The 288358-nt window shown below is 42.0% G+C and overlaps 2 protein-coding genes and 2 long non-coding RNA genes across 10 annotated transcripts; 2 read left to right on the top strand and 2 right to left on the bottom strand.

The window, feature by feature from the left end:
* Positions 1-18131: 18131 nt before the first annotated feature.
* On the bottom strand, positions 18132-187723 carry DHRSX (dehydrogenase/reductase X-linked). 2 transcript variants are annotated; one of them, XM_075094855.1, is made up of 7 exons: positions 187295-187716; positions 149817-149924; positions 136772-136840; positions 81992-82093; positions 67041-67248; positions 50047-50254; positions 18132-18593 (listed from the first exon to the last, which is right to left on the bottom strand). In XM_075094855.1, the coding sequence occupies exons 1-7, from the start codon at positions 187635-187637 to the stop codon at positions 18396-18398; spliced, it is 1236 nt and encodes a 411-aa protein (XP_074950956.1). In that variant the 5' UTR covers positions 187638-187716; the 3' UTR covers positions 18132-18395. The 2 variants fall into 2 exon arrangements, with proteins under 2 accessions (XP_074950956.1, XP_074950965.1); XM_075094864.1 differs by lacking the exon at positions 81992-82093 and having other exon boundaries at positions 187295-187723.
* Positions 174981-233525, bottom strand: ZBED1 (zinc finger BED-type containing 1). Of its 5 annotated transcripts, XR_012660803.1 has the most exons (4): positions 232515-233525; positions 229650-229777; positions 229169-229242; positions 226035-229067 (listed from the first exon to the last, which is right to left on the bottom strand). XR_012660803.1 is itself a non-coding variant. In XM_075094826.1 (3 exons), exon 3 carries the CDS (start codon positions 179901-179903, stop codon positions 177816-177818), a length of 2088 nt encoding a protein of 695 aa, XP_074950927.1. In that variant the 5' UTR covers positions 179904-179954; positions 186584-186638; positions 187295-187428; the 3' UTR covers positions 174981-177815. The 5 variants fall into 5 exon arrangements, 3 of the variants coding, with proteins under 3 accessions (XP_074950927.1, XP_074950935.1, XP_074950918.1); XM_075094826.1 differs by lacking the exons at positions 226035-229067; positions 229169-229242; positions 229650-229777; positions 232515-233525 and adding exons at positions 174981-179954; positions 186584-186638; positions 187295-187428; XR_012660801.1 differs by having other exon boundaries at positions 229169-229777.
* Positions 187501-212001, top strand: LOC142057919 (uncharacterized). 2 transcript variants are annotated; one of them, XR_012660807.1, is made up of 6 exons: positions 187501-188346; positions 189647-189796; positions 197219-197362; positions 198113-198384; positions 199930-200030; positions 202713-206443. It is a non-coding gene; the product is annotated as an uncharacterized LOC142057919 (long non-coding RNA). The 2 variants fall into 2 exon arrangements; XR_012660806.1 differs by lacking the exons at positions 199930-200030; positions 202713-206443 and adding an exon at positions 211711-212001.
* On the top strand, positions 233346-239974 carry LOC142057928 (uncharacterized). Its single transcript, XR_012660811.1, has 3 exons — positions 233346-234627; positions 237278-237385; positions 238957-239974. It is a non-coding gene; the product is annotated as an uncharacterized LOC142057928 (long non-coding RNA).
* Positions 239975-288358: the final 48384 nt, after the last annotated feature.

A 288358-nucleotide genomic window follows, 5' to 3' on the forward strand; every position in this document is an offset into this window, starting at 1 on the left:
ATCTCTCTACTGGCTTGAATTGATTTAGAGTTCTAATCATTATTCAGTTAATGAGGGAGGTGGGTGGTTGTTTGGATCTTTTTCCCCTTCTAAGACTTCTGTAGAAATTAAATCTGCTGTTGTGCAGACAGCCAGCATAAGGTATATTCCTTACTTTGTATTCTTGACTTCCATCTTGCTACTGATCTGCTCCAAGGATTAGCATGCAATTTTGTTGCTGCATTAGTTTTCTGCTGATCTTTTCCTTAGGGACAACCTTCCTGGGAAAAACTTTTGAAAATACAAGCAGGAATGGTCTCATTTAAAGGATCAATGATAATTCTAGAAAGACCAGTAACAAATTCTTCTGGCTGCTTGACTGCAGATACCAGAGAGTATCTGAACCACTGACTCACTTCAGGGTACTACTTTTTGCTGAATAATTTTACATGCAAGTTATTTTGAATGTGACCTACAGCCTCCCAAAGCACCACAGGCTCATCTGCTTTTATATTATAAACATCTTGTTTCTCAAAGACAACACAGTTATGCAATTTTTTAACTAGGATGAAAAAAAAAGGTTGACAGAAAAAAACCTGCAAATGCACCTACTGTATCACTGGAGGGAATCTTGCAAAATAGGTGGACCTTTTCATGTCAAGTGCAAGGCAGTTGTTTACACATGGGGCTTAAGGACCAAAATTTGGTGGGGGTAGAAACTGGAAGTGCTGTCTTCTCTTTCCAAATACGCCTTTAAAGGGCAGCCTGTGTTTCTCTATATAGACGACATTAGCATGTTTCTAGCCTCAAGAAAATGATATAGGGGAACTTGGACATTCACTGCAAATTATTTCCTGACCCTACAAAGGTCTGGGATTTTTTTGGCACCAAAGTACTGCAATGCTACCCTGTGATTTGCCTTTTCCCCTCAGTAATTCACAGTGACAGATTTTTAAACAGAATTACATCCCCCTAAGCAGTTTCCTGTGCTCTGGAGATGGGCAGGATGGCACAGGCAATAAGGAAACATGAGTGGAATACAGACGTGGTGTCCTTGTTGTTTGGCATCCACACAGAGATAGGTGTTCAGCCTTTGTTCCAACAATGAAAGAACACTCTGTGCTTTCTGTGCATTTTATTTCTGAGGCAAAAACAGTAAGTTTGTGAACATGCATAAAAGGTTCAGAAAAGTCTTGGAAAAGAAAACAGGTTTAGAAAAGAAGCCCTGAATAGACTACTGTTTCTAAAAGGCTGAAGGTTGCTATTCTCATGAGATCAGACCTTTAAGGCATTTCAGCTCTTTCACAAGCCTATTGTTGCTATGCAAGAATGCTTCCATTGTGGGCACATATTTCACCCAGTCTCATCCCTTACGCCTGTGTTATGAATTTATAAATGAGAAGCAATATAGCAATATGCCTTTTTAAAGAGCTTTAGAATAGAAAGTCCTGCTGTGACACATGGCTCTAATAGAACAAAAAACTGCTTTTGAGAATCAAACCTGCTGGAGAGTGAGAAGGACCTGTTGTCTTTTAGGCACAGAATGGTTAACATATAAGCTGGAACATGCCATAGATGATACCTTCCTGCAAAATCAGTATGTCTATAGGGAAGATAACTGTGTATTATTGTGAAAGTTATTTATACAAACACTTTCCATGGCTGTGAAAATTAAGGAAAGTGTAAGCTGCAGAAGTCCAGAAGCCCATGTATGGCACTCGTAGACATTCATTATTAAAGAATTATTACATATCATTTGGGATGTATGTTCCATGGCTTGTACATACTATAGAAGCAAAAAATAATATTGCAGTAACAGATTATGCACTGGCATAGTTCCATCCACTTCCATGGCAGGATTTACCATTTATAAATTGATAAGGCTCTACCCTTCAGTCTTTTCCTTCCTTGCTTCCTGGTCTAGGATGCTACAGTCTTTCCATGATGCTGGCCAACTATCTGAAAGAGCAGCAAGAAGTGCAACAGAGAATTCATAATTAGCCCCTGTGGCTTTATTGCCAACAATCCTTTAATCATCAAAAATTCTTTCTGAAGAAATTTGGATTTTGTCCTTGTTGCAAAAGAGGAAGGATCTGATTCTGCTCATAAAATTTACAAGACCCTTTGTTACTATTTTCCTTTTTCTTACAATTTTTCCATGCTGCAGCATAAGATTTAAATGTGAACTTGCTTATGGCCAGACACACTATGGATTTTATTGCAATAGCATGGAAAGGTCACACATGGAAAAAAGGAGCAGGACTGGTGCTATCAGCACTGAAGCACCTTCCAGGAGGAGAGGATTAACAGAAACCTCTGAGGTAGATCTCTCGTTTTGTATGGAGGATACGAAGTCAGGCTTGCAGGTCCGGGTCTGATCAAAGACCCTGGTGCCTCATTGTAAATTTTGAGGATATCGGTCCTCCAGAGATGAATCCAGGACTCTGAGTAAGCCTCTGTCATGGAGAAAATTTGGTACCTTACAAAGGGAACCTAAAAGGCCAGTTTGTTTGAGCCAGGAGCTATCTATAAGTTTGCATGAAGGAAATGTTGACCCTCATCTCCCAGGTACCTTATTCAGCTCTGCATTGAGATACTTCTATTCCAGATATGCAGCCCAGAAGACTGTCCTGAAGGCTAAATACTGTTACCCTTTACTTCAAAAGGCCAAGAAAAGCATACTGCTAGATTTCTTTAATGTGGTAGATGCAGTACAAGGCTAATCTTTTTATAATGTTGGAGTCCTTAGAGCCTTGACACTGGAGTGTCTCACCTAGACTAAAGGTTAGGCAGGACAGATGTCCTATTGTATAATTAACAAAAAGTTCAAGAACCATGTGCTAGTTTTTGACTATTCTTAGCATACTTTTCCCCTCCCTGCTCCATAATTAATAACCAACTGAAGATAAGGTACAAAAAGGATTGTAGCAAGCTAGAATCTAGGATTTCTCGTCTTGAATCAGTGGACCCAAAGCCACGCTTTCCCTGACCCATAGAAGTTTGATTTCAATTCCATGTCTTCAGCTGCACGCTCCTCTCCTCTCCTCCTCTCCCCTCTCCTCCCCTCTCCTCTCCAAAGGACAAACTTTCCCATCAGTGTACCCTGCAGGGACAAGTGGACTTCAGAGTTTCAGTGGACAGTCCCTTCAGACTGGAAAGGACCTCTGCAGGTCATCTGGTCCAACCCTCTGCTCAAAGCAGGGTGAAATTTTGATCAAGATACGGTTGCTCAGGCTTTGCCCAGTCCAGTAGCTCCAATCCTCCCTGGGCAGCCTGGTCCCTCTCAGTCACATGCTTCTTGGTCCTGTCAAGATACACTAGGTCTGCTCCGAGACTGCCTGCCTGCCTTTCTGGCAGGAACACCTAGAGTAAGATTCATCCTGCCTAAAAGCTGGATGTCTGCTCTTGACCTCAGAGGCCTTCAGTCTGTGCAAAGAAATAAGTGCTCTTAAAAGTGAATTGTGAGCCACTTTCTGTTCCCTGATTGTAGAGTTAGTAGCCAGCAGAGTTGTTATTTAACTCTTGGAGGAAAGCTCCTTTCTCAGGTTCAGGGGTTTCAACCTAGGCCAAATGAGAGGAAGACACCAAGCGCTTTGTCTTGCTTGAAAGAAGGATGTAGGCAAAGACATAATTCAAGGTAGCTGAGGAACTTCTAAGTTATTTCAGTGCAGTAATGTGGCAGCAAATTGGAGGAGAGGATCACAGGATAATATTTTTGAACTAAAACTGAAATTTGAAATTTGAAAAGACCCAACTGACCCAGCATTGAGCTGTAGTTTGCTTCACCGTGTTTAATTAAATAACTCTTAGTCACTGAAGCTTCATTTTTTCTCTCAGCCTCAGAGCACAGGTCCAGAGAGAATATGTTTGCTTCAGTTCTCTCTTTCAAAGATGATGCTAAGAAGATCAGGACAGTCATCTAGAAATGCATCAAGCAAACAGAACATGTGAGGAATTTACTTCCAAGACAAACAGGAGGTCAGGAATAATGAGAACCTTGCATTAAAATAGTGATAAGCAAAAAGTGTTGCTCTCCAGGCAGCAATGTCTGAAGAAGTTTTTCAAAACAAACAGAATGTTTTCACTTGTTTACCTTATTTTCATCAAGATGCTTAGCTGGCATTATATTCTGTTTTCTTCTGCAGCTGCCTTCTCCACGGTCGGTCTTCTCCCTCAAGATTTCCTTTCTCCTTCATATCTTGCATCATTCATATTTCATTATCCCACTTTCTGTTAGAAATTGCTTTGTCCTATCTCTTGTTATGTTCCTTAGCTGGCTTATTTCTTTTCTAATTTTGTTTTCTGCTCTGCCTTTTCCCACTTTCCTATTGCAGTCTTGCCCTTGGTGAGCTCCTGTCTACCTAACTACTGTACCTAAACATGGTCAGACAAGATCTCCCTCTGGGAAACTGCAGACTTCTCCTGCTTTCCTCTGACTCTATGGTAAGCAATGGAGTTATCAAAGGTCAGAGCAAAGTTCCACTACCACTAGAAGCCTAAAATTTAGAAGCCAGCTGGCTGAGTGGGACTAATTTTTTTTCTCTTACAGATTTTTTTGAAGTTTAATCCCTTCTTCCTACTCTTTTTCAGTTGTATCCTCTGGCTTTCTCCAGATCTTTTTCTCTAACAGTTCCTCCATCCTTTTTATGTCTGTGGCTGCACAGAAAGCAAAGCCCCTCTCAAGCTTGGATTGAACACCTCACATCTGAACATAACATCTTCTTTCTTTGAAGCATTTCTGTTTCAGAGCTTCATCACTGGCCCTGCAGCACCAGTGGGACACTGCAGGAGAGCAGAGTCTCTGCACTCTGTGCTACACTTCCTGCACTGGAAAGGTAACCTGGATGCAGTAAAAGCATCTCCTAGTCTTCCTCGGTTCATGTAAAAGTCAGGTACAGAAGTGAAGCCTTTATGTAAAAAAAAGCTGCTCCATCATTTTTTCCCTCTCCCAAATGCCATCTATTTTGCCCAGGGTTATGAATGACCCAAACTCCCATGTCCACTACCAAGGCAACTTTTGAGCTGCTAGTCTCTACCTTTATGGCAACAGACATGATTTTTTTCCTACATCAACTCACAGCAAAAGTTAAAAAGGCAAAGGCTGTCTCCAGAAAATATCCTCTCATCTGAACTCATATGGCCTGTGCTGACAAACAGCAGCTCATCACTCACTGTCCTCATCCTTGAGCACAAACCTGATGAAGGCAAGCAGGGTCACCAGGAGCTCCCTGCCAGCCCAAGCTTCCCAGAGTCCCTGATGGCAGCACAACTTGCTCACTGCTATCTGCGCCTCATCAGTAATTTCTGAGAACAAAATATCAAGAAAATAATCTACCACATATCAGGAAGTGTGGGAGGGGAAGAAGTGTTTTTATATAAAATTAGCAAAAAAAAAAGAATCCTCAGAACTGCTTGACTGAATTCTGTAGGAAAGCTGAAGTAGTTTAACAGTGAGAGGTTTTCCCAGCTCTTGGAAGAGAGAGCCCCAGGCCTGCACACCGTCACAGCAGTACGGCTCTGGGGAGCCGCTAGCCCCAAAAGAATTACCTGCAATAGGATCAGGACAAGTGTGTCAAAACCTGTGTTGTGTGGACATGGATTTAAAGCACTCAAAACCAGGATGTGAACTCAAGAGCTGCTAAACTCCATTCCTCTTACCAGACTCCATTCCTCCCCCCTGCCCTTGTTTTGTTGTTTTTTTTTTTTTTGCGGGGGTGGGTGGGGGTTGCACTAAGAAGATCTGTAGATGCTGCTAGCAACACTGCAAGGGTGGTTACTCCAGACACTACCATTTAACTGTTTACAGGCTGTGTACAGGTACAAGGAATGAGAAATCACTGCAGACAGAGAAGGGCTCAATGGTCTGTTCAAGAGCACACTTTTTACATGCCAGAGACCAAGTTCCCTTGGAAAGAGAGGGATCCCCAAAGCAGCAGTAGGGGATTCCTCTGTTCCTTTGTTATACTTGGACTCTGAGCTACAGCACAAGCCTCTACTGTGGTTTAAAGCTCAAGTGTCTTAATTGCTTCCTGAATTACACTTATTATAGGAGCCTTGATTAATTTTTCCTTTCTGTTGCAGTTCTACTCAGTGCAAGTTTTTGTTATTGGTGGGCTTGCCTAGGGCTGTCATTCCTAAAAACCCTTCAACAGCTTTCATAAGTAACCGGCATTCACCAGAAAGCAGCTGCACTCTCTAGAAATGCATGATGTTAAATGTGCCAGGAATTTAGGTTTGCAAGAAGCCAGGTAGGTCATCAAGCTCAGGTCTGCTGTTGTGTACATACCTGTCCCTGCTCTAATGGGACTCCAGGTTTAAAAATACTTCAACTTTTGTAATCCCCCTAATCCTGTTAAAATATTGCTGAGCCACAACCCCAGAAGGTAAGAAAATTTCTATTGCTGTTCAGCCTAATTCATTCATCACTGAATTATTCCTCTTTGTGCTGCCATCACTGTCTTTTGGCTTAAACAGTCCTTTTCCCCACAGCGTTTGTAGATAAGAGCCAGAGTCTCTCTAGAGAGAAACAGACACTGTTTTAAAGAGAGACTTCTCTACCCACTGCGTCTGGGATGTATTTGCACGCCTAGCATCTGGATCTCACCTGACACAGGTGCTGTTTGTAATTATATCTGTCTCACGCTCTGTAGGAGCAAAGATGGGAGAGCACAATGGCCATGCCCTGCAACAGTTTGGCTTTCATACTAGTTGCATCTTTCTGCCAGGGATGTTTCTGTCTCTTTTGAGGAGCTCAGTTTGGTCCTTATGATCCTTTCCATGCTCTGAGAAAGGAGAATTTCAGATGCCCAGGGCAGGCAGGTGCCCTTCAGCCCTCCACCAGCCCCTGCCCTGCACTGTTTTCCCAACAGGTAAGCAAAGTATCTCAGACCCGTCTACTCCAGCACTGTGCTCCAGTAGGGCATTCCTCATTTTTCTCCCCAATGAATGTGAATTAGCAAGGTTCAGCTTTGAAAACAAACCAAACAAACAAAATCTCTAAAATAGGACAAGGATGAGCACTGTAATGTCTTAATACCCGCAAAAAACTCCTGCTCTGGACTTTCCTAACCTTACAAGTACTGGTAGCCTCCCTGTGTCATCTGGAATACCCTCAGATGCACAGAAATCTGCTGCTGCAGACAATTGGGACCTGCTGCATCTTAATGCTTTGCTACTATGTCATTTCTCTTACCCACCAACTAGGCAGAGCCACACTTAAATCTTCTCACGATCTGAACTATATTCTGTACTCTGAGTTCTTGTAAGACCTTGTAGGCCTGGGACCCCCATGACAGGCACTGGGACTGTTTTATTCATAAATTACCAAGCTCACTGCCTCTTCAGTGTTCGGGGAGTGAGTCAGGTTCCCCCCCCTCTATCCTCCCTCCGCCAATTAATGTCCCCCTTCCCAGGACTGTGGCAAAAGCAGTGAGGGATTAGCTGCTCTGGGTGCACAGTCTCCTTATCTGCAGCCAGTGCTGAAGCGCTGCCAGGCTGCAGAGAGACACAAACCCAGGAGAAAAGCAAAGCAGTAAGCAAGAGCCTCCACAGCCTCCTGAACACGTGCTCACCTACAGCAGGGATGTTCCAGCCCTGCTGCCTCCCCCAGTCTGGTGCATCATCTCAGCCCATGTTTAATTTAAGCCTGTGCTTACTTTCATTGTTACTAAGAGCACTTGCACGCTACATTACCTACATCTTGCCCCATCAGCCTCACTGTGTTTTTAGAACACCTACAAAGCAGCTTTTTAAAATTTTTGCTTCATCTCGAGCAACATCCAGGCCACCTAAATCCTATGAAAACACTCCAACCCTCAGTTCTACCTCCATCCACTGGGATTTAAAGCTCTTGCCTTTTTTGGCCAAGAAGACTCCCTCTGGCCCACAGCTGTCAGTCGACCTTTCTCTCAAGCTACCTAATTGGTTAGCATAAGGAACTGAGAGCAATTGCTCTCAAGATCAGGGCTTGTATGTTTTTAGACCTGCAGAAAGGCTTATGAGCAGCAAGCCTGGCTGTTTCTTCCCATAGCCATAGCAGCTGGTCTGGAGAATGATGTGGACTTCTTCTCACTCCTGTTTGTGAGCTCCTGACAGCTACTGTACAGGTTCATCTCCAACACACAAGTAATTGTCAACTGTGTTTCATAACTTAGGATGCATTTTGGGGAAGGTAGATGGAAGAGATGGCGGGGGAAGCTATCGTTTTGCCTAGCAGAGGGGAGGTGAAAGGCAGGCCAGCTGTAGGTAATCAGGGTGGAAAGCTGCTGCTGTGCCATTTTAGAATTGGCAATTTGCAATCGGGAGAGACTTTCTATCCTGCCAGCTGGAGGCTCTTGGCAAAGTGGTTATGTTTTTAGAAGCTAAACAAATTCATCTTTCTTATTTTTCCGCACAGTTTTGGATTTTACCTCAAGAGGTTTGATCTAAAGCTTTTTATCACATCTGACTAACAAAAGACTTATTAAAAATGAAAGAAGACACAAGAAAAACAGGAAGAAGTACAAGTGTTTATCTGTATTCAGCAAATCAACTGCTTTTTGAACATATGAAATCTAAGTGGTTCTGAAGTTATTTATTTTCCATTCATGAAAATAAACAATTTTACACTGACATACAGTTACCACTCCAGTTTATGTTCCTGTAAAGAAGTGCAGAGCTTTGAGTTGTCTTGTAATACTGTACGTAATCAAGTACTTCCAAATAATAGTTATCATATTTATAATACTTTGACAAGGGGATCGTTCTCCTATGTCTTCTCCCCAAACTCTACACTTTTTATCCTTAGTGAGCTTTGATATACGGTTTGAACTTGTGTTATATGACTATTTTTTCAGCAATATAGGGTTAGTTTTGGTTTTCTATTTTAAAAATATATTTTAATGTCTCTATTATTTTCCTCTGGAGATTATGCAGACACAATGACTTTCTGATGTGTCGAACTGAAAGGCTTAATGTTTAAAAATATCTTTGGCTTAGTGTTGGTGCTCACCACAAATTTTCAAACATGGAGGCCATTTAACTTAGTCTTTATTACAGGAAGAAATTAGCCCTTCAGCTAGTGCTGTGTGTTATACCTACCTGGGTGTGATTTCAAAACTTTGTCACCTGTCCCACATCTGCAGGACAATGCACTGTAGCCCCGAGCAAAGCACATGCTGAAATTTGAGCACGTGCTTAAAGGCAATTTACCTATTAGAATATGCTCAAGCACACGCTTTTATACTAATGTGTTTTCCTGAACTGATGTGATGAATAGCCTAACTGAAATGTCCCAAAACATCTGCTCTGAGGAGAATTAGGTCATGTTGATTGACAGAACTTCAGGGAAAGGAAAAAACTTAGAAATTCGGTCCAACCTATTACCCAGACCTTTCTATTTGCTTTATAAGAACATGGGATAGGAAGGTATTTGCAGGATCAAAACATTAATAAAACTATTTTGCAGATATTCAGTTTTGAAGGTTGTTGTCCAAATGACCACGGTTCTTCCTCCTGACATTGGAGCCTTTAAAATAAAATCAAAATTATTTTGCATGAATTTTCAATTAATTGAGAGGATGAAATTTTAAGAAGTGCAACACCCAGAATTTGACCTTTTCAGCTGTACTGAAAACAGCAGCCACTTTTTGTTACCAGCTATTGTGAAATTAAGGTTGAACAAGCACAGAAAGAGTCTTTCATTTTACAAGGAGGTAAGTCACAGCACCTAAGAGCTGGGACCAAATTTCCCAAGTCCCGTGACCTGAGAACTACTCTTCAACGGCCTATTCAAAACTGAGATATGAGCACATCAGGGATATGAAATGCTTGGTCTGATTAAGATTTGGATAACTGCTTTTTCATTTTTGCACTTTTCCAATGGAAGCGCTTTGCTGCTCGTTTCCATCTGTTTTCTTGCCATGCAGCCTTTGTAGCTGAAACAAGTGGAGGGACAGGAGATAAAAAATCAGTCATACATGCTGTATCTTCCCTTACAGGTCTTCATGCGCCCCAGCAGTGTGATGTGGAAGGAAGGTTTCTGTGCCACGAATCCTCTTCTACATTTCAAGTCGTCAAGTCATCTTCATCAAAAGAAAAATCTCTTCAAAGCACAATTGCTAAAGACATAGAATTTTATTTTCAGAACAGAATGAAAAACATGTCTTTCGCTAAAGACTTCTTCCTCGAGCTTGTTTCAAAAAAACTACTGCACTGCAAAATGCTGCACTGTCTAAAGTGAAACAGTATGAGGGACACAGCCATATGGATCCAGATAACTTCAAACTTGAATATAATTTTTCGGTTCACAAGGTATTTAAAAAAATTAGCCTGCTGCTATATTTTATGTTCTGGAAAATTATTGTAAATTTTGAGTGTCAATAGTTCCATTGTCTTTTTAACATTATCTAAATTAAACCTTTTGATTAGGCCTGTTTGATTTTCCAAAAGAAATACTTCAGAACCGGTGTTCTGCAGTAAATACCCACATCTGGGGATTTTGTTCAGATGCAGGATGACAGCTGTACTTTTCAGTATTTCCTGGAGAATAAGCTGGTGGTAAAATGCTTTCTGCTCTACAAGAAGACCGGTGATAAATGCTGTAACAGTTATTGTGTATTAAGTAAACGTGGTATGAAATGTGGTTTAGAGTCCCATAAAACAGATGGTAATGATTCTCCCCCTAACAAGCAGAGAAGCTGTGAATTTGCAGCTTGAATTCAGTGTCCAGGAATAAGACCCAGCAGGGCAAGAGGGAGTTACGATATTGCAATCACAACTGTCACACCAAGCGGGTGCGCAGAACAAAACTCATTTCCATCAGCTTTGGGAGAAGTTTCCCACCTGCACAGAGGGTTGTATAGAGAAGCTGCTGTACGAGAGGGAAAGAGAGGTAGAAAATGAAGAGGAAGAATTAGTATAAGATTTAAAAAAACCAAAGATGCCTGAGAGTCTAATCTGCATTTCTAAATCACTGCTAGATCCAAGGTTTGGAGCCAAGATGATGAAGCTTCAGAACAGTGCTGAAGTGCTGTGTAATTGCCAGAGATCTCTTCACCTCACAGGTGCAGAAAAATACGCATTTATACAGCTAATCCTGGCTGGGATGGGAAAGAAATATCTTCTGGGAGATTCTGTCAGAGTGATAAATAACAGAAATAATTTTTGAAATGAATTAAATTACTGATTTGGTGTAATTAGTTATGTTCCAGAGAAGGCAGGTCACTGCTTACTATTTTATCTATGGCTTTAATTGCTGAACTATGGCACATTTTCATGATGTCAGTGCTTCAACTTTTGGTCCCTGTTGCACCTCCTGACTCAACAGCTCCAAAATCATCTCAAGCACGCTTTAGTGCAGATTTAGGGCTTTAATGGTAGAAATAAATCATAATAAAAGAAACGTTCAGTGTTCTATTAGATCATACATCTTGTAAAAATGAAGTGGGCTGTATTTATGGGATAAGACTTCGTGGGTCTGAAAAAAGTTTAGAGAGTCTCTGAATCTGAGCTCCTCTATGATGCTTCACGGAAGAAGGTCCATATGTCCTTAGGGTGCAGGAACTGAGGAAAAATAAACAGATTAGTGGGGTTATATTACCTATGTATATCAAAATCAGCTGTTGAGATCCTGAAAGCAAGAAGGACATTGAAAAATTGGATGAGATTCATAAAGAGACAAGAAAACAATTACCAGATGTAAATCACAACTTCTAATGAAAGACTTAAAGGGCTTAATCAAGCCAGGTTATCAAAAATATGCCAGGGGATGACTTCTTCACTGCCTGGCCATTGCCACAGATCAGAACATGGGTTCTTCAGCCCAGCAGATGGAAGTGTCCTAGATCAAATAGCTGAGAGCTGAAAAGCTACCCTGATTCTGATATGAAATAGAATTCAGGTTTTTAAGCTGAAGGCAATTTATGGCTGGAAAGAACATATCCAAGTTGCTCTGTGTTTCACTGGAAAATTTTAAACAAGGATTAATGACTATCTGGAAGAGACAATCCAGTTAAAATCAGAATTAGTTGATTCTTGTTGGGCAAAAGATCAAACTGTAAGATTGCTATGGTGCCTTTTGAGCTAAGAAACTATGAAAAAAATCCCAGAAAAGAAAAGCTTTGTTCTTAGGCAGTTTGGTTGCATGCAGAGCTGTCTGAGCTGACTACAGCTTGATAATCTACAGGTGCTGGACATTTACTTTAGACTACTTATCTATTTTACCTCTCTGGCCAGTCAGAGAGATGGCATCATGACTCATTTCACACTCAAATGGGTCAGAGGAATTGTCCCATAGAAGTATTGCACTCACTGACCACAGAAGGAGCCTAACTGACTGGCTTAAACTACCTGTCCTGCTTTTAGATGATTTATTTTGAGATGAATGCTACTCTCTTCTCTCAATATACCACATCAGTGGAAATTTTAGATTGCACATTTTTTTTAGATTTACCTCTTTGAGACAAAGAGAGGGCTTTAATATACCAATAGAAGCATGAAGGTGCTTTCACTCCAGAGATAATGTTCTGAGACATTATCAAATTTAAATGATACAAGGTTTTTATAGCTGCTTCTGCTATTAAGTTACGTGTCTTTCTACAGTGATTCTGGGATGTCTCATTAACTCCAACAGAGCTGTACAATGCAGTTACGGGAAAAGTTCTATGCATATATTTTACATTAACTTTCTTGAGCAGTCTTGCTTTTCTTGTAGAGAACCTAGATTTTCTTCAATGGACATTTTTGCTGAGAAAAGAATGCAGGATTTAGCCCTTAGCTATGCTGTAGTTCTTGAAAGGAATTTGGGATATTTTTCCTTCCGTATTTTTAAAAAAGCTTTAGATACATCACAGATCTTGAACATATGCAGATCAGTGTGGACTGAATAATGAATTCAATAAATGTGGGCAAGCTGGAACAAAACCTGTTACTAGTTTCAGAACAGGGAAGATAAATAATAGATGAAATGTGTTTGCTTTGTTGAGAACTTTAACAGTGATGTTACTTGAGCTCATGTTGAGAGTTCAAGCAGTGCAAAGATAGACGGGAAAGATATGCTAGTTGGTCTATGTCTTCTGGAAAGGACATAAGCCTGCTTACCATTTCAATGTGTCTTGCATTCTGTCTGTGAAGAGGTGATCAGGTCTAATAGGATTCAAAAAGTGTCACAGGTTTTGCCCGCCCCCCTCCCCCTTTTTCTTTTTTTCTCGGATTAGGAAGTCTTTCACTTTAAGGGTGTTGGTTTCAATCTAGACACTGTTTGTCTAAATAAATGATGGTCATTACTACTTTTTGACTCTTCTTGATTGCCTGTGTGAAAGAATTCTTGGCTTGAGTCTATCTCCAAAGGGAGAGATGTTAACAGGGTTGATGGGTACAGTATGGAAGCCAATAACTACATGCATCTGGAAACAGCACTCTTGGCCGCTGGTCTGTTTTCTTCCCAACAATTCTCATAGAGCTGAGCTATGACATAGCATTGTCAATGTTACCACAGTGGATTGTTGAAACACAGTAGGTTTGTTTTAAAAAGGAATAAAATTACCCTAAAAAATTGTTCATGATAACAGCTTATCTGTCTCACCTGGTCTGATGTTGTACAATACACTTCACATTTTGCACTACTTCTTCAACTATTGCAGATTGGTCAGTGTCCTCAGCCTTTGCTCTCTTAAAATCATGTGTTTTTATCTTATCTGTGACAGATTTCATGTTAACTTCACTGGAATCTGATTCTGTCTGTCCATGGAGACAGCTGGAGCATAAACAATGTCATATAATAAGCAAGGACAGTCTAAGGCCAGAACTGTACAAAAACCAAAGCTTGCATAGCTTATTTAGGATCAGGATTTAAATATCTGACACAAATTCTTATATTTAGGACTAATACTAACGTGCATTTGGAAGAGGCAGTAGCAAGCCTGATGTCAAATAATGAAGCCCTTTGTTTCTACGTTATAGCACTTCTCACTGTGTACTAAAATAATTGATAGTTGTGCAAAAATTAAACTATGAAATTTAAATATCTATAAAATTTCACTGTAGAAGTGTGGCTAGAGGTTCCTCATTTAGGGTTTAAAATAAATTTTGAACTGGAAGTAAGGATACAACTACGTTACTATGTGCGAGTAACAGTGTATTCACACAGGAATTATGGCACTTATTCTTTCAGTACATGACTGATTTCCCCACAGTTTATAAATAAACTAGTTAACAAATAAAAAAGTTAATATTTTTCCTAAGAAACTTAGGGCTCTTTGTCAGCACAGTATTTATTTCCTGTGCAAGTTCATTGTTTAAAATACATCATCTTATCAAATTCCTAGATAACTACATTCATTGCAGTGAGAGCTATAATAATTATTTGAACTATCATTCAAACCAGTATTCAACTTTTTAGTCCTTTTTTAAGATTACTTTTTTATTTTTCATGGGAGCTGAAAAAGAAAAGTAATCCTTTTTAAGAAAATAATAAAATATTACTTTGAAATGGCTCCACTGCCTCACTGAGGGCAATAGAACCATGCCATGGTGGCCCTTAGTAGATGCTTCTGTTGATCATGGTGGGCCTCAGCAGATGCTCCTGTTGATTTCAGACTTGAACTGGACCATAGATGATGTGTGCCCTTTTAAGACTAGGTAAAGGCACCTAGGGTTTTGAATTAAACATCAGCCTGGGTGGAGTACTGGCATGGAAATACCCATTTTAGAAGTTGTGAGCAATGGGTCACACTTACACTAATCAAAATAAGTGCTGTCACTTTGGACGTGAGGGAAAATCTGAGTATGGCTTCACTGTGACTGACCTTCTTTGCTTAGAAGCCTACCTGGCCTCATTGCCAGGTATCTTTTCAGAAGCATCTTTTCATGACCTTCAGATATCAGAGCTGCGTGTTCCAATATATAATTACTCTCACAGAGGGAGGATCTGTTTTCATGTTGGAAGGTTAATTTGAATAACTTCAGTTTACAATTCTTGGAGCTTATTTGCCTTTCTTTGCAAGGTTAAAAAGCTCTCAGTATTTTTTCTACATGTATGCACCTACTGCGAAGACTCAAGCCATCTCTCAGCTGTGTCTTCAGTGAAGTAAAAGAACGGGCTTCTCAGATCTCCAGAAATTCCATGTCCCTGAAATGTGAGAAGTAAATCAGCTCTTACCATTTCTGTGTTCAGAAGGAAAATCATTGTCCTCTTTCTACATGCTTCATATTTTTTTTCTTTTATAGATATGCTAAGGATTATTTTGGATTTTTGCAACAGTATCACAAGTGAGTGCTCCCAGTCACACATGGCACTTTATGACAACACTGGACTTTGCTCAAGACAAGCTCACATGCTTATGTGACATTGCAGAGCTGACAGTCTTCTGCTTTTAGTTCCTGAGATAACTCTTTTGCAGCCAGCTCAACTATATCTTCATGGCATTGCACTGTTTTAGCAATCCCTGGCTTCAGGACACACAGGGGTTTTTTTCCCTCATGCAGGCACAATCTGTGTTCTTGGTTCTCACAAACCATGTTTTAAGTGTTGTAAAAACAGATTTCATTGGACTGAGGTCCTTAACAAAGGGGTTCACAATACACTGAAAGAGTAACTAGCTCTCTCTACTGTTTGCTCTTTTACCAATCCCTATGCCATTTGATACTGGTTGTGCAAATATTGTGGAGCTTTGAGAGAGTAAAATTTGGTAGGGTAATTTGGTCCCATCTCATTTGAGTAATCCTGGACATACTTCTACCAGTAATGATCTTCCATGGGAATGCTATGGCAACATCAAAATGTTGGCTGTCTAGCAGGCTTACTGCATCCTGTGCATGATCCGTGAATAAACAGAGGAATTTTGTTCCCAGAATGTCAGTCTGGCACATTTCACAAGCACTACATTAATTTACCAAAAAAAAAAAAAATCAGCCAGTCATACAGAGAAAGTGCTATGGTGACTGAGTGATAAATTTCCTGCTGCTAACCCTTGTATATACTAACTCTAAGAAGGTAGGAATAAATCATGCATGGCTAAATTCAGAGGGCAAATATGCTCTCCTTCAGTTTTTTATTATTTTTGTATTTGTCTGCTTTTCTTTGTTCATACTTTTTTTTTTTTTTGTCTTTACATCTCCTTGCTAGTCTTTGGATATATTAGTAAGCTTCTTTCAGTTAGATGTGCTCTCTCCCAGAACCAGAGGCTGGAGATATGGGCAGTGAAGCACCAGGTTTGAGCTAAAAAGCCCAAAAGGGGTATTAGTCCGGAGTTCAGTGCATAGGAACATGTTCATATTGTTTCTAGTCTGCTGCAAATGCGAGCACATCACTGTGTTTGCACTCCGTTCTGTCATGCAGTGATTTCCAGTGCCCCAATGTGTATATAAGATTGATGTTTGCCTATTGGTTTCTTTTGCTATGTGTGTCTTAAAAAAGGAAATGCAAGGACATTTATAGGATTATGCTGCTTTTTCAGATTACACCTAAAATGAATGAGATGGGAGTAGGGTACAGCTTGCTCCATTAACAGCAAGAGGTCAGGCTCCCTAGTCACAGGGTCCACACCTGGAAAGTTTCTCTCACTAAGGACAGATCATAGAATCACAGAAGGGTTTGGATTGGAAGGGACCTTTAAAGATTATCTAGTTCCAAGCCCCCTGCCATCTGCAGGGACACCTTCCACTAGACCAGGTTGCTCAAAGCCCCGTCCAACCTGTCCCTGAACACTTTCAGTGATGGGGCAGCCACAACTTCTCTGGGCAACCTGTTCCAGTGCCTCACCACCCGCACAGTAAAGAATTTCTTCCTAATATCTAAATCTACCCTCTTTCAGTTTAAAACCATTACCCCTTGTCCTATCACTACACTCCCTGATAAAGGGTCCCTCCCCATCTTTCCTGTAGGCCCCCTTTAAGTACTGGAAGGCTTCTATAAGGTCTCCCTGGAGCTTTCTAGATGTTTTGGGGAGACATCTAATCTTGACTGAAACTTCCAGGGGAAGTTTCTCTGTAAACTACTCTGATTGTTTATCTCCTTCCCCATTAAAATGTTGTGTCTATCTTCAATACAGTTTTTTCTTTTAGTTATTTGAGCTTGTAGAAACTCAGACTATCTTTATATTGCCACACACCTGTTTTGTTCTTTACTCCATGGATTTGAGCATCATTCCTGAAGCCTCACTTTGGCAGACATGAGTTCCCTGAACTGTACACGCTGGAGTGTGTTCAAAACTGATGGCATCTGAACTGATGACTGCCCCATTCAGAAGAGAAATCTTAGGGTTTACCAAAAATATTTTAATAAAAAATATCAGCTCCACACTCAGAGACAGTCAAATAAAATTAAAAATAAAACAGCTGTTAGGAATTTTTAGGAGAGAAATACATAACAAAAGGGAAAATATCCTGTTGTTGCTGTGTAAGTCGGGTGAGTAGGCAGGGAGTACTCTACAGCATGGCAAAGAGACAGTTTAAGGAGGACATGCTGGAGGTCTCCGAAACCCTTAGCAACATCAAAAAAGTGGACTGGCATTAATTGGCTGCTGTCTTTTCCAAACCATGAACGCTAGTTTTGAAACTCATATGAACTAGGCTCAAAACCAGCCAAAGGAGGTGATTCTTCATGCAACGGGCACTAGATGAGTGAATCTCCATGCCAAAGAAAATGCAAGAAGTTGCAGACGCAAGTTTACACAGATTCAGGAGAAAAAGGGACACGCAATCTTAGCCCACTCCCGAGTCAACAGGCCAACTGCACCCTCTGCCAAATCCAGTATCTCCATCATGTTTGATCCATTCTTCATTCTTATGGCTCACCTTTAAAGGAGATCTGAACTCGAACAGAAAACAACTGAATTCAATATCCTGTCTGAAGACCTTATTTATTTACATTTTTTTTTGGTTCTGACCTTCACTTAAAACCTCGGATAAAAGTTGACATATAAAACTAATGTTATGATAGAAACAACATAATGATCATGAATGCCAAATGTCTGCATAAAAACAAGCTGACATCCATTGTAAAGCGACTTAAAGACCAGTGAAGCTTACGGAAAAAATCTGCAACTTTTAAAACTGATTGAAAAATACTAAGTTATATGTACAAAGGTGGCTTAAGTTCAACATGCCGCAGACAGAACGTGCTCACCAGGAAGTCTTTTTTTTTATTGAAGAAAAAATGAAAACTCAACTCTGCACAAGGTTAAAGATTGTATTTTAATCACAGACTGAAACATCATGATTTACAAAACTGATGGTTAGATTTAAAACCAACCACTACATCTCTCTGTGGGAATACTCCCCCCACACCCTAGCAGACTAGGGGTTCAAGCGAAGAACAGAGCTGTTCATGTTTGCCTTTGGGACTGAACAGTGATTTCCAGGACGATGACTGATGCTGCAAGAATTCACCTAAGATGCTTGTCAATACATTTCATTTACCCAGCTGGAAGTGGCTTCTTCTAGGGAACTCTGCTGGATTCATCAGAAATCCCAACCATCTTGCAGCTTTCTGTCCAGAGCCTTCTCTGCAGCTCCTCATCGTATGCTACATCAGCTGATTTTGTCCTTTCCTCATTGTAAAGGTAGCAGCCGCCAGCTCCTTCCATCTCGGGTGATACTGCTGCATAGATGCTTGTAGAGGCTCCTTCCTCTGGAGTCTACAGAAACAAAAAAAACACCCCAAATTCAGGCAAGGTGGGCACAATGGAAGAATTACATTAAATCGTAGGACCTTACCAGTGACAATCAGCTTCCCTAGTTTTGCATCACATTTGTGGTCTTTATGCAAACCTCAAGCTGGCAATGATAAAAATGCCACCTATCCAACCGGCAGCGTACAGTCCGTTTCTACAATGGTGCTATTTTGACATAAATTAAAGCCACTGCACGGATATATGGAAAACTCGGGTCCATTTGTTCAAGATCCAGTCAGACAGAACATACAAAATAATTGATTTAGTTTTCAAAGTTAGAGCTAATAAACCCAAAAGCAAACACAAATATTAAAATCCTAGTTTAATCATCCATTTTGCAAGGATGAAAGGGTCCGTACTCTGCCTTAAGAAGATGAAGGCTATGCTATATGCGCAATGTGCTCATTGTAACAACAATATGGCACAGGCAAAGGATCACGGAAACCACAACAGCAAATTAAGATTCCACAGTTCAATCCAAGCAGGCAGGTGAGCCAGGGACTTACATTTTACACAGGGCATAGTTATCAGAGTTCTGCAGTATCATAAAGCAAAATGGTGAAAGATCTATAATGTCTGATATACCATGAGTATTAAATGAAAATTAATAAATGAATAGCTTAGAGTGATAACTCCTTTCATCCCAAGGATATGCAACACGTTTCCATTTTCCGTTCAGCTGGATCACACAGTTGTCACTGAAATTATTTCAGTGGCATTTTTTTTCTTTTATTGAAGGGCGTATTTAAAACACAACATTGGATATGTTTTGTCTTTATCAGTGATATAATTATGATCGATGGCTGCTAGAAAATAATGTGTCATTTTACAATCTCTGCAGCCATTCTCTGAGTCATTAACAGTACCAATGCTGCTCACAGCTTTGTCTGCTGCACCTGACAGGGTGTCTTTTTCTGAAGAACTCACTTGATGAATGAGACGGTATTGAATAGGTTACTCAGTGCCTAATTAAAAAAATAAATGCATCTAAGTAATTTGAAGCTTTTTGTGACACGGTGCAGGTATTTTAAAGAGAAACAACTCCTCTGTTTTCTCACTGTACAATAAATACAACACAACTTATTAGAAATAATTCATCCGATGCCTCTGGCATTTGGTCTCATTTATAAGTAAGTTAGAGCCATGTCACACAATAAGACAAGGTTACCCAAACTGCAATGTCTCCGGCTGCTGCCCGGGTAGAGCACACTCAGCATCTGCAAGGGAAACATTCCCTGCGTGACCACAGGCACGTTCCCCAAAAAGTGAATGGCTGAAGAAGAAATGCGCCCTGCTGAGGTACTTCCATGCACAGAGCTCCACTGGTTCTATGCCCAGCCCTTGGTCAAAGGTTTTTAAGCTGAAGGAAAACTACTAATGCCAACAGGCTGGAAAGAGAAGTAATACCACCATACTTTCCTTCAATGGTCACAAAATAGCTAGCTTTTACTATCAGTTACCACACAAAGAAAGCATGTCCTGTTCCAAATGCCACCTAATGAAATAAGATGATAACTCTGCTCTCCAACAGGATATGCTCTCAGCAAAATATCAGTCAGTATGTCAAAAAAAAAGTCAGGTCCAGGTAACTGCTGGCATATTTTTTACTTTTTAAGATGACTGTACTGTGAGACACTATCTAGAAACACTTAAAAAGTGCTATTTACCTTAATTTAATACTCTGCTGCTACTTCTTCATTCTTCTTCATCTTATGGAAAATAGTGCTATTCACATCCAGTGATTATTTAAACATAAAGCTATGTGAATATGTAATTCTTTGCAGGATCAGGATGACCCCCCAGAATTAGAGCCCACATGCTCACATAGTGGCTGCTATCTTGATCAGCTATGATGCAATATAAAATATCTTAATATTGTAAAGCAGCAGAACAATGCTGAATACAAGCATTCGTATTTTATGCAATTTATTCTGGATGACAGAGACATACCAGAAGTTTTTAAGGTACTCCTGTGCCTGTGCTGTACTTAAAAATCTAGTGGCACAGATAAACCATTTCTTCATGTAATGGTTCACTGGATGTTATGTTCTTGTGTTCAACAGCTCTCCAGTACAAGCAAATAAAAATGTCAATGTCGATGACTCCCAAATCTTAATGACAACAGCTCAAAACTAAAATGCTTTAAAAAAATTGTCTGTGGGTGGAATTTGTGTGATTATGTTCTTATAAGAAGGGGTCTCTACAGCCTCAGAGGCTGATCTGTATGGGTCTTCCTGCAGCATCAGAAATACCATGTGCCTTTGCTCATTCAATGGGAAGGTTCTCCCAGGATATGTAGGATTTATCAAGATTTTTATTTTTTCATTACATGGCAAGTAAGTTGCCCGCCAGAGGGGATCTATTCAAAATAATATCAACTACAATAAATAAAGGCTATGACAAGTTGAAAGACAGTTATTGGTTTTACTCATGCAGCCTAGTAGGCCTTTACCAAACCATTTTATACAGTAAAATGATTCCTATTCTTCAATATAAAGAAAATATCAAGCAGGCTCAGACAATAACAAATGTGCTTACATGGCCATTCTGTGACCAGTCCAGAAGCACAGTGACATCGTCACCGTCCATTAAGTTCAGCTTGTGTAACTTTTCACAAGATTTAATTTGGTCCACCATATCTAACATGCTGAGTAGAAGGTTCTATGCAAAATTCCTATTTAGTTTCCATCACCTATTGCTAAAAACATTTATCTAAACACATAAGGAAAAAAATACTATAATACATTAAGCAATTAGTGTATAATAATTTAAGTTAAAGGAAAACAATTTTTCCAGTGCAACGGGGAGAAAAGTTGCATATGTATGATTAATTAACTGTCTTATCCCATCTTCTGAGTGCTTAATTAATGCTGAAAGCACTAATGCTCCCTCACTTGAGGATCTATTTATTGTTTTGGCATGTTTTTTGTTTTAATGAAAGTAAAAAGGAAACCCTACACCAGAAGTCCCCTGGCCTTCCAGCTGGTTGAACGTCCTACCTGTTTTGAGAGGCTGGAAGAAAAGCATATGCTGTGATTCTATCTCTGGATCATGCCCGTACCTACCGTGAAAGCACTGTACATCCACCTGCCCACACACAGTCAAAACTCTTTCCCAAAATGTTGGATCTACTACATGCTCATAGATAACTGCAACACACACAGGTGCGCACACACACGTCCTGCCTGTGTACCAGCACACGAGGAGCTCTTGGGAAGGAAGAAGCTGGCAGCAGGTTGCAATGACTGGAGCAATTCATGACTATCTGGACAAGGAGCAGGATTAATTATTCCAGCCGTGGCAGACCCACTCCTCATTGCCAACTTTGCTGGGAGACCCATAATTCGTCTTTTACCACATGACAGCCCATCAAAAGGTGAGAAGGAACCATAAAGCCCTTGGAAAAGAGAATGACCACAAGCAGGAGGCTACTGTCAAAGCAACGTATCCGACTCATCCTTTGATGCTGACAGCCTTCTAGGAAGGAGAGCACCTGATCACAGGCCAGAGAAATCACCAGCCAGTGGTTGAATACCTTGATCTATAAAACCCAAGATGTTTGTCATGATGCTCTACACAAAGAAGAACAAGTTCCTGTCTTTGGGACTCTGAAGTGTTATACCAAAAGTTGCAGGTAGACAGGCAGTAATAATAAGTATCATTCAAATCACAGGGAGGATACTGTATACTTTGTCAGAATTAAAAAAAACCCAAACAAACCAAGCAGTAACAGTATAATATACATATATATAGGATCAGTAACATTTTGTTCATGAATTGGCTGGACTTGTGCTAAGATAAGAGGGATTCCTATAAATTGCACGATGCTTCTTCACTCTTCAGTTACTGACTTATTTGTGCTGAACTTTTTCTTAAACTGGATTTTTGTTTACAAATTATTATTAGATATGCAAGCAACTGTAATTTATGCCTTTTTCACATCCAAATAAAACTGATTTCTGCTTAACTTCTTCCTAATGAAGTTCTGCATCTGCAATTCCTTTTACTTGTTAAAGTATTGATCACATCTTTTACATTATTTTGCAATTAACTATTTGTTTGCAGTATCCCATCAACAGTAAATAAAGGTCTGACTAAAATTAAATATCTTTGTATTGCTCATTACATGGGTAGGCTGTGGAAGAAGGAGGGAAAAGATAGCATGTGATCAGCTTATTTAAGGAAAATGCAGTCTATATACACAAAATAACATTATTTTGGCACTATCTATTCCCAAAGAAAAAGACATTTTTTTACACAACTGTTGATATTTCTTTTTAAAAATATTCATCAGGAGTAAGTCATCAACATAGAATAATTTTCCCTCAGCATCAAATGGAATATTCAGTTCTATGGAAACTGGGACATATACTAAGAGGGTTTGTGCTTTAGTTTTATTTTTTTAAGACTTGCTGATTAATGCATTTTGATTAATGAATTTTTAAGTGCCATATAATCTTGTCAATACTAGGTGCTAATGCTAACAAAATGTGTTAGCTGATGACAGTCAGTCCCTACAGGCATGTCACCATGAAATGTCCAATCCTTTTCATTTGTCTACAACAGGCGCAACAGCTTAACTCTTTGTAAATCATGTGCCTGCATCAGTTATACATGATGGCTTGGTGGTGCTTCCCTTGTTAACCCACGTACTCATCCAGTTCCACCTCCACCTGAATTCATAGCTCAGAGTCCTGGGCAGACAGTATGGTATGGCCATCAGAAACCACAGAAAATTGGACAGGAAATAAAACTAATAAGCTCCTATAATTCCTTTTCTGCAGTCCATTCATTTTTCCAGTACCATTTTCAGTAACTACCAGCAAACAGTGAGAACCTTGCTACGTGTCTTAAACACTATGATGAACAGTTTGAATGGATGGCATGCATATACTTCAAAATGTGTTGGCTGACAGAGTTGGCCATATGATTGAAAAAGCAGTAGTGATACAACCCATGGTATCAGAGAAGTACTTACTGTGGCATAGCTTCTCTTTGCCCCAGTCAATCATCTGATTGTACTTGGTTTGTATTTTATGACTTCAGGATGCTGCCATCTTGAGAGATGGTAGAAGCGAAGGTTGGCCAATGAGGGCAGAGAGCAGGAAGCAGCTGGCAAACCCAATGACCAACATCACAGTTGTATTTTGAGGGACACAATGAGGGGCCAAACAGGCAGATGTGCACCCAGGACTGCCTGGTATGCTGGCAAATGGCCTAATGTTGAGGAAGAAAATGTCAAAACACCTTTATCCATACAATTTGTGATGCAGAATACATTAAGTATCGGTGGAATGCCCCTCATCATCAATATTAAGTAGACTGCTGTTGAAACATTCATCGACACTGGTTTCATAACAGTGTTATTACCTCACGTACTCACATTCATTGTGTCATGCACTTTTCAGTTCATATGGGAAATCTACTCATGGGCTGATGAGTTAAAGGAGGCCTCACTTTTTTAAACAGGTGAGTTTCCATCAGGCCATCCTTGGCTTGGACAACAAGAAGACATGTCTGTAGCTAGTGACACGTTTCCCAGGTCCCAGCTAGGAAGACACAGCAAGCACTGAACAGCCCATCATCTCCTGGGCCTGGGAACTCAGGCACTTTTGCCAGAGTTCCTTTACTTTTCTCAACATTAATTATTCTGGTAATATTTTGCAAATGTTAGTATTTTACTAACTCGCTTCTGGACTGAAAAACTCTGTATAGACAGACTTTTATGCCTTTTCTGTCTGTCTTCAGGAAAGACAACAATCACCTGGGATACCTGAACAGTACTATGCATATGCACAATGGGGCTTAACAACAGGAATGAGAACATGAAATTACTGTTACTTGGTACAGCAAAGTCTTTCATCTACTTGCTGGCAGCTAATGGAGGGGTGACACCCAGTCACCTTCAATGCGCTGCTTGACTCTCAAGAACAAACACAAACACAAAGCCACCACAACACAGAACAGTTTGAAAACTGTCAGAAATGGAGTAGCTGGAGTTGCATTCCCATGAATATCAAAGCAAACTTATGAGAAACAAATTCCCTGTGTTCCAGGGAGCACTGATTGCTATGATCTGTGAACTACCGAATCATTTCAAAACCAGGTTACTTATGGGTGCAAGACCCCAAGGTGAAATAACAACAGCTGCTCCAGTGTCACAGCCTCCTGGTGAAGACACAGGCTACGTGCGCTCAATGCTTGCTGTGTAACTTCTGCAGTGTCTAGACCTCCTAACGTGCTTTGAAAATTTCAGCCAAAAAGTAATCAGTTGAAACACTGAGTACGGAAACAAAGGCTAGAACGGAAACCACGGCGCAGATGTAAGGACGTGTTCAGCAACCTTTGATCAATAAGGCTGTAACAGATGACTGTAAGTCCTGGTGAGACCAGTGGCCAGAACCAACTGTCAGATCCCCAGGAAGCCAAAGGTGCCAGAGATGTCTGGCAGCACAGCTTTTCAGACATCTCTGCCTTCACTCAGAAGCCATGGTTTCCATCTGCATTCTCTTTCTCCTCCTATTCTTTCCTATGTAGCTCACTATTATTCTCTTTCTATCCAATTTCTGCCTTGATTACAGACCAGAAAGAGATAGAGATGTTTTATTGAATATACAGTTCTCCCTAGAGACCTAGTCAGCACCATCAAATTAATTTCTCTTCAATCCCCATCTCACAGCAAAGAGAATTCTTTAATAAATTCACTCCATAATAAAATTCTTTAGATTTCATCTTTTAAAAAGACAGCAGCTACAAACAGAAATGGCTGAGTTAAAATGTGAAGCCTTTCTCCTGACAATGTTGTGGCTACAGAGAAATAATTTCTGAATCAAAGATATGAATATATAATAAAAGATGAAACATTGATGAATAAGAACACAAGGCAATTTTCAAACTAAAAAAAAAACCAACCAAAATGTTGAAGGAAAGGAGCTTTTATAATATGAATAATTCATGCCTGTTCTGGGAAAAAGAGAAGCTTTTCCCTGAGCATCCTAGCACAAGACACTGTAAAGAACAGAAGCCGAGATAGCTGGCAAACAGACACAAAGGGTATCAAATCCTGAATCTCTCCCTCCCTTTCTAGTAAAACAAAATTTTCTGGAGAGATCTTTCAAAAAAACGCAGGTACACAGAGAACCTCAAAAGCCCCACCTCGCCTTCGCATCCACCCCCACGTAGGTGGCTGGGAAGCCTGTAGACAAAGTAGACCACACAAGAAAGGAAGTGTCCCCAAAAGACTGCAATGGTCAGCCTGTTGCTCAAGGAGCCCAAGGTGCAGGCAGGCACACAGGCTTGAATGCCTGATTTCCCATTAATCTTTTGATGGAGTCAATGATGGAAAGTTTCACTTTGTTTTGTGTCAGAGCAATGCCTTCTGAGAAATCAGTTTTGCTGGAAAATCACCAAGCAGCTCTACTCTGAAGCCCTGGGATGGCTCTTCTGTCAGACTCAAGAAACAAGGAAATGTTTAGTGAGGAAGACAATGTCCATGGCTCTGAATCCTCCTCTTCCAAAGCAGCTGCTTCAGACTAAGCAGGAAATCACAGGTCATCTCAAATGGCATCAGATGTCTATGTTATCAGGCAGAGGAATGAAACCCCTGTTGGCTAGTCAGCTTTCTGGGCCACACTGAAGAGATCTCCATTGACTTCAAAGAGCAGTTTCAACAGTGAACTCACTTGTAGATGCCTAAATGCACAAAAATAATTATGCGTCTTAATTTCAGACTGAATCTCTCCCACTTAGAAGTACAACATAACCTCAGTGATTTGGGTGAAGTGTTTCTGGATGTATACTTTGCATTTTCTAGGGCACTGAAATGAAGGATGAGAAGAATGATGTTTTGTTTTAAGCAATTTTCAAAATGGAAACAAGAAGCCAACTTTACATGACTGAATTTGAGCAGAGACTTGAAACTTTGGGTCAAAGTCATTAATCATAACTAAGCCCTTTGTTCCTTTTGTCAAGTGCATTGAGGAAGATTACTTTGCCTGAAGGTTGATCCCTATGCTCACTTTGCAGCAGACAGCGATGTCTTCAAAGCCAGAACCAAGATATCGCTGCAGCCACTCAAATTACATTACACTTTTTACCTTGCTCAGCTCAGTAACAGTATGCAAAATTTGACAGATAGAAGCCTGCTGCCCCAGACATTGCATAAGCATCCAGCCAGAGACAGTCACTTGCTGGAAGAACATCCAGTGTCTAGGAAATAAGGCAGGCAATAACAGGAGAAGAGAGCCGAAAGAGTACACATACTTCACAAAATGCTGGAGCCTCTTCTGGGAGCATGGCGCACTGGTTAATCCGCCCTCTGGAAAACAGGTGATGTCCCGCAGCTACCTATTGCTGAGGATGCCTGACTTAAATCACTCAGAATTGTCCTGGGTAACTTCACATTTCACAAAATGTAAATTCACAACAACGGTTCTGCAACACCTCTATTCACAGACAGGCAAAGTGATTTACTGTAGCAAGTGTGCAAATCAGGAGAAGATATGAGGAAAGAATGAGCTTCCTAAATCCTAATCCTGATGCCTTGTGCACTAGACTGTTACTTCTTTTCTGTATTTGTAAAGGAAAATACAGAATTTATTTGTTTACTACCAATTCTATGGCCATAATTACAGTATCATGTATGCAATTCAATATAATCTTCATTCCGAGATGTAGGCTGATCTATCATTTAGTAAAACTACTTAATTACAGCTTAGCATTCATGCTAGATAAATGCTAAGGAATCATCCTGTTATTTTTAATAACTACGCAAGGCCTTAATTCTACTAAGTTTTGAACTATTACTATCTGAGAAATATGAATAAGAGCATAAGGCCGCTCCTCCCACCAACAAAGCTCTTAGAGAAGCAATGTCTTTGATAGGTAGTGGCTGGAACATCTGCATTATTTAATAATATATACCCAATTTTTCAGTTGAAAACAAAATTTAAATATGATTCAAAATATGAATGGATCAAAATTAAAGAGGACTTAAAACAACAAACAACCATGAAAGCTTTAGAAGTTTCATTCTCTAATGCATTATCTTAACCAGTATGTCGGTAATCTTTAGTTTGCCGAATTCTTTCAAATGATGCCAGATTTTGGCAACCAAAATGAACCAACTCAGAAAAGCACATAGGAATGTTTACGTTTGAAATGGTAGCTGCATTTTTACCAGGCCCAGAGAGTAGGAGACACAGCAAGTCTCCAAGTGCCGAAGAGGATGCTCCTGAGTGCATATATCCCTGAACAACTTATTTTATTACCTTCCCGCTCACATGAAGGAAAAATGTCTTTGCCAGCTTTTGCTGAAAACACAAGACTTCAGGCAGAAGATATATGGCCACTTCTGACTTGTCGCACCCTACCATCATCTCTACTCTTTTACTTACTGTTTAACACTTAGCAAGTCACTTTGCCCATATATCTTGTTTTCCTTTCTCAGAAAATTGAAATTGACACTTATATCTCCATCTTCACAACTTCCTTATGAAGACTGTTAATTTTTTTAATGCTTATAAGCACTCAGGACAGGCATAGACCTCCTAAATATTTAAAAGTTAACCACAATATAGAAAACCTTTATGAACTATGATGAGATCAAAAAGCATAATACTGCACAGAACATAGACAAAATGAAATAACCCAAAATTATATAGGCCAGCAGCTATTTCGCAACCTCTTCTGTTTTAAATTGCTACAACCCCCGTTTTGCACCCCAAATAGTAGTGGGGCTATTTGCACCCATGGGCTCAGCCGGCTGGGAGAGACTGGCTGCCAGCCCAGGTTTCTCACCTGCCCGCTGGAGGCACTTGCTGAAAGCAGATGGCTCAGGTGAGAAGGTGCAAATCTTTTCCTGGATCACCATGTAAGGTTAGGGAAGGACACTTCTCTCCAGGACTCAGGCAGGCCACATGCCTGTGCTAGCAAAGATTGGGACCAGAAATAGTAAAACACGCAAACTGGCCCAAAATGACTACAGGGTGCTACTTCTCTGCATTAATAACATGCAAGATGGAAATACGCCTGGGAAGATGGGAGAGATGAAAGCAAAAACACACTTTCCCCCAAATTTCTCACGTCTACATTGCAGTGGCGTGCTAGCTGGGGTGCAACACGTCCTGCTGATGGGTCTGCTCCACACAAAGCTGCTGCATGGAAAAGAGACATCACCTTGCAGCACTTATCCTCACCCTGGGTCTCAGCCTTCATCTCCTTTTTCCCTTTTGCTGACTCCGAGCCCTTCTGCAGGACTGGAATGTGATAGTCCTACAAAGGCTGTGCTGGCTGGGAAGAAGAAATTTCAAGCAGATCGCCAAATACCACTTAGCACTGTCCAGTCCCCAACTGGTCTGGGTTTCTGTTTTGTATATAGTTATTGTGTCTAAATTATAGTTTTGCAATATTCGCCAAGCTGAGAGGAGAAAGCCCAAACTGGAAGACAGAAAAACGTGGTGGGGAGTGAAGGAATCTTATTCTGCAAATTTATGTTTCCTATAATGCCAGTTGCTGGCAATTTCAGCATTTAATCTTGAAAAATAAACCAAAAAGATATAAACAAGGGGGTTAATTTAGGTCTGTCCTTAGTGACATGCTCCAAAGATAGAAAACAAGAAAAGTGGACTAATTTTCTATAGTTATTTTAGTGAAAGAATAGACATAGGTGAGAGTGGCTCGGATTTTCTAATCTTTTCTTTCTGACAGATACAATAAGCAGAATTAGTTCGTTCAAGTCAGTAATTACAGATTATACATTCTTGGGTTTGATGTGAAAAATGCGTCAAATAACTTCAAGGTATTTCTGTTTAAGTAATAAAACCCTTTAAAAATGACAGTTCTCTTTATTTTAATTAAAGCTATATTTCATTTGAAAGCAGCTTGTAAAAAAAGTAAAGAAAAAAATTAGTTGTCTTGTAAACAAAACTACTGTTTCCCATTTTCTATCACAACAGAATGCTAAAGTCATAAAATCACAGATAGATTCTGAAACCATACAATTATGGAGCTGTCTGCATAGTTTATCCTTTCAGTTACCCAAGAGAAGTACTAAATTTAAAGGCAAAGGCTACATTCAGTTGCAAACTGACACATCTGAATGCTTACTAACCCACCAGTATAAACCTGTTTTTAACAAAATAACTAAAAATGCAAATGCAAAGGAGGACTGAATCTTATTATTCAAATCAAGCTTTTTATTGGGTAAACAGCAAATGAGTTTACTGTTTACTGTAACTTAAATCCCTTTGTTTAAATCGATCAACCCCAGGACTCTTTACTGTCCACCAAGGAACATATAAATGGCTTCCATTCAGAAGAGCCCCAAAGAACATGTGTAACTTTAGACAGGCAAGTAGTGCCATTGATTTCAATGAGATTAGTCATGTTTCTAAAATCATGTCAGACAAGATCTGAGGCATCATATCTTTTACCACGGAGCTCGTTATAGAGAGAGCAAACATGTGACATCTCAGCCACACAAATGCATCCCAAGGTCTGAAACAGAAGCAAAAAACTTCCATCTTGAAAACAATTACTTATGAGTTTAAACTCATCACATTTAATCAGCTAACCGGTCTGAAAGAAGGGCAGGTTGTTATCGTGGGGAAGGGTGATAGCGTCGTTAATTTGCAAGGGGGCAGAGAGAGAAAAACAAAGGTGGCAGCTCTTGCCAGTGGAACAGATAAAGGAAAGCAGGGACGTGTGATGCACTGAAAATCTGTAAGTACCAGAAAGTAGCAAGACCTAGATTTACCATCCACTGAGGTTGTTCATTTTAATATCCAGGCTTATTTCTAAGGTGTTTTGTAAACCTTCATTAAGGTAGCTAATGGAGTCATTAACTTGTGAAAAATGTCTCCCCTGCAAAGGCCAGGACAGGATTTGGTGACAGATGTGGTCCTTCCCATGTTCCCGTTTCCTTTGCTGGATGACAGAAGTCACAGCAGAACTGTCATGTTGCTGTACAGGTGATATGGTATACCCCAGACGTGTGTGAACGACTAAACCAACTGTCCTGGCCTGTGTTACAGGAAGAATTGGTTCCAGTTCCAAAAATGAGATCCATAGTGAGTGGGCAAATCTCATTACCTGAAGGAGGGCAATGAAACACTAGAAGGGAGAAAAACATTTAATTCCTTCCACAGTCTAAGTCTTTCCCCAATCTGCTATTTAAAAAAAAAAAAAAAAAAAAAAAGAAGAAAAAAAAAGAAGTGTGGGGAAAGAATGTTAAAAATCCTAGCAATATTCCTGAAAATCTTCATGTTCCTTTTATTTCATTCTCATATAGCTCCTGTCTCTGCACAGAGCTTCTGACTGGGATTTTGATACTGGACTGGTTAAGGACATAGGTAGCTATGACCCAGAGACTTATACTTGCAGAACTATCAATAGCCAGAATAACGCAGTGAGAATTAACCTTTTCTTTTTATTAAGTGCCGCAGGAGACTCTCTGTTGCACTTGCATTCACAGGGCTTTCTGACTAAAAGGTTAGAGCAGTTGTTTAGAATGGGAAACAAATACTGTGAGGTTTTGTGGTTCGATAAATACATGTTATGGACTCATCTGGTGCTGAAATAATTCGCTTTGTTTAGGGAACCCATATTGAACTGCAGTCTTTGGTAATGCCATTTGCTACACACGTCCGTTTGCCTTGAAAGTCCAATCAATGAGCCCTCCCCACGCACTAGCTCACGGTGATACACTGCAAACAGCGATGCTCCAGATGATTAAACTTCTGCTTCCTGGGAAAAATTCCAGTTGAATTAATGCAGAGCTGTGCTGCGGTTTAGTAACTGCTTTTAACTCATAAAAATACAGGCTGAGGTCTGAGCAGAAGCTTGAACGCCAGCGCAGACTGTCTGTCCCAGCCCTCCCCACTGCTTCTCCTGCACGCCCGGCAGCTTGCTTAAAATTCTGCTCTTCACCTGCAAGTCTGCACAGCTCTGCAGCCGCCTATTGTTATTTAATATGTACTTCACAGGGGAATTGAATTGTTCCAATCAAGATTAGGACTCCACTTCTCTAGGTGGTATGCAAAGCACATCTGCAGTCTAAACTTTCACCCATTTCTCCACCTGCCCTTTCATTGTGCCCCACGACAGTCTCGCAGATAGTCCCAGCTGTTATTCATTCCCTTTTCCTGCTCCTTAATTCCTAAATGCCTCTTGCCAGTCCCTCACCGCAACCTCACTGGGCGTGGCTCCTACGTCAGCATGCCAGGCACTTGTCCCTGTTGGGTCACATCCCTTTTTGCAGCCCATGTGCCATGTAGAGGAGGGCCTCCTCAGGGGCTCCCAGCGTAGCACTGACATTCGCCCTCCTTGGGTCACCCATCCATGTCACCAACCCCCTTCAGAAACCCAGAAGAGGTGGAGAGCAGCCTTCAAAGCATGAGCTCTTGGGGCAGATGGCTCTTATCATCTCTGGAGCAAAGGGCTAACCAAGCCTTTTGACAGTAGAGAAAGAAGAAGGAAATACTAGGTGAAACCTCATCAATACACTGACCCAGCCAAATCTGAGAAGACAGGAGAAGTGGTGGGTACACAAGCAGTGCCAAGCTCTTAGAGGAGGGCAGAAAACTAGGCTCCTCTTGCAGCAAAATCGCAAGGGGCACTGAAATGCTGATGGGACAGCATGTTGCATTGCTGGATGCATGGGGCTGCAGGGAAGGAGCATGCGAGTGGGTCTGGTCTCAGGGCACAGAGGTCACCGGCATCAGCCACAATCCCTGCTGCTGCTCAGCCCTTCCTGGGCATGAGCTGCTCCTGCCGCTGGAGGGACGAGCTGCAAGGCCACATTGCTCTGCAAACATCTGCTGAGCTCATGTGGCTAGTTTTTAATCCCTGAGCTCTACAAGGGAGCTACAGTCAAGAAGCAAGAGTTTCCCAAGCAGCACACTTTTTATATAAAAATAATCTAAATGTTTGGTTTTTACCAACTATATAAACTCCTCAGTGACCAAAACATAACTGACCTTTATTTTTAAATCTGTGCTCAATAAAAGAGGATTACAATTGTTTGTGAACTTTGTAAAGTCTGTAACATGGCTGGGGGGAAAAAAACCCCTTGATTTATATTTGTCTAATCCCTAATAGCAGCTGACAGTCAGTGAAACAAATAGTTTTAATTATTTTCTCCTTGCTGAATCTCAGGTCTCATCATTTAATCAAAAAATAGCATGTTACCGACACTTGGGATTAAAAGGAGAGTCATATAGTAGGAAAAACAGTAAATTACATTAGCACCAAACAGTGACAAATACACCCTTCTTATTGCAGCCCTGCCCTGAGACAGCAGAATATTGAAAACGCCCCCATCAAAAAGAAAAACAAAAAACTAAACAAACAAAAAAAAAGCCCTTAAGACTTTTTCCATTTATCCTGAGACATATGGCTATTGAAAATGTCAATCCGGTCTCTGCAATTAAAAAAATATTCTAAAGACTCCTTTCAGTTATTAATGAACAATGTATGGATCTTACACATTTATGTAAAATAAGTACTATGTATTTTTTATTGGAACTACTGATGCATGAAAATGACTATAGAGCTAATCAATAGGTAATGACTATATTTCAGGAGTAACGCTCTGTTCAGAGGAAAAAAATGGCTGCAATTCACAAGCAGTTATTGACACCATGGAGCACAGTGTCAATGCCCACAAGACATCTGCACATTATTTAAAATTTCTTCAGCAGTATTTGTCATTGTTCCTTCGTCCCAGTCTAATTTTTCCTGCAATACTGTGAATATATTAAAGGTTAGTGTGACTGTATTAAAGACACTAGAATGAAATGCAAAAGCTAGACTTCTGACAGATGAGTCTAACAGCCAGCAGTGGCATGACTATTACTGGAGTGCTGCAGCCACGGGACTGTGCAGAGCTCTTTCTTGCATAAGACACTGTCAGTCACAAAATGATCAAAACCTCACCTCTCATGGGCCCAGTATAACCCTGCAGGACTTCAGATTTTTAAAGTCTTCCCAGTTTCTTTTTCGGTGTGTAATTGTTTACTGCTCAGAATAACTGAGAGTACGTCAGGTGGCCGGAGCTGGAGGTGATGTGCCTCAATGCTAGCTGAAGTCTCCCAGGGAGACAGATCTATTGCTGGCTCCTAAAATGAACTGTTGAGTTCCTATTGGCCTAATTCTCTAAATATAGCCCCTTGCCTTGTTTTTATCTCCATCTCTGTGTAGAGCAAGGGAAAATCATGAACTGGTCCAAGGTACAAAACTGAATTCTCCTCTGGTACCGCAGGAGAGAGAATAACTCATCCATTCTTCACCTGCATAAGCGAATACCCCAGATTTACATGGCAGTGAAGAAACCGATTATCTCCGGCTCTCACATTTTTCTTTTTGAGTCATGGGAGGTTTGAGATGTGGCTAGTTTACAGCCCGAAATGATGTATCTTTACTTTAGGTTTTAACTGCAAATCAGTCTGCCTACCCCAGAACAAACGTCTGGTCTTTGCTTAGAAAATTAATAGACAACTTCACACGTGCTATCAGAGCACAGCTACTCGAACAACTGACAACAGTTACCAGCAGCATCTGATAGGAGGGACATATTTATAAAAGAATAAATTCCCAGCTGTGACTAGAAATAACCAGATTGGGGTGTCTTACTACAGGTCTACAGAAGAGAACATCAGTATTTTTTAATCACTAATATAATAAAATGGAGAAAAGCAGTTTGGTTCTTGAAAAATCAGCAGATTCCTCTTCTAGTCTAAATTAATCCTATGAAGAATTTACAAATACCTGTAGATGACCACAGCAGAAAAAGCCCCATAACCACAAAGAAATTTGAAGAGAAAATAGCACCGAGGTACACGTTCTTACAGAAAATGTTTCCCTAAGCAAAAATAGATGCCGGAGCCAAGTATGCTCTTTAACTCCTTCTCTGAAAATGTAAACTCATTTCAAAAAAGCTCACGCAGGGTTTTTTCCTTTTATTTAGGCAATTACGAGAAATTACTCAGCAAACGCCTCATCTGCAAGTAGTAGAGTTGCTCACACTCGTAGAGTTTGCTTTTGTGTAGAAAAGGAAGTAAAATCTAGACCGTCATCTGTCCTGCGGTAACAGCTGCTACATTAAATAAGCACAAATATAACTTTTTCAAAACTATAAAGGGTGAAGGATGCTCAACAAAATGGAGATGAGAATATGGCCTAGAATATAGTGACTGGTTTTCCAGTTTAATTTAGAGAAAAGGTTACTATCATCTATCATGTTCCATGGGGTGTCAGGAAAGCCAGCCCTAAGTATTTTATCATTAAGAAGCCCCACTGAAGAGGTGTTTTAAAAGCTCACAATGGAGGTTAGCTGAATGCTTGCCAGCTGCACCGTAGCTCTGCCCTTTCTTCCAATTCAGAAGTATATTAACCGAAGGATAACTGCAGGTGTTCGCATCCATAATCTACAGTGACAATAACAAACAGCAGATCAAATGAAAAGGATCTTGCAGTCTTCAGAAATATTCAGGGGTTTGTGTTCTGTTACAGCAACTTTTAATCCTTCCTAAAAATTTTTAGGTATTGCAGGTAACTGAAATTAAGAGTGAAAGAATATTATTGAAAACTACATAATAATATATGTTTAACTTGCAAAGCTACAGGAGGTTACATTTTTTAGTGTATGATTAAAAGGGAAATTATGTTTTATTAATGTCATTTTGTATATGAAAAAGTTCTATATTTGAAGGTAAGTTATATTTTCACATGAAAATTATCTAGCCTCTGCAGATTTTAGCAAAGGAACTCCAAAACATGAAAGGTAAAACAGGCTCCTCCATTTTAGATACATCTACTTTTCTATGATAAAGGCACTATATAATTGTAACAAGATAATACTTGCAAAAGCCTGTTAATAAATACCTACTGTCAAGAAAAGTTTTTCAGAAATCCATGCCGACAGTGAAAATATGGAAAAACAAGAAATAAAGTTACATGCCCTTACTTAACAAAAGTACCTTCCACATACTATACATGAAAATAAGGAAATTTTTATGCAAGAAAGCTGTTTGCATGAAGAAATACCTATTCGTACAATTGGTACAAAGAGAAACTATGCACTGTTTACTAATTCCATGAAGTGGCAAAAACACATACATCTCAGTGACATGACTCATAGACACACTTCCATCATAAATATAAAAGAAACCCTACAGGCTGCTGACAGCAGTGAAAGGTGAATGAGAAATTACTGAAATGCAGCTAAATTGAAGACAGCTTGAGAGACCTGTGTTTCAGTTCACCACACCATTTATTTCTTGACAGTTCAAATTTTCAGTATAATCTACAGGATTTATTTGTAAAACTAGGCATCCATTCATATCAGACAGCAACGCTTCAACTCAGTAATTTGGAGCATCAACACATCTTAGCTATCATAATGGGTCCATGATCAGTAGTTTGCAGCAGGTGTATTGCTCTGGTTTCATAGAATCATAGAATGTCCTGAGTTGGAACGGACCCACAGGGATCACTGAATCCAGCTCCTGTCCCTCCACAGCACAACCCCATATTCACACCATGTGTCTGAGGATGTTGTTCAGGTGCTTCTTGAATATTGTCAGGCTTGGTGCCATGACTGCCTCCCCGGGGAGCCAGTTCCAGTGCTCCACCACCCTCTGGGTGAAGAACCTTTTCCTGATAGCCAACCTAAACCTCCCCTGGCACATCTTCCTGCCATTCCCTCGGGTCCTGTCATTGGTCGCCAGAGAGAAGAGATCAGCGCCTGCCCCTCCTCCTCCCCTTGTGAGGAAGCTGCAGACCACAATGAGGTCTGCCCTCAGTCTCCTCTTCTCCAGGCTGAACAAACCAAGTTACTTTAGCTGCTCCTCATACGGTTTCTCCTCTAAACCCTTCACCAACTTTGTGGCCCTCCTTGGGACACTCTCTAGTAGCTTTATATCCTTAATGTACTGTGGAGCCCAGAACTGTACACAGCACTCAAGGTGAGGCCACACCAGCACAGAGTAGAGCGGGACAATCACCTCCCTCAACTAGCTGCAATGCAGGGCTTGACGCGCCCCAGGGCACGGCTGGCTCCCTTGGCTGCCAGGGCACACTGTTGGCTCATGGTCAACTTCCCGTCGACTTGAACCCCCAGGTCCCTCTCTGCAGAGCTGCTCTCCAGCCTCTCGTTCCCCAGGCTGTATGTACATCCACAGTTGCCGTGTCCCAGGTGTAAAATCTGGCACTTGGCCTTGTTAAACTTCATACTGTTGGTGATCGCCCAGCTCTCCTGTCTGTCCAGATCTCTCTGCAGGGCATCTCTGCCCTCGAGAGTGTCAACAACAGCTCCTCCCAAATTTGTGTCATCAGCAAAATTAATTAGTATTCCTACCAGTCCTGCATCCAAGACATTTATGAAGACATTAAAGAGCACTGGCCCTAAGATGGATCCGTGCAGAACCCCACTAGTGACTGGCTGCCAGCCCAATGTAACCCCATTTACTATGACCCTTTGAGCCCGACCCATCAGCCAATTGCTCACCCACTGCATTACGTGTTTATCCAGCTGTGTGCTGGGCATTTTGTCCAGGAGGACACTGTGAGAGAGAGTATCAAAAGCTTTATTGAAATCCAAAAAGATCACATGGACTGGTTTCCCTTGGTCAACTACATGGGTAACCTTGTCATGGAAGGAAATCAAATTTGTTAGGCAGGACTTTCCCCTCATGAACCCGTGCTGGCTGGGACCAATGACTGTGTTGTCTTTCAGGTGTTTGTCAATAACTCCCAGAATAATCTTCTCCATAATTTTACCAGGCACAGAAGTGAGACTGAGGGTTACTGGGGTCATCCCTGTTGCTCTTCTTGAAGACATTGAAAAATCATTGAGAGAGGTCTCGCTATGACATCGGCCAGCTCTTTAAGTACCCTTGGATGAATCCCATCAGGCCCCATTGACTTACAGGTATCCAGCTGGAGCAGCAAGTCCTGCACAAGTTCAGGGTTTATTAGGGGTTTATCATTCCCACAGTCATGGTGCTCTAGCCCAGGGCTCTTGGGGTCCCTGAGCCCACCATCGGTGTTGAAGATCAAGGCAAATAAAGCATTAAACAACTGTGCCTTGTCTTGTCCCTGTTTGTGAGGTGACCATTCTCATCAAGCAATGGGCAAATGTCATTTCTGGCCTGCCTTTTGCCATTAATGTATTTGAAAAAGCCCTTCTTGTTGTCCCTCACAGTACTGGCCAGCTTCAACTGTAATTGAGCTTTGGCCACATGTATTTCCTCCCTGTAGTGGTGAACAGCATCTCTGTAGTCTTCCCATGTCACCTGACCTTGCTTCCACTGGCCATATACTTTCTTTTTTCTCCTTATTTCTAGAAGAATATCCCTGGTCAGCCAAGCCAGCCTTTTGCCTCACCTGCTTGACTTCCTACACTTTGGGACTGCCCGCTCCTGTGCTCTTAGGGGGTGGTACTTCAAAAGCAACCAGTTCTGATGGACCCCAGCACCTTCAAAAGCTTTTCCCCAGGGGACCTTACTTAGTGGCTCCCTGAGCAACCTGAAGTCTGCTCTCCTCATGTCCACAGTTGAGGTCTTGCTGGCAGCTTTCCTCCTGTCACCATAGATTTTAAACTTGACTGTTTCATGGTTCACTGTGGCTAAGGTGGCGCCCGATCTCCACTTCACCCATGAGGCCCTCTCTATTAATAAGCAACAAGTCAAGGAAGGGCCCACCCAAGAAAGCCCAAGAACCCAGCTTTGCCCCCGTTAAAATATCACATCATGGTTTGAATGAAAAAGTAAAAAATACCCACCAACCAAACCACACACACACACAAAAAAAGGAAGATCTCTTTTTTTCCCAAATATTAAAATGTGCAGTATAACTTCTTCATAAGAAAAAAATATGAAAATATGTTAAGTAGAATTGCAAACACCAATTCAGGTGAGCTGACTTACCAACACAAAAAAGGAACAGAATACCTCTTTCTCTCAGGCAAAATCCTGAACCAACTCTCTGTTAAGGATGTTCTAGGAACATGCAAACCCCCACTAGTCTACTGTGGACACTGTCAGCTGGAGCATCTCAGCTGAGTTTCAGCAGGGTTACAAGCCACCCCAAAGTCAGTCATCTCAAAGGTACTTTAGTTGCAAACCAGTCAGGAAGACACAAGGTGATGGCCATGAACTGCTTGTGGACACAAAGGGCAAGACATGGCCTCTTGTACAAGTGTCATACCCTACCTGCTGCTGTCCATGCTGCCTGGCCTTTTTGCTGGAAGGGGTCTCTTGAGCACTGACAAACTTCTAGAAGAACACTGCTGTAACCCAGACTGGAAATTAACAGGGTAGCTACACCAACTGTCTCTCCAGATCCATTTTCAATCTACCTTGGCTAATTTATTTTTTTAAATCATGCAGAGATTTCTTGACCAGTACAATAAAAGATCTCATTTTCACTGAAGGCTCTTCAGTCTGACCTATAGACCCACCTTCACTTTTCTTCTGTAAACAAGAGTCAGCACTGTTGGAAGCACAGTTCAACAGAGCTCATCAGCAAACAACTGGAAGAACTATTGTCTGGAAAGGCAAGGATGGAGGTGAGTGCAAGAAATGACACATCTTCACCAAAGGTTTTCCTAAAGCAGGATTTGCTGGGTACTCAACACATTCAAAATCAAAATGAATGTTTATTGGGAAATCTTCAGTTTTGGACCCTTATACTGGATTCATTTTTTCTTGTCAGCATGGGAGGAAAACAGATAAACCTGAGAGTACTGGCTTCTAAATGCAAAATGAATTCAGAAGGAACAGGGGACCGCAGGGACCTCTTGGGACATCTCTGATCTCCTGTTGCAGATATCCTGTCAGCTGATCTTCTCCATAAACCTATTTAAACTCCATCTTAAAAGCAACAGTTTTCTTATAACTATCACTCTGTGGAATAGTTTTCCAGAGTCTGATTCCAATTATTAGAAACAAGTTTCTTACTCCTTTCTTCTTTTTTCTTTCTCAGTTCCTCAAAGTAAATAAATTTCCAGTCAGCTTTCTTCAATTCATTCTTGTCTTGACAAAATTGTTTCCTTAAAAGCAACCTCACTCTGGTATATTTTGATTAAAGGCTATTACTAGATGTCATGATATAACTTGACAATAAAGAGAAAAAAAAGGTTGCTGTCTAGAGCTTCTACAGAGTCAAACTGAAATTAACACACAGAAGATGTGTTGTCTTTATGGTAACAGTGACAGCACCAGTGCCATCCTTGAGCAGGATGGTACCTGCTCACATCTAAAAGCCTGCAGACGCTAATGCTGCAGATACTTTCTTTTCAACCAGGAGAGCATAGGACAGGTTGTACATCACATCTACAAGTGCTGCTTCTGAGCACTGAAGGTGCTTTATAATACCCTTGACTTCTCGGAGTACACTGTTTTGTAGTGACCTGCAGATGACAAATCCAGGTACCTCAGCATAAACATATTTAATATTTTCACACTTTTTCAAAAAGCTGGAAATAGATGACTCATCAGCAATCTGCCTTTGACCCAGGGCTGTGATGAGTGGGTTGGAACTCTCATAGCAGAAGTTATACAGCCAAGGTGATGGATATATTTTGCAGTGAAAACAGTGCTTCACATGAAAGAGGCTTGCCCCAATATAAGGGGAAAAAACACCACCATACCATCAAAACCAAAAGTGAGCACTGAATGTATATAAAATAGCATTAACAGAGCAATTATATTTAGAGAAGAAAAAAAGACTATGTAAAACTCCCTGCCTTCTGCCTTCCAAATCTGCTTCCTGAATGGATTTCAAGCAATTTCAGCTGAATCTAGCATTACAAATATTTGAAGTTCTTACTACCTCTAGAGACCTGCAGGCCCTCTAAAGCGATTAGGGTTCAGTGTGTCTGTGCCAGCCTTAATCCACTTCCCCAGACAACAGGCATATGAAATAGGACACAGGTGCCACAAACCTAAACCAGGCAAGAAATATAAAAGGCCAGCCCCAGATCAAGAAGAACCTTTAAGGAGCAGGATCAGACATGTAAAATCCTTTATATAAGTCAGTACTCTACACAGAGGATGAGAAGTCAGATCAGATAATCCTTGCTACAGGAATATCACAGCAAGATTGGGACCTGGAAGCTTTTAGGTTTGGGTCTTATTTACTTGTTTAGCAGGTTCTGATCAGCTACACTTCTGCAAAGCCACTGAAGTACCAACATTTCATGATGATGGAAGTCATCATTTTATATGCAAAAGAAGATGGGGCCCTAAGTTGTCATCACTGGTCATGATGTATGAGAGTGGTCGTAACTGAACTCCTCTCTGAGAAATGACCAAGCTGCATTCACAGCTTGGGCATTCATAAAAATAACCTTTGTAACTGGACAATGTACAACCCTGACAGAAAAAAAAAAAAGCATGCTGCCCCATAGTGCCTTTTCTACATTCACTTTTAGAACAGAAGCACCTGTCAAAATATACCCATAGTGTGTAATTTTATTTTCAATGCTCTGAGCTCAGGAAAAGCACTTCAGTGTGCAAGAACAATGGGACAGCTTTTCTCTTTCTACATTTTTAATCGTCTTAGGATAGTATACGACAAGGGGCAGACGCTGTGGAAGACTGCATTTTGCATCTCAAGAGCTTGGCAGGCAAAAATATTGAATAAGTCAATCAATACCACTCTTCCTGAGACGCGTTCAGCCTCAGCATACTGTTGCCTGCTGCAGGGACGCAAGGCAGCTGGAAAGCCATTGCACAATGCCGCTCACAGCAAAGCCGTGGAAACACAGGGCTGCCAGGCAGAGGGCACCAACTCTGGCCCTTGCTGTTCATTCAAAAAGTAACATATATACTAAACTGGATTAACTGTTAATGAGGTGGTAAATTAATCTTGTAAGCTTGCGGTGGCTAGCCCCAAGACTTCGATGAGCAATTGAAGACATTGGGAGCAACTCATTTTTTCAGACCGTGCCTGAGCCTAGGACCAGCAGCAGCACCGCCTTCTGGTGACAGAAAAGTAGGTCAGCATGATGAGGCCAAATAAATACCACCACAAACCCCATTCCTGATAAGCTGCCCAAGTTCCTTCTTGTTTTATTGCACATTGCTCAGGTTTCATCCAAATCCTTTTCTGCATATGTTCTGTGTTCCCCACGGAGCGCATGGTGCATGGTAACAGAACTCTTGTGGTTACTTCCTCTTTCCAGCACTGACATGGCAACAACCAAATGTAGTCATTTGCCCTGAAGAGACTCACAGACGCAATTTAAAGAGAATGTTTAAATATGTAATACCGTATAGAAACCACTAACTCTGGACAGATTGTATTAATGACTTCTGTTTGTGTCACATCTAGGATCGAGTTCCTTCTAGAAAAATGGAGGCTAGAGCCACTGCACCAAGATCCCTTCTCATGTTTACCTATCAAAATCCACCAAATCCCATGTGTTTAGCTGAGAACATAATGAGAACAAAACAAACCATGTGAACTACGTCTTGCAGTATCTCAGTACCCTTTCTAAAATGCAAACACGAATCTTTGGGGATGGAAATTATAATTGTTACAGTCATTACAAAAGTCAGAGTTATTCAGGTGACTTCTGAGTTGAAACTTCAAAACTCACAAATTGGCTGCTGGATGATCCTGTTATTTTAAAAAATGTATTTGCTGTTTCCAGTTCTTCCTCAAATAGTTGATGTTGCTTGCTTTCTGTGGTTATCTCTTGTTTCATACATTACACTATTATAAATAGATACAGGGAGTACACGGTTACCCATTTAAATACATGGCAATATCTACGTGATAAATAGTGGAGGCACACGATGGATTGTAAACATATATAAGAAATACGTTTCATAAGTAACTGGGATTTCCTCACCTTTGGCCGCCCACGAGCACACTTCCCACTTATACGGGAAATGGTCTGATATTCCAAACACCTCAGAGCTTCCATTTGACAAACCAGCCTGATTACAGATTACTTGTGCCCCAGGTATGTGAACACACCCTTACAGTTCCTGCTCTTTCCTGTGCATATCTAAACCCATACTATCTTCAGTGCTTTACTAGCATCGCTTGTTTTTAAAATAACACAGATTTAATGCCCTGTACCTTGGGATGGGATCCATCTCTAACTAACTTTATATCTTTACAGAGCACAGACACCTACAGCTGAGCTAGTCACCAGAGGACCCCTTCATTATTCACAGGATAAACTGGCACTTCATTCATCTGGCCAACTGTAGATATTTCTCTTAGGATAAGAGAGATCCAGTACTAGCAGTGACCATGAGGAGATCACTGGATGAACAGCTCTGATGCAGGCATCCATACTGCAGACATTTATGAACTATGAGACCTGTCAGAGGTGGCTTCCGGGCATAGATGCCTTAGACCATTGAAAAAGGGGATGTTTTCATCTTCTTGGCAGAACTTGGCATTTTCTGTCAACCTTTGCAAGCTGAGGATAACCATTAAAAATTGTGTCTGTGTTGTTCATGGAGGAGTTTCACTACTTCACAATAAAAGATTTTTCAGTCTCCTTGGACTACTGGTACATTAAGGACTACCACATTCAGAGAGGGGGAAAGAAATGCCTGTAAACCTCCAAAACCTCCTAAAATTATTTTTTTCTGTAGTGAGTAGGGGCTTTAGGTGATGGGACTCTACAATATAAATTTTATCAGCGTTGTTTTCTTACAAATGTATTACTCACAGGTCGCAAAACAACAAGGAATTGAGGTAGGTCATCACCAAAGAAATATTAATTGTTCTATAAAACACCACAGCTGGTGGAAAACTGTCCATGTGTGTACATATATACACACATATATATATGAATATGCACTCCCACAACCTCCTTCTCTGCATCTCCTTATTGTAGTGATCTAATTCCAAACTGCTGCTCACCAGCAAGCTTGGTAGCAGGATTTTCCAAGGCAAGCTGGTCGTCTTTCTCCTTAACTCAGTGTTATGGCTCTTTCACATGGAAGATAGAAACTGCCTATAACTCCTGTTCCTACCCTTGCTGAATGGGTCATTTCAATGGGACTGGGATGGTCCCTTGTTTCTCTTGCTCTTTGGCTTTCTCAAAGAGGTATCAGAGAGGTATGCTGATGAGAAAGATTAATGGCTGCCCTGTATTCTGCTGCAAGTGGGTTTAGGTTTCCAACAGCGTTGTATTAACTGACTGAAAGAAAATGGAATTTTAATTACATAGTGATGGAGGTAGAACTTCCCAGGCACGTGAGGGAGAATTACAGTAGTGTGATGCTATAACCCCTAACTATAAAGACTATGGATTGAAAGTGAAAGGCTAATGGTGTAGTTGAAATGTCAAGATTTTCTGTAATTCCCCAACCTTTCAACCTCTTTTTTTGAGACCTTTCTATCAGAGGCTATTTTCTTTTAAACTGACAGGAATCAGTACCAAGTCCCTGGCATGTATTTGGTCCACAGCCAATTACCTTCCTCTTTTGTGTTTGTTCCATTTTCAAAAAGTCTTGGAATAGATTACCATGGTATCTTGGAATAGATTACCTTGGAATAGATTACCAAAGGTATTACCCAAATACAGGGGAAAGTACTGCCGAGAAATATTAGCAAGGAATAAATTTGTGGAAAATGTCTTTCCTAACTAACTCTGTGGGTTCTTAATGTGAAAATAGTTACAGATTACAAGATGATATGTCCTGATGTGCTAACACCAGGTAGGCGCATATATTTTCACAATTTCTTAACCGTTTACTTACTCTTTCCCCATCACAGCAATAGAGATACTATTATTTTACTCTTTTGGAGTTAAATTTAATTCCTTTCAGATAGAATGAATGAATCTGCCTGAGCTGTCAAGTCAAATCAATAATCCTCTACAACACAGGAACTAGGGATAAACCCTTTCTTGCACAGTACCAATGCCCACTTTCAGTACGCTTCTGCCCTGCTGGTAAAGTGATATCACAACATTTCAGTCACTTGCCTCTCCAGAAGTTTCACTCCAAAACAATTTCACACAGGGCAAGCATAGGTTTTTACATAATGCATAGTGTAGGTTTAACCTGTGTTTCTTTAGACCATTTTCTAGGCTAAAAAGGGTTAATCCTGCAGGCAGAGTTAGACATGGAGACAGTTTTCTTGCCCTGTGAACACTTTTCAAAGATGGAAGATAGTCTTCCATTTCCCACAGTCAGGAAAAAAAAGGGATGCTTTTCTCTTTTTAACCAAACACCTAAAATTGTGGGACAGAGCACAAAATGGGTCTCTCTGACCGTGCACAGTGCTTCATTTTTCACTTGCTCCATGGCTGTGTTTTGGCCTGTTCCAACTAGCACCCTCCAAGAGGAAGCCTGGGTGTGGTTTGGGGATAGATCACACCAGCAGCTGCTAAGAATGAGAGTTATAAACAAGAACTTCAACAGCCTTGACTCCTTCTGATGCACTCTAACACCCATTTTGTGTTGTCCTGTACAGCATCCTTAACCCTTTGCATGCCATACACTAAGGCACGCAACACAAATCCTTCACTTTCGCACCATCAAAACACTCTCCTGGAACCCTCAACACATCTATTATAATAAACATTTTGGCTATATAGACCTGAGAAAACACACACAAAAATAATGATATCTTGGGACCTCGGGGGAATGCCAAGTTCCGTGGAGACCAAGGTCCAATGCTATGTAGCTGTGCACTTTGAGTCAGACTCCTTTAGAGGGGTCTAATCCTAATTAGGACAGACACAAAACACACCCTGCTGCAAAGCCTTCTTATTTAGGAGTTAGAATAAATAAAGCATCCAAGCTGCATCCACATACCCCATAACAGGCAGGACCTGGGTGCCTACCCAAGTCCAGGGATTCACATCCCAGAAAAATACCCAGATCACCAGGATTTCCTAGCTCAGAGGTGGATTGCTCATTATCCTTCTCAGGCAGGTCCTTCCACCTTTCCCCCTAGAATCATCCTACGGCTGTATGAATAAGCAAATATTTATTAGATGGAAAAAAAGAAGCCCTATGGCTCTGAAGCTTAAATCCCTGTACCAATGTGTAAAAAAATGGGACCTGTTTAATGATAAGAGTTACTAGGACAAAGTAGACTGTTTCATTCTCCTCTGATTTTGACCAGAATCCCATTTTTGATCTGAAAAGCCTTTTGTAAAAGTTAACTGCAAATGACATGTTTCTGCAAGGAGTTTTCATTTTGTGAGAAAATTCCAGAATAGCTTTACATGAGGACCACACGTTCACATGGACTGAAGATGTTGATGAATTGCTGCTTTCAGCTGTAGAATTTAATTATTCTCGTTCTGTACAGCTGGCGTTATTGTGTGGTGATGTGTTTGTCTTCTGACACCTCGAGGGGGAGGGATGAAATGAATTTTCTACATTCACAGTGCCAAAGGGACAGTTTGAATAAGAAATGCTGCAGGAAGACCTGCATGACTATGTCCTCTGGCATGAATGATGAATCCATGTTCTATAGACCTTGTTTTCTAGCAGCACATACAGACTGAAAGCATTTCTTTAAAAATGTTAGAGGAGAATTATGCTAAAGTTAAGCCTATGGTGACAGACAAAAGAACTGGTTTATATTGGCTGATTTCTAGCCTGTATTCCTGAAGCCTTTCCCTTCACTTTTAGAGGCCGGCAGGGTCACTAATCCTACTCATTTTCAGTTTGTCAGTCAATAATCACTTACATGGCACTACGTCTTTGGAAATGACAGCTGAGACAAGATCTGATGCACAGTCTTCCTTCCACAATGCCTTCCTAAATACCAATCTAAGGCAGCTGAAAGGACTGAATACTCTATATCTGATAATGACACATTCACCCAGCTTGTCATAAAGAAGGTTTGGGGGAAGTTTACAGTGCTGCTATGCGGGAAATGTCTCTACTTGATGGCATAATGCAGTCGCACAAAGCGGAATGGTCCCTGCCATTGGACATTAATGAGAGTCAACATTTTTTTTTGCTCTAAGGCATTTTAATTGTATCACAAGCAGAGGCCATCTGGCTTAAGAATGAATATTCAGTATCTGTAGCAGAAGCAGAAATACTTGATAGGGAAATGGTACCTTCCCAGCTTCCAGCTTGGACAGCACCCATCACTAAAATTAGTGTGTTGCACAGTTGTCTAAATTTCAATTTGATGCCCAACCAATGTCTTTTTGGACTATTACTATCTTATTAATTAGTTATTGTTTACTAATTTGGACTTGTTGTCTTCAAAAAGAGGATCACTTTATGTTAAAAACTCCTAAGGGATAACATATTTCACTGCACTCTGCAGAGAACTGTGACAGCTCATCAGCTTTTATTTGCTGAGAAGTCATAGGGGTAGAAATCAATTTTTTTTTTTAGGAATAAACAATTTCTCTCTTGCGTGTGACGGGTACGAACCCTGTTTATTAAAAATGTAGATAAAACATTTGTAAAACGGAAATTTAGAGAACAAGTATCACAGCAGACAATAACTTTTCTGAGAAAGAATCAAGCTGAGAAAAAATGAAACCATCACTTCTAAAAGGCAGGAATTAATTTCACAATTTTTATGACTGTCACTGGTTCCTTTAGTTTGGCCTGTCTCGTTTCTACAGGGGTGCCTCTCACCGCAGCTTGTTGGGGGAAAAAAGAACCCAAACTGATTTGGCAGAGATTTTTACTGAGCCACATATGAAGACCAGAAGACAATGTTCTACAGTTCTGAGAAAATCAAGCTGTTAAGGCTTTGAGTAAATTATATGTACATATCATGGCCTATTTATGAGACTGTAGGTTTATTTGCTTAAGTACCTAAACATCTTGAGGCAGCTCAGGCGGATGTTGAGCCGACAGCCTTGTCTGCCACACTGAGCCACCTCAAATATGAGCAGCCCAGCAAGAGTGGGGCCAGGCTGCAGTCCCTAGGAAATATTTGACTTGAATGCAACTGGGACCAGTGCTGGCGGGAACACATTTAAAGGTAGTGGAGGCTCCGCCACAATATATTGGAATTAAATCAAACAATCTGTCGACTCTTTCCCAAGTGAATGTGATGTGATAAATCTGTGATGCGTTTCCTCACCGGAGCTATCTGGGCTGTGTTGGCTCCACGAGCACCAGGTTGCAGTGGGTGAGGCAATTCCCTGCATGCATTTAGAAACCTCTCTGGAATACTTCAGGGTGATAAAAGTTAGTTGAGCTAATATGATTAGAGAGCTGTCACCTCATTTTCACTGCATTACTGCCATAATCCTAGAAGGAAGCTTCATATATGTGCACTAGGGAATGAAATTCCAGGGGAGAAGAAATCCATAATACCATCTATCAGTTAACAGTATCAAACAACTGAATTTTCTTGTACTTGCTTTCTTATTTTTCTCAGGGGAAATTTACCCTAGCGCACAAGACCAACACAAGAGACACCCAGCCTTGAATGCTGGATGCTACAGCACTCAGTGCAGTGCTACTGAAATTGCCGGGCAGGCTTCCAACATGAGTTTGCCATGGATCTAAACATCGCCTTGTGATGCAGTTCTGCCGCAGCTGAACAGGGTGTACCTATGTGAAGTGCTCCTGAATGTGAGAAAGGAAGGCAAAGTCAATCCCAAATACATAAACATACCTTAAGCAATAAGCAATATGCAAAGAGCAGAAGTCAGAGCTGCCACTCAGAAGTCTAAGCGAGGACGGGAAGCGTGATAGTAAGCTTCCCTCTCCTTTGGCTTATAGGAAAAACACATCGAGTAAAAATGTGAAAATCTCAACCTTGGTAACTGAAGCATTCAGTTATCCAAACCTGAACTTATTCTGACTCAAAAAGTAATTGATGCATTTGCTTTTCAGGCAGTACACACACCACACTTCCATGCAAGCCAGTATGTCTATCCATTATGTGTCACAAGCCAAAATTCGTTTGGAGCAGTATCTCAACCAAAGACTAGGAAGTGATCAGGAACTATCGGGAGCAGTACTATTAGAGCTGAAAGTATGAGACTCCCTTTTGTGATAAATCCAAACTCATTTTATGTGTCTTCAGTGACATCCCATTCAGTGTCTAAACACGGTCAGCAGAAGTGTCTCCTTGGACACACTAATAAAACTCTATGGGACTGAGTGCTGTAAACAGCAAATGACTCAATTCTCACTCTCAGACACGGAAATTCTGTCAGAATTTTGTGGCTCTAGAGAAAATGCTGAGCACAACCTAAACATCTACATGAAAATGTTATGTTAGCAAGATGAATTAAGTCCAATGGAAAAACACCACCATCTGAGACTGATATTTAGAATAGCAATCACAAGAGGCAAAACAAGTTTAATATACACAGTCTGGCAAAGCTGCATTCTGCTTCTTTAAGAATGTACTACATATTATGAGCATTCCTATTACAATTTTATTGCAATATTCAAGGTGTACTCAGAAGATACTATTAAATTTTTTAAATACGGGTTTATTTGTTTGCATCTTATTTTACAGCCACTCTTCCAGCCTGCAGTTTTGTTTCTAAAATTAAAGCTAGTGATATTTCCATATCAAAGTTTAAAATTAATTTGCTTTGTGGGACATGCCCCTTCATCTAAAAGACTTCATTTTAATTAGGACATTTCATTTTCCCTAATGGAATCAGGTTCCTTCCACTTAATCCAAAACTACTTTCTGAAAGAGTTATAAGCAGTACATTTACTCAGCAAAAGTTCTCCTAAGGCTTGTCCGCATGAGGAGATTGGACCTGTGCAGCTAAACTGATTTCAGATTGATCTACTTACACCGCTACAAAATGTTACTGAAGTTAATCATAACTGGGTCTGCCCCACTTCTGCACTGGTTTTATCAAACAGCTTTAAGTTTGCTAATGCAGACCAGGAACAGATAATGGAAAATCAGGCACCATTACAAGTATGTGTTAGACGAAAAAGCTAAATGAAAATTGTCCCACCTCCCAGCATGAGAGTCTGGACCAGCACAGCCTGGAGTATGGCCACTTCCCACCACCATTTTCATACTGTTTCCCTCTTCCCTTTTGTCTCTTCTCTATAATGTGTTGCGTACATGTAGACCATGCCAGATCATGTCTGCTTCTCATCAAGAGGACATACAAGACATTTCCAAGGAACACTTTGCATATTCTGGCTCCGTGTTAGGATGACGTTCTGCCCCCATGCACACACAAAGGCTCACAGATAGATCAGGGCAGAGGTAATCAGTGCATGGGCACAGACAGTGAAAGACATTCCCTTCCTTTACCGTGAGAGCTCGCTCCCTCCATTTAAAATAAGTGTTTTTTCCGGGGAAGGCCTGTCTTTGTACACCAATTTTGTACATCTCATCAGCACAGAGAAATGCAATAAATGCCATACATTATGATAAACTCTGAAACATCTGCAACTCCATGCTGACTACAACTCTCACAATGTAGGGGCACGGCAACAAAATGCTTTACAAAACTGCATACCTTGAAAAGTAGCCAGGCTGTCATCCATTTGACCACTTTTACAACCCAAAAGACATGCTTGTAGAGCTCAGTATTCACTACTCCAGGGTCTACTACGTTAGCAGTCACATGGCTTCCATTTGCAGTCAGAAGATGCTGTAGTTGATAGGTAAATAACACAAGGGCAAGTTTGCTTTGGGCATAGGCTCCATGGGGTGAATACGAACATCTGTACACAGGAGAGAAAGAGAGAGGAAGACGCACATAAAATAATCAGAAGGAAAACAGAATTGCACAGGCATCAATGTACTGCATTTTGTAATATCCAGCACACAAAGCTATACTTTGAGAAGTCAGAAGAAACAGCTTATCACTGGCAGGTATGTTGTTTGCTGGAATTCTGGTGATTGTTCCATCAGACACCAAGTCTGATTTATGGCAGGGTACCTGCTGGAACCTCTATGTCAAACTATTTAAACTAGAAATGCTGAGGCACCAATCTCCAGGATATCATCACCTAGAGGCCCTCAAACTACTCCCTCCTTCCTCATTGCCCTCTCACCACACATACATACCCTGTTCCCACCCAGTAGATCTGTGCCTGCTCATACTACTCCTGGTTATTATTATTTGTATTGCAGCAGGACCTACTAGTTTCTGACGAAGGCTCCTGTGCTGGGCACAGTACAGATGAGTAAGGCAATCGTTGCACCTGCCCCAGTGACACATCAGATTACGCACAGCTAAAGACATGGATAAAAAGATGGGGCAAGGAGAACAGCTCCAAGCATAACCACAGTTATGCCATATACAGCGTTTAGAGCAAAGACGCCTGGCTGGGTCTGTGCCGAAGAGGAGGTGTGATGAAGGCACACAAATACTGGGAGTTACAGCAAAACATTACCTGTTGAGACTCCTGTGCACCTCTCTCATCTGGATGCTGAATCTGCCTTTCTTTCAGGTCAAACATTCCAGGAACTGCTGATTAGTGGGGTTTCACTCCATGCAGGCAGCAGTTTTTTTTTTAAATAAGCAGGCTAAGCAGGTATGTCGCTTAAAATGCGCCTCCCGATTAGAACTTCAGCATCACTTCCACAAATTCCTATGCCATGACAATTCACTCTTGTAATTACTACAGCGTCTCATCTAACCTTTTTGTGCTTAGCAGAACCAAAGGGAATCCCTGGCATTTCAGACAGCTCACAGGCAAAGCAGGCAGGAGCCTGAAGCAACGTGCTCCTGGGGGCAGCAACGCAGCTTTGGTCCCAATCCCCTTTGCCTCTGCCAGAGCGTGGGGAAGCAGCGCTGCTTGCTGCTGCCGCCAACGTGGAGCCAGGGGTCAGGGTCTGCGGGACAGCAGCTAGTGCTGGTGGAGGGAGATAGAGGGGCACCCCCCCAGGAGCAGATCTCTCTTTCCCAGCTCTCTCCTTCCCCCTAGTTGTTGTCCTGCCTCTGTGACAGCTGCAGTTACAGCTCTATCCTCTACACCTTCACCCTTAGTGAAGAAAACACCCAGGCTGCGGATGTTCCTACTCTGCTGAAAAGCCTGCCTTCAGTTTTCTGTGGTTGCTACTATGGGCAAGGTTTTTATTTTGAATGAATAGGGAATGTGACTCAGAGTTCTTTTTGTTATCTCATTCTCATTAAATACCTTCTTTATATATCCTATACAGTTCACCACAGAAAGCCCTGGATGATAGCAAACAGGCTCTCTGCAGAGGTATAAGGCTATTGAAGCAGTTTAACTGTTCATGTTATCTGAAGGGACCCAGAAACTTGGAGACACAATGGTAAATTGTGCAGCTCAGCTACAGGAAGTAAAATACAACAGATTGACTCTCCACTTCAACTTTTTTTTCTCCCTTGCTTTTTTCCCCTGCTCCATTCGTGTTCAAGCAAATCACAAACAAACAAGCTACAAAAACATTATATAAATTGAGAGATAATAAAAAAGGACAGCTGATCATAAACAGCCCTTGCACCAAGCAACGGCCTGAGCTGTAATGTGCTGGATAACGTAGCTCCATCATCATAAAGATATCACCTGCGCCTCAGGGTAAATGGGCTATTTTAAGAATAAAGAACAATCACTGCATGAATATAAAAGTGACTTGGCATTAGTCAGGAAATTGCAGTTATGTTTTAAATTCAGTAACGTCCATGCTCTGATCTGAGACACTCAAAATGTCACCTTATGCTTCATGCATATTTCAACCCTTTTAACTTGAAGGACCAGATCCTCAGCCGCTACGAGCTTCAATTGAGCAGCCGTGCAGGGCAGAGCTCACACCACCCATGGGAAGAAGCATTCATCCAAAGCTGCCTCCGGCAGCCAGCTGGCAGCCAACCCTGGCACTCCTCCACTGGTGCCACCATTCCTCCACCGGTGGAGAATGCAAGCTGGGGCACGGGACGAGCTTCCAGAGTTGAGTTAGAGTGATCTTGTCTGGCAAGCAGCTCACAGGGAAGCAGGGCTGGGGACTACTCTGACTTGTTTTGCCTGGGTCTAGTCTGGCCTTCCGTAACCTTCAGATGCCAGGCAGGAGGATGGTGAATGCTCCCCATGACTTCCCTTTCCCACATTTTGTGCGAGTGCTGTTTTGACTTACCTTGTGGCAATGAAGCATGACTACAAGGGCCGGATCCTCAAAAGCCTTGTACTTTGCATAGATATCTATGTCAGAGAAACACGAGTGCTGAGAAGATATAAAAAGCTATCCAATCAGCAAGGATGCCTTTTATATCACAGTGCAGAGATGCAAATGATTTGCAAGGCAGCAGGGAATCAGATTTCAATAACATGCTATAGATATGAAGGATATAAAACTGGATACGCAGAGCAGACACTTTTGGCAGAACCCCTGCAATGATCACCTGCTCTCTTCCCATTTTCTGTGTGTGTGCTTTTTGCTTTCTAGGAATCTGACATCAATGGACTACGTAAGACAGAGGAATAACCTGTGACACAGAACTGACAAGGATTTTCACTGAACAACTGTTTTTTTTGTGAGACCCTGTCTTATTAGGTTCATGTTGTTTAAATGCAATGTTGGGAAAAAAATCAGCATTGGTTACTTCATTTCATTGCATCCAGTCTTGATGTTATGCAGCAGAAAAATAAGAGCACATAGGTTCCTGTACCACAATTGCATCTCCCATGAACATACATGTAGAATCACAAATGGTTTGGATTGGAAGGGACCTTTAAAGATCTTCTAGTCCTACTCCACTGCCATGAGCAGGGACATCTTTCACTAGACCAGGTTGCTCAAAGCCCCATCCGGCCTGGCCTTGAACACTTTCAGTGATGGATATCCACAGCTTCTCTGGGCAACCTGTTCCGGTCTCTTACCACCGTCATCATAAAAGACCTCTTTCTTATGTCCAATCTAAGTCTATCCTCTTTCAGTTTAAAACCACAAAATGTATTCCTCTTACACATGGAATTATCTGGCTTTAAATACCATGCACCTAAATCTAGCCTTTCTTGGTGCTTTATGCTCTTTATGTACATTTCCTACACTGAATGAAACTCTAATTGTATACTAAATACAATAATAATATTGACATTATGCAGTTCCACGTTGCTTTCATTTTCTGGAGGCTCTACAAGCATTCTAAGATGGAAGTACATACAAAAGGCCAACTGAAGCACAGCCCAAAGCATAGCACAGCTTACCAAGAAACTGTGCTGGAGCACGAGAGCACATGGGGTGTCTGTGTCGTTTGGACCCCAGAGGGCATATGGTATTGATGCTCCGCAGCAATGGAGACAGACCCACAAGCAGAGAAACTCTGGCTCCTAACTGGGAGGCCAGCAGGCAAAAGACTGGTAGCTCCCAGCTCCCAGTGGTACATACGCACGCTGGGCAGTCAGCCAGAGAGCTAGGAGGTATGAGTGTTCGACTGCCCAGGGATCTGTCCTAATAAATGCTGCCCACCAGGCTTCAGCTACGTCAGACAGCACATGCTGTGGGTATGGCAAGCATGTGCATGGTCAGCAGCTGGGAAAAGCAGAGTGAGGAAAGGCACCGAGCATGGACTTGGTGGGAAGAAGTCTAGTGGGAAGGAGCAGCATGCCTGGCATTGGTAGCTTGGAGAAGTTCATGCCCACCCACTTTTTTGAGTTGGGCTCTCTGTGGACCACTCTTCCTGCCACAGAAAACAGTCTCCCTTGGTGGATGCCCCCCCTGGAGCATTTTGCCAAGTTGGTGCTGATAAAATAGGGCAATGCACAATTCACTAACTGGGAACTACAGGAGGAGTTAAGGCAGACGACATTTAATTAGTTGCTTTGAAATCTGGCCAAGAGAACAGCAATATACAAGACCTTCTTCCTTTTAAAATAATGCTTTACTGATTCTATACTGATGAATAAAAGATCAGCATAAAGCAGGCTATGCATTTTCTGTTCAGTTAATTTTTAGCAGAAATTCTTATTTTTTTGGCTTAAGAGTTTTTGCAACATAGACTGACAAGTTTGAATTGTCATTACAAAAATTAAGGAGGAGAAGAGAAAGGGATTGTTTTCTATTCTTCCCAAAACAAAATAAGCAAGTATTCAATTCTGGAATGAGTGAGCACCTTGTGGATTGCTGATATTTTTTAAATTATTTATTTATTTATTCATTTTTATTTTTCACCAGAACCTGATTTGACCACTCAGCTCCATGGTGCTGTCTCCGGCAGTAGTCTCCCTAGCACGCTGGGGCAATGTGTTTGTAAAAAGTAATGAGAAGTCCAATTTCAAACCGGACCCTGCAGTGGCTAATTAGGTTTTTAAATATGGACTCATCTGCTACTCAAGTTTGAAAACAGGATCCATATTTGGCACTTCCCTTGGCAACCAGTCTTACTCGGGTTTCTTTTCTGTCTGGCTTTAGTCTGTGTTCAGTACAGGTCTCCCATTTACGTCCAGTGATACCACATTTAGTGAAATACATTAGGTCAGCTCAAGGTATCCACTGAGTAATAGGGGAAACAAAATTTCTGCTCAGCATAGACCACTTCCTCCCCACCCCCTGTGCACGGGCTCTCACACTGCTCTCGACTTTTTCTCTTTCATTAACGGTTGCTCTTGCATTATGCACACATGGGGAGGAAGCTGACACAGACCGACTGGAAGAAGGGTGCAGTGACAGCACCCTTTCCCTTCCCCACCACACCTTCCTTCAGCAAAAGGCTCGGAGGACCTGTGACCATACTGGATGACACACAGCTACATTTAACCTGGCCGGTGCTAGCAGGGAAGTTTTCCTGATGTGGACCTCTTTCACGGGCGCTTGTCTTGCACATGTCATCCTCCCCTCACCCACCACCACGCTCCCCAATTTCCAGCGCGTTAAGTTGCCTGGAGGGCAGAGCGCACCAAGATCAAACTGCAGAACAACCTAATTGCTGTGCGCTCCATTTAAAAACAAGGGATGTAAAACGTGGGTGACATGCGGGGTTTTTAATGAAAGGCCACACAAAATTTCAATATATGCCTTAGGATGAATCAGTGAATTAAGCAAAACACAGACTTGCTGTATTAAAATTACTGAAGTTTCCTAATGATTTATGTATTAATCTTGCAATACACCAACACCATTGCTTAGTCAAGAACATAAAAGACTATTATTAAACGCTCATGAAGCTTTCACAGTCTTAAATTTTCTTTCTCCAGGGAATGCAGCACAAGATTTTTCAAGATCTTTGATAGATTTTGCAGTTTATTTTGAAGCAGCTACAGAAATATATTGCAGAATATAGATATGTCTTTTCTGGTTATCATAAGCAGTTTCTTTCTCTCTTTCTATGATAAACCAAAGCCTGAGTCCAAAATATTGCTTATTAGATTTAAGCAGACTTCCTGACAGTACTACATATATTTATCCCATGAACACATCTGCTGAGTCTCAAGTGTGATTCTCCCTCAATACAAAAAAAAAAACCAAAACAAAAACCAAACCCAAACCCAGAAAATACAGAGATGGAGAAAAGACAGAGTTGCAGAAACAAGAATATGTGTTTTACCACTGAAAGATGCCAATTAAAAGAAATAAGCATATGCATTACTAAAACTGAACTAAAATTTAAAGTGTTAAAGTATCTAGTTACTTAGATTTTGTTACCGTTTTGTACAGCAGCTGTCCTGTTACCAACTACTAGAGGCTACCATATAGTCACCTATTTCATACACATGCCTCTGGGTGTTCACTGAGTAACTACACTTCTTCAAGTACATTTCTTTCATATACTTAATATGTAGTCTTAAAAAAAATGCCGAAGCATACAACAGTCAAGGTGGCCTTGGCACACCCCCATGTATTTGAACCTGAATGCACTGGAAGCTGTAATCTGAGTGAATAAGGACTCAAGCACTAGGGACTCCTGAAGTGACCTCATGACCCCGTGATGGACATGTTGGAAAGGGAGGCTACAAGGCTGATAAATAAAATTAGTGGTTCTACACAAGCTGAAAAGCAAATGTTGACGTGCTAGCTGGTCGCACCAGGGTGACTTAAGCAGCCAGAGGCAGGTGGCACTTTCAGAGCAGCTCACCTTGCCTTTTAGTTCTGACCCACAGACAACGAGCGACCATGTCTAAAGCGTCCCCCTGCAGTGAGCCCCTTGGTGCCACATGCTGCTCACACACAGCTCTGGCCAAAACTGGGCTTTCTCTGAAATCTTTCAACAGTGGTAAAGTAGCATTTTTCTTCTTAAAATTAGAGGATTAGCATAAAGGCAGAGGCTCAGAGCTGGGATATTCTCTCTTTCTAAACTTCTGGTGGTGGTTTCACTAGCAGTAGCTGACTTCTCTACAAGTCAGTGACTGCAGCTTTGTGCTTAACCCACAGCTCAGTAGGAGCCATAAGCTGGAAGCTGGGTTGTGGGGGTTTTTTAAAGCCATGCTTCTCAACTTTCAGCACGTCACTGTATAAATACATAGCATTCAGTGACTAGCCCCTTGTTGGAGCTTGTAGGAAGTGCAGACTTAACAAAAATTAACTTACTGTCTTTGGAGGACTACATTTAGTGAAGGAACCTGGAAGGTCTTTAGTATAAAAATAATTATGCAAGGCAAAATAAGCAGGGGCTTGTCAGCCTGGGAATTACTGTCATTGGAATGGAATCAATGCACCATTTTTCATTTGGCTGATCCCTCCTCCTAATGGCAAAAGGTGAGATGTCAAGAGCCCTCCTGCTCTACTGATCGCCTTGCTGTGCGCAGCTGCGTTGCTCTGTGCTCAGCACAGTTCTCAAATGTAGGAAGCATCAACTCAAAGGCTGGTCTTCTCAAAGTCTCACCAGAATCAGCATCTTCAAAAAAGTCTAATTTTTCTGTTTGTGTACAATTGGCGTTAATTTCAAATGGTTTTGATGACTTTAAACATTGATGGCAAGTTCAAGTTGTAATTACTGTAATTCCATTCTCCCAGAAAATATATCTCTTTATAAAGAATGATATAAATTGCCTCTTCTGAAGCATCATTTTTCTACAGTCGGTTCATATGATGCAATGTTAAGTACTTGCTAATATTTGAAGTGCTATTTGAGCATAATGGTATCCCTTCGTTCAATTAAAAATCTCCATCAAACAAATGAATGAGTAAATAAATAGAAGCAAGCGAGGTTTTGCATTGCTGCAGCCAAGAAACAGACCAAGGCTCCACAACCTCCATTCTGTAATCTCGTGACCCTTTTGAGGGATGGGAAACATCACTGCCATATATCTTTTAATACTATCTCTTCGATAACCTGGATCTCAGGTTACTGAAGATTGTCACACATCTTTTAAGATTATCTCTGGATTATATCAAGCATAGCTCTGAGGCACTCTCCACCCACTTGTGGAAAGCTTCCTAGCTCTCCTGCAATAGACCTTTTAAGTTGAAGGAAGCAATGGGTCTTCTTATGGTTTCTTCCACAAGAATGCATGTAGGGCCATAGAATGGCCCAGTGACAACTTGAACAGTCCCAAATCTTACTTCTGTTTCGATAAAATAGTTTTAAAACTAGTGTAGACTTTTCCAGACCATCTGCAGATTCAGGCCTTTTCATTCTGGTACTGAGAGGGAACTGTAGGGTCTGGTAATGCATAATAAAGTGCTGCCTTTTCAAATCCAGCACAGTTCACCTAACATGGTTAGCAGATTTTCAGTAGATTATGTGAATGTATTGGTGTATATGTGAAGATAATGTAAGGTTTCATTTTGTGATGGGCCGAACCCACTGCACTGCCTTGGAGTTGAGGAGGTGCTGAATGTGTTCTGCAAGTGCAGATGTTCAACACTGAACTGAAGGATTGGTTGGTCTTACCAGGAGAAACATGGTTTGAATGTACACACAGACTGCAAAATCCTTTTTCCTCCAAGGTGTCTATAAATACTGTGCAGAAAGTCCTATGCCATCACCCTCTGTCCACAGAAGCAACGCAAGACCATCATGTCTGGCACAACAAAATTACTTTGAAAATCAGTTTTTGTCTGCTGAAACAATCTAACAACTTCTGCTTTTTCAAAGGTTTCTTACATAGTGAGGATAAGAGTATCTCAACTTCAAACTGAGAGGTAAAACTAACACCCAGAACAGGAATTAAGACAAGGAACAAAATCATAAAGAAAGTCAACTATTTGTTAAAAACAGTCATAGGAAGTCTCCCTCTCTGTTGCAGTCACGAGAAGTCTTCCCCCCTGTTGGAAGTTAAAGAAGAAATATGGCTGAAATGGCAACAGGTATGGGAGAGATTAAAATGTGAAGGTTTTCTGCACCCATGCAATGACTGATAGCCCAGACATGGCAGGAAAGGCTTTTGTTCCTGTGAGACCGTGTGTTACCAGTGGCCACTGGCCACTCTCAGAAAAGATGAGGGATTTAAATAAGTGTATGAATGGGCCCTGTGAAGAGGTGGGTCTTACTTAAGGAACATAAACAAGTCAACTTCAGCAAACAAAAAAAACCTGCTAGAAATGAATAACATACAGTGGCTCAAAGTGGTCCATAGCCAGCATTGCAAAGTGGTTATTTCAAAGTACTGCAAGGGATGGTGACAGCAATCACTTTCTCTACTGTTTAGCCTTGGAGTTGTTTTTTGGTTTTGTTTTATAAATTTCCCAATACTGTGTCACTCTGGAACACTGTAAATGGACATCCGTAATGGAAAACCAAGTATTTCCTAAGAAGGGGCATGGCATGGCCTGAGGCCAGAGTGCATGAGATCTCTTCCACTTGCAAACATACCAGAAGCAAGTGAAGTCAGGCAGGTTTGGCTTTCCAGCAAATGAAGAGAAGTTTCATGTCCAAACCCTGAAAAACCAACAGTCACAGAGCTGCCCCACCCCAGCCCTCACTGAAAAAAAGAATTAAAAGATACTGCTGCTTTGGTAGACTGATTGATATCTGGTGGTAATTCAGATACTGGATACCCACCCACCCCCCACCCCCCTTTGAGCTGAGAACCAAAAGATTTCATGCAAAACTCATAAAATTTTAACTTGCACATTTCTGCAGTGCTGTATTGTAGCTAGCATCACTGTTAGAAGCTCTTGAGTTCTCAGAAAGCTACTGTGAACCACAGTGCTCCTCGGTTATTGTGCTTCTTGGGATGCTGAGATGGTGCTGTGTACAGCCAGCCTCCACTTCCCATGACAAGAAATGCAGGAGAACCACAGCACCGGACACATAACAAGAACAGAAGAAATGGATCAACGAAGCTGCAACTATGTAAGACATTCTGGCAGTATTAAAACTCCTAGAGCTAAAATATTTCACTTTTACAGTGACTTATTTTAGTTAGAAAGTATATTTTTCATAAACCCCGCATTCTTCATAATTTGGTTTAATTAAAAGACCAATTTTTCTTCACAGGTTTATGTACTTAAATGCCTGGTCTGCTTTTGAACAGACAAAGTTCTCCTTCACTGAAAGAAGAGGTTTAGGACAGGGATCAAAGGAAAGGTTAAGACTTATCATTTGTAGTTGCAGGGGCAGAAGTCTGCCTTTGCCTCCCTCCACTAGAGCCTGTAATCCTTAATGCACGTGGCAAGACCAGGGATATATGGTTGTGAAGAACCAGGAGCAACACCAGGGCTGAACCCAGAGGGGATCTGTGGAAGGCAAGCTGATAATTTTGAACATGTATTCCAGGGATTTACAGGCACGTGTGCATCCTTCCCCAGCTACGCTAGGCAGCTGGAAGGACGACAACACTGCAAAGGTACTGTGTGGATGGTGGTAGTTAGAGCTATTGAAAGGAATGCTAAAACTGTTTGAATATTCACCCAGAACCTGAATTCCAAAGCTTTTAAGGTTCACTCAGCCTTAATGAGTCTTTTTGCTCACAGAGAGGTGTTAAACTAACCCTCCCCTCTCGAGGGTGACAAACTATCTCCGCTCCCTATTCTCTGGAAGTCCCTTTTGCCTTCTCTGTCACATGAGTGCAGTACATTAACTTTCAAATTACCAATGAACCAGCTTGCTGTTTTGGAAAGCAGAGTATCTGCAATATCCACTGTCCTGTGTGTCACAGAGAGTTGACTTCACCCACCCAACCTGCTGTGCAGGGAGAGGCTTAGCAGCAGAAACACCCATATATCACATACCTCTCAATGCATTGCAATTTTTAACTTTTCCAGAAACACCGTGTCCTATTAAATCATTAGCCTTTATTAATAATCCTTTGTTAAGACCATTAATCTCTTTTAGACAAGAAGGAATTTAACATTGTGACACACAAATTAGCTACATTTAACTTCCCTGAAAACATCGAAGTCTGGCATTACCTTGGTGAGAGTAGTGTTACACTGCACTATTGTTCTTCAGAAACCAGTGAACCCTGAAAGTATTTTGATTAGACAGAAAGAAAATAAATTGATAAATGTAAAATCAGAGCTTTCCAAAGTTGGCATCCTGACTTAAATATTTCCTCATTATTGGTTGCAGGAGTGGCTAGGGATCACCTGTGGCCTGCAACAGGGATAAAACACCTGCTGCCTTTGAACTGAAACTCTGTCTTTTGGATTGATGAATTGGTCTGCTGAAATAATAGCCCATTTTTTTTTAATTAATTTACAGAATTTGAGATCTGTGCCTTCACCAATATGCTCATTTTCCAGGCCAGCAAATCAATTTTTGCAATTAATGATGATTGCTGCAAAAGCAAGAGATCATTTTGCAAAGCAGCCAATCCTTTTGCATTTACACAGAAAAAAATTTGCAGAGAAGGACTGAAATACCCTTACGTAGGTGCATTAAGCATTTGAATACTTATCATCTAACCATAGACAGGAAAACTTGGTAACATGCTGCAGGAAGACATTTAACTGAATACATCAGCGTGCTGCAGTTGGTATTTGGTCCTGTCAAGGGAATATGATTTATCTTGTAAATAGGACCAGAATAATGCAATAAAAGTCACTGTGGGGAAGCTGTTTAAACAACACAACTCAAACAAAAACATGTATATTCCTTGAGTAAAATAAAATCTATAATAACATGTATCTAACTTGTCTAGAAAGATCTGTTATGATTACAATTTCTGCAGTTTTCACAGCATTTTGTTAAGCAGCAGTCCAGTGACACAGGTCTTTATATGCAACTGTGAGAGACTTCTGTACTGAATGAAACAGTAATAAATAAAATAAATAAAACAAATAAAAGGGTAATATTTAAAATCTCTCCTACTTCCTCCTACAAATTTTTCTTTATCATTTACAAACTTGGAAATAAATCAGTAGTACTATGCTACTCCTATGCTACATCAGCTTCATGTTTGCTTTTGCTTGAATGGAAGATTTTGTTCATCACATAAGTTCTTCCAGCCAGAGAGAATTAAGAAACTACAAGTGATAGATCAGTTGTGAAAAGGCACTGGAGAAACCAACTGGGAATTAAAAAAAAATAAAAAAAACTTTGAGAAGAAAGTTGAGTCATCAAACCATTCTTAAGGAAAAAACTGTTTTAAACAAATGTTCACCTTAAAAAAAATTCTGAAACTTATGGAGATACCTTACTTCAACAGGATGACTTGGAAATTGGAGGTTTGGAGTTTCAGTTTGATCAACATTATACTTCAATTTACAAACCAATTCAAAATAAAATATTCTGAAATCACTGAAATTAATAGTTTTGATCTGAAAAATGGATTCATACTTCCCAAAAGTAATCTGACATTTTAACTTTTAATTGCACTTTGTGGACAATATTTTCAAAATCTCAGCAATGCTGATGTGACAAATTCCTCAACTTTCTGCCCAAACTTAAGACAACTTCATTTACTAACAAACATCACACGCACAGAGGAAGTGAAGAAGAAGGACACCACCCATCCAAAAACAGGTGGTCTCCAGGGACTTTGCTGGACAGAATTTCCCAGCAGTATGTGACACCTCCTGATACAGCCCTTATGAACTATCTGGCAGAGGAGAAGAATTGGAGCTGCCACCTCTCCCCAGCACCCTCCCAGGTCCTGGGTAGAGCTGTTTACCCTGTTTTACACCAGCTAGGAAGCACATATGGCAGCTGGGATTTTTTAAATTCCTTTCATCCAATTTCTATTTTCTCTGACATGATTCATGCACTAGGGCTCCAGGGAAAAAAATACATAAATTATCTGGGGAATGTACCAGCATACATGAGTTACAAAAAACATCAGCTCCTTCTTCAGTGAGAGAGCAGAGGAAAGAAAGCAGAAAAAGTGTGACTAACTGTCCCTGAATATATACAGGAGATGTGAACCAGAAAAGGAACTGTGTTACTGTGGCTGGGGAGTTCATAGGTCTGTGATTCACAGCGTTACAGGGCCCATTTGGTATGCAAAAAGAGAGGATGATGAAAGGCATAGTTAGTCATGGAGACAAAGCTAGACAGAACACACAAAGATGTTACCCCTGGGAAAGGGAATATATTCAGGTGTGACCCACAGCCTGGAAAAGGGAATAAGGTCATCTTTATTTTCCTAAAATTCCTTCCTACTTTGGTAGGTAGAGTACTTGAAGGAGTGCCATCCATCCCAGCCTTACAAGAGCCCATGAACTCCAGTGCACTGTTCAATCCTATCTCAGCCCAGAGGACAGCACAATGTTCTTCAAGCTTTTGCTAAAACCAGACAGTCATATTCTCTCACGACCGTATTTTTGAATCTCTCACTTTAGAAAATAATATTTAAGGCAGGCAAAAGAGTTAAAAAGGACAACCCGGTTATGCTGTTAGAGCGCACGGTGAACTACCCTCAGCATGTAACTGTTGAAACGCTTGCAGATAGCGTTTCTGTTAAACTTTCACCTCCTTGAAAACAGTCGTTTTCGAAGTAGGGATGAAGGAGAATGATTTGCCTTAGGGATCCCCTTGTCGACTCATGTGATTGCTGTTGAAAATGGTCTGGATCTAAAAGACCACAAAGGTGTTTGATGTTCTTCATATATCCTTCAGCAAAAGAACTGGGAGAACAGTCATTGCCCTTGTGCGTTTGCATTTTCAATAACTCACATGAAACAAGCTATGCCCTGCCAGTTTGGAACAAGCTCTGTCCTGCCTTGATGTACCCATGTTGTGTCTCTTTTACTGATCTGTGTGAAGAGGATGGGCAGGAAGCAGGAGAAATGACATTCTTAGGGGAGAAATAGGACTGGGGCTAGGGGGACAAGATAGGAGGAAGACAAATGGAGAGGAAGAAATGAACTGGTGTGCGGAAATAAGACAATTCCCCCCCCCAAAAAAAAAAAAAAAAAGGGGGAAAAAGGGAAAAAAAGAGAGAAACCATGATGAGATAGGGAGGGAAAAGGCAATGGAGACAAAAAAGCTCAGAAGACACAGGTGAAGATGAAACTATGAATGTAGAAATCAAGTAGGCAGACATGAAGAAAGAGATAACAAAGGAAGAAAAAGAATGTAAAATGCAAGGAAAGTGAGAAAAAACTAAATTAAGCCTCCTGCCAAAAAGGACCTGAAAAGAGAAACATGGGGTAAATCAGATTGGTAAAATGGCAGACAACAAACCAAAGAGGAAATGTGGAAGACGGTAGCACAAGCTACCTTTAATACTGTTTATGGGACAGACCTTACAACAATTATTTGTTATGCCCTGTGGTCACTGTGATATGGTTGACTTCTGGCTTCAGAGCAGAACTCTGAGCAGCAAGTACAAGCAATGGGAGCAACAGCCACAACTGTGACTGCCAGCCCAGAGCAATGGGAGAGAATGATCCCACAGGAAAATCTGTGGGAAAGCAGAGAACTGAGCCTCGATTTACTGTCTCCTGTATGGCAAGACAGTCTTCTGCCTTTCCTTCTCTGGCATGTTTGATGGACGGATCCCTCCTCTGCCACCACAACTCACCTCCAGTTTGGACACTAGCCCAAGCAAAATCCAGGAAATAACGGGACAAGAGCATGGTAAACAATTCAGTCTTCTGCCACTGGTAATTTTTCCAGCAGGGAGTACAGCCCCTTTCCCCCTCGTGAATAAATTACTTCAGATTGTTTTTCTGCCTCCCTGCAAGGCTAGGACTACTAGCCAATCTGGCAACATGCACCCAAGTTGTGAAATGAATTCTGCCAGCTAGTCCAACTCAAAATAAGGAAAAAGCCAGCACAAAATTTTTAGAAAGGTTTCCCATTCATACAAACAGCAAAAATGAGGGATGGCATCACTGGGAAATGGGCAACTCATGGAACGGTATCATATCACAGTGTTCACCGTGGGTGTCTTTACCACGTCCATTAAAGCTGTTAAATGCTGCTCTGAATCACAAGGCATCTCCAAGGCCCCATGGTGTAGGCAATGCCTGTGTATGGTACCCTGCAACAGTCATCCAGGGTTGCTAAACCACCCACTCATGCTGTAGGCACACACTCAAACACACAAGCAATCTCACTCTTTTTAGCAGCACCATTTCTGCGATAACTATTTGTCCAAGTCGGAGCTTATCGGTAGTCAGGCTAAAAAAAAAAGCCATGAGTATCTTCTCCCACCTGAATCAAGAAAAGGTTTGGAACTGAATCCACAGCCCCCTCTGGGTCCCACTGGTGTGCCTGTGTGCTCAGAAAGTAGGCACCGCTGCTGCCCCCAAGCAATTCAGAGCATCCGTGTAGGAAAGAGCAGGCAGTCAGCCTGCAGTCTGTCATCCTTTATGGCTCCTTTTATACCAATAACATTGAAATGTAAAAAGCACGCTGTGGTGCAAAAGCTGAAGGTAAATATCACTGGTATATATTATTTTTTACATCAGATCGGTCATGTTCATGCTCAGCTGTAAGTTTTCTAATAAAAACATTTCTGGTTCCTTTAAAATATGAGTTAATAATGATGAATCACCGGTAACGATGATCCTAAATTAAAGAGGCACAGTACAAGGCTTTGCTATAATCAAGGAAACTACTCTTATCTAGAGACAAAGAACAGCCACATTTAATTTTGCATTCTGCACTTTAGCCCAAAGAAATACTAATTACACTCCTCTTAGCCCCCTTGCATGGTGCCATCCAGCACATGCCCATCAGAAACAATGAATACGTACATCAAGTGAAGAGTAAGGGTAATTTCCTGTGGTTGTTTTACAAGCAAGGGATTAAACTGTGACTACCCTGCAGAGTTTAAACAATGTGCTTGTAATAAAACTGATGCCATAGTATGTAATCAGAAGTCAAACAGAAAGTTTGACATGCTTAATGCAGCATTCATATGTAAAATGTCTGCAGTGGAAACAGCCCAGCCTTCTAATTTCAGTCTTTGTTCCAAAATGAAACCTTGGGCCAGGTGCCTCTGAACATGTGTTGGAGTCCCCGTCAAAGGACGGAGACAGAATTTCTCCATGGAAATGACGCAGAACTCAGACTGGCTCTGTGCAGGCAGAAATGCTCTGGAGCCCATCAGAAGACAGGCTCTGTTTGAGCCTGTTAGTAAGCACATAATTGCCACACATGACTGCACAGGGAAATTTTGAAATGTATCTCAGTTACCCTGCCCATTCCTCAATTAACGAAACAACCCTACACGGTTCCTATGTGACACCAGAGACCTTTCCCACATCATTTGATGTCTTCCTAATGTTAGAAATATCCCATAGACATTCACCCACAGTTTTCCTAAATGAAAGTAGTGGACAGAACACAGCCATGCATTTTAACCCATCTTACGAGGTTAAAAACCCAGGACAGCCACGCACCTGGCTCTCAGTAAGCTCTCAGGGAAGTGCAGGGGGTGACCCAGACAAGAGCCAAGGCTTCAGCAGTTGCAGTGAATCACTGGGCTGATGTGTGAGAGCACAAGCACCATGGGGACTGGAGGGATGACACAGCCCGGGCATGGAAGGCAGGTGGGGAAGCTGGAGAAGGGCTGTGAGGGAGGCAGAGGTGGGGGACCAGAACATCAGGAGAGGTGCAGGACAAGGCAGTGGCCAGAGGCGGAGGGAGGGGAGGATGGGGTGCCAGGAGCTACAGGCCAGTGGGCAGAGCTGCCAGGGAGGAATGAGCAGCAGACAGCTTGTGGTCTGGGCAAACCTGTGCGGCAGCTGGGCAGGTGAGACTAGCTGCCCTCCCCGAGCCAAGTCAGCAGCCCTGCGCTCACAGGCAGGGAGCTAGCAGCCATAGGCATGTGCACGCATCTGAGGGCAGGATCAGGGCCTCTACATATGCATTCACTTGAGGACAAAGACTATTAGCATTCACCCAAGCCATTTTAAAACATCCCAGTTATTGACAGTCTCCCTGATTAGGCAGTGAGGAGTCTGGATTCTGCACTGCAACGTCACCGCAGTGTAAGCATCAGAAAGGAAGCAAGGCTTTCAAGGGTCAGAATAAAAGACTCAGTTTGCAAGTTTATAAACTATTTGTATCTTTGACTGAAGGCCACAATCTTTGCTCAAGTCTGACAGATATTTAGCAAATTCTTGAGAATCCCTGTTCATTAAAACAAAACAAAACAAAACAATAAAGGCAACAAAACCCCCCACATTCAGTATTCAGTAACAATTTTCTTGGAGTTTAAGGTGCACACCCTTACTGCAGATCAGTGAATACCAAAAATGGATTGGTACCTGCTTTGTAAGTCGTTCAGGTGCAATTTGCCTACATAATGGGTGGCTGATGAGACAGTGATGATCCTAGCGTTGTGACTGTGCGTTCCTGATTGCTTCAGCGTATCCAAGAGGAGGTTAGTCAACAGGAAGTGTCCCAAGTAGTTCAAGCCGAAGTGCTCCTCAAACCCATCCTCCGTCTTTCTTTCAGGGACCAGCATCACCCCAGCTAGAGGAGAAAGTAGAGGCAAAACCTGTTGATTTATTTCAGAGAAGGAGCAAGCCTGAAGGAGCGTGGATCTCCTGCTGCAGAGCGTAAACACAGCACTTAGAGCAATGAGTGATTTGTGATGGCATGTGAAGTGTAAAGACGATACCGATTGATTCCTGCCAAGAAAAATGTCAAAACCCCCACTTCAGTTCCTTTATCCTGAAAACAGGTAGACTGGCTCTCCCCCTTCCTCCCTTCCTCCCTCCCTGCAGAATTGTGAGGATAAATGAGTTTGTGAGATGTGTTTTGAAGACATTAAAAGTTGGGTCAACCCAATGCTTCATGCCAGAATTCTATGCTGCAGACCCACAAGAATAATTAATCCGTGTACATTAGGTGGGAGCTGAATGATCCCAACAGCATTCCCTCCATCAAAGAGTTCAGAAGGGTAGAGACAAGACCAGGCTAAGCAGCAGATCTGCTCTCCCAGATGGCTTTCTGCTGAGTCCTGTCTGGGGTTTAAAGGTCTGTTGAGTCCTCATCTGAAATCTGCAACTTCTACCTCACTGGTGCGTGTGAGAAAAGATGTAGTAAATTTACCCAATATGTCTTAATTACTGTGCGTACAAGCAGCTGCATATTGAAATGAGTTTTTGAATCCTTATTTTGGCAATATTTTTGCATATATTTCTACAAACCACAATTTTCAAAGTCGGTGCCTAAAATAAGTATCCACATCCCTAACACACAACATTGATTTCATCATCTTGCAGAGAATCCTGAGCTCATGCATAAACTATATCGTGTATTGAGGCTGTGGAGGGGATATCTATCCCACTAAATTATAATGTGGACTTGAATGTTATAAATTATTCTTATTTTATTAAAATTTAATTAATTATCATGCAAGTGGACCTGACCCTTGTAATGTACATGTAGATGGACGGTGGCTTGTGGAGAATAATGTTGCAGGCCATTTGTTTTCTCTCCAATACACATGGATATGATACAGCAGAAAGGCCACCTCTGCTCACAGACATGAGAGGGTGTCAGCTTCATCCTTGTGCTATTTCATGTGTCCTTTAAAAAGCCTTTAACATCCCATTTCTTGAGCTCAGCCCAATGATGGCATATTAAATTACTATTTTAAATTGCACATGGTTTGCATCTGCATCATTCCTTCTTTGGGGGGGTCCCGCCACCTGACAGTCCTGATTCATTACTGCTGCTCAGACTGAGGAGGAGATATTTTCAGGATCTTTCAGCACAGCCAGTACCCGTAGCAATTCACCTATGGCTGCCTACTGCTTAATGGAGCAACTGGAGAAGCAGCGTGAGTGGAAGAGGAGATGACAGAGCAAATAAAAGGTTTGGGTGTAAGACAGCATACCTGCATACAGAGACCTTGAGACTGAACATAAGCAATGCTGGCTAATGGTATGATGGAAGAAGCACAACACAAATTACATGACCGGGCTCTACAAAAGCTCTGACTGGCATCTCTCTCTGTCATTACAGCCACTCTCCCAGATTCCTCAGAACGACGGGAAAACCCAGCTGCTGGGTGTGGTTTCTCTGCGTGTCAGATCTCAACTTTAACAACGGAAAGACACAAATTAGAGGGTGTCTGGTTGGGTGTCCCGTTGTATTCTCCTTCAGCACCAGCACTTACTCTGATGCACGGTACAACTGCTCACAGAGTTGGAAACAGATTTCGCTTTCCTCCATAACCTGCATATGTGGCATACAATGATATCCAGAACAGTGGCTGGGACTGAACACTGGCATGACGGTTACAGACAGATAGAAAAGTGAAACAAGTCCTGCTGTGACTTATTCTTTTTTCCTGGGAAGATGGAAAGGGTGGGAAGGGCAACAATCCCCGAGCTCCCAGACCAAGCCTCAGCCTGCTACAGTGCAAGTTTTAGCAGAGACAGGGTTTAGCACAAGCTGTTGGAGGGCAGATGGGAACAGCACCACATCTCTGAGCACCTAGCCTGGTACAAGGAAACAATTTGCATCTCTCTGAGGCCCATCCTGCCTTCCAAAGCTCTGATACTTGGAAAAAGCAGGAGGAAGCAGTTTGCCAGCAGTCTATTTGCAGCATACTGGTAAAATGCAAGCCCAAGAAAAGGCAGCCAACATAAAACAACCCTGGCACAACAAAGCTGATGTGAACCCCAAATGCTGCTTCTGCATCTCCCAGGGCTGCTACAAGGCTTGCTGTAGGCACCTCCATGCGCACACGCATTTCTGCCAGCTGAGTCAGATGGAGAGATGGAGGTATTTGTCTGGAGAGCAGTGCAGTAGATGACTGCTACATCACAATCAGCAGACAAACCCGGTGAGGCTGTCACCACTCACGTCAGCCCCGAGGGTGCCTGTGCTAGAACAACTGCCCCCTTGACCTCTGGAGGCACATGGGCTTTCAAGAGCACATAGAGGCTCTGCCCTCCACCCCAATTAGTCTCCACCATCTGTGCTGCACATCCTGCATGCAGAAAACAGATCTGAGCTCAGGTCAGGAGATGGAAAAAATTTACACTCATGCAATGCACAACGGTTAAGATACACATTCCCCAAAATTATTTTGCTCATCCTTCAGGAGCTTCCTCTGAACAGAAATTGTGGTCAAGTCCTTGAGCAGGGACAATCACCTCTGCCTGCATTTGTTGCTACTAAAATTCCCTTTTTGTCTTCAAGAGCTTGTCAATATTACACCAAAACAGCTTTGAAAGATTTTTTTTTAAAAAAAAAGGCTCTCATCTTTGAGGTTGTTCATGTCAAGGATATAAAAAAATCTTGCCCTGCAATTTGAGGGCAGTTTCTCATATTTGAGGAGAAGCCATTTTAATTCACTGAGAGCAAGCGTACAAAGGAATACCCAACAGGCAACTGAACCTGGCTGCTTCTCTGACAAAAGGGAAAACCTTATAAGTATAGCAGCAAGCTCTGTTTTTTAAATTATTAACTACCTAACATTCAGTAGATACTAAAAGTGGCATGCTATTGATTTTCATTTGTCCAGAAACACCATCAGCTTTAATAAAGAGTCCCAAATGGTAACTCAAAGAATGAAAGCTGCTTCTATTTTTAATTCTTTCACTTAATCCAATAATATTTGAAACATTAAAAATGCCTTTTTTTTTTTTTTTTTAACCTTACCTCTTCATTGTAAAATAAGAATGATTTTCCTTATTCTTTTGGTATGGAATCCATACAACCCTGTATCTTTCTGATTTTAATTATCAAGAGTCTCCTCAGTTTTTTCGAGCACATGTGAAATTTGAAGTGGCAGCACAGAGACCGTTAATGCCAAACACCTCAGTTCTGATACAACTTTCTTATACCTTTTTCCCTCTGATTTTGCCTCATTGCTTCCAGAAGATTTATTTTTAAAAATGTCACTGATATCAGCATGGCATTAGACAATGAATTAATAAGTAAACTGAATGTGAGCTTTTACTTTGTAATTCATTAGCTGATTTTGAAATATTCAGGCAAAAGACTAACAGTATGTATGCAGAAAACTGGTTAAATGACACATCGATGTGTGATTTTGCAAGAGTAGAAATAAATTAGAATAAGGAAAATATTTTGCTGCATAACTATGCTGAACAACTATTCTTCTTACAGATGTAGTAAAGAATTCCACTGTGTTGCAGTTATGAATTTATTGTGATATATTCAAATTATACACATTTTAATTAGCTATAACGATTAAAAAGTTCTATCCTTTTTTACTTTTATAAGTAGGCAATAGTAATTTTTTCCTCTCAAAGAAGGAATACACCTCAAGAGAACTGTCTTTGTAAACAGTCATTTATCATGATTTTCTACATAAGTTTCTAATGAAACTTGTGGTTTAGGATCCATCAATGAATTAGTCCTATGTGATTTTAAGAGCATAATGGATCTGATAGTGCACACAGCATAACCAAAAAGTTTATGAGAGTTGTAAATATTAGAGGCCAGGCATACCGTGTTTTTATTGGATTATACAGGAGAATTTGTACCATGCCTGCCTGTACAGCAGATGATGGTAAACATTGCTGTAATTCCTGTACATTCCACTGCAAAGTCATCCTTCAGCTCCATTATAAAATATGTTTTAAGAGCTTTAAAAACACAAGATTTTCATTCATCTAGATTTATTTACAGTGAGCTACTTGGAGGGTTTAAAGTTAGTTCTCTCAAACTTACTGCAAAAAAAAAAGATTTAGAATCTTTTTTTCACATGCAGAACAAGATGTCTTCCTTCCCAGACAGTCTCATGGAGGAGGGTTTGGAGGCAGTGCCCCCACATGCAACTCCTTTTAACGCCAGCAACCCAAAGGCTGGGAAGCCAACACAGGAGATCAGCTTACATGTAACAGCTTCACAGCAGGAGGTGAACCTATATAATCACATTCACCCAATTCTTGCTATTTACAAGGAAGAGTTACATACTGTACCAAGAAGGTTCCCATGGGGAAAACTTCATAGAGACAGTAACCCCAGGTAAAAATACAAAGCCTTTCTCCATACAGGCTTTGTACTAGTGTAGCTGATCCATTTAGCAGCATTTTCCGTCCCACAAGTGCAGCCACATGAGGCAACCCAGCTCACCTAATGGAGTGTCAAAATCATTCTGCACCGCACACCCATCCAGCAAAAGACCTATGCGTGGACCTATCTAGCTACAGAATAGTACAGCCCACTTCTCTCCTGAATAGAGACAGCTATAGTGGAGTAAACATCTCAATAATCATATAACAGCATCCCCTGGTTAGGCTGCCTACACTAGATTGCTCATTCCACCTCGTTCAGTTGGGCTATGCTATCCCAGAATATGCCTGTCCTGTGGATCTCATTGAGCTCTAGTGAGCAACGAGAAGGTGCAATGCCTTATTAGAATTGCCCCCAGAAGCACCCACTGGAGGCACAACAGTACTCACATAACTGCTTTTTACAGGTGTGACTCGTCTGGACTGCGGAAAAGTGAATTTACAGCACTGCTGCAGCACACTGCTTGCTAAGCTAGGTCCACAACCCAGATCCCAGTGCTGGTGTGCTGCACACCTATTGGTATTCCAGAAAAGTGTTATGAGTCTGTACAGAACCACACACCAGCTTAACAGTATATGAAAGCTGAAGAGGCAAAAATCCAAACAGTTAAGAAGAAAAACACAAAAATACAAATTAAGCTTGGTACAGCTCTCCAGTGCATGGTCTTATTTCCTTTCTGCCCAGAGGGACTGGTGGATGTAGTTCAGACTCTTGCACTTCCTAATACCTTCTGGACCCCTGTATATATGAATATGCAGTTTTCTAAAGCAAACTGGGAGGAAACTGAAGCAAGCAAGGAATTTTATCCCATGGTGTAACAATGACAGCTAGATGACATCTGGTGTGGACTCTAGGTTCTCTTACATCTCCCCTCAGGGCAATAAAGGACATCTGCAGCCAGCCTGTCTGGCATCAGTGGCGGGACAGTGTCCCATGCATGGACCTTCCCTGGAGGGGACTGGACACTGTTGAAAACTGGTTTGATGAACAACTGCCAAAAGCAGGGCAGCACAGGGACAAAGCCTTGGGCTGCAGAGGAGAGCTGTCTCCAGTGGTTTCAGTCTCTCCTGCCTCTTTCCAGAACAAGGTCCACCACCAGAATCTGCTTGAGCCTCTGCTCCAGCACTGAGCAAGTTCCCACTAGCTCTCATCCGCTCCCTTGCAAGGGGCTCTGCACTACTCATTGCCATTTTGGCATGCTGGCTTCCTACCAACTCCCCCAGCCCCCCGTGCCAGCCAAAATGCACATCCCTGCTGAAGCCAAGAACAGTGTGCAACTTCCCAGCCAAAGCTCTGGGCTGTGCTACCCTCCCTCCCCTACCTAAAAAAATCTGGTGACCCAACACTGATCTTATCAAGCAACAGCACGTGTGCAGGTAGGAGGGGAGAGGCTCAGCCCCAGACATGCATATCAACTTCATCTGCCTCTCTGCTCCCTAATTTTCTTACCCTGCCACTCTAGCTGCTTTGAGTCTGAATCTCATGAGATCTCACTCTGCATCTTGCAGGCATCTGCCAGTCACATGCCTGGCTCACCCTTCCCTTACTCCTGAGGCCAGTTTCCTTATGGGGCCACGATCCATGGCTCTAAGGCTCCCACCAGCTTCCCCATTCTCTCTTCAATATCAATCAGATGTGACACAGGGGTAGATGAGAATTAATTTGTACAAGTTACGTCAAAGTGGGTGGCCAGACAGAAGGCAGAGGTTCCAATCACATCCCCACCGGCTGGGGGGAATAACTCTTATCTCTGTTAACAGTAAACTCGCAAAAAAGACATTAGTGAAGAATTCCCTCACTGCAAGAAAAGGTTCAATCAGTTTGTGCACAACAGAGACTCTAGTCCTCAAGATAAGGACTCAATCCTCATGAATTGTGTGGTGTCTAGGCACTTGCAAACTCTGACTGACATATCTCCTTATAGTTCAAACACACCTAATGCCTCTCTTGGCCCTCACTACCCACCCTAGCTCCCTCCCCTCATATTTGTTCTTCTATGAATTTCCCAATATTGATCAAGAATATATGCTACACTCAAATTATGTTAAAAGTTCTTTCAATCAGCAAACACAAATGTATTGCCATCAGGTTTTCCCCCCATCCTAATGGTTCCCATCTGACAGTCCTGTTTCCCCACATCAGCTCTTCACTCCATCTTCTGCTGTCTCTCCCTCAAAACCTGCCAGCCTCAACCACCTGTCTTTTATTTCAGTTCTCCACACCAAAGCTTCTCATATAAATCTGCCCCTCTTGGAAGTTACAGTCTTGTTCCATCTGCATACAAACTGGACTCCTTCCTCTTCCATGCTACAGGTTTTGTAACTATGCCTAAAAATGGAAGAACCAGCTCTTCAAGAGAGATGTGGTCACCAGCTAGTTGAGGTCAACAGCTACATCAGCTCACCAGCCATGGCTGGTGAGACCTTTAGGTCCTGAGAGTGCTGAAATCACGTCCCAGCTCCACAGCCACATTCCAACTGAATATCAGGGTAAAACCCAGACACCCATCACCTCCCATCCACTTCTCCCCACCCCACAGTCTGCTTTTTATGGGACATAAACTTGTCACGGAGATCATGGAGGACCCAGGCCCCCAGTCTGGACAGTGGAGAGAGCAGGAGGAGCCTGAAGTGCCCATCTACAGTGCCGATCTCCACCCCAGCTCAGAGGCAGACACAGGGAGCAGAGGGGATGCAGGTGCCCAGCCTCCCTGCCGATGCCCTTGCCTGCACGCAGTACTTCCCACCACGGCTCAGGGTTGTGACTCCAGCAGAAAGACCTCCTCAGTCTCAACACAGGATATGCTTGGTACAGGCAAAATCTTTAGCACTTAAAATCTAAAAGATGGTTTTCAAACTGCAGTGCTTAGCAGGCTACTGATTCAACCCAGCATGGGAATATTCCATGGTTGGCAAAAGGTGCATCTCCCTTTGACACAAAGGCAGCATCTTGCCTGCATTCGAGTCCCCGTTCCAAACTGTGATAACACCAGAGACCTTCTAAAGAAACTTGACATAATTTTTGACATTTAAAAAAATAAAGCCACCCCAAGATGTTTTTATTATCATTCCTGGAAACAGATGAACTCTTTTATCTGGCGTTACAAAAAATTAAATAAAATAAATTAGCCTTAGGCAAATGCTTGGCATGGAAATTCTTAGCCCAAACATTAAAAGTTTGGCTAACTAGTAAAGAACTGAAAATTGAGTAACGTCTACTGCTAGTGCTCCCAGACCCACCTATAATGCTCACAAGGGAGAACTGGACTGTATTAGCTGTGCCAAAGAAGATAAAGCAATGCATCTTTCCACTGAAGGCAAGCTCTTAGTTTATGAGTAGGTTAAGGAAAAAACAAAGATAAGAATGTAGATGATCCACATTCAAAGACTATGAGAACAACAACAAAATCTTGGTAGGTTCAGCACAAAACTGAACAGGCTGCAATACCTCCTTAAGAACAGAGACACTTTCTGATTCAATGTCACGCTGCTACACAGGGAACACACATAGCGCAGGCTAGCTCCCTGGAAAATGTGTCAGTTAAAAAAAGAAAATATGATCCACAACTGAGGTTTTGTTTTCACACTAAGATAAATCAGAGCATTCATAATTGGGTCTGGCTGGAAAAAAAAAAAAAAAAACCACCCACAAAAAAACCCAAAACAAACAAAAAAAACCCACCACCAAAACCACAAAAACTTTGTTTCCTAAAAATATGCTCAGTAAGTATTTGGTTGGCACAATGGTGAGTTATCCCACTCACAATCAGAAAGTAGGAAAGTCAGTGACAGCTTTCTAATTCAATAGGAAGTTCTCTTAAAAGTAATATATCTTGTTTTGCAACGTGTAAAAAAAAACATTTCTACCTAAAAGCTATGAAAGGATTAGGTAAGAATAAAACATGGCTCACTCACACTTCTCAGAAAAGCCAGTGGCAAATGTTCCACACACTTAAGAAGAATCAGTTGGGTTTCCTAATCCATCAATAGCTGAATTTTGTATCTGTCTTCCACTGATAAAACATTCACATTCAGGACATAAAAGCAAATGGGTCAAGAACCTGCAGCATGTGGAGCCTGAGATATCTTCCTTTTCACAGAGTGTCTGATATCACAGATGCAGGAAAAGCTTTGGAAATAATTAAGAAGACAAAGATAATATCAAACAGAAGTCAGGATTTTCATGAATGAAATCCTTACTGTTTGAAAGTCAGAAGTAGCCTAAAGTTATTCTTCTAACTTATTAGTTCTCCTAATAAAAAATAAAAAGAAATCTGATATCTTTATATAGGATACATATCATCCTGGCAGACAACAATGCTACTTAAGTATAATAAAAGCTCCAGCTGATGGCTGATGCTAAAAATCTGGGTGCTAGGTAAATGCTGGCATTGCACAATCCTTGGTTGCTCTGAACAAGCTGGGCTGGATACCATCAGCAAAATCACAGTGCTCTGACACAGGTGCCCAGACCAGTTACTCTCAGTACCCAAGGCACCTACTACCTGTAAAGAGCAGTGTGTGATCAGCCAGCCTCCCCATACTTTCCAGTCATGTCTCTTCTAAAGATTATCTCTTCTGAAAAATCTGAGTAAATGCCATGCAATGAACTTCAAAAAATATGGCTCTGAGAATATCTTCTCATTTTAGAACACATTAAAGCTGCATGTTAGTGTCCTTACGCATCATCTAGTTTTGCCCATCATCCATGCAATATCAGTTTTAAGCCAATCCCCCCATCCCCGCAAACTACCTTTTCCAGCTCTAAACATCTCCCAAAGGCCCAGCTCTTCCGTGATGTCTAGTATCTATCATCCATTACATACAGGTAAAGGGCCACTTGCCCTTCTGCTTGTCGTCCTCTCTTGTTCTTCTTGTCCCTCTACTCCTTTTCCATCTCAGCTTTGCTTACATATTGCCCTAACTTCTCTTTGAGGAATGATAAAGATGAAGGTTGATGCTGTAATGAAGACACTGGAATGAGATTCATGAGATATCAGATCCTGAGTTCACCACAGCCTTCCTGTGTGGCTGGAGGAGAAGCGTTATTTTTGATGAAATCCAAGTTCCACTGGAGTCAACAGCAACCCTCCTCACTAACTTTCCCCCAAGGCCTTCTCTAGTGAATTTCCACTTCTCTGGGGTGTCTCTCCTTTAGTCTGTAGCTGCTATAGAGAGGGGAGCTGGCCCTTATCTAATCCAGTGGGACAGGATCTTTTCATAGATCCCACTGTGATAATGCAGTGTAACTATAGTGAAACCTAATTAATCAATAATACCTGTAAATAGGTAGGTACCTATAAAATTGCTTTTATTTGATATATCCTTTTCTTCCCACCCCTCAAATCTCACACTTCTTCTGAAGATCTGATCCTGCAAATACTCAAACACAAGAATAATTTAATATGTGATCAACCATGACAGCATCCATGGGACTACTCAAATGGCTCCCTACAAAGGATTATGGCTGAACTGCACATGGCTGAACTGTGTGTAGGTAACACACAAAAATATATATATATTTCACATACTTACCTACTGATACAGCTTTTACTGTGCCCTAGGAACTAAAGAGGGAAGCTTACAGAGACTTATTTCTCAGATGATCCACAAAGTATGAAATATGAACATCTGAATTAGCCAGCAGTTCAGAAATATTGATTTTAAATTGGCTTAGACAGGCTTCAACCTGAAATATATTAACTGTAATCTGTCTACAACAGGCTAATAACGTCCTGAAATCTCTAAGTTCTCTTTTTGTGTTTGTGTGCATGCCAAGGAATATACTAAATGTCCTCACCATTTTCCCCCTCTCCTTTCCTAACCTGTAGCCAAAATCACAAACCATTCAATGAACTGCAGCAGAGACGGTAGCTGGTATTTCGTTGTTAATGAGTTAGACCGTGCATGTTTGGTATCCATAAGTATCCTGTTATCACTGAAGATGTGATTTTGACGTTAGCCCTCTTGGTTTAAAGATAATTAAGTACTGTAAACAATGTATAAGTAAAAATATTAACCACAAGGTGCTGAGAACCGTTTCTAGCATGCAGAGAAAATGACTGACTTCAGGTTAGAAAAATCCTTTCTGGCATGAAACAGTGACTACTTCTCATGGAATTTTATGAAGTGTTTTACTATCTGTCCCTTTTGCAACCACAGGAAGATAGCAGACTTTCTAATGCATCTCAACAGCAATACCATTTTAATGAAAGTATTAAGTAATTACACTAGTCTACATGCTGTAATTTGCTAAATGCTTTTCAACTGTACACAGTTCTTTTCAAAAACAAAAAAAATGGCACCAATTGCTAATTGGCAGACTAGAAGACATATTCTTCTGACCTTCTGTCAGATTAAGTTTTCTAAACTGCTTGTACTCCATCCATCTTTCTGTGGCTCATAGTTCAGCCATTTAGCTAACTTTCTTTTTTCACAGAAAATGAATCTGTTTTCTGTTTCATAGCATTTTTTTTCTTTTTAGCACTAGCACTAGCACATCCTTTTTTAAAAAAATGTTTATGTAATACTCTATTTGCATATTTAATATGTTTTGCTTATTTTAAAAACCAAGAGCTGAGCATGCACATTACCAATGCAGAAAGCATAGGAATGGAACAACAGGCCTTTATTTGTCAGCTGAAATAATGCGTGCATTCAACCAAATTTTTCCTTTTAAATTAGAAATTAGAAAGTTAAATGTATATGCTAAAATCAGCTATAACAAAAAGAAAGGTGACTCTAGTGCACTAATCACCATTTTGAACACCCTGAATGTTCACATAAGACTTCTTGAAGTGCCTGAATCAGTTGGATACGTAAACCTTATTGAAATTTTTGTGGGACCTGGGCCTCTAGCTCTAGGAGAATGCCTTGAACCTCAGGATTTTAGTATTAATTTAATTTCCAACCAGATCCTTGAGCTAGGCAAGTGATTTTTCTTAAAAATCACCAGTGACCTGGAAAACTGCTGAATTTCATAATGATCTTCAGTCAGACATGTAGTACTGATTATTTACCTAGCACAGTAATTCACGCTAAATCACCTGTGTTTAAAAATATTTTGATGTTAATTTCATAGTTTGCATTATTGTATAATGTTAGAACTTTTTTCAATTAATCTCAAAATGTTTGGGTTTTTGACAAGTTCACACAAGCCTGAAACAAATATCATATACCTTCACATACATACAGGATACATATTCATGGAGGTAAGATGTGGAAAGATCATTAATGTATAGAAATGTTTATATTAATTTAAAAGATTTCAATTTAAAGCAATTGCATAATACTAATATGGTGTGCAAAAAAAAAAAAAAAGGCAATTTAGCAGTTCTTGGCATTTTTACATTAAATGTAACAAAATTGTACAGTCCTTGATAGTAAAACGCTAGATCCTATGAAGATAGAGAGAAAAAATCTTATTAGGTTGCCAATGGTCTGATTCAGAAGTCATGAGACCCACACAAAATATGATTTTCAAAACCTAATGGAGATTTTCCATTAGCCCCAACAGTCTTTGGGTCAGACTCTTAAAAGTATGTGATTGCCTACAAAACGCATTGTGCAGATACCTGTCCCACAGGCTCTTCCCTATACGCTAAAAAATAAAAACACCTCTTCATACTAAGAATGCTAGAGCTTAAAGATCTACAAGAAATAAGAAAGTAATAGGTAATATTAAGAAACCTACTATTCTAGATGCATACGCTCAGACATAAGAAAATCAGCCATGTCATTATGAGATGTCCTGCAAGACATCTTATGGTCATGCAAAATGTCCTCCTGTTGACAACAGAGTTTTCTGACAGAAAGCGTACACGCTCACTGACAGCATGCCCGACAACTCATTCCCATCAGACATTTAAACATTGCAAGCATTGTCCTCTTCCAGGCACCCAAGCTTGTGTCCCAGAGATCAAGCAGTGAAGGCAGTGGAGCTGGCAACTGTGATGAGGCTTTTGAGTGAGTAGTGCCTCCAGCTCTGCAGTCCGTGATGGACTGAAAGTCTCTCCTTTGTGCATGGCATTACAGTGAAAAAAAAATTATAAAAAAAGTAAAGACGAAGGCAAAGGGAACAAGAAAAGCCTACCAGTTAGCCCAAACGTCAGCATTTGTCTTGGAGGTACTCAACACTGATTGAAAGCCAAGAGAAGCTGTTCAAAGGTTTTTGCATCAGGCCATTTCTCCTCCATTAGGTATGTTCACTTTCCTCTTGTGTACCAAGAAATCACTTGGGCTTTCACTATGAAACTAGTAACAAAACTAAATGCTACAGATTATTTACAAGAGCAAACAAAAAGGACTAAAAAAAAAAACATGGGAAAGACCTTTCAGAAATGGAGGCTGGTGACTTGCCAGGTAATGGTGGGAGACTAACCTAATCATATGGGAGTCTTTGCAGCAGCTTTGGACGTGATCACTTCAGTGATTCTGTTAAAGATTCAGCAAAAAGCAGAGTTGGACCCTTCATTTCATTGTAGTTTCTAACAGAATTTTCTCAAAAACAGATTTCTCTTGCCAACTGTATTTGGTAACCAAGCGTAAGTGAAATCAAATGCCCTTCTTGCAGGACACAGAAATATAGACTGATTCAAGCAAATATTAGCCTGAAGCTTCTTTCTTAAAAGAAGCTTTGGGCCTACGCTCTTTGGTCTCATAACATATTAGGCACATTAGAAGATCTATTTTCATATAACTTCGTTTCTTGATTAAGAAAACATATTTAACTGCAGTTTTCATTCATCCTGCTTCAGCAGCAGCTAGGGCAGAACAAAATCCTTTATTCAAGAGGGATTTCCAGCTGGACTGTTGTTTCAGACCCATCACTTCTCCCACAAGGTGCCCCCAAGCGCCTGCTGCACAGTCCTGGCTTTGCTCATGCGGACAACAGGGGATGCCTGACATGTGCATAGATCTCAAAACCTTTTTTTCCACAAGATGCTGTTTCTTCATATAGTGTTGTTCCTATCTGTGTAACAGTTTGTACTCTCCATCTTTAAAAGCAGGCTGTAAAACTGGAAAGGTTTTGTAACCAGGATTAAATATACACTACCTTTAATTATTGCACAATTAAAATACTAATCGTAGGCTTTTTTGACTAATCAAATAAAAATGAACATTTAATTGAACATTTAATGAATGTTTCATATCAATCAGGAAATAAAATACTCTTGAATTTTTATTGCAATATTTGCTTGCGTTGCTAAGAGCTCTTTCAAGCATCAATGAATGTAACAAACCCATTTATTTACAGCACGTTTGCCCTCATAGGACGGAAGGGTGCACAGAAAATAGAAAATGTTTCTTGGGATGTCTTAATAAAAATACATGCAAATAATTGGGAAAACAAGAACAGCGGCATATAACAGGAGAAAACTTCTAAAAGAAGCCTAAATTGTTGCTGGTGGGTTTTTCCCCTAGTTAAATAGGCAGGTGAAAATTCCCCTTTAGGAAAGTGTATGCGGAGTATGCAGCGTTTTTGGAGGAAAATTATTGTATGGGCTGGTTTCCAAAAATACTGTGGCTATAAAAAGTAATTAGATGGCAAGTCTGTGAATAACAAAAGTTAAAATCCCTAAGAGTAATGAGATTCATTTGATAATTGTATGAATGCAAGATAAATGCTGTCCTTTTAATTTGTTCTCTGACCACTGAGGACACAGCAATATGGACAACTTCCCAGCAGCACCTTGACCTAAACAGTGACTGCTCTGAGGTCACTGGATAATTTGCTAGATTATATTTCAGATAGATTAATCCCTCAACCCAGCTCACCAGGCAGCCACAGTAAATGCATGTGTTCACACAGAGAAAAGTATAAGGGGAGAGAAAGTAAATGAAGGTGAAAGGACAGGCTTTCTACAGACTTAAAGTACAACTTTACTTTCCTTTTTTTTTTTTTTTTTTATTAGGGATGCTCAGATTCTTGTGCAGTTGCATGATTTTTAGTGCTGGAGAGCTACAAAACACAGCAAAGGAACAAGACTTGCAACAACATCACAAGCAGGGGTGGCACTGAAGTGTTCAGTCTGCTCAGCTGAAAATCTCTCCAAAAATGCAATTTAACTCCTAGAAAGACATCCCTGCTACTGCAGCCATATTGTGACCTGCTGTATGGTTCAGATAATCAGTTTGAAATGTGGAGTGATAGACAAGAGCCCCATTTGTCACATCTTCCCCTGCAGATATGTGAAGAAAAAAACAGAACTCACCATTATTCACCAGGACATGGAGTGGACAATTCTTTGCTCTAAACCGCTGCACAAATTGCCGTATAGACTTCATGGAAGCCAAATCACAGTATAAAAACTCCACTGGGAGAGAAGAAGAGATGAACAAAACCAGAGTTAAGTCAGTTACAATGATATAAAACCACACTCATAGACATCAACAAGGACTCCTGTGGTAATGTCACCAGGAAAGTAAAGACTCTAAAAGTAAACCCAGCTTTTGAGGATTATGGGTGAAGCTGGTCCCAGAAGGTTCCTTCTTTCTCCTTCCTTCATTTCTATTTTGAAATGATTGATTCTTCATGGAGCAAATATGAGGAATGCTGCTGCCAGGAGGTGAAGAAGGGTAATAAACAGAGCAAATATGTCCCAGTCCTACTGTTTTTACTACTGTTACCATTTAGGAAGAGGGGCTACAGCTCTTCAGCGCTGAGATGAACAAGACGTGGGAGCTGGAAATCAAATGGGGAGAGGAGAAGCCACATTGGGCACCACAATGTTTCCCTGTGTTTCTGATGCCAAATACGCTGCCCTATGTTTTTTTCCAGATCATCTGCTGAGTGTCTGTGGCCCAAAGAGTGATGGAGCCTGACAACACGTTATCAACCAAAGCTTTTTTGAGGCAGTAGGAAAGATGAGCAACAGAATGCCCATATGACAACTCATCTGATCATTGATAGCAAACGTGACATCATAAGTGATGCTGTGGCTTTACTGGACATCCAAGGACACTTGGCGTCTGGGTCACCTGGCAGCAACAACCAGTCACGTAAATGCCTTTTGAATGCGGGTAAGAGTCACGCCGCCCCTTGGCTCCAGCGGTGGCAGTGTGATCTGAGAGGATCGTACTTCACATGGATACTCCAGGCAGCATCCTGACTACGCTGCTGATGCTGGTCAAGGGGCAGGGTGGCAGGGGACAGTGGGTGGGCAGTCTGCCTACACCAGTGATGTTGGTCAAGGGGCAGGGTGTCACTGTCTCAAAATATATTTAATGCTGGTATGTTTTTGTTTCCAAGAAAACGTGCTTCTAACAACAGCATCCTTTGTTCAAAGCATTAGTCAGCCATCGACCTTCACTACATCACTACAAAATTAATTAATTAAAATAAAAAAGATTACTTAAAACCCCAAATATAAACCCACCAGGTCTGAAAATTATCCTTCTATCACAGTTGTTCAGCTTTCACCCCCTGACTCTTACAGCACTGCTTCATTGGTTGCCTTGCCTTGCATGACGGCCATGACCAGGGTTATGAAATGAAAACAAGCGGTGTCCCCCACAACATCAGTAGCTATCCCCACACAAAAAAATCCAAATTCTTTTGCAATTCTGCAAAGGGGAAAAAGAAAGAAAATTGTGACCTCCTCCACCTGTTCTAGCCTTTTAGAAAGTATACATATTGCATGCCAGGCTTTTGGTTTGTTTCTGCATTAGCTATGTTTTAAGCAAGAAAATGTGAGTCCTTACTGTCCAGTTTAATTACAACAAAATGCCAGATTTCCTGAGCTGTGGCAGCCTCTGCACAGGAGCCCAGTCCCCAGGCTGATTTCAGCCATGACAACTGAGGACTGGGGGTCGGGGCCCTCACTGAATTTTCCTTGCTCCACTCCGCCCTCCCACCTCGCGGGCTGAGGGCTGTTCCCCTGTGCTCTGTGGGAAGGAACAGCCACCCACTTCCTTTCACATGGCTTCCCCAACCTCCTCCTATGAAAGAAACAACCTTTAAAAGAAAGGAAAATTTAAAATATACAGTTCTTCGCACACGCTAAGGAAAGCCTTTCTGACAAGAACTTTAAACTATTGGGTAAACAGGCTCCTGCACAGGTTGCAGTAAAAGATCTTTCCCATTACTCTTTGCCCTGGTCCATCAGTGATGTTCACCAAACCATTTCAGCCTGTCACAACTGAGGCTGTAAGCTATAATGCTTCTTTACAGTGTACAGTAAGAGTTTAGGAAGACCTGCAGGCACAACAACAAGCTAAATAACAAAAGATAATCACGGCTTTTATTAAAATCCTTTCCAGAAGAACAGTTCCTTAAGTTCCCTTCAGTTTTACACAATACAGGGCTTTAATAATCCTTATATATTTTGAACTTAGACAGTATTAATCCTCTGAAATTGTCTTAGTGAATTTATATGAACTACACAGTGGTCTTTTCCATTAAAAAAAAAAAAAAAAGCAAGGTTAGGTTCCAGTTTTAAGATAATGTAAATACATTTTTTTTGCAAAGGCTGAAAAGTCATACCATTTAAACGACACTGGCCCATGAATAACACTGGACAATTTCTTGAGCTCCCTATATATCTTTAGGGCGTCTGCAATTTTGTTTAATTTCACTTATGTCATGCATCTGGAGGTAGTAAGGAAATGCAAAAGTTATTAAGTACTGTAAAAGAAGAGAGCTGTTCAGGTCATACCTCTTGTGGCTTAGCAGCTATATAAAGCCGCATGAACGGCACTGTAATTGCTCAGATGAACAAAACCTCGTTGAACTATCTTACTAGTAACTAGAGCAACAACAAATGGAGTAAAGACCTAGGCGAAGCTTTATGCTGACTCTGCTGTTGCTCTACTTCTCCAGGCAGCTTATCAAGAAAAGAGATTAGGAAAAGCATAATCAGCTTCTTAGGAGGCAGCTACTCATGATGCCAGTGGAAAAGTCCCTTTCCATACAACATATTCATCTTGGTAGAGAAGGCATTGGACTTTCCTTAGCTGCAGCATTTTGTGGCGCAGTGCAAAGTCCAACCACCTCTTTACCACCCGTAAGGAAGGTGGCAACATTATTGACTATCCTGGATTTTGCTAATGACACTAAACGTGCAAGGAAAGCAGGCCCCTGAGGACATTCACTGAGCTAAATTTTAATCTCTCCCCTCATCTGACCTCGGAATTGTCCTTTTCTGCATTGCCAGCTACAATGGCAGCTAGATAACCAGTGTGCCAAGGTGAGTGGTTTTCAGGCTGACCGGTACAATCCCATCCTTTGTGGGAATTAACTTTTTCCTACCTCTGTCTGATCTCCCCTCCCTTAATTTTGTAGTTTTGCAGAGCAACTGCTGTCCTTCATTATGACTTGCACAGTGCCCAGAGTAATGGCATACTAGGCCAAGGCTATCATTACTAAGCTTATTTATTTGCTTACTCGGGAAGCGTGTCATCATATTCAGTATTTGTAAAGCACTTGCCATCAAAAGATCAGAACATGCTTTGGAAAGGAAAACAAACAAACAAATCAAACCCCAAACTTTTTTTTGCTCACGGGGCAGAAACATTAATGGCCAAAGTCCTTGTTCATGCTTATTCGTGCGTGGCAGCTCTTTGCCAGGGAGGCGGTCTCATTGGCGCAAGCATTGTGCCAAATGAGGTGCCGTTCCACTTGAGAAAGAGTGCCAAAACATGGCTCCAAGTCATGTGCTGAGTCAGTGGCAGGGCTGTGAACAGAAACCCAGTTTGTTCTTTGTCCCATGGTCCAAGTATTTGATTTTTTTACAGCAGTGTACTGAAGAATTACACATCTAGAAGTTAAGGACAATGGTTAGCTTTTAGAATATTTCAAAGCATGCAAAAATATACTAATCAAGCCATTTTTTAAAAATGTCTTAATGAAGACCAGTGTTTAATAATGTGAGCAAATGACCAAACCTGAACTTGAACTAGCAATGTGACTTGAATCTCTTTTCAGAAACAACGACGGCAAAAGGTTTTCTCTATGGGATAGGTATAAACAAAAAGAATAAATACGTGCAATAACAACAAACAAACTGAGACGTATGCCAAAATTAATATTTAGATAAGTTGCTTCTTACCTTTTTGGTTTGTCTGCCACTAGATTTCAAATTATTCAAGTACCTAATAACTGACAATAGTGATTATTATGCTTTTGAGTTTACTAGTGTGTTTTCAAAACTAACTGGTTCCTTTGATTTGCTGTATGCCGTTAAGAACAAAAAATGGTGAATAGAATCTACATATAGAATATCTGCAGCTAATGCTACTGAAGTACTCTGTTTTCTAACTCTATCCCATTTTATTTCTCCTTCTCCTATACTTCCCCTTGGTTTCATGTACTTCTAGAATGACAGGCATGGCTGTATTTCTTTCTTCTAGTGGATATGTTCTTTGTTCTTAGCTAAGTAATCTTTCTAATGAAAGCAAGTGAGTACATAATTGTCAGACACTGGCTAAAATATTCACTGTTAAAAATATTTTACTATTATTTTATTGTAATTTGATGACTCAGTTGTCAGAAAGTTATTAGCTAATAAAATACAAAAGGAGCATAATTTTCCAAAAGACAGCTAGAGTCACTTATGCTATTATTCACATATGAATAGATTTGTATATGATGGTGCTACAATTGCTGCTTTGCCTAATTGCTTTCTTTCAAACATGTTTCTGCCTGGTGCAGCATCTTTTCAGTAACAGAGAAGTCGGTGTGATGTTTCTCAGGCTGCTCCTCAATAAGGCCGTATGAATCCCAGAAAGCTACACCGGCTGACCGCACACGTCACCACTGAGCACCTGTACAGTTCAGTGCCTGTTCCTGCACTGTGAACCCTCTGCAGTTGTGGCAACTGCAGTCAGAGGACCTGAAGGACAGGCACCCAGTGTCTCTTGGAGAGCTTTCTGACACTGTGAGCCTCACAGGAGCCCAGAGGAGCCCCAGCATTAGGAGGGCCTGATACAGCCCCTGAGTGTTCACACTTCCCCAGGTTTTCCCCTTTGAGGTCAAATTCCCCATTTATGTCCATTTGTTTCTTCACACCTTTCTTTTTAACATCTAGAGTTCCCCTCCTTTGCTTTCCACGCCAGCCCACTTGACTGTGGTTGCACATTTCTTCTGCGTCTGTATCACAGAGGCATAAAAAGCATGAAAAAGGAATTTTTGTCTACTATGGAAGGAAAATTCAGAAGCAAAAAGAAGAGAAAGGTATTGCAGAGAATGATCAGGGGCTGTAACTTCTGAGATATTCCTTGATCAGCTGAACACAGGAAAATTCACCATTTGGGCTCCTGCAAAGACTATGTCACTTAGGTTTGATTTAGATCAGATTAAGATGAAATGGAGGCCACCTATCAACTACCACTTTTTCTGCATTCAACACTAACTTGTCACCCTGAAATTATTATGAACAGCTACAGCTCTATTTCAGCAGAAATCATAAGTCAGAGTCAACCTTTTTTTATTACTTATGCCAAAGCAGTTTTCCATCATGTTTTCACTTTCTTTTTTTTTGTCTTAGAAACACAAGCAGGGGATCCATTCCAGGAAAAGCTGCAACTCTGCCCAGTGTAGCAGGGAGCTGAGAAGTCATAGTTCATGGTGGAAAGAGGACTACAGAAAGGATTGCTTTGCCTGCTCCCATTTCCCATCTATCCAATCTCTGAAGATACCAGCAGGAAGAGTTACTTTTCCAGCAAGGCACAAAGAATGGTTCCTAGAGAAGATAATAAAAAATGGTGCTCAGTAGTCACATATTCATGCTCAAAAACGTGTTGCAAAAGCTCCACACAGGTGCACTGCTCTCTGGCTGCCGCATCTCCACACAGGGCAGTGAGGAATTTGGCCTATCATCTGCTGTTCTGCCTCACAGACTTATACTCTGGCATCTGCACAGCAGCAAGAAGAAATGTTGTCCTGCTCAGGCAAGAATGGAACATGCTTCTGACCACCTGGACAATGCTCAGAGATGTTTTTTTATCAGAAAGTGCTCTTCATGAGGCAATTATCTACCGATAGATGCTGCATTGCAGAGCTGGAGAAGCTCTGTCAGGAAGGAGGCAGGTGGAAATGAAGTGGAGCAAACCCCAGGAGAGAAAAAGCATGAACTGTGAGGAGGAGAAGACATAAAGCAGTACTGACTGGAGCTTCCTTCCCTTTTGTCACTGTGCTGTCCTTGCTGACACTAATAAACAGTGGCTTTCGCTGGTGCAGTCCTCAGAGACAAGCTTGGTATCTCCCTTCTCCTGTGGTCCTCTCCCCAAAGAAAGGTGTCCCAGAATCAACTAATCTTTCTCAGCAGTCTCTGCTTATCTGCTTACACATCTTCCAGCCAAAACAAAAGTTGTTCTCAATCAAAACAGGACTACCAAGGGAGGGGAATGAACTTTGGGAAATTCTGACCAGATGAGCTCAAAACTGTGGGCATCACATGACAACACTGTGAGTGGAAAATGCAAAAGTGCTTCTAGGCTGTTAACACAAACCCAGGGTTTATCAGTCTACAAACTGGGTATGTGTGGAAGCACACAAGCCCCCGTTGACAGAACGTGACTCCTGTTAAGAGAATTTTCCTACATTGCCTGGGACTAAAGCAAGGGTTGGGATGCAAGTTTTGCTCAGACACGCATGATGACAGAACATTGCATGGTATTCAGGACTGTAACATGCTTACTTTGAAAGGACTTCTAGGAAAACAAAAACAAACAAAAACCCACAGGTAAATAAGGCGTGTACCAGCCAACTGCATATTGAGCTCTACAATGAGACAGTCATCATAAATGCAGCAAGCACAGCGTCTCCTATTTATGCCGTGCACTTGATGACCTCTCTGGCTTCTATGCCACAGGCACTCCAGAATCTCCCCCATTCTGCATTAACAGCCAAGATTCACAGGAATTAAATATTAAATTGATTAATGCACAGAAAATCCTAATATGTGCAATCGTACCTGCGGCACTGGTTGACCCTTAATTTCAGCTGTGAATATGGTGACAGTTTGCAGAACTTTGGCTCCTAATCCTTCAAGCTATTTTACGTATGTGATTGTGAACCAAATTTTGGCCTCTTACAAGTCCCCCCCGAGTCTTCTCCTCTGTCCTTCATTAGTCTGAATAATTTTGTGGCACTTTTTCAGATCACTGATCTTTCATAGACTATTAATAGAAATAATAAACCATGGCTAAATCTAGCACAGATTTACTGTTCAAGCTGATGCTTGTGATATGCCATTGAAGAAAAAGACAGATGGAACACATCCATCTGGCAAAGTATGTGAGTGCACTGCCATGGATCAAAATAGTGAGCATATTTAAAGACATATGGTTTAGGTACGGTCATTAAAAGATACACTCACAACTTTAGTTAGACTAGTTTGTCTACAGCCTTCCAGCAGGCTAGTGAGAGCACCTAAATTCAGCTGCTCCTTTTCCAAGTCATCCATTCTAGTGCCATTAGCTTTAAAGCCAGTCTAAAGAGATTAGCTTCCTGTGCCTAATGTTAGCCTTTGTGAACAGCCTCTGTGTGTCATCGTCCAGGCTATTCAGTGAGAAAAGAGCTCTCCATTGGTGTTCATGACATAAACAGAAGTTCACACTGGGTAATTTTTTTCTCTTCCCCAGGATGGTTTGAGCATTGTCTGCTCAAAGATCTGTTATAAAAAAAGGCATTTCATGGTGCCATTTCTTAACCATGTAGCCTTAACCTATTGTACTAAGAGAAATGGGGAAAAAAGACTTCAGCTTTCTGAGAGATGCTTTCTCTCTCAGAGGTGGAAGAGTAAAATAAAAAATTAATTTGCTCTCAGAAACTGAGCAGTCTGGCTTAGCTGCTTTCAACTTCTACAACACAAGCGTGTAGCATAGTCCAGTGATACTTTAACTTGTTAAATTCAACAAACACTCCAGTAGCTCTTGTGTACTGGTTAATCAAAATAAACAAATTCCAGGGTAAGAACAGTTCCATCACTACCAGCACTTCCCATTACTGCCAAAATATCAGCTAATCGCAGGACAGCCCCCTGAATGGCTTCACAGATCAACCTGCCAGAGCACTTGGACATAACAGCAATACAAAAAGGATTAGACATGTAAAAAATATATGTAAAGTAACAGAAATGCCCATGCATGACTCTGCTAATTGCACCACCAGGTAGGATATTATTTAAATATGCTATCATTTTAGTATAGTTCATACAGACTTATAGCATGCTCTGGATTTTCCAGATATGAAAGTAGTGCTTTGCTGTATAATATTTGATGCTTTCTGTTCATTAGGCACAGGGCTTGAAAAGAACTAAGCTGCTGTCAACTTGTCAGAGTAACCTTAGGGGGGTGGCAGCAGCACAAGAGCAGTGAGATCCATATCTAGCTCCCAGGGTGAGAAAGGTTATCTCAGTTTCCCATGGGTAAAATTTCCTCCAGATTATTGGCGGGGGGAGGCTTTATTTTTTTAGAATAGCAAATACAATAATAGATACACACAGAACTTCCTCATATGTTTGCTGGGAATTAGATGCCACCTCCCTCTTCCTCCTCATGAGTTTAGGTGCTCATCACCCAGGTTTCTGACTGCAGAGAGACAAAGTCCTATGGGAAGATGTTGGTTTAGCCCACTAAACAACTGCTTAGGGAAACCCTTCTGTCATAATTTCTAGCCTCTGGTGTGCCTTCACACAGGTTGAAAGGAACTATGATTTTGGCAGCTTCATAGGCCCATTTAAAGCCCTGTGGAGAAATGGTGGGAAAATGATATGCCTGCACCAGTTTCACTCTGGGGCTGATATTTGGCAAAAAACATATGTTGCAATGGAAAAGCTTCTCATATCTCTTTTTGAGGATTGAGCAAGGCAGCCTTGATCCCGTTCACAGCTAAGTATGTTTTTGTCCCTCCACAGGGACCAGAAACAAGAGGACAGGCCCAGGTAAAATTCCTCTGCCTCACAGGGACAGAAGATCTCATAGTGAGCATCTGAAGATTCATCATTTATGGACGTAAGAGGAGATGGTTTAGAATACCCGCATTCCTATTATACACACTGTCAGATGTATTTTCCTCTTGTTCCCTGGTGAACAGATTTTTATATTAAATTTCATCTCTATATTTTGTGAATTGCAGATATGTTTCTTTTTCTTCTTGGGTGACATTTACTCCTTACAGTGGCTTATCTCTACACTATGACTTATATTTCATTTAAAACCCCAAAATATACAGCACATATGTGACACACACATAACAGTGTCCTCATATTGACACTTTCCATCAGGAATGGAACTCAAGTAAAGAGCTTTTTGGAAGTAATACAGGGTAAAGCTAGTAAGAAGATAAAAGCAAGGCTTTACAAGATGACAAAATGAAAATGTACTTCAGAGCAAGCTAGGAGCATGAGTCTTCCTAGAAAAGATGCTGAGTCTTCAACTGATTTAAACTGGTATAGTTCTGCAAAGTATATGGAGCTATCATTTGTTTCCAGTTCCTCAGCTCTGGGCTTGCACATTCCCAATGCATCTAGGGTTGCACATCTTAGAAGTTAAGATATCGAATCACTTGCATAATTTGATGATCAAGGACACATACAGGCATATGAAAGAGTACCAGTGAGGACAAAAGAATGCCCAGTTATCTTTCGCTGGCAGCCTTCTCCTTCAGAATATTTTATTAGACCTGTACCCTGACTAAAGCTTGCAACAGCACTCCTCTTGAGCTGTTCCCCTCTTGACTTGCAGAATTTATTTTCTATATAAACAGCTTACTGTTCACAAGCAAGTTTAATTTATTTATTCAAAACATTTTTCTCCAAGCTAGCCAAACCCTGTCAAACTTAGTTTAGTTTCAAATTAGCTACCTTGCTCACATCTTTACACCCCTAAATCTTGCTTCCCTCAGCCTCACTAATTTATTTATTTTTTAATGTGAAAGTCCACTTTCTTCACCTTATAAAACAAAAAAAGGAAGCCCTCACATTCCCAGTAAATTCATTTTGGAGAGAGAATCAACACGAGCTTCAGTGAAGAAGAGGCTGTTCAGAAAGTCAGGGTTTTCTAAAACAAGGCTACCTTAATTACAGGCACTCTTAGAGCCAGAATATCAGTAGAACACACTTTTTGGTTTAGTTGCTACAGTGATGAACCTCCAAATCCAATTAGCCTGCTTTTGGACTGAAATAGCTCACAGCTGATGATACCCTAGTTCCCACAGTAGCCCAGAACTGAGCTGGGCCACTTGGTCGACATCGGTGCGGGTCTGGCTTCTCCTGTCCTCTCATGGGTGTAATTATCAAGAGATGCGAAGTGGCTTGTGACCTTCAGTCTTTTAAATTTTGCCTGCTATTAACAATTTTTAAAAATAGATTAGGCCTTCTGTGCTATTTTATGGCGAGTATCAAAAGCTTCAGTCAAAACTCAGAATGCAACCAGCATGTCCTAGTCTGCTGTGCAGGAGCTTCTTTCCATAAACCAATATCAAATACATGGAGATCTGAAAAAAAATCCCTTCCAGTAGGAATGTTTGTCAGTACAGTGTCTAGGTATCTCACATGTGACATCAACTTTCGATTCCTGGCCAGACTTTAAAACCAGAGAATCATTATGTGATGGCAAAACAACTCTCCCATTGGCTACATTTCCTGAAAAGGACATGTATTTTCTGAGTACTGCTGCTTACCATTTCAAAAGCACCAAAATAAAAACCTCCAGAGTGAAGAAGTATGTTTGTAGTAAGCTTTGGTATTACCACAAAAACACCTCAGCAAATATTCTGCTCCACGCCCTCTGAAGTAACACAGAAAGGCTGATAGTGTCTCTGCTTTGTAGTACTCCAGGGACAAAAACCTTGCAGACTCAAAGGAAATAAATATAAGAAGCAGTGAATAATATTCCCAAGCTCCAGGCAAGAATCACCCTGAGTTGCCCAGAATACATCTTTTGCTCTAGACATGAGACTTACCCATAACACTGGGTAGTTCTGCAAACACTACCTTCCTTTTCCCCAGAAATTTTATGCTTTTGTCCCCATGTCAGTCCTAGCACCCATGCAGCAAGCTTGAGCATCTCTCAGATCCAGCTTCAGACACCTTTTTTTTTTTTTTTTTTCTCATTTTTCTCTTTCTTTGGGGATAGTCTTCACATGGATCAGCAGGTCACTCGCCCGTTCTGGCAGCAGAGCTGGCAGAGGGGAGGCAGCAGGAGCAGGGAGCTGGGGTGGAGGAAACGTGAGAGGGACGTGCTGCCCCTTCCATCAGTCGTGCAGCTTTAGGGCCAGGTTAGTCACATCTAAGCTGGCTTCTGACCACCTGGTGGGAAGGCTGCTCTCCCCCCATACCCCTGCCCCTCTTCGCTCCTTCCACAAAGGTCTCCTGGTGTAATTGCTTGCCCTGGCTCATGGCAACCTATACCAGCGATGTTATCTGGGTTATGGTAAAGTAACATAAATAACCTTGGGTAGCAATGCTGTCATTCTTTCCCACTCCTCTAAGAATCAGGATGTATAGGCTTACTTTTTCCTTTTCTTCAGATCTGACGCTAGGCTGTTTCTCTTTCATGCTTAAGCAAGCTTAGGTCTGTAGAGGGCTCCTAAGATATGATTCATCTGACCTGTTTCACAAATCTAGTTTAAGATGAGATGAATCATGTCCTACAATTGTTTATTCCTCTCCACAGACTGCAAAGGGAGCTTAGGGACACTGACTCAGATTTAAACCTCTGCATTATAAACCTCAAAAATTAGGTGATTTGAATCCCAGCATTCAGTTTCAACTATTAACGAACAAACAGAGAACGAGAGAAAAATCAGAGAACTGGGCATGCGCGCAGATGACTCAGTGTTATTCATCATACTCAAGATTAGGAGAAAAAAAAGAATGAGAACTTCCAGGAGGATCTTGCCAAAGGCTCACAGATAGCTGGGTAACACAAAGAAAATTCATGCTGGAAAAAGATAAGGAGTCTTGCAGGGAGTGTTTAAATTCTTTTCATATCGTGAATGCCTCTGAAATAGCTGTGACTTCTCAACACAAAAATTGCGCACTGTAATTGACAAACGCATCCTGAGAGTCAAAGAAGGAAAAGATAATTGTGGCGGTTGGGTTTGGTGTCACTGTGTATGTACATGCAGAAAACTGACACCAAGCTTCAGCAAACTGCAAGACATTATAATTTCTAAAATAATGACTGTATAGCTATGCATCCCAGGTGAGAACTGGCAGTTTTGCTGCTGCTCTATAAATCACACAGCTCTCGCAGCTACTAATCTGCTGCAGATATCTTACTAGCTTGCAAAGTGATAGGAGAAAGAAGTGCAGAAGAATAAAATGCCAAGAATAGAACCAGAGTCTCTTGATTGCTGCTTCAGAGGCTGCCCTGTGTGCTGGACTCCACCTCCTTTCTCTTTTTACTTCTATACAGATAGGTATTTCTTATTATTTTCAGGGTTGTATTCCTATAAGAAAGGCTTTTTTTTTTTTTCTTTTGAGATCAATTCATCTTTAGATCTCCCCTCCACCCCCAATCCTCTTTTGTTACTTTCCTATTCTTCTTCTCATCTCACCTGTCTTGCTGGTCCTCCAGAACTTTCAACATGATCACTCTAATGCAGTGCCCTTATTTAGCAAGGGGCTTTAAAGCAATTATCTTTCATAACAGTTCCCTGCTAATGTTGACCTGGAATTTCAGGCAATGTAAACCAGAGCCACTGAGCAGGATGCCACAGGGTTCTTCTCCTCCATCTCAGTATTTAGTGCTTCTGGTATTTTTGTTCTTGAAGGCAGACTGACTTTTGGACATCTGAGTAATTCTTACTCCTAGGAATGTGCATCCTGTGTATTGTCCAGTCTCAGCTCATGCTGATAACTGTTTTCATTAGACAGTTTGTGGAAGTTCTTCCTTTCATCAGAAAAATTATCCCTGGGAAGGCTAGGTCCAACTAGAAAGGGTACACTCCCATTTGGGGACTATTTAGGACAGAAACAGATACTTTCAACTTCATAAAACCCCCTTTTCAGGAAAAGCAAAACAAAAAAAAATTTCTAAACATACAGCTCAGGGAAGGTACCAGGTGAACAAAAAATGGATACTTAAGCCTTTCTCCTGTTCAAAAGTCCGCTTGTGCATGACAGTCTTTGCCACTGCGCTTTACGCCAGCTCTAGAGAAAGGACTACTTGTACAGATCAGTGGTTGCATCCCCATTCAGTCTTTGGACTTTCTAGAGATACTTTCATCAGGTAAACTCATTTTAAAAAAGTGTTGGTGAGATACTCCTCCAGGTCTGAATTTCTCAGGGGCAGAAGAGGTGCAAGGTACAGAGCAATGAGTTAGTCGTGCTATAGTGATGCAGATGAGCATGTTGGATTGGTCAACAGAGAGGTATAGCTAAGGTAAAAGCATAACAAGTGTATGAATCTATTTCTGTATGCATCTGCTCTCTAGGTTGCAGGGAGGAAAACAGCTGTGGGTAGACAGGTCTGCCTTTTTTGAGGCAATAGCCACAGTACTGTTTTTTCCTTTGGTGCATACCCTTCAGGGACAAGCCTTTAAGAGGGGGGAGGGAAAAAATAGATTCTCGTTAGTCTTCTTATACACAAGTATGACTCAAATATAGGTAAAAGGGATTTTTTTCCATTCTTTCACCAAAGGAAAATAAACTCAGAAAGACAAACCTCTTCTTAATTTTGCATCCTCTGCAAGGAATTAATAATGTATGGAATTATTCTTCCTACATTTCCTGACGTATTATCGGCATTTGGTTAATGAAGAAGCTAGGAATTCTTGTCACTGTAGATCACTATTTCTAATATGGTGATAGCTGTGATCCTGACACTCTGAAGAAGGGGAGCAGAGAACTGCAACTGGCAGGATACTGGACCTGAGGACTTATGAAGGTTTTTGATTTCTGCTTAATGCCAAACTAGCATTTTTGGGGAAGATAACCCCCCCCCCCATATTGGCAAAGAAATCAGATAATAATTTTTATGCAATTGAGCATGCTTTTCTAGCAGACTAACTTTAACAGCAGGTCCGGATCTGAATGCTACCTTTTGAATTCATTTTGAATCGCTGCAGAGTCCCAGATTAGCAGCGCTGCAAGATCAAAAGGCTCTGATGCAAAATTTTGGTGCAGCATGCCGCAACATATAAAAACCACACTGCCTGTTTTTAGCAGATTCTCACCCACCATAGTGCCTCCTTAAGACTATGTTTAGGGCTCAGCTCAACTTGCACCTGTAGAGGGCTGAATCCGGCCTCCGACACCACTACATTGGTTAGGGTGGTGGGTCCCCTTCCCACCTCCCCTCCCTTGTCCAGGAAAGGGCAGCGCAGCTGGTCCAGTTCCTATCTGGGAAAGTGTGTCAGCTCTGCCTGGGGGAAAGCAGGGAGCAGGACCGCAGCAAGAGTTGGAGCAACCGCCTAGCCCCAGCTTCCCACATGGGCGTAGGGGCCACGCTATTCCTCCAGTTACTTCATAAGTGACACAGATCTCCTCGACCACTCTTTTTGGGGCCAAAGTAAATTTGGTTAGCTGTGTATAAAGCTCTGGAACAACACATTTTTAATGGGCAGGTAGAGCGCTAATTTAAGGGTAAATTATATATTTGGGTTAGCAGCTTGGCTGCTTTGTTATTTGGTTCTTTCAGACTACTTGGATGGCAGCCATCAATGCTCTGTGATTTATCTCTATTTAATTTTTCCACTTTTTCAGACCCTTGGCTGTTGATAATTCAATTTCTGGCAACTGCAGACCTTCACTCTCTATTATAAGTTATACCCCCAAGGCAGACATACTGCCATCTGCACTGTAATGGTGGTGGTAGCTAGTGCATGTGAAGAGGCAAATGCCCAGATGCCACCTGAGCTCTGAAACAGTTTTAATATACAAATGATGCTTGGATTAGAAATACACACTGAATCCAAATATTAGCCTCAGAAACATTAGGGTACTCTCCCAAGGGACCCCTCCAACCTGTATTCGACTTCGGCATATTGCTTGTCCCGACAGCTTTAATGGATGCAGAAAACTAAGGACTTTGCCCAGTCTCCAAAATCATCAAAGGAGGAACTAATCCCCATCCAATCATCCTTCATACACACTCACTTCACTTCTCTCATCTTCCCTTACCTTCTCCCCCCAATCTCCACTCTCTCCAGAAGAAATCTTATTTCAGGAGGTTTGTGCTTACAAAAACCCACCATCTTCTGCTTTCCTGAGAAATATATCCCATTCCCAGCTGCTGGCAGCAGCTCTCCACTGGCTGCAGGCACAGTGCAGCAGCACAAAGCGCTGCTGCATGTAAGAGCTGGGAGGCATCATCCCCTCTCCAGCAAGCCTGGAAATGATGCAAGTCTTGACCTGAATTATAGAGGGACAATTATATTTTAGGCAGAAATTACCTCAAAATCTTTCTAAAAAGCTCAGCAAGGATGTAGCCTACAGAGAGCAAGGTGAAAAAAACCCACGAGAATGGCTGAAGTATGCCCACACTTATCGCCTAGGGCTCCTGGCAAGAAGAGGGAGCCTTGCCCCATGCTGTGTTACACAGATCAGCACTAGTATAGCCCATCTTTCTGACCTCCTATGTGACACCGGGCCTGACCCTACAGTTCCTCATTCACGACTCAAACCTATAATTTCTTGATGAGCTACCTCACAGCTTGATGAGCTACCTCACAGCTTGATGAGCTATTAGCTGAGGGAAGCTAGCAAGAAACAAAGGGATACTACTTCTTCTCCATGTGGTTATTTATCTTAAGATGTGGAAAACCCGTGTGGCCACAGCTGTATCTTCCTGTCCTCTGATGAGAATGGAGGAGGGACAACAGTTGCTATCTTGCGTGATAAACAAGGGGGTGGAGAGTTGTTCATTACATCACTGGAGAATTTCTCTGCTCCCTGTCTCCTTGGATAAATATTTAGATTTATAAACTGCAAGTTTATTGGTATTTCCTAAGCAGAGATGCATCTGACATTATCCAGGCAAAGTTTCGTCTGTCCCTTCTCAAACTGTTCAGTATCTGCCTAATAACATATCTTCAAAGTTACTGAACTTCACAGTGAGCAAGTTGTAATTTGCTCCTTTTTAATAGGCTCAGCTATCTACAATACACATCCAAACAGTCTGCACAGATGACTTCCCAAAGTATTCAGACTGCATTTCTGTTTTAACATTACCTTCTCAAAAAAAGAGTGAGGTGACGCAGAAAGACTTCAGGCTCATTAACACCCATCCTCTACTAAACTGTTCTGAAAGTCATGAAGAAAAAGCTAAATTGATCACTAATATTTCCTATTTTGGAAACCACTGCATTTGTGTTCTCTGAAGACATCTCTTTGGTGTTGCCTTGGCTAAGTCAATGAGGAAGAAAGGGAAGCCCGAGCCAGAGAGAACAGAGAACAGTTTAAGACATTTGGGCAACTTGGAATGTAATTTTGCTGGAGGGCAATATTCACTTTCCACATCATTTTGTTTTTGTGGAATAAAGGACTTGTTACAGCTTGGTAATGCTTTTTAGGAGATTTAAAATTCTAACAGAAAACAAACGCTTTAAGGTGCTTGACTTGCATTGTTCCAAATTACTACATTCTTTAGCTCTAATCGACCTGGTTTTGATCATTACCCTTTTGAGTTATATTTTCTTAACATAAGCAGAAGTTATATTGTCTCTGCACAAGCTGTGACTCACAGCTATGATTTTATATTACTTTAACGTAGGACCATTTTCAAAACCCTCACAAAAAACCTGTGTATGCAACTAGTACCTCAGCAAAGATTTTTAAAAAATTAATTTTTTTTGTTTTCAGAATTACTAATGCTGACACCTATTTTATCACTAGCAACTGTGGCTACAATATTCAGCGAGTAATTTCTTTACCTCAGTTGGAGTGAGCAGCAACCATTAAAAGGCAAAAAGGGTGCGATCAAGGTATGTGAGTGACTGCTGATGACATTTCAAAAGTTACAGGTTATGTTTCACCCATGAAGTTGAGCAAAAGGCATTTGTACTCCGTGCTTGGAGCATCCTTCCACGTTCCTCGAGATTGACGGGGTTAGTTTGCCCACAACAAGAGAAGTTTCTTATTCCCCTGCGCCCTTGGCTTCCTGACTACTGTGCTCTGCAGCGAAAGTGAATCCACTCTTAGGAAGGGCCAGTGTGTGCTGTTCCTTCTTATTGTGGGAGTAGGGTCGTGATGCATTTTGTGCAATACCTGGTAGGACAGCTTGGCTTGAAGCAGAAATCCAGCACAACATCCCCTGTGCCACTTCTCTATTGCAGTTTCATACTTGTATTCTTTCAGTTCTTCTTTAAAATTTGGTTTTGCTTATGGGAAGGGAGGGCGTAAATTGCACATCCCTCCTTCCAACTGAATCCTGTCTTCTGGAGCTTTTCAGTGAAAAGAGAAGGAAGGAGATACATCTGGTACTTACGAAACAGTGGGAGGAATCCTTCTAGTGTCTGAAATACCATCTCAAGAAGAATGTGTGTCGTGCATCAATTCCTGGCAGAACCATCTAAGCTGTCACTTTAAATTACAAGATTTTGTTTTAACTACAAGAGGAGAAATAAGACCACATTATTAGTGGGAACTGACAAAACTGATGACCAACACAAGAGAGAAACTTACAGCTGGTACTTATACAATTTAAAGAACATATCCGTGCTCTCTCAGAGGTTATCTGGGTACTTCTGTTATACTGTGGTCAGCTTGCGATAAAGTCACCTATTAATAACAGTCAGACTTGGAATCCAAGAATGTTTATAGAAATACTCTTTGGGGGAAAAAAAAATACAAGTGGTATTAATTCTGCAACGCACCTTGGGTAAAAAATCTTGAAAGCTGAAGTGCTCGGCAAAGCACAAGCAAGATGGAAGAAGGAAACTTTATTTTGGAATGAAAATCCAATGGCTTAATACAGATTTCTACCAATGTAGCTCCAAAATCAAATGCCTGTCAAACACTGTGCCTGGTTTAGTGGAACCTTAAAAGTACACTGGATCATACATAGATATTCCCACTTCATTTTCTTAGCATACAAATCAATAGGAAAAGAGTTTTTAAAATATGCTTTTCTCAACATCACTCAACAACTTCTAGAACAGCAGGAAAAGCTCTAATATTGTCCATGTGACCAAAACTTATCACTTTCACATTTTGAGCAGATCTCACTCCTTTCAAACACTTGGAAAGAAAAACGCAGACTGCAGAGCCTTATAAGAGACAATTCTAGAAAAGCCACCAGTCATGAGAAACCCTGACCAAAGTATGCAGGTGAGTCAGGAAAGATTATCATGAAACATGGATTATATATTTAAAACATCACACAACTAGAAGAGCCATAGAAAAGGCATGCTTTTTCCTACCAAGAGAGAGATTCAGAGATTCCCACTGCAGGTACAGTTTAGTGGAATCCCTTTGAAGCAAAGGAAGAGCTATCATGTGTGAGAACATCAAAGAAGGCAAGTAACAACACATTAGTGTGGCAAATGCTAGGACTTTCAGTTATCTGTTCACAGCTCTGCATTTCTGCAAGGCAATGTGGGAAGCATACCAATGTGTACAAGGATGGCTGGCATACTTGTTCCCTGATGATAACGAATGCTAAGACTATCAGATTCACAACAAAGCGAGGAACTGAAAAATTTCTAATTCAAAGTTCATATTACATTACCCAATCTACCTGAAAAGAATGTAGTGGGAAAAACTGTTATGAATTTTGAAAAAGCATTAAGAAATCCTCAGACCATGCAGAATACATATCTGTAACCTATGAGCTATTGCCTGGACACTTATCACATTTATTCCAGCAGTGTCTGTCCTTGATCCATTAAAATGCGGCATTAGCTGGAGAAAGGATTCAGTACTATTCGAGGGTTTGAGAGCTGCTTGAACCCAAGGTTTCAGACAGTTTTGCAAGCAAAATTGCCAGAGTTTATCAAGAAGGGTAAAATACAGCAAAATAATTATCTACATTTATAATTAATTCTTTCTCTATTGAAATGCTAAAATTGATCTGAGACAAATAATTATCAGGAACTTTTATGACTGAAAATACAATAGCAATTTTCTAAATTAATTTAATGGCTGACTTAGTGGTAAATTATTTATTGCAAGTAGTTCTTTAATCACCTTCTATTTACACAAGGGAGCCCCAATCTTGGTTGAGCTATAGAAATCACTGCAATAATAAACAATAAAAGATGTTATCTGATGCTTATGGTATTATCTGGGTTTGTGGAGAGAAAGTAAAAGAGCCGGAAGACTCTGATTTTTATTTTACCGTATAAGATTATGTACGAACAACCCATCTGCAGTTACAGTTAGGAAGCATGGAGTGAGCACACCTTCACAAATAATGGGTATATCCACATGCACTATGGCATATCCCTTCATAAACTCATCAGATTCTGCTTTAGAAATAGGTCTTTCCTCCAGTAGTTACAGGAATCCTGATCCATAATCTCACTTCTCCAGCTGATGGGAAACTAACTTTTGGCATAAACCTACTCAGGGATAGTTTATACCTCATTGTTCTTGTAAATTGTCTTTTATTGTAAATTTATTTGTACTGTTTTTATTATTTGCCCAATTGACATATCCATGGGCGGCATGAGTATCCTCTCTCACATTTAATTATTTTTGGACAATACCAGCCAAGTTCATTTAGTCTGTTTTTGTTAGAGCGGACTCCCTGTTTACCTCAGAAAGCCTTCTCTATTTTAGTTTGTGTTCACTTCATTGAACATGCAGAGCAGGACTACCGAAATACAGTACTCTATATTTCAGATAGAATTCAACCTAGGTTGGTACTGATATTTCCTAATTTCCTTTGGGTATACACCACCAAATAGGTCTTAAGATCATTTATCTTTTTCACAGATATATGAAAGCCTAAGCCACTACAGCAGTGGCTTATCTTTGTCACCTTTAGTCATCCTAATAACACTGAATCCACTGATGTCCTCCTTTTCCTCAGTTATTTTTAACAGATGAGCTTTGAGTTTGTAGCTGAAAACTTATTTCATGTTATGGCTCATGGAAGCCTTTTTGATACCAGACAGACAAAAAGCACCTCGGTATTAGCACTTCGCTGCTTATTAGCACAACATACTTCTGCTGAATTTCATCGCACCACACAGAGCTTCGAGATGATTAAAATTTAATATCAAGACATTCAACTAAGCCATGCTGGAAAATCTGCCATTAAAATTCTTTTAAGTCTCATCATACCAATCCATGATAAAAATCCACTATGACAGGCTTGGAAAAGTTCACATTTAAATAATGCTCTTTGTACTCTGTACAGGACATATAGAAAAATATCACAGCAATTTTTTAACACACAACCCCTTCTTCTTTGTTAGGTCTTTGGGGAAAGATAGGAAGCAAAATGGGAGGACAGAAGAATGGGCAGTATTTTGAGGCAAAGGTTGCCGATCTCACCAAATGGAAAAAACCAGATAAAATATGTCAAGAATGGAAAAGAAAATTAAGACAGGTTTCACAATATATGATAAGCTATAGTAATGCAAAGAATATAACAGTAACAGTTAATTGGACTTGAATTAGTTGGAAGAAGGTAAATTAGGCAGCAAAGTTTTGAACAACTATTTCTCAAAAATGCTTCAGTGACCATGAGGAACTATTAGAAAAAATGAGCATGAAGAGGGTTGGGTTTGGGGGGGCAGGGGGGAGTGGTCTGGTTTTGTGGGCAATAGAGGTTTCTTTGGTTTCTTTGCCTTTTTAAAATGGTAATTAATCATTTTTAAACTTCTAACAAGTTTCATCGTACTACAACATGTAAACAGTACCTAGCTCTTGGAGGGCTGCACCTCTGTTTTTGCCTTGCATTCTAATCAGAGGAATCAAAGTGCTCCTGATGCACCGTCCCAGACACAAGCAGCACATCATGGATCTGTAGCTGCTCTGTTCTGGCTGATTTCCTGGCAGCAAACTCCAGACCTGGAACTACGTATCCATGAGAATAAACCTTACTGTCCTGACTGCAAATGTCTTTAACGTTTAATATTTTTCCTGACTTCCTGTTTGATAAACCATATTAATACAAGCCTACGTTAAATTTCTACATGTTTTTGTACTTCCTTCGTTGTCATTATCAAACATTGTCCTACCAATGTGTATGTCCTACCATAATTTCCAGTGATCCATTGCATCTCTTTTGACTTGTGATTTCTCTTTCTAGTCTCCTATCACAGCCTCCTCTACCACACTCTCTGTTACAATGGGAGCATGAATCAGGAGTTCAATGCTTCTTTGCTTAACCCTTCATATCTTGCACCTACCACTGAAAGAAAAACTTTTTTTCCAGTGTTCAGGTAGTTCCTACAGTGGTGCTCTGTGCAAGCTTGCGGGACTTTACCCACAGTGGGTAACCGAAATCCCTCTGCTCATTACTGATAGCTACACCTGCACCAACCACTTGCTAGCTTGTGTCCTACTTCCTCCAGCTACCTGTGAAGTCAGATAGCCCTCTTTTGGCCCTAACCTCTGTCCTATTGTTTGAACATACATCTTGCTATACATGTCTGTTCCATGATCTGCCAGGCCTGGGGGGATCTCAGAGCAATCAGTGGAACATTAAGCAGGTCATCACCATCCCATTGGACCTGTGACCAGTGGTCTGGATAGAAAAGCTTGCTCTGACCACCCCCCCCCCCCTCAAAGTTCATGTGTCCACTCCTGACATCTTACATGATTCACCAGACATCAGTGCTGTCACTCGTGAACATGTTCTTACTCTGGCATAATGCTTATGGATTTGAAAATGCAGGGCTCGGTTAAATGGATGAACAGCAAGTAGGTTGTGCGTGCTTTTTGTTTTCTGTTTTTCCCTTAATGAAATCCTGTTATGTTGGAAAGCACTTTAACGAAATGCATACAGGAAGCAAGCAAAGTTGCTTGAAAATTAGGGTTAATTATACATTAACTGCAAGTTTTGTATGCAATGGTCTGAACACAGTACTTAACACATTTATCATCAGAATTGTAATGATAAAAACAAAACAAAATGGTTTTGGTCCTTACAGTTGTATAAAAGCGTTAACTAATTGGTTTATTAATAGGTAGAAAGTCAGTGGGGTACTAGCATTTGGGTATTTTTTCTGCCTCCCACTTTAACTCATTTGGAGCACTTTCCCAATACACACAGTGCCAGCAGAACTCTGTTCCTACTGGAATGAGTAGATATTTTACAGGATAGAAAGAACAGATATGGCCAGGACAAGAAAAATAACCAGGAAATCTAAAAAAAAAGAAACAAACAAACAAAAACACCAAACCAAACAAACCCCAAACCACTTTGCTCCCTAAAGAGAAGTCCTGCCCAAACCCTACACATCCAAATCCAGTGCTTCAGAGAGGCACTTTGGTTTCCTGGTGGTCAGAAGAAGATGGTGGGCTTTTTCCAAGGAAGCTCTGGAAGGTGACTTTCCTTCATTGACTGTATCAGAAATATAGGAATCTGAATATTTGCCTAGATTATTAGAACAAAGAAGTATGACAAGAACAATAAAAACAATTCTATTTACCACTTTTTTCAATCATTTCTAGCAGTTATGTGGAATTTATTAGTACTAAGAAAGTAAATGAGTTACCCAGTTTTACATGTCAGAGGTATTTTGAAGAGTAGTAGCTAGCAATGTTACTCTCCTCTGTAAAAGCAGGTGTCCAGATACAATGAAAACTACCCACAAGAGACTGCATTCTTTGTGCCTGTCATTCTACTTCTACTGTGGTGCTGAAAGATAAAACTGATTTACCTGCTTACCTATCCCATCTTTTGTTCTTTTCCTAAGAACCCATTGACCCATCTCGGTCTATATCTTTTCTTATTTGTATCATTACAGTTTTCTCAAAGACTCCGTGAACTCATTAATTTATATTTCAGAACTAAAAACATCTCTTTCAGAAAGGTAGTCTGTTATGATTTAAGCCTAGACAAGATGAAAAATCCATCTCTTCTGGAAATTTTTATTTATTTTATCTTATGTTTTATCACCCTTGTTATTAATGCTGATTTCTCATTTGACCTCATCTGCCTTTAACTGAGGGACACAGGTCAAATAATACCTGCCACCTGAGTTTTCAGATCTAGTTCCAGTCTTCACAGGAGACCACACATCATACAATCACCTTTATAACCATTAGAAACGCTCTATTACAACTAGCTAGTTTTCATCTCTCCTAGCATGTTCTTAATTGCTTTTGTTATGCTTTTTTTTCTCTCCACTGCTCCTAAGAGCCCTTTAGCTTTAGTACCTTTTGCATTTTTTTCTCTTAAAATTTATGACAATGGACTGTGCTATTCCAGGAAAAATCTACAGGGTCAGACTGAAACTGAACACAGATTTTTTGCCTGAGGACTAAACTGGCAGGATGCAAGCTGGCTCTGGCCTGGAATTTGATGTAGAGCTGTGCATAAGCAAATACACTTGGCAAATACTTGGGTAACACCTAAGTTTCCCTCTAAGGCACTTTCTCCAGTTGTTCAGTCATTTCCTTGATCCACCCTTACACTTTTAACAGTTTTTCCAATACCTTATATGTGTGTATACATACATGTATTTACACATGTATATTTTGTTGCATCAGTTCTGACTTTCAGAGGATCATTAAAAAGGTATGTATATTCACAGTTAAGGGTTTTAATGTGCTGCTCATTTTTTTTTATTTTGCACAGCACTTCACAAAGTATGCATTCTTGATTACCTTAATCTTAGGGTCATTTTTTCTTGATCCAGTTTTGGTTTAGAGTTGGCGTTTTTGAAGAAAAAAGTGATTAATGCATACGATTAACAGGAGAACATAGAAAAAGAGTAAAGGCAAGTCCTTGACTTGCCTACTTACTTTTGTGCAGCCTATGGGCTATCCCAATTTATTAAGGTTAACAGTGAAATTATTCTAATGTGAAGCAAGCAATTTAACAGGTATGTAATTTGGAGAAGCGAGATTTTTTTTTCTTTCTTTTCCAGGCCAAACCGTAACTCTGCCAACTGGAGCCACCTCCCTCCACCCCTCCAGAAGTCAACCAATTCCAGTGAAACATCAGGAGAGACCATTTTCTAGCCAGCAATTTCCATCAACACTGTTCACGCAGCTCAGAAGCAGTTGATCAGATTTTTATTGAGCCTTCTCAAATAATGTACCTTGGCATGGCATCAAGCATGAAGAAGATATCAAGCAACCGAAAAGGAGAGGAGGTGACAGGGATTAAAATGGCAAACAAACCATTATCAGCTGCCTCTCAGAGAGCTGCAGCAAATTTCAGTTTGGAGTGCCTGGATTATACCTCCTTCCACACCTGGCCTAGTGAGGTTACAGATACTACTTATTGAATGTTTTCTTCCCGAGGCAGTTTCTGCGCCCATGCTGAAGATGCCCGCTGCCTGCTCGAGCACGTGCGCCTGCTGTGCTTCCCTGCACGGCTGCACCCCACGCTGCCTGCCAGGCGCTGTGCGGGCCAAGCACCCTGCTTCTGCTGCGAAGGACCCTTTGCTCCTTGTGTCAGCAGGTATCAAACATATCAACAGCCTCCTTTGCCCTTAAGACACCCAAACTGTGCAAGACCAAGGGAGGCTGTAGTGCAATTCAAACCAGTGCTTTTCAGAAACACTGTGCTGTTACGAAACAGAGCAAGAAACTCATTTTCTAGGAAATGAATCCTCGTTAGATGAACACTACAAGGAAATAGATATGAAAAATATGTCAGAGCTGTACTGAAGGGTTTTAGTGGCATTTTCCTCATACTCATTACTGAAATTAATTCACAAGACTTGCCACAGTATGCTGATAGGATATAGCTGTAATACGTTAAGCTGTTGATAAGAATTCAAAACATGACAATCAAAACGGTTCTCTTTATACACGATTAGAACATTTATTTGCTTGTTCGATGCAAAATTAAGTAGTAAAAGCAACCAGGAGCTAGGAAGGCAGCCAAGCAATAAAATTGATTGATTGCCCAAATACATAAAAATCATATCCACAGCTTTCAAACATTCTCTCAAAAGCAGAAAATCATCTCTTCAAGGTTACCAAACAACCTGGTTAGACAGGATGGTGAGCCTGCTGTTAAACAGAAGACAAAGTTGGTCTGTGAGGTGTAGCTAATACAATTACTGGTTGCTCAAAATAGCATGCATCTCCATAAATCTGTCTCTGTTTAAGCTAATTACCAGAAATTATTAGGCAATGTAATTTTTCTTGATTCTTCGATTACATCAGATATACAGTTGTGTGTTGAGGAAAAACATACCAGTCATATAACCCATGCTTTTTTCAGAAAAGATGCATTCTCAGACTTCATTTTGCTTTTCAGCTGCTTCTTTCATAAGACTACAGATCACTTCACCACAGCACATCAATATTCTTTTGTTCACACATTACAATCAACCACAAAAAGATCCAGCTTTCAAATTATATCCAGTTTTCCTGCACTGACATCATTCTCTCAAAATCAACGTTGTCCAAACCAGGTATTAAACAAGTATTTAGAGAAAGAGCAGAGTATAAATTGCAGAAATGGAATCGAGTTTGGTACACTCACAGGCAGACTTTCCAGTACAAGGCTGGTATTTTCAACCTCTAATTGTCACCAGAGGAATAAGACCTATTTAGAATGTGGGCAAATAACATCTTACAAATAAAAATATTGGAATTAAGCAAAATAACTGCTTTTCCATTGAAAGAAATCCCAACTAAGAAATCTGAATTCAGCCTCAGAGAAGGTGCTGAATATAACGCACTGCATTCCAGTCAGAACTGGATCAAAAACTGTTTCTTATCCCCACTGACTGGATCAAGGCCACAGTTGTGTATGCCAAATTCACATTGCTCTTTGTTATTATTGTGTGTGACAGCTTTAGTCGATGTGAAGGATCAGAATTCAGGGCACATGGCATTCAGGGGGATTCGGTGCCTCGCTCTGGCAGGAGCTGCTGAAAATCGAAGCTATAAATCTGCCTTTGCAGGCTCTGATCAAGAAAAAAATACTGCTGACAGGTCCAAAAAGTTGTTGAAATACTTTTCACAAGAGAAGTTGCTTATGAGACAAAAGGATGTTGTTCCTCAAGCCGTATGAATAAAATCTAACAAATATATGGCAATAAATACCTTCAAAGGCTTTTTTAAAGTATTAACTAGCCAAAATTAATTTCACTAAAACTTCTACTTGACTCTTAAGTGGTTGGTTAAACAAAACAGCCAAATAAACCTCCTACCTGCATGCTTAAACTAGAGAATGGCTTCTGAAATAGATTTGATCCACATTAATTATTTAAAATAATAAAGCATCATTAATCTTACCTACATATATTGAATGGACATTACTCAGCAATCTCTGAACTGTAAGAGTTGCAATAGTCCTTTTGGTTTTCACATTGTGGTTCAGTTTTCCATATCATTGTAATTACTGCAGCTGCAATGCTGCCAACAAAATCCTAGGCTCAAAGCTCTTGGCTATGACAGCACAACTAAGTAATCACCATGGGATACTGGGCTAAACTCAAACAGGTTTCTTTTTTATGAGCTATATACATGAGCAAAAGCTAGAGCATGTTTAAACAAAGCAAATCAATTCAAGTCAAGCCTCCCTACTTAATAGATTCACACAGCTTATTAAGATGAGCAAACATGCCTTAATGAAGAACACCCATCTTCTAGAGAAATAAGGCCTTGGTTGTACTATTTAGGCAGGGCAGGGCATAGCCCCAGTTTCAAGCTGTCTCAGTGCACAGAGAAGCAAATCCACTACAAAATGAGTTCACTGTGGACTCTTCACGCCTCCGCCCATTACATTTAGTCCTAGTTTGCTACCTAGTAGAGCTGTTGTGGTTATCTGACGACTCCCCAGTGGGCACGTCACCCTTTGCAGGACAGCAGGAGTCATAGCTACAGTGACTTCATGTTCAGCTGGGCTTTTCAAATGACAGGACGGCTTCTTTCACTTCCCCTACTGCAGCGTCTAGAAAATCACCAAGTGCTTCAGAAGCTCCTAAGATGTAAACAAACACTGGCTCTAAAGGAAGATTTAAAGTAATATTGTTAGTCAGTGGAAACTACCACGATCATTTCCTATAATGAAAACTCTTCCCTTCGTGTATTTTCTTCCCACCCCAGTACAACCTGAAGAAGTTGTCAATGTAAGTTGACCAACAAATGTGTCATCCTCAGACTGTGCCATCATCTCAGACGCTACAAGCTTTTTCCACTGACTTGTCAGTTGTAGGAGACAACCACTGCCACACTATGGCCTGTGAGTGGTGAATGCCTGTAAACATTTTTTTAAAAAAGTGAACTCAGATGCATAGATCTGGAGGCAACAGATCCCAGTTAAGAAATTACATTATACCAGACTTGAGTATGAATGTAGCTGGGGTATTCTTCTGCACTATGTCTCTGACAAGACATGGTTGGTCTGGTTTACCTTGTGTTTTTGATCCGGCAGTAGTGACTATGGACAGCACATGTAACAGAAATGTAAAAATGCTACCATTTTAATTTGTAGCACTTAGCAACCTCTTAACCATGGTAAATTTGTTGAGATGATTGACTAGATCTATCTGGAAGGCTCAAAGGCTCCAGATCAGGAACTGATTAGCTGAGAATTTCTTACCATGGGCACTGGACATGGGTCTGTCACTAATATACACAGACATGCATCACATTCATAAATGAACTACTTAATTCATTATGTAAATTTTTACAGCTAATTACAAAATACATGCTAAGGAGTGCTTCATATTCCAAGGGATTTTGATCTCTGTGAAAATGTTTAAATAAGGAATTGGCAACTAGATTCATCATTTACTGAAAAATTAAAAAGGGAAATACAGGAAAAGGAAACCAATTACTATACAATACTGCGGCTTCATGCAGAATCAACTCAGAATTTCAAATAGAAGATTCAGTTTGCCTAGAGGTTTTCCTGTTTATCATCTTTAAAAAAAATGGCTATCTGACATCATCATTCACTGTGCACAGTACATCTTGCAGTAATTCATGTTCCCCCTCTGGTTGTGTCACCTCTCTGACCAAACAACCTGAAAATATATAATTATGTATGAAAAGAATTCAAATGGAGAAAATGCTAATATAAAGTGGTATTGAATGACATTAGAAAGCTCACCAACATTACTGAACAGATTAAATTAGCATTTTTTCCACAACATTAAGACTCTGTCACGGAATGCAGCTCACAGAACATGCCTTTCTCTATCTTTTATTCAAATTAACTCCGGGCTTTTCCTTGCTTTGTGGCTTTATCCTAATGGAGAATTATGATGGAGCAGTCAGTTGCCCAGGTAATATCACTCGCAGGAGTCCTGAACCCCACCAGGCAATCAAAATATGCATTGAATAAATAATGTGGTATCTGCCACATGAATGACTGGTTCTGTCATGCACAGAAATATTCTAATACTGTCTTTATTTTCTTCTCTCCTCATCATTCAAGAGATACTCTCTTGAGCTGCAAATACTTGTGGTTTTGTGGTTAGAGCAGTATTTCATCATGATCTACTACATATAATACCTCCATAGGCCATGAAAAGAGAACTTTTCAGGTACACACGGGTTGAGTTCTGCAACAAGCTGCAGATGTGCTATGTATTATCTAAGACAAAAACCCAGGTTCAGTCTATTTTATTGAAACAGACATGTGTCGCACCATGGCACTGCAGTATCTTCCAATTCAAGCATTTTAATGCAGTGTTTAAACACAGTTGTTATCACCTGAATAGAATTACCATGTTTTTACTTGACATATATTTTCCCTTAGCCTGTATCACTAAGCTCGATGCCATCTCTTACTGACATGTTTCTTCTTGGCTGGCTTTCTGTTTTGCCTATTGTGACTTACATTTCATCTTCAGACAGGAAATCCTATGCAATTTCCTTTATGATTTTGTGCAATATTAGCACTATTAAAGAAATGCAGGTTCACTGGCAGAAGAACCCACTTATCTGTTTCCAGACATTTCATGCAAAACACCTTCTTCCTTCCCATGAAAACACGAATGCTGGAGTATCACAGTTTGTCTTAACATGTTCCCCAGGACGGATCTCCTCCACATTTCTTCTCCATCTGTACTGGTAGGGGTTTCCTTCAGAAGGATTATTTTAATACAGTACAGTTAATGTATCATATCTGAACCACAAATCTTACATCTCTGGCATACTGGAATTTCTTTCATAACACAGTTCAAGCTCTCATTAACATTTCATGACACTATGATGATGCTTTATGGTGAAAAAAAGACTAAACAAAAGCTCTATATTAGAAATTTTATAAATTTTCATTGCCATCAGGTGATCTACCCTCTTGGTACTGAGTTTCTGTCAGTAAGCTCAGGTGAGAAGTAGCCTGCGTGATGAGAAGCATTTACAAAGTAAAGCACAAACTAGTTCTGTATGATGTATGTAACAGTCCTGCAGTGACACATGTAGAGCCTGATGCTCTTTGTGCTGAAGTCAATAATTAGAAGTATGTTTACTTCAGTGGGAGGCTTTAGAGAAACACAATTTAAAAAAAAGGAAGGATAACGATCAAGACTGTTGAAATCAGAGGGGAAGTTGTGCAGTAACATAACATGACGTTAGAAACTAGGGTTTAAGGAGAGTGAGTTGGATAGGAGAAGATCAAGCAGGCAGATGGAAAAAAGGCTCTTTGAAGTGAATTAACAGAAGAATTTATATTATAATAGATTAAAGTAGAGGCAAATATGATCAGAAGCTTGGGAAAAAAGATGACAATAATGATCAGCAATTTAGACAAGCTGAAAGGAAGACAAAGCAAAAGATTTGGACATGAAATGATTGATATCTGAAGCAGGTGGAAAAAATCAGAGGAAAAAACCCCAAGATACATTTCCTGTGTTACCCAATTTCTAAGTGGAATACTTCTGACTCTCTTGGGTGTCACAAAGCGTGAATGAAGCTTCTGGATTATCTGTAGTCTTTTTTGGATAGAACTGCACCTCCTGAATATAGCCAAATCAGAAAGAAACTGGTGAAAAAAATCCAAAAATAAGATAGAAAAAAAGATAATTTGGAGAACTTTTGGAACAAAGCCTCCTGCTGGAAGACATGAAACAGAGCATGGAGAAACATTTAGGAAATATAATGTTTCTGCAGGTTTCCAATAGTTTGTTTCAAAGCAGTCAAGATGCTTTGCCACTCTATCTCGTCAGTCAGTTGTGTGAGACTGAGCATGAGGAATTCGACCAACTGGAAGCACAACAAAGGACCAGCAGGAACTTTAGTGACAACAACAAAAAAAGCAAGATTAAAGGAGCTGAACAATTGCATTGAGTGCCTCCTTCAGAACTGTAACAGGGGAAGAAGAGCTGCTGGGGAGACAAGAGAAAAACATAAGGTTTCTGTTCTGGACTAGCAAGGACAGAGAAATCAAGCATGCACTCAGACTAGTCTCCTATTAGGAAGTGCCACAACAGGTCTACTGTGCATGGTTTCATCAAGAAGAAGCATCAACATTGATCAATACATAGCATTTCCTTTAGGAAGGGAGAAAAAAAGTATATTTGCGCTAGGGAGAGAAGCATTTGTAACTTCAGTGAGAATGGCATATATTGACATCTGCCTTCCAATGTCCTTTGGAGACTTGAAAGGATGAAGCATCTCTAAGAAGCTGAAAGCTGGGATTAAGAAGTAGGAAGATGAACTAAGGGTTACACAGAGCAGCTAGAGGAAGCCACACAAGGGAAGGCTATATGACTGCTGCACTCAGAGTTAATGTGCAGGACATAATTCAGGGACCATAAAGCTGAACCGCTTACACTGCTTTACATTTAAAATAAATGACAGCAGAGTTGCCTTCATTGGTGCTGAAAATGCTATGGGCTTATAGTTACTCTTGCCTAGCATTTCTGCATCTTCCTGGAGCTCTGAGCTGGATTCTGCACTGTCTGCAAGCACAATCAATAATTCCTGAAAGGTGAATAGGAATGGGACTCAAATACCTACAACAATCAGCTCCATTTTAGCTGCAGGTAATATTTTGAGAAAACAAAAGTGAGATAAAGTAGATTGCAGGAGCGATTAGATCATTTAGAGAAAGTGTATTTGCCTCACTAGGTGAAACGTATTTTCTTGATGGTGCCTAAAAGGGAAATAAGGGGCCTGAGTCAACGAGCAATTCCATTTCTAGAAAAAACTATTTCAAATTGGTTAATATCCTTGACAGTACTGGAGAGCTACTATTATTAGTAAATGACTGAAATATTACCTTGAAGCTTTAAGCATATGTTCCTATAATCTGAGATTAAGTCATTCAGCTATCAAGGTGTTATTGATCCTGAGCAAGGATACTAAAGTTTAATCAGAATACCTAAATTATGCTTTACTTTCATACATACTCCTTTTACAAAACATATATTGTAGTTAAAAGCAAAACAATACCTTTGTTATGATTTCATCAGTGGTAATTTTGGCACACACCACGTTACCAAAAGGATTTGGTTAAATTTAATGTACAGTGCAACTAGTAAGACAATTCATCAGCACAAGTGCTCCTAAAAATATATCCAATGAGGCAAATAAGAAATTTTAAAGTGCTGTTAATGCTCCTTTGTAGATAATACAGTATATTGTGCATGCATTCATCTACCGAAACTTACTCTTATTTCAGCTTGGCTCTTTTGTTGGAATGTGAGGCTCTGTTCTGTCATTCACATTCAATCAGCCTACTCACACTGACTTTATGAAGAGAAAAGTACCATTCAAGCAATTTGGACACTGGGTAAATAATTTTAAAGACAGAGATCAGATTCCTGCATTAATGTTTCTCCTTTCATCTTCATACAAGACTGCTATTGTCATTGATACAGGGTATTCAAGGACAGAGTCATCCCTAATCTAATACTGTACTGGGAATATTTGGTATCATTTATTAATTGAATCATTTAGTTATGTAAAAAGAATAACGCACACATAGGCCATCCTTTTGATCCACAGACCTTGTACCTAATATATGAAAGATTCTCCAAGGCTGAACTTTCAGGCTCCATCTATTACCAGAATAAGAGAAGGAAAGAAAGAAGCTAGAGGCATTTGAAGAGCATGACAGCTCAGAGAATTAATCTGCAGACCATCTATATGACACAGCTAGAATAGGTCCAGGAGTGCTCACCCAGCTGCAGCCTAGGGGATCTGCCATGCAGCCAGCTGCTGCTGCTGCTGTTTGACATCTGGGATCTGTAACTGGCATTGAAAAGGAAGAAAAAAAAAAAAAAGGGAAAAAAAAAAAAAAGAAGGGGAAAGAACTGAAGAGTTATGTGAGGTTAAAACAACAACAAAAATAATCTCTCCCCCAACACTAGAGGTATTTCTAAAGAAAGACATTTTGTTGCAGGCAAAAATGAAGATGGAGCCTCGGACACAGTGCACAAATGAAAGGTGAAATAAGCCCTGGCAAATGAGTGTAACACAATGAAACTATTCGAGAAACACACTAATATTGCTAAAAGCAGCACCATATGCCTGTATCTGACCAGCAGCTTTGTTACTTACTGCTCCACTTGCAAAGATTACCATGGCTAATTCATGCCGTGGGGATGAGAGCGCCTGGTTTATAAGGCTGAGTCAGTGGTCTCAAGCATTAAGCTAAGGGAATGCAATTCTCCACTCGCAGAAAACCTCAGCCTGATTTCCCCTGCCCGCTCACCAGTGTTTACTGGGCATGGAGAGAAGTGCAAGCAGGGAAGTGACTTGCCTGTGAATACACAGTGTGCTACCTGCAGAGGTAGGGAAGATCAAACCAGCCAACCAAGGAAATGCCCTTTGCACAAAAGCCTGGATCCTCCTACCACACCAGGGAGCAGGTGTTTGGCATCTATGTAGTAATGCAAACTCATGTTTTCTGGGTATCAGTATTTTGCAAATCTCTACGAAATACAATAAAACTGGCAGTCAGTACTTCCAGATTCCTGCGCAGAGCTGCTGACAGGTTCCCTTTCTATGGCTTGTGCACTTCATCAAAGGTTACTCTATATGTCTAGATAGATTCTCATCCTCATATGACCCCTCTTCCTCGCATGACTGAGAGCTTTTGAGACACGAGTGATTCAGATATGCCTGACACAAACTCCCAAAAGCTTTACTAAGTGTAATTTTATAGAAGCAAATTGCCTGCTTCCCTGAGCTGGATCAGCAATGTTTCCCCTTGTCAACCCACAATGCTAGTGAAGCTTTGAACTGCCGTAGTCACTCTCTGAGAAAGAGACCTTGATGGGAAAGATCATGGGTGGAAAAACGACTTCTGTGCCCCTGCACATGTTTCTGTGGCAGTTTCTATATTTACGTTTTTGGGGAACTAACTCTGGGCCAGATTTTGTCGCTCCTATTCACATTGAAGAGTATCTAACTGCACAAATAGTCTCCAAGGGGCCAAACTGAGGCAATCTGGATCATGCTGAAGAGCTCTTTCCACGGTGAGCTATTTATTTTTCTGTGTGACTTAAAGATGGCTTCAGCTGAACTATTCATAGATGAAGGCAGTGTTCGTGGTGGTGGCAGACTGCAACCTCTACATGGGAATTAACATTTCTGCAAAGGGTCCTCTGCTCATGGAAGGGGCAGACGGCGCTGCTGTAAGCTTGGAGCACCTGCATGAAAGAGGGAGTGGGAAAGGTGAGGCACATCTGCATTACGCTGAGGCTGCTCATAGGTACCTCTCCAGCAAGTACAGGCACACACAGCACTGTGCAAACCTCTGTAGAACAGGCAAAACTTACATGTCGGGCAATGAAGACTTGGCCTTTGCTCTTGGCATCAGACAACTTACGGTGTTGCGCTAGCCTAGAAATTACATTTCTGGAAGTTACAGAGCTGACAGCTGTATCTATCATACATAGATGTTGATACTGAGTGCACGTACTAGAAATGTGTTTCTGAATGCGGCTTTGATGCTGGAGCCGTGGTCATTACACCAGCAGTCTTTCGCGTAGGTCAGACCTTCTTCCTGCATAGTAAGGAAAACCCAACTGCATGAAGCAAACACAAAATATATTGATACATACGGTATGACTAGGCATATTCATAGATAACAGGTAGACAAACAGATCAACCACAAAAGTAACTCCTGAAATTTTTGCCTTTCCTCTTCAGTTTACCTACAAGCATTTCTCCAAAGTCCTATATAGAAAAGTACCTCACTGATAAATAGCTACTATTTGGCACAACTAGAAGGCAGTTTGGGAGCCCAAAGATTTTACTGTGTATGTAGCTTGAACAACAAATAAGCACTCAGAGGAACTGAAAAGCGGAAAATTATCAGTTGTTCATGCTTGGCCTTTTGACGCATGGCATGTAACACACAGGAACTGTAGAATAGGAAAACTCTTTGGGTTTGGGGGGCGGGAAAAAGTTTACCTGACTTGTTTGGGGTTGGGGAAGGGTGGCTGGTAAACATAACCTTGAACCAGGTTATGGCCTTTGCCTTGTGGGTCCTCAAATATTCCAGCCCAATGGGCTAAATGGATCAACAGAGAGGATCAGTGCCTTAAAAAGTATAAGGAGAGGGAGCTAAGCAGTTTTCTTCTTGTTAGAGTTACCCATGGCTAATGGCTTTGCTGGACTGAGGCCAGCTACTGTAACTTCTCTTGAGTTTTTCTAGAAGTGGTAGGTGTATTATTTGTTACATTATTCTCTCCCTTATCTCATGTGAAAAAAAAAATGTTCTTTTTCTACAAACAGACACAAATTGTTTTGCAGCAGGTTGAAATGCTTCAATATATATCTTCCTGGGAGCCTTTAAACTGTTGTTGCACTAATTCCAACAAACACTTGTCTTCATTGTAAAGGAATGAATTATGCATGGCAGCAAAGGAACAAAAAAAAGGGAGGTGATCTCAGTTAACTGCAGCTGCCTTGATGTTAGCTGCCTCGCTCCAGCTAGTCATTTATGCTGCCCTCCTGCAAACAGGTGTCTGAGGTGGAAAACATTGTCTTTTAGATGTGCTAGTCTTTCTCCTGTCATCACTAGTGAAGGTGTTTGGGTGAAGAGCGTGGAGGACTCAACCAACTCTCAAATGTGGCTGAGGTTGGCTAGGTGCGTCACGCAGTGCCAGGGTGCATCGGACAGGAGCAGAAGAGCCTGAGTTCAAGCCCCTAACCTCATCCTTGCCGGCAGCACCAATTGCCGGTTTCCTTAGTTCTTTGTGGCCTGCCAAAGGGCACTCCAGTTCTCCAGGACCAGGTCTGGTGAGTCTTGCCTAACAGTCAGCTGCATTAAATGGATGTGAGACCCAGTAACATGGACGAGCTGCTTTCAGCACAGTGGGTCGCTGACCACACCAAGCAAGAGGAGGGGTCATCTGGCCCATCAACTGTTACTGCTTCCCAGAGCATTTCCCATCAGCTCCCAGACACCAATGGTTTAGAGATGCTAACTATCCAAGCTATGCCTCAGAGACATTTCAGCAAGCGAGAAGACCACAAGTTACTCAACAGAGTCCACAAAGGCTTTCTCAGTCACTGAGTTTAAGCAATAGTTATATGAGGTTAGATGGACTGAACCACAGCGTGCCCAGCATTAGCTATCCCAAAGGGCTGTTTCTCATAAAGGAGATATCATGCTGAGTAATGAAAGGCCTCACTTCTTTCAGAGAATAAAAATTGCATGAAGTATGCTTGAGTTCCTTTCTCGCAAAAGGATCTGTAGCTAAGTGAATGGCGTAGAGTCTGGGGAGGAGATCCATGCTCTCTCCTGATATCTTGGGAACAAAAATACCTAAAAGCTGTATCTGGAAGATCTTGTTTATAATCTTTATACCAGATGAGACTGAGGTTTTTATGCGGACGGGTGGATGAGATGCCTTGTACAAACCTTTAGAATATGTATCTCCCTCTAGAACCACCTTGCTAGCTCTAGAAATCTCCAACTCTCATTAACACTGAAATATGATTTTCCCCCTTAAGCACCAACTTAAAATTTCAGAAAATCAAGGATCTCAATAATATTTCATGCAACATATATGAACCCTATTTTATCCCACCCTTTTTGTGTGGAATAATTAAAAAAACACCAATGTTCCTAATGGGTTGGACTTGATGACCCCTTCCAGTTCAAGTAATTTGGTGAGCATGCTGTAGATTTCCCTAATTGCCCAGAACTTAGTAGAACTTAGCCTTCCAGAGTACCCATATTTCTCACCTGCAAAAACAAAGGTGATGGTGACCATTGATGTGTGCCTCTGTCTCACCTCGGTACAGGGTGAGGATGCCACCAGTCAAAAGCACCTCTGAGGTCAATTAGTTTACATATAGCTCTCAAAAAAAAACAATTGGGACAGATCATATTTCTCAGGCTCAAAAAGACTATGTAGATATATCACCCAAAGTCATGACATGGGCTGGTACTGTAACAGGCAATTTAACTGAGTCTAATATAGTCTAAATATTTCTAAATAGGTCCAAGGCTTTTTGATCTGAGAGGTAACAGAACAACATTATTCAAAAATGGAAGTTCGACGCTTCAAAAAGCTGAGAGTTAGGCCTGGCAACAGTGGGCAAATTTTTAATAGTGGTAATAAATAACCACTTAATAATGCACATGATAAATCCCCCCTAAGCTGAATCAGACATAGTTTTGGGGCTTCTTTTTCTCTTCCCATAAAAATCTGCTGAAAGGTCTGCTGACCACCTTATCTTACATCTCATTGGGTTCAACTTTTTCAGTACGTTGGATTTCTTTTTTTCTTAAATAACCTTAAAATTTATTAGTTTGCTTATCATGTACACCAAAGTTGAAGGAAACAGCTCACTTAATGCATTTATTATGAAACTATTCCACTGACTCAACGGCTTTTTTCCCCCCACTCTTCGCTGGTGCCCATTGTTTCCCTCCTACACAGCTGTACCATTGATCTCTTATGCCACTTGTCTCTACATTGCTCAATATGCTGTCACAATTTGTCCTTACTCATTATGTACTGATGAGTGGGAAAGCAGCAAAAACATAGCTAATTCACCACTTCTGTCATTATATATTTTAACGTCTCACAGCTTATGGCTGAGCTATTACTACTGCACAGTCTGAAAGGCTCTACTTAGAAACTAAATTTGAGTTAAAAATCAAACCATTACTTAGGTAAGCATCCGTACTTTTCCCTCTGTGTATGGCACTGGAGGGAGCATACATAAGGACATAGAAGCACTAAAGCATGTTAAAGCCTCTTATTTCCCATTTTCTCCAGAACCCTGCCCTTCAAAGTCTTTCTGCAAATCTGAAGGAAACAAGGCAGGGAAGAATATGTTTTCTGGGGCACGGAGTCTGTGCAGAAACATTGCGCCTTTGTTCTGGCAATACATTATGAAGAAGTGGGCATTGTTCAAGCACGGCAAAGACTATTAATATGCTGCAACATCTTAGGCAGGAGAGCTTATCCTACAGGTGGATCAAGGAGTCCAGGTGTTTGGAAAGATGTCACCTGCCTCCTCCAAGGATTCCAAAACCAAATAATATTTTTGGAGCTTTTTCAAACCACTGTGTTAAAACACCTGGGCACTCTCAGCTCCTTCTGCTAGATATTGCCATGGGGGAGTATTACATATTCCTTACATGTGCCTTGATATAATTCACAAAAATAAGTGATCAATGACAATGTGAGAGCCAGGCATTCTCAATTAAGATCATATCAGCTCAGAAACCAGCAATTTTTTTTCTTTTATTCCTGCCAATTCTTAATTAAAACAGGTAAGTAAATACATACAACTGCTGGAATTGAATTTGGAATGGATTGAATTCCCGAAGACAAGTTGCTATTGACACGTTACAGAAGAAACAAAATATTATTCACTTCATGAATCTTCACTTTTGGCTTACAAAAGAAAAGATTAATTTCTAGCCAAAATAAATCTTGATTTATAGTTCTCCCTGAGTCACTTAGTGAAATGACGCTTTTAGATCTTCACTGTAACAATAAATAGTACATAAAAAAAAAAAAATTCAAAGCACAAACCATATTCAGGAATTCAGAGGCTGAACTGACTGTAATTAAAAAGTCCAACCTTTGCTCATTTTTAGAAACTGTTCCTGTATCTCATCCACCCTTCTTCTCTGCTTTCTGAGAGTTTCACAAAATGCACCAGGACCAGTGACCTTTTAGTCAACAATTTAAATCACTCTTGAGACTGAATATGGAGATTCAGTTCAAACTATTGTTTATTTATCATACTAAAAAAGGTGAAGTATCTGTGTTCATACAGGTAATGTGTCCAATACAGCCAGCAGCACTCCAGCTGCAGTTGGCATCCCAATCATCCTTCAGCTATTGCTAGCTCTTTCACCATTACTGCTTCTCAAAGCCTGGATCTGTTTCTCAAAATTCTCCCTTGTGAGATAAAAGTCACATGTCCCATGAAAAAGCAACTCAGAAATCTTGCATTTATCTAGCATCGTATGTTCATGCTAGTATCCGCATCCCTGTCTGTTCAGTATATCCAGGTTCAAGACACATGTCTCAGTATTCACAAATGCCTTTACAAAGCCTTTCAGATGTTCTTGCTGGCAACTCCTGTCTCCCTGTGTCATGGTTTTAGCTGGGATAGAGTTAATTCTCTTCACTGCAGCTGGCATAGTGCTGTGCTTTGGGCTTAGTATGAAAATGCTGTTGAGATAACACACCAGTGTTTTGGTTGTTGCTGGGCAGTGCTTGTACCAGTCAAGGACTTTTCCAGCTTCTCATGCTCTGCCGGGTGCACAAGAAGCCGGGAGGGGAGGGGGCACAGCCATGAGAGTGGCCAAAGGGATATTCCATATCATGTAACGTCATGCCCAGTATGTTAACTGGGAGGAGCTGGCCAGGGGAGGGAGGCAGCAAGCGCGGCTCAGGGACAATGTTGGTTGGCAGGTGGTGAGCGGTAGTACCGTTTGTGTATTCTGGGTTTTTTCCTTTTTTTTCCTTTTCCACCCTGACTCCTTTTCTTACTCCAACAAAAAGGAAAAAGAAATTTATCCATCTTTTCCCTACATATCTCCTTACTGCATTCACTTAGAATTAGTTTCACTTTTCCAGACAGGGTTTCTGATCAGTCAACACAGCATTCCCATTGCTCTGTGTCTAACCACTTATTCTACCATCTTCTCAGTGGACTTGACACCCACACACTGCAGTAGGTAATACACAGGAGGGCTCCTGAATAAAATACCCTCTGTCCAAAGATGCTACACAGCAGGAGCTTGCATCCTGGTGCCTTCAGTGCCTTGCTTTTGCAACCCACAAACTCCATTGCACAGTTCCACAAAGTTCAGTACAACTGTTATTACAAAGTGGGTTTTATTTGAGGCAAAGGCACTAGCTATTTCCAAGTCATGCTTGTTTGTTTTATTTGAGCATTTGCTGTTCTGCAAACACACCACTGGGGGCAAAAAAAAGAAAACAAACCAAAAACAAAAACCCAAACCCAAAACAGCCCAGGTTTTCTGTGTAAGGTTTGTTTGGGCCCCAAGGAGAACCCTTCCTTATGCACCTGAGTCTAAGGGCTGACTAATGGCCCTGTTCATCAGGAGCAGAGCCATTGCCTCTGTCTGCTGCCAGTTCTGAGCACTCTCAAGAGAAATGTAGTGGTTCATTTGCTTCAAACCCAAACAAGTGGTAGGTGCCAGGTGTTACAAATTTTCTGTAAAGCAGGCTGAATAGACAGGTGGTGAAAGATGCTGACAACACAGAAACATTTAGTTTAACCAAGGCTTGGGAGGATCATTAGGAATTTCCTGAAAGACCAAGGCAAAATACGCAATTAGGCAACACTTAACAGAGGAATGATTGCAGGTAAGTGCAAGGTCTCGCACGAAAGCAGAGGAAAATAAACAATGTTCTGGATGAGTGTGACCTCTTCAAAGTAAGAAGCTCATTAAAGGAGGGACTGCAAAATTCCCGTAACTGGGTGTGAAGAGGTATAGCATAAAGCAGCTAAGATCTTTGATTTGTTGTGTGTAAATATCGTGCATAAAGATAGCCGCAGTTAGACTATTTTTGGCTTGAATTCACCCTTAATACACAAAGCCCAGTTCAGACACATTGCACTGGGAATGCAAGATACAGAGATTCCAGCTCTCTGTCAGGCAACGAACAGACGAAAGGGAACTGCATTCAACTAATGACCAACCTTTACATGCTTCTCTTGCTGCAAATTGGAGCCCATTGCTACGCAGTGTTTTCTAAGCAGACTGATTAGCATATATGAACTCTAGCATATACAGAAATCACACCACTATTCAATGCTATACAGCCTAAATAAGGGTTTAGAAGCCTTCCAAAAATCCTTGCAATTAACTGTAAATTCACTGAAAACAAAAATATTACAAGGTCCGCATTTTAAAATGGGTAGCTTAATTACAGTTCTTATTGACTGAAGAAATAGAGAAATTTAGTTTGTGGGGTTTTTTTTAGTAGTAAGTGCATACATATATGGATGGGAACAGCACGTGCATGCACACCTATTATGATTCAGATTTGAAGGCCCATGAGACTCGATGCCTCCCAGCACAAATTGATGGCCAATTGGGATCAAAATTCTGACCTTCGTGGGCTACCTCTAAGTAATTGTCCAGGTCAATTGTTGGAATTGTCACTTCACTGCTAAATCTGGGGCAAGCCTCTAATTAAGGCAGTACACTGAAAGAATCAGAAATATATTGTACTGTTCAAAATTATGAGGTAGAATCCCTGATTGCGTTCAAGTCAATCGTAAGTTTACCATTGCTTTCAAGAGGAGATGGAATTACAGCCCCAAATCCCATTATTTAGAAGGCTATAATACTCCCCAAAAAAAGGGTTAGCAATATTTAGATGCAATAATCAAGTAGCTTTGTGATTCATGTTTACTGAATGTAATCACGCAAACTGTTAGGCGCAGAGTCCTTGATATTTCTTCTCAGTCCTGCTTAAATACCAAGTTCTGTTCTGGCCATAATATTATATTTATCTTCATTTAATGCTCACTTTCTAAGGAGGTGCTTTTGAGTTGCTTGGCCTCTAGCACAGAGGGATACAGGCTGACTAAAATAAATATGTCAAGAAACTATAACATTAAGGAATTTTTTTTGTTCTGCCTTCCTAACGCTCCAGTGTGGTTTCACAGGTTTCTACCTGCTTGTTGTTCATGTTCAGCATGAACACAAAACCACCAAAAGAACTTCCCAGATTTTAATAATGCTTGAGAACTGGGTCAATATTTGCTGATAGAATAACTTCAAATGCATATACCACACCTGCCACAGAAGAGGAGGGGGAAAAATGAACAGGGCTTCAAAACTCCAGTAGGTGATCTGTAATGCCCTTTCCACTTCTCGTTTTACAAGACACATTGAGTGGTGTGAGCCTCCAGTCCCTGGCTAGCAGGGGGTACCTCTGTCTGTGCAATGGCACAGAGCCACAAAGGCCTTTGGAGGTCCTCCACTCTTGAGCAATGCTTGTGCCCTCTCTTGACAGCTCTTTTAAGATGCTTCAGCCTTTCTAAGAGCTGCAAGGCCCACTACCTAAACTGACGGCCTTTATAATCAGCTGTAAATGTAGCTACCTGGCTGCACTTGGAGTAGGCACTGATGCCCATCAGCGTTTCCTCAGCAGCTGCAGACTGCAGGTGCACACTCTCACACAGCAATTCATGCAGAGGGCTGCTCCTCCAAGCACAGCCAGCACACGCAGGGCTCAGGGGCTGCAAAACACGAGGCCCTCCAGCCAAGCCAGCCTTCCCGCTGCTGCTTTCTTGCAGCATTACTCAAGGGCTCTCCTTGCTAACCTAGAGAAGGAGGCAATGCCTGGAGATAACAGGAGACAACCAGTGCTGGTCCAGACATACAGCAACGGATGAGCACAGAACTCCTGTATCAAAGGCAGAGAGCCACGTTGCCAAGGAACTAGTTGGGGTCAGTGATGAAAAGATGTAGATGGATAACTTCAGGTTAAGTTCATACCTTTCAATTGCTATGTCTACCCACTGATACCTATTTCTGCTTTGCCTTCAGCAGTGAAACTCCGAAACTGCAGTTCTGAGATATGAAAAAAGAAGCCAGAAACAGAAACACATACAACTGGGACTTGAGAAGAAAGATTAGGAGAAAGGAAGGAGGAACGGTTCAGTGGGAATGGAGAAGCCAGGGAGACACCAGGACAAAGAGGGCAGGAGGAGGAGCACAGGAAGAGAGAAAAACCCATCAGGAGTTATTTCAGCCCATTCAGAGAAAACAAGTTTAATGATTCAGTCATTCTTTTTCTGGTTTTCAGCTGAATAATAATCGAAGTTTTCTTTTAGGCTTTTCCCAAGGCTAGCATCATACCTCTTCCTAGGACACAAACACCCACTGGACACAGCATGTCACTCTTATTTTGCGTTTTCTAATTTGACAGCTTTGAAAGTAATTTAACAGAATAGTTGCCAGAGAAAAGATATCATGCAACACAGATTATCCAAGTGTACTCTTCCAATCCTATATAAAATTAATGAAGGAGCTTTTTTTTCCGGTTGGGCAGAAGGCTTATGTCTCCATCTTAGAAGCCAGCAAAAGAGAAACTAAATAAAACTTAGCATACTGGATGAAATGTGCAGAATAGCAAATTACACTGTTCCTTTAAAAAATGTCCGATTTTTCTGACCGTGCAAGTGCCATTAACCTAGGGTCATTTTTAAAATGGAAAATGAAAAGGCACAATAAAAGAACAGGCTGTTCCCACTGATACTTACTGCTTGCTTGCAGTATGCAAACCAGAGAACATAAAGCAACTCTTACGGGACATGAATACCATCTCAAACAGCATATGAAACAGCAAGGTGTGTATTACAAAGCTATATTTCCCATTCCTTAAAAAATGAGAGAGAGACTGGGTTGGAGAAGGGGAGAGAGAAAGTATGGAAAGGAGGGAAAGGGGAAGAGGAAAAGAGAAAGGGAAATGAGGGAGAGAGACAGAGATGGAAATACAATGATGCCAGGAATGCTGAAGGCTTTGGAAGACCTTCGGACAAGATGAGGAAAGTTAAGTACACAGAATTTGAAAGAAAATATGCAATTTTCCTTAATGGAAAGGTAGGGGAAAATGTGTAAGCTGAGGGCTAGAACAAAGTCAATACCTTCTTACATACTGCCTGGGGGATATAAACAAGACTGAAAGCAAAGCATCAGCCTCACGTGCACTGCGCTAGCCCAGCTTGTGCCTTGTAAGCAGGCATGGCTGTGAAAGCTGTGTCACTGTTATCTGGGACGTGACTCTCTGAGAGTTTCTCTACCATGTCAGTGCAATGAACGCAACTCCCAACAACAAAATCCTGAAATATGGAGTGACTCCAGTTCTCTCCTCAGGGACTCATCTATTCAAACTCTGTTTAGCATATAGAGTAAACAACCAGCCAGCTCCTATGCATTGTATTTTCTGGACACAATCTTACGCTCCTGCAAACTTAGGTGGCTGTAATCTCTTTCCAGGTTCTTCCTTCTCTTGTCTTCATATGCTTCTTCATCCTTTTCTACTCCTTATGTTGTTTTTCTCTTTAATTTCCCTTTTCCTCTCACTCTTTAGTGTCTCTCAGCTTTGTTGGCCTTATTAACTTGCATGTTAGTGTCTTAACTGTCTATTCTGGATTAAATTTAAACTAAATTAAAAAAATATGTCAATTCGAAAAGAAAATGGGACATGGAATGTGGTATTTATGTTGTGATATTTTCTCCCATCATTCTGTCCTCTCTTTGTTTTCCATTTTTTCCCCATTTTCTCCTATTTTACCCATCCAATTAAGCTGCTCTTTGAACACAGCGCATATATTCTTTTTTACAGCATCCATTCCAGTAGGAGGCTGATTTTTAACTGAAATATTAAACTATACAGAAAAATAATTATCTGAAATTAATCTGCAAAATCTTAATCTGCAAAACAGTATGTCATATTCTTTTAAAAATAAAAAGGATCAATAAAAAATAATTTTTTCAAGTCAAAAATAATTTACTGCTGGTAATGTAAATTTATACAACCCCTCTGAGACTGAATTCTCCCTGTATCATCAGTTACATATAATCTTACCTGCTGCTAAAAAGAAATTGAAGGAAAAACATCTTCTGTGACTACCAGAAGGTGATGTGTTTTAAAAGGTCTCTCCGGGCAGTTACAATGGCACCTTGTGGAAAGGGGCCAAGAAGCCAGGCAGCAGGGCGAGCACCCTCTGGTCCATCCCCTGCCACACTGCACAGGACAGACAGCAGGCAGGGACAGACCCACAACTAGTGTCTTTCCTTTCAGTTCCAACCCACTCCTTACACAACTGTCCCCCATGCACCACCACGCTGCACTGAACCCAAACTCCCCACAGCACATGCTTCTTACTGTGGGCTGAAGGAAATGAATTAAATTCCCCATCCTGGCCTCACTCTGCTGTCTTACAAATCCCTAAACTTGGGGCTGGTGAGCAGCACTCTGCCAGCTGAAGTGAGGGATTAGCCCTTTTGCATACAGTGTCTGAAAATAACCCCCATGCAAACACTTTGGAAGCACAAAAGTATGGCTTTATTTAAAAAATATTATCTGCAGAAAAGAAGGTTAAATTGCATTAAAGAGACTAAGGATATAGGTGCTAGATTTTCACACAACCTAAGAATGGTATTTCTGGACTACTCTCATGAAGTTAACTTTGGTGCCAGCAATTCACATCTCCTGATGAGTTCTTCAACTAAACAGAAAAATGGCTAGGTAAGATCTCTAAAGCAGACACCCACTAAAGGCTGTGTGCCCACAGCACAAGGCTGAGACCTCAGGCTCCGTCCCAGGCTGCTGCCTGGACAGCCTTCCCATGAGGAGGCAGGAGGCAGACCTGAGAGCTCAGAGGGGATGAAGGACCTCTTAATTCAGCTCCAGCCGGCTCCCCAAAGCTGCTGTGGCTACATTGTCCTGCCTGTCTCCATACGTTTACACTACCAGGATAGCCAGTGGGACCCAGCAGAGTTACTGGGTCCCTAACACACCTTGGGGCCCAAATTCCCACTAATAAATGTAAACATGGGCCTCAATTCACAGAATACACGGAATCATATAGCTTGGAAAAGACCTTTAAGATCATCAAGTCCAACCATTAACCTAACACTACCAGTTCACCACTAAACCATGTCCCTAAGCACCACATCGATGTGTCTTTTAAATACCCCCAGGGACTCAACCACTTCCCTGGGCAGCCTCTTCCAGTGCTTGATAACCATTTCAGTGAAGTAAACCTCCCCTGACACAACTTGAGGCCATTTCCTCTTCTCCTATCACTCATTACTTGGGAGAAGAGACCAACACCCACCTCACTACAACCTCCTTTCAGGTAGTTGTAGAGAGCAATAAGGTCTCCCCTCAGCCTCCTCTTCTCCAGGCTAAACAACCCCAGTTCCCTCAGCTGCTCCTCATAAGACCTGCTCTCCAGAACCTTCACCAGCTTCGTTGCCCTTCTCTGGACACGCTCCAGCACCTCAGTGTTCTTCTTGTACTGAGGGGCCCAAAACTGAACACAGTATTCAAGGTGTGGCCTCACCAGTGCCGAGTACAGGGGCACGATCCCTTCCCTACTCCTGCTGGCCACACTAGTCCTGATACAAGCCAGGATGCTGTTGGCCTTCTCGGTCAACTGGGCACACTGCTGGCTCATGGTCAGCCAGCTGTCAACCAACACCCCCAGGTCCTTCTCTGCCAGGCAGCTCTCCAGCCACTCTTTCCAATGCCAGTAGCGTTGCATGGGCTTGTTGTGGCCCAAGTGCAGGACCTAATACTTAGCCTTGTTGAACCCCATACAACTGGCCTCAGCCCTTCGACCCAGCCTGTCCAGGTCCCTCTACAAAAGCCTTCCTACACTCAAGCATGTCAATGTTCCCACCCAATTTGGTGTCATCTGCAAACCTACTGAGGGTGCACTCGATCCCCTCATCCGGATCATTGATAAAGATATTAAACAATACTGGCCCCAAAACTGAGCCCTGGGGAACACTGCTTGTGACCAGCTGCCAACCAGATTTAACGCCATTCACCACCACTCTGTGGGCCCAGCCATCCAGCCAGTTTTTTACCCAGCAAAGAGTGTACCCATCCAAGCCATGAGCCGCCAGCTTCTCCACGAGAATGCTGTGGGAAACAGTGCCAAAGGTTTTATTAAAGTCCAGGTAGACAATATCCACAGCTTTCCCCTCATCCACTAAGTGGGTCACCTTGTCATAGAAGGAGATCAGGTTAGTTAAGCAGGACCTGCCTTTCATAAACCCATGCTGACTGGACCTGATCACTTGGTTATCCTGTGCGTGCCACATGATGGCACCCAAGATAATCTGCTCCATAACCTTCCCTGGCACTGATGTCAGGCTGACTGGCCTGTAGTTCCCCGGATCCTCCTTCCAGCCTTTCTTGTGTCACATTTGCTAGTCCCTACCTTTGACTGCATTGAGATGAAGCAAAAGTCCATGCAGCTCTGCTCTGCCCCACACAGCAAATGCAAGTTGCTATTTTCTGATGTCTTTCCTCCAGCACCATGCAATCTACACTTTATGCTCTGCTCACCCATGCCACTAGAGAGGGGCTGCCCTCGGTGACATCATTTTCGTTACTTGAAACTCCAGATTTATTCAGACTTAATCTCTACATATATACCCAGGTTGGTTAAGGGGAATGCACCAATTTGAATTTCAGATTTATACAAAAAGTCCCTTTATGGCAGTTGGATAATATGTGAACACTGCCACAAACTGTTCTCTTTTGCAAGCAAAGGCAAATATATCATTTTATCCTGCTGGGAGGACACACAGAAAAGGATGCTGCTTTCTGAATAGCATGTTTCCAGAGATATGATTCAAGCAAATAAAAAAAAAAAATGAAATCTATATTCTGTCTGTAGGACATCTGGAGACAGAAACACAATGTAGTTATATATCACTGGTAGTTGTCGAGGTAACTACAGGATTATGATTCCAGACTAAAAAATTATTTCATATATGTTCTAGGATAGCAGTCTTCAGCCAGTCATTTGAGACCCTCTAAACTGGAGGAAGAGCATGAGTAAGATTCTCAGGGGGACTGCTCGCTGTTTCAGCCTTGTAAGGCATGCACCAGTTCTATACCAAATAAGCACGTTTTTTGACATCTCTATTATAGATGGCCTATGGTTTCAAAGCATAAGACCTTCATGGCACTGGAGATGTGTTTGCCTTCTGCATTCAGAAACAAAGTCTTGAAGGAAATCACATTTGAAGACTTTACTTAGCTTAGGATTGAACAATTAATTTTTATTCATCTCAAAGCAAAAAATAAATACCAGATTGATGGAAAGTAGGCTCAGACTCACATGAAAGAAGTATTTTCCATAAGAAACTTCCATTTTGTGGCAACTTTTAAAGAAAATAGTGTTTTAAACAAAATCTTTGCAAAATTCTTTTTTAAAAAAAAAAACAACAGAAATTCCTTTATAGCATGCATTTCCAAATCAACACAATGCATTGATAAGCAGCATTTTATTAATTCAAGAACATTTTAAGGTCTAGATTCTAAAATAAAGTTTGTCTTTGATAGTACAGTAGTCTGGGACATAAGAAGCCCAGAATGAGTTGGGATTAAAAGCCTTTGATCTGGATTAACCTGAACACAAACTACCACATTTTGAGTTAATCCCTTCTACAGGCAGGGGCACTTTCCCTGCTTTATTTTGCAGATACGAGTGCAAAAATGTTTCTCTCTCCCAGTAAACATTCCCATCAAAACAGACTCATCTCTAGGAAATATTCTGTATTCATGAAAAATTGTTCCAATTAGGGCCACGGGATTTTTGTATGGACTGACTTCCAAGAGTAAAATATAAGCTAGGAGAAAGCCTGCAAGATTTCAGGTTGGAAAATGAACTTTTCACAAACCTCCAGTTCAGAACCCCCAACTACCATGACAAAGTTTTGAACAGGAGAAAATCCTTTTTTCCTTATACTATTCTTTCCTTTTTTCCCCTCCAATACATACATCTCTTTTTTTCCCCAATATGCCATCAAATTTCTAAAGAGAAAGAATTACGGACACCATAACATTTAAATTAGATCCATGTTCCAGGAAGTTTAGTAGCTGTAAATTATTTAAAAAAAAAAAAAAAGCACAAATGTGTGAGCATAAATGAAATTGGAATAGAATGACAGGAAAGACAGAACAACAGAAAATCTTGCCCAGAGCCATGGAGATCTCTCTCCCACCATAGGCCCACACATTTTGCATGCTTGGGAGGCAAAACACTGGCAAGGATTATTTTTCAACTAGGTCAAACTAAATGTTGGAAAGCTGATTTGATTTATTTTGTCTCTTCAAGTACATCAGTTGTGAAGAGCTACTCCTTCCAAGCAGCCTGAAGTCAACAGTAATCTTGGTAAGAGAACACAGTGGCAGACATAATGTTAAGACTAAATAAGGACTAAAACACAGCTGACCACTATCTTGGGGAAATTAATCAGGTGCTGGTAACAGTTCACATCACCTAGTCCAGAAACACTGACTCAATATAAGAGGAAAAATCTGAATCCAGACATGATTATTAGACATCTAATGATTCTCATGTTAGAAGTTTTGCTTAATTCAAGAGTTTATTGGTCTCCTTAGGAGTATTTATTTTTCTTCTTACAAGCAAGGTTTTCTAGCACTAAGTACCAGAAAAGACTACAAAAAAATACAGCCCGTAAGTGCTTCAAATACAGGCTCTGCTTTTCCCGTGTTTACTTCAGGCAACAAATTCCCATGCTCCTGGCAGCTGGAGCCCTAGCGCAGAGGCTGATGACATTTGTACACAAAGTATTCTGTTTTTTATAAGCAAATTAACTTCTAAAGCCCTACATGTAACCCACGGAAGCTAGGGCTATATAAAGTAGATCTTGGAAGAGAGATATGAAAGCATTCCAGAGAGAAAACAAATTGCCTTTTTCTTGGCTTTGTCTTTCAGTATTCGCTGGCAATTTTCTTGAGAATACACAAGGTCTGGAAATGGCTCGTGCAACCTGCCTGCAAATACTGCTTGAGCCGGAAAAAATAATGGCATGCTATGGGAGGTGTCAAACCCAGGAGCACCTCTATCACGCCACTGCTTGACATCATGGCTCTACAGGTACATAAAAGAGACTCAAAATCCTGTAAAAGGATGAAATAGGAGCTTTTTCAGACCTTGCAGAGGCAATTTCGTTTTGAAATTCCCTTTCTCCGGTTTGCCTTCAGTAGGGCAGCACAATCAGCAAAATCCTAACCTTGGAGCTCCCGTCCCATTAGTCACACAAAGCTTTGGTGATTTACAGTCAGAAAATCATTTCAAGACATCTGAAAGGACTTTGTTATTCTGCCTACAGCTACACCTGTGTACTTCTTTGTCTCTAAGTTTCTATTAGAAATAATTTAAATAAGAGAAAATCATGTTTCCTAGTGGCAGAGCCTATTAATGAAATATGTTTCACATTTCCAATGGAAATGGGTATTTAGGAAACTAACAGGCAGAGCTTGTGTCTGCTTTATGAATACATTTTATATCTGAAAGACTTCATCTCCACGTCTCTATCCAGATCTGCAGCTCATCTTTAGCTCTGTGAACCATATTCGTATTGCTCTTAATGTCTGAATTGCTGCCCTGTTAACATGACAACTCAATTTCTAAGGTGTCTTAAGAAACCCAAAAAATAGGGGATTCTCTATTTTTTTAAATGTCTGTAAGCACTGAAGGGAAAAAAAAAAAATCTTGTAACATGTTATGCTGAAAGCCAAAAGGAGAACAAAAATGACACGAGCAAGTAGGCTTAATGAATTTAACTATGTTTTTGAATCAAAGTATTATGTAAAACAAACAGAAAAGCAGGACAACTGACTTGCAAACTATTCACCTAAATGATTTTATCAGACGGCAATGGAGATACCTTCTGTGGATTAAAATCTCCCCTGCTTAATACATAGCAAAAAGTCAATAACTTTACTGGCTAAGGGACATAAGTGCTATGATCACAGAGAAACTACATTAGCCTCTGCATTACTTTCCTAGAGTCTAGAAAGGGGTCGCCCATCCCTTGGGCATGTGGAGGATCCAGTCTTTACAGACTTAGATTAAGTTTAACATATCCAGTATTTTTCAGGATTCAAATATTTTCATATGGCTTGAATATATTTGATATAACCATAGATGAGGCTATGTAGAAAAGAAATCTTAATGTTTAGGCAAGGTTCAAGTGACAAAGCAGAAGAGCTCTGCAGTTCCACGCAGTCCTGCAAAGTGGCATACTGTCAGGTTCTTCTTTACTTCTTTACTTCTCGCTCATATCACCACCCTTTCAAGATGTCTTCATGAGCCTGGCATTCAGCTGTACAACTCTAACTGAGGGCAGTCCTTGCCTGCCAAAGCTAATTACTGGAGATAATACACCACCATGAAAAAAACAACCACACAGATGGAAACTGCACTGTTATTGCTAGGAAACTCTTTAAACCAATCCTACAGGTCTTTCAGCATCAGCAGCAGTTGAGAAAGGATATGCCAATGGCAGGATGTGGCAGAAGAGACAAAGTAACCATGTCAGGTCTTGCCACAAGCTCAGGATGTTACGCTTTTACACCTCAAAACTACACCATGAAAAGCAAATCTGACACAAGCAAGCGTAAAGTCACACATGCTTATGTACCCTTATAGAAAATACATCTCAACCACAAGTATTTTCTACTGTTTTTAACTGATGGGATGATCGCTTCCATAACCATATCTTTGACACACCATGTCAAAGAAGAAGTCCCAGGTGGCAGCTTTGCACGTTTTAACATGGCATGAGTCTTTGCTGAACTGGCTTACACAACTCTGGCCCATGTGCTGGGAATACCGCCATTGGGTTTTGGTCAAAAACAAATCTGAAAGTTTGGGAATTTGAGAACTCTCAGCAGCCGGCTTTCCCTAGCCCACAGGGAAAGCCAACAACAAACAGTCTGGTACAGAGTGGAAGAGCATGGACTGTTTTGTTAAAACCGGTGCCTGACATACAGCAAGCATCAGTGGAGTAACCACGCTGTCTTGATGTGGGTCAGACTGTAAATGACACGATTTGGTTGCCACTGTGCTAACCTCTGCATTCCTCTGACTCTGAGGGAGAAAGTCTCTTCTTCCTTTCTCACCTGGCTTCAAATGGAAGTCTCATGAGTGCTGTGGATTTAGTGTGTAGTTTTACAATTGTGGTTTTATTTGAATTGCCGCAAAAATGTTGGGTGAGATTAAACACAGGCTTCTGCTTTTGAAGAGGTCTGTGCTTAATATGACTTTTACACCCTGTTTTCTCACTAACTTTTAATTTTTTTCTCCTTCGAGTCTCGTTGCAACTCCAGCTCCTACACTGCAGTTGTGAGAGCCTTTCCTTGGTACTGTGCTAAGTGATATTTATGCATAAACTTTTACTAATTGCTGATTCCATTGGTATTCATGAACCTATGCTGGAATGAATGAAGCTTTCATTCATGTTTATATATTAGTTTCCAACATTTGTATGTTTGTAATCACAGGCTAAAACCAGCTTTCATTTGCAGAGATGTAAACTGAGGGTAACTGAGTCAGGAGATATACTCTATTATGTACACAGAAAGATATTTTCTAGTAACATTGAAGGTTGAGTTTATCACAGAAACTTCCCAACTCCTTAACTCAATGTAGTTTGTTCAGGACTGGTAACTACAGTTACGGCTACATTAACAAGCAGTTTGGATCAGTAGAAGTCAATCTCTAGAGCTCATTTTGTGCTGGAGACCTGACAGAGGCACTTCTACGGGTCGCTGGGACTCTTAGTTCAGATGCTAACCTCTAAGTTTGCTCCCGTGTGCTAATGGTCTGTTACTGCTGCAGCTGACCTCCCAGGCTAGTCCTATCCACAGCAAATCCAGGGCAGGACCTGCGGTGCCCTTCCTGATGCGAACCTGTGCTCAGCAAGCGGGCAACAGTTGAGCGTTACCTGAAATGCGCTCTCCTGATCTAATGAACGAACGCACTGACACAGACACACCCTATGCGTAAATTACAGAGACTTACACAATTAGAATATCTCTGTGGCAATCCCTAGCCATCAACAATTTTCCCAGCCATATAATTGCTACTATTAAGAACACAAGTTCCCAATTTAACAAATGGCAGCAAGATAAATGCCCACATCATTCTGGCTTCTCCCAGCTTTATGATTCAGAGCACAGTAATCTGTTGCCCTTGGTCTTTTGGAAATAGTGCCCATGTGGTAATTTTAATGACAATGCAGCACTTCTTCTGGTCTGTTCTGGACATCTGAGGGCTTTGATTGCTTTATCATGGAGGGGGTTCTGATGGTCAAGTGAATTGGGTCTATCATGCCCCAAGGACCTTTACCTTATTCTCTCCCACTCAGCTGCCCACCTCGTTCCTCACTGTTTTCACTTAGCAATAGGTAACTCAGCACAGAGACCCGAAACCGAGGAGGGCATTTAGACAGCCTGGAATTGACTGGGGAGAAATCAAGGAGGTTTCTGGTGTAGCGCCATGGGAGAGGAGGGGTGGTAGGAAGAGGCGATGTGTTACATTGCTTAGATTTTCTGTGTCCTTTAGAATTGCTGCCTTGTAGGGTGTCATGGCTTTAGCGTAGGGGAACCACTGCAACTGCCTACCTCTCCAATACCCCACCATCTTTCGCATTGGCTCTGGTTTGAATGCATCCAGCATGGGAAAAGAGGCCCCCTGTCTCCCTGTATTTGGAAATTTTAACAGTCCTTTCTTCATGTCTTGCCGTGCTGCTGCTGCTGCTGCAAAAAAAACATCATCCATGTGCATAGCCTTTTTATTATTATCTTTTATTCTCTTTTGAAACTGTTAACATGTTATTGCTCATCAGCTGCTTCACAGGAACCATTTATGTACATGCTTTGGATCTCACTTGTCCCTGAAGTAAATGTAAATTATGTCAAGTAAAACTTACCCTTAGACAGCAGACAGACCCCCAGACAGACAGTGGGCCAAGGCATAGAAGGATAATATCGCCTTAAAAACACCCTAATTACATGCACTCAACAAGCCTGGCCTTTTCCCAGAGCTGTCTCTGGGGATGTTTGTACTATGTATGGCTCAGCCAGGCAACAAGGAGAGGACAAGGTCTCTTGATCCCTTTTGCTGTCTAACCTGCTAATGAGCAAGGAGATTTTCCTTGTTATTAGAGACATGAGATCCGGATAGCAAACCGATGCACTCACTCATACAGTTTGGCCATGGTAAAATAAGGACAGCTATATTGCCCCAGTCCTTGATAACACTGGCTGCCCAGCAATAATGCTTTGAGTAGCTTTTCTTCAGGAGTCCAATATTCCAGACAGGAACAGTCTCTGTAAGCATGTTTTTTTCTTATGGGCCACAGAAAATGCTCCTCAAAAAGGTCAAAATAACTGATAATGTTTTTACCCAGTAACTAACAGATGTTGAACTGTAGCTTTTGAAAAGGCGATACATTCACACAGCTTAGCCCTGTTCACAGTATGTGCACACCCATCCCATTACAAATTGATATGCAAATTAATCGATAGGCAGTAACACCTGACTGCTGCGCCGACTTGCACAGTCCTTTGTACAGGAAAATGTACTTGCAAATACAAATATCCTGCAATCAGTGAGAAATTCTGAGACGGTGATAGTTTGTTCTTGCAGTTTGTTCTTAGGCAAAATCTATCAGGATGTGAGATTACTAAAGCCTCAGTTATTATAATTAAAATGAGAAACAGCTTTAGTCAAGTTCAGATACAATTTCAGCTTCCTCAGACTGCCAGCTGTATCTTGACAAAGTTTATAACTGAAGGTTAAAGCTTATTTTGTTCAGAAAAATCAAGAAATACTGGGGTGGTAGAAAAGTCTGTGATCACACACGTGAGAAAATAAGGCAGAACCTGGTTTATTCAGCTTCACGCAGGTCATGTGATGTAATTAATTCCAAATGGATTTGGTCTCTGTACAGAAACTTCCAGCAAAAGATTTAAATGATGTGATAATTACCTTTTTCCTTTCATGATCCTTCTGACTATGCCTTAATTTATGATGCTTTTAACTAGTATACATGTATCTTGAGGCTATGATGGGTGCACATTTATTTAAGTCAAAAGATAAATCTTAATGAAAGGGTTTTTTTAACACAATAATTAACGTATTTTGATCATCATAACAGTAATTATTAGAGGCACAAAAACAGAATCAGATCTCAGCAGAAGCCATGAAGATCCTAAATAGGGTGGAGTACCAGCACTGCCCTATTATTTTGCCAAGAAATGATACATCAAAGTGGCAGCAGTGAATCATCATACACTACCAGGAACTACACCCAGTGAATCCAAGAGATGGAAATATTAGATGCACTAACCTCCATCATAAATTGCAAATTATAATCGCAGTGCAGATAGTGCGCAATATGCCTTTTCTCATAGTTATCAAGCTATGCGCTCCTTGTGCCTCCCCCAACATGGCTGCTCATCAGATTAAACAATGGAACCAGAAGAACCACAAAAACACAGGAATTTTGCCTTGATATTAAAAGTCCATCTATTTTTAAGGACACAGTTTTATTCTCTGAAGGATTTTAAGCTCTTGTCTCATGTCAAACAACACAACTGGGCAGCCCTGTTCTCTTAGAAACCTCTTTAAAAAAAATCACCTTTTTAATAGGATTATATACTCCATGACAGGCAAGGCCAGCACACTCACTCTTACCTGCTGTCATCCTCCCCTTCCCAGAAATGACTAGTATTCTGATTTTCTGCCCAGCTATTGAATCAGTGTGCCCATACACAGGCACAGGCAGACTGTAACTTGCAGCCAGCCCTTTTGCAATGACACACGTTAAAGAAGTGAAACAAAACTGAAAGCATTTAAAATTCCCACCCTACTCATTTTTCCCCTGTGTCAGATGTACTTTAAGAATTAGTTTCCCCAAACTAAAAAAGTTTAACAATATACAAGGAGATCTTATCTAAAAGGAGATGCAGGCAAAAAGACAGGAATAGTTCGTTAAAGAAAAGAATATAGTACGTACGGTACCTTTTCCAGCCAAAGTTTCTTCTTGTATTTTCCTCACTGCTGCTTGGCCCTCACTCTCACTATTTCCAGCTGTTACAATATAGAAAATGGAAAATTAGCGCTGCAATCGACTTAAGGACAGTAAATACAAGCATGCCACTATGAAGGGCTAGCCACTGTGTAAAAACCAGTATGAAGTTTTAGGTGAAAAGGCACGATTTGCTACTGTCAGGTAGCAGAGGTTTTCGAAGAGGGCTGTACAAATGCACTGCTCTTTGTACAAGTTCTGCCTGTTTATCTCATTTATTCATGCAAGAAAGGACCATCTGCTGGCTGGAACAGCAGAATTGAGATGTGATTCTGTGAGCCAAGTGAATTATATCACATCCAGATTCTGCAAAAGCTTTACTATAAGTTAGAGTGGACCTTCCCTCGCTCTTTTTCCAAAATGAAGACTTCCACAGTTGGGGAAAAGGCTCCACTACCCTGGCCCAAATGCTCAGGAAATGTTTTACTAGCACTAACATAAAATGTGATTAAGCACCAAATAAATGCCTTTTGTACCATTCAGCTTAGGTGGACAGTTAAGAATTGTCTGACATTTGTTTGGCAATTTTTTTATAATAACTTATATGAAAGGAAAATATACAGACACAAAATATGGCACCTGGTACCACAAATTAATTCTTTTAAATTAAGTTTAACATTCCATTTATCCATCCATAAATATTTTCCATAGCATAGCACATCAAAATACCTATCGTTTATTATCTAGATTGGATATAAATACTGATATCTCTTATGAACTTCATGAAGTTGCCACCTTCTTTTCCTGGTTATATAAACCGCTTCCCTGGTTTCTTTACAGGCTTTATCTTGTTCCCCTCTACAGGTTTCCTGTCCTCTCAGTCACTTCGTAACTGTGCAGCAGAAATTTCAGGTTTTCCACTTTTTTCCCTCACTTTTTTTAAGTAACAGTGAATCAGCTCTATCAAAGACAAGGAGAGAATCACAGTGTCACAGAACAAGTTGAAGATGGAAGAGACCTCAGGAGGTCATCTGGCTCAATCTCCTGCTCACATTAGTTGGTACGTGCTCACGTTTACTTTAAGATGTTAGAACATGATTTATAGTGCTATTAAACTGCATTCATTTGATCTCACAGAGAAAGTGTTCAAAAAAGTGGGAGTAAGCCCTCTGACACAGTTCATGTGTCATCCATCAGTTGCACTAGCTGAAGGCTCAGAGCACTGAATGGAGATTTTTGTGACATGACCACACTGAGGAGGGAGGCCAATGCATTCTTTTGAGGATGGAGTTTTTGCTGTGCTTCTGCAGTCAAAAACAATTATTTGCAAGACATCTTTGTTTTCATGATATGCAAGAAGACCCAGTATTTACATAAATGTAGACAAAATACAGACATTGAGCATTCAGATACTTGAGAGAAAATACTTCTCATATAAAACTTAGGCTCATACTGGTCTATAACTGTTCTCTAAAAAATCCATTAACTATGGAATTACATTGCTTAGACTTCCCAATACAGGAAAAAAAAAAAAACAACACACATTTGCAATATTTTCTTCTTGCTGCAGGTTTTTTCCCCCCTTTAAAACCTTGTACAGAACAGCAACATTCAGCTTGATGCTAGTTTCCAGCTGTAGACGCAGCGTCAACAAACAAACCCTCCAATGAATCTTCCATTTCTGGGGAGATCTGTGCAGATGGCTTACGGGCAAGGGATCAATTTCCTCACTGTTTCACCTTAAGTGATGTACTAGAGTAAAACTTCAAACTCAGTGTGTTATTATTCCGAATACAGTTAGGCTAGAAACAAAAATACCAATTGGCACCCAGTGCCAATTCTGTGAAGGTCTTACTTGATTCCTCTTTCATTCAGTACTCCTCATGCAGAGAACAGGCTTATTAAAGCCTCCAGTGTCTTGATTTAACTCTCAGTATGTTCACTTCATTTGTTCTTTTAAAAGAGTTTGTGTTCACAACAAATTTTATTTTGCTTTATTTTGCTGTTATATAAATGGTTATTCATTAAAGCTCAGTGCCTTCCAAATGAGCTAATTTTTTCATATTTGAATATTTTTCACTCTAGACCACTGGGAAAAAATAATTATTTTGCTAAACAGTCACTTCAAATGTCTGTTTCCAGCCTGATTCAACAGAGCGTTTGAAAACCAGATTCTGGAGGCCGGAGTATCACAAAATTGAGTTAGCCCCAGTAAAAGCCGCTGCCGTAATAGAGACTTTTGAAATAATTCTTTCAAAGAAAATTCTGCCAGAAAGAATAAAGACACTGCACAAATGACCAAAATCCTTACAAAAAGTTCAATGACACATCTATCAGGAAGATACCGTAAGACTGGGCGAGTAATCTACACTTTTGAGTTTCCTTAAGGAGATCAGCATCCCCTTGCCGAGGATGGGTGGGGTGAGGAAAGGGGCATTGCACTGTTGTACTGCTTCCCTCCTAGTACATCCTTCTGGGATCCTCTAAGCAAAGTGAGTGGTAGGCATGAAAAAGAACAACCTCCTTTTAAGTCCTACATTAATTATTTGAAATTCACAAAATACTTTGTAAGTCATCAAGCTAACATCATCAACTTTAGGTTGGGAAAAATAAAAAGTAATTTGTATCTTCTTCATGAAGATGGGTCACTAAAGGGTACAACCTTCAAGCACACTGAACAGGAGTACAGCACTCTGAACTAAGGAGGGGGAGAGTTTACTATACAAGGGTCAAATTCTTACCACCATCAGCTGATCTAGATCCTCAGCAGCATATTTGTAGTAATTCTTTTAAAAACATTGTGAAGCACAGGAGAATCCTCTGGCTGGACTTTTTGCCAATGATCCACCATAATTTTCATGTGCTGGACCTGCCAGAATTTATCAATTTTCAGAGCTATAGCTTCTGTAGCATAAGATCTGCCTAGTCTGGATTCAAGTGGTTTGGATGGAAGGATAAGAAACGGAAGACAGACCATGGTTTTTAGGCAGTGAGGGAATGTGAACAAAAGCTCTGAGAAAAAGGGATTCAATGTCTTGAGAGCTTAGCTCATCAAAGAACCCAAACATGTAATAATCTCCTTTTCATGCTAATTTGAAGTATCTATTGGGAACTCAAAATAGACATAGTTGTCTCAAGAACTCCTTATGCAAGCTGTTCTGTGCCCTATCTGATGTTTTTCTTCTACTTAGTCCCCACAGAATAGTGAAAAATTCAGGTGAGACTGATTCAATAACAACACTGACTTCAATCATTTCTGAATAACATAAAAATAAATTCAAGTCTGAATGGATGCAGCTGTATAAAATAAAATATCATTTTAAAGGCATGAAAGATTCTAATTCTTAGAAAAATACTTAAACTCATGTTGCAAAAAAAAAATAATTGAAAATAAATTTAAATACAACTTTGAGTCAAGAAAATTGATTCATCTACACAGATGCCCCAAGTCAAAGCACATTGATCTAAAGCCACCACAGATGTACATAGAAAAATTCTTAGCAGCAACAACAGGCTTTGGATCTTACCCTAAAGGTCAGGTTCTGTCATCTTAATCACTTAAGTAGATCTTAACTCTGAAAGGTACTTCAGGGATTTCCATAGAATTATCACAGCCGATTGCTCAGCCTGAGTAAGGATGGCAAAAACACAGTCCGTAGAAACCCATCACAGGTGGGAAACATTTACACTATTGCTAGTTAAGGGGTCCTGTCATATCGATATGTATACTTTATACAATATTTTAATTTTCTTTGAATGTGAAAATCTCTCCAAAAGAATAATTGCTACTCATGCTTATCATTTATGTACAAAGTTGATCCTGATCTTTTCCAATTGGTGCTTTGCAAAAATAAGAATTTGCAATCTTGGCATTTCAAGGGAACGTACTGCAGGGCATTACAAAGAAATTTAAAATAGTCTATGAACAACGATACAGCCTGTAAAGCTTAAGGTTGCCTGGAGAGAACAAACTCACAAATTTGGAAAGCCCTCGCTTACCAGAGTTCGCAGGGCGTGAATTTCCCGACTTTCAGCAACATAACACAAAAATGAAACACAAAAACTCTTTGAGATGGACAACCGAGAAGATGCAAGAAGACCACCCATGATGCAGTGGTCCAGTAAAACACCCGACCCATCCAGCCCAGAGCCTGAGAGCCACCTTGTGCTCCAAGGCAGCCCTCAGCCTGTGACAAACCCCAGCAGGAGAGGCAGGGGCGAGCTGCCCAGCGGCAGGGCAGCCATGCCGGCACGTCGCCTCCCAGCCCTCCCCACACACTCCAGCCTCTGGCAAGTGCGACCCCCTCATTCACCAGTGCCTGCGGAACCTGTCTACCTGAGATAACACTCATCCCTTGTCTTATTTAGCCATAATTACATATCAGTTAATCCCTGAAATGATGAATAACTTTCCAGGATTCACAGCCTGCCCCATGGCCCTCCTCACTCCCCCAAACACTTCATGTAATCCCAAATTTAGAAGTGCTGCCCATAAACTCTAATGCATATGTGCATTACCAGGAAAAGCTTGGTGGTATGGTAATAAATTCTGTATAAATTAATACCATCTGATTAAGGAGTTGCAGAGGGTGATGGTTAGGCATCTTTGTGCAACAGAATATAAAAAATATTCCAACTGGAAATTTGAACTAAGGTGCCCCCTCGTAGTAGCATAATCCTCATTATGGATGAAGGGGAACTGATTTCACTGGAGCACCAGCCTTAAGACAGAGCTTGCAAGGGCACCCAAAGCCTCAAGAGAAAAGCGAAGTCCTATCAGCTGGTGTTGTGAGGATCACAATTTTGTGAGTGTGCATGGCACTGCACAACAAATAGCATGTGCCTAAGAGAGAGGAATGACTGCCCCCCAAATGCTCTGAGTATGAGAATCTGAACTCAGTAAATATGAGTGGTTTTTAAAGAAATTGATAATGTCTTCAATTAAAAAAAAAAATCTTGTTTAGAAAAAAGGAATATAGATCTTGGGTCTCACTCATAAAACTTCCAAGTCATGAATTTGTTATTCAACAAAGTCAGGTATAAGGACATGACCTGGTATAAAAAAAAATATTGAGAAAGAGATGCAAAGCTTCCTTATGTCTAGAGGTGCCACACATCTTTGTCATTCAGTTCATCATACAGCAGTCACAATGAAATACATGCCTTTTTGACATTAAAGTCAAAAATATGATTGTAACTGTTCCTTTGAGAAAAGAAGCAAAACTGAGCAAGGAGGAGGATGTTGGTTTGCAGAGAAAAAAGAAATTATCTTTCTTGCCCTAGGTGTCAGCTGTTCCAACAACAAGAATTACCCTGTTTATCAAACCAGACACACCAAGACAAGTGCTCCGTTTCCAACAATAACCCATAGCAGGTGCTTAAGGAAAAGGTATAAGCGACAGCATTAAGTCTGGGAGTGATGTTTTCTGATACATCCCCCTGGTAGAAAGAAGTTTCAGAGACTTCCTTAATGAAAGGTCACACCTAGCCTCTCAATGGACCTACCTCCACTACTTCATCTAATTCCACTTCCAATTTATTCACTCACTTGGCAGCCAAAGGGTTCTGGAAACACAAGCTCTGTGATTTAGTGACACACTTAATTACATTAAAAAGTTTGTGCTTCAGTGGTGTTTTGTTTTGTTTTGTTTTTATTGGATGTTCTTTACTTCGTGTACAATAACAGAATAACCACTTCTCATTCACTTTCTTTATATCATTGATAACTGCATAACATCACGGCTCAGCCAGCTGTTTGCAAGTGGAAGAACATTTGCTTAATAGCACAGAGCCATCCCTTCCTCCTCACCATCCTTCTCTCATTTTTTCCAGTTTTACCAGACTTCTTTCAAGTATTCACAACAGGGTGAACCAATGATTCCTACATAGGAAGAGGGATGCTTCCTATCCTGTTTTCACCTTCTTTCCTGCTAAGTAATAAGATTTTATTTGCCTTTTTGACTGGCACTGAATATTGAAGATGTTCTGCAGAGAGCTTATAACAGTAAATCATAATTATTTTTTTTTGAGTGATAGCAGTTAATCTAGATACTATTCTTGTAAATATACAGGTGTGGGGTTTTTCCTCATATGCAGTATTTGCATTTACTGACACTCAGTATTTATCTGTCCCTTCATAACCCAGTCATTCAATATTGTGAGATTATTCCCTGTTCTTCATGCTAGTTAAGATTTCACAGGATCACAGGATGGCTGAGGCTGGAAGGCACCTCTGGAGACCATTCAGTCCCACCCACTGCTACAGCTGGTTGCCCATGACTACTATGTCTGGTCAGGTATGAGTATCTCCAAGGACGGAGAGCCCCCACCACCTCTCTGGACAGCCTGTTTGACTACCCTCAATGTAAAAAAAAAAGTGTTTTCTTGCACTTAAATAGAATTTCCTCCTTTTTGGTTCATGCCCATTGCCTCCTGTCCTGTCAGTGGCACCATCTTCTTTCCTGTCCCCACATATGGAAAAGGTCCCCCTGCGCCTTCTCCTCTTTAGGCTGAACAGTCCCAGCTCTCTCAGCCTCTCCTTGTCAGATGCTCAAAGCCCTTAATTATCAATAGTCTAATAGTTTAATCTGACTATGCTAAACACATTTGTGCCAAAGGTATCATTTCACTGTTCATGCTTTTTTCTGTATCTATCTTTCATAAATATACTGAACATATGTCTATGAAATCAGGAGTCCCTCATTCCATCCCAAAGCTGACAAATAATTCCTAAACGTTGTTTCCTGTCTCCTAACAAGTTACTAATCTACAAGACATCTTCCTCGTATCTCAAGACAAGCTAGCCACTTTGAAATCTTTTGGCAGAAACCTTGCCAAAAGCTTTTGAAAATCAAGATTGAATTAATTCACATGGTTCTTGCAATCTTCAATGCAGTTAACAAATGCTTAATGAATACATTAAATAAATGTCTAGAAAAACTGCACTAACTCTTCCAAAATTTATCATCACATACTTTGTATTTTTTACAATGCCTGACATTTTTTTCAATACAAAAATCACACTCACTGGACTATGCACAACATCCTTCCTCAGACTGCACAACAGTCACATTTGCGCACCTTACACTTCTATACTAAGGATGATTTAGGGCCCTATGCAGAAGATACTAGTCCAGAAATACTTTTATGCTTTTAATTTTGCTTTCAGTTGCAGCAGCTTGTTTTAGACCATTTTAATTTATTTTCTGATGGGTGGTACTGTATTTATACTGAGTGTGTAATAATCTCCATACTATTCATAAGCACTGCATCGTTTTAGCTGTTTATTCTACATACTTCTTTTAGAAGAGAGAGTGAACAGCAGTTGCCTGTCACAGACGACATTTTCAGACTAAAGGCTCCAATCCCACTTGGTTGTTCCTCATAAGGATACTTCTCCATACCTGTGATAAGCCTTTTTCCTCTAAACCATTTCCATTTCTATGTTATACTTTTTGAAATGTGCAGACCAGAACTCAACACAGCATTTAAGGTGCTGGCACGTGAAGGATTTATACAATGACAAACTCACGCTGTTCTGTTTGTTCCTTTTCTAACAATTTCTAATATTTGTTTTGTTTTTTGCAAGCTATTGAGCACCGACTTTTCATAGAACAGTCTATGAAGCCCACGATCTTCCTCCAAAGTGATGATGGTCAACACAGAATCCATCATTTCTTTTTCTGGAGTTAAGATTTTTCCCCATGTCCCCCATTTTTCCCCATGGCCATCACTCCATATCATTCTCTTTGGAATTGCACATGCCTTTTAACACCCAGCTGCTTATGGTCTTCTGTAATTCTTTACACACGTCCCTGGTCTTCATTACCCCGAATAATCTAATATAATTTGAAAGGCTTGTCACTTCACTATTTGTTCCTCCTCTAAAATTATACGTTGAAGGCACGGGTTGCTGTTGAACTCCAGTGGTAACACCCTCTCTACTAAGAAAATAAACATTTATGTCTATGTTCTGTCATAACATGGAAAGTTATTGTATGAATGTAATGACATTTGTACTTCTCCTTTGGGCTGTGTAGTGTCCTTAGGAGCCTTAAGGAATTTTGCTTTAAGATTTCTAGAAATCCACACAAACCATATCAACCGAAATCTCTCTCATCCACATGACAGTAGAGCTCAGTTAATCAAAGTATTTTACTATGCAATACACCTGCACAGTTGATTGAGTTACATTTCTACTTGAGATTACTGCCCAAAAGAGAATTCTGGTGCTGTAAGTGTCTTTTCAGATGTTTTTCACTATTTTAGTAATAGTTTCAGATGTCCCAAGGAATGCTGTAATGAGATTGTTTATAAATAAGTAATTTTAAACCACTTCCAATTATCAAAAAAACCCATAAATTTTACAGGTGAAATGTTCAAAATTAATAAACATAAACAAATACATATTTTAAAAAGGAAAAAAAGTCTTTTTAAAGCTAGGACAGTGAAAGTCTTCAAACAGAAATTAGGGCCTAAAGTGTTCGACAAAATTCTTACTGGTTTGGAAGGCTGTGTGTGGCTGGCTGCGGCTGGGTGCACACGCACTGTGTATAAGTAACAGACAGTGCTGTAAGCAGAGTTTTTCATAACCCTGATTACAATGTACTGATATGTTAAAAACTGAACTGAATGACAAATATAAGACAATCTGCATGCATTTTCTTAGTGTTCATACCTCAAAAAGGAAACGATCTCCCACTTTAAAAAGGCTGGTAACATGTTGACACTTCCTGGCTAACTCTGCAACTCATTCAGGCCTAGCATTAAGAAGATAAATACTTCTCTAGAAAAAAATTATAACTCAAGCATCTCATACATCTATGTTTAGTGAGAAAAGATTATTAAAGTATCCCGAATAAACTTTCAGTAATTGAAATCAAATCAAACTGTCTTTGAAAATGAACAATTGCACCATCTTGATAGGGTTTAATTATCTTTCTAAAGTCACTCTGTAGTATTATACAATACAAGAATCGTCTGATTTATAGTGCAGAGAGTGCAGCCTGAAAATTGGAAACTAATGTGAATGGAAGAGATGACAGAAATATCTCTTGCTTGGTCTCCTGCAGGGCTTACAGGGGTCACACAGAAGTGCTGAGCCTGGTGATGGAACTACATTTATTCATGCCAAAATTGCATGGCTCAAATAAGTAACTTGAAAATATATATATATATATATATCTCATGAGACTGCTTCCTTCAGAATGTGAGCCTGTCTTAGAAAATTGTGACACTGATATATTCAGACACTAAAAATAGATTACACTGCCCTGAACCTGGTGTTTTATACCAAGCAGCAGCATAACATTGTCAAGGTGGAAATCTTTTGATTTTGGTTCACCATTATCAGCCAGGATTATCAAAGCTTCTAGATTAGATATTATCACACTTTTTCCCAGCCTTCTTTTATTAATGTAATGAGAAAAAAAGGGAAAATCAAACTGAATGTCTCTTTTTTAAAGTCAACAATTTTAACGTGCACTCACAGAACCCTCTTAAAAATTAAACCCCAGTGATGAAGAATGGAAGGAATATGAAGAGTTTACACTTCTAACCGGTCTAAATTCAGACTCACAAAACTGTGGCCAACACTGTGAATCAGAGCTGAATCTACTGGATTTTATGATGGGGGGGAGGGTGTCATAAAAATGACCAGGGTGTCTTAATTTTCAATGTCCTTTTTGTTAAGAGCATATTTATTTCTAAGTGCACACAAAACATCATCTTCAATATCAGTCACTGGTCAGTAGGCACCGAAAACAGTGTGTCATTTGCCTTCTCTCTCTGAAAATGAAATTGCAAGCTTATTTATCAAGTAGCAAATTGCATAGGAGAGAGCAGGAGGTCCTGGTGTGGCTTGGCCCTGAAGCTACTCACCACTGGCAGTAGCTTTTCCTACCAGGGGTCCACTGTCTGTCATGAGATTTTCCTGAAGTAAAGGCCCTGCTCACTGTGAGCAATGCTATTGCAGCCTGGCAAAAAGTCCCAATGAAATCTAGCAAACTAACTTGTAGAAAATTACTTTCATCATTTCGGCATTCATGAAAACATTTTTCCCAGTGAGAGGCTGAGGGCAGGGTGAGCAGCATCTGCAGAGGGAGACCATCGCTGGGAGGAAGGAGTCTTGTGCACCAGTGCTGGGACTGGAAAGGAAGAAGCCGTAAAAGCACTGTGCAAACGCTTGCTGGAAATGCTCTGAGAGAGCACACTGCCTTTTTTTATGGTGCCTATTCATGTGCCACAAGGTAACACGCCTTCTGTGCATTTGTTTTCTTCATTCCATTGGTAGATTGCATTTAAAAGTAAGTTACTTCCAACCTTTACTCCTCTAAAATACCAAATAGAGCCAAAATCACATCCATCACAAATGGTGAATCATCTTCACATCAGACATTCAGGGTTTGACTCATTTGCCTGCTGCAGGGATATCCTTTATTGCTAAATAGACCCATTAGTTAGTCCCTGTAATGGGAAAGAAGCATTCAAGGAATGGGCACGATTGACTGTGAGCTATATGAGTCCCCCTTGCAAGCCCAAATTCACCTAACAACCACACTTTTTTCACGTAACTTCACACCTATATACAAACATACGGTGAAAACATTTCTAGAGCAGAAAGCTTGAGCCCACTTGCTGTCTTATTTGAGGGCTAAATCTTTGCTTGTGTGGCCTGAAGCTGAATGTGCCAACGCATGCCAATGTGCCAGCAGGTATTTTAAGCGCACTCTGGACACTTGGGGCCAACAGTTAGCAACAAGAATGGAAGGTCATTGCATTTAATGTGTTTTTGAGACTGTTTTAATCTTGCAGCTGGAACAAAGCCTGAGACTATCCATTCTACTGACAGGGCTTCTTTGCTCTGAGGAATTTCACAGGCAAAGAAGATGGCTGTGACTCACCGAGCTCAGTGTTTAGGTCAGAGTTTGCCTGAAAGAATTGAATCAGTTGAAAATCTTACTCATCAAATGCTTCCTATATTTAATTTCATTAATTTACATTTGTAGAGATTCGTAATGCAAATATTGAGGTTGGTACAAATGAAGAGCAAAAGGAAATGTGTGTGTCTGTAAGTACCAGAAGAAAGAGCAGAGCAAAGAATTAAAACAATGTCCCTTATCAAAAATAAAGGACACACTTCCAGGACACCATTCCTGTATTGTTTATATCAAGGCCACAACACAGAGGACTGGCCAGCAGAAGACCGTGCACTGACACCAGGAGGATAACATCACGGTTGCAGCATACCACCTATATCATTATTTTTGCTGTTAGCCCACCCAGAAAATAGGCTATAAACATAGCCTATATACCTCAGATAAGGAAATATGTACTAAGAGCTGATGACTCCTAAAGGGTCTGTGAACCACAGAGACAGGATAAGGACTCAGTAGCTGACATATATTTTCCCACACTGCACGTAATTGATGCTCACCAGACCACTTGAGCGCTCACATCTTGGTGCTTCTGAGAGTATGGGTGTGAGTGTGACTGAAGGAGATCTATGAGAGGGTGACTGTGAGTTGAAAAAAATCAGCTTATTTAGAGATTTTGTAATTATATATCACCTTCCCTTTCCCAAAGATTTCACACCAAATTTTGTTACACGAAATGCCCTAAACATTAATGATATAAAATACATTTGAAAAAGTGGCAATATTCAATGTTTCCACGACCCTATGCAAAGAGAAGAAAAACGGATACTTTTTTTTCCCACTGAGTACATTTTTGCCGTCTACCTCAAACAAGAAAGAAGACTTCTTTAGTGAAATATTAATGCTGGCATCATTAGCTACATCTGGCTACATCAGCTACATCTAGCATCTAGCTACATATAGCAGCATCTGTTTGCATTTTTGTAGGTGCTTGGTTTTGACACATCTATTAAAACATGTACGAGTAAGTGGTGTTCTGTATTACACCCGTACGATTCCAGGGCAACTCCATTTGAGTTACTGACTGCTTTAGACCTAAAATATATCGTTACTATGCTCTCGAGTATTGTTTGGTGTGTTTAGTTTTTTTAAAGATGTTATACAAAACCTTAGAGAGAGCACATTCTGTATCAAAGCTAAGTAAAAGGCATCACCAGCTTGCTAGGTGTATTATGAAATACCAAGCTTCAGTGACCTTATGGTGTAAAAGTGGCAGTGTTTTAGGCAGAAATCTAGTGAAAGAAAGATGAAGGGAGAAAAGGTAGTATTTTAAACATAAGTATTCATAATGATTTAGTAGATATAGAAGTATATATATATATGTAGTACAGAAAGCTTCAGAAAATAGGAAAAAAGTCTCAGAAATGTTGTCTGTAGCAGAAAGAAGAAATTCTGCACTGCGGACTTTTTTGGAGTTCCTACAGAAATTCACCTATCCTACCTTCAGATGTCTAAAAGACATCTCAGTCTAACATAGTCACCTTATAAACTCTTTATTATCTGTGGAAAGAAAAGGCACCTCCAGAAGGTGAGTTGTCCAGCCCACCTCAGACTGACACGAATGAACCTCCTACAGTATTTATTTTCTTATCTTGCCTAGAAAGGCCAACTACAGTGACAAACTGAGAAATAAATGTGCGATTTTTACATGGCTGAAATTATAAGGGCTTTCTCTGCCCTTCTAACATGGATCATCCCCCACTACACATTGGAAAATTCCTTCAGGGAGTTAGTTTTCCTCTTAATGAACATGTGTACCCTAAAATTGAAGTATAGCCTGTCCTCTGTAACAAGATAATAAAGTATTTTTGTAATACCTATATTTTTAAGTCTTTTTCATGAGCTTATTGTTTACTTGTTATGTAAGGTAGTCCAAGGCATCCAAGTTTTGCATAAAAAAAACCCTGTCTACTTTTCCTTAAAATCTTCCGAAGCAAAACACAAACCAAATCTTTATTTATGCTAAATGCTAGCATAACCCCTGTTCCTCCCCTCTCTTTCCTTCCCCCGCCATAAATTTACTTGTACCGGGAAGAAAATACTCCTTAAAAGAAAAAAATTACTTTCTGAAACAAAAAAGATATTAAGAAAATAATTACTTTACCTATTATAACGTGCATGCCAAGTCTTGCCAAATGCTTCACAGTTTGGTAACCAATTCCTTTAGCACCTCCAGTCACTATAGCAACCTTTCCATTTTGTGTAGGGAAAACTATACGAAGAAAAAGAAATAATGCAAGGTTAGTTCCCGATAGTAACACAATTAAGGAGTTAAGGTGTATTTTAAAGAGGCATACACTTGACAGATGACTCAAGCTGTGAGACAAACCACACAATCTCAAAAGCAAACTTTGTACAGAAATAAAAACTACAGAGCATCCGCCATTATTTACTGCACTATAATTTTCCAGTATTAACAGCTCGCAAAAGACTGAAGTTGATGACACGGAAGACAAACACCCAGTTTAGAAAGTTTCTCATTTCTATTTGCATGCGTTTTGCAATCCTGCAGTGATCTGCCCTTTAAAATTTTCACCTTAACTCTGTTACAGAGCAAGGTGACAGCTTTTGTAAGTTGGCTGAGGGATGATTTACTTCATGCGTACAGGGAAAAAAATTAAATCGGCAGCATGATATCCTGCAAACTTCTTGAATGACGAAGGACAGGCCTCTGCCAGTAACACAGGAGAAATAGCAAACAGCTCAGTCAAAGATGATGCATCCCAAGGGCAGGAGCCGGTCAGCCTAATTTACCTGCTTAACTGAGCGCTCCCTTGTTGAAAATCACAGGGTCCTGGCCCCCAAAGGAAGGAGGGGACAATTTTTTCCATGAAAAACCCCACCTGCTTTCCCCACCCACCCCAGACCTCTCCCGCAGAAGCCAGTGACTCTGATGCCCACGGCTGGCCCCACACCGCCTCTGCCCCAACAAGCGCCTCTTAACCCAAGGCAAGGCTCAGGCCATTGGGTAGGGCACGCTCCCCAAAACCCCTCTGCTAGGGGCTGCTTAGACCTAAGGCCCATACCTCCTGCCTCCGCAGGCAGCCCTTTGACTGTGAGTGAGCTGAAAAGTGCCTGGGAAGGCCCTGGCGCGGCACCCACCATCTCGCCCGCAAGCTCTCACGCTGCCCACAGGTTGCCCAACGCACCCCTTCAAAATGGAGGGACCCCTCCCGCCAAAGGACAGCAAAGGCATTTTAACTGCTTGCGGGAGGCATGAATCAGTTCAAATATCAAATAAGATTTTTGGAAAAGGTAGAAAATCTTTCATGTGAAGCACAGTGTGGTCTTCAGACAACCGAGCTGAATTTCTGTTTGCTTTTTAGAAGCTGTACATGAAAAATGGCGTTGAATATTTCACTTTGCTGTGGTGCAGTGTCCGCAGGCAATGTTATAGATAACAAATGTTAAAAAGATGCTGACTTTCATCTATCAAAGGACTTTCTATTTTGATTTCTAGGTTTTTAGGGGATTGCTTTGTTGTACAACACAAGCTCATGTTTTATATGGTTATGAAACACTGATCTAGTGCTGATATTTGCTTTCTTCACAGCAACTTCAAAAAGGACCCAGATTTCACCTTTTCTGAAATACATAGTTCTTTCCAGCATGATTCACATGAATTTCTGTTCTCTTCAGGTAATGACATGATTCTTCCCATCCATGCGGAGTGAGAATTGTTTGAAAGTTAATTCCTATTAGTGATATCCATGCATGTATGTGTTCTAATATATATAAACTGAGCAAAATAAAATTTCAGTAAGGACTCCGGTTAGTTATGAAAGCAGTCCTGCAATTTCCACCAAAAAGCTTCATCATAACAAACTCTAAATAAAATCCACATATTTTATTCTATAGTTAAGCCTAGAAATTAAAGCTAGACCTGATATTAAATGCTTGGGATAATTTCTCACTCCAGGTAGTCTTTTGTAATTGTTTATTATGTTACCAGACTTGGCCTTTTTAGATGCTGTTTTCATGGTCTGTTATCTGTCAATGAAGAAAAAAAAACAAAAGAAAAATGTTTTTGCAGGTTTTGAAACTGCAGACAGGGGATAAATATTTTAAAGAGGAAGAAAAATAAATGTTCTTAGTGAGGTACAAGTTGTTGTCACCTCTATGTGAAAAGCCCTTGTGTCTCAGCATGACCAGATACGTCTGAAATTTGTCAAGGACGTATAATCTGAAGTCCTTTCAGCCACGGAGTGAAAACCACTATCTGAATGATGTGTCCTTAAAAAAGGGGAGCAGTATGTGCCCAGTGCTCAACTTGGGTGGCATTTTAGACCACATGAAAACATGAACGTGTTGCCTTGTACCGAAGGCGAGCTGAGAGGAGACACATCTCTCAATCAGGAACAGGGCAAAACGCTTTGCAGGATGGCAGACAAATCTGAAACAAATGGCAAAGGCATAAATGAAACAAAGACACAAAAACAGCCTTAGAACTGATGGGGTTCTGAGGAGGGAAAGAGCACATATGTTTACAAAAAGGACCTTCTCAAAGCCATCTCTGGCAGAGGTTCACAGGTCTGCGTTCTCCAGGACGCTTCTTTAGTTTCACCAACAAGTAACTCTAGCAATTCAGTGAGAAAAAAAGGCTACATACAACCTTACCACACCAAGACCTGACTTTCTTACATCCTGGGTCAGGTTTATTAGCTCAAAAAGTTCAAGACTCTGGAAAAGGAGCTCTTGCAAAGCAAATACTCCTTCAATCAGCCAAGCCCCCACTGTGAAACCCATTCTGAGGCCTCTCCTGAGGAGTCAGACTGCTTTAAATCCACACAAGGAGCACTGGCATTGCCTTGGTGTTAAAGCAGGAAAGGCCATTTCTGGCCACAGTAGTTACATGTGTGAATTCTGCATGTGGCAAGTGCACATGTAGTTGTAAACAAAACGCCATCTGGAAGGCAAAATTGTGAGCTGAAGTCCACTAATTCCCTTTTAAACTACCCAAGAGGACTGAAGAAGAGGACAATTTTTGGTGCCAACAGCGACTCAAGTCAGGTACCTTACCAACCTGTGATGAAGAGCATGACAGACACACAGACTCCACTGCAGAGATTCATTCAGTTAGATCCTCTATTACAGAGAGCTTTAAAACAGGCCTGTTTGTAGCAGCCAGCTCCAAAGACCTAAGAAAGCACCCAGGGAGGGAGAAATGAGCGCTGTAGACACATGGATAAATGGCCAGTATCTATTTTATTTACAACAGCTACAGTATATAACTTCCACAGAGCACGGTTTTGAACAGACACAACACTGCATGTCACATCTCAGTATATCAGCTTACTTCATCCAAAATGGGAAACACAAAGAGAAAAACTGAAACATATCATTGGGGTCGGGAGGGGTGGGGGTGCGGGTTGGGGATGTGGCGGCACGACCCATACATACCCTAAGCAACCCTCTCAACTGTTAATTTTAATTTTATTAATTTTAAACTGCAGAAAAGGTGTAGTTTCCATGAAGACAGATGTCTCAACATAAAATGAGTCTCCATGAAAATGAGATGCTGCTAGTTCTTACATCAGTAAAAGCAGTCAAGATCAAAGCCAGGCTGTGTGTGCAAGCCATTGGCAACTATAGAGCAAAACAGTCTATCAGTCCCCTGTTCCCACTAGAACTCCACTGTCAGGCAGAGTTTGCAAAACACCCACCTTTTCAGTGCGCAAACACCTCTTCCATGATGAAACCCAATATCAGACTTCCAAAGCAGACCCGGGCTCAGCCTGGTTTTCCAGCAGATACTGGTTTATTTGGTGTGAGAGGCCGAGCTGAGCATGGCTGGAGGCTGGGACCCACCCTGGGCAGGAGGCAGTGGAGACCCACCGGCTTTGCCACACAGAGGAAGTTCCCTTTGGCGCTTCTTGCACCTCATTTAAAACACCCCAGCTCTCTCTCTGCCTCTGCTCTGGGTAAGTAGGTAGATACTGATCTCAATTACAGAGGCATAATGCCAGTGATCTCACCGTGGGACACGAGAACTGTACAGCCCTGGTGCTAATGAAATCCCCTGACCAAGCACTAGCTGTTAATTTCCCTTTGTGTTGGAAGAAACCAGCCCGCCGTCCTTAAGTGCTGCTTTAGCACGCCAAAGTCTGAGAGAGGCTTCTCTGAGGCTGACGGTTATGCCTGCATCCCAAATGTATTTGGAAGAAATAAGCCTGTCTTACTTTGCAAGTTGATTAAGCTGAAGCAGAAAAGACAGATTTGTTCCATAATAAATATGTCCAAATATGAAGCTATTTTAAAATAATTATTATCCTTTTAAATATACTTTTCTGTCATCTAAAGTAACTTCCATGTACACATATCCTCACACACAGTCGACACTATGGTGAATTTAAGGCAATTTTGTAATTTTAAAAAATACTAATTTTCAAGGGACTCTTAAAGAGGGCTTTCAAGATGTCTCTGCAACAGCTCAGACGACAGAGAAAAAAAACACACTGCAGAACTGTATCAATGACCACTTCCATATCAATGACCTGCCAGCAAAATCTCAGCTCTGGGGTAGGGATGGGGGTAACTGAAGTAATCAAACCAAAACAGAGGCATTAAACGTTCTTCTTTGCAGAAATACACTATGTGAACACAGACAATGCAAACCCCAGAAGAAGAGCTCCCCTTAAAAGTTGCTTGCTTCAGTATTCTGTAATCCTTAAAACATAGCTTGTTTGAGGCAATAAAAAAAGATGAAAAAAGTATTAGAAGTTTATTAAAAGCAAATCGCATCAAATTTTTACTAAATTCCATCTCCTACCCTATTAATCCAGCATCTGCACTGTGGAACATTATGAGTCATGTGGACATTAAAATATAATATCTTTATATTAATCTCTTCATTAAACCCTTGTTTTAAGACATTGAAGGCCAAAGGCAGAATTTAGATTGACTGAATCAGTCTCCAGTCCTTATCAGGCAAGAAAGACGAGAACCACTGAAGGCATCTGAAGAGGGGCCACCCGAGAGGTGCCACACTGGCACCTGCCTGCACCTCCGAAACTGGGCATGCAGCACAGGGACTTCAAAGGCATTTGTGCTGAAGAGACCCCCGTAAACAAATCCTAACAGTTATTTTTTTTTCTTCCTCCTATAACTGAATAATTTATATGCAAATATTATGCCTGAAGGTAACTGGCAGAACCACAGATGAAAAAAGACAAAGGAAAAAAAGACAAGAAGTTACAATGAATATTTAGTTTGATGACAGAATAACAAGTGCCACGTTTGGAGCTGTTCCTGTATAGCGACACCGAGTGAGAAGAAGAGGACAAACTATAATTGTCAGTGTCCATCTAATGCCACAGGACAAGGCACAACTGAGTTTTTCTAGTTGGCTAAGGAATTCATATGGTTCAGTCTACCACCAAATTACTGATTAGTTTTTCCTGTCCCAAAAATCCTCCAACTCTTTTTCCCTGATTTACACTGTGGCAGTGCGGAGATTATAGCCATTGAGATCGCTTTCTAAGCAGATGAAGAAAAATAATTCCTTTGCTACTCCAAGAGGCAATCAATAGACTGCTGAGGAATCCACACAGCTTTCAGTGATAGCTTTTTGTTTGAGTCTTGCAGTAACGCCTCCGTAAACTTCTGTCTTGGCAGAAACCAAGTAAATGGGGTCCATACCCAAGAAGTCATTCTAGGACTATCCTAAGAGAGGACAATTTCAGGTACTCAAGTCCTGAGGAATAAACCAGACAATCTTTTTTGTTTTGTTTTGTTTTCTTGTATGACACCAGCTTTCACCAGCAGAAAGGATGCATGTCCTAAGCCTGTCCTAAGCCTGGGCAGATGATCTTTCAAATGCAAATGGTCTTCCCAAATTTGCACACCAAAATCTTTTCTGCCTCTGCTGCTTCCTATCACTTTCCTAAGGAACATCAATATGCAATCAAGATTGAAGTCTTTTAAGGTATGAAACCAGCTAGGTGGCAACCAGCCTGACTAGTCCTTCTGTGAAAACGTATCCTGCTGGTTTCAGCAGTTGCAAGCCACCAGACCTTCCGCTCGTGAACAACTGTCATGCATACATGCAGATCCACTGGCACAGGACCAACAGGTCCAGTATACCTTGAATCGATGGGTGCATTGTGTAAGGGTGATTGATATGCCCAGAGAGAGCATCTGTTTCTAAGCACAACTGGAATTTTGCACCAGCTAGGCGACAAGCCTCCTAGCTTTTGTCTTACTTTACTTCTGCATAAGAAGTGAAAGTCAGGTATCACGAGGAAACGGAGGTACTGGAGACAGGCTGGCCCTGGAGTTACTCACGGGAAGGGAAAGGTGTTGAAGAACCAGAACAGCAGGAGAAACGAACCATGGAAATGTGTCCCTTACCCTACAAACGTACAGTATCTCAAGGTGCTATTAATGGAACAGCAGCAGCCAGACGGCTGTAAGAATTTGAGCAGCCAGTGGAAGCCCTAATTTATGAAGGCTCACACAGAGCCACCGATAGGGAAGACAGATTGTTAACAACCGCTCACAAAACCACAGCGAAACCCCTGGCATCCGTAAAACCAGGTTTCTTGTTCAACCACTGCACAAGGCATGTACGGGTCTTAAAATAATGAGTGCCAATGAACTGACAAACAATAACTCACACTTACTATTGCTGGAAATCCATAAAAGCTCTATGACCTGTATTTCAGGCTGGGATGTCCTAGACGGGAACATGCATGCAGCCCATGCCCTGTGAAGCAGACATTTCCACAACTGGGCAGAGCTCCTGTACCCACTCAGCACAGGCAGGACCAGCAGCAGCAATTCGTCTGGGCTGCCTGGGTGCCTGGGAACACAACCGGTGCCATAACTCAAGCCAAGGCACCAGGTATCCAGCAAGCCTGGACAAATGGCCAAAGCATAACAAGGAAACAAATGACACAAAAGCAGGAGAGTCAGCAGCTATGCCAACTAGAAAAGCAGCGTGTTTACCCAGCTAAGGAGCTAATGTGTATCCTCGTCCCTTCCCGACCTCATCAACGTGGGAACAAGTGATGTCTTTTCAGAGTTAGCAGAAAACATCTGCTGAGCCGACTAATGACATTTTTTTTAATTGCCAATGAAAACAACAACAACAACAAAAAAACCCTGAATTTAATCCTGCTGTAAGGTTATAGCATTTATTTAGCTTTTTGACAAGCATGCCAGCTTACTTATAGGGACAAAGTGATAACATTTGCAGGCACATTGACAAGCCAGAGATAGAATTTCCCAAAATCGACTCCAGGACTCGTCCCCAGACATCTTTTAACACACGGGAAAGCAGTAATACAAAGGATTAATAAGCAGAATAGCTCCTCCTCCCTCTTATTTTTAATCCTACGAACACATTGGGGAGCCTTTTGGGGTATTAGATAGCAACAAGTATTATTACAGTTCAGTATCATAAGACTGGAGTACCAGCATCCACAGCACGACCTAACTATAGTAAAAGAAAGCCACATATTAAAAAAAGATGCAAGATCAACTGGCACAGTAGTAAGAAGAGAGTTATGATAGCAGCATTACAGAATTGAATGAAATAATTTTTTTGCTAAAGAAAAATAATTCTATCGTAAATAAGGCAGCTTTTCAGAGCAACAACTTTTGGCACTCAAAAACCCAAATCCTGTGATAAGAGATCTCTCTAGCAACAATGGGAAGGGGGGTGGAAAGCTGCACTAAATATTTCATTTGCATGACACACCTATCTGCATTTCTTCTAGTGATTCTTGGAAAGATGGGATAAATGTAGATAAAGGGAGAAGTGCATGTGGAAGGCAGGGTGTGGAAGAGGAAGGAGAAGGGAGTATTAGGCTCTCAAAGACACAGGAAAAAGCATCCTTTTTTGTCAAGAAGAGGTAATTTTTGAGTGCTTCAACACCCTTTTCCCTCTCTTTACCTTCCCTCCTACTTCCAAGTATTTAGCTGACAGAGACGGATCTCTAAGCAATGTAATACACCTCCGACATAAATCTCTGCATGGTGGTATTGTCCTCAAGGCAAAAGAACGTCCAGTGAGGAGACCTGCCTAGACAGCTTGGCCTCCTGCTATTACAGATGCAAATCAGCCATGGTTTGGTGTGGGGAAGATGGTCTAAGTCAAGGCACTGTAACCACAGACTGGTAGAAAGGTAAGCTGTGGCTATCGCCAAAGTAATCCGAAAAATATTTCCTCTGCACTTGCATGTGCATTTTCAGTGCCCCATTTTCTAGAGTGTATGACTGGAGGGTTTGCAAGCGAAGAAGTCCTGCCTGATTATGAGAGCGAAGGGAAGCTGCATTTTCACACATCGTTCGACTACAGCCTAAATGCTTTGGGTTTATTTGTCAAATAGGATCCCCAGTAACATTGATCCTGGACTTTGTGATGCTGCTAGGCTTGTCAGAAGGGCCACACAGAGAAAAAAATAATTGTAGCTCTCAAAAACAGTATAGATGGTAATTGTCCAAACTGATTTATGCTGTCTTTGCTCTGACGGTGAAGAATATTTTCCTCCAATAAACCCTACACAGACCTTCTGTATCAGGCTCATTGATCACATGAAAAAAAGCTGAATGTTGCCTCCCCAAGAAGGAAGACGCTGGGAATGGAGAAAACTAAAGAGGATGGTTAATCTGGGAAGTTTTCTTGCCATTTCTGAATTGGGTTTCTCTAAGACAATGGGAAACAAGGCTGCACTGAAAAATGGTTTGATGAAGCATACATCTGATCTTTTTACAATACAAGTTCAGGCTGATTTTGACAGAGAGATATTAGGAAATTTGATCTTTACAAATATGGAGCTGCCCTAAGGTAAAAGAAATCCAAAGAAGAAGGGAGGGTGCAGTTCCCGAGTCCTAAATCTCACTTCTGGCCATGTTTGCCATTCTTGGGTACTTTGTTCCTTTAGCCAAAACTCATCTACAGATAAGAGATTTGAATCTAATTTTTATGAGTGCCAAATAGATTGAACACACCATTATACAAATCAGACAGTTGGGAAATACCACAGTGCACTATTAAAATCTGCTAAAAATTCATCAGGAATCGAGGTTTGCCCATATCCACTCTGGGAGCAAAGTTCCCAGCCGAATGAGTACGAATAGGAGAGCACTTGATCCCTGGGAGGGGATGGAGGGGGAGAGAGAGAAAGAAAGAAAGAAGAGATAGAAAAGTTGTCTTAGATCTACAAGTATAAAATACATTAGTGAAATTACGACTTGCAAGTTCCAGGTGGGCATCGAGCAACTTCTGCTGTCACACGCTAGTCCTTATCTTAAACATCCTTGCTATTCCTGCTTCGAGCCAGTTTTGGGTTTTTTTTTTGCTGGAGAAACACTAGTCTCAAGGAACAGGGATATTTCAGATAAAGGCTGATACTACATATCGACAAACTTGTGCAAGAATAATTGGCACACGACTACCCACTCGCATTACACCACACATGGCATATTTTGCTCGACTGGGCAATCATTTTGTCTCAGGGACAGACGCCAACTAGGGACCCAGCCGAGGCCGTGAACCACCACCTTCGCTTTGAAGAGAAGAGACAGCTTTGCTGCCATACAGGTACAAGAGGCATGTGGGACACCACCGCGCTCTAGCAGGAGCGGTGGCTGAAGGGCACAGAGCTAATTCGGCAAAGCTGAGGCGATCGATGCGTGAGCAGCCCTGGCTTCGCTCATAAAAGGCACTTCACAAAAAATCTATGGCTAGGTTTTGTGAAATCAGGGCAAGATGGTTGTTGCAATAATATGAAGAAATTCGATAATTCCTCACAGTATACTGGACAGCCACAGCCTGCATGTGAAATATTACTGGATTTGTTAAAAATACCAGGAGAAGAAACTCGACACCAGTTCCAAGAATAAAGTAACCGTTCCCTACATATGCATATATTTAAAGGACCCATTTACCCATATAATTTCTTACATGGGAAAATTCTATCACAAGAATAGAGAAGGACATATTTCCATTTGCCATGTATTTTCTGCCCTGCTTATCTTTCATTCCTTTTATATATTTACCTATTAAATTTTACTCTTTGGCTTTCTTCTCTTTCACTCCAGTGACAGTAAAGATAGGGAAGTTATATACAGGTGTATCTTCAAATCAAGAAGAAGCATCTGGTTATCTTTTGAACAGATTTACTGATACTTACTCCCATACTCCCTCCCTCTGGGCAAATGTAACTGTGCAATACCTCGGGCAATGTCATTTTATGTAAAACTTCCCAATGCTCTTGAAGTTGTGTCATCTTGTAATTATATTTTTTTTCCTGTTGTGAAATAAGAGATGAAAAAGAGGAGCTCATCCCAGGAGATTTAAATAGGGGTAATGGAAATAGCTCTGCATAGTCTAGTACCTGCAGAATGAATTTTCCCATCCTGCAAAAGTTAGAGACATTAGAAATTTATTTTTTTTTCATTCTGTATCAGGAACCAAAGATTGCCCAGGCTCCAACCTCTTACAAACAGCTAACAAGTAGATGCAGCTCCATCTCATGATGGTTTACATCTCAAGGGATGTAAGAAACCACTTCAAGTCCTTGCTCTCAGTCATTCCCCGAGCATAGAAAAGCCTTCCCAGTGGAACTCCCAATCTAACAGCAGAAAGTTCCAGTTTCACCAAACATTTGCCATGTAAAGACACTTTTCCCTCCCACAAAAGTCTCCAATAAATGTAATATTTCTCCATACTGTGCTCAGAAATCCAGCGATCAATTTGTAAGAAGCCACAAATATAAAATAAAGCAAAATCTATGTAATGTCAGAAAATGTCTTACCTCAGAAAGACCATGTCGCAGCTATCTCAAAAAACTTGACAGTTATTTGCATGAAATGTGGCACAGAATTCCTAAGGTTTTAAAAATTCATGTCCAACTGTGAAAAATTAGCATTTAGCTTGTAGTTTTGACCTAAAACCCAGGGTGATGACAGTGAGTTTGAAAATCTAAAAGGAAGAAAGAATTGGCAAAGACTGACATGTCTGTTGCTCCATTATGAACTGAGTAAATGTCACAACTGGCTGCAATGCAGAAACCTCATTTCAGAAGACTGCAAATGCTGGGCTGGTTGTTTCACAACAGAGAGACCTCAGGGGAAAAAGAAAGCTCCTACTCTTAATTTAATCCCAAATAACGTAGAGATAACCCAAGCAGGCAAGATCTCACACCTTGCGTGGAAGAAAGGTTCTGTCCTAAACCTTCAAGTCTGGAGAATATTTACAGTACCCCAAAGCTCAGAAAATGCTGTAACTCAGATATTCATCAGCACTTTCGACATGCAGAAACTGAAGCAAAGAGTGATCTCCTTGCTTACGGTCAAACTGGAAAGATTGATTTACTTACTTATGGTCAAGCTGGAAAACCAAACCAAAAGCAAAATATTGCTACCTGCTTTTTAGCATCTCACTACAGGAATTAAAAAGCCAACAGAAAACAATTTCTGCTTTGCACTATGATCTATACTTTTCCGAAGATGCAATATTTTATTTTTAATTTTCAAGGCAGTATAGACAGCATTATCATATTCCTAGACAGTACAGGATATTGTATCACAACCCCCGATATCGTCTTTACAGCTTCTACTTCTACTGCTTGTAAATTCCAACACCTCTTATTCTGACCACATGCTATTAAAAGATTGAATTAATCATTCCATCAATTCCTGCTCAGAGCACAGAAGGAGGGATACAGCTGGGCAACCAATACATCAGAAAAGTCAATTCTTTAAATATTGCTGTACTACATTAGATTTCGGGGGGGGGGGGGGGGGGGCGGGGTGAGGGGAGGAAAAAAAGTTGACAAGATCATTAAGAGTAGTCTAAACTGCATCTCCTCGCTTTGCAGAGACAGAGAATGTAATTTCCATATCCCAATCAAGCTTAAGAGCATCCAGCTGAAGGTCACATTCAGATCTGCCTCTTCCAGCCGACAAAATGCTCTGCTGCCACTTAAACGGTCCCCTTTGCTTCCTGTGGCTTCAGCGTGACAGCATTTCCATCAAACGTAAATAAGTAAGCAGAAGTCACAAGTTGGTATACAGAACTTATAAGGTAATTGAAAGTTTCTGGAGTACTTCACTTCAGAAAACTGTGCAATCACTCATGAATTGAAGTGCTTGTTATCATATACAAAGCTCCAGTAATTAGAATCAGGAAGAGAGGTACAAGGTGATTAGAGATTATTGGGAAAAATCTAGTTAACAGGAAGCATAGCACATAAACCAATTGGTACTTGCTACCCTGAGATACCTGCAATTAATTAAAATACAGAATGTTAAAAAGCACATCTCCATATTATTAAAATCTTCAGAAGCGACTAATGATCAGAAGCCATTACAGCATCGACATTATTGTGAGATAACCCTCGGGTGCTACTGGCTTAATAAAAAAAGATGGTAAGTGGCCTCAACATCCCTTCCTCTCCCTCTCTGCCCTACTTCCACATCCTTCAGACCAGCCCCTGGCCAATACATTTATGTCTTCAGCTAGCCAGTGCCTGCTGAGGAGTCTGGACAGTGGCAAATGCTGCCTGCAGATCATCACTCACACGGGTGCCCGTTTGCCCCTCAGTGCATGTGCCCAAAGCAGTGGCTCCAAGGAAAGCAAGGCTCACCTTGCTTATGTAGGACAAGAGCGTGCTGAGGGAGGCAGATGCTCGTGGGGCTGCACAGCCCTGGAGGGAACTGCCCGGCACGGGGCGATGCCTGAGTTTGACGCCCTGGCTGCCCGGGGCTCTGAGCTGCTCAGCCCTCTGCTGCGCAAATTGATGATGGAAGATAGCTTTGTGGGGTTTTTAAATTTTGTTTTTAATGAGGGGAGTTTCACTGACGCTCCCTGAGCCTCTGGACAGAGCTGTTTTCTGTAAGCAAAACTGCTTAAAAATCAGTTTTAACTTGGAATGAGGAAGTACAAAGGGCATCCACATGTTTTGTCTTCAGGACAGCTACAACATCTGTTTTTCAAAGATGGAATTTTATTCATTTTCCTCCTCTTTGATAGCACGAGCAGGTCAGGGGTTTCAAATGGACTATGAAAGTGCAAGTACAGAAAGGTTTTGACCGCACTATATATAATTTCCCAACTCTCTAGTGACAGCCCTTTTCTAGAAAAAGACTGATTTCTTTTCAGACTCCTCTTTCTTAACACATGCTGAAGTAATTTCGTACTCAAACATTTTCATCTTTCTTGTTCCTCAAAAAATATGCACCAAAGTTCTCACAAGGAAGGTAGCTGCTTTGCAATACAGACAGCTAATTGTTTTGAAAGACTTTTTTAAAAACTCAGATGTTTTTATTCCTCAGTGAAAAACCTATTTTTAAATGAAATTTTACAGGCCATTAATCTAATGCAGATTCACGGGACTCAGGGAATTAGTTAACTTAAAAGAGCAGCTACTGTGCATGCTCTATAAAAATTGCTCTTCATCAAAACTGTCAAAGATTTTTAATATGCAGAGTTACCACACAGATTAAAAGCTCTCCAAGTATGTCTCCATATAAGAGGCCGTCATTCCACAGTGTCATTATCTGCTATTAATATTTCAATTAGTATCACACCCTCCTCTGAAGAAACACAACTGCTCACAAAACGAGTCCCATTATTGATAATGTTCCGGGAGCACGACACAAACATCCCATTTTTGTTCCTACACTGAATTACCTCCTATAAATATCTTTCCAATTCTTTAAGGAAAAAGCTCATTTCCTACCGAAACACACGTCTCTGTTGACCAAGACCTCCCAACCGTTCTGCTTCTAAGACGGGAGGCAAAGGCTGTAGGGACCACACTGGCCCTTCTGCACGGCCTTGCTATGTCCTCACCCTGCAACTGTCTGATCTTGCCAGCAGTTCAAACAGGATGATACTTCACAGTGCTCCCTGTCAGTCCCTTCTAGGGACATCAGACAGAAACACCAACACTTTTCAGGCATCAGTGCCAGCACAAACAGGCTTCACGCCTGCTTTCTCTTCCACCTGACCAGAGCATCTAGCTCAAATCCCACGGCCCCACAACAGCCCATTTGGTGTGAAATATTCTTTCAAGGCACGATTCCTTTTTTGAGGAAAAGACACCTTGTTTATTATGACAGGTCTTATAGTCCCATTTTCATCATGCCAAACTGATAATCAACTTCCAGTGCAGCTGATACACCTGGAGCCTCCTCTCAAAGGACAGACCTTGCCAAACTGATGGATGGCAGTTACCCATCTACAGCCCTCACATTACATTAAGCAGGAAAAAGTTACACCTATGTTTAACTTCTGTTTGATGCTGAATAATTAAAATCATTTGAATGAAGGGGTTTTTGTTTGGTTGGGTTTTTTTTTGAGAAGCATAAAGAAATTTAGCGATTTAAACATATCAAGGGGGGTAGAAAAAAGAGTTTGAGAAATAAAACCCTAAGAGCTTGCACTGGCTTGTTCAGCAGCTCTCTACTGTTTCCAATATTTCTCTCTCTAGGGCTTTTTCCATGAACACGCAAGGCCTGTTTCAAACACACACCTTACACTCCATGGTGACTTCCTGGTGATTTGAAGGATGTGACCCTAAAATGCAGCTGCCATTCCAGACTCCAGCCTTACATCTCCATCAGCCCCCTGTAACATACAGTCTGAACAGGCAGCCCTCTCACGCTCAGTCCCCAGCGGGGCTTCACCACGAGTTAGGACCTCTCAGAAGACAATACTGATGATACAGAAGGCAAAAGGCGTGTAACTCTTTGCAGTGAGAACAGAGCCCTCCCATCTCTGCAAAGTGTACCAGCAGCTAGTAGAGTCCTCATATCAACATTTATTTTATTTTATTGCATTTGAAGCTTTGCAAATTTCCATATAGAAAATCCAGCACTGCTGAGGGTTATAACCACCTTCGTTTTGGCCACAGTACCACCTCCCTCCCAAGGTATGCTACAGCATGTGGCTAACATGTCTGTGCCCTGGTGCAGCTTGTGACCAGCACTGCTGTACCAGCAAAAGCCCGTGCTCTACTCCAGACATGGTTACTGGTATTTCCTATTTTACTTGGAGAAACAGAAGGACATAGTTTTATTGAATAAACTGTTCTTCTGCAATTGTTACTCTGCTAATATGTGTGGTACCTTTATAAGGCAGTGCTTTTCCCAGCACGGCAGTACACCAGTATCTATCCACACTGGCAAAGCCAACCCCGTGCAGGTTTAGCCTGGGGAATACAATAGTTCGGGTGAAAAAAGCAATAGTTACAGTCAAGCCTGAGGTAGACAGGAGCGACGTCAACATGAAGCGGGACACCCAGAACAACTCACCAGGATCACACCCGCCTATGCCTCTGTGGTGGCGGTGTCGTTTCTCCAGGGAGCGTGGGCATTTTGCCAGCCTGGCTTTTCCCCAGCCCTTTTGCTATTGCACGCACCAGGGACCAGCAGGAAGACGAGGTCTCAGCATCTCCCCCTCCAAACCGCCACTGGCCAAGCCAGAGGGGATCACACTACAAACCCATCCTGACACAGCTCCCGATGCATTTGCAAGCAGCAGATCACGCCTGCAGAGTCGCTGCTGGCAGAAGGGCCGTGCCAGCCAGGTGCTGCCTGCTGAGCCACCACGGTGCCTCCCGCGGCTCCCAGCCTTGGTCCCCGTTGCCACAGCCCTCAGTGAAACCACGCACCGGCTGTCAGCTGGATCGCGCTTGTAAAGATGACTTTGTCCTTTACAGCAAAGGGTAGCATCCTGGAAAAATTTGAAGTGAATAAACTAGACCTCAGTCGCTGAATTGCAGTCATGCTCTGTGTATGTATGTTGGTACATATACGCTTTTCTCTGAGAGAGAAAAAGAATTCTTTGAAAATTGGATTAGAAGACTGGAAAAAAAATCATGGTTTTCACCTGTGCCTCACTAGAACACTTTATGACTGGTTTTACTGAGTAAATTTTGAGAAAATAAGAATTTTTTAAATCACTTTAAAAATGGAGGTCGAAGAGATGGGTAGAAGATATGCTATACTTCATAGAAAAAAATCCCAATAGAGGTCATTAAATTAGCACATAAACAAGTAAGACCATACGCCACTGTAGTAGAACCCTAATACCCGTGCTCAAGCTGAAACCCAGGCTACATCACTGCTCACCTATTCTGTTGCTTTACACTCACTTCCCTGTATTTTCAAATATCCCTTTCCTCCCTGCAGTGCTGGATGATTACACATAATGACTCTAAAAGATCAACTGCAAAAATGAACCCATGAGAAACTACTGGACGAATAAAGTTACATGCCTACAATCAAGCACCAAGAACTCTGCTAGCCCCTACCAGGCACTACTGGCGGCAGTGTCTGCAGCTCTAGAAACTTGCTCCTGACTCGAGTTAGTTGCTCTTTAAATATCTGTACCATATAATTAGGAAGTACAGCATCATCGAGAGAACATGGATTTTGCATTTCTCGACCTTTTCCCTACTAATTTTCAGCAGACTATTTAATGCTAAAAATCACACAGCATGCAGTGCAGCGACTCCAGTTACGCATACGCAAGTAAGACTGGCATTAATTAGCACTAAAGCACTCAAATAGGCAGATTAGATGATATCTGTATTCACACTGGATGGCTTTATTCATTAGCAAGATGTTATTTTGGAAAGATACATCCAAGAAGCCCCTGTATATCTGCTGTAAGAAGAATTTCATAGCACAAACGTTTTATTTCCAGTTATCCAGGTTATATCCAATTGCCAAAAAGCCAGCACTTACGGCTCTGCAGGCACTCTGTTCGCTGGGATACATTCAGTAAAAAAATTACACATTCATCTCTTCACTGTGTCAGTCCTGGCTTGCAAAAACATAGCACCAGCAATGTTTTATTTATAGTTAGAAAGTCGCTTTAATTCTGTGTAACATGTGGACTGTCGCATCCTTTATAAGCCATTTGCAATGGTACCACTGAACTTTTTTTAAAGAGCGACGTCTGACACCAACTCATCTGTAATTTCCTTAGCCAGGACAGGCTGACATGTTTGTTAAGATACTGTTATACAGAGCTATCTGTTTCAGTTTTAACGATAACCTGCCTAGAGCAGAGAGCATCTTCTGGATTGACTTTGTAAAGCACTTGGCATATGGGCCCTAATATCAGTTGTTTTGGTACAAATTGCTAACATGGACCATCACCCGCCTCCCGCTGCGGCACGCTGCGCCCAGGCAGCCGGAGGTGGCAATCAAACCCTTGCCCACAGCGTTCGACTTAGACACACTGTGGCAGACTAAAAACTTAATCCTAAATTCATTGAACACTCATAAAGCTCATTAACTTCAATCCCTAGTTTGTGTGTGTGAGAAACACCAGCGTGAGATCCGAGGTCAGGAGGTGACCGAGCTTTGCTTTCATCTGGCATGACTTCATTTTCTCACACCGGGGAAGCTAACGTCACAGATGATAACTCAGCACAGTTTATAGGAGATGAGTGTTTCCTCATAGAGTTGGAGAGTGTTTAGTTATATCACCATGTTGCCAAAGTGTCAACAAGAAAAGAGAAAAAAAAAGCTTTTAACTGTTCCCTCAAGGTCCTCCTTCAGAAACAAGTTCAGTGCTTTTTTTTAGGTCCAAGTTTCTCATTGGATTTTTTTTCTCCAGGCTCATGTAAAATATTGAGCAATGTTAGCAACCGCGATTAGACATCCCGTCAGAAGACGAAACATCCATATCTCAGAAAGCACACTCTGGCAGAAAACAGTCACACTACAAAAAGCAGAAGCGTATCAGAGCCAAGCGCTCTTCCTCACCCTTACACAACTCGGAGGGTGTTTTGGATACGATGGGGGACGTTGTTTTCTTCATGCTGAATTTTCCATGAAGCATCAAACCTCTCCTAGCAGAGCACAAATATGGTGAAAAGAAAGCAAATGTTGTCATTTTATTTCAAAACTTTCTTTTTTATTAAAAGCAATCCTGACACGAAGCAAAGTATCACCGCTTTTCTGATTATTGGCTCTAGGAATAGTAGCTGTCAAATATTTTCTTTCCTTACTGGCAATAACCCCATTTAAACCTTGCTGTATTCCACCATATCCGCAGCATTAATGCAGTAATTTATACACTATGATAAAGCTGCAAACCCAAAATCACTGTGTCTGTAATCGCATCTGTAATTTAGAAACTGCAAGGATGGGAAGCTTGAAACTGGCAGGTGACAGTGTCTGAAAACACCAAGAGGGAGCTGCGCGTATGTGTATATAATTATGACATTTCTACTCCATAACTTCCCAAATCTTGAATCTTGCCCTGTCTGCAAGGCAAGGCAAAACCACATAATCTTAATGACACATATATCAAAATATTTCATACGACTATTTGTTCAACGCGCTAAAAGCTTTACCATAATTGGGTTGAATCAAGAATTAGACATCAGTGCCCATGTAACCTCAATACTACTCCAGCACTGAGTGAGGGAGCCCCAGGCAAAGCATTTGTGGTGGGACAGCATCTGTATGGTCTAAGCAAACTGACATATTACAACTCTACTACAAAAATATCTCTAAAAATAACATCATGGGGTTCGTGGCTACTTCCTCCTGCCTTCCGGTCTTGCAAAACTTTACGAGGCTGCTTCAGCGCTCACATCTAAGCCAAATAAGATTTCTGGTTGCGCAACGTGTCCCATGCAGGCAGCCTCATCGTGGAGTCGCACAAGGTCCTGCATGACTAGAGACCGCCACCCACCCAACTGCCCTGGCAGTAAAGCTTTACATTCCTCAGCTGCATTTCTACAACCTCCGGTGCCTTCAACCGAAGCATGACTGAGTGGAATTTTTTTAAACAACTCTTTATGATATAAAAGAACAATCACATTTTATAGATCATCATCTCGACTTGCAGCATCTCTAATGCTAACAGAATTTGCTCAATCACCTAAATGAGCAGATCCTACTTCAAACAGTCCCAAAAAAGCAGAGACCCTGAGTGGTTTCAGAAGTTCCTAATTGCACAACTAGCTAAATCTCAGGGTGAAGTATCGCATTTATTGGCATAGCGCTGACCTGAAAGCAAAAGCCATGTATTCTTTGCAAGATACCATCTGCCCGTCTTTAGACCCAAATGCCCTATCAGCACAAACACAATCCATCACCCCGCTCTGAAATCCATCGGTGCTTCGGCTGCATGAGCACTAAGCAAACACCCAAGCTTCAACCTGTAACATCAGACACCCATTTGCCCTCTTTCCTTTGTTTTACATTAACAAGGAGCAAAAGTTCCTGTTTCTCAAGGAAGGAAGGACCAAGAAATAGAAATGCTCTTTCACATCTGCTGAAACTGTTGATCTTATGCTTGTTAAGACTCAGTAATCTAAACTGAAGCATCCTAGCAAGCAGAGTAATGACTAGATAAAAGAAGGTTGTTTTTCCACTTGTACTTTCACTGAAATACCACAGGTCCTGTTCCATATTGCTAGCATGTAGGCAACAGGGCAGAAAAGGAGGTGCTTGAACTTAAGCTTTTTACTCTAAGAATTTTACCTAAAAAAAAAATTGCGTGTGTTTACATTTCACATTCTCCCATGTTTTGGTAAAACACAGTTGCAATTGCCTCCCTCAACAATAGAATAATTAAGACTTCCAGCTTAGAAGTCATGGGGGGAAATATTCCTCTTACTTCTGAAGTCTACCTAAACCTAGAACCTCAAGTGTTTGAGCAACTCACTTTAGACAGAATGATCCTGTGGATACAAACATTTTGAAGCATACCTGAAGACAAAATGGACACATGGAAATGAAAACTTGTGGTTTGTATCTAAAAAAACAGCCCACACCCAAATACCATTATTTAAAATATATTGAAAAAGATACACTTACGATGCTAGCACTTCTAGTGGTTCTGAAGGCAGAGCATGCAAGATGGATTGCTTGTAGGGATTAAATCCCTAAATCTATATTTGGACACCTGACTCAAGGAGTTAGTGCAGAGGGTCTGAAGGCTCCTTTTTAGGCCACATCTTGTATCATTTTAATCTTAACCTAAAAATAAATATCAAATGAATTAATAATTTTGTAGTCTTGGTGTTTGCAAACTTAGCAGCAGTGTCACCATCTGCACAATCCTCTTCCCAAGGCAGTCAACCAGCCCAGGGAAGGAGCCGGATGAGGGGAAAAGCCCTGGCCCATTCCCTTCCTTCAGGCATGCACAGACCAGAAAGCAGCCCCAGCAACACAAAAACACAGGGAAAACACTCCAGAGGAATCTGTTTTCCCTCTGCAGAGCACAGCAACTTTCCTAAACAGCCTAGAGCCAGGCCAGAAGCGCAGCCAACAGACCTACACTGCAGACCGAGCTGAACCCCGTCACTGCAGGAAGAGTTTACCAGTCTCTGCGCACAACAACCTACTTTAGACGTTCCTGGATCCCATCTCAGTATAAAAAAAGAATTTTATCTTCCATCAGCTCTAACATGCATTGCCAAAAAAGGCACAAAAAGCATATGCAATGCTTTTAATAACTGACAAATAGTTTCTTATATTATCTGTGAATTTATCTCTCCAAGAAGAACTGTGAAATCTTTTCGAACATCAGCCAAAGTAGTGAAGGGGAGGTGGGGTGGAGTGGGCCGGGCACAAACAAGATGGTTAGTCTGTTTGCAAGACTACAACAGGACTAGTTCTTGCGAGCGCTTTAAGTTCACCTGGGGATTGCATCATACTTTCAGATACAAGACGCACAAGGCTGCTCTCTTCTCATCTCATTTCTCTGACCAGGCCTGGAGAGATCTCCTAGCAGCAATGCCAGTCTCGCATTCACAGCACTATGGGGTAAACTAAATATTACCCTCAACCTACTCTTCATGCAAACCACACACGGCACAGGTGAACTTCTGCCTATTCCACCACGTCTTGAAAGCCTGCAGATAACATTCTCCTGTTCTTATAGCCTGAAAGCAAGAGCTGCGCAGCAAATAACACAGCAAAGACCAGCACTAATGTACACATTACCTGCATAGGAAATAAAACAGGGGTTACATTAGAGGCAAGAAGAGATACATACCACACACAGAAGGCTCCACTCATCCACAAGACTGGCTCTTTCCCACCACAGCACTCACTCCCTTGGGATCTGCCAGAATTATGATCAGTGGCAAGTTCTTGGATTGCATGTGAACATGTGCCCATGGTAAATGAGAGATGCTGTGTCAAAACATCGTTCGGGAACAGCCATTTCAGCCTGGGCTTCCCATGCTAGAGGACAGGATACGGTAAGAGCTTGTTCTTCCCTTCTTCTCTGCTATCTTATTACTGAAAACTCTTCCCTGGCCGTTCGGGAGCACAGGGTGTTGAAATTAACAGATCTCACTGCTGGCAGCATGGGAACACCAAGAAGTGTGTAAAACACTTGTTTCACACAGTTCCAAAATGTCAGATTAGGGGAAGGATAGTAATTTAGTATTTTTAAATGCTGTCAGGATTTCAGACAGGAATTGCAGGCTCCTGTTACAATTTCAGTATTTTTCCTAGATGGACCCACTTCCTATCTATTCTCGTCAATGAAGCAATTGAGCTTTTCAGATTTAATTGTTATTAAATTCCTTCTGTTCATGTAAGTTTTCCTGTGTGCTCAAGAAACCTAAATTTGGAGCCAAACCCCGCACGGCATCCCAGCACTCAAACTCCCAGCAAACTGGACTATCAACCACAAAGCAGAACCGTGCGTCGTTTGCAAAAGGACTTTATTTTCTCTCTCACACACACCCACCAGAAAACCACATTTGAGAAGGTGAAGGTTTCCCCTGGAACTCAGCGTTCATGGGATGGGATGGGATGTTTCTGGCACGAGCTTTCCTGTTGCTGACTTGACATCTTTCTTGTTATGACTCTATAATTCCCATCACTGTAAACCTCACTGACGACTCATGAGAAAACACGTTAAAAAACAAAGAGAATGAAACCCTTTCAAATTGCAGTGCTTATAAAGACAGGGTGATACACAGAGACACAAAACATCTAAGATTTAAAAGCAAAGCGGCATCTGTCAGAGAAATAAAAGATGAATTTCTCATTCCTGACTGCAAGTGTCTGGGGACAATGGCACATTCAGAAAGTCATATGTAATTAAATAAATTGCCTTTTTAAAAACAACCTTATTCTGCGCTGCTTGGGGAATCGCTGTTGACTGTGACATCACGTACACACAGCTATGGACAACTGCAGTCAGACTTTCAGTATACTAAATAAACCAAAGGGATTAACTCTCTACAGCTAGATCTAACTAAATTATTATACTACCATAAACATTTACGGATGCATTTGAATTAGTCTTCTACCTAAAAGCGCTAAAATAAAGACCACATTTCTTACTTGATTTGTTTAAAATACAAGTATCCGCCTCTATCTCTGGTACGCTTAAAACCAGGAGTGCCCGACTGCTTCCCACAGCTGAACGTACTGGTACCTCTGGCCACGGTAACAGTAAAACCACTATAAATGTTATCCCCAAAATATCTATCAAATCGGAACTGTAGTTTTAGCCTCTATATAAAAGTATTTATTTGAATGCCACAGAACAGACTTTTCTATATCAGCGTTAAACAGAGAAGTATTTGAATAATCACAGCATTTCCCAGGCACAGCTTCAGCCTAGAGCACAAACTAGTACCATGTTAAGGTATTTACCTTAAAAACCCAAACGACCGGAGCAACACAGACCCTGTTTCTACCCCGACACACAATAAGGACTACTATTGCTTATTATGCCTTTGACTCTGAGCATATTTTCCTAGCTGCGCTGAGCCCGATTCCCCAGGATCTTCCCACTTATGTAGCCAGTTTTGATCCAGCTGAGCGAGACATCCAAGCGCACATCGCTGTGGGAGGAGGAATCGCTGGCTCTGCCTTTCTGCAGGACGGCACAGGCGCTGTTGCCCCAGTGGACTGGAATACGGACCTAGTTTATACTCATTTTAAGGCGAGTTAACCTGCGCTCAATCAGCAGTCTCTCTCTAAAAGAAAAACGCAACGCACCGGAGAGCAGGGCTTCTCCTCCCTGCTGCTCCTACCAGTCACTCTGACCAGGCAGGGCCAGGGAGAAGAGACAGGACAGAGTGTAAGACCGATAAAGGAGGATTTTCCAAATTAAAGTAATGGGAAATAAGTACTAATTGTAATGCATGGAAACCAGCAAACATGTGCAGCAGGTAATAGTCTTTTCAACATCTCTGAAAAAAAGATGCAGCTGATCACCACCACTTCAAAGCACTGCAGATGGCAGCATCACTTTTGTGAACACTGACCTTTTCTTCTGGCAGCAAGGGAAATCAATACCACGCTGTGTGGAAATGTCAATATAAATGCTCAAAAATCATAATATTAACATTGCAGAGTCCGAGGGACTGTCATTTGAAAACAGTTTCTGCAACAGCCTTTACATTTTAAAAAAGATATAGATCAAATTTTATCACTAAAAAGTTTTTGAAAGACAAGGTAAGTCAAAAGACAGTATTTTAGCGTTTGTTTTTTTTGTAGCAAACTGAATTCCCTTGTGGCATTTTAACCCAACGGCAGGGGCACTGAAAATGACCGTAGAAGCAGTAAAAATCTATTTAACTGATTTTTATTGTTCAACCTAAAGGAAATGCTTTTATATGTAAAAATGACAGCATTATACACCAACTGTAGGTCTGTTCCCAGTTTAAATAATATCAGGTTATTAGACATGCTTTACTGATGTGCATTTAAGGCAGATGTACAATTATACTGCATCTTTACGTTCCCTCTACAGCACCAAATAATGATATTAAAAAAGAAAAACTGATTTCTGTAATTCCCCTACATCCCTTAAAAATAAAACACATCTTGAATTTAGCAGAAGACTAGTAATTTGGAGGAATAAGGTGAGACAGACCATATAGTCTTGGCCTGGGGCAGGGGAAGGAAACAGAAAAAAAGCCACAAAACAGCAGACCAAGAGCCAAAGCAAGAGTCTTCTCAGCATAGCCAAAAAGACAGCCTAGACTAGGCAGCACTCTACCACCAGAACCGGGATCACCAGACCTTCAGAAAGACATCATCCTCTGAGAAGGACACTCAAGAAATGGAGACCACCAAAAGGAGTATGGTGTGCAGAGACTAAAACACAATTCTTCCAGCAAAAAGTTTCCTTTACCCAGTTGTCATGGAACATGTAAAATACACTACTTCTGTGTTCAAATCCGTACGCTTCCCCTCCTTCAGAAATGACGTCCTCAGGCAGCCCCTGCTTTTTAAGCTGTCACATGGAAAGAATAAAATAATGAACTACATGTCGCTTTTAAGATTTCAGAAGTCCTATAAAATATTACAAATAAGCAGTTAGTGTTTCTTTTGCTTTCTAATATTCCTGCCTGCATACAAATGCTCCTGTAAAGTGAATTGGACCACCATGACGTTAACTAAAGAAAACCCTTCAAACTAATCTAATACACTGCTGTGATAGAAACCTAAAATAATACGCCCTTTCCACAAATAATCCAGAAATTTATTCCCTTCGTTTAAACCAAGGCACCTCAGACACGGTTTGCTGGAAAAATTCACCTTCTCAACTTCACTTTGGTTCAGGGTTTTCCTTTTGTCTTCGCAGTAATCCCCGATGGCAGAGAGAAGTGAAATGCGTGCAGAGGTCGGTCTGTCACACAAAACTCCTTTTAGTTACATTGTTAACCCTAAGAAACCTTGCCTAGCCTGCTGAATTTTAATCTGAATAGGAAACACTTAGCTGGTGGCAAAAGGCAATTCTTCTTCCTTTGACATAAAGTACATACTTCGAGAGCCTGTTTAAAAATTCACTTTTCCAGCATGAAAGCACTCAAAAGCTGAAGTTCCTCTATTGCCCCTCCAAAAAGATGTCTCAGCTGTACCAAAGAGAAAGGGAAACATTAGGCTGTGGATTCAAATTAGCTGTCAAGAAACACAAACATAAATCTGACTTAATAGCGTAATTTGGAAACGTATGCTGGGCCCACCCTTGGCAATAACACCACAGTTTAATTCACGTTGTAGCAATATTTAAAACAGCTCTGCAACTTTGGTTCTCCACCCAACTAAACAACAGAAAATCATGTTGTTCAATGAAAAACACCACACATATTTAAGTGAGAGAAACTGTCTAAACTTCTGACATTTTTCATCTTCATTTTTTTTTTAATCCAAAAGATTTGTACAGCATTTTTTTTAAAATAACTTACAGGATCAAAAGGAAAATAAATGCATAGTGTCAAAACCTTAGAATACAACCTCCCCTTGTTGCAGAAGAGTTCAAAGTCATAAAGTGCTGCAGATATGAACACACATCAGACAAATAATCTAGTAACTAACTTATTTTTCTGGTTTATTTAACAATATTCCAGGCTTAGAACATTAAATAAAAATCTCACAGACAATGGGTAGGACTAACAATGGCTTTGTGTTTGGTGTTTTTTTTTTTCTTTTCCTTTTTTTAAAAGAACGCTGAGATACATCAATTGAACCAACTACAGTTTTATTTTGGATACCAAAAAATAAAAAGAAGCTGGAAGGGAGTAGTGCATTGCACCTATCTCAGTAAAACTGCTTTTGTAAGCGTCACTGCATACGTTTAGCCCCAAAAGATGAAGACGGAAACACGAGATGGATGCTGCCAAGAGGGGTAGGCTGAACGCCGGCCAGGGAAGCGGCGCTCTGGGCTCTGCCTTGGTTGCGATGGCGTGGCTTTGAATTACGCTCGTGTCAGAGACGATCCGCACGCCTTGCACTAGCATTTGCGCAGCTCCTCAAGGGCAAATGGTGGTGGTAGCAGGTGGAGGAGGTGCAAGTGGATACAACCAACACCAGCTGGCACTCAGTGGACTTAAAACCCAAGAGGTCTTCCTGACAGGGGTGTCACAGGAGCTTAGGTTACATCAGAAAGGGACCTGCTGTATCTCGCTCCCTTCCATAATTTGATTTTACTACCCTCACGGATAGCCTACATACCTGCGGGAGTTTAGGCCAAGCCTGTGTTTTGCATCTTGGGCAATCACAGGCACCTCTTTGGTGGACATGGAGACTAGCAACATTCAACGGGATGCACTGTGTGTGTACTTTGTACAAGTGCACATTAATTTTCAGGGAGCTGGAAAGTGAAAAGCGAGGCTTATTGACAGCCAAATACAGGCCACACCACCTGTTCAATGCATTTTTCCTGGGCTTACACGTGCCAGGTAGTTCACTACTATTTACTCCACCGCTCCTTCACTCTAGCCTCTGTCCTTCCCACCCAGCCACCCCTTCCCGCCCCCTACAAAGAACAGAGAGGCTTCAAACTTGCAAAAACTATTAATCCAAAACATAAACAAGCAGTCTGTCAATAGACTCAATTCCATCACAATTCTCATTTTTGTATGTTCCTCCTGGATGGGCCCCTTCTACAACCAAACACCCATGGGTACCACCGTGATTAAAAAACCCAACTTTCTTCCTCCAGAACGGTAACAGCCAGTCTTCAACAAACCTCTCTCCAGAAAGGTCGTGCTCGACATAGTCATAGGCTAAAGTTGGGGTTGGGGTGGCAAGATACCAGTAACAAAAATAAACCCCCAAGCAAACCTTGACTATAACCGGACAATGCCCAGAGTTCTCTTCCGCACCTCAGGCAAAAATGCTGGCTGCCATCCCACTCCGTGCCAGGCATGAACTCTAATCTTCATGACCCACAGTATTTCATAAGAGATGGGGGTGTTTGGGTTGGTTTTAATTCTTTGTTTCTTGTTTGCCAAGTTCTCAAAAGGGATTAAAACACTTAGGCGTAGAGACACAAAGGGAGAAATTACAATACACAACAACTAATTGGAAACAGTACTCAAACATTAGACTGGACCCAACTAAAATCCACTCTACAAATTGAATCAGAAAGAGACAGGAGGAAAAAAAAAAAAAAAAAAAAAAAAGGAGTTTGTAAGTGCTAAAGTAATAAGAAGCAATCTTAAAGACTCACTAAATACATGTGGGGAAATGGAGGGGTCCCCTTCTTTTAAATATATTTACATAATATTCAAGCTTTTTATTTTGCTTTTCTCACCAACAAAATTTTCTAGCTACCCTGGGCAAAGTCCCCACTTAAATTAAGAGGTTAAGGATTTTATAACATAGACAGACTGTTAGACCCGTGGCCCGTACACATCTCCCAGCCCTCTCCTTCCCTCCCTCCCTCCCTGCAATGCCGCCGAGGGGCCTGATGCCTTGCCTGCTTCGCACCACGTGGCATCAGCCATAACACTGGCATGCAGCGAAGGTAACACAAAGCCACCCCGACCCTGCGAACCTCATTACCACTTCGTAAAAGCACAAGAGACTACAATCAGGGCTTGCCTAGACACACCAAAAAAAAAAAACCAAGATTTTGCCATTTAGCTGCTGCAGTTAAATGGTAAAACCAGACTAACGTGGACACAGCGATACCAGTTTAGAAGTGTTTATGCCATTTACACCGCACTGGAAAGGAAAATAACTTATCCCAGTGTAAGTGCATCCACACTACAGCCTACGCCAGCACAGTATCAGTTAAAATAATAATACATCAGTCCCTTAATTGACAGAATTATACCAGCTGGACTTATCTAGCACAGACCAGGCCTAAGACATGAGGTAGTGAAAAAGAAAATCAGGCTCAAGATCTTTTTTCATTCCATAGCATCGATATACTCTAAAAATATTCACTGCTCAGATTTATGGATTTTAAAAATAGTGTTTTAAAATCCAAAATTTAAAGCTAACATCCTGAGTCACACAGGATTTACAAACGGAGGCATAAATCTTAAAAACACCCTTGCTTAGGGTCCTAATTCAGGAAAATATTTTTATGATAGAAAGCACATAAGCATGTGTTTGTCTCCCACTGAAGGAAGTGGAAAGGAAGCACATGGATAAGTGCTTTCTGAAATCTGGGCCACAGTCAGAAATCATGGTCTTTGTAGAATTTATTTCCTCATTCATTTCAGTGCTGTTTAATCACAAGTCATTCATGTTTTAAGACAGTGGGAAAAATATAGACAATGGAAGCTGAATCAAGTTTGTTACAACTGTTCAAATATTTACAGCATTCATAGCATAAAACAGAAGTATTTTTGGTAACTTAAGACAAATACCTTTTTTCTTTGTTATTAAATGTACCGCAGCAGTCCTTTTAAACAAACCCACTGTCTCGGATATTAAAGAAATTGTTGTTTACATTTACCGAGTCATTTAAATTAAAAATCTGTTCCTGTTCCAAACCCCACTCTCCTTCGTCTTCATCCTCCGGTTCTGCCTCAGACCCATTCCGACTGTTTTCGTACAAAAAGATCTGCTCATCCACGTGAGCTGGGGCTAACCGGTTTCTCTTTGCACTTACAACATTAGCAGAAGAACCAAAAAGGCGTTCAGGGAAGACCCTTGTGGCCAAAATACACCAGTATTTTTGAAGAACCTTTGGTAAAACTGGAAACAGCGCTAGTCTGTCAGACCACCACTTCAGCGGGTCTTCGTTCAAACCGAGGACCTTTTGTGACTTGAAGTTGCTCAACTCCTCAACGATCTGAGCATGCCATTCCTCCTGGTCTTCCACGCCTCCCGTCTGGCAAAAGATCTCCGCGAGCATGTTGTTGATGACACTGGTAGGAGGAGGAGTAGAGGAGATGATGATTTTTTTCACAGGGGGCTCTTCTGAAACAGTGAAGAATTTCTCTTCAGTCCTAAAGGTATTTTCTTTTACTTTCTCTAGCAGGCTTTTTGCTTCTTCCACCACTCTGTTTTCAACCTGCTGCCGCTCAAAGGCTGAAAGAAAAGGCAGTTTTTTGTAGCGGGGATCCAAGAAAGTTGCAACGTTGAGAAACATGTCTATCTCGGGTGTGTGCTGGTAGGTGGTTGATAACTCTTTAGCGATCACCTCCTTTGCCATGCTGATTTCTTTCAAATCATTCTCTTTGATGTTCAGGGTAGTATTTAGAAGCATGTGGAGAAGCGGCTTCACCATACTGATCGTGGGGTACTTTGAAGCAGACATCATCTCTGCAACCTGCTTGAAAGGCTGCAGCAGCTCCACCAGCCCTTCGATTGTATTCCACTCACTGGCTTCCAGCATGAGGTGGTGGTTGTTGCTGTCCTCCACGAGAACAGCTGCAATGACAAACTGCTGCTCCTTGAGGCGCTGCAGCATAGCGAGCGTGCTTCCCCACCAGGAAACACGGTCGCTTACCAGCATGCAGTGGAGAATATTCTGCTGCTTCTGCTTCTCGCTCAGCATGTACATCGCGACCGTAGACTGCTGAAAATACTCCACCAGTTTTCGGCACCTGGCAAGGAGGCTGCAGAGTTTGGGGAGCTGAAAAGCTTGTTGTATTCCTGCGTTAAAAGTGTGCCCCAAACAAGGCATCTGTACGGGAATATCTAGGAGAGAGCAAGCTTTCACAATGTCTTTACTGTAATCTGTTGTAGCACCAAAGACTTTTGTATTGATCCCCCACTCAATGAACGTTTCATAAAGGACTCGTGTAATAGTCTCTGCAGTATTATCCTCTGGTACTTCGAACGTTTTTAAACACCGCGAGTTCACCGCCAGGCAGTTGGCAGGACTGCTGCTGAGAAAGTGAACTGCCACGGTTACGTACGACCTGTTCTGGTTTTCACTCCTCCACATGTCCGTGGATATGCCACACCACAGAACCTCGGTGAGCTCTTTCAGCACAATTTCTCTAATGGCATTGTACTTTTCAGGAATAGCTTTTGTACAGAAGTACTTCCGGCTCGGAAGCTCATACCTGGGGTCCGCTGTTCTCAAGAGGGCCTTGAAAGTGGGCTCATCAACAATAGAGGCCGGATACATGCCCTCGCAAATTAAGCTGATGACGGCAGATGTCAGTTCCTGATGCTTTTTGTTTTCGTAGTTCTGGTAGGTCTTCATGATGAGGCTATCTTGAACAACCTGCTGTGACGACTCCGGCTTGATTTTTGAAAAGGCAGTGGCAAAGGCTTCCCTCATTTGCTCAGTGTTACTTTTCACAAATTCGCAGAATTCGTCGGGGTGATTTTTCTCAAGGTGGTAGGAAAGGTTGGACGTGTTTCCTGAATAGGCAATCTGTGCCATGCAAATACGGCAGTAGATCTTCTTCCACTGTAATATGCATCCTTCTGCATTGGTATCAAACCCAAAGTACTTCCACACTTTACTCTTTGCTCTCGGGTGAGCCACTAACTTTAGGTCTGATGGGGAACCTTCTAAACTTTTATTCTCCATTGCTTCTTGGCCACCGTCCCACCTTTTGATCCTTCACTCATTAATGAGTACCTGATAAAGGCAGTAAGATAAAGATACAATGAGAAAGCACAAGTTTGACCACGCTTAACTATGTGAAATCAGCGTTTCTGCGAATGTATCAAGAAACCTGCCTTACTAATTACATTTGCAAATTTAAAGATGAGATTTGCCAGGAAGTGAGACCTACAAGAATCACATCATTTGTGATTCTGAATCGACCTCAGAATATCAAAAATTAAAAGGGGTTTTAGTGTATCACAGTCTGCTGTGAAACTGAGCTAGAAGACCTGAGTAAATCTTGTTTCTGGAATTACATAATTCTGGGTAGAGAAGGTGTAATCACCACCACAGAGCTGACACTTTACTGCCACACAAACCGATCATCTGCTATAGCATTTTCCTGATTCGTAAGTTATAGTTAGGGCTAGACCAACATCCTCTTCCCTAAGAGCTACTGAACTTCACTGTTAACATCTATTTCACTCGAAACCTGATACTGAAGGAGCAAAGGCTTTATTGTTTGTTTATTTTGAAAGAAGTTTTGTTAGCTGGATCTAACTGTTCCAGCATTTGCTTTAAAAAAAACATAATAAAAAAATTCTGTCATGCAACTTATGGCATTAATCAACTCCTCTGAAATGTAAAGATGTTTTCTGACTGGAATAAAAGGAAAAGGAGTCTGAAGCTACATGCAGATCAACAATACGCGTCTGACACCTTTCCTGTCCTCTCTGAAATCAAAGCCATCTCCTGAGCTACTAGTTCACAATCGTGGTACGGTATAATTACAGGAAAAGCAGACAGGGAAGCACTAATAAATGTTATTATCCACATCAGCTGGAAAATAATTTTGCTGTATTTTCTTCAAAAGGCTGCAGAAGTCAGAAGTGGGTGACACTCCAGAGATGAGCGTGGCTATAAGGCAAGACTTGGCAATGTGAACCTAAATATCCGCACAGGAAAATGCTTCTTGTGCAAACGGTCACATGCAAGTACAACTTGATGCCTGCAGCGCCTCTGTGCCCAGTGCCAGCAGTCGGCGCCTGCCGGAGCTCATTTCGCTACACCAAAAAGCCAAGCCTAAGCACAGCACAACTGCACGCTGACACTTCTCCATTTCTTCCCCACCACCAGCTGAGCCACCGTGACAGCAACAAGCCCTTTGCTAGGAGCCTGGCCAGGATCGGGAAAGAGAAGGAAGCCATCAGTTAAACACAGATGCAACCTCCTCCACAAAAATCCAGGGGAAGAGAGCAGGAGAGAAGCATCAGGAGCATCCCTGCAGCCAGCGTGAAAGCAATGCTCCTTCTCTGCTCGTCAGGAGCTGCACCTGCGCCCAAGCCCAGAAATCCCCGGGTGCTAAGACTGGCTGGTTGGGGGAGGAAGAAGCAATCTGATGTTTTCATATTGCTGCAAGGGTGTGAGCTTCTCCAGCGTGCCTCCTGCTGTTCATGAACATTCCTAAGAAAAGATGTTTTCCCTCTGAACTATAGCTGGTATTTTGCAGCATTTTCTGAATGTCTTGAAGGAAAAACCAAAGACAGGTTTACCAAGACTGAACATATTTATTTAAACACAGCTGTTGGTTTAGAAGCAGAATGAGAGATGCAGGGCAAGCATTTTATTGGATTTGTTCTGAAGATTTACTTCTGGGTGTAGATTTCCCCCCGCCCCCCCCCCGAGGGGGGCGATGTTCTGACTACTAGCATGCCCTCTACTGTGATTCATTCAGTGCCTTTTAAGTTGCCAGGATAAACTATTGATTCAACATGGTAATGCTGCCTAATTCCAAAGATGTGCGTATCAACAGCACCAAGGTATGCAATCCCACAAAAACTGATGATTTTGAAAGACAAAGTGGTGTAATCTATAATGATGTAACCCTGCCATAGCATCAGACTGTCCATTGACAAGATATGTCATTACAGTATATATTATTATTGCTTTTAGATGCCTCCATTTCAATCCATAACACGGTATCTTGGGGTAGTATAGAGACTTCCAGTATTTATTAAATCTTAGTTTCCTTTGCAGTTACGTGGCAGTTCCTGAAAGCAAGGAGGAAGGCACTGTAACAAAAGAATTGATGCGTCTGTAATATTTAAAATTAGTATGACACACCTTGGATCATAAAAAGTTCATCACAGACTGACAAAATGTAAGTTATTTTAGAGTAAGTGAGTGTTGCAGACTCACCCCACCCTTCGCTCTCATGTATGTTGCAGCTTTGCCATCGTTTTGAGGTGAATCTGACACTTGGCGATAGTGGCACAGAGTAGCATTGCCAAAGTTAAGATTATGCCAGCAGAACGCAGCCTTTATTATAATGCTGTAAACCACACTTCAGCTGTCATAACAGCTCGAATATAAACTGCTAATCATCCCTGCCTCTCTTCAAGTGTTATACAGCGTAAGTAGCACTATGGAAGGAAAAGAAAAAAAAAAAGGAAAAAAACCACAACACCCCTCTCATTTTTCTATAAGAGGAGGTAAATTTTTCCTCTTTCAGTGAACAGTGATCGTAGACTAGGCTTGGCCAAAACCAGAGCAGCTTTAATTCTGAGCCAAACTGAAGACACCAGCACCTTGCAGAATGAAATCCATTGGGCATGAAGCACCTCATGGCCTTTGAGAAGCACCGCCGCTTATTGCAAGGGCAGCCAATGGAAATTCTCTCAGCTTGCTGAACTTTCCACGATAAAAAACTAGTGCCACTTCAGTTTGTTGAAATCCTTCTGCACACAGAAGCCTTCAGGCTACAAACATGCCTTTTCCTTTCTCCCTTGAACTCCCACCCACACTGAAACAGAGTGCACCTTTGGAGAAGCTGCCGCTTTCTTTGCCTCCTCCGCGCAGCTGCCCAACACCACCCGCCAGTTCTGGGGCCGAGGCTTTCAGGAGTCTGTAGACAGACTCCTCTGCTGTCCTTGCAGTGGACTCAGCTGGCATAGGAGGAGGAAGCGCCCACCTTTCTGGCCCTAGCACCTCATCCCCACCCTCCCTGGGGCAGGCTGGTCTGCTTCCTCACACCTCTCAGACCCCCCTCTCTCTCTCCCCTAACACAAACCCACGACTCCCATCTCCAGGGCAGGGCTTGGGCCAAAATACTGAAACACCGGTGGCGACGTGCGCTGCAGAGGGCAGCAGTGCCACCCTTGCACAAGGCAGGGCTCAGTTTCCCCAGTGGCGAAGAAAATAGGTTCAAAAACCCATACAAGAGTCCCTCAGATTGTGAAACCAAGCACAGGGATGTGAGGAAATGTGGGGTGTGCAGCCACCCTGCAACCTTAGCTCTGCCCCCTTGTGCGCACACAGCGATGGCGCCCTCTCCAATTATATGGTAGGTATCGTCGCACAACCCTTGCCTCATTCAGCACAGGCACAACCATAAAATGAGCAGTTTCCTTGCTTCTGAAACTACCTAAATAATTCTCTCAGGTGCATGTGTGGAAGAGAGGGATTAATTGTTAGGTGCAACTTTATTTTTGCCTGCCGTCAATCCTTCCTACCTGGTCACTTCTCTGCAGCCCACCTCTGGATGTTTTACAACATAGAGCTCGTATGGCTTTGAGCAGGAAGTGCTCGGTCTATCATTATGTTTTACTCATATAAAGCAAAAGCCCTCGATACATGAATCAAAATTAAAAGATGCACGTTTCCAAATTAATATTTCATGATTAACTGTAAAGAAAATCGGTACAAATGATGATACCGAATAACTACAAATTGGGGCAAATTAAAACCATGTATGAAATTTCAATCACTTTTAAGACAAGGAGGTGTCATCTTTAAGGTCTTCTGACCTTCAGCCACATTACCACCTTCTTCAGAGCCAGTTTGCTACATGTCACAGGTACCAAATTAAACTACAAAGACTTCAGGACTACACAACATGCAGCATTTAGTCTTCCCCTACCAAATTTCAACGAAACACATACAGTAGAAGAGAAAATGCAGGAGGAAGATGGCAAATAAATTCTTTGAGAAGTTTTTAAAATACCAAAAGAGATTATTATTATATGAATCATTTTTATTATCATTAGGATGACTTTCAGGGACCACATTTCCAGTGTTAATATCCTGGTTTCATAATTTATATTAGTTTGTCTTTTAATCAATTCACTGATTAGATTTTTGTTTTTAAAAAGCTCTTTATATCAAGATCTTTAGTCACGCAGGACTTTATTTTCTCCAATTAATTAAGATTAACTATTAAAAAATCTAAGCAGTAATTTCTAATGAAACTATTAATTGTTTAGACTACTGAACGCTAACACAGTTTACAGTACGTATCGGCAGTTACACCATTTATGCAATTAGTACTTGGGAAAGTGTTTTAACACAAGTTAAACATGCGTTCCCCTTTACTTTTGCGCACAGATTTTAGTTGGTGAGGCAATCAGTGACTGTACCCCGTTTATCCTCCCAGCTCTTTATTTCCCTTCCCTGAGCTTCAAGATCAGAATTTCAGACCAACTTTCCTACTCTCTATTGCGGGGCGGGGAGAGGCTCGCTTCTTCAGTTTGCAACTCAAAACAATTACCAAGTTTTTGCACTGAATCTAGATTTCAGAGTTCAAACTGCCCTCCTTCCCCAAAAAAGCTGTCTCGAATCCCATCTACAAAAATTAGATGAATCCCAGGAGGATGTGACAGAACAGACGGTCACTTTTAAAAGCCATGCGAAAGGCCATGCCAAGAGCATGCAACTTTGACTAAGTTAGAGTAAAGAAAAACGAAACTAATTTGGTTTCCTTTGGACTGAAATCCTGAACGCTTTTTCCCAGCAAGTGCAAGAAAGTAAGCTTTTCTCAGAAAATCTGAAGGTAGAAGTGCTGCACTGACATCAGACCCCCTTGCTCACCCACAGAGCTCGAGGATGAGCTACCGGGCATCCCTCTGTTTTAAACCTTCCACAGGAGAGCTGCAACACTGCCGCACGAAGAGTAGGAATTCTGATGAGGGAACTGGGGCCAGGGAGTCAGGATTGTAGGCATGGCTGACTCCAGCACTTTGCCCTGCCCTTCCCAGCCCCGCTTCCCCCCTCCAGGCTCTCCAAGGGAAGGCACCCTAACAATAAAATGACTGTACCTGTAAGAGTTACAGACATCCCCCTTGAAAAGATACAGAGCATTTTAAACATACACACGCTTCTAGATTACTGTCTGGAAAAGTTACTTGGGTGTTTTCTTTTCTGATCCAAGCTTTAATTAAGCACGTTCTAACTGACACTTTCACTTTTTGTTGCACTGCAGTCGCTATTTTGAAGTTATTATGGAAATGAGGTTAATCTGGTCAGAAAAGTTCCCGTTGACAAGCTGATTCACTTTTTCAAGCCACCGCTGGACACAGCGAGCCGAAGCAAGGCAGCAGGTAACTGCCAAGAGGCAACTGCGTGCAAACAACTATCTGAGGAGGAAACTACTTGTCCTTGGAAGAAACCACCCCAAGTTAGGGCTGAAAGGAAACTTTCCACATCTGTCAGATCTGCCCTGGTCCTACTCAGGCAGCTGATATTTCCCAGGTTGAATCTTCACTGCCTTCCTCCAGCATTTCCAAACGCAACACTTTTTTTTTTTTTTTAAATAGCAGCTAAGAACAGACTGCAACAAAACACTCGGGTCACATTTTCGTCATGCTGTTTCTCTGTGGTTCGAAAAAAGATTTGGAAAGTGTTACACACCCTAGGCACAATACTCAGCTTTGCTCTGCTGAGAAAACTAACGCTAGAAAAATGCTCAGATGACTTCAAACTGTACATACATCTGCTCTTTTTGTCACTAGGGTTCCCTCATTTGTTTGGGGGTTTTATCTGTCTTTTGAGAACGAGAAAGGAGAACCCTAGGCTATCGCAGAAGGATCGGGAATGAATAAGAAGTAGACAAAACGCTACCCAAGGATGCCACGTGTGATGAAACGCACAAATACACTCTTACTGTGTGGTGTACTTGTCCCATCTCCTTCCCAGTACTTCAGAAATTCTCTAAAACAGTTTCCTCATCTGTCTCATCTTCTGACCGAAACACTATGCCCTCTCGAGTTTTTGTATTTTGGGTTGGGTTTTTTTTTTTCTCCTTTTCCTCTGGTTAAAACTATCGGCAGAGCCAGAAAGGCTGACTTGCTGCTAAGCAGAGAAAGGTAAAGGCACTGACTTGCATGCAGCTATACGCTCTGCTCTGACAATACCCTGCACCTCCGTCTGGACCCGTAGCTTGCAATAAGTTTATAAACCCCGAAGCACTTTAAAGCCTTCGAGAGTAACGTGAGGAAAGAGGAAATTCAGATCTCTGTTTTCTGGCAAACTCAAAGTTTCCTCTCATCGGTTTTAAACGCGCCGTTGACCCAAATCGAAAAAGTGCAAAAAACATAACTTCAACAACTAACTAATCTGAAACCCCTTGGAGAGAACGGCCAGCCTCACTCGCTTGTCAGCGTAAAAGCTGTCAGCGAGTGACGGCCGGTATGGAAGGCGAAGCTTTCTGGGCGCGATGTGCTCCCCTCCCGGGGAGGCCGGGGCACGGCGGCCGCGGCCTGCGTTCCCAGCCGCCCCGCCGGGCGGTGGCGGGGCCGCTGCAGGGCGGGGGCACGGCGGGCGGCGGCGGCAGGAGCGGCGGGGCCAGCGGGAGGCTGCCCGTCGCGACCCGCCCGCCGAGCACCTACCTGGGCGGAGGGAGGCTGCGCCCGCGCGGCTCTGAGCCGAGGTCTGAGGCGAAACCTTCAGGAAGCAAAGAAGAGGAAGAGGAGAAGCGGGGACCCCCGGCCCGCGGAGCCCCCGCGCCGCCTCCCGAGGCCGCACTCTGCCCGGCGTGCAGCCAGGCGCCCGGCCCGGGCCCGGCCCGGCCCCCCGCCCCGCCCCGCGTCCGGGGCGGCCGCGGCCCGGGGGCCGGAGGGGGCGGTAGGGGCCGGGGCCCGCCGCCCGCCGGCGGCGGCGGCGAGGGCGGGGCCCGGAGCGGCGGGGGCGGGGAGGGCGCCCCGCCAGCCTCAGCCCCTCAGGGCCGCTGCCCCTGGGCGGCGCGGTGGGCCCGGCCCGGTGCGCGGAGAGGAACGGGGAGCAGTCCGCCGGCGGCCGGGCAGGGGCAACCGCCGTGCCTCGGCCCCTTCCCCGCTGCGGGGAAAGCGGCGCGGCCCGGCGACCCGCCGCTGCGGCCAAGGTCGCGGCTGTCCTGTCCTACCCTGTCCTGACCGGCCACCCCCCGGCTGGGCCGTGGGGTCTCAGCCCCGCAGCTCCCCGGGGCGCCGGCGCTGCCGCCCCCACCGGGGGGAAGCGCGGCAAACTTTCCCCCCGCCGGCGGCGGGGGCTGCTCATGCCGGCCCCCGCTCATGCCGGCCCCCGCCGCCGCCCCGCCCCGCGGCGCCGGCTGCGGTGCTCACCTGGGGCCGGGACGCAGCGCGGGCGGAGGCGGCGGCGCAGCTGGTGCAGGATGACGAGGAGGCCGACGCGGTACACCCGGAGCAAGGGCACCAGCGCAGACAATAGCGACATGGCCGCCTCCCGCCCCGCGGCGGCTGGCTCGGGGCGAGGCGAGGCGGGGATGGAGGGAACGAGCGAGGCGGGCGGCCTGTGCCTGGCACGGAGGCTCTCGGCCGCCGGCGGGCCGGGCCGGGCCGGGGCGGGCCGGAGGGGCGCGGCGCGGGCCCCACCCAGCGGAAGGGAAAGCGCCGCCGCTGTCACAGCAGCGCCCCGGCGTGCTGCGGCTCCCGCCCTTCTGGGCATGTGCGGCGGGGGAAGGGCCGCGCCGCGGGCGCCGCGGGGAGGGAAGGGGTGGCGGCGGGCGGACCGACAGGCAGGCAGACAGACCGACCGACCGGCAGCGGCGAGGCGGCGGTGGCTCGGACCCCGCTGGGGAGGGGGCGGTGGTCTGGGGGGCGGGGGTTTGAGGGGAACGGCGCGGCGCTCCGCGGCGGAGTGACTCAGCAGCGGGAAGCGGCGGCGTGACAGGCCGCCCGCCCGCTGGGGCCGTCGGCTTCTAAGTGCAGCGGGTCCCGCCGCCAGGGCTGTGACAGCCACAGGCGCCCGGGCGAGGGTGAGCGGGCGGCGCGGCCTCAGAATCCCGCGACTGGAAGCGCTCCTGGAGCTACCCCGCCATTTCCTCGCCTCCGGCCCGGGACGGGGGCGGGCCGCTGCCGCACGGCCGGGGCATCGCTCCGGTCCCCCCTCGCCTCAGGCGTCCCTCGGGCCCAGTGCCCTTGGCGGGGCCGCGGCCCTGGCAGGCCCCGACCCCTCCGAATGCAGCTCCAGGTGCAAAGCCTTCCTCCACCAGGCGCTGAAGTGTTGCAGCAGCCTCACGACCGCGTTCCTGACAGCGGTACATCGTGTATCGCTGTTTAAAGTTTCTCGTCGTCAGTTTTAAGCCCTCGGCCTTATTTTTAAGGCGCCGAGCGAGCACTTGGGACAGAAGAGCACGTCCTACCTACCAGTTCTGGTAGGTGGCTGGTTTCGGCTACAGGAAACAGGGCGTTTAGCACCGAGGTCGTGGTTTTCATTCACAGAAGCGGCAGCGTTTCATAAGTACAGATGAGCCTCAATATCGATACAAAACAAAAAACATGAACGGTCCTTTTACAAGAGTAGATGCTGACCTATATACGCAGTTTGAAGTCCTTAGTTAACATTTTGTCTTTGAGGGTGACGGGGAGCCATACAAAGTTCTGGAAGTACATTTGAAATGCCATCTCCTCCCTGTACAATAAATAACCATACTTTCTAGAAGAAGATGCAATTAACAATATACTTTTTCAATGTCAGATCAGATCGCTCAGCAGAACTAACTTCCCATCTACTCTCAGAAATATGCGTGAAGTAAAAGCATAGTGCGTAGTGGCTCCAGGACAAAACCAACCACTTAATTTTATGTATCTCTGGTGAATTTTTTTTTATTAACATGGAATTAACACAAACATAAATAATAAACAGAACATCATGAAGTCACCTTAGTGAAGGGTTCATTCTTAATGTATGTTGTTCTCAATGACTCACCAAGAGGTAGAAAGAGCATCACATAACAAGAAAGAAGAAACACTGACATTTAGTAAAGGTGAAATGTTCTTTCAATCTATCTCAGTAAAAATGAAATCTCGACTCCCCTGTGTTGCTTTACGTCCTTGTCTCAGAACTATGGCATTAGTGAAAGCCCTTTGCAACGTTAAATGGTGAAACTTGACTACAGTGTATTTGCACAATCTGTAGATAAATACACCATGCTTTCTCAGGTTTTCTAGTATAGTAAAACCAATTGATGTGTATTAAAGCTACGGAAATAAAAACTCCTGTCTTTCGCTACCCAAAGGATTGGACTAAGTGGGGAACAACCAACGGGTTAACATGATGGCCTTATTGGTCCCACTACTTTTTCCTCAAGGTGCTAAAATTATTTTCAACCCTCCATGAGTCATGAGTACGGCTTCACAGAAAGGATGAGAAAAATTTGTTTCAACACCATATTAAATTATTTTTCTAAAGGCTGATGGGACATGAACTGAAGGAGAAATGAAAATATTAACAAAAGGCTGTAGGTCTTTGATTCTTTTCAAATAGTGTCTTATAATACCTCCTAATTTTAATTGATACTTCCTTTTCCTTGGTTTTCAATAGTCACCTTCTTATTGATATTTTGTTTTTTTTCTTGCCATTATTAACTGCAAAGCCTTGAGTGTTCAGGCTGGAATCTTGTCCATCTGCTTTAGATACCTCACTGAGATGTTATTACTTCAATGAAATTTTAGGTGTCTGAGACCTGGAAGGGATGAAAGGAGCAACCTAATTGCCTCAGAATTGCTGAACGGGCAGTGGACAGAGAGAGGCCCTTCTGAAGGTCTGCAGCAGATGACTGCTTCCTTTGAGGTCCTTAGAGGGCTTCCTTCCTTCCACCGACGGTAAGTGAACTTAACAGCACCAGTGGGCAAAGCCAGCTTGCGGTTACAGCACAGATATCCTCTTGGAAAGTCGTCGGAAACACTAGTAACGCTCCATCCACACACGCTCCAGCCTATCCGTCCCTCCTGCGGGACTGGCACTAATGAAGCAGTATGTGATCACAGTGCTTCCACCCACGTTTTGCATAAAGATGCATAAAGCCGTAAGAAAGGAAGTGGGTGATGTTTCTAGACTAATTAAGCCCTGAGCTCAAACTTCCCAGCAGAATGGCATCAGCAGCAACCACCGGGTAGCCTGGATGGTAGGTGTTGCAGCTGAGAGCCTGTGCAGCCAGGAACACGCGAGGCACGGGGCCACATGAGAGCAGACAAAAGCGAACCCAAGGTTAGCCTAGCAGTTCAGACGCTTTCTGGCACGGGGTGGAGGGTTATGAGGTTAGGCCTATTTTTCTTGTTCGTTCCATGACAAGCTCCCATACAACACATCTCTCCCACGTATGTGAATTTGCTCCCCTTGAGATGAGAACTGGAGCCAACAACTCCTTGTATCCACAATGAGGTGGCTCAAGTTCAGTAGGAGAGGTCGATGCTTTCTGCCCAAGCATGGCATAATAGGGCAGTCTCGTAAGATGTCGATGGTGTCTGCATCGATCCCTCTCAAATGGTAAAATGTACACTTCGACTCCCATGCTTAGCTAGAGATGTGGTCTCTGCATTTTGCGTGTATGTCAAAGCTTATAGTCCATGCCGGAAGAAATGAGACATAATTCTGACTGCTGGTAATTTTTCAGGCTTCTAAAAGGGATTTAAATGCTTGTCTTCCTAAGGTGGATTGCACTGGGACTTGAGGCAAGAGATAAGTGCCTATCTTCCCAAAACAGGATCTTCTTAACATGTGTGGGTGAATAAAGTTAAATGCCCGAGGAGCTTTCAGGCTCAGCAGGGAGGTGCTCACACGATTAGGCAGTGCTGGGAAACAGTCGGTTGGGATTGCATCTGGAATTCATGTGGGGTTTTGAGCACCTGCAGACAATTTTGACAGGCTGGATATGCTTTTTTCCCCCTTCTATGCAAAAAAGAGTCATTTTAGGTACCCCCAAAACTAGGCATCATCTTAACTAGTACTGGGCACTTGAGCACAGCGGGACCATACCAAGCAGTAAGGTCTTAGCACTCTCCGTAGTAGCCTGGGGATGGTCAGTTACCTGGAAGGGGAAGGAAACTTTGCCAAGGGGAGAGGTGTCTGCAAGCTCTGCAGTAGGAAGTCCCAGGTATCGAGAGCAGGCTCCTCTGTTGTGGGCAGTCATCTGATGGGACACATTTATTTGTCTTTAGTAATGCTGGGGGAGATATTAAATGGGTGTAAGGCTGACCTTCTGTGTAACAGAAACAGTGCTACAGCATTTGCCCATGAAGGGTGACAGTTTTTGATCCCTCTCAGTCTTTTTCAGATATTTTACTTTTCAAGAAATAGTCTCATTGTGAAAAACTGACCCTTGCTGGTGTGGCTATAGTTATTAGGATGTGAAGCCCAGGAACACAGTAAAGAAAAGAAATCTGAGTTTTTCTAGCATAGCATTTAAGTTCATGGGAACAAGGGGACAGAGTTACAGGCCATATTCCCTGAAGAGCTTAAGCTTTTTAGACTAAAGAAGAACAGGACAAAATATGGTGCAAATAGAGTCCTGGAATGGGGACAACTTCCCCTCTCCAACCAAATGCTCAAACCAATCAGCCATTACACAAGAGGCACAGTATGCTTGTTACTGCTGCTCAGGTTTTTTAAAGTGACTGCCCCTGCAGTGACTATTGTATTTGTGCATCTTGAGTATTTAGCGCATGTCGCGCTTTCAGTAGGTACCTGGTCTGGAAATCCTGGAGATTGAGTAGTTGGGGCTGGGTTTGCATCCCTCCCAGCACCCCTACTCTGTATCAGGTAAGACCTGGGCATCCCGCCTGAACTGCAGTACGCAGAAAAAAGCAATAACAAAAAAACAAATCATCCCCAAATACATGTGTTTACATACAAAACTTCTGCAGGAACATAAGTATAAAGCAGGTGAGCTGCTAACAAAAATATACAAGCCTTTGTCAAAAACAACTGCTGTCATAAAACACTTCAAAATAGTAAATCTATTTAGAATTGAGTAGGGATATTAGCAGCCTGCAAACTGTACCCGGCAACTTGACTTGGTGAATTGGCTGAAAGGGTAACAAAACACCTGGAAGTTCTAGATTTAGCAAGGACTAACCAGCATTACTTCAGCAGTGGAAAATCAGTTCTCACATAGTTCCGGGACTTTATTTGAAAATGTCCTTAAGTAGGTAAACTGATTGATTAACATACAAGTTACAAAAGCCCTTTGACAAGATCCTGCGTGGAAAGTATGCTAAGCAAACAGGGGATAAGATCCAGCGTATTTACAAAACAGAACAAAAGAAGCAAAAACGTACACTAAAACGAGAGTGAAACAAAGTGATTGACTTTCATCGGGAAATCAGAGCACAATAACACAGGGTGTTAGGTTCCCATGCCACATCCAGCCCTGGCTAATACACTCCTTAATGTCTTGGATGGGGTAAGGGAAAAGCTGTTGCAGCAAAATGGCGCGGTGTTATTTCTATTAGTCAAGGTGGGAGAGGGGCGGCGGAATTTCAGACAGATTTAAACAGGTGAGGTGGACTGGCAATATTCCAACACTGATAAAAGAATGCTATTGAAAAAAAAAAGATTAATTATGCCCTCTGTAGAAATGGATTTGTTGACAGTTAGTTCATTTGTATTAAAAAATGTCTAGGGTCAATAATTGCCATATGGTTATTTCAATGTTTGTATAGTGATGTCTGCAAACACCTGTGGCATGCCCTGTGCAACGCTGCCCAACCCATAGCTAAGAGGATTTAGTCAGGGTTCAGCAAACAGCCAAGATGATGGTTATAGTCCAAAGCAAGAGTTTTCCATGACACCAGGTCCTCCAAGTGTCTTTGATCTCCTCTTTAGCAATACTGTGAGGTAAACACATCTTTCATCAGAAACTTGGTTAGCACCATTCTAATGTGAAGGAAATAAAGAAGCAGAATCACCCCTCACAAACTGGATATCACGAGTTGATCTACACCTGTATTTTCATTGTATCTGCTTGCAAGAATACTTGAGTACCACGCACAACAATATTACGCAAGGCAAGGTTTGTGGGGAGAACATAGCAGACAAGCTTTCAGGCACACGTAACCCTGCCCATCCCCTTAGCCAAATGGGGCTATGACAACCCCGCTACTGTTGTTATTCAAGGTTCAGTAGCAGAGTTCACTGGTCTCATCCATGCTGTCGGCAAGCACTTCCCTGAAGACTGCACTCGCCACTGTCACAGCCGGCCAGCCGACCTCAGGAAGAGGCAGGACCAAATCCCACGAAGATGTGGGAGCCTTGGTTTTGGGCATGCCAGCTGCCTTAGGTCCCACCCATTAGAGACAAGCAGGAGACTCCACTCCATAAGCAGGGCGTCCTCACTCTGATGACGAATGGGTGGCCAGGTCAACAAAGCTGGGAGATGGAGTTTGGATGTCAAGACCTTCAGAGCGGTCCAGAAATGGCCAAAGCGGCAAGGACTGTGCCACAGAAGTATGTGTGTGGTCGGGGCTGTGGCTGATGTTTTAGACAGTCAGGGGAGGCATTTTCTGCCGCCTAAAAAGAGCAATTCTTACCTGTTGTGAAATTTTCATACAGCTTGAAGTGACCTGGATTTGTGCCCCAGTCTGGCTGTGTGTGGCTCACACTGGTGTGAAGATACTTTTCCTCCTGTATTCCTGTTTCACCAATTGGCTTCTTAGATTGAAGTTAATATGTGTTGAATTTAGGACCCATGCTGCTTTTGTACTTAACTGCACAGATTTCCTGGGCTTCTTGAGGACTGGTGCTGCCCACAGTGCTCTGCGACTTCGGCATGGGAAGAACATATCTTATTTTTGTTGTTGTTGTTAAAGACTGGCTGGGGTGTTTCCAACTCCCTGTCTCTAGGCTGTGGCATATGAGAGAGGAAATGCAGTGATGGGGAAAGAGATGCGTAGAACAAGCTGGAGGGAAGATGATCAGGCCAAAACACGATGCAAATGCTGAGCAAAGGAGGACATGCAGACAACAGAAAAGAGGAGTTGTGAGAAAGGCTAGAGATGGGTTGGCTTTGGTTTAGCTTTCCTGAAAAATGGTCCACCATTTTCAGGTCTGTAGTGTCAGGATGTCTGAAGGCAAGTGGAGCTCAATGGCCCCAGTGCAGTAAAGCCATCCTTCGTGCGACAGGGCTGGGGCTGGGGCCAGCCGCCCCACACTGACTGCAGGCGGAGGTGTGCTGGTGGGGTGTGTGGGGAGCTGAACCACAGACCAGAGGGATGTGCACAGTGGCCTGAGCTGGGAGGTGCCTGAAGCCCGGTGATACCTCTCTCTATATCAAATACACTGGAGGACTACTGAGAACCGGAGAGGGTCTGGCAGTCCTTTAAGATCGCTCTGCACTTCTTTTTATCACTTTTCTGGCACAGCTGCTTTGCGCTCCTCTTTGTCAACGGGTCCTGGCTCCTGAATCTCCCTAGACGCTTATTACTGCTGCAGCCGGTTCCTCTGAACCCCGCAGCAGTCTCTGCACTGTTACTTCTCCTCATCCTGGGACAGCCAACGCTCCCGTTTTTCCCAATTCCATCTCGCTTTACTTTCTAATCACCCAGACAAACCTGTCTCTCTATCTGCCTACAATCACTGGATGCCCCATTCTCTTGATCACACCTGCCTGTCAGTTGTCCAAAAAGATTACGTATGCCTTGAATTTTCCACTTACTTTAGTAGAGGAATGATTGCAGCGTTATATAACTTGTTTATGTTTGGCTTATGCAGTAATGGTTTTGGCTATTCTATAGCATTACATTAATTTACGAAGCACAAAGCAACTCTGTAAAAAGCTAGGAAGGCCAAGAAATAAACAGACTGAACATTTTAAATTTAAAGGGAAAAGTTAAACAAAAGAATAAAGAGGTCCTGCTATTCTTGAGGACAAATTCACATGTGACATAGATGTGGTAAGGAGAAATCTGAAAACCCATTTCTCATTCCTTGTCCTTGGGGTGATCCAAGTCTCTGTAAACACAGCTTTATTTTTCATTCTTCATCTCATTTTTGTCAGTATAAAAGTAAATCATAGTGTGATCAGTGCCGAATTGCCTTAAGAACAACTGCAGAGAAGATTCAGCCTGGCTCAGACTTTACACTTTCTCCTCTAACACTTCTCTCTGAGGAAGCATAAAATGTTCCAGAATTGTAGTTTGACCCCCTAGAATATATGCACTAGAAATTATCAAAGACAATTTATTCTGCTGATAAAAATAATTTAAAGGCTGGACAAAGCCAAGGGCTCATCGTGACAGTTGTTAAGAATACACTTTCAGAATTATCTAAAGATGTCTGATTCTGATTTTACATATAATACTAGCCTTCATATTTTTCAGAGGTAAAGCTATTTCGATTATACATAATACGTTAGTTACAATAATTTAATTTCCAAGTCTATTAATACAGCTGTTTAATTCAACATCATCATCGCATCCCCCTCCGCCAAGGCAGTGCAGAATGAAAGATCAGCCATTTTTAAAAATCTTTCACTAGAGACTCACAAAGCGGGTATTTCTCAGTCCTCTGGCTGCCCCAAGAGCCAAGATCGCTTGACCCTGATAGATAATGTTTGGATTCGCACGAGGTGTATGTCAGATTCTGGATTAGTCCTGGGTTTGTATTGTTTTCTAATCTGCCGCTGCTATTTCAGTAATATCAGCCATTTACATCAAGTATTAAATGACGATAAGCCTAACATAAAGGACTCTGCTATCACTGCTTGTATATATGTTACATATATTTTTAGTTTCTGGGTTTGTTGTTTTGGGGGTATTTTTTGTGTGTGTGTGTAAGAATATGCTTTTAAGTACCAGCATGACATTATAAAATGACATAGGTAGTTCACATGCATAAGAAGCTTTAAAAACTAAGATTTAAGACTGTTTTATAACGAGTATTTTTCATCTAGTAAAAGGCCTTAATCCAAACCAACCAATAATTCAAGTGAGGAGTTACAATCTTTAAAGCTACTTCTTAAAACGAGGCTGTTTTTTTTTCCAGAAACTTGCAAAAGACTATCACCCCGTGATCCACTACATGTCACTCTGACTGTTAATTAGTAAGTTTAGGATAAGCTGCTTTAGCATTGCAGAATATTTTATTCCACAATCCCAGCTAGAAGGTGTTTTCCTACACCCTGACTTCACTTCAAAGCAGATTTAGCTAAGGTCTAGATTACTAACATGAGTTTAGACAACTTCTTGTAATAAAAACCAGAATATATGTATATATTGTAAACATATATGCACGTTGATGTGTACAGACAGATAAAATAACATTCTGAAATTTCACTAAGCACGTGGAAGGGGAATGGCATTTCCTGCACCCAGGACTTAACAGCAAAGTTTTAAAAGGGTTGGTTTACGCTCTTACTTCTTTCCTCAGAAGAGTAAGGATCTTTTTCTATATAAATCGCATTACAGCATTGTTACTATTTTGAATAAAAAAGCTATATTGGCTATAACGTGCACTTGTTAAACAAAAATTATAGGTGGAAGGCAAATTCTCCTGGTAAGCACATATTCAAGTTGCAAGCCTTAGCAAACAGGTTTTTATCTATCTGAAGTATAAACCCAGGAGCCTTTACAACTGTTCCAGATTAAAGAAAAGCAAACAACCAAAACCATACCTTACATACAGGATGAGTGGCTTTACGCTCATGATTTCGCTGGCTGGGTTTCTAATTGCAAAACAAGGGGGTTTCCTGCAACTTGCATGTTGGGCCTTAGACCCATCTCGCTCATGGCCAGCCTGTCTTTTATTGGGGTTTTGCTTCCTGGTAAGGGTAATAATAATAAAAATTATTATATTATTAACAGCCAATTCACTGTGTTTAATATTTTTTTTCAAGGAGGAATCAAGGGAAAAACTACGTTTTGCATCAGGCTTTCCTTGCTTTTTGTTTGTCACGATACCAGTCATGCCCTTGTTTTGCATTGTCTTGCAACCAAGTGTTTACAAAAAGCCATCAATAGCAATCAAGGATCTGATTCTATCGCTCTTGCTGTTGTTGATTAAATAGGGAGAGTATGAACTGAAAGAGAACTTGACTGCTTAATCAAAATACAGTTTATTTACAGAAAAGGGCATAAATTTGCCCATAGTCAGGCCCAAAGAAATGGTTTCTTCCACCTGCAGGTTTTTTCCCTCTACTTGATAATTAACTGTTCCTGCTCTAATAAAAAGCTTAATTTAAATCATGAAGTCATGAAAGAAAATGTTACTCCTCTTCAGAAATGCATATGGAGGATATGCATGATCTGTAGTTCAGGGATTGGATCAAGCACTGAACAGCCACATTGGATGAGACAGAAGATCAGCACAGATTTGTATATAACTGTTAAAACAACCGGGACCAGATATCTCAGAGGGAAGTTTAAAAATCTTCTCAGCAGACAATCTCCTACAAGGTAATCTCCCCTTTCGTTCTCATCTCCACCTATTATACTGATACTTAGTAATGGTTGTTAGACTAAAATTTCGAAGATTTCGTATCCGGTTTTTTGTCTTGCTACCATTAATTGGCTTTTTAGATATATTTGATATGTGAATGATTCTCCAAGTTAGTTTTGAATTTTATTAAATCTCTTCTAGTTGTGTTGCATTTCACATATACGATTATATATGTTCATCACAAAATATTTCAACATTTTATAATTTACCACCTTCTAATTTCATTGCATAGTCGTTTATTTCTGTACTATGAGGCAGGAAAGCAAAATTCTCAGTCTATCTTTGAACCACTTATTTTTTTATATAGTGCTTTTTTGTCTTACTCATTTCCTGTTTACTGTAAAAGATCTTTTATGTCTCTTCAGAGGGAGTTCACGATACAACACAATCTGTTAACTTTTATTTAGACACCTCCTGTTCAAAGTGTATTATGGAGTGTCTATTAATGTAACTGAGACTCATATATGGAAAGAGGTGTCGGTATAAAGAGTATTTCAGATATTTACAGTGCAAAACTGCAAGTGTAAACAAGGCAGAGGTTAAAGTACGAGTATGAAGTGAACCACAGACAAGAGATATTCTTGTTAAGGCCTGCACAGAATTGGCTAGTCATACCGTGCTGCCGTCTTCCTTATTTTTAACTGTGGGATCATATGAATATACAGATGACAACTGCAGTAGGCATTTTTCTAAAATTCTGCTCCCAGGCTCTCTTGGCTGTCTCCAGGACTGGCGCACCTCCTTACAGCCACCCAGCCCTGGCTTTAGAAGGTGAAATCTCTTCACATGCTGAGAGTAACGAGATCGGTACTGCCAGTGGAGGCGAGCCAGACCCTTATCTAATGCCACAAAATGCCTTTGATTGCATCTGCTCTCTCATCAGCACAGAGCAGTTCTCCATCTGTGCCACTCTCCAGCCATATTCTGGGACCGCATCACCCCTTCACCAGTTAGGCCACTAGGCTGCTAAGGACAATTTGTAAGTAATATTTTTTCTGCGCTTTCTTTTTCCGATTACTATTGTTTGCCACTAGAGAGAGGAAAAACAGAAAGAAAAAAAAAGGTATTTGCAATGAGTGCTTGAAACATTTTAAATATGAGGCTTGGTCTCAACTTTTCCTCTTTAATTATCTGCTGCTGCTACTTGGAATTTTCAGGGCTGTTTGAGCCCTGTAATAACTTGTTTGATTTATAGTTACAACGATTTATTCCTGCGTGGAGGGGGGAACCATGCTGATTACTTCACTCTTGTCTTTGCTGTGTCATTCTCTGTGCTCGTAGTATGTATTTCAATGGTTTTTCTAAAAGGATTAAAAGAATCAATCAATATAATTTTCTAAAAGCAAACACTTGAGGTACACATTGGTGCACAAGCTGCAAACTGCATCGTGTGTGAAAATGAACGCACCTGTTGAGTGTACAGATGCTTCAGATTTTTTCCCAGAAAAAATATATTGTTCCATATACCAAGAATCAGATGTGCTCTCTGTTATTTTCTTGCTTACACAGAGCGATCTATTGCAGGCTATTACCTTGTTTGCTTTTGTGCTATGCATTAGGCTGATAGTTTCAATGATTTTCCCTTAATAACCTCAAGCCATTTTTCTGATCATTGCACTGGATGATGGTCCTACTTAATACATATATGTTAGCTTGGGTTTATTTTTTTTGCTCCCAGGCCAACCGATTTCCATTTATACGTACCACAATGATTCCAGCAGAAAAACCAACCAACTGGATGTTTTCAGATGTGGTTGGTTTGTGTCCTTTGAATGAAATTCATTCACACCTTCAGAGAGGGCCAAGAAATACATCATTTTGAGTGCTCAGGAGGTGATTTTTTTTTGCTGCATTCAGGCCTCCTGCACAAAGGGGAAGTTTGCTCTTCTTTCAGTATTAGCATTGTGCCTGCAAATAGAAATCATTTTATGTTCAATTAAGCTTGCTACGCATCAGTGGCACACTACTGACTTCAAGTTTATTCCACATTTACAAGAGAGAGGAGAATAGGTTTCACTACCCTGAAAATACATTTCTTGATAACTTGCAACCACTAATCAAAAACTAATCCAGATTATTAGTTACTAAAAACCACATGCATCTGAAGTGTGGAGTGATTTAATCACCTCTGTCCAGCACCTCCAGAAATTATCATTAATGGCAATAGGAAATATTTGTTTCAGGGGAAAATGAGTGAGCAGGTAGCGATGGCGCACGCTGCCTCCTTCCATCGGCTCCACTCTCTGCTGTGCATTAACTCATTTTCTCATCTAGGAATCGCTCCACAGATTGACTGCTCTTATTTACCAGCCTTCCTAGGCAGAGCTTGGAAATGAGAAAAAAGCATGGCACCTCGTCTAGCTAGTCATTTATTTATTATATTGTTTCCTTGCTTCAATCCACTCTCTGCAAAGCTTTTGTTTATCCTTCTTCTTTGCCTTGTACCCGCACTTCAAGCGTAAGGCTGCTGCCTTTGACATCTCTACAGAGAAACCTGAACCCCTGCTCTCACATCTCTGTGCAGGGACTCTTCCAAGGAGCTGGCTGGGGAGAGAGGAGGGTCACTGCCAGAATACACGGCACTCCTCACTGCCAACCAGCACCAGCAGTTTCACTGGCAGTCTGGTAAGAAGAAGAATTCCTCCCATAATAATTTTGTGATACTTAGTGGATTTACAAAATTTTAGGCTTTGTCTATTTGTCAGTGTCCTTTTTTATTTGCTTGTAGAATAAACTCATTGCAAATATTGAAATCTAAGAAAATAAGCATCTAGAAGGAAAAAAAATCTATTCAGATCAGTGACAATCACATGAAAAAAGCCCTGTGGACTAATTAGTAGAGTCAGCAAACCAACATTGGTTTCCTAACAGAGATGGTTTTTTTCCTGCTTTTTTTCCCCTCTGATAATCTCCCAGTTCCTTCAAGCATATTTCTTCACCTCCTAATATTCCAAAAGGCACCATTACTGTCTCCTACATCTTTAGCACCCACCTATTCCAATCAAAATAGCAGCAATGAAGATGGATGCCCCCTGTCAGGCATTGCTCCATCTCCTAGCTGAGCAAGGAGGGCAAAGCCAGTATCATAAATCACTTCCCTTAGAGGGTATAGTCAAGCGACATGAGAAGTTAAAGGTTTAAAATGAGGTTTCGACTCCACCTGTCATTTTCTGTGTCACAGAGTGGCAAAACCCCAGCAGTGGATACAGTCCAGCTCAAGGAAAGAGAGAGGGGCTGCATGGTCTCATGGCCCATACTGCCAACTGTTTCCATGAAAGTCCTGGTGCTATGGCCAGGCTACAGACCCTCTGTCAAAAGCTAACTTGTTCACATCTTTACAAGAAGTACATAAAATGCTCAGGCTGAGAATTTTCTCCGGTAACTGATTAAGGGCAAGACTCGAAGCCCAGCAAGTCCGTGTAGGCTTTGGTTCTCTTTGGACAAGATGCCCAACTGCAGAACTAAAAGAAAGGGCAGAGCTGGGCAGAATATTCAAGAATATTGAAGAAGGGATGCTGGGGAGGGAGGGTTGGCTGGAAATACCCAGCACTATTTCAGGTCTGTAACAATAGATGACAAACAGAAAACAAAACAGCAGCCGAAATCACCTTCCAACACAAAAAACATTTCTTTACACTGATCGTAACGAAAAGGCCTTGTTTCTCTCCAGCAGCCTCTTTGAGCAACCTGGGAGACGATCCTCCATCTTCTAAATCTTTGGGGACCTTTTCAGCCCTCAGATTGACCAGCCTGCTTTTGGGGCAAGTTTTGCAAGAATGAAAAAAAGGAGTGATAGCTAAAATCTAAATGCTGTAGAGGATCTCTCCTCCAAACTGGGATTGTTCTGCTTTATCGCTAACCTCTGCAACAAGGCCTTTGAGTATCAGATTTATTTACTGACCACAGCACCCCTGTAATTAAGCTGTGGTTTTGCTCCAGAAAGTGACCCTAGGAAAAAAAAAATGAAATAAAAGCCTCCTGTGCTTCCACATAACTGCGGGCCAAATGATATCCTCCATTACCCTCGTACAACGCCGTTAACTGTCGGTGGGGTTGAAGAGGTGTAACTGGAGGGTGTATCTGCCCTGCAGGACCATAAATCCCCCGGGACAGGAGCTAGAAAAATGCCAGTTGACTCGCATAGCCTGAGCCAAGCTGCAGAGCTGGCGGGTATGGCTAAATCACGTTGCAAATGTATAAACTGTTCCAGATGGTGTGTTCTTCCCCTTAAATCCTCTCAGCTCTCACCTGGGGATGTGAATGTCTCTAGACATAGTCATACGAAGAGAGGCAATACTGGAAAAAAGAAGTCTTATATACAAAAATAGATCTGAGCTTGTACTTGTATGGTTTACTGGAAAAATCTTAAACTTTCCATATATATTTTTGTTAGAATATCAATAGTCTATTTTTGTCTACTCTCATAACCTAACCAAGAAGGGAACAGGTCAAACAAACAGTTCATAAAATTAGAGACATTTCATGCTTTGCTAAGTTCCCAGTGCTGAGATGTCTGATGTTAGAAACGATGGAGCAAAAGATTTAGATGACTGAAAGATGTTTTAGAATAAAAGTGTCTTGCATAAGTCGCATACACAAGAAGAAAATAAAAATTAAGGGAAATTGCTCAAAGGAAAAGCATAAGCTGTGAATATCAATAGACTATAATATGTAGGCTTGCATATTCTAGCTGCCATTGCTCTATTTGGCTTCAGAAAATTATTTGGGATAATTATAATTACCACTGGTAAGAATTTCCATGCTCAGGTAAACGCTAACATTTCAGCATTTGTTTTCAAGATGAATCAGAATGAAAAAAATTCAAATTCCTCTCAGAGAAAAATTCTGAAAAATTATGATTCTTAGGTATTAAATATAGATACTGTCAAAACACTGCCCTACATATACTGATATCTGCAGCATCTAGTAGGGACATATTATAATATTTAATTTGGTATTCCAATATGATTAGAAAGTCAACATGAAAGGAATAGGAAAATTAAACACTTCCAATTCGCAAAGCCGAATATTTTGATGTTGAACAAGGATGTTAGGGCAAGATTTTCAGCACTCTGGAAATGTTTGCATTTTGAAAAAAAAAAAATTATTTGCTGACAGTAAACTTTTTCATCCACTATTGTTTTACTAGCTAAGTTTTGACACCTTTTAACACTTCTTCTCTTTGACAATATCCTGATTGTGCAGTTTGTCTTTCCTTCTCGCTTCCTTCCTTTTTTTCTTCCTTTACATTAGTATGATGACAGAGCAGCTTTATTACTGTATTTGGATTTTCTTTTTTTTTTGCAGTGCCTAGTTGTATGGAAACCTTCACATCTGTGGACTAACGTGCCACATGGAATCCTCATAAAATCCAAACAAGGCAATTAAGCAGATATAATGACAGACAGAGAGAGGTGTGCATTTAAGGGGAGAGCTAGGATTAGAAGCAACGTGGCCCTGGGTCTTACACTGTGCTTCAGACTGTCATACCTCTTGAAAAACGGCTCAGTGCATCGGCTCGCAGAAAAGACATTGGCCAGCTGAAGCACCATGTGTAAAACCGTATTTTCTGTGTATTTCTGACAATACAGTTGATGCACGTGGGAGCACCTTCACAAGTCTCTTAGTTCAGATCAAGGAGCGTTCTTCTTGAGGCAGAGCTCCTGCCTGTCCCAGCAGCCTGCCTGGCTCGTGCCCTGGAGCCATCTGGGCTACAGCAGAAGAGGTCCTCCCCGAGATACTTCTAGGTGTGCAGGTATTCAGGCCATGTCATCATACTGGACCTGGTCCAAAGTAAAACTCCCTGGAGTACAAGCTCCTTCTTCCTCCAGTCTGCTTCTGCTGAGCTAGTGCAGATGTAGCCATAAAAATCCACGTGCCATCCACCATACTTGGAATCTTCCTGCAACTGTTAGTTAAGACTGGACCTTTCTGAAAGTATTTGTGAAGCATAATCTTTAAGAAATGTAGTTAAGATACTATGGAAACATACAAGCCCTATGGCACAGCACTGTGTAGGGTAACGTAGGTGCCCCTGTGTTATCACAGAATCACAGAACGGCAGGGGTTGGAAGGGACCTCTGGAGATCATCTTGTCCAACCCCCTGCTTGAGCAGGCACACCCAGAGCAGGGGGCACAGGAACGCCTCCAGGCAGGGTTTGAATGTCTCCAGAGAGGGAGGCTCCACAGCCTCCCTGGGCAGCCTGTGCCACTGCTCTGGCACCCTCACAGGGAAGAAGTTTTTTCCTCATGTTTAAGTGGAACTTCCTGTGTTCCAGCTTGTGCCCATTGCCCCTTGTCCTGTCATTGGGCACCACTGAAAAGAGTCCAGTCCCATCCTCTTGACACCCACCCTTCAGATATTTATAAGCATTGATAAGAGATAATCCCCCCTCAGTCTTCTCCAGGATGAACAAACCCAGGTCTCTCAGCCTTTCCTCATGAGGAAGATGCTCCAGGCCCCTGATCATCTTGGTTGCTCTCCGCTGGACTTTCTCAAGCAGTTCCCTGTCCTTCTTGAACTGGGGAGCCCAGAACTGGATGCAGGACTCCAAATGCGGTCTCATCAGGGCGGATTAGAGGGGGAGGATAACCTCCATTGACCTGCTGGCCACACTCCTTTTTATGCACCCCAGGATGCAGCAACACTTACACTGGGATGTAGAGGACTGTTCCTACACTCCATGACCCATCTCTGTAACCCCTTCATCTGCTTCTCCATGGCTGGAAACTGAGTACTCGGGCAGGATGTCATCTGTGATGCCCACACGGGAGATGCCTCAGCTGGACGAGGAGGCAACCAGCTCTCCTGAACACACTCACAAACGCCTAGTTCATTGAAAACTCAAGCTGCAGCACAGAATATCCTGCTGTTTTTCTGACAGGGAACTGCATCAAAAGCTTTGCCAGAAGGAGGGAGAAAAGATGTTTGGCAATGGCACATCTCTTACCCAACAGTGACAGCCACGGTTCCACAGCCCGGTGCGTGCCCCGTTCCCCATGTGAATGGGCTGGGCTCCCCAGCCCTGACCCACACAGTCCCTAGAGGGAAAGCTCTTGAGTGGACTGCCTGCATGTTGGCCAAGCAGAGGATTTCAACAGAGCAGCCTCCACCAGGCACCTGCGTTTGGTGCTGAAAGATGGGCACTGCAGGAATTTGCTCTTTTTTCTTTTCAATAAACTGTCTCAAATAATTGCCTTGGCTTTAGACTCGAAGGCCTCTGGAGTAATGAACAACTGTTATATCTAGTACAATGGGATCGCTGTCTATAATGGTATCCCTTAATTGCTACTGCAGTGCAAATTATGAAAAGCAAGAATATCCGAATATAGAGACACTTGGCCCTTGTGACAGGAAATTAAGGTCTGTTCTCTAACACTGCTGCACGCCCTGAACTCCTGCTCAAGTCAAAATGAATTACATACATTCAATACTTCAGAAAGCAAGCTCTTAACCTTTACAAACAAGAGCTTATATGTTGTGGTTATCCCTATAAATGTCCAATGCTTTTTCAGACCCTACTAATCTCCTGAGCATCCTTGTCCCATCAGAGTTAATGGCAGAATCCGGCTAAAAAGGTTGAGATGCATTTTTAAAAAATAATGAATAAATCTGTGGGTGTATTATCTTTTGAAGTTTTAGTGGGTTTAATTGCTTAATTAGTTGCTATTTTTTACTGTAAGAAAAAGCAAGTGAATGTTGCTATGTCACCCACAATATAAAATCTTTCATCTTCCTTCCTGTTTTTCATGCCTTGAGAGTCCATCGTTTTCAGCCTCTTGGACAAAATCTTTTTCATACCTGTTCTTGCCTCGCTTTGGTGTAGTACTCCTTGGAAGCAATAATGTCCAGAACAAATTCAGGCTTCTGAGAAAGAGCGTGTTATCTCTACAGTGCCATTTCACTAGTCCAAGAATTAAGAGTCTAAATAATTAATCTCCGCTGTGAACTGTCTGAAAAGCGTGGTGTTGTCAAACAATAGTGGTAAATGCTGAGGAAAGGTCCAATCCTTCTCTTACTGATGTCAGTGGGAATTTTGCCAGGAAGCTCAGCATGAGCAGGGTATAGCCCAAAGTAATCATCTCTACAGATGATTACATGAAAAGCCCTTAATTATACCATGATGATTGAGTATTATTACAGTCATGAGACAGAGGCATCTTCTGCAACCAAAACCAAGAAAAAGAAGGTATTGAGGCTATTCCTCCTCCGAGTTGTGCCTCTTTGGCAGCAGCCTTTTATCAGATGACTTTTCACATGTTAGCACAGCTACTCTGGTTTTGGCCGCAGCCTGACACGCACAGTGAAATGAGCCCAGATTTCCTGTTCCACAGTTCCTCTCTGCTAAAGGTCCCTCAGCCCGACAAGGCTACACCATTTAGTAAGTAAAATGTTTTTGGCAAAGCCAGAAGCTCTCTGCACTTTGTTGTCCATCTTCTCGCTTTGGTTCAAAGGCACGTCTTGCTCCGTAGGTGCCTCTTCCAGGCTGGGGAAGGGCAAGTAGCTAATGACCTTGCGTGGTGGCTGCTGTCTTGACAAAGGCAGGGGAGAGTGAGTGCAGACCCCCAGAGCCAGACGCCTGCTTCTGCAGCCTCCACCAACCCGCACAGCACTTGAGCTGAGAGCGGGAGGAAGCAGGTTATGGCTCTCACTTGGGCGCTGAGGGCACAGAGGAGGTGTGCAAGCTAACAGGACGCTCGTGCAAACAGTCAGGATTTCATAGTTCTTCAGGGAGCATTTGCTGTTAGGCAGATACGTAGAAGCAGTTTTGCACAGTTCATCTGAGAATGTGAAGCTTGCACAGTACCCTGCAACAGCAAAGTCTGTATGAAGATGGGAATCTGATTAGACGTTTTATGAATGAACTTCGGATTAAAATGTTTTATTATTATTTATATGTAAGGAAGTTCATTTTCTCCCTGTTACTTGGGGGTCAAACAGAAGCCTGCTCTCTTCCCTGAAATCAATGATTTTGGCAGCTTAACAAGATCTGTCTTAATAAAGACAAAAGGCAAATATTTATAAAACATGCATAGTCACTTCACTCAGTGTTACTGAATCATTAATAGTGTTTGGTTCTGGGTTTTATTGTCAAAGTCACGGGAAGCTGCAGTGATGACAGTGGGAAAACACACGTCCACAGCAAGTTTTAGGTACATTTTGTGGGGGATTTTCTTTACTACCTTGCTTAGGAGAGAAGTTTTTACATTGCGTTTTAATTTATTTTCCACATTTGTACATCGCTTACGTTTCTTATCTGAAGGGAACTGTGAAACTCTCCCACTGCTTCCTGCCTGAAATTGCTCTCTCTGGATGCAGCTCTGATTTCCCTGTCATGATATGTGTTGACAGGCTTTGTCTCCTCTCAAAATTATCATTAAAATGGTACACTGGCAAGCAGTCCCATTTGTAACGGTGGGAGATTCTGAAATATTTTCAGCTATTTTCACAGTAGCAGTTGGTAATTTCCTGACGCTATGCATTCTGATTAAATATCTTCTTTTCTGCAGTCCTCTGAAGCAGTGGCAAAAAAATCACCGCTACTTCATTTTAACCTCTCAAGAGATGAGCAAAAATCAGTTGCCTAGCAAGCAGAAGTACTACTGCCTGTGTTAAAAGGTCAGGACAAAAACGTGCTGAAAACTTTTTGGACACTTGTGTAAAGAGATGATTTATGACTTGGGAGTTGTTTATTGCACAAAGGGGTCTGTATTTGACCCTGTGCATCCTGCTCGCAAATACTTACTGCCACTGAAAGGAGAGGAGTATCTGTATTCCTCACACAAGCATTCTGACATTTCAAAAAGATAACAGCTACCTCTCAGTTTAAATAAACTCAGAAATGTGCCTGGAAAATCATTTGTCATCGGCTATAGAAATGTCAAAGTTCCAGATTAAGCGATAGAGGTATTAAATTCTTTTCACTCTTTCACCACGTGCTAAAATAAGCAGCAAATAAAAAGCTATTGTGCTTATTCTCTAAGGACAGCTACTACATTGGTAATACCTTCCATGGAAATCCATCGCACACATATACATATTACAGTTCTGAATATTCCACCTACTCTAGCCTATACTATGCTTCAGTTCTCAAGATCTTTGTATAGAGCAGCTCATGTGTCACACAGAGCAAACCGGCTGCACCTCTCAGTTGGGTGGATGTATTTCTCAGGTGCTACAAGCTCAACTTATTAGAGTGCCACATTAATTCCATACAGAAACCTTTGGAAATGAAAGCTCAGTCTGGGTTTAGGTTTTGTGCAGACCTAAGTAGGAGGGAGTTCAGGGAATTTATGTGTTTTACACAAAGAAGCCTGGCACAATTACAGACCCTACCCTCCGGAAACACAGTAACTGCTTGGCTATCAGTGTTTTTAAGAGACGGGGAGGAGATGGAACGACGCCTACCCTTCTTGTAATCTGTAAGAGACAGGAAAAATCTCCAGGAAAAGCAAGAGAGAGCACCTCTGTCATGTACAGTGGAAAGATGTCCTGCCAGCCACACAGTACACCAGGAGGCATCATTGCATCCTGCGTCTTCTACAGTATAACCAGAATGTCTCATAGACAAAGCTTTCACTTTACTGCTCACATCCAGTAAGAGATCTGTCTGGGCTAGGCAACCAGGGTGAAGCAAAATGCCCCCCCTTTCCTAATCTGCTGCTATGGAGGCGTGAAAAGTGGATCATAAATCAAAACGGGAGGAAGGAGAGTGAAGCTTCTTATCTCCATCAAACCCTCAACCTCTGCCACCAAGTTTCCAAATTCAAAATACTCCCTTTCCGTCGCAATGTGTTGGTACAAGAGCTCCCCGCTGACCTGAGCCAGTGAGTGTGTGAGCTTTTTCTGTCTCATCCGTGTCAACCCAGACCACTAGTTATTTCAGGCCTGGGTCCTGCAGGGAGCTCAGGTGGGCTGTCACAGCCTCTGACAGCAGCTGGACTCCAGGCAGGTTCAGCATCCCACCCGCAGGGACTCTGTGGCAGGGTCAGGACTCTAGCAACTGATCCAGAAATCAAAGTGGCTACGGAAACTTTCACGGTAGGGTTAAAATAACATTCCCTTTCTGTTATGTATTATTCTTTCCCTCCAAAATTTTCAATTACATCAACCTTTTCTTAAATTAGTGTCTGGAAGCAAATGCACTTGCATTCTCACAGACTCTTCTTTGAACTGATGATCTGTTTCAAAATGCTTTTCAACTTGTTAAAAAAGAAAAAGAAAAAAGGAAGAGAGGGTTATGAGTTAATATCTTTCCTAATAACCACAGAAACCAGAATCTTCTGGAGCAAATTAGCATTAATCTCTTCCCTGGCGTAAATCACTCTAACCAACTTTCCCAGTTTGCCTGATGGTGAGGGATTGCTAGGCAACACCACACTTGCAGGTCAGCTGCCACTTCATGACTACGCCGATGTCCATTTTTTTGAGGCCCGTACTGACTTTTTTTCAAATATTATGTTGCCATTTAAGATTAAGAGCATTTAAAAACACTTAGCTGATCTTCCTACTGTAATAATAGCTCTTGCTTAGTCTAAAGCTGCATTGCCACGGCTGAATACTGCTTGGGGTGTCTAAATATTTGGAAGTAAAACCTGCCATTTTCTTCAGTAGTATAATGAAGTAAGGTATAAGATCAAGCCTGATTTTAATTATAAGGTGTCCTTTCTCTTACTCTGCCTGCCTTCCCTGTTCTTCATGCCAACAGCAACTGTTTGATTTCACTTGCAGGAAAACTGAACAGCTAGCCTGAAGTAGCAGATGAATCATTCTAATATCTGATAACTTTCCAAATAAAGGCAGCTCTCTCCAGGGGCGAACGTCAGTCCCCATCGCTTAACAAGCTTATCTGAGGCAGCGTAGTTAGCAGGGACACGCTTCCACTGAAGAGCTGATTGCCGATGGTGGGATTTTCAGTGTGTTGCCAAACTGCCGAGTAGGAAGTGATATCCCTGACTTCCAGCCTAACTTCAGCAGACAGCCTGTGCCTGAGCAAGCGCTGAAGAGTAACCAGATATATGACCTATGGCAAAAGCTCCTAACCTTGCGGTCCTGAAAAGTACAAGGTGCTCCTCAGCAGCCCACCACTAGTGCTGGGGCATCCCCTGCTCTTGTTCTGCTCAGGTGCTGCAGTGGTCCCCTTCCTGCGGGCAGCCCAGGCGTTACCCTAAGAGTCTTGTCCAGACACTCAGCTACTTCAAAGAAGTACCAATTAAAGATGGATTGTCATAAAAGTAAGCACTTGAATAGAGTGCAGAAACCTTTTTAATGCCAAATACCTCATTAAATTGTCAACTTCCTTGCAAATGGTGCTCAGTGCAGCAAGAACGCAAGCGCAGGGGATAAAATTCACCAGCGACGTGTGCTGGTAAACGGGGACTGCCGAGGCCAAGCGCTCAGGGCTGCGAGTGTAAGTGGCACTTGGCTTGCACCTGAACCCCATGAGCCCAGTGAAGCCCAGGGGAGAGCCTGGGGCTGAGGGGCCTCCAAGGAGCTAGGCAGCATCCAAACTGCATCAAGTTCGCTGGGCAGCATCTCCCTCTGGAGGCTCTCCCAGATCCTGCCTCTCGCCACCGGCCCTGGCTGGGCAGGAAAGTCCACCCCGAATCACCATCTGAATGTCAGGCTTGGGCGAGCCTGATTTATTTCAGTGCATTTGAGCAGGCACCTGGCTCAAAATAGCATGTTAGCCCAAAACAATAATAGCATTCTTGAAAATCAGTATTTGGGAATTCTTTTTTTAATTTGTTACCTGGTCTGTGAACCTTTCAGTACAGTAGGATGCCACTTTTTTTCTACAGCCTTGATCATTAGACACACGCTTTTCCTAAAAATATGGGGAGGCTAATGTGCTCAGATGTAATTAGAAAGTCAAAGTTGAGGGTTTTAAGAACAACAAAATCTAATCAAACATAATCATGACAGTTGTCATCACTGTCACAGAACTTACAGCAATTTCCCTTCTAAATTATCCATGTGTTTTCACCAACACAGCGGCTAGTCATTCAAGCCATTTCAATGATATTTTTATATCGCTGTCTCATTTTTATTTGTTTGTGTTTCTTCTCTTTACTAGATCTAGTTCTCTGATGAGATCCATGCACGCTGAGGTTGCTCACACTGCTCCAAAGCTACAATTGGGTTACCACAGCTCTCAGAAACTTGCAGACAATCCAAAGAAAATTGAAAAGGTGGAACCAGAGTTTTCACAGAGATCCAGTGACTTCAGTAATGCTCTGTGGAGCCCCAGGGTCTCCCTCATCACAGAGGCAGCAACACGCCACCCCATTTTTTTGGTGAAAACCACGGGGCACTCACATGCATTCAGCACAACAAAAGACCCAAAGTGAAAAATTTCTAGCCGGGTTCTAAAATGTCACGTAAAATATCAGCTAGCACTGTAATAAAAAAGGAAATCCTAACATAAAACAAGAGTACTCTGATTAGTGTGTTGCTTTTTAATGAATGTTACACATTCAGCAAAACCACTGGGCTTCAGAAATAACAGATACTGACTGGGTGAAAAAGATCACTGCAGTTCACTGGTAACTGTCATGAAAGCTCCTTTATGAAGTGAATCTTTCTTTGGACACTTCTTTAAATGGACACATCTTAGGACCAAATTCTCTCATCAAAGGGTAGATACGAAGCTCTCACTAAAGTCAATGGGACCTTTTTATATCTCAGAAGAAAACCTGGCATTCATTGGTGTTCCTCTAGGGAGAAGGGATGAGTAAGGAAAAAAAATGTTGTTTTAACTAGTGTTGTAAAAAAAAAATTACAATTTGTGAAATAAACGAATACATAAAAACATATTATTACAAGAATTGATTGCTATTTATAAGATTCTTTGAAAACATACATCTCTTAGGACTTAAGCCTTTTACCAGAGAGCACATTTATTTTGTTCTGGTTTATCCTCCATCATGTTCATATTGCAAACTTTTACAGAAGTTCCTCTCTAATTTATCTAATAAAATACCCTTTTTTATTTTTCCTTTTTCAGAAAAATACCAATTTGAAAATTTTTTCCCCTAAAGATTATTAAATATAATAAAAATAGTACTGCTAGCATTACTGAAACCTTAGTTACTAGAGACAGAAATCACAAATCCTGCCAGTCACATAAAACCAATAACAAGCAAATCTTTTATTTCCGTGGAAAATGTGGTCAGAAAGGCCAGCTACCCTGTGTGTTAAAGAACCATATGAATTCCAGAAAGGGAGAACTTACTCAGCTGTTGACTTGCTGAGTCTAACCTAAGTTAAAGCATAATTATCCTTTCTCTGTATTTTTATTTCAGAAATAAAGAGGCACAAAGGAAGAATCTGTCATAGACTCACAGCCAGCTCCTGACAGCCTTGTACTCGCTCTGCTCAGACTACGTGCTACGCAACTCAACGCTTCTTCCACACCCCTTCTCAGCCACTCGCCATGGCTTTCCAGTTGCTAAACGTAGTCCTCTGAAGGGGAAACAGTTTCAAATACCTTGTTTCTCTCACTGTTCTTTGTACCTTTCGAGTCAGATGACTTGCTCAGCATATTTTTACTTTCTTGCCAATTAGCTTGACTACGCATTAAATATTTAAATATATGTTGTTGAGCCTTCTGTAGTTTTTATATTACTCCACATACAAATCTGATGGAATATACTTGGCCTAGAAACCCTGATGACAGCCAGATCCTCAGGTGTGTAGCGATCATCATGGTATTGTCAGTGTTTTCAAGAAGCAGCCTTCTGCAGGCTCCAGACCCTCACGTCTGGAGGACGCCCAGGCCATGGAGGCCTTGGTCTTTGTTTTTGTCCTATGCCAGACAATTACCTTACCAGCAAGTAGTGTTTACGGTTGTGACTTTTGTGTGGTTGATATTAAAGCCTTTTGAACTAAAGGGGTCTCTGGGGATCTTTTTGGTTTGCCAAGTCACACAGAGATGTTAGGTCATTACCATTTTCTGCCCCAAGTCAGTTCTGTGCTCTTCTCACTTATGATCTGTAGGGAGATGCTGTTGTTGACACATCCCAGGTGGAAGATACCAGCCTCTTGGTTAGACTGGCCTTTGCTGTTCGTTTAGCCACAGAGGAACCGCTGGCAATGCACAACTGCCATGCAGCAGTCACAGCTCAGGTGGTGTATCTTTCGTCCTTGGATTTTCCCTCGGTGGCAAAGGATGGTAACTGAACTAGGCGGTGGGAACAGCCTGGCTTTCTGACTGCTGTAGCGAGTGGTTTCAGAGGAGAGTTTGCACTTCTGCTGGAGTCCAGTCTATTACACCAGCATGGGATATTGATGGGCTGGAAACATTTACTTCCACTCTCCTTGAACTTCAGGAGCTGAAAAACTGTACATTTTAAGGTAGCTTAAATTTTCCTATCAGTGTTGCTAACAGAGGTAGCTGGTGTACTTACACGTTTCTCCAAACAATAATGGGCAAATTCCCACCTCTGATGTTAAATTCAGACTATTTCTTACAACTCAGCCCATTAGTTACCTCAGCAGTGCAATACTGTGACACATCTGCTCAGGCTTCACCCAGATATAATTTGAGAGGGTCTGAACTGACTTCCTCAGGACTAGGACTTGTTTATATGCCTTTGATTAGCCTAAAGAGTAAGATCTCCAAGTTTCCTGTTTAGGTGATGGAGAGTGACAGACCTTTCTAGATGGTGACCCAAAGTAATTAAATTAGGCGTTCAATGGAGACCTCTCCTGTTGCCACTCAAAATAGAAGATCGAAGGAAGACTGGTGGACATCCTAAAAATCAGCCTTTATGAATCCCACATAATATATTCAGTGGAAGAGTCCCCGAATATTATTAGGGGTGAGCCTAAACTAAACCCTGCGCAGCAAAATGTGTCTTGCAAACAGGGAAAGTGAAACTTGCAAAATACATCCTCGATTATTTAATCAATTATTATTACCACCCTGTACCCAAGGGAAGTGTACTACACACCAGGGAAACACAAGACCAAGGATGTTCCCAACCATGAGATGTTAAATAAAGTATATCCTGTAATCTCAGGTATCTCACTGAAAATGTTCCCTTCTAATTCCTTATGTCTGCCACCTTTTCTGCAGTCCTACAGTAAGCTGTTTGTCAATGTTGATACAAGTGTTCACTGTACCAAAACCCAGTTTCTCTTTTTCAACACGGTGCTTTATGACACACAGTATCGAATGTTGCATTATGCTCTAGACACACTACATCTCTAGGAACTCTTAAATTTTTTTATATTTCCTCAGAAAAATGTGACATTATCCAACATAATTTTATCTTTGGAAATTCGTATGCGTGCTGGTCATCAGTCTCTCACACCTCAGATATTCAAATACATCCTTTTCTACCATTCGTAACAGTAATTAACCACAGCTAAACATGCAGCTTACTGAATGGTACTGGTGGGATTCCTTGCTTCATTTTTTTAAAGAATTGCATCCTTTCTCCCCTACACCTCTCTTGTCTATTTACAGTTTTATCTTCTCCCTAGCTAGCTATACAGGTGTTTGTCTTCAGCTGTTTCCCAATGGGTTGCAAGTTTTCAGAATTCATTGTAGAGGATCAGACCATTATTCTGACATGTTGGCTATCTGAGCCTAAAGATCATGTGCAGGTATTTTTTACTTAGATTTTTTATAATTAGATAATCTGATACAATTGTTATGCAGTTTTGTTACTATGAGATTACCCCTCTTCTTTATTCTTTTTGATAGACCCTATAAACATCCCATTTGAATTCTCAATAAGTTGGTGTTTATTGCTGTTCTTTTACTGTCCAATATAATGGAATGCCTTAAGTATCCTGATATTTTTTGGCACCAGTTTCCTTTGAAGTTCAATGGGACATGCACAACTACTGCCCTTAGCAACTTTCAACAGCTGCACCCACAAAATCTTGTGCACTTGTAATATAAAAATAATCATTTGGTGGAATAGGAGCAACCCAGAGGATACTTCTAATACTTGGCTACACTGGGTGAAAATTTTGATCACTGAAATATTATATTTGATCCCTGAAATAGAAAAATATTGTATAATGTAATGGAAGGATTCAAAGTGAAATATTGGACTAATCTGAGTTGATGGCAAATATCCAACAGCTTTGTAGATTAGAGCTACAGCCTTATAAAGAAGAGAACTGCAGAATTATCTACATCTATAATAATACAAATTCCCAAACCATACGAACACAAAATATGAACATTTTTATATTTTTGTGATACTAGCCTGAATTAAATTAGATTTTTACAGCTACTACTATACACTTTTAGAGCTAAAAATATTATCAAGTGTAGGGCGTTGCTAGATAAAGAACAGTCATCAACTATCTCATAAAATATCCACGACGAGGGGCTTCAATTGCTGGTACGGAAGCTGCCCAAGTGTCATAATACAACAGCGTTTACAGGTGAAGTTTCTGGAGACCATCAATGATTGCTTCATACAGCCAAAAATCCTACAAAATGGGAAAAATCACTTCTGTGGATTCAGTCCTAAGCAACATTTTGGAGTCAGTTCAGAGCTAGTTAGAGCTTGAAGCACTTACAGTTCAAGCTTTTGGAAAACCCTGTAACTTGTAAAAGCTAGCCGTATTTTTCTGGCAGCTGTGTGCGACCAGTATCACTAGTAAATGATAGCTGGAGGACATCAGGAGGGCTCCTGGACTGCATCCTGTGCCGTCCAAAGAGAAGCCCTCTCACACTCACAGGGAGAGCTCTGTGATATGAACCAAAGTCTGGGAAGCGGCACCAAACAGCAGTCTCATTTCAAAAGCATGCTCCTGATCCAAGCCAAAACACTAATGTAGATGCTTTCCACTTATCCCACGGGGTGGTAGTTAAGTACTACTAATACAGGTTTTCAATACTGGTGCTGTGTCATGGTGCTCCAGTTCTTCACGCATTCTATCTTCATCCAATAAAATAAAACTAAGACTTAAAAAAAATATTGCTTGAAAGTAGGAAACAGATTTCTGAGTACCCTGAAAGTGTAATTTAGCTTTCTGGGCTTCTTGCTTGAAAGAAGGTTTTTCTCTAAAATAAACAAGGGGAGAAAAAAGGAACCTTTGCAACTGAACTCAGCCATTTCAGACACCTTAAGAAGGACTGTGCCGGTTAGGACTTACCATCTGTAGGTAAGTATTGCTGAGGAAGGGAAGGGAAGGGAAGGGAAGGGAAGCCAAGCCAAGCCAAGCCAAGCCAAGCCAAGCCAAGCCAAGGCCAGGGAAAGGAAAACATATCATAGATTGTTTACTGTGAATTCCATTATGTTTGTTACCTCAACACGTTTGGTATCACAAAGCTACCAAGTGTGAGATGACTTTCACCCATCTGTCAGGCAGTTGCATTACAACTGCTGCCTGTTCGTATCCAGTGCCACAGCTTCGGCTGAGCTGCCGTCAGAGCTCCTTCTTCGGTCTCCTTAGGGTCTGCTGGAGGAACGTAGGTACATTGCTATATATACACACGTACATATGTGTATATGCATGTGTGTATATATATCTCAATATATATATATGCATATGTGTTTATATATATGCTGAAAGTTCACTGGAGCTGGGCCAAACGTAGATCTGAGCAGGGAGAGAAAGGGGCTAAGTAGTATTAATTTCCTTATGTCCTAACGCTCCTGTATGCCTTTATGGTCTACCCTGAACCTCCCTGACTTTGCTGCCTCCTCAAGACAGCCCTCTCAATCTGTGCAATGCTCTTTTGCCTCCCCAGCTGTCTTCTCAATTTCTTCCACCCAACTCCCCTGCTCACAGTCCCCCTGTTCCACAGCAGTGGCAATGCTACGGTAGCTACTTCTCAATGTCTGTTATTTGCTAGCTTGTGAAAATACTCATTGAGAGTATTTCAGTGGATCTTTTCAATGGCAACAAATGGGTTGTCATTGACAAGAACAGAAATAAAAGTTAAACATCCTCAAATTAATACCTCTTCACATTAAAAGCAAACCATGGCTAGATCTTGTAAACCTAGATCTTGTAATGGGCGGTCTAATAATTTCCAGCAAAAGGGTGTAATGGGATACATGTGACATATCAGCATAAACATTTTCTGTCATACGTTTCTGTGAGTTTCCAACTCTGTAGTTTTGTACAAATAATTAATGCACAAAAGGCTTATTTCCCCATAAAATACAAAAATGAAACCTGATAGTGCTAGCTGTAAAAATGCAGACAGCCAAGGTTACCCAGGAGCTAACTCTGCTTTAGGATGGATTAATTTGTTCATGATGCATTGTGACTTTGCAGGAACCCTAACACATAAAAACTGTTCCAAGAGTTGTGTTTTCACTGTCAGTGGCACTCGTGCAAAAGCAAAAAAATATCTTGGCAAGACAATAAGACACCAACATAAGCCCGATGCGATTCTTTTTCTACATAAATTTCAGTGTCAAAATGGTAGGAAAACCAAAATAATTTTCAAGCTGCCAGGGGGTACTGCCAACTGTGAAAAATAGAAAGATAACTATAAACATAATTATTCAAGTGTGCCCTGTTAACTAACAGGAAGATTTTGAACGGCTAGCACAGAATTTTCTAAACACTTTTTTTCCTGACAAGCAAGATAGATAGACAATAAACAATTAAGGTGATTTTTCTCCTTAGCAAAACAGCTTACAAAGGCAATACTAACCAGGCTGTATTGGTTCCCAACAGAATGCATGTGGAGGGCAGGCCCTGAGGCAGTTTTTCATTCCGTTTCTTCAGGATTGCCATTTGATGTTTTGTGTAGCAACACCTTCTGCACAAATCCACCTGGGATCAAATTCTAATTATCACTGAAGAATTCAGTGGAAAATCAGCAGAAGTGAAGAATCACTATTTGGTCCTTAGGCAGGTAAAAGAAGAGGTCATATCTGTAGTATTTTTCCCTTTGTGGCAAGAAAGAGAATATTCCCAAGGACCACTCGTGGTCTGTCACTGGTCTGCAAGCCATTTCAAAAGGTCCATGCCTTGGAAGGGAAAGGTGCCCATTGCTGCAATGGCACGTTACTGCGACTGCTGCTCTTCCAGGTACAAGGCAAAAGAGGGCAGTGGAGCACTGTACATTTCAATACATTAAACTAATAATACCTGCAGATCTTTTATCTAGATTTCTTTGCTGCAAAAAAATATGACAATACCTAAAAAAGCAATCATGTTGTATTAATAATATCCAGACAGTTTAAACCGAACAACTCTTAAGCCCTCATTGAAAATGGCATTTCTCTTGCAGCGAGCCTTGTAATCGATTGATTGAAGCCTCCTTAAATTGCATATGTTGCCTTCCAAATCTCCTGTCACAGGAGGTGTTGCATTTTCACTCACTAATAGGATTCTCCATGTTGGTTTTTCGTTTGCATCACCTCCTTCAGAGGCACTCCAGGGAAGCTGGTGTTCCTGTTTATAATTCACCTCAAGCTGAAAAAGGCCAACAGTAGTTTAGGTGTCCTCACACAGAATGAGCTTTGTTTCCTTTCCTGTGTCATTAACAACAAACTGTGTTGGTTTTTGCCAACGTGCCATGACTGGTCATTGCTTATGTTGGGTGCCTTCTTAATTTATTGGGCAGTTCTGCCTTCTGAATCCTTCCCAAGTGTTTCTAGGCTTTGCACCACGTCCGCCTCTAAATGTGTTTGTTCATGCAACTTTAAACATTCAGCGACACCATCTGTTCTTCCCATATTTAAGAAAAGAGCTTTAAGGTCAAAGTTGTCTTCAAACATGTCTAATTTTACATTTTAATTAAATCAAATCTGAAGTTTGGGGTTGCTTTGGTTTTCAACTGGAGTCTGGGATGCTGTTTCCTTTCCCTGAAAGCAGCGGTTCCCACTTCTGCATAAGTTGACATGGATAATATGTCATTAAAAATAATTACATGTAATTTAAGAGGAATGGTCGCAATGAAGAACGCTGGCCTCTCTACCCAACAACCTTCTTTCATGTTGTCAACAAGAGCTTTTAGTCTTTCTTTAAAATGACAAAGGTTTCCAGTGTCAACGTGCTCCTCTGACTGTCCTCGGGATGGCAGTGCCCTAACCAGATTTATTAGTAAAGCTCTTACTTTCCCATTATAAACCAAAGTCTGGTACTCAAATGTCATTCACTTCAAAATGCTGCGTTTTATTTAATGGCTATAACATGTCAGCACTGTCTCCAGTGTTTCTCTGATGTAAAAAGACAAGGGGATGTGACAAGATACCTTTGATGTGCCACATCCAACCTGAAATTTGAATTATTTATAAATGTTTGGAAAATTACATAAAATGGTAGTGTAGCGATATGCAACCCGTTACCACTACATTCGCAGATCAAAACACAGAAATAACCAACATCTTTATCTTATTCCAGAGCAGTTTCAAGGGTTGCTCACTGGACTGGGACACACGGAGTCGGTTTATAAGCCTGGTTCTTCCACAGCCCTAGTGGTGAATTCAGGGAAGTCCCCCCCAGCCTCCTCAGCTTCAGTTTCCTCTTCTTTAAACCAGAAGGGGGCTAACATCCATCTTTTCTGTAAAGTGCCTGGACATCATGGTGCTACATATTTTTTATATTTACAGTATAAAGGCTAGATATTATTCCTGTTATTACATATTTTGTTCTATTTTTACAGTTATATTATTCCTCTTACTACAGTATTGTGCCTGTAGGGTTCCTGGTCCTGAGCAAACACAAATGCAGGCTGGTCAAAGCCCACTGCTGTTTACCTCTGAAAAATGTTTTAGAAGTGTAAGACCATCCTTTCCACACCAGTGCACTTAAACTTATGGGAAAATCAATAATTTTCTCCACAAATTGACTAGGCCTTTTCCAGTTGGCCTTGCTCTTTGTAAAAAGGCACAAACCATCCTCAAATATAAATAGAAAAACCTTGCAATAGTGCAACGATTACCACGGATGCTATTATTTTTGTGAGATGTTTATAGAAATAATTTTATGTTTCGGTTACCTCTCTGAAACAGAGAACATCAGCTTTTTTAATGGAAGAAATATTGTTTATTCTTTACTTTTATTTATGTGTTTTGTTCTTAATTAAATAAAGCAATGTAGTATTTCAGTGATGTACCTAATAAGCAATCTAAAATTAATTAACTCTTCCTTTCTCCTTTCCTTAAATAGTTCCTTACTTTCTCATATATTTCTGTAGAGATACATATTTAGACTAATTTTTTACTATATATATATATGGATTTTATCATTTACATTCTATATTAAGTTGTAAAATTAAGTTGTAAAATTTACATAAAGAGAGAGAGAGAGAGATATCACTAACCAAAAAAAGTAAGAGCTGAGTGTGTCCACATCAGGTGAAAATCTTTCCAAATCTGAGCACTGTCAGTTATAAGACCACAGGGTCCCCACCAGGCTTCAGCATCGATAGAATGGCATTCCACCACTACATGCTGGAGCTGAGGATGCTCTTGAAACACAGAATTCCCTACCCAAAGGTGTTGAGTTGGAAAGGAGATAGGCGTGAACAGGCCGAGGCCTCTGGTCTTGACGAGAGATAAAGTCCATCCAGAAAGTTAACTCAGAAGCGCCTTTAATCTGTGATGGAGTCTATTTCCATTCTCACTCCTGTCTTCGCTGAAAGATGACATAAATGCAATGGAAAGCCATATGAACTTCAGATTGTCAGGCATTCCAAGAGCTGCTTTTGCAAACCAAGCAGTCTCACCCTTCATTTCTGGGACACTGACCCAGCCCATGTAATAAACTGTGACCCAAAACTAGGCAAAACAAGGAAATCAAGGTCTGTTTGGTGGAAATGGACAAATGAGGAGTCATAATTTTTATTTCAAGAATCAGCAGTAATGAAAGTATGTATGTGTTGGCATATACATAACATCTCTTTGAACTCATGATAACAAATCCTTTTAGTGCAAATTATAATGTAACAGATATCAGAGAGAGTGTTTTAAAAAATTGAACCATTATGATTGGTAAGAAAACAGCAAAATGCAGGTAAAGATTAAGATTTGCTTATCCTTTTAGATTAAAAAAAAAAAATCTCTTTACGCATGGAAAAACAAGATTTCCTCAGCAAGGACCATTATTCAAAGGACAGCGTATTCTGGGCCACAGGTACCATCTGCTACTATTACAGCAAGAGATGGAAAACTGTAGCCACTTTCTGCATTGAAAGAGCTTATTCTCCTCCCATTATGCTCAAAGGTAATGATAATTTGGCATTTTTCAGCCTGTCCCCCATAAGAACACGAAAATGTTGCCTAAGTGTGGAAGGGAAATCCAGCACAGGTTTCCAGCAGAATAGCTCTGGTGGGAGGAGGACGAGGCTGGTAGGTGGCTGTTGGGCTGTACATGAGGATAAATAAGCATGAAGGTACCATGTCAGAAATGAAATCCAGCAGTAGACAATATCCAGCTGATTGTGAAAACAACATCTACACCCTTACAACATTCATATAACTGAAACATTAAGAGAAAAATAAATGGATTTCGCAGTTCAAGCTTCCGTTCTCCTCGTAAAACTGTAGCTCAAAGGAAAATTAAGTTACAGTACCAGTGCAGGCATCACAGGGATGTAGGAGGTTATTCACAGGCTTAAGTCAACCAACAGCTATATTAAAAATGGCAAATTAGGAAATACATCTTACTACATAGCTGAAGATGTTATTTAATAAAATATTCATTAAACACTTTGATACATGCCCACATGGTGTCACAACATCGGGTTGTTAAGGCACGTCACTATAAATTTAGTATTGTGCATTTCAGCTTGTTTTCAAGCCTGCACCAAAGGGTGACTGCCACGATACAGCATGTCCTGAAGTCACAGCCTAGCTCTACACTTCACCTCCTTGCCAGACAGACACTGGATAGCCCCTGTCAGGGTAGACTCTTCTGTCTTCAAAGGATCTCTGCGTGAGAAAGGCATCACAAGGTCTGGCATTCCCAGACTTACCTGGGGTTTGCAAGTTCCCAAAGGATTTGCCTGCCATCCCTCCTCCCTCCCTCCTTCCCTCCCTCCCTTCCTTCCCTCCTTCCTTCCTTCCTTCCAGGCTATACTATACACTAATTTCTTGTTCCATCTATTAGTGAGGTGTTCTGTGAAGCTCTTCTCACCCCCTGAAGTGCAGCTACCACCAGTACACTCCACCCGGGATGCCGTCTTTCAGTTAGCCCTCTCCTTGCTAAATCTCAAGAGGCTTTTAGTTATTTTCAGTTACCACAAGAATCACTTGATTTCCTTAATCATCTAGAGGACCAAACTATGTATTGTAAGTTTAGTTTGCCTAGCTGGCATTCATAAAAATAGCACTAGCATACCCACAAGCTTATCTAGGAACATCTCCTTTTTGGTATGTATAGAGGTTCTTTGGAGTGCTGATTCTTTAACTTTTTTTCATGAAATCTGCGGAACCAAAGGCACACATTACATAGCTATATATTTCAATCATATAGCCTGAACTTTTTTTGAACTTTTTTTTTTTTTGCATGGGTTGCAGTTTGCCTTTTAATTTAGCAACACTTTACAGAGAACACGCATTACACATTATTAATAAATGTAATTAGTTTTAAGGTCTGTGTGTCACGTCAATCACTGCCAAATCAGTTTAAAAAAAGGGTACTTGACTACATGGTCTGAAGAGGGACAAAGGAGGCTGGATGTCATCCTAGCTACATCACTTACTTGGCTGCTACTGCCTGCAGCCTGAAGAAGGACCTCAACCATTTATAGATTCATAGAATAGAAATATAGAATCATTAAGGTCAGAAAAGACCTTTAAGATCATCAAGTCCACCCTTACCTAGCACTGCCAAGTCCACCACTAAACCATGTCACTAAGCACCTCACCTCCACATCTTTTAAATACCTCCAGGGACGAGACTTGTTGTAGTTTAACCCTAGTCAGCCACTGAGCACCACCCAGCTGCTCGCTCACTCCCACCCCCCCGGTGGGATGGGGGAGAGAACCAGAAGAGTAGAAGTGAGAAAACTTGTGGGCTGAGATAAGAACAGTTTAATAGCTGAAATAAAATAAAGTAAAAAAAATACTACTATAATAATAATAATAATAGTAGAATATACAAATAATAGAATATACAAAGCAAGTGATGCACTATGCAACCGCTCATCACCTACTGACTGATGCTTAACCAGTCCCTGAGCAGGGGTCACTGCCCCCCAGCCAACTCCCCCCAGTTAATATGCTGGGCATGATGTCATATGATATGGAATATCCCTTTGGCCAGTTGGGGTCAGCTGTCCCGGCTGTGTCCCCTCCCAGCTCCTTGTGCAGCCGGCAGAGCCTGGGGAGCTGAAAAGTCCTTGACTAGTGTAAGCGCTGCTCAGCAACTACTAAAACCTCAGTGTGTTATCAACATTGTTCTCATCCCAAATCCAAAACACAGCACTATACCAGGTACTAGGAAGAAAACTAACTCTATCCCAGCCAAAACCAGGACATAACTCAACCACCTCCCTGGGCAGCCTCTTCCATTTATTAATACATACAAGTATCCTCAGAACCAAAGCCTTTGCTAACAGAAAATTGGCACCGCTCCACTGAAGTCAGCTGAATGTTTGTAACAAATGAACAGTTCCTCCACAGCAAGCAAGATTTTGCCTTCCTTTATGTATCATCCCACATGCCCATAGGATTTTGCCTACGTGATTAAAAGAGAATGACTCACAATAGCAGCTACAGCATCTTCCAAGCCTGTTCCCACCTCCTCTGTTGTGCTCTACCTTCCAGCTGACCTTATTAGTAAAGCCAGAAGTAAGACATTAAACCCTTGGCTGATCAAAACAGCAATACTAGTTCATAATACTGCCCCACATTTATCCTTGGAATCCACAGCATCTCCAACACACTGACTCAAGTTAAATGAATTTGGTGTCAACACCTTGTTCCTGGGACAGAAAGAGTCAAATGTTTAAGTCCTAAATGCATTAGGTTCATAGAACATCTGGAATAAATACATTAGATATACTATCTATATCCAGTTAACTCACCTGAGTACTGTGCAGAATTTTAGAAAGAGAATCATCATCTGAATTTAATACACAATACATGATCTTGCTGCTTCATACATAATTTAGTTTTAGAACTAAGAGAGTTTTCATAAACTCACCTAAAAAGCAAGTTTTCTCTTCTCTTCCACCTTTAATTTAAAAATCTCTCCAGGCTTGTAAGCCCATATGAGAGAAAAAATTAAAGTAACTTCAGAAATCTCCAAAATAGCAGTTTATGCATTCAAATATGTAACAGTCTGGGGTTTCTTCTAGGCTCAAAATGTTTTTCATCATGATTTGACACATCTTCAAGTAAAAAAATCAACTGAGGTATACAAATGTGGCTTTCCACAAATTTAATAATGGGGACGGCAGCGAATCTGTGTATTAATGTGAGAGAATCAAAGTTTGAACCCCTGACAACAGATGCATTGCAGCTCTCATTTATTTGGGATTTGGACTAAAAAGAATTACTCTTGATAGCTTAGTCTTGTAATTTTGGAATTAACCTGGGTGTACACCAAAATGTCAGAATAAAGTGGGTCCACTATCAGCTATCACCTTGTGAAACTTCCCTGCTCTTACCGACGCCCGCCCATCATCAGGTACGGCAGGCAGGCGTCACGCCACCATTCCGAGCGCCGAGGAGAAGGCTTTTTCTACCTGGGGAAAAAAAGAGTACAATGGCCTTTTGCATTAAGTGCCTTTTTCTCCAGGTGGTATTCCATTCCCCACCTAAATATAAACTGTGAGTAGCCTAGGCATGAGATGGCAGGTTTGATACTGAAGCGTGCAGTTCCCATGGGATTGTTTTTCTCTTCCAAGCAGTTCACATTCAAGCCAGGCGGTACCTGAAAATCCTACTGTATCAACTACCTGTATGAACATTATAGTTAACGTAACAGGCTTTGTACAGCAGAAGACAAACACAAAGTAAGTTAAAAATTGGACAAGATTATGGAAAATATTATACTGCACAAGAGTATGCCCAGCATGATTATATTAGAGTCAGAGCCATGTAACTGAATTAATTTCCAGTTCCTAGAAATGTGCTAGAGTCCCCACAGAGGTGCAGGAATTAAATACGCTATAAGTACGTTGCGATTTTTGTCTTCAAACTTCAGGCTACAATTATCTGTGATGGCTTCATTCTCTGGGCACATATCAGCACAGTGGTCATTCTGCTCTAGCGATGCACTGCCATGTACCTCTTCAGCTCCAGACCACACCGTACCCAAAAGTGCCGTGTAGGAGCCGTAGGTGTAAAATGTAAGGATGGCCAGGGCTACTGAGAACGGGTCCCCACTCTGACACAGTCCTAGTTCTGCCCCTCCATCTTTTTGGTTTACCTGGCTAGCACACATTAAAAGTTAAGGGAGAGAGTGCATTACAACAAGCAAGCCAGTGCTCATTCCCGTAGAAGACTCTCAAGAGTACATGGTTCATAAGATCATACAGTCCTAGGATAATTCAAGTTGGAAGGGACCCCAGGAGGTCTGCGGTCCACTCTACTGCTCAAAGTAGGGCCAGCTTTGAGGTTGGACCACATTGCTTAAGGGGTCTTGAAAACATCCAAGGATGGAGGCTACACAACTCCTCTGGGCAACCTGCCTGACTGTACTCACAGGGAAAAAGGTCTTCCTTGCATTCGGTCCAAACCTCCCTTGCTTCAATTTATGACCATTGTCTGTTATCCTCTCCCGGTGCACCACCGTTAAGAGCCCAGCTTGATCTCTTTGGTGACCTCTTCTAGGCACTGCAGGCAGTGGCACTATTAGGTGCCCCCAAAGCCATCCCTTCTCCAAGCTGATCCAGCCCAGCTTCCCCAGACACTCTTCACATGGCAAATGCTCCAGCACCCACTGCCCCCTCTGCTGAGCCCCCTCCAGTTTGTCCATGCCTGTCCTGTGCTGGGAGGACCAAAACCAAACATAGATGTGGTCTAACAAGTGCCATGTAGAGGGGGATAACCCCTTCCCTCGTTCTATGGGCTACGTTTCCGTTCATACAGCCCCGGAGGCTGTTGGTTGCCTTTGCCTCCAGAGCACACAGCTGGCTCACATTCAGCTCACTGCCCACCACCACCCCAGGGCTTCTTCCACAGAGCAGCTCCCCAGCCCATCCATCCCCAGCTGGTGGTGCTGCAAAGGCTCTTCCCACCATGGTGCAGGACCTGACATTTCACTTTACTGGGTTTCATGAGGTCTCTGTTGGCCCATTCTTCCAGCCTGCCTCGGTCTCTCTGAAAGGCAGCTCTGCTCTTGGGTATTGGCTGGTGCCCCTGATTTGGCATCACCCACAAACACGAGAAGAGTGCACTCTGTCCCCTTCTGCAGGTCGAGAGACAGAGGAAAAGCAAGTGTTGGAGACTATCTTATATGTTGCCATTGAACTGCTAGGTGGCTTTAAAAAGTCACTGGATCCCCTCCTAGCTTTCTCTCTCCATACGTAAAATGTGGATGGCAGATCTAGAATGCTCCGGGCAGTACCCTAAGAGCCTTGGAAGAAAATTTCTATTCAGGTCTTGGTATCATTAACCATTACTGCAATTATTGCTACTTGCTTCCTGAGGTCACATGTTTGCTCCCCAGCAGGGGTTAACAGGACTCAGAGGAATTTACAGGGAATACTCTGATATGTCCTTGTAAAGATGCCGTCGGAAGGTTTTACTTTGTCTCACTTCACAGACTGGCAGTGCTCACACTCCTGCAAATCCTACGGCTTTTGTGCCAGAATCCTCTGAGGTGAATACTCGGGCTGCAGTGGCCTGAGGGCAGAGGTTGATAGGTGCAGTAAAGTGCCATCTCTCTGCTTCATTGCATCACTGAATAAATGCATATTCCTCAGCTCTTAACTTACATTACAGTTCAGTTATGCTATGTCAGTCACTAGGAACATATACTGATGAGCGTCTTTCTGTGTGCTCACAGTGTCTTCCTTTTATCTTCACCGATACCAAGACTTCATTAAACTCCCACTTAGTTATATAGTCCCTACTAAGCGTGTCAGGATGGTATTACAGCAGAAAATAAAATCAAGTCATTAGAATGAAGGTTTATTGTAAAGTTAGTTTTAAGCCCGCTAAATATACATATCTCACAAGGGTGGTGATGATAGGATGTTCAGAAGCACATTAATTGAAAGGGCTATATAAGAAACGTCCTGCAAGTTAGCTAACGATTTCATATACATTTTGCATGAAGACCACAACCAAATGAAGACCTTGTTTAATTTTTGTGACATGATCAGTTTGTTGGTTATTCATTTAATAGGGTTCACAGCACACCCAACCCACCACTGAAATGGATATTGAATAGCAAACAAAATTTTCCTCATGTATTCAGGTTTGCCCAGATATGCAATAAATACGGAAGAGGCTAGTCATACAAAAGGTGCTTTTCTCTCCCTGAGTGCTTGGTACTTACATTCCCCTGTTCCATGCAAACCTAAACATTCTCTCAGGAAGGCTTTATATAAAACACCGTAACACCCCAAAAGCATCATAATCATGTAGCAGGTTTCACTGTGTGTAAGTTTACGCACTCATAACTTCAGGTTGGGGTTTCTTTTCTCCTTTGCACTTAAAGACATAAGTACAAAAGATGTATTACATGAAAGATTTGTACTTTTGTAAAAAGGTGTTGGCTATTACTGGGTTTAGCCAGAATATTACAATTCTGCTATCTTATCTCTGAGATGCTCTTTTCTGCCATATATTTCTTAGTCATAATAGGTTAATTACCTAATAGACTTTTTCCCTAGTACGTGAGGAGTTTGCCTTTTTGAGGTCAGTGGAAAAAACAAGACATAAAATCTATTTGTTATTAATGTATTTCTTCTAGGCCATAAAAATAGAATTAATTTTTTTTTCAAAGTGAATAGAGTGTTAGAATTTTCTTTATGAGAATGATTCATTTATAATTTCAGTGTACAATATCACTCGTGTCTGATCACGAAGTCCTCAAGAAAGCATCTGCAACACTATCTGGTTTTAAAGTAAATGTGCATTGGCAGTACTAGAGCCAGATTCCAAGGATAACGGAATAAAATCATCCATGTAAAGATGCTCAGCTCGTTCTAGAGATGCAGATTTCTAATTCGATCACATAGATTGTACATATGTATGTGCACCTATACGCAAGCATATATGAATATGCGTGGATATATATGTATATACACTTTCTGTAAAGAAAGTGGCAATTTTTACCCTGCAAGCTTAGCGCTTTACTCCACATTAGCTGTGCTTTTTAAAATCTGAATACTGTGGAGTCCCTCTTCTTCCATCTTGATGTAACATTCTTCCTTTCTTTTCCCGTTCCTTTCTCTTTCTTAATCAGTCACAGTCTTTTTCCGCACCTTTTTCTCAACCATAATCCATGTTCATAATATGTCCTACAAAGAAACTCCGAATGTCACCTCATTGGTGTCCTTTACATATGATTTAATTTAATGGTGACTCATGAAAACACCGGCAAGAATTTTTAGTATTCCAAAGTAATATATCAAAACATTTAAAATAAGGATGTAATTCTCAACAGCAGCCAGTGTTATAAGCCCCTCCAAGCTGAAGCTCAAATTTTCCTATTTGGGTAATATTCTGAAAGCCATCGGAGAGCCTCTAACAAGAGCAGATGCTGCTGTACAACTATATGAACCATACTAGCTATGCATATTAAAAGCAGCACACTAAAATAAAAAAGGCTATTTTAAAGGACATTTACTTGAAAAACCTAGCTTAATGTAGAACAACAAGTAAGCAAGTGTGTGCTGCTTTCCAATACACTCATCATTTTGTCAGTCCACTTCAGGAAAATCAATTCGTGCAGTTTGTCTACAAACCGCGTTATGCACTAGTCACACATCAGGGGCTTATTGCTTAGGGGGAAAAGGAGAGAACACTCATGCATCAAAGAAAAACCCGGGAAAAAGTCATCTGTTGAGAAACGGCAGTGGAACTTTTTCATACGTTGTAATGTCCAACTCCAGCCCTGAAGCGGTGCCGGGCAGGAGGGAGGGAGCCAGGCCGGCGTCTAACGGTACGTACGCACCCAATGCGTGCGCGGAGCCCGCTCTTGAGGTGAAGGGCAAACACTCCTGTTCTCTGTACTCCATTACAACACCACCAGAGTTTGTATTAACATTACCAATGCAAGATCGTTACTCTAGCAAAGAAAGACGAAAAACACGGCCCGCTCATGCTGCAGTTTAATACACTTGTGACAGTGACACTGTATTCCCTAACGCTGCCCCAAAATTTGTCATTTAAAGGGCCCTGCCAATTTCGAATGTTATAATCATGGCATAATTAATCCTCCAAGCTGTTCATAAACATACAAATCATACCAAATGCTTGTCATGTTACCAATAATGGAAGGGTCACAGATTTTAAAGCCACAAGGAACCACTGCAAAATCGTGGTATCCGACCTCTTGTGTAAAACAGAGAGCAGAAAATCACTCCTACATTGAGCCCTCCACTGAATGGGGCTGGGGCCGGGTAGGGCAGATCTACATGCCCTGCCTGACAGCAGCCTGAAGGTTACTCTGCTTTACACTCACCTGGAGGGGAAAAAGTAGGGCCAAGCACTCACATGACACAAGGACATCTTGAGGATGCAGCACCAGCCATCCCTGGACCTTGGCTAACCCTTCATCTCTGCCGAGATGCTCCTATGCTCCGATGCTCATTTTTAGCCTGTTTTAGGGAAATGGTATAAGGCACACAGAGGGCTTACCATGAACACGTTGACCCTTATTAATCCATTTTATGAGGAAAGAACTAGAAAATAAGCAAACCTGTGATGCTCGTTGTCCAGTTACGGTTACATGCCACTTGCAGAAGATATCTAATAAACCTTCAGGGAATTTGCCTGAGTAAAGAAATGACTTATCCAGAAACATACTGCATGTTTAAGTCAGATGTGGCAGGGCTCCTGGGACCATGCTGTAGCACGCTGCCTTGCAGTAGGAATTAATCCATAAAATTCATTACAATTCTGCTGATGAAGCAGTGGTAACGTCTCCACAGTCTTTTTCACACAAAAAGGCGAAGCTCTGAAATATCCTTTTACACAATGCTTGAATAGACCTATTAAATTGCTTTTGGACTAATAACACACTTTCAGCCTATGACATTACCAATTTTTGCAATAGGGTAAAGATTTCTCTTGGCTCAAGCAGGAACATGGTAACAAGCTGTCTTTGCCTTGAACAAAGGTATTATTCACGTTACAACCCATCTTATGGCAAAAAATACTTACAGGTGATCTATATCTACCTGATGCTGTTGTACTCTGTATCTCAGTCGCAGATGATATTTCAGATATCACCTTTGAAACACTACCATACATTAAGGGAGCGCAAGCCGGGGAAGATTGTTGAGTTGGGGCAGGAGCACCTAATAACCTAAACAGAAATAAAATCGTCACCAAACTTCTGAGCAAGCATGTCAATAAATATGAAAATAAGGTTTGTAGGCACTCCACCGTAACCAATTTGCCCTTGTTTACTGTTTTAATAGTTCCCTCAACTTCAGTAACATCCTGCTGTTTCAAATTCACACGCAAATCTGTCGATATTTTTCTGACTCCATCTGACCAAGTGCAAAATTCCACGCTGACCCCAGCAAGGCCAGGATTTCATCGTCTCACATCAGGCGTCACGGCAATAGGAAAGGTAGTTTTCATACTTCCAGGGTTTTGCGTTTGTTACTACACAATAATGACAGTACATAGTATCGATCCAAAGCCAACAAATCTGTGACTTCAACTATAAATCAAATACAATACTGTTCATCATTGCTTCACTTATTTTCAGTTGTGCTAGGCTGGAAAATACCCATTAGTGTTTATACGAATGCATATATACATATTTATATATAAACAGAGATATATATTTACCTTATTTAGAATAAAAGCTGTTAGACAAAAAATATTTTCTGTACCTTGTCTCCTAGAAACTATATGCTTAAAATAATAATAATAATGAGCCAGCTGGAAACAGTAATGGTCAGACAATAACCGAATGGATTATTTCCACAGCTTCTGCAAATATTAAGCTGACTAACGTTAGTTATGACGGGTACTATAAAATATGTTTGGTCATACCAACACTTCAGGAATTTAATCACATGCACACGTATGTGTCAGCATTTAGAGTTTTGTAAAAATCATTTTAGTTTGCCATGTTCCATCCAGTTCTATAACTAACAGTTTGAAGTACTGGTTTGCTGTGCAATAACACTAAATGGCAAAGCCTCTATAACCGTATCGCCCGCTAGCTCCTGCCAGCTGGGAGAGGGGCAGAAGGTGCGCACCGCTGTTAATTCAGAAGGGAACATGTGACACAACCTGACATGTGAAGAGGTTTTTGCCACTTAGGTAAAAACAAGTGCACTGGCTGGTGAAACTGCAAACAAACAAACAAACAAAAATTTAAAGAGGAGGACCTGGAGGTTATTTTAGTTCTACATAATTAAATGCATAAGGAAAACAGAGCTATGGCCATTTTTAAATGCCTTTGAGAGCTTCCCCCTCCTCCTCCCTTCTTCCCTTGCTGTTCAGAGCTGTTGAGTAACAGACATTTCAGAGTGTGCACGGGGGAAGTAAACAAATGCATTGCTACTGTAGTTGCAGGGCAAGGAAACATTGATGTCACTGCTGCTACAATCACATTAGTAGGGTGCGTTAACGGTAATGTCATGTTTGATCAACTAGCCAGGTCGAAAGCCCTTCGAAATGCGATCTGAACAGAAGGACAAACCAAAATGGCAAGAGAATCGACTTCCAAACAGTTTCCTTCCAAATACAGCCCCCTGTTGCAAGGGTGAGCTTTCGGTCACCAACACTCAATGTCAAATCATCCTGAACCACACAATCGCACTTTACCCTTGGCTAGGTCCCCGTTCCCCCACTTCAAACCCGGATTTGATTTTTCCTCTCACTCCCCACTGCGTACGCGCACCCGCACCCTGCGGCGCCCGAACACATCCCCACCAGGGGTAACGCACGCAGCTGGAGTTTGCTCCGATTCCCGGCAGCTTGTCTGTCAAGGACAGAAACATCTACAGCCCAAGCGTTTAGGACCGTTTTTCTTTTAGTAGGTCTTTTTCAATATAAACACAATGTGTTGCTGCCTCTCTCCGCTTTAGCACACGCTATTCAGCAGAACCGAACGGTAAGAGCAGAAATAGCCAACGACAAATTCTTTCAAGTGGGGAAACGGCTGGGCAGGACACGTCCCCGGCAGTGTCCCAGTGTGGTCGGCACGTACATGTTCATCAGTTACGTACTTTTTTATCACTGTTTTCTGCCATCGCCAGGCTCGGGCATGGGTTCAGCCCTAGAGCGTTAACCCTTCTGCGGAGAGTAGCATGTAGGAAACGCAGCGCCGGTAACACCAGACAAGGACTGCTGCCATCCAGAACTTCCCGTGCACGTTTTTCTGTCATGTCCCCCACCTCCTTCCACCAACCTCCTCCTGGGAAGGAGAAACTCATCCCGCTTCGCACCCCCTCCCCTAAGTCCGCCCGCTGGTGCCCGCCGGGATACCCGACATCTTCCCCTTCCATTTTCCGTTACCTCCCCGCCACGATTTACCCCGGGACTGAACAAGCGTTGGCTTCCCCATCCCCTGGGCTCACCTTTTCGGTGTGCCTGCCGGCGCAGCCGCCGCCTGCATACCAATGTGGGGCCGCAAAGGCAGCCAGCGCGGCGGCCGCCCCTCCCGCACCCAGTCCCACACCCGGCCCCGCACCCGGCCCCGCACCCGGCCCCGCACCCGGCCCCGGCGGCTCCCGCGGGCGCGCTGCCTTCGGCGCCTTGTCACCTCCACACGTTTAGAGCGGGGGACACGGGGCCAGGTCCTGCTTGTCCCCTGGGGACAGGCATGCTTGCGCGCAGCCGGCACCCAGCCACGCACATCCACCGCGCTGTGGGTGCGTGTGCGTGTCTGTGCGCGGCTTGGGGCGCCTCTGCCACGTCCGTGTGAGTGTGTCTGCGTGTGCCGGTGCCGGTGCGTGTGCGTGTGCGTGCGAGGGGAGCGGAGCAGAGCGGAGCCGGGCGGGCGGGCGGGCGCGCGGGCGGGAGGGAGGCAGCCCCGCCGCACCCGCGCATCCCCCGCGCCGCCGAGAGCGGAGACTCACCGGGTCACCCTGGTCTCTGAAGGTCAAGCTCAGGTCGGTTTCTTGATTGCAGCTGTCCTCCGTCCGGGCTCTTTCGGCTCGGCTCTTCCCTCTTTGTTTTTTTTTTTTTTCTTTTTTTCCTCTTTTTTCTCCTTCCCCTTCCCCTGCTCCGGCCGCGGTGGCGGCGGCTGCCGCCCGGCGGGGCTCCCGCTGCCGCTGCCGCTCCCGGCCCCGGCCCCGGCCCCGCGGGGTGAATCCCGGCTCCTAAGCCCTGGCCCCGCGGCGCCGCTCAGATCCCATGGTCGCAATCCACATCGCGGCAGATGTACCACAGAATCACGTAGAGGATCAGCAGGATGGCGAAGATGAACAAAGCCACCAGGATAGCCTTGGTCACCGGAGAGATGAGGGACTGCATGTCACCCGCGGGCCGCCGCCGAGGACAGACGACTCTCGGGAACTACACGGGGGCAGCGAGCGCGGACGGATCCCGCGGCCCCGCCGCCGCCCCCGCCGCCGCCCCCGCCGCCGCCGCCGCCAGCGACCCGGCGGGGACGGGCGGCTGGCGCGGAGCCCGTGGGGCTGTGCCGGGGGCTGCCTCCCTCAGCGCCCCCGCTGCGGCGCTCCGGGCGCGGCGGATCCCCGGCGGGCGGGACGGGGCGGCGCGCAGGGACACCTCGGCGCGGCGGGGCGACCGGCCATGGGCAGCGCGGCCCCCGCCGCGGCTTCAAGCCCGCCCTGCGGCGGCGGCGGCGGCGGCGGCGGGGGAGGGCGGGGGGCGCCGGGCGCCGGCGAACTTAGGCGCGGCGGCGGCCCATGGGGGACAGGTGTCAAGCGCCCGGCTGCCCTGCAGGTCTCCGACGAAAGCCATCCACGGGGGAGGGAAAGTTGCGGGTGGGACGCGGCGGGCGCCGCCGCCCCCGGCCCCGGGGGGCACCGTGCCGGGGCAGGAGGGGCCGCCGGCAGCGCGGCCGCGGCAGACTGGGACCGCGCCGGCCGGCGCCTTCCGCCCAGCCCAGGCTTTCCCTCTCCTCCCCGCCGCTCGCCCCCACCTCCCTCCTCCTCCTCCTCCTCCTCCTCCTCCTTCTCCTCCTCCGCCGCCGCCGCCTCCCGCGCTCCCGCGCTCCCGCCCGCCCCCCGCCGCCGCCGCGGGGGAGCTCCCGCCCGCCCGGGTGCGCGCTGGGGTTGTAACTGCAGGGTGGCGCGAAAGACCGGGGTTTCCTTTCCCCCCCCGTGTCCGCCCGCTCCCGCCGCGCTTGGCATCTCCGCCATCCTCGCTGCCCGCTGGAGACCGGGTGCTGGGGAGGGCGGCCGAGGCTTGTCCCTGTTTCCTAAGCAGAAAGGTCACCCCTCGCCACCCCCGGTAACATTAAAAGGCTTTTTTTTTTTTATTCTGGCAGGTCGGCACGGGTCACAACCCGCCAAGAACCTCCCGGTAGCGCTCTGGCCTTTAGTGTATGCACCAAAGGCACCACGGGACAGATAGCACAAAAATAGGACGGGAAGATGGAAATGGCATGACAGACCGTCGCTGCATACTCACCCCCTAACAGCAGCTCCGGGGCAGCTTTCAGCTCACCCCACATTTCTGCAGGCGTCCATGCAGCGTGTGTCACGTCACGTGCGCACCAGCCTTGGCACTCACCACCTGAAGTGTGCCCGGACATCTGCCTGCCGGCCCAGCACAGTGGGCCAGGCTCCCTGGCAAGGAACAAGGTGCCCCGAGACCAGCCCTGTGCTGGGAGGCAGCCAGAGGCGCGGGCGCTCTTGCCTCAGGTCGCCCATGCAGGTGGCCGGCCAGAGCAGACTCGGTGGGACACGGGCTTCTTGTGCCACGTGAGCCGCTTCTCGTGCAATGCGAGGACTTGTCACCTTGGATCTCCAGTGGGGACAGAGCCAGGTGCGTCTTCACAGAAGGGGCTCGCTGGATTGCAGTTCTGGGTGCAACCGTATCAAAAACACAGAAACACTGAAGAAAGTCATGGAACTATGTAAGGTAGGGCTGAAAGAAACCTTGAGACATTACCCCCCAAGATGGACAAGTGCAACTTTATCAAGAGGGAGAAGGAAAGATTAAAGCTTCAATACATATAAACTGGATAAAGGAAGGATAATCACGTTTGGGAGGCAGAAGGTAAGATAATGCTATATAGGTACGCCAGGCATAAACACCCTAGAGGAAAAAATCTTACTGGTGCTGAGTGTGGGTTCTTAGGAAAAGGCAATGGAAAGAAAATACAAAAGAGAAACACTAGGCTGTTAAATAAGGAGACTTCTGACAGAGTGAAATGTCTGAAGGGTATGAGATAATATCCCAGGAGAATGTGTTGCAGGACACATTACTTGACTTTTTGAAAGAGCTCAGCTTTTTCGTACAGGGGGAATGGTCAGCTCTTCAGGGATACCCACCGTGTCGCCTCTGTCTCTAGTGTTTTAGTTCCTCATCTGCAATATGCAGATGACCGTATTTCCTTTCTTTTCCTTTTCGTGTGACCGACCGCCTTACACTGCAAGATTTTCACTGAATGTTTTTTGTCTTTTGAAAGAATTGCACCTTGGCCGGCGCTGTAATGCTACCGGCGTACAAGTACCCAGTTCATAAAATGCAGCTTGGACTCCAAACAGCAACTTTGCTCATTAGTTTACCCTCCCCATTTCAAAGGAGTGCTAGGTTCTAGAGGCAAGCAGTTAGGCGCTTCTGTCAGCTTCTTTGAGATGTCAAAACCACCATATTTTTTCTAATCCTTTTGCTGGACTTTAGCATTTCCTTTGTAGGAAGGTGTAATTCCACATAGGCTCGCTGTTGAGCTGATTCTCATGCTCGAGCATTCGTGCATTGCCATCCATGTTCCTTGGCTTGTCAGCTCTCGAGAAAGCGGTACCAAACCTAGCGCTGTCTGACACAGCAGTAGCAATGGCATGACGCTGTGCCCAGTGATGTCTGATACCGCCGTACTTGTCAGGATGAGAAGCAAAATAGTGCACCATCATTTCTGAGCCCAAAACATGACCGATTGTGTAACGTGTGCAATCTGTTCTGAACAAGTTTTGAATTCTGCTTCTTTAATTTGCATGTACTTATGCACAAGGGCATCCCTGAGTAATTAAAAATATATAGCCTTTCTGTGTTTGATGTTCTGTCACTGGCGGAGTCTGAGCCAACGCAGAAATCACAAGTTAAAAAGCAAATATATTGCCAAAGCTGTCCTTAGTTGAGAAAGCTGATTTAAACAAGGAAGTAAACATAAAAACCATCTTAGTTTTCAGTTGTCTTATTAGTAAGCAGTGGGGAAGAAGGAAATCGATCTTTGCCAAGTGAAGAGAGATAACAGTGACAGAAAAATCATTTTAATTTCCACCTTGTAAGCTGATATTAAATTAAACAGGAATACTAATACATGTAGCTTTTAGTTTTCTCCTTCTCAGTTCCCTTTGAAAATGTACTGCAGCAAACACACATTTTCAAGGAGGAACAAGCACAAAAGGTGGGTGAAAGACCCACAATCGCACGCTGATGCAGGCAGCTTTAAATGACCAAATTAAATCCCGTGCTAATGTACCGAATGCTTGTGCGACATAGATGGCACAAGGAGAACGGGGCTGTTTCTCGTTAAGTCACAGGGAAGGCAACCTTAGCCAATACGGAATTATCACTGCTCCCTCGGGGCTGTCCAGTCCTCCTGGCAGGGTGGTTATTCGGACCAGCTAGAACCCACTGGAAAGGCAGGGTCAGTTTTATATTCCCAGGCTTGTCCAGTTTATGTCACCACAGATTCCGCTGACGGGGACACGTCCTGCCAACACACAGCAGCACGTCCCTGCTCTGGGCGGGGATCCGAAGCCATCGAATCCCCGGGATTGGGCTGTGGTGTTTGAGAAGGGAACGACCAGTGGTCTGTGGTGGTGGGTGAGACTTGTGCCAACAGAGCTGGCTGCTTGGAGGAGCCGTAACTATTAATCCTCTCTCACCGTAAACCTGAGAGCAGCAGCAATGCAAACCCAACGTATTTCCCTCTTGCAGTGAAGACAGAGGCAAATCACACAGAAGTCTGATGAGTTCAGGTTGCAATAAATAACATCTTTTAGTTCCTTTGCCAATGAAAATATCCAGCCAGCCTAATCCCTTTCTTTTTGAGGGCAGTTGCTTTTGCATATAACTTCAGGGGTGTCAGTGAGAGGCTTGTGATTCACACTGGTGTTAGCTGGAGGCGATTCCGGTCCAGAGAATCAAACACAGACTGATCATTTCTAAACATGATCATTCATTTCATGGCATGTCCAGATTTCAATGGTTTCATGGGAATTTTAGGTGCAAAAAAAAATGTAAGGAGATATAGTCTGTTTTGTTAGAATCATTTTGAGACTCACAGGACAATTCCTTGGAGAACGAACGTCAGAACCGTGTCTAAGATGCCCAGTGAGTGCACAAGGCCAACTGTTCCTGGAATGTGCCTGCACTAAAGAGGGCCACACATGTTGGAAATACTCAAGGCAACTGTCAACGAGCTAGCTTGGGTATGGCAATTTGTCTGGCATTGCCGCAAGGTGCTCAGTACGTATTAATTTAACCGAGCTCTCAGTCTATTGTCTTAAAAATAGATATATTCAGTACTTCTTGCTGTAGGAGTTTTATCACCGACTTCAACAAAACCAGAATTTTACGTAATTACAAGAAAGTACAATGAAATTAGTGAAAATTGGAGTCTAATCTGATAAAAGAGTACTTGACTATTAGACAGAGTCATAGAAAATACATTGTTTAAGGGACTGATGATGTGTTTCAGAGCCTTCCACCTCTATAACATCTCATTTCCAAGCCAGAAGTGACCACGAGTTGATGGAATGACTGCCTGGCAGCTGAGTCTGTAGCTTTAGTGATTTTCTGAGTGGAGGTACGTCTATATCATAAAAGCACTGATTTGAGTGGCACTAATTAGATTGGACAAATCCATAGATTACATGTCAGGCCTCAAAGACTAGGATTTTTGGCCAAAATGTGCTTCTGCTGAGACAGTATCTGTTCTGTGAATTAGAAGAGAGTTATCAGTCATCTCACATTTTCACAATGATGGGCACAGCATAAAAGCCTGGGCAGACATGAAAATGTGGCATGAAGAGCAATCACACACACAAAACCAAATCTCCCTCTCAAAAGAGGGAGCCAGAAAACAAACTCCGAGTTATCAGTGATGTTAATTAATGGACCTCCCTCTGGCCAGCTATTTAGATGACCCGAAGTCATGAGAAAATTCAAAATATGAGAGTTCATAATCCACCTGTATTATTCAGAAGATGCAGCTTAATGTAAGGCGGTGTAAAACTTCACAGTTTGGAAAAATTCACAGCAAGGAGAGGTATCGAGTAATGGTCATTTATGGGGAAAAAAAAAGCTTATTGGCCACAGTAAAGAAAGGATTAAATGGATTCTCGGCACAGCACAGCCTTGGAAAAAAGGTGCTCTTTATAAAATACTCGGGAGTAGAAATGCAGGAAGGAGACAGGAGTTACATGTTGTCATGCTGCATCACATCAGTAATACCCTCCTGGGGTACTGGAGTTCCACTTTCCAGGTTAGTGTTTGGGAAAAAAAAGGCAAGAAAAAACAACTAAAATAGCTGTAAGAACAGACCTTATCAAATCAAAACCTCAAATCGGGACAGAAAATCAGGTAGCTCTACTTTCCCAGGCTCTCTTGAAGCTGTGGACACAAGCCCTTCTGCCTCACTGTGGGAGATGGCAAAAGAGGATGGCCAATCCTGGTTGCCTTTTGGTTTATTCAGAGGCCCCCCGGGCATCTTGCAGGGCACCTGGCTTATGGCACAAGCAATTACATTTGGGGGGGTGGTGTTTGTGCTATTCCCTCACGCATTTGCTGCCAGGGCTGCCCTTGTGCTGATGCCCCGCCCCAGGAAAAGAGGGAAGATGGTACGTGTGGCGGTGCAGGAGCTAGTGTGGTCTGGCCATAGGGATCGTGTCTGCTCTTTTTTCCCTGTACCTAGCCAAGGCTGTGGTTGATGCCAGATGAATTTATTCTTTATGTCATTGTCTGCCAGAGCGGCTCATGGCATTAATAACAGACCACAAGAGCAAGTCACATGGCCCTGTGGTTATGCAGTGGGGTTGAGCCTCAGGAAAATTCATTCCCACTCCTGCCTGTAGCACTCATTTGCTATCCAAACTTGGGTGATTACTTAATTCTGCTGTCCAGGAGGAGCAGAAAGCTGTACAATTGCATTGCTGCATTGTTGTGAATGTAACTTTGCTAAATACTACACATTCCTGATTATCAGCCCTTTTCAGATTTTAGCCGCCTGTTATTGGAGTTCAGGGAGAAGGAACGTGTGGTTTGACAGATATGCTTCCCTCACAAAAAAAATCAAGCTGTTTAGAGAATGAAGGTAGTCTTCAAATTGCCACTTGCGCAAACCCCAGCCGCACTTTTGTTCTTCAATTTTATCTATAGGAATTTGAAAACATGGAATAAACTCAGCAAGCGAGATAACGAAAAGGATGGGCAAAGGAGGTATCTCTGACTGAATCGTCCGTCAGCGCTTTTTCAGATCAGAGGACAGAGGAGAGCTTATGTTAGGCACATGGCCATCTGAAGAGGTAGTTAATATGGCTCAGCTGTGTTTCCATCAGATTTCAGAAGAGAATTATTTTCATGCCTTCTCCTTCCTACTTGGTACAGTGGTGGAGAAATCGACAAATAAAGATTTTTCTGTTTGACTCTTTTCAGATATACTAACCAGTCTTTCATCCTTTGTGCAGCAAGAGACAACAAAGTCAATTAGACCTCTTCCCTTCCCAACTTAACTCATCCTACACGCTCCTACACGAATATTCTGCCAGTACCTTGGGGTATGGATTTTTACTTGAACTGAAGTATAAACTGCCCTTTTATACCACGTTTGGAATGAAAAATCTCTACCAGGAACCAAAACCAGAGGCAAAACATCTAGGAATTGCCTGATATCGTACCGAGTAGTTCAGTGGAAGATCTGGGCAGGGGGAAGATTTCTGTTCTTGCATGTGCCTTTAGAGAAACACTTCTGAGGTAAAGATTTGGATATGGGACATCAAAGCAGGATCCATTCAACTTAAAATTGTTTTCTGCAGCCAGCGGCCACACAACAGGACTTCAGGACTAATAGCACCACTGACCCATACCACTAGATAAACAGTTTTGCTGTGATGGAGGTTGGCTCCAACAACCAAGCTGTCATTTAAAGCGCAAAAAGATGTCCTGAACAATAGCAATAGCTCATGTGCAGTATGAAGGAGATTGGTATGACCAACAGAAGGCTCTGTTGTGGGTCTATTTAAAACATGGAGAGAGATGTATTCCGCAGGGAGTGAACTAGTTTTGTCACCTATCTATCTCTTGCTAATAGTAAAGAGAAATTAGACATGGTCACTGTTAAACGCTGTTACCCTTTAATTGCACTCGTATTTCCTTCTACAGAATTTGTAATTTTGCAAGAGTCACATGTTTATGTTTGACTTGTTCCTCTGTTTCTGTGCAGTAAAAAGTCAAACTGGCCAGCTAAGGGAAATGAATCCCAAGCTCGCTCAAGGAGCAGATAAGTACCTCTGTTTTTGCTGGTTGCTGACGACACATCGTACTTTCTGCTCTGTGCAGAAGAGTGCTGTTGGTGTTCCCTCATCAGGGCCCCGGCTGTTTTGAGCATTTTGCTAACAGATACCAACAGGCAGCCTGTGTTTGAAGTACAGTCGGAGGAAAGCTGAAACACATGTGTAACAAATAAGGCATTGGGGAAAGTAGGTCAGGGCTGGTCATGACAGAACCGCTTGTTTAAACAAATGTGCAGGACTACCAGGTTCTGAACAGATCAGTCCTGAGTGAAGCATGTAACTCAGCTGAGAAGCTTTGTTCGTCGCAGCATCTAACGGTCCTTGCAGAGCACCTATGTGTAATAGCAGATGTGCAGCCATTGTCAGGATGAGGTCTTAATGAAGCTTAATAGGATGAGGCTATCACTAAACAGGAGACTGAATTTATTCAAAGCAAACAAAAGTTTGGTTTTAAGAAGTATAATGAATTCAGCTAATTGAATTTATTCCCATATAATTACTATTAGTGGGATAATTAGGAGATTACTAGTAGAAATTTCTCACATTCTATAACTCTTGTGAGACTGGGAGAAAATATTTTTTGATGATGTATAGAAGCCCTTCAGATTCAAGTTTGAACCAAGTATAGCACTTAGAATGCCTGATCTGTCTTTAAGGATTGTGTTATTATTCCTCTTCATTGCTATAGGCTGCACTGTGCTGCAGTAGGGGTGTGTTTTCTGAAATAGATATTCAAAAAGAAACCATATTGGGATACACTGTACAAGCACTGAGCACTTTTCCGAAAGGATAGACAAAGAAGTGAAGTGTATTTATGTTCCCTTCAAAGCACCAGGTCCGAATCAGGCGAATGAAGGAAAGAGAGTGGTGCAGCAGGATCAGTAACAGATCTGGATTTTGGCTGTGTGAATGCTATTATTTTTCTTATCAAGATCACACTGATTTCCTTCTGAGCCCTGAGCACCTGCACTGGCTGTCGTCTCAGTCTCTCCCTTTCCAAGAGGCAGATCAGCTCTGGGCACATGTGTCAGATGCAAGCTGAGGAGCTACAGCCAGAAGGTTTGTGTGCCTGCAGCTGGCTGAGAAGTAGCATCCTGCCGTTCCTCGCCAGCGTTTTGTGAAACAAGCATGTTTTGCTGCACAACAGAGCTTGTCACCCACATTTCGACAAAGCTAGTCACAATAGCTTGACACTTTTAATTGAGCTTTATGGAAATCTCAGTAGTTAAGATTGATTTTCTGTCTTTTAACTACACTGTACTTTAGCAAAATACTGAATCATGGATAAGAGAACATTCTCGCCTGCTCACAGGCATGGACACTGGGAAGCTGGAGGGGAATTAGGGGTGCATATAGTGAATAGCTGAGAATTTTCTGCTGGAAAAATTTCCAATGAAGAACACTCACCTCCTAAAAACAAGTTCTCAGTGGAGAAACTTCAGATTTGGAGAGAGCTTTTTGTTTTACACTGGGAAAATTGGTGTGATGCTTCTGTGATGCCTAGCTAGATGAACCTTACCAGCTGTGTTCTCTGCCTACAGGATCTTATCAGAGGCTCACCATGTGGTAACACGTGCTTCAGCTCTCCACTGTCTTGTCCCTTCTCCTGCTTGCTTCTCTCAGGTATCTAGACAAATGAGGTAAGACTGCCATAACCTTCGTTCTCTCTTTTGAAGCTTAAATCAGACCTATGCTCATCTATTTGTGTAATGTCACCTTGAAGTATAGCTCAATGGGCAGAGGTAGGACGCACCAGAACTGGGTTCAGTCTCCTACTGTGCTGCAGGCTCCCTGGATAGCGCTAAACAAATCACTTAGCCTGAAGGCGTAAAATTGCGATAATAATAACCCCTCCATCAGAGTTAGGGGTCTCAGGATAAGTACAGCAGAGGCTATGAGTGGCCGTATATGACAGAGAATGGAGCATATCCGTACCATAGATATATAGTATCATCTGGAAGAGGAAGAGACTCACAGAGCAGAACTTGAAAACTGCGTACTCATGCTGTAGTCATTAAAGCCACCCTGAACGCGGGTGAGGGGAAGTTAAAAATGAGATGTGCTCCTGAAGCTCTGGCTTTTTATGCCCTCTGCATCTAAAACAGGCTGTGGAAGCTACAGCTGCAGCCACCGGAACCAGCGCGTGTTGCTCAGCATGACCAGAACAATCCTGGTCAATGGTGTCAGTGTCAAGAAGAAAAGGTCAGATTCTGACCTGTGACGCTTTTGCTATGTCAGTGGCAGGTTTGGGACAGTTCCTGTGGGAAAAATTAAAAGCTTAAAAGATCATCCTGATCACAAAACATTCCTCTGGAGAAATGTGCAGAGCAGAAGGTGGAAGTGAGGGAGCAACCTTCACTGTTGGGGAGAGACGCATTTCTTAAATTGCAGCAGTGCCTACTAGTAGAAGTTTCCTTTTTTTACCCTCGTGAAGCAGATCTAGAGTAGTGTGTGAAATTAAAGCCCATCAAATAATGAGGCCAACTGATTTCAACACAGAAACGAAGTTGCTAGTTCTCATGTCTCACAGGCACTGCATATTATTTATTTTAGGACAAGGTGCTAAATGGTGTTTACATTGGGCACAAAAGACTACAGGTTTTAAAAACTCTGAAGATGAAACAGACTTTTAGACTGTTCAAGTGTCTGCAAAAGGTTTTGCTGCAAAACCTGGAACTAGACAGACGGTATTAAAACACAAAATAAAAACCACCTTCCAGCTTGTACCTCAATGGCCATGAAAATTATCATATTTTTGTATGAAGGATAAATCTAGGAGATAGGCTAAGCTTTACTGAAATGGTCAATTACAAAAGTGGCATGTTTGCCTTCATAAAAGATTAAACTAGCAGGGTTTAATCACAGCTGAATTGATTAAATTAAGTCAATCATTTCTCTGAAATAAGGAGTAGAGTCTGACAGGAACCAGTTCAGACTCTTTCCTTCCACATATATCTGGACAACCTCTGCTAATTTCTGTTAATTCTGATAATTGGCTACGTAACATTGTTTTCCTTGTTCCCCTTTTGCCAACCACAGCCATTTATTTGGCAAAAATATTGACATTGCTGAGTTACTGCGCATAATGAACAATTGGTGTAAGAGCCAGTAGCCTTGAACACATGTACCCACCGTTCTGTCCTTCGCTTGTACAGTACTTTACACAGGGTTATCTTCACCCTTCCCCTTGTGTAGGAATTGGGAGAGCTACCCCAAAACTTCCTAAGAATGTATAGGGTAAGGACGAAATGAAGACAAGAGTAGAAACGAGAACAGGAAAGCGGCAGAAAATCAAGTTACAAACATTTTGCCATTTCCATTTGAATTACGCCTTTGTGTCTGCACGGCCAATTTCTCAGCTGAATCCTGCACCATTAATGTCAGTGGACTTCTATCATTAATGGAAGTGAGGTCAAGCACTTGCTGGAATTTTCTGATTTTTATGTATTGCTTTTAAATTCTTTATCTGCTCTGCTCCTCTATTTCCATAATTATTTCTCTGTTGGTCTGGTTATTTATGTTGACCTCAATGATGTAGCATTCAGCTACCTCCAAAGTTTGCAGCTTGATCTCGGCAATGTGTTAAGCTAATGAAAACTGAGTTGTACAGGCAGGTTGATGAGTAATAGTAGTTTTGAAAGCATGTAATAAGCTTTCTAGTTGGAAACAAATGAATTCTATTAAGAGGAGAGAGCTCTTGGTCGGGAAAAATACCTGCATAGTACAGTACTAATAATTCCTAGGGTTGCCTGCTGGGTTGTTGTTTTAATTCATTTCTTCTTGTCTGAGAGCTCCACCTAATGGGACCGAAGGGAAGGTATCAACCTTTCAGATTTTCCATTAAAATCCCTCTTTTTATTTCTATGCTAGTGTTTGTGTGTCTTCAGGAGGGAGAGTGTGGGAAGACGTGCCTCCTTTGATCTTTGGAGTAAAGGACAATTAATGAACAGGAATTCTGTATTACGTTTTCTTCTATTTTAATAACACAGAGTTTGAACATACTGCAATTTCTACAGAGGTAATATAGATAAACTGTCTCCCAATTTTTGCACTCAATTTATTCAGCTGTAAGATCTATTATCTTGCACAGACAGGGTTTCTTACCTGTGTATATCACTGCTGCATATCACTGCGGTACTTTTCGTGGGTGAAAAACACATCTTGCAAGATCAGGGTCCAAATCTGCAGAGAGAATAAATTAGACTGTAGGACTACTCTTATTCACATGGACTAATGGGAGAATGGTTTTATTACTGATCTGAGGACATCGGTGACAAAGCATTCCCACAGATGAAATTTCCACAGCCCGTATTGCCACCAGCAAACATTCAGAAATAATGAATGGGTGTCCCTTCCCCCCTGGCCCCACCACAGTGATGTATAATCATAAAAATCATGAACCTGCCTTTTATGTTAAATTGATTCCAGATTTTCAATTTTTTATTTTTGCCAAAATAATGTTTTCAAGCTTTTCTTTGCAACAAGGAGGGGTAGAAATTCCCCCTTTTTGCAGTGTAAGCTGACATCCTCACAGTAACCAAGATCCTTTTTAGTATCCAAGACTGAGGAACGTGCTGTAGAACACTATTAGACTTGCAACCTATAACAAGCAAGGCAATTCAGTGCAATATTTTTAATATCATATTGACCTTACTGATGAGGTATTATTTTGCCTCAGCACAGAGAGTTAAATCAAATGGAAGCTCTAACAGGGCGAGCAAGAAAAAGCAAAGCGACACAAATCCTTGAAAATGCAATGAGGATGCTGTTTGTTGGGGAATATACCCTTTCTGATACCTGGCAGACTAAGAACAATTTACTTTTCAAAGTCTAAATATAAGCCAGAAGGCTGTGGGCACTGACAGGTATCTAAAGAAACAGAGAAAAAAATTCTATCAGTAGGCACGCAGTTTCTCCTGGTGTAGAGAGAGAGCAGCTGAGTCAGATGCTCTGTATTCAAGGTTGCAACGCATGGCTGGAGGTCAGGTAAAGGGAAATACATTTAGACACTTCCGTTGTTTTAAATACCATATAGGTATTCCAGGACACATACAGTAGTAGTATTATGGTATTGATATTGTTACAAATATTGTATTAGAAGCCCTGGTAAACTGCCTCAATTCAACAAGAAAACAAGCACTCCAATAAAATCCCTGCACGGCTCCGTAGAAAAGGCAAGGAGGCCACACTACGGAAAGTTCAACTTCGGAATTAAATTGCTCGATTCTGGGGATGCATGAGAGGGAACAGACTGTGAAACATGGTAGGCTTACATACTTGCCCTAAATAACATACCCTGCTGCCACTGCTGGAGTCAGAACACTGGCTGGAGGGACCTTTGGGGCGATCCAGCAGGGTGTTTCTTACATCCCTATTAAATCTTGTAGTTTTAACCCGTGGGCAAGTGGATAAATAAGGCTTTGATCTGAAGGTGTTCCTTATGTGTCTCTGTAAATTTGGACTGTTCTAGGAAACTCAAAAATTATATGTACGACCATGCTTGCACTTTTAATGTGGTGAAGAAAAAACTTGAGGGTGGGAGTCTCCCAGAACACCGTGGCTCACAATTGCTTCTTCCCTCGGGCTGGGGCTGGGAGCGGCTGCTTGGCTCAGGCTTCCCAGACCGAAAAGCTGTGAGGAAGCAAAAGGCTACAGGGACTATGAGCTTTCTGCTTGGCAAGGAGGCATAGCTGATTCCTAGGAACGAGTAAGCTGACACCTACTTCTAGCAATAGAGAAATTTTGAACAATCCCACACCTTCTGTGCAGCAGAACCAAACAAGCTAGAAGGGGTTTTGCCTTCAGTTTATCTGGTAGGAGTCTCGGTGACTGATCCCAGTGATCTTGTTTCATGCCTGTAACTTCCATCACACAGGTACCTTGCTATTCAGCCCATAAGCGTTACTGAATAAGACAGTGGCCTCAGTGATATATATCGCAAACATAAATAAAAGCTGATGACAAATGTTAGAGTTTAAATGAGATCTGTGTTTTAGAAGTTTAAACAAGTAAACATTTTTGAATAAAGATAAATCTTTAATCCTCTAACTTAAGTATAGCACATTGCATCTAAAAGGGATGGTTATTGGCCTAAACCGATAGAGAGTGTTTCCTGAGGAAATTGATCGTTAAACTGCAAAGCAATTATGTAAAGCCTATGTAACATCCCATGTGCCAGTTGTGGTACATCCTGATTTGTGAAGTGGACACTTTAAGACAGATGCTACAAATGCTAGGATTTCATTCAACAATATTTACTAGATTAAATGAAAACAAACACGCTATGGGAAAGACAATGCTTTATTAAATAAAACTTTGATTGTATTAATTCAGCTACAACACATCTTGGACTGTGATATTCTAATTTCTGGATTATTTTTTCCCTTATATAAAGCAACAATGACTGGGCTTCACCTCATTAACTTTAGGTGTCTTTAGTATTGCGACCATGTCTGAAGCACATCTGAACTCCCTTTGCAATTAATGGGCACTTTCTCGCGTCCCAATCATTTCAGAGAACAACCTCAGCATGAGATGAGTCACTTGGTAGAAGTATCTGTTTCAGTAAATAATAAATGGATTCCAGACAGCTATTTCAGCTGTATATGTCGACCCTTAGACTGATGAATCACGCTCCTGATGCCTACACTAGACTGCAATATACACTTGGAAGAACAGCATGTTTGCTTCAGGTGACTTAACTTCCAGCTGGGTATCACTGAGAAGCCAAGAGATAAAGCAGTGTCTGCTTGGGAGGGGGGAAAAGCCACGAGAAGTCTGGAGAGAAGGTGTGGTGAGTAAAACTTGCTGAGATTTACTTCTCAGTTGTTCCACCTCCCAGCCCCATGAATCCTACTGTCAGTGGCAGCTGGTCCATGAGGGACTGTGGTCAGGCTGAACCCTTTGTCCTGGCCGGTCCCTTTGCCCTGGCCCACAAGTTCCCCAAGACCCAGCAGAGCTCTCATCCTGACTCCTCTGTGGGGTTTCCCCTCAAGTGGAAGGTGGAGAGAAGTTTTTGTGGGAAAGGCAGTGCGGTTGTCTGTGGTGAGATCCTGATTCAGCGCTCCAGCTGGAGTCCCATAGGGCACACGATAAAAGTGGCAGATGATGCAGAACTCATTTCATATGATTCCTGTCATAGCTCATACTTCAACATAGCTGAGCTGTGCTGTGGTGTACGTCTTGCTTTTCGTGCATTTTCCTGCTTCCCTCCTCTTCCCTGCCCCAACTCTGCCTTCCCTCAGTGTTCATTTTTCTCCACTGTACTGTATCACTGCCTGGTCTGTGCATCATTTATGTGATAGCAGAGTCTTCTGGGGTTGTTCTGCAAGAGAGAGACAGCAACTTGAAAATGGGAACCAGCAGCAATTCAAAGGTACAGTTTTTCATGGATCTCAGAGAAAAGATGGTTTAAGGTGCATCAATCTTTTTACCTGCTTTTGTTCTACGAAGGACCTAAGGTCAGTAAATGCTGTAATCATTCCTTAAGAAAGAGGAAATTAATACAAGCGTGACATCAACTGAGTTGTAAAGATTAGACTCGTTCTTTCATCTTTGCACAAGTTGTTCATCCACTGCTGATTGACATGAAAGTTAGTTTAGCTGTACTGCTGCCCCTAAAGCTTCGTCTATACTATGACGTTAAATATGCAGAGGATTATTCCCTGGCAGAGGCCAGCTGGCACCGAATGCCTGCGCCCATTGAGCTTGCAGACACTGGCAGCAGGGTGGTTACATGCACCCAGCGTGTTTGGATCGATCCATGGCTGGTGCTGAACCCTGAACCATGCCTGCAAATTCTTTGGGCACCTGATTCTTAATCTTAATTACATTCTTAATCTTGGTATTCAGCTCATGAATTATCATTAATTCAAAATATATGAAGGCTGAACCTTTATAAACAAGCGGCACTTTGAAATGAAGAATAAATTGTGAACATTTCTTTTGTATTGATCAATTTTATAAAATCACCCAACCTTATAGTAAAACTTATGAGCATTTGGGAGTGTCTGCAACAAACAACAGGTAGATTGTTCTGCTGATGATTTATGGAAAAGGTGGATGTTTGGAATTGTGTATCTGACCAGATGAATATTTTTTGCATAAACTTAGAATTGGAAGAATTTTGTGATTAGACTAATTAAAAGTAACATTACTGCAACACACTTCTGTTAATGAATTCCTTATTTCTTCTAAGCCAATAGCTTTGTAGGCTGATCTTCTTAATTATTTGGGGAGTATCAACTGTGCTGAAGACAAAAATTGTCTTCTGTGAGAAATTATTTCCCTGGCTTAATTCCAAACACAATGTTGTAAGTTTGAAATATGGAGAGGAGATGGTGAGATCTATGCACCACCCCTCCTTAATTGCACATTGTGAACTTCTCTAGGGAGAGCTCCAAGGGCTTTTGAACATGATAGTGGGGGAAGATAGTCTTACTGTCCCATGAGGACTGAAGAGGTGTTTCTGGAGCTATATGCTGTCTTTAACTGCCAAATCAGACTTATTTCAGAAGGTCACCTATGAGCTTTGCTTTGCACCTATGAAAGAGTTCAAAGTAGGAAAATGCAAATAAAGCACAATCAGCAATGAAAGATTTTTGGATAAAACTGAGAATTCTCCTTCTTCCTGCCAAATTAAAAGTCAGGAAGAATATTGCTGCCTGGTCAAATGAAACATCTTTCATTTAGAACAAAAGTTTTAATTAGTTTCTGGGACATTTCTGGGGAAGACAAAGGGATTTTTATTAAAAATACAAGTAAAGTTCAAAATCAGCAATTTAAGGTGCTATATTGCATGCATACTGACATCAACTGGAACACTGAAGTCATTGAATGAATCAGGTGATTTGTCCTCATGGGGATTATTAAAATGCATAAGGTCTAACGTTATTCCCATGCCGCAGTGCAGGATACTTTGAAGTTTCTTAAATTTCAGGCCCACTCCTATGTACCTCTTCACCAGAAGCACATCTGTTCTTGGATGCGAACCTCCATGATTCCTGAAATCGATGGTTCTTTTCATGCCAGTGTAGCACATTATGAAACACCTCCAAAGATCTCATTTTACTACCATTACCTTCAGAAGCATGTCTCCCACTGACTTTACCGATAGCAAGATGAGGTGTCGCTACAGAGTACAAAATTCTCTTATGAAAGCAAGATCTGTGCTGACTTCAATGGAAAATTTTCCTGCTAATGGAGCATAGGATTGAGCCCAATAAGATGATTGCAAGAGTGTGCTTTTCACCTTGATGAAAATAGAAATGATGGAATAGCTTTCCTTAGCTCTTCTTTTGTAAATAATTTCCTATACTGCAATGATATTTACCTTGGGAGTATAATTTAGTAAGCCAGAAATTGTGAAATGTAAATATTAGCAGTCTGATTTACTTTGAATGGATGACCGCAATCGCCTAAGCTCTTCTGCATCATGAGTGCTGTTAATTAGTCTTAGTCTTTAAAATAAAAGAAACAAGACTGTCTAGTTTGGTAGGGATATAATTTTAGTAGCTAGATGATTATTAGATATCATCCATATCATTCTTAGCTTGGGGATAAGAACATGGGTTCATATTCTGTAGTTGTGCTTGATAGTTACTTGCTAATGTTACTGTTACAATTATTAATTGATCAGTAACTGACGCTGCACTGTGCACGGTGTACGGTGCTCTTAGAAGAGGCTTCTGAATAGAGACATGATGTAAATATTTCTTGTTCCTGCTTGAACATTAAAGGGAACAGCAGAACTTGGGGAGGGAAAAAAGACTGAGAATGGGTAGACCCTGGATGGTATAGGTTCCTCTACTACAGAAGCCTGCAAGGTGAAAATTTCCTAGATAAGTAATGGGATTTCACTAGTGGCTTTAACAGATTTAGAGAAAAGCCAGCAGCAAACGCCACTGGAAGACACAGACAGGGGAGCCCAGGCAGCTTTGGCTGAGTCTGCCATCGTGTCTCTCCCCCAGCAGGGCACTCACCCCGTTGACTCCTGAGCCTTGTTCCCCAAACCCATTAGATGCAGCTCTCAGCAGTGGTTTCCTTCCCACTCCATGGCTCGATGCACCTGCTGGAAGTAGATCTTTTGACCTGCTGATCAGTCGTATGCAGCATCTCAAGTGACAGAGTGAAGAGGACGCACCAGACCCCAGCTCCCCGCTTCGGGCCCCGTCCCGCGTGGCACATTCCCCAGCAGCAGCAGAGCTCCTTTCCCTCGCAGGGGGGACACGATGTGGCAGGAGCAGCTCCTGCAGCAGTGCCTCTCTTCTTGGGGAGGAGAGTCCCTCAGGCTGCAGCAGCTTCACTGCACGGAGCAGCTGCTGCAGATGTTGGTGGAAATTCAGTTCTGCGGAAGACTTTGGTCTTAACCAAACCGTTTTTGCAGTCTAGGCACTAGGTCGAAACAAAAGATGGCTGTGGCTCTGATGCAGTAGATGGCAACTGTCAACACAGAGGAGGGCTCGTGTTTCTGGGACTGTATCTCAGGGTCACAGGTTTTCAGCTTCAGCCCAGCTGGGCATTTTAGGTTTAATGCAGGAGCACTTAGATTCAATTAGGCCAAACTATAGGAAATCATTAAGAGCTCAAAGATTTCTAAATTAGATCTAGCTGAAGGGTGAAACGAACATTTTCACATAGCAGGCACAGCGGCTGCCAGGGGACGTCTGGCGGGGCCGTTCCAGCTCTCTGCTACTAACTCCCTTCTGACAGGAGGAAAAAAAGTTTAGCTGGCTTGAGGCTTTATATAAGATCAAAAATAGGGTTAGAATGAAATTACAATTACAAAGTGCTAATTAAAGCACAGGCGCAGTGAGCACTAGAGCTAATTAGAAAGGGGCAGGATGTCTGTGTATCAGTCTTTCACTCAGGATGGGATCTGCCCCAGTTCGGGTTCTTCGTGTCACTTGATTTCCACTCAGAGCAGCAACTGGCAGCTGGAAAGGTGTTTGGCTAATACAATTTCCCATCTTAGCGTTTTAACTTAAAATACTTCAGGGAGAGGAGGGCTTACCAACATTCAGTATTCTTCCGTGATACGTTATTCAGATTAAAACACTGCTTTATTGCAGTTTTGTGCCAGGTGAATGAAAAATGTCCTGCAATTGTACATAGACATATCAGAGCTTGAATGCTTCCAAGACAAAAGAAACACAAAGCAAAAAGGTTGTTGGTCAGGCAACAATTAATGAGTATTAACGAGAAGATTAAATAATGTTTTCAGCTGTAGCCAGTATGGAAAATTAAGCTTCCCTTCTTTTTTATATACCTTTAGTAGATATTAGTTCTGTTCTATATAGTATAATGTACTTTGAACAACAAAATAAAAAGCACTGCAAAACTCATTACCTTTCTAAAGCCTTCTGTGCTTTTATTTCTCTTATAATGTAGATACTGTAAAAGATAATCATATGCTATTATGGATGATTTATTCATATTTGTACAGCTCTTTAAAAAGGTAGGAAATGGCTGTGTTATCATTGCAATTTTTGGCTATTCTTACTACTACATTTGTCAGTTCAGCATGGAGTAGAGCAGACAAAGCCACTTGCTAAATAACAACACCTCTCTCTACTAAAAGCAGGAAATGGGCGGAAGGAAAGCTTGCATTAGAGGGCTAGCTACTGAGGAAAAATAAATCACAGCGCAGCTTCACCCACTATTATTTAGTTTGAAATAAAACTAAAATCCTTTACCATTTCTGGGCTTCAGTAATATGTATGCTTACATAGTATTATGTATACTTAGGTATGCACAAAACTGAAGGATGTATTATGTGCCACTGCCTGAGAATGAGACCTATAAAAATCAATGCATATTGACACTGACTTGGAAGGAGGTGAAAATGGGAGAAATTTCTCCCACAGGCATCATTAACTCTTTGAGTTTTCCAATTCAGCGATGTGAAAAGTGTTAGAACAGAAACACACTAAATACTTGCTAGCCATTTACACAATTTCTACAAACTCATTCTCTTCCAGGTATCACTGGTCTATGTTGCTTTTTTTAGTGTGTTACCCTCAATTATAATTGATTTCCATCCCCCCTCTTATAAATCACGCTTACAAAAATAAGGAACCGACTGTTACCCTCTTGTTAAACGTACATGATTTAGAGATTGGAAATTGCTTTTAAAAGAGGCTCTAGGAATTCATGAGAGGGACGACTGAATGACAGAATGACATTGATACATTTGCCAATGCAGGATTTTTTTCCATCAGTACTTGTAAATAACAAATCTTTATAAAATATTAAATCAATGTTGTAAAGAAAAACCACCGTGCAGCTCAAGGAAAAATGAGAACAGCTTCTTCTATCAGAGGCTGATTTAACATAGCACCGGTCTATTGCAATTCTCCCCAGGAAAAGAACTTAATATGATGGTGTAACGATGATATCAGAGACATGAGCAGAATGAAGTTTTCTAGATATGTGCCTTTAGCAGCACCTAGGGGCCCAGGCCGTAGACCAAACTGTGACTAGGTTAGGAGCTGTACAGAGTTCGAAGGCTGTTCCTTATCCAAAAAATTAGGAAAAGTATATGCTCGAGGAGATACAGCAATGACATTAGACTTGAATAGACATTCCTTTTTATGGCATGCCTTGTAAGAAAAGCATTCGTAAGATACAGCTTTTCGACTATGTTAGGCCAAGAAGAGATGACAAAGGAACAGGCAAGAGGGGGATGGTGGAAGGAACAAATGCTGCTTCTTGCAGGGGAAAGAGACCTTGCCTGCTTGTGGCTTCATGCCTAAAGACCGAGGAGGTTTGGCCCTAAGGGCACAGGCCCTTCTGAGTGCTTCTTCAAACTTAAAAGAATTTTAGGAGTCTTTCTAAAAGAATGAAAAGAGAGGAATTTTTTCTTTATCAAGTTTCTTTCAGGAAATTAAATAATGGTAGAAATACAAGCATCATCAGACTATCTCAGCACAATTAGTTGCCTCAGGACCTTCAGAATTTATTTGGTTGCCTCTCATAATTTCCAGAAAGATAGGAGAAAAACCAGGCTTCCTTTAGCCAAGTAAAGGAAATGCTAGGCAAAAGTGTAATTATGAACTCGATCGTATTACTGTAAATATACATTGATTAAAAATACGTAAAGTTAGGAGAATAAAACAGGCCAACAAAATAAAACAAAAATATAGGTAAATATGGTTGCTAATGTCCTCATATGTTTGTAAGAATTATAGTTTCCTTTTTGTCCTATCAGAAAATCAAAGAGAAACTAACTGTCTTAATCAATTTAATCACCACATTTATGAGTTAGGATTTATAGATCGTATTTTTTTCTCATGCTCACACCAGTAAAGAAAAGGAGCTGGATAATAAGTTGACTTATGAATGCCCATCACTTGGGCAGCGCGGGACGATTTGGCTGTAAACACCAGGTAGTTTGTGGAGGTGAGTGAATGGTTTTCTGAACTTAGTTCCATTGTATCCTCTAGGAATCTCTTGCCAATCTCTTTTCCTATAGTATTAATGCCACTCTATGTACTCCCAACAGTGTGCTCAGTATCTGTAGCAAGATCTTGGAGCATCATACAGGGGAAGCATTTTCCGGTTTGATTTTTAACGAGAGGCGAAGCTTTCAGCCTTTGACGAGGGCTTAAAGAGTTACCCCTAGGTGGCACTCTGTGAGGATGCAACTAAAAACACCGCAGTAAATCTTCCTCCACTCGGCTTCAGGCGTTTTGCTAACCAATTACTTCAAACTTGTAAAATGAGGACAAAATAAAAATTTCCGTCTTCGGCAGCAATAAGAGATAAAGAAAAGGGAAAAAAAAAATAGTACTCCCAGTGCTTTGCACACCAAATTGGGTTGGAATGTTCTGCTTCCACGGTCAGTCAGGAATAATCTTTGCTCATCATCACACGATCACTGATCACTCCTTTCTTTTTTTAATCTTTGTTTATTTACAGATGATCCCACTGAATAGTGTCTTGCCGCTGGCATAACCGCAACCTTTATTGCTGAGCTGGTTTTGCTGCTGCAATCCCACAAGCTGGAGGGAAAGCAACTCACTAACAGAAGTCTCCTGCTACTATTGTGTGTCTTCTTTTCTTTGGAAAGATAATATTAATAGAGAGGGATGCTTGATTTCTTGTTTCTGACACTTTGCCAGTCCCAGGAGGGGTTTTTTTTCCTAGTGGTGAAGGTGTTACTTTCTATGAATCCCCTCTCCTTCATTTTTCCACCATCCTCAGAATGCCTACTCCCAAGTGGCATGCCAAACCAACAACATTCCAGCTTAGAGGATTAAAAGAGGATGCATAGTTTTCTGTTCAGCCTGAATTTTGAGCATAACCTCAAGCACTATGTGTGGGACTGCAAGTGCATCCTCATGCACGCTTGGCTGCACCTCCTGGTGCCCAAGGACATACCCTGAGTACGCCGGCTGTTGGGGGACAGGCGGGCTGCACGGGTGCGGTGCTGGCACAGCGCTCTCACTGCTGCCCCCAAAACCCTCACTCAGAAAAGCGTAGACTGCAGGATCCCTTAATAACTCATAAAGTGCAGCTCGCTCATGATTAGAGGTATGAAGCCAGATGTGGTGTGTAAACAGGAAGATGTCCAGAAATCTAGACTTTCTAAGCTTATTTTCATTAGTAGGTTCTGTAAACACAAAACAGAATGGTTATGTCCAATGGCTGCTCTCTCTTATATGCAATATAGGACACAGCAACTGAGAAGAAAAGGAAGGAAACAAAGCCTACCATTTCTAGGAAAAATCTAAACAAATAATTATTTGCAAATAACTTAATCCAATGGTATTTTGGGGGCTAGAAAGAAATACAACAGAACAGAAGCCAACAACTGTGGCAATTGTTTGCCCTAACCTTGCAAAAAAGGTTGTAGAAGGAGAATCCCATTATGAAATGGTGAAAGGTGGGCGTAAGGTTGTTGGGTTTTTTTTTGGAGTTCAATTCACTGTCAATACAGCATGGGAGTTTCACTAAAACAGAAAAAAAAATGCTGTCTCAAGGCCTGGGCAGGATCTCCAGGATTCCACATGCTTGCGACCAGGTTCATGGTGGCGAGGTGCCTCACTCCTGGCCCTCTGACCAGAAGTCCACATTGCCCAGTGGACTCCAGGCTATTGTGGGCTGTTCTGGGATGCATTTTTCATAACTGCTTGCATTTGGCAAGGACAAGTCTTTCTAATTTCTCAAGGAGTTGCTAAGTATCTTTGAAACACGTTTCCACTAGCAGCTCCTGACACTGGGAACCACTAGGAATCATCAAAGGCTTTTGTCAAAATGGGGAAGAAGGAGGAAAACAAAAGACAATAGGGTTAAAGATACACAGTAATACAAGCAAGGCCCTTGAAATCAAACAAATGGAAAAAACGCCACATGAACAATACTATAATTCTATAATCCCTCCTAGATGTAAAAGTTGACCCTCAGCTGTTCAAGTCAGTAAACAGGCGCTCAAGTTGAAGCCACCGAAAGCAAAGACTAGTGCAGTGATGTGTTTAAAAGAATTGAAAAATGCTTAAATAATGGATGTTCCAGCTTGTGTATTGCACTTGATCAGCATATTTTTCCTCTTTATCATTTGCAGAAAGCCTGACTGCTGTCTCTTGAGAGGCAAATAATTTAGACTGTGTCTAGGAGAGCTGAGATCTAAGATAAATAGCTGTCATCAATGTGATAGAGCCTGAGACAGCATGGCATATAAGAGTCAGGGAGCTTCATAATCGCAGTCTGATTATTAGTTTGGAGGCTCGTTCTGTCTGTGCTAGCATAAGAACGAATTCTATAAATATGTGGTAGAAAGGGTGCAATTTGTTCTTCATATAATACCTGTTTTATGCTCTAGTGGAGCCAGCTGAGTCACTGAAGTATCAATGCACTGTTACAGTGCTGTTTTTAAAAGTATTTCCACAGAATCTGAAATTGTGTATGCTTGTAATTATTTTAGCATCAAAATTTGTGTCTATTAATAACCTGCTTCTTGCAGACTGCAGCTGAAAACCAAGAGCTATTCTTTGAACTGCTAATATAAGGTGCTCTCCAAAATCAGGCTGCAGAGGTTTCAGGCTGGACTTTCCAAAACAGTGGAAAGATTTTCCCTTAGTTCCTCTGCACCTCAATGGCTCCTTGGTTAAATGGGAAGGACACCATCTCCCCCCCCGCCACAGGAACGATGTGCCAGTGAACTCATTCAGTCTCCTGAAGCACCTGTATCAAGGAACACCGGAGGAGTCGGGCAGAACACGTACATTGTGTGACCTGAGCTGGGATAATAACCAGTAAACAAGGCAAGAGGCTTCCCACAGAACAGCATGATGACAAAGAAGGAAATAGCTGCTTGGGAAGTAAACTCCATCCCTCGTGGGCACAGAGTGATACAGAGGACCAGTGGAGAAAAAAACAGGCTTTTAAAGACTTATCTCACAATGCGGATTCACAAAGGCCACAAGCCAGTGTTTAACAGCTGCAAAAATGTGCACCCCTAGCATATCTCTACTTTTGAGACAGTAGTTTTGTAACCCTACCACAGTACCATTAAAAATTTGGTTAATGTTACTGAAACCCTTTGTCTTATTCACACAGACAAGACAAAACAAAAACTGCAGTCTTAAACCACAAAGACTATCCTGATTGAAAGAAACTTTAATGTTTTAGCTGCGTTTATCCTGCAAGTCCAAAAATTAGTATTTTCCCCTGTTAGGAAGATGCTCACAGCTTTGCACTGAAAAAGCTGTCACTGTCTTGTGCTGCTCTGTCAGTAGTAATATAAATGAATGAAGACTTTGGATACTTCCAAAGGAAAATGAGATAAAACAGGCTGAAAATTTATTAAGCCACTTCCCAGCCCTTACTTACATGTTTTCCCATGGTAAGCAACTAAGGGTCCCTTTCTGTCTTGCATCAAGGATCAATGGAAATTACGTTTTACAAAGAAGAGGAGAACAGCAACTGTGAGTTGCACTGTAACAGCAGATGTTTATTGTGTATTATTTGTGACATTAGAGATCCTGAGCCAACTACCTCCATCTCATTTTCATTGACAAGGGACTCAGTACTAAAAGCACACAAAACACACAATTTGTTTTATTGCTTTTGCTGATTTCTGGCATGTGAAGGAGTATCCTTATTAGATGTTCTCAGAAATGGCTGTACTGAACTGCAGGGAGGGAAACAGTCACACAGAGGACTTAGCGTAATGCTCCGTGCTGCTTGTCCTCTGCCAGTAAGCTTCAGAGAGAATAAGGTACTTTGTGGTGCCACAGATGCCAACGTTCAGAGTAAAAACATAGAATAAGCTTTGTCTACAGGGAGATGCAGGCGACTTCATAACTCTACTTGGAATCTGCAAATCATACTTTTTTATTCTTTAGCTAGAAAGGCTTTCAGTGCCTTTCAAAGGAGAAGAGTGAGTGTACAGTAGCACCTCTTTTTGCTGGAGTTACTTACTTCATCTCCAGAGAGCTCAAGTTCCGCTGTCCTCCTCACAACGCTCATATACCAGGGGTGCATCCTGCCAGTGAGATACACTCAGCTATGGTTCTCTCAACCTCTTTTGCTAAAGCTTATTTAAAATTTCACTGGGTAAGACAGGCGATCAGAGCTAGAGCAATGCAGAAGCCTGCACATGGCATCTGCAGGAGGCACGTGGGCTCTTTTTTCTGAAGACAAGAAACTTTAATCTTTCCATGTGTAGCAAAAAAAAAAAAAAAAAAAACCCCAAACAAAAGAAACAAACCAACTCCAAAAGGTGGCAATGAGTGTTACCATGAAAAGATTGCCTCCTGCACACTGATAAGAGTTTTGCAGTGCAGGTTAGAAATATTGGTTCAGCTTCCTTTGACTGGTCTTCTTCAGACTGCCTCATAAGGAAAGTCAGAGAAGGGAGCAATCACTAGTGCTTTTCCTTCTCAGGTTTCCAGCATATCAAAAAGCCGGTATGACAAACGCTCCGTTTCTGGTCGAAAGCTTTTTTTCTCTTCCTTTTGTTGGCCCACACTTCCTTTGCTTTCCTGGCATGTGCTGAAAGGCCAGGACTGGCCTCCTACTTCAGTTCCTGGATCTCTCCCTGATTCCATCTAACATCTGCAGCATTTCTATGCCTCAGTTTCTCCATGCAAAACACTCGCTTGTGCTGTCAGTAGCTGCAAAATAAGAAGAAAAGAATGAGGATACAGGAAGTTGGGAGAGTTGGCAGGGCTGTATTTCTGGAAATTTCATTTCAAAGAGTTATTAAAAAACTTGCCATTCTGTCCAACTCATTGCTAGCCCAAAGGAATACTCTGAAAAAGGGAGGTATTTTACATACCGAATATAAACTGTGATGCCAGTTGGGAGGAAGTATCATTGTATATTCTTGGCTAAAGACAAAAAAGGGAGGGAGAAAGAAAACATGGCTGATGGACTTTACAAACAGTTATGACGACACTTGGAGTAGTAATTCATAATTTTTGCAGTGGCCCAGATACCTTTTGGCTGGAACTAAAGCCATTTTTTGAAATTCACCATTACACCAGTCGGAAGCAGGTGGGGTTTGTAAGACTGGGAAAGCTAATTATGGAAGAAAGAACTGTGAGTCTCTGGCATGAAGCCAGTTACAGTTTGGAAAGCAGAGGTTAATTATGGAGGAAGTGGGTTTTTCTGCTGTTATTTTTTTCATTTAATCTCCAGTGCATAGAGCTGGACCAGGGCAGCTATCACTCAAAAATGTTCCTTAAAATATGAACAGGGCTGCATACACTCTTTTGTATGCTGAAGTCAGCTTCTCCTGCTAAGTTTCTACTTTGCAGCTTCATCATAAAATTTCACACTGGGTTAAATTTTGGCACTGTCGTGGTTTAGCCCCAGTCAGCAACTAAGCACCACACAGCCTCTTGCTAACTTTCCCCCCTTCATGGGATGGAGAAGAGAATAAGAAGAGCAAAAGTGAGAAAACTCATGGGTTGAGATAAAGACAGTTTAATAGGTAAAGCAAAAGCTACACGCAAGCAAAGCAGAACAAGGGATTCACTCACTGCTTCCCATGGGCAGGCAGGTGCTCAGCCATCTCCAGGAAAGCAGGGCTCCATCACGCATAACCATTACTTGGAAGGACAAAATCCATCACTCCAAACATCCCCCTTTTCCCTCATCTTCCCCCAGCTTTATATGCTGAGCATGATGCTATGTGGTGTGGGATATCCCTTTGGTCAGTTGGGGTCAGGTGTCCCAGCTGTGCCCCCTCCCGGCTTCTTGTGCACCCGGCAGAGCCTGAGGAGCTGAAAAAGTCCCTGACTAGTGTAAGCGCTACTTAGCAACAGCTAAAACATTTCTGTATTATCAACACTGTTTTTAGCACAAATCCAAAGCATAGTCCCATACTAGCTGCTATGAAGAAAACTAACTGTATCCCAGCCAAAACCAGAACAGGCATGACTCAGAGGAAGATGAGCCAGAAATTAATGAAGAGGAAGATTCAGCAACACGATAATGGGAAGCTAATGCTGTTGCTGTTTCATAAGCTGTCATGGGGGAAAGAAAAGGAAGGGAAATGCTATCAGCAAAAGACATTTGCTGCCCTTCATTTCTTCGTAGACCTATTGGTTGGAACTTCAGTTCCCCAAAGAGATCACCTGATCACTCCTGATCATCGTCAACAAGACCAGTTGCTTCAGTGATTTCCTGACAGCCTAGTCATCAAAAAACTTGTGAGGTTTTTGAATACTGACTGCTACCTGGAGCAAAGTTTTGTTTATAAAGTAGATTAAATGATAATGCCAGATTCAAAGGCTGAATACAGAATAATTTGTATATCTGTGAGTTGGACCTGTCCATAACGAATGTTAGTAAAGCAGATCTCTTCTTTCCCCAACCAACAGAGGCATGTACCTCTGTTAAGCTCAGTCTAGCTACATCTCTGCTACAGCTGGATATTATAAAAAACTCTTATTTTAAAAACCCAACAATGCTTCCCTTTGCAATATACATTCATTACAGTGCTTGCACAGAACTCTGACTGTGTGTCCTTTCACTCTTTACTTGTTCTCCAAGGAGTTAGGATTAGTGTTAACATGAAGTCTCAGCTAGCTTGGCTGCTAGTCCCTTATTATATGCTCTATGCTGCAGCTGAGATGAGACTGCATGTCTTATTAAGTGCTGGCCTTGTGATGCATGCTAGGAAAGTCGTAACTTTTGTATTTATGAAACATTTTCATTATCATTATCTTGTCCTGGAGTTCTCTCATAACAAGATTTTGCTGTACAAAATTGTAACTTATTTCCTCCCCCCATCACTCTCCAAAGCCCTACCTAACAGGCCACTAAAGTGATTTGTATAAAGACTTGTTAACAGCTGTTCCCTTGCTATGATTTTTCCCTTCAGGGCTGTGGAGTGCAATAACTTTCTGTAAAAGAAAAGCAAATTAATCATTATTATTTTTCAATGCATCCTCACTCCTCATACAAGCCTCGTTAATTATTTATCATGTAGGCCCTACAGTTGCCAATGGTGATGAATGCAAAGACAATGAAGCCATCACCTAATTTTGAGGCCTGTTTACCTCTTCGGCTCAGGGAAAAATTATTTGGCTGTAAATAGAGGGTTTTTTCATTTTATACATAGGACAGGAAGTTGTAGCTTAATAACAACAAAGCCTCGCGGAGGATGGTAGCTTCGACACAAGCATGTGTCACTTGTTCCCCCTAATGATGCTACAGCACTTATGTATATAGTAATACCAGGTAATAAGAGAACATTTCTGCATAGCCAGTGCTGAAGCAAGAGTACATGCACAACTAGTGGTTTTCATCACAGTCTTAAATACTCAGGCTTTGCCTATTCAGGTCGTTACAAACTACTCTGTACATGGTCAAGTTATGTGGCCTTTGTACATTGCCTGGTTGCTTTTTTCCCCCAGCAGAATGTCTCTGTTACCTTCAACATTCTTAAGGGTGTTTCCTGATTAGAAACCTAACATTGCCAGCTGTGGCTTCCTGATAACCTCAGCATGCTCCAGGGTCACTAAAGAGGCCACATATACCTTTTACATAGCCACAGTTTTCTAGCAAATTTCCTGTCTATAATGCTTTTTTCTGCAGCTCCTTTTATTAATATCCATCTAATTACAGCAATGCTAATGGTGATCTCTTCAAGTTACAGAGTCCAGAGGCAGCTGTGAGTACATAGTGTGACCACAAATGTAGGGGCACTTCAAGACCTCCCTTGAAGAGATGTGGGGGAGAGAGGGAGAGAGTTAGTCTCCCAGGTCTGTCTCTCCACTGCCCTGTCTCTGAAAAGACATGCACTGGAGAAGAAACTGAAGCCACCCCTCATGTCGTGGACTTGCCATGCCCCACCACTGTGTCACAAGTCACCATCTGCAGCTCCGCGTCTAGCTTAGCTGTATCACATGGCTCCACAAATGCCACATTCCATCATGTGACCGCAGGCCCCTTCTTTCTCCACCAGAGACCCAGTATGGTCTTGCATTCATCTAACAGCAACTGGCTTGTACAGAGATGGCTCTCATGCGGGAAGGCATAGCTTGGGGCAGGGTGTTGTGCCATAGCCAACTGTCTTCTCTCTGCTGTAGCAGAGACCTGAGCTGCTTATGGGTCAGCTCCTGAACGGCTGCAGTTTTCAGCCCAGATTTTTAAGTTTTATAACCAAGATCCGTTACAGTTTTTAGCTCTGTAAAGGGGAAGACAGGTTCAATGCACCCACTATATCAAACTGCAAGATATCTCATGAAAGGCAAGGGCACAGGCAGCTCACTAATCTTTCTCTCAGGCTCCTGCTTCCAGTTTGATAATTTCTTCCAGTCAGATGGAAACGAAATGAAACTTTGGAAGACTCAAGTGGTGTTGAATAGAGGAGCAGGGCGGGAACACTGCTCAAAGGAGACACAATGGGAGGTGCCCTGGAAAGAGGAGATGAAGAGGAAGGCCTTTGCTCAGCTTCCTTTCTCCTTTCTGTGAGGCTTCAGGAACCTCCCTCAAGATTTACCTCTATTGGGCTAGTTACCCTTAACAGGAAAAGTGAAAGACCGACTCCAGGAATTAGGTCACACACTCCAGCTTCCTGGCAATAAATAATGGAAAAGGATCTGAGTGAAGATATCAGTCAACACATAGGTGTGTTTTCTTCCTTAAAGCCAGGAAGTCCAAAATCTATTCTTCTCTACTACCCTCCTCTTGTGATTTTAAGTATCTTGGCACCTTCAGAAACACTGGGAGGTTATTTTTTAATTCCACTTGGCAGATTACAAATTTTATTGTAAAATTTTACTATTAAAACTGAAGTTTTCTCTTTGTCAGCTAGTGTTTACTGATTATAACTTCTGATTTCTCCCTGTTCATTCAACTCTGACACAGCTGTGGTTTTGGTGAGTATATGCTTTCTAGTAGTTAATCAACTTTTTACTTCATAAATTCAGATTTTATCAAGACTGGTTTTAACACGGTTAATTTCAGGAAGAAAAGAGTGTAAACATTTTAACAAATACTTGTACACCAAAACCAAGCACTCCAAAATCAAATCCAAATTAATCTCAGGCATCCTGGTCACCATGAAATATTAACTACTTAGTGGCCATTAGCCTCATTTTCATCTGGGCTAGGCACCTCTGGCCCCATGTGTCCTGGTGCTTTTACTCAGCCTAGAAGGCCTCTTGAGGTTACGTAGCTCTGCAGTACAATTATGGATGGCAGGGCTGCAAGTACCAGTGTGAACAGAACACTCAGGGTGCGCTGGTCTGTAACAGAGCTACAGAGAAAGGAAGAATATTTGCAGATCTTTCACTTATACTTCTCTCTTCTCTGTATTGTGGAATGATAAATTAGCATAGCATGAATCTGGAGGGGTTCTGTTTGAAAAAAAGCTTCACTGCAGTCAGACAGTCAGAAGAAAAGACACAGAAATTCAGGTCTTAAAAGAGGAAACTTCTAGAAGAGGAGATATTCCTCTAAACAAAGCCCAAGATAAGATGTCCTGTATCTACAAATAAACAGAGTAGGGAAAAACCTATCAGAAGCAAAACATTTCTTAATGAAAAACCTCCTCTAGGTAATCTTGTGAAGTCAGATCAGGTTTACTTTAATAAAGTATAAAAAACCTTTTTCAAAGTCAATAACATCTGGCTGAATAGGACCTACTAGGAGTCTTCATTGATGCCTACTGGCAGTTGGCAATATGGTGTGAGATGAACGAATTCATAGTAACCATGGGAACTTTTAAAACCATGTTGTCCTCCTCAAAATTGAAAAGGTATGCTTGTAAAAATGGTAGAGGAGAAAACCTCTAAATGAATTATCCTTACTGATCCCTGCAGTCAAAACCAAGCCCATCAGGGGCTCTTTGGGGAAAAAAAAATTCAAGCTGGGGGTTTTACCCGTTCATTTAATTCTAAGAGACCCACCCCTTTGTACCCTTTGGAAAACCTAGATGCATCATGCCTGCCAGATTACTCACATGAGGAGGAAAAAGTCTCCTGGCTCAAGAACCTCTATGGAGTACTTAAATGACTAAGGACAGATGTTATTTTAAAAAGCAAGCAAGCAACTTCAGGTTGTGGTACATGTACACAAGGAGAAAAAAAATAACAATTATAACAAACAGGAGATGAGTTTCTGTCATGGTTTAGCCCCAGTCAGCAACCAAGCAGCACCCAGCTGCTCACTCACTCCCCCCTGGTGGGATGGGGAGAGAATAAGAAGAGCAAAAGTGAGAAAACTCATGGGTTGAGATAAAGACAGTTTAATAGGTAAAGCAAAAGCCATGTTCACAAGAAAAGCAAAACAAGGAATTCACTCACTACTTCCCATCGGCAGGCAGGTGCTCAGCCATCTCCAGGAAAGCAGGGCTCCATCACGCATAACCATTACTTGGAAGGACAAAATCCATCACTCCAAACGTCCACCCCTTTCTTCATCTTCCCCCAGCTTTATATGCTGAGCATGATGCTATGTGGTGTGGGATATCCCTTTGGTCAGTTGGGGTCAGGTGTCCCAGCTGTGTCCCCTCCCAGCTTCTTGTGCACCCGGCAGAGCCTGGGGAGCTGAAAAAGTCCCATATAAGCAAAACAAGGACTTAGGAACAACTAAAACGTCAGTGTGTTACGGACATTATTCTCATCCTAAATCCAAAGCATAGCCCCATACTAGCTGCTGTGAAGAGGCTCTATCCTAGATGAAACAAGGACAGCATGAATCACTGAAAGTTAACGTGCTGGAAATGCAGATGGCATAAGCAAGAATTTGAAGCTTCCAGAAGAGGGAAGCAAAGAATAATTATCAACATTTTAAGATTTCAAAGTAATTCATCAACATTCTTCTCTCCTGTACTGTTTTTGAAACAATCAAACCATATCAAGAACAAGTGCTGTGACCCTTTCCTTAAGAAGTCATGACGGTAGCTGAGATTGGCTCTGGCTTCTTCCTGAAACAGTTGATTGTTTTCATCCCTGAGCTGAGCAAAGCCTGAGGAAATTCTTGGTTATGAGATTCATTCTCTTTGCAGTCTGGGTCGCTCATATATAACTACTGCTCTGCTCAAGGGCTGGCTGTTAATTCTACTCCGAGCAACTTTGCATGGAGTCTAGAGTAGATGTGACATATTGTTTGCATAATTCAAAAATCTCCGCATATATTTTTTCTCTTAAACTTCAGCTGTTGGAATCATGTGATTAAGGGAGACTCTCTAGCTTTTTTCTTAATTATGATTCTTCATTGTCATGGTTTCAGAGAAACAGTTGAAAACAGGAACCATGAATGTTAAGTACAGAACGCAATAAGATAAAACAGGCTTAGAAAGATTGTATGATTTTAATCCACTACCATAGATTTTTTGATAGTCCAGCATTTATTCGATGATCAGGATGAGGCTTGTCCTGAGCAGCCTGCTCTGGCTGACCTTGCTTCAGCAGAGGGGTTGGACTAGATGATTTCACAAGATGCCTTCCAACCTCAACAATTCTGTGATTCTGTGTTTGCAGTGTCAGAGGCTTCATTACAATTTTAAAAGGGTTCATGTTATAAATGGTAAAGAGACCTATTGTTTTCTGTTGCTATGTGCCAATTATTTCCCAAACACTTCTCCCTGTGCGTTAGTGCATGCACGCACTCTCGCCCTCAAACGCAAACACACACAGAGGTGGTCCTTCCTCTTATCTAGTCTATATGAATAATGACTTGGGTGTAAGAAAAAGCACAACTGGAATTTCTTTTAAATGCCTGTGTCAGAATGATAATGTGAGCCAATATGAAGATGACATTTCATTAATTGTGTTAAGTCAGTGACAAATGTGAAAAATATGAATGTGTCATAATTCTCTCAAAAGCAGTTTGTTATGCACCTCTGATCTCACTTTTCCACCAAGGAGGCAGTGAGATCTGAGAAATACTTCGTAGGCAAACCCACCACCTCCCACTTCCACAGTGATCATGCCACTCTGTGGATCTGTGAGAGGCATGATATTTCAGAATACTCTTAGGACACTGTGTGGGATCCCGGAGCTGGGACCAGACTAATGTCAGGGGTCTGCTGAAGGGGGGAACACCAGGATGAGGCTGAGGTGAGGGGCGGAACTAGGTGAAGACTTGGTGGTTGTCCCTTGCTAGGACCACAGCCGCAGCTGTGCAGACTCCAATAACATGCCTCTGCCACTCCCTGCACTGCTTACCAGCTGCCAGAAAATTAGTCCTAAACTTACGTCAAGAATCTAGACAGTTTCTAATAGAACACCCTGGGGGAAGTATTTAAACCAAATCAAGAAGCTGTCACCCACTCGCAACTAAACACTAATCACAAGCACAGCTCATGGTTGAGGGTTTGGTTGTGTGGCTCCTTTAAATTATAGAAGAGTGAACATTTTTGCTGAACCATGTGGCCTTCCTCCCTCCTCGCCCCTCATTTATCTACCCAAACAGCCCCTGTTCAGCTCCAAGAGTCGTAGCAGGGTGTGCTGCAGCCACTGAGATTCTGGGTACAAACATATGTGGGGACTAGGGGCTTCACACCAGCTATAAAATCGGAGCATGGGAGTAACTCAGTGGAGCTCCCTCTCAGCTGGTCTGAGACCCCCACCACCTTTGACCTTGCCACAGACTACTGGAACACTGAACAGGTCTTATTCCCCTTCCCCAAGTTTCAAGCATTTTGCTTTACCGATTTCTGTCGTATTATGTATTGGGCTTATTATATAGGTTAAAATAACTTGTTTAAGGACAGTGGAAAATACAATAAAATTGTGGTATATGTTAACTGCCTGGCATCTCATCAGTGAAGTGCATTAACAGACAAAATCTGTCTCACTGCAGATAACAATCCCGGAACAGTGCATGACACACTGGCATACACTTTAACTCACCACTTTCCCAAGCAGTCATGTGTCAACATGTCTTGAGTAGATCACCTACAGGGCCTTAACATTGTGAACCTGAAATACAGTAAGAGCTGAGCTGATTCATTTGCACTGTGCTCTCCGTGGAAAAGACAAATCGTACAGTACATCTTGCATTTAAAGTAAGTAATCATACCTTGCTATTTTTCAAAATATGTCCTTCACAGTGTCTATTAAATTGATGAAGCCACTGGCTTCAGAGCTCTAATGAAAATGTAAACAGTGGTCCACCATGTACCACTAGTTTTAGGGCAGCTCTTTCCAGCATTTTCTTTCTGCTCTGAGCACTGTAGGACTAAGAAGAGTAGCCCACTTGCCTTTTATTGGTCAGGTTGCATGTATTTTATCAGGAAGACTCAGATTTTTTTTTAAAGATAATAACATGGAGAATAGTTTTGAATGCAAATACCTCTATAAAGCACACTTGAGATTGTAATGTATGTATGGAGGAGAGTATAAAGGAAATTTTATTCATATACAGTTAAAAAATAAAAGTTTTCTTTCATTAAAAGATGCTACAATATGTTCAATATACTGACTGCCCAGCAAAGAAATCCTGCAGGAAAGAGAACACTAGGTTCAATTATAAAAAAACTTGAGTTCAGAATCCATAGGTATCATACTAAATGCCAAGTGCCAAGTGCCAAGACAATATTTTGAGAAAATACAATACATTAATTGAAGTTGTTTCTACCCTCTTTTTATAGAAATCCTAGGCTATCACAGAACTTGTCTGGTAGGTAGGTGCTTTCTATTCACAAAACAGCTGAGTGTGGAGGACACGCTAATGAGTAATTGCTCGGCCAGACCACAAGCCTCAGGAATGAATGGCTTGCAGGGAGGGGTAAGCAGTAGTTGAGAAGCTGTGAGGAACATTTTGCACTTGCTGATCATCTTTAATGAATGTATTTTACCCCTTCTCCCATTCAAAATGAAGGACGCTGTCTCAAATTCTCAAGTTCCACTAAATAACACACAGAAGGAAAGGTCACAACCTGAGACCAGATGTCAGCATCTTTCAGCATTTTCACTAGCAGTTCTCTTTATATGAAATGCTACTCAAACTGTTTAACACAGCTACTTGCATGAATATTACTTCTTTCTTTGCTATGTAAACTTAAATGCTCATTGAAGTTGGCCATAAAGAAAATATGCCTATGGCTAAAGGAAACAGTCCTTAGTTTATGGACTGTGTATTTGCAAATGAATGTGTGCCTGAGACATCAAGACTAACATTTCCCTGAAGTATTACACTGTGCATTGCAGTGCTTCAACATCAGAAGTATACAAAACCCACTTAGCTGGTACCTCAGCAGCAAGTCTATGGCTGTAAATGCTACATTTGTCGAGCCTTCCAATAAACTTTTCATTTTTAGCATCTGGAACTGCATCAGCTTCATCCAGCTCTTCCAATAGCAACCCAGCAGTATGAATGCAGTAATCTTTCTGAAAACCATCATCTGTCAAATGGTAGGTTGTTTTACTTGGCACATTCAATATATCCATCTGGAAAGTCTTACACAATGACATCTACCTAATTTGCTACCATCTAGTGAGAGTCTTCACATGTTATCATTTTACTGAAAAAACCAGAACAGTTCTTCTAGCTGCAAGGTTAGCTTTGTTGCTTGAAACTGCTTAAACCCTCTTTTTATGTCCCTCTTCCTTGGAGAAACAAAATAGCTTAAATGAACAAGGACCACAACATTAAACAGAACGATGTTTGTCTTTTGTCCATTCATATTAATCAAATGTTAACGATGTATTTGTAGTAAATATTTATGGAATGCTTTCTCTTGCATCCTGGCAACACGCTGTAATTCTTAACAACGTATGGCTAAAAGCCAAATGTTTCTCTCAGACACACTACCATACTTCTTCAATGTTTATGTATCATATACATATTATTTCTGTTAACCAAGAATAATTAATAATTATTGATTATTAATAATCACTGCCAGTTCTTTTTACAAACATTTCTTTTTTCCATGCAAATGCATCTGTAGAATCATGGGAAGTTAGCTGCTTCCTCCACTTTTACAATAGATTTCTTTATATTTCTGGTCTATTGACCATCCGAATGCACAAATTCCCATCATAGTACTGGCCAGCTTCATGAAGAGGCATAAGCACTATTCCCAAGAGTCATTCTGCATTTTACCTAGTGACCGCTTCACACAAAACACAGAAACAGGCCAAAGAGCCAGAACACCTCCCCTGACCTCCCCTCCAGGCTAAAGGCTCCGAACCTACCGACATGTCCCTTCTCTATCCCTTCTATTTCTTACATCCCTGTCTGTTTTGTGGGAAGTTTCACTATAAGGCCTAGAAATGTGCTCTCATCCATCCTATATCCAGGTGGTGAAGACACAGAGGAACAGCTGCTACAACATGCTAGCTTAGTACTCCTGAACGATTTTGGAAGCAGCACTGGAGCAATGTACAGAAAAAGATAAAAGAGAGCAAGTATACTTTATTGCTCTGTTTTCTTCCTTAACTAGTTAGCAACTGGAATCCATGTTATTTCCTCTAGAATGAATTTCCTGCACAAAAATCAAAATTAAGTCTAAAATAAGGTGGCTACATTCTAATTGTGAAAACCTCTTTTTCAGGGCAGGAAGGAAACAGGATGATCTCCGCACATCTGTGTGAGTCATAGCACACTAACAAAAGACAGATGGGCATGCTTATTAGGCATGAATTTTTTAACTTCTCATTTGGTGTAACTATTCTCTTAGCTTTTTCCTTAATTACACTGACATGAGGTGAAAAAATCAACCTGTCCCAGGACGTTTGACTTAGATTTGCCCTGATTTGTAAGAGAGAAATATTTCAGGATTTCATAGATTAGGATCAGATAAAGACAGAGACTAATAATAAAGCCATGTTTAGGCCTCCATTTCCTTGAATCACATTTTAAGAGCATAATTTTGAGGAGGGGACTAGAAAAGCTTGGAGTCAGTGCTGTTAGTGCTGAAAATCTGCTAGAAGGTCATCTGTCGTTGTAGCTTCAAAATATATTTTTAGTACTGTGTTTCACTAGCCTCAACAATATCAACCCACCGGAAAGCTATGCATGCATGGAAAAGCTGGAGGCCCAGCAATAAAGTTTAAATATTATGATTTTCCATAAACCGAAAAGGGGATCTGACCAATTCCATTGCAGTGGAAAAGGGCTGTTATTGCCTAATCCTGCCTCAAGCACCAAGTTTTCTGCTTGCTAATGCAACTAAGAAGCTAGGCTGTTACTTAAATTCCTATTATCTGAGCGCAGCCTATTTGTATTCTGCCCATGCTCCTCCCAGAAACACAAAACTAGCTCAGCTCTAGTTTGAGAGAAGAAAGGCTGTATCACACAGCCAAGAGTCCATTGGGCAACAGATCCCCTTCCTCCACTTGCAAGTTGGCAAGTCGGCAAGTCCATATCTGGACACAGATGTTTATGATTTTCTTCTAAACCCATCATCTAAGGGGACAAAAAAACCCCAACAAACAAACAAACAAAAGACCCTGTGATTTGTCCACGCTATCAGGTGGTGATTTTGTTATCTGGGTGATGTCCAGGAAGGACAGAAGAAGAAAGCCTCCATACTGCAGATATGCTGGTCTTCAGCATTCCTCAGAGAGGTGCTCCTTGCAGCAAGGCTAGGGACTTGGACGGTCAAGACACTTTACAAACCATAGGTGCTGTAGGAGCTAGGGCTTTGCCATACGTAAATACTGCAGCAGGGAAAGAAAGAGTACCTTCACCCTGGCAGGACTTTCTAGGCTTATTGATTTGGATTTTGCTGAGCGTACAGTCTTAAACGGATGGTCCGTGAAATACAGTTTTGTGGTCTTTTTTAGCCTCTATGAACAAATAAATCATAACACAGGAAAAGATTAGCTGCTGTTCTCACTGATGATAACTCAGAATCCAGTCAACAAGTGTAGTACTCCAGGTTTCTGCTAGTTAAAAGCCTCTCAAAAACTTACACTGATAAAAATTAAAGACTCAGAGTTGCATAAAGGAGCAAATAACCTTCCAAGGGAATCATAACATAAACTGCGTGCTTGGCATTGTGCCATTCAGCAGATATTTAGTCAGTACCAGCTAGGACTCTGGGACTATTCACTCTTGCCTGAGGTTTTGGGGTTTTGCTCTGAAGTATTCTACCAAATCCAGAGCATGCAGAAATCCTGCGAGAAGTTAGGTCCTCCACACCGTCGGGATAACACGTACTCTGAAGTTGCTCTATTACTGAGCAAAACTCTCTGGAGGAAGGGAAGAAAGTTCAGTCTTTCTTTGGCCAAAAAGTTCAGAGCCCTCCACAGATGCAGCTGGGGGCTGTGCACTGCCCAGCGCCCTGCCCCACACAGCTGCATCTGGCCTAAGCCTGCAGCTGGGATCCGCCAGGGCGTGTAGCAGCCGCACAGAAAATAGCGATGACTAACACTCGCCACTCACGCCCTTCCAGTTTGTTGTGTTACTTCCAGTTTGACTTAGACAATGCTGCCTTTTTCTGATATTTTATCTTGCTATACACTCACTCACTTCCAGAGGGTAATTTTTCCGACATGCTGATTTTTCTTATTTAGCATTTGATCTTTTGACAGAAGTCGGCATTTGGTCCCCAGCAGGCAGTTTTAGGACAGCTGAAGTGCTGTCTTAGCAATCACAGATGAGCTGGTTATATCACACAAAAGCCACTTTGTGTCATGACTAATTTCACATCCTCCCTATTTCTGATGCAGAGTCCAGCCTTGTTCCCTTGTACACAGAGAATTAAATTCCGTGCCTGTATTTCCTTCTGGTTTTTCTGCTGGGATACAAACTTATTCAGAACAAGTAGAGAAGCTCGGGAGGCAACACAAAGACAAATAGCACTTGCTACCTACCCTGCAGGGCCCCTTTGCATTTCACTGCATGACCGTCCCTGGCACTGAAGGACCACAGGAACCAATCTTCTTCCCATAACTGCACCCTCGGTCAAGGGTCCTCTTTTTCTCTCCTTTTCCCAAAGACAGTTTCCTGCTAGGACAAAGTCTGGACTGCACTCTCCTGCCAACACTGGATTTTTAGGTTTCTGTGCTTTTCTGCATGTTCTGGCTTTGGAAGGAAAAGCAGCACCTCTGTCAGGTGTGTGAATCTCTCTGCAAATCTGCATTATCTACAACGGTCCTGACTAATATCTGCTGACGGATATTCCTCTTCACAAGTGCAGCAGGTGGTGTTACAGACTTTTATCTGGCCTTTGTACCGCTGTAGCCACATACAGGCAAACACCTGGTAACTGTAAGACAAACCTCGGAGCAGGTAAAGGGAAAGTACGATTGCCTGCCCTATTTATAGGCTCGTTATTCTCCAAGTGAAACTAATGTACACACAGATGGCCTGTTCCCAGGAAGACATACTCATTATGAAAGACAATTCAAATATGAATAATTAACCTATGTTATTGTATTCAATTTGGGGCAAAACAAGGCTACAAAGAGGAAATAAACCTCAAACAAATACATAGCTCCAACTGAAACAAATACTTCTAGTTTAATTCTGATGGGACAGCTCTCTTGCAGATTCTGCCGCTGTAAGTAAATCTGGCATGCATCTCCCTTCGCTGACAGAGTGCTGCTTCTTGCTTTGGTTACAGCTCGATATTTACATGCTTCTTTGAATATTTTATGAAAGCGACATCAGGTGTGTCAAAAGGCACCCTTTATGGCTGCCTCTGCAATTACAAAATTAGTCTCCTAGATGCTATTTTCTCCTTACTTGTGTAGATGGTCTCTGTACCTAATAACCATGCCTTCAATTTTTGAGCATCCATGACAATGTTTACCTCAAAGGACAGCCATACTCCACAGCAGGACCACAGCATATCTTGATTCCCAGTCACCCTGGTTATGGGACCTCCTGAAAAATGCTGCAACTCCCTCCTATGCCAAACTTTCCAGGAGATGTCTTCACCTGTCTCAATACCAGGATGGTGCTAAGTGGTACATCTGAAGCCAAGGGGTGGGAATCACTCCCAAGCTCCCTTGGCAGAAACACAGCTTGGGAGACTGTTGATGGAAAGGTTTTCATCTTTTTGAGAAGAACCTTCTGCAAGTAAAGTGGGTTTAAGGAGTTGGTCCCATTGCTGATCAAGAAGTGCATGTTTTCGTAACAATTCAGCAACGCTTCTGCTGTGCGTATTTCTGAATATCTCTGCTTTCCCACACACAGACAGGAAGGATAACAAGATGTACTTTTGAGTGGTGACAACGTAATTTGAACTTGAGACATTAATACTGCTTTTCCAGGAACACTGGAAGAAAAGCCTTTGCGCTCCATCCATTACATATTAAACAGTAAGGGAGAAAAGGGCTGAAGAACCTTAAGGGTGGTCCCCTCTGCCACTGCCGCCTGCTAGACTGGTTTCAGTTTCGGTCCTGTTGACATTGCTCTAAGTTTCCTCGGACTGCAGCTCCATAGCATAGGTCCACTGCCAATGGTCACTTCTGGGTCCCCATTTCTCAAGCAGACAAAAGCTTGCCTTAACTTGGCAGGCGAGATGTCAGCATGCCTTCTGAATCCCACACAAGAGGCAGCTTTTTTCCCCGGCCCCTCAAGGACCCAGTGCCACGCCCAAATCCCTTTCAGAGCCTTCTTCCAGCATGCTCTTTAATTCAAATAAAAGCTGGCACTGAGTTTTTCTTCCTGATCTTCCTCATGACAGCAGAGGCCAACTTGATTCAGCCAACAGCAGGAACTCCCCCCTCAGCCCTATCCTTCTCTGAGATGTATTTAAGCAACCAGCCAGCGGCCAGAAGAACTGCACAATGTTAAAAGCAAAGCAAATACTTTAAATTCTATGCTAAGCCTACAGAAGTAATTAGAGAAGTTTAATCAACATGAAACATCACTCTGAAAATGACTGCATATGTGCTAGAGAAAGCAAAACCAAAATTATAGATATTCTAGCACAGAATTTATGAGAGAGATACAGAAACAAGCCAAGCAAGCGCTATGGGACTGGCCTTAGAGCTAAAGCTCTGAACATTTATTTACTTTAAACCAACATTTTGTAACCAACTGTATTTGGGACTAGCTTTGTTAGTAAGATTCACAACAATTTAAGAACAAAGGTGCATTGGCCTGAGACTGGAACTGCCTCATTTTTTGTTCTACAGTTCCTTTTTCATACTGCATTTAGTCAAAATATTACAAGTCCAGTTCTTAAAAAAAAAAAAAATCAAAATTTTCAGCTTCAGTTGTTCACAGCATAAACTATGCTGACCTTTTCCAGACAATTACATAAAACAGCAATGATAAGCAGTAGGAATCCCTATTAAAATACAACCCACGGCTTTTGTATGTGTGCATGCCTACTTTTTGGCCCACAGTTACTGGCTACACTGAAACAGATTTTATGAAGAAAAACAACAGATATGATAAATTCCAACAGACATTGGCTTCCAAATACGAACGGCAAGCATAACCACAGCTGAATCCAGCATTTGCTTAATTCACCAGGGATGGTCTGAGACATCTTTTATCCTTTATACTCAACTCAAATTAGGCATGCTAGTAAAATCCCATTAATCTGTTACATGAGTCATAGGCATCTTTGTTCTGTGCGCTTTGCTGACCATTTCCTTTATCTGAGGGTGGAGAATGTGCTTTGTATAAAATTTCAGCTTGTGTGTAAGTTCTCTCTGGCACAGCACGTGTGCCCTACCCAAGAGTCTGTGTTTTCCTTTACTGCATATTTCTACAGTTGAAATCAGCTGAAAATCTCGAGCCGGAAATCCCTTAATGAGAACCACAGAGTTGTGCTTGGGTAGTCTCTATAGACAGTCCAGGTTACAGCTTCCCAGAAATCCTATTGCTCATGTACTGTGCCTGCTGCAGATCCTGTTCCTCTTTTCTCAGTCTTTGCAAAGAAATGGAAATAACTGAGCAGGCATTTGGTTGCTTGGTTTTTAACATACAGGCTAGACAGTCACATTTCAACAAAGAAAGCAACTAAATCTAGCTTCTAATATTTGCTTGTTGGATCACCAGTACAGTGATTGCAGTTGGGAAATAAGTTATGCTGGGTTTTTGTTAGCACAAAAAGCACCTTTCTGTGGAAAAGCAGTGGCAACCTCTCCTCCACAGTCTGGAGGAATATCAGATTTCAGTTCACTGCTACTCCTCTTGACTTCTCCAGCAAGAGCAGGCATTTCTGAGACATTCTCCAAATAGCGTATGAGGATGGAAACATGAATTTTTTTTTTTTTCTGGTGAAGACACAATCAGTAATGCACGCACAGCCACACAAAAATGCAGCTGTCTCTCACTGCAAAAAACAAGCCCTACTTCAGCTTCTGAAAGAACACACTTGTAGGATATATAGTTAATGATTTTCTTCCCCTCTTCCATTCTCTACTAAGGAATGTTTCTGAGCTCTTAAATAGCTCCACCCAAAATTAATGCTGCTGAGTAAATCAAGGGTCTCCAAGCCAGAAGCCTGAGAATTTGACCAAGTGATCAAGTGTTGTTTTTTACCTCCTTGTATGATAAACTAGAACACTTGAACAAGGATGTAAACTTAAACATTTAGTCTTCTGGTCTTAAATGGTATTAGGTGAATAACTGACTTTATATATGTATATGTATATCAATTTAGTTGTGTGTACAAGTTTTACTTTTCACACTTGTTTATATTGTTACAGAAGAGCCTTACAAAAGAAATGCTGATAGCTGGGGAGAAGACAATTTATGGGGGAAGATAATTTACAGTATACTGTGAATTACTCCAGTAATTAGACATACCTGGAAACCCACAGGAACTAGGAATATGCTAAATGAAGAGGCAAAAGATTACATTGCCATTAATTTTCTAAATAAATAAATGCTGCTAGGCATGTGACTCTCTTTGGGAGTGGTATAAAAAGTTAAAGAAGTTACATAAGTTATTATTTGTAAATAAAGATGAAGAGGCGTGTGCAAGAACAGCACAAACATGACATTCAGCTGTTGCCAAGTGAGGACAATAAAAGAGTAGAACTGGTGTGCTGAGCTGATGTTTTCTTTAAATCCTATTGTGTCGAGTTTAAAAAGTTCACTGCAAAATCACCCGGCCAGAACAGAGCTTGTCAGGTCTGGAGCATGTTTGCCTGGCGCTTTACCCTCCTCATGCATCATCTCCTGCCCAGCATTACTTCTGAAGCAGAAAGTTAATTACCATAAGACAAATAGATAAACAAATCTCAATCTTCCTTCTCATCAGCCAGCTTTTAGGATGTGAACAACTAAGACTGGTGGATAGAGTTAATGCAGCAGAGAAAAATACCATGGATGTGAAAGTGTTTCAAAACATTTTCAGCTGTGCTTAAGACAGTAAGAAAGAGTTTCTTCTACCTGCTTCTTTTCAGTGCTGTCTTCAGCATCATGGAGGAGGAAGTGGGCTAGGGAGCTATTGTAGAGAGTGGCTGGTACAGGGTGGAGGAGACCTGATGTCTCTTTTGTACAAAGTTAAGCCTCTAGAAATCAGTGGGTCATTGTTGTTGCTATGTCAGAGAAACAACATGTTGTAAACATGTTTTTTTCTGGTGGTGTCTGTTTTGTGCTGCCCAATCCCCCCAGCACCAGAATGTAACAAGACACAGCTGAGGCTCAGCGTGCTGCATGCTCCTGCTAACTGCATAACCTCTGCAAAGATGTTGCAATAAAGTTTTGGTCAGCTTTTCATCTGTGCTAACTTAAACCACAAAGGCTGAAATGTAGCTGTCCTGGTTCTGTACCCAGGAGGACAAAAATTACTTTTATGCCACCTGTGGTCTGCTCAAGTCATCCACTGCATCTGCATTGGCTGCATCCAAGGATTGCACCTGGAACACTTTAGCTTGTTAAGAAAATTAGAGCTAAATTTTGAAAGTTTCAAGGATGTCAGTCCACTTGTAGAACTAAGGAAAAAAACAAGAGGAAGAGACATGGATGTTTTCAAGATCACAAACCAGGATTAGAAACAGAAATCTCAACTACTAAGCTCCCTGTTTGCATCGCTAAACAATCGCTGTCTTTGGTTGAAATGTGGAGAGTCCTCTTTTGAACCTTTACACAAAACAAAAATCATTTTGTGCATTCTGTACTCTAATTTAAAGGCGGTGGTGCTCTGTAGGACTTGGCTACTTTAATTATGAAAGGACAGCTCATTCCCTGTAGTCACACTCCTTCACTGAATATTCACAGAGAGAGGCTAAGCGCACCTTTCTCTACTTTTCTGCTAAAGTTCATCTAAACCATAGGCCACAACTGTCCCTAGTGTCCCATTACATGGCAGGATGCATCTGGAGGGAGGGGACTGAGGTGGCAAACATATATTTGTCACTCATAGCACAAAAGTGTACACACAATCAGTTCTTACTGATGAGCAGGAAGAAAGAAATTAGAGATTTCTGTAGTATTTTGTACATTTAAAAAGATCCCCCCAGCATATATACCAGCAAATGTCAACTAGAACTGGGGACCATCTATAGTAAAGTACATAATTATGGTAGAAATGTCCTGTACAGATCAATAAATTTTACCTCTCTTCTGAGATAGGAGATGACCAACATGATATGTGCCACTATCTTAGCTGGTTTTAAAATACTAAAATCTGTCACTGCACTCCACACAATGCAGACTGAAGCATAACAGACCACCTTAATCATTAGGGTTTGGCCTGGTTTTGCACAAGAAATGAGATACAGCATAGTCAGTGGCAATGCAAGACCTCATCAATACACACATTTTTGCTTTTGAACCCTCCTCCATGTCTGATACTGCTCTGTAGTTTTAGCTTGTTTTAAATCTCAGCAAGCATAAAGCTTCAGATTTTACATTACAAGGGTGTGGGGGAACGCTCTCCACACAAGCCTTATCCCAACACGGTCTCCTCTCTGACTCCACAGTACTAGACGTAGCTGTGGGTGCTTGAAACTAAGGCCATAGTGGATTATTTTGCCAGCTCCTTTCTAGAGCTCTCAGCAGACAGCAAGGGCAAGCTTAAGTGACTTTTCCAATTACCCAGATACAGAAGAAAGAGACAAGGCAACAGAATGGAACAGTATATGGAAAATGGAGAAGAAGGTGAAGCAATGATAAGAAAGGCAAGCAGTAATAGCTTTGAGATTTTGGACCTGGTAATAACAAGCCCCATACACGAAAACTCTGGCCCTATCAGGACCAGTGAAACCTCACTCTAACTCACCATTCCACCCCTGCCAAAAAAAGGCAGGAGGATTTCCTCTCATTTGTTTAAGCTTTCTGATAGAACTCTTGCACTTAAGAAAAAAGCAGTGTAAAAATAAATGAGTCAGAAAAATGGATGTGGGAATGACAAATGCATGAGCTATTTTTCTCAAGTGACGCTTGCTTTCCACATGTCTTAAATTCTATGAAGAGGTTATTCACAGCTAGTGTTCCCAAGGCAGGTACAGATATGCTAGCTTGTTTTATGAACTCAAATTTTATGTGCTCAAATGGAAAACACTGTATTGTTTGACTTAACGACTTTTCCTAAACTACACAGACAGGAAAGGGGGCTGTTCCAGCTGTGTGGTTTGTATTTCACATACAATTTTTCCTTGTATTTCTTTTCTTTTTTGCCTTGATTTAATTTTTTTTTCTTACTTTTGCAAGGCAGTAAAAAAATTAGACAATCAAGAACATTTTAAGTTTAGTTTAGTAAGCTGTACTTCTTTCTTTTCTTTTAGATAATAAGAAAAAAAGAAGAATGCAATGTTGTGAATGTTCTTGCTCGGAATTACGTTGTAGATCTGCCCACCCAGATCCCAGCATTAGCAACAAAATCACATATAAATAAGTCAATTTGTATTCATAAGATGACCTTTAAGGAAATAATAAAAAAGAACTTGAATTATTTAGGCTTACTAAGTGCCTTTCCATTATATGTGCTTTTTTTCTGTGAAGGAGGAAAGACAGAAGTGGGAAGGATGCAAATAAGTAGTAGAGAATTCTAGGAAAAACTCTGTCTCTGCAGTACGGAAAAAAAAAAATCTACAATATTAGTCCTGCCCTTCAACTGACTTTAGAACACCAGTTTCAAAAAAAGAAAGTCCAAGTATGAATCAACTGATTCATTTGTGAAATATATTATTGCTCTCTGTAAATTGAACCTTGGAATAATTTAAACTGCTTTTGGTTTCTTCTCAGCTGGACCACGACATCAATATCAGTAACTCCTCAACTTTTTCCTTTCTTCCATACAGACAAATATCTAGGCTTCCCTACCATTATACCTTTCTCTCTACCACTGCTGTACAGACAGCTGCAAAGGAAAGGATACTAACAGTCATCTTTTGGGAACCAAACTCAGGAAATCAAGTTTCTTCACCAACAAAGTGCACAAGAACAGCCACACATTTCTGTGTCATGGTCCAAAAAAAGCTCTATGGGCTGAGGAGGGAGCCTCCTGAGCTGGCTAACTGGCATCATTTAGCACGAAGACACAGACTGTCATCTGCTCCTAAACAGATGACAAGATAAATCACAAGAAAGATCCTAAAGCAGGAAATCCACTCTAATGCTGGAAATTATTCTTTGAAGAAGAATTTTGCAGTTTTCAAAAGGAAATAAGAACAACAGTTTCCTACCCACCTTTTTAAGCACCCACCCATAAGGGAGGCATTTGCCTATTTGGATTTATTTGTTCCTAAGACCAAGCATGACTAGCAATGCATTTAGCTCTCCTGTGTGTGAAAGGATTTTGATTCTGAGTGTTCCCCTATTTAAAGTATTGCAAGTTTTCTGCTGCCATGATTTTGCATTTATTTATATAGCTCTGTCTTTTTGAGAATGGACAGTATCTACCTGTCCTGGTGCACAGGCACCAAATTGAGTGTCTTTCCATACACATGCATGACTTAGTGACTTGAGCTTCTTTGGGTCACTGAGTCCATAGCCAGACTATGCAAAGATGGAGGCCACTGTCTTTCAAACTATGCCTGGGCCTGAAGTGTAAATTTAAAATATTTAATCACAGAATTATAGAATCACAGAACGGTTTGGGTTGGAAGGGACCTTAAAGATCATCTAGTTCCAATCCCCTCCTGTGGGCAGGGACACCTTCCACTAGATCAGACTCCACTAGACTACCCTTTGTCCTATCGTGACACTCCCTGATAGAGAGTCCTTCCCCATCTTTCCTGTAGGCCCCCTTTAATGCCAAGTGCAACAACAGTACGCTTCATAACAGACCGGAGCAGCTGCTTCTTTTATTCTGCAACACAAGACTAAAATAGCTTATGCCTGTCTTAGACTGTAGACGGCTGAAGCTGCCAACAGCATTTGCCATAGCATCTTAATGAAGGATTCCTATATGGAGATCTAAGCAAGAAATACAGGGATGTTTTTGTTTTATCAGTGCAGCTCAAAAGATTTTGCCCTGATGTGATGCGTGTAGCGTGCATACACAAAAATCATTATGAATAAAATGCCTTCGCAACTGGCTACTAAATTCTTGCCATATTTGTCAGATCTGCTGGCCTCTTTCAAGAATCCAGCTACACCTTCACCTTGTTTATGAAACTGAGCAGTCACATAACCCATGCTACGTAACAGAGGTGGAGATACAGAAGACAAGACCATGGAAGACTAAGTAACTCTTATTAAACCTTAGCTTTCTTCCCTGCTCCAGATTGGTTGTTTCTAACCTGAGTCCTCAGCACAGCATGTAACCTGGGGTTATCTCATCGGATAACCACTGAAATCCCTAAACCCTGGTCATCTTAAAGTTCATGCAGTTTGGTGTCAAACTAACCACGCCTCACAGCAACTGGCCCAACTCACATCTCTGGCGCAGGTGGCCTTGTGGCCCACACTGCAGGAGGCTTCAGATGAATGGATCAGAGGGCGCACAGGAAAGCAAGCCTAGCAAGCCCTAGTTACCCAGGGCTGCGTTCCCGAGGCAAGGAAGGGAAGGGGAGCACATGTGGTGACATGTATGACTGCTTCCCTCAATTTTTACAGGAAAGATATTCTTGGGAAACATGTAAACAAGCTGGAAAGGAAGGTTTTCAAGAACAGAGGAACCTTCTGCCTTTTTTTTACTGTCCAGACAATGTCAGTACTGGTGGTATCACAAACGTCACGCTGTGGCTAAAAATGAAGGCATTCTAACTTTGTTTTACTCCTTGTGAATATAACAGTTCATAAAAGAGAGCTGTTTTTCCTTCAAGGAGAAAATATAAACAGCAAAACAAGTATTAAGCAGGATGCGTTCAGATAATATGGCAAGTGACAACAGTACCTGAACAACTAAAACATATACGCACATGTTCCTGTTTTATAGAATAAAACACCTCTAATACATGTCAGGAGTGCCAAAATTGCATTCATTTAGATTTGGAAGGAGGCAGCCTAGTCAAATACTATAAACTGCCAGCAGGCAGCTAAGCACCACACAGCGTTCACTCACTCCCCAACCCCTGTGGGATGGGGGAGATAATTGGAAAAAAAAGGTAAAACCTGTGGGTAGGGATAAAGCAATTTAATAGGACAGAAAAGGAGGGGAAAAATAATAATGAGAAAAGAATATATGAAACAAGTGATGCACAATGCAGTTGCTGACCATCTGCTGACTGATGGCCAGACAGTGCCCAGGCAGCAGCCCTGCCCCGGCCAAGCTTCTCAGTTTTTGTTCAGTATGATGCCATGTGGTATGGAGTATCCCTTTGGCCAGTTTGGATCAGCTGTCCTGGCTGTGCCCCCTCCCAGCTACTTGTGCACCTCCAGCCTTTTCAGTTGGTAGAGCATGAGAAGCTGAAGAACTGCTCAGCAATAACTAAAACCTCAGTGCGTTATCAACATTATTCTCATCCTCAATCCAAAACACAGCACTATACCAGGTACTGGGAAGAAAATTAACTCTATCCCATCTGAAACCAGGACAATCCTGAACAAATTCTGCAGAGGGCAATTACCTGGTCTTAGTTACCTTCTGTAAATGCCCTCTCTCTGTTGGTACCGCTTGTTCCCTTGCAGTATCAGCACTTATTGAAGTATGCCTACAGGACTTAAAGCACTAGCTTGGATCATAAGGCACCAAGTTCTATGGCAAGTGGCATCCCATGTTCTTGAAAGCTTGACCAAAAAACAACAAAACAAAGTATAAAGATCTACATATCTCCTGCAGTAGGTCCTTTCTGAAATGATCTTTGTTATTGAACAGGGCGGTTTTAAAGGAATCTAATTTGTTTCATTAGAAAGAAACACTTTGGCTGCAATGTCTTAATGTCTCTTCTGTGCTGCAAAGCAGAGAGCATCAGAAAGTGGCACACAGCAGGGGAGCCAGCAGAGGTTATGCAGCAGATTCTGGAGCCTCTTTGGACTCTGGCTCATTCTGAATATACCCTTTGAACTGGAAACAATACTGCTGCTTCTTTTAAAAAAAAAAAAACAAAAACCAACAAAAACCAACAAAACCAAAACTAAAACCAACTAACCAACCAACCAACCAACCAAAAAACCCAAAACCCCCAAACCCCAAACAAACCTGATGCAATTTTTATAACCTTTAACCAAAGATCAAACAGGTGTTAACTGTGTTTGTAATACATGCTCTATATTTCATCCTTTAAAAAAAACAACAACCCACAATTGTGTTGACTGACTATACCACATCAGTTTGTTTGTGGCCTTAAAACTCCAACGTGATGCTAAAATATTATGCTTATTTACAGGAAACTTTGCTGGTGGGACTAGTCCCTTCTCCTTCTCGCAGCTCAAGTATGAAAACATTGGGAGAAAATAAGGTTTCAGATGTTTGACTTTTATTTAAAAATAAAGATAAATGTGAACCTTTATATCCTCACAGCAAGAAGAATCATAAAGATCAGAACCCATGCTTCAGCAGATGCCATGACAGAAAGCAGCATCAAAACTCTGCCCTTCAGTTTGATTTCCAATTGATTAAAAAAAAATAAGAGATGCCTCTGGCAAATAGCCTTCCAGTACACGCTGTTAGATGAGGCCACAACCACAACATCAACACAGCCAAATACACTCCTTACATAAGTGTGTTCTTGGCGTCAAAAACATTGCATCTGAAGTAAAGAGTCATCGCAGAGTATTGCCAAATTCTGGCAAATAGTAAAAGCAAAGAAGGCAGGGTAATTTCCAGGGTTATTTTTGTACTCCTACCAACTTTGTAACAGTAACCGAATACGTATGTACATCAAAGAATAGCATTGCCAATACCGCCCACCTCCTTTCTTTTTTGCCCAGTGCTGTCTTTGCCTGTCTACTTCACCATCCACTGGCAGCGGCTGTGGCCCTCTTCTTCCAAAGAGTGTCCTCGAGGGACGCAGCAATAAGGTTTTGACTGCTCCATGAAGACTTTTCTTTTAGCAAATAAAGATCTATTTGTCTTTTCTTTGCTTCTTTGAACATCTGGAAAGCTATGCTGTTTCTGGCATGGTTGAGAGCTCATAGGTAAAAGGGGCAAAAAAGTTATGCTGAGGCAGGAAAAGAGCTACAAGGATCTTACTTCAGAAGAAGAATTGGTGGAAACTGAGAAGAAAGGAACATTTATCTACATAGCTTGCAAACAGCTGCAAAGGCAGCTTTTTAGCTGCTCACATCACTGAGTTTGTTCAAGAATGAAGAGTTTCATCGGGCTTTACAACTTCCAGCCTCCTTATTTTAATTCCGGCCAAACCACAGAATGTGCATGTCTTTTAAAGATACTGTTCTTTACAAATAAGTCTTAAGGTAACCTCCTCTCCTTCTGAGGCGTCTTCAGATCGAGCAAATGCCTGAGCTGTTTGCAGAGGTTTCCTGGTAGAGGCTATGGGCAGGACACAGTGCGAACAACCTGCTAGGACAAGCATTGCAGGTTGAGTGGGGCGACAGGCACTATAGGAAGAAGTGGGTCTCAGATTATGCTTATTACTCACACAAGCAGATAACCAGCCCTAGTACTAAATTATTTTTATTTTTACAGATCAGTTGGCTTTATGTGTGAAATGACAAAGCCTGGGTTTTTTTCTAACCGAAGTTCCACACACAGAAGAGCTGGTAACCACAAATAATGAAACTCATTTTCACAAAACGTCAGTGAAATCTTCAGATCAAAACATTAGTAAGATTGAAAAAAATTACCCAATAGTCATAAATCTGGAAATTTTATTAGCCACAAAGTGGCTAGTGCCAGCAAACTGGCACTTGCCTCAAGGATTGAACCAACTGGAAACGCCTAGCTCTAGTGCATAGAGTAGTTATCTAGAATCTGTTATAACAGGAGGTTGCTTTTACCTCATCTGAAGATGGTAATTTTGACAAAGACTAATTGTGGAAACAGGAAGCAACAGGGCCCTGATCTGACGTGGTAATTCCAGTGAGGTAACGAGGCTTTCTCTGTTAGTTCTGCAATCCTGGGGAAAAAAAGTGGTTTGGTATGATGTGGTTAAACAGGGAAGTGTGCAGTACTCTGAGGAGCACCAATTCTTGTTATTTGTCAAGAAAGCAACTTCTTAGATGATGCTTAACAACAGCTATAAACAAACACTCTGTTCGAAGAAATCCTTTGACCTACATTATTAATTTCCTATGTTGTGCACACAGCATTAATGACTAGATCCACACTGCTTTATTACACAAAGCATGTGCATATATTCAACCTTACCTTCTAGGCTTGGAGTTCAGAGAAAAGGAAGATGCTAACAACGATGTAATGCTGACTTCTGTCATGGGGTAACCCTAGCCAGCAACCAAGCACCACACAGCTGCCTGCTTACTCCCCCAGGTGGGATGGGGGAGAGAGTTGGGAGAGTAAAAGTGAGAAAACTCGTAGGTTGAGATAAAGACAGTTTAATAGGCAAAGCAAAAGCCACGCGCACAAGGAAAGCAAAACAAGGAATTCATTTGCTGCTTCCCATTGGCAGGCAGGTGTTCAGCCATCTCCAGGAAAGCAGGGCTCCATCACATGTTACTTGGGAAGACAAACATGATAACTCCAAACATCCCCCCCTTCCTCTTTCTTCCCCTAGATTTACATGCTGAGCACGATGTCATATGGTGTGGAATGTCCCTCTGGTCAGTTGGGGTCAGCTATCCCAGCTGTGTCCCCTTCCAACTGCTTGTGCACCCCCAGCCCACTCACTGGTGGGGTGGGGTAAGAAGCAGAAAAGGCCTTGGCTCTGTGTAAGCACTGCTCAGCAACAATGAAAACATCCCTGTGTTATCAACACTGTTTCCAGCACAAATCCAGAACACAGCCCCATACTGGCTGCTATAAAGAAAATTAACTCTATCCCAGCCAAAACCAGGGCAACTCTATAAACGTTAGTGACTGGAAAAACCACCTCTTGCTGGACCTCCTGCCTACAGTCCTCAATGGACTTTCCAGTACTACTCCTGCAAAACTCAGATATTTTAAAGGAAAAGCTTAACCTTAACTTAAAATGCAGCATAATTTTAAGATTAAGTGTGTTCAAGTTTATTAATAAGTTGAACTCTTTATTGCCTCAGGTTAAGTCTAAAAATTACTTGACTAGGCACTGTCAAGGAGGAAAAAATATTACCATCAATTTATGAACTGGTGACAATGATTCACAAACTCTCTGACTTTCCACTTTTCCAGCTGGCAAGGTCCTACAAATGCTAGAGAAAAGGCACAGACCTCTCTGAGGAAGGTTTAGTCCTATGACCAGTGAATCCAAATCAGCCGCTCATCTCCAGTTACCTTCTAAATCACATGCTGAGAGTCACCGAACTACTTATTATCTAGTCAACAATTGGCGCATACGTGGCAAGTGGAAAACCGGGATTTGGCAGAGGTGTTTTTCTCATACGTGCCCCTGAGCAGAGCTCAGCACAAGTACATTGACACAGCTCCTGCCCTAACCCGCAGTGGCAGCACTCCAGGCTGCTACAGCAGCACCCAGGGGACTGACTGGCCCCCAGCCGAAGGTGTCTGACACAGGACATGAAACGGCCATTAGGAAAGGGGTAATAAGAAAACAGGATCTTTAACATCCATCTTCCACATCAGCAAAATTACTCAAGAAAACCCAGGGCTGTGCTGTGCGCAGGTTAACATTTGTACCTGTCAGCCGTGGGCCTGGTGTGGCATCGCTTGCAAATACAAGACTCAAAGCTATTTTACCGATTTTCTGTTCAATCAGAGAAAAAGCAAGCTTGTTACAGGCGAGATTATTAGCTGTCCTGGTGTGTTTTGCCGAGGACAAATAGGAAAAGAGAGTGCCTGGGTGAAGAGAGGGCAGCGGTGCAAGAGCGTGTGTCCCTGCTGTTAAAACCGGTGGCCAGTGTTTAAGCCCTGGGGCTTATTCCATCCAGAAGACTGGGCTGCCTTTTGGGGCTTGCTGGTCAGGTGGCTCTGTGGCACGGAAACAAACTCTACAACTCATGGAGAGTAATAAAGCAGGTATACTTATTGCAGCACTGGGTGCAAGGGGATCGCTCCTCCTAACTTGCAAACTGTCAGATCTAATTGTGCCGGTTAAGTACATGCACTACATACATATTCATTAGTTTTCTGAGAAAAGATATACATATTCATTATCATATGCAAATGTCATTTGCGTACACCTGTTCACGTCTCCGGGTGGTCGTCAGGGGTCTCGGGATGAAGGATATACTCTTCCTCACTGTGTCCGCTAGTTAACCCTTGCTTTCACGCAAACTCAGTTCTGAGATCACGTATATAATCTCCTTGAGGGATGGTCTGTTCTGGTTTAGTATTTGCTCTGCATTTCCTTATCTTTATGGTTCTGTACATCTGCTTTTCTTATGGTCAAATGTCATCGTAACTTTTGTTTAGGCGCTTCTTACCTTGAGGCCTTTCTGACTCCCCCAAAGCAACAAGTTTTAGTCATCGTGCAGGCTGTTCCCCTTATCTTACAGCCCAAGGCTACCTCATTATCCTGGCTAAGTTTTGGCTCCGGGCCCCAACATTTGTTGAGCTACACTAGGTTGCATTAATAACATTTAACTATTTATTCCTTGAATCACCCCCTTTTTGCCTAGGCAGGCTGCACAGGAGCCCTCAGGGCCGAGCAGCATCCGCCCGCACGCCCCGACGCCCTGCTCCTTCCCCGGCTCGCCAGAGCCGGGCGGGCTCCGCCCGGCCCACACGGGAAGCCCGGCCCCAGGCCGCAGCGCGACGCCTCCAGCCCGCCGGGGAACGGGGGCTCCGCCACCGCCCGTCCTCCCCGGGGGCTCGGCAACGGCGGGTAACGGCCGCCGCCCTGTCAGGCAGCGGGCGGTGCCACCGCCCGGCGGCGGGCAGGAGGGGCCGGCTCGCCCGGCGGGGAGCAGACCCGGCCGGACGGGACCGGACGCTCTCCTCCTCCTCCTCGTCCTGGTCCTGTTTCTCCTCCTCTTTCTCCCCCCGCGGCAAGGGGACAGCGCCCAGCCCGGCAGGGGCGGGGCCGGGCCAGGCGGGAGCGGCTGCGGCGGTTGTCGGGAGCGGCTGTCAGGGAGCGGGCGGCGTGTGCGGGGCGGGCAGCCATGCAGCGTTGGAGGCTCCTTCCCGCGGTGGTGCTCCTCGCCGTCCTGGTCCCTGCCAGAGGTGAGGAGGAGGAGGAGGAGGAGGAGGAGGAGGAGGAGGAGGTGGAGCGGGTGGGCGGCGAGGACACCCGCCGGGCTTGGGGAGGGACCGCTCCGCTGCCCTTCGTCCGCGGTGCCGCTGGGCACAGCGGCGGGAGGGCTCGGCGGAGCGGCCCCGGGGACGAGGGGAGCCCGGGGACGAGCCCGGGAGGGAGACGGGCACCGGCTTCCCGTGTCTGTCAGGGGCAGGGAAACGGCGCTCTCTCCCTCCAGCCCTTTTTTGGGTTGTCTTGGTGGGGTTGGTTTTTTTTATTCCTCCCGTTTTAACTAACTGGAAGTGTATTCCTGGGCTTTCCGCCCGCCTCCCGCCCTGGAAACCCTGCCTTGTTTTTAATCCCCCAGTGAAAGGGCGGTGCTGGCCCCCGCAGGGCCCTCGGGGGCGGGGGGGGGGTGTCCCTGGAGCAGGCTTTGAGGGGGTTTCGGGGCGGCGGGGAGCTCTGCTGGAACTCGGCTTCCATTTTAGGAAAGAAAGCGGAGTTACGGCAATTCCAGGGCATGGCCAGAAAGTCTGCTGTCACGCGATAGCCTTTTATTTATTTTTTTTTTAATATTATGGCAAAACGCAGGGCAAAACACACCAGGGTATTTTTTGAGAAGCTTCTTATGGCTTCAGTGTGTGTCAGGGACGATTTTCTTGAACCCTGATCATTTGTGTGTGTGTAACAGCACGTTGGTATTTGGTATAAGGAAGCAGTTCGGGTGGGAGAGAAAAGTAGGAAAGTTCCCAATACCAAGGTTTTTTCCAGGAAGAAGACTCCTAAACTGGAATATGCAGTGTAAACTGTCATTTGCCATTTATATGACTTATTTCTAAGAAACTTTTTTACAATGTTAATAAGCATACTCAGTGCTATGCCTAGGTATTTCCTTTCTGGTGCTTTGTAAAAGCAATACCTCAAAACTTAAATATCTATCTCTTCATTGTAAGAAAGAAGGAAAAATACCTGTTCCTAGCTTTGACTGGAAGCTGTAGATACCATGTGCAGGTTGCCAGATATGCAGTTTGGCATTAAGCCTGATTGAATTCAGTTCTTCTGCTGTGCCTTTATTGTGGTCTTAACTGCTAGGTTAGCAAAGCTGAGCTCACAGAAAAATAGTACAATTTTACAGTAATCATCTTTAAAATTGACAGATGATTCAGGCTGCTAACATTTAGATATCATCTTTGCTAAAGGACAAGCCCAGCCCGAGCATTCACACAGTATTCTGGGAGTCGCATACATGCCACCCGAGACTAACCGCTAGGACTGGAGTCCCTTCGCAGCGGGCAGCTCCACTGAGCCAGTGGGTGCCTCTTTTTGACTCCTCGCTCACACACACTCACTCTCCAGCACTTTCTC

This window comes from Phalacrocorax aristotelis, chromosome 1 (assembly GCF_949628215.1).
Source record: "Phalacrocorax aristotelis chromosome 1, bGulAri2.1, whole genome shotgun sequence".
Lineage (NCBI taxonomy): Eukaryota > Metazoa > Chordata > Aves > Suliformes > Phalacrocoracidae > Phalacrocorax > Phalacrocorax aristotelis.

Excerpts from the sequence above, each read along its gene's own strand:
- ZBED1 (XM_075094834.1), bottom strand. The coding sequence starts at position 179,903 with ATGGAGAATAAAAGTTTAGAAGGTTCCCCATCAGACCTAAAGTTAGTG.
- DHRSX (XM_075094855.1), bottom strand. The coding sequence starts at position 187,637 with ATGCCCAGAAGGGCGGGAGCCGCAGCACGCCGGGGCGCTGCTGTGACA. Across the intron at positions 67,249-81,991 it reads CCATGTCCTGGTGAATAATG|CTGGGGTGATGCTGGTCCCT; the intron begins GTGAGTTCTGTT and ends TTTCTCCTCTAG. Across the intron at positions 18,594-50,046 it reads CAGCCTGGCTACTTTTCAAG|ACTCCAGAGGAAGGAGCCTC; the intron begins GTATGCAGTTTT and ends TTGTTTCTGTAG.